Source organism: Notechis scutatus, chromosome 13 (assembly GCF_049901735.1).
Source record: "Notechis scutatus isolate UNSWTSFEM ecotype Mainland chromosome 13, rNotScu1.2, whole genome shotgun sequence".
In the NCBI taxonomy this organism is placed as follows: Eukaryota; Metazoa; Chordata; class Lepidosauria; order Squamata; family Elapidae; genus Notechis; species Notechis scutatus.
In genome coordinates this window covers 578,201-846,656 of record NC_142021.1, presented here as the reverse complement: position 1 = coordinate 846,656, position 268,456 = coordinate 578,201, and the positions used below count along the sequence as shown (strand labels likewise).

Genomic DNA, 268,456 nt, shown 5'->3' with positions numbered 1-268,456 from the left:
ACAAGAGCGCTTGGCAGCCCTCAAAGTCACTGCCTGCCCAGGAATTGGCTTACAGTTCCCAGAAATCCTAAAGATGTTTCCAAACTCTTTTTTTTCTCTGCCTTGGCTGTCTTACGGTCCTCAGCAAGGATGTTCCTGCAAGCCCCTTCTTGACTTCAGTGGAGAGGACCTGTTCTGGAAGGTCTTCTTTGTAGAATTGCAACTCAGGGTTTGTGGAAGACACTTTAAATTGGCTGCGCTGTTTGTTTTCTCGTTAAGGGATGGTCAAGTTTCCCTCCAACTGAAGCTATCCTGGTGCCTCCAGGAACTCAGGCCTGTATTTTCTTGGGAACAGTTTGCAAATGATGTTCCATTCCTCGCTTCTAAGATGTTTTGGGGGCTTCTCAATCTAGGCTGCATCTTAGAATTCTCTGGACTCCCCCCTTTCCCAAGTACTAATCAACGCTGAACCTGCTTAGCCTCTGAGCCTACAAAAAGGTAAGTCCCTTGTTTCTTTCTTACAAAGATTCTGGGTTTAGAAGGCTTTTAAAACATATATCCAGACTGCTGAATTTTATTTTTGTATTGTATATTACACACACATAGCATGAAGACAAAGGAAACGTAGAAATGTTTTTTGTAAACGCCCTTCTTTTGGCAAGTTGGCTTGTCACATGGTTAGACCAAGGTGTGTGTGTGTGTGTGTGTGTATTTGGATTGCAACTGCCAGATCAGTTTGTTATATCCTGGTGCTAAACAAACAGATTGAAAACGGAAATCTTTTCAGCCCTCAAATTAAGTCTCAGGAATGGACAAAGTTCACAGACCTTCTGTGCTCACATTTTCCGTGACTTAGCTTGATTTTGGTTTCTTACTTTTTAAAATTTCTGCTGGATAATTTGGACCTTTGTATTCTCAGTAGTTCACAATATGAATGCTAATCTTCAATCTCTCTAATGTCTAGTCTGTCTTTAGACACAATGTCCCTTTCATTTCCAAAATCTGCAGAAGCCAAATGCTTCTGAAATTCACCCCTCTCCAAAGCATCCATTTTTAAAAGTTTTTTTTAAAAATCTACCTAAAGGTGCATGCCTTTGTGGAAATAAGTACGAAAATACACTATTCAAGACCGCAGCCTTCGTCTTAAGGCAAAGCTTCCCTTGGCCTCATCCAACGCTTGTTGGTCTGCTTCTGAAAGGACTTTTCCCTTGATCATCTATCTCCCTCACAAACTTGCCCTCTTTGGGTAACACTTGAATTAATTAGATGAAAATGTGCAAAACACTTTGCAGATGAAAAACACGGAGGCGCTAAAGGCTGTTGTTTATTGGTGATGTTTTTAGCAGCCCCTCCAGAGCCGAGAAGAAGAAGAAGATCATGAAAAACTTCATAGTTAAGGTTCTTAGAAGAGACCAACACCAGATTGCTCTGAGGTATTTATTCAGGGGTGTCCAATCTTGGCAAACTTTAAGACTGCTGGGCTTCAACTCCCAGAATTATCCAGCCACCTGTCTTATTAGTACTTTCCCCTCCAAATATTTCTTCACTCAAACCATCGCACAAAAATGTGTCTCTTTATTTAATATACGCTCCACTTTGCAACACAAATGCGACAGGATATCGCTGCTTGGAATTTATTTTTTTCATTTAAAAAAGATGGACTTTACAAAATTGCTTATGAAAAAACAACAACAGTGCGTATCTTTAGAAATACCAAGTTAAAAAAAAAACCCAACTTATCTTAAATACAGATATACTTGTTAGGAATGTTACATACAACAACTACTGGTACATACTTTTTCATTTGTAGAAAACCTGACACAACAGATTGATTTTCAACACACGTCCTATTGCCAGGACTTGAATGATGGACTCTCATCCTTCAAGATTCACCAGCTGGAAAAGATTTTTGGATGTCCAGGAACTATTTATTTCATGCAAGAGATTGTTCCTGATGTAGCAAATTTCCACAACTTCCTTTTTAATTCTGGTTGTATTTTGGGAGACTGCCAGTAGTTAGAGATCCTTGTTGATCTACTCCAGAGGTGGAGACGTTGTTCTGCCTGACCCTTTGGTGGGAAAGGAGGATTCAGAAAGGGAGCTTCCATAGCCCACGTCTTTCCAGATACAATCCAAAGCGATTTTGTTAGATCTGGGATAAGTAAAACCAACTTATCAAGTTATAAATCCAGGGTTGGATTCTAGCTCAGCGTCTCAGATTTAGGTCTATTCATCAGCGAAAAGAAAAAGAGCGGAAAATGAATTATTTCCCAAATTAACTGGGCATGAAATTGAATAGATGGGATGCGCAACCCGCCTCTTAGAGAAAAGATTTATTCGTGGACTATGAAATCTCAGGGAAAAGTCAACAAGAGGGAAAAAGTTGCTGGACAGAACTGTATGAAATGATTATTCTCCAAAGAGTGATTTATAGTATGGAAGGAAGCTTTTTTATTTTATTTTACCAGAATTAAATTCTCCACTGGGAAACTTGAGGATTGCAGAAAATGAATCTCTTGCATGTCTGCTCACATGGAAGGTGATAGAATGAGAAATCACACCTGGATTTGCACAGGTACAAATGATTAGGAAACACACACACACACACATACCCATCTGTTTCAGAGTCCCGTCTAAAACAAATTCACCCTAAATTTCCAAAGGTGCTTTTTAAGGAGGCAATTCCCCGCCATCCTGTCAGAACTGAGGAAGCTTCTTGGATGAGAAGTGAAATGTCTTCAAAGAAAAACCAAGAAAGTCCAGTTGCCTCCTGAAAAAAGCACCTTTGGGACAACCAGGACCTAGAGGACTGAGAATCTCTACAAACCCTAAACTTCCCAATTCTCAGATCAGAGAAGCGGGTGCTCCATTTCCCCCAGGGCTCAAAATACGCTTATTGCCAAGAACTTGTAGGATGCAGTGAAGACTTTACAGGCTGAAGTTCAACCATCAAGCCTTCCTTTGTCACGAGGTTTGTTTATGTGGTTAGGGTCAGGTGTTTATGCCATAACCTGCAAAATGCTGTGATAAGAATAAACAAGAGGGTACTTATAACCACCATTGGCTTAGATTCACCAAGCCAGTATCAAGTCCTTCCTGAAACCACTGGAATAATCCAAGAAGGCAAAACCATAAGGAGCTTTGGATCATTGCTGGAAACCAGTGTCTACCGTAATCCACGTTGGGTTCCAAAGCTCAGAGTAACATTGATTCTTTTTCAGTCATTGAACTGGCTTTGGTGACACTCTTGCGTGAGAATGAGTGGACCGAATTGATTGTGTCCTCGGTCAGGGCATTAGCCAGTCTGGACAGGATAGTTACCTTAAACTTCTTGAAATCTTGGCCCATGAAGACGTACAGGATAGGGTTCATGCAGCTGTTGGAAGCAGCGATGGCGGTGACAAGGGGCAACCCAATTTCAAAGACTGTTTCTGGAACTGAGCGGTGGTCAGTTTCTAGGAGGTGGAGGGTATGGTATGGACACCAACACAAGAAGAAGGTGGTGATGATGGTGACAATAATTCTCAAGGGCTTCTTGGACTTGGTGAGGCGGTTCCTTTTCAGGCGAAAAATTATGGTAATGTAACATACTGTGATAATGATCATTGGTAAGATAAACCCCATCAAGAAGCGAAAGGTGGTTACCATTTTGTGGTTTTGGGTGCCAAGGCCAGTGTCATTTCGAGAACTGGACAAGGAGAAGTTGTAGAAACAAAGGATGCGGCCGCGGAAGGTTGTGGTGTCTCGGAAAACAATGGAAGGGGAGCTCATTAGAAAACCGAAAACCCAAATTACGATGCAGACCACCCAGGCAATTGTCGGGGTCCCATGCTTTTGAGATTGGACTGGGAAGACCACCAAAATGCAGCGGTGAAAGCTGATTATGGTCAGCAGAAACACACTGGTGTACATGTTGAGGTTGAGAAGCAAATTGTTGACTTTGCACATGTCTCTGCCAAAAACCCAGTGGAAACCCATGGCGGTGTAGGCGATGTTCAGGGGCAGGAAGACGTTGAACAGGAAGTCAGCAGCTGCCAGGTTGAGGAACCAGATGGTGGTGACTGTCTTCTTCATCTTGAAGATAATGGCGATGACCAAACTGTTGCCCAATAGACCCAGGAGGCAGGTGATGCTGTAGATGAGAGCAGTGACCACTTGAACAATGGTCAGAGGCTCTATTGAGGTTTTTTTGCCATATGTCTCTCTGACAGGAATGAGGTCTTCGAAATAACCATAGTAAAAGTAATCCGTAGTGTTCTCGAATTCTCCCATGATCTGTTGGAACACAGGTAAGTCAAAAATTGGACATGATGCCAAGGTAGCTTTACACCACAGTTAGGAAACACAGAAGAGTGAGGGCTGATAGGACAAGCCAGTGAGAGCTAGCCTCGTCTAAGACTGCCTGTAATGGCTGAGTAACAACTGAGTAAACACAAAGAATTATTGTTGCAAGTCAAAACTAATTGATATGGATGGATGGAGAAGGACATAGACTAATCTCTACACAACTTCTTCCTTGGATGACCCCAATCCTACCCAGTGACGCCAATTCCAATGAACGGAAGGAGGAGGCTGAATACGGCATTCTCCAAAATAAATGAGCATCCTGCCTTGAAAAATGTCCCAGAATCCCTTGCAGGAGAGACAAGACAGATCACACATCTAGTGGTGGAACATCAGTCCGGTACCTCTGTTAGATCAAACTGTATCAAAGCACCGGTAGACTTTGTCTAGCTGGCATTTTAAAAAGAAGGAAAAATCCTTTGGCAAGCAGAGCACAGTGGTGTCAGTTATTTAATACATAATAAATAGAAGGCTAGCATGTTTTTTGCGTGAAAGAAAAGCCCTGGTGAGCTTTGAAATTTTAATCGTATCACTTGCAATACTCAAAACTGTTCTCAAAGACAATACAAATGGGAGTGGGAAACGTTGATGGGTTAGGACAATGTTTCTTAACCTTGGCCACTTTAAGACCCGTGGGCTTCAGCTCCCAGAATCCCCCAGCCAGAGTTGAAGTCCACATGGGTTAAATCTCATCTAAGAATGCAACTCAAAAGCATTTTGTTTTATCAGCACTGCTCTTCGCCTTGGAGATCCTGCTGAGTGGAACTGAGTGAGAAATGTTAAGCTGGGGCTTAAAAGGCAGACCAAGGATTTCCAAGCAAACAAAAACATTAATATTTCATGGCCAGGTTTTACATCTGGGGGCCAGGAAACAGATGGGCAGTGGGCTTCTGCCAGCAAGACGAGGCCTCAGAAGACCCAGATGAACCGTCTTTCCAAAGCTGTGGGCAGGCTGAAATAGGATTCCAGAACAGTTCCAGACCCGAGATTCCTTCCTTGGCCATCTCAATAATCATAGGATGAAGCCAAGAGGGCAGGAATGCCAAGTCTTTGTTCAGCTGGATTAAAATACAGAATAACAGAATTTGGAAAGGATCTTGAGGGCCCAACTCCCTGCTCAAGCAAGAGACCCTGTGCCATTCTGGACAAAAGGTCCGATCTCACTAAGAACCTCCAGCGACGGAGCACCCATCAATCACTCCCAGAGGCAGATTATTCCAGTGATTGATAGTTCTGAAGGTCAGGAAACGTCGCCTTAATTCTAGGTTGGATCTCTGATAAGCTTCCATGCTTGGGAAGGGGGCTCCCAAGGACCCACTGCAAAATCACACACACACACACACACACACACACCGGCCAGGTGCAATAATACCCGCACAGGTTTCGTTTCTCCAAATGACGTCCCCAATCCTAGGCAAACCACCGATTTTTCTGAGCCAGCCAGACCAGGCCAGGCGCAGGAGCCAAGAACAAGCAGCATTCAGACAGTGACCTGAGTCTTCTTACCGTCAACAAGCCAGGCTCAACGCAGGAATACGGAGGAAGATCAGCCAAGAGTCGGCCTTACGGGAACTTTTCCTGCCAAGGGTACAAAACAAACAATGACACCCGGCGGAATGAAGAATAGCGGCCGAGGACGAGGCAAGCAGGGTTCCTGTTTAATGAGCCACTCGAGGCGAGGCGAGGGCTGGGTTTAGGCTGCCTTGCAGCTGCTCTCTCTTTTTTTTGGAAAGAGGAAACCCTCTCAGGGAAGTTGGGGGTTGTTTTGCTTTCCCTCCTGGTCCTGATGGGTGGGAGGGAGGGAGGGAGGCGGGCAGCGGTTTGGGTGGCTCTGCATTGGCAGAATCTGAGACTCTGCCATCCTGGGTGGAGCCAGCAGTGCCCATTATCCATAAAGGATGAGCTTCTCTCTTTGGGCGGGAGGAGGAGGTGGGGGGGGTGTAGGTTCTCTCTCAAGGACAGAAAAGTTTTGGGGGACCCTACAAAATGAAGGTCCTGGGTTGGGCAGAGCTCGGAGCCTTTTTGGAAGGACGAACATGGATTCCCTCCAGAAACTGACGGCCTGCTGGGTTTTCAGCCCCTCCTTTCCTTAATTCAACTGAGTCAGTAGAATGCTCAATGGATCAGTGGAAGGACTTGCCCCCAGAAGTGGTGACCCTGCTCCAACATTGGGGGTTTCTAAGAAGAGATGGGAGAGCCATTTGTCCGGAATCATAGAGGGTCCCCTGCCTGAACAGGGGGTTGGACTAGAAGACCTCCAAGGTCCCTTCCAACTCTGTTGTCTTTTTAGAAACGTAAGGATCTTTTTTCAAGAAGACCAGGGCGACGTCTGTGGGTTGTTCGGGGTCTTCATTCCTACTTCCTCACCCAGTCCAAGTGCCCCTTCCTCTCCTGGTGCAGTTCTTCACCACTAATTAAGGTGACCTATTTGAGGAGCAAAGCTCCCCAGTGGCTCCACCTAATTCGCTCTTTATTCCATCAGGGATCTTCCTTGGCTGGCTGCAGAGAGATTCCTGGCCCTTCAGAAAGCTTCGCTCAGGAGGGAAAGGGATTTTTGAAGAAATGCTCCAGGGAGGCCGGTCAAATCAGAACTCCACCTCTCTCTGGAATGCCACCACGGACTCTTTGGGGATGGAATGGATTTAATCTACGATGCCCAAGGCTTCAACGCCTCAGAGGCACAGCAAGGATTTTGTATCCTCATGACCAAAAGGCTATGGATAATACTGCTCAGTGAAGGGGATTTTCTCCCCTGGGTGCCCATTATGGCTTTCAACACAAGCTCTGATCAGACCGAGTCTCCCTGGAGTAGCCCTCCTACCCTGGTGGTTACCTCAAGGAGCAGCATATGTGTGAAGGGAAGGACTTTGCCAAGAAGGTGATAGGATGCATGTCCGAATGTAACCTATTAGGTCAGACTGATTGCGTAAATACTTTGGGGCAATGACTCTGAATAAATGAAACCATGTCCTGGCCACCCAATACTTTCCATCTCCTGGGACCAACAACATGTCCTGGCGTTTCCCTTCAAGCTAATGAATGACCCTCCGCTGCTTTTGACCTCAGAATTGACATCTCCACATCAGGGATTAGATTAGATTAGATTAGATTAGATTAGAGTGGAGTAGAGTAGAGTAGAGTAGAGTAGAGTAGAGTAGAGTAGAGTAGAGTAGAGTAGAGTAGAGTAACAGAGTTGGAAGGGACTTTGTAGGTCATCTTGTCTAACCTCCCCCAAGCAGGAGAGCCTACATCATTTCTGGCAAATGGCAGTCCAGTCTCTTCTTGAATTCTTGGATTTCTGAGGATGGAGCAGAACTTCCCAGAAGGTGGAAGAGGGCCGAGGAGAACCCCAACTAGGACTTCAGAACAAGGGCCAGAACTTCTAGGCGTGTCCTTCATGGGCTGGTGGGACCCATTCTTCAGAAGGCCCAACGGCCCATGAAGCCCTGCTGGAGAGGCCCTTGGGGTGAAGGGTGATGGCTCTACTTCGGATGGGAACATTCAGAGTCTTGTTCCTCAACTTGGGTGGGCTCCCAGCAGCCTCGTCCAACTTTGCAAAGAGGTTCTGCAAAGCAATCGCACGCAAGCCACTCAGCACTTTGTCATCTCAAAACCCAAACAGGATGTCCTGATTTAGAAGCCTCCTGACTCAGGCCCTGACCGCCAACACAGTCGGCCACCTCCCCAGCGCACCCCCCCCCAGCCCCCCCCAAAAAAACTATAGGACTCTCTTTCCCCTAGTTTTCTTGCCTGTCTCTGCCCCACCAAGGACACAGGCCACTTGCAGAGCTGTGTTGTTCCTGGCAGGCTCTAGGGCACCCAAATGGTTGCTTTCTAGGCAGGCGATAAGGATGCCTGTAGAACTGTCGGCTCAGCTTTCGTGCGCACAACATCAAGGCTATCAGGTGTTTGGAAACACAGCCGCAAGACGAGAAGAAAAACAAACAGATGGAACAAGGCCACACAAACCACAGAATGAAGGCGGCCTTCTCCGTCCCCGCCTCCACTTACGATCTGGCTAAAGGATTCCTGCCTCCACCAGGGCAGACCTTGGCCTGGTTTAGCCAGGGAGCCCACCTGCTCCCTCTGCCTTTTTATCCAGAATGGATAGAATGTCCTGGCATTCCGGCCCACAGACCCACAGACCCAAATGGGTGCATGCATTCCAAGTCAGGGCTGCATTTTTAACAGGACTTGAGCCTTGCCGTGCCTGAGCGGGCAGCTAATACCTGTCCCTTCCGATGCAAACCACCAGAGGTGTCTGCAAAGCAGAGTCAGAAAAGTCAAGAGAATTGTGGCCCACACGTTACGATCCAAGTTCCACCTCTTTTCCAGATGCATCCCAGAGAATCGATCCTAGGCCGTGTTTGGCTTCTGCAAGGAGATCAACTGGTTTCACCAGGGGCCCCTGGACCGACCAGGACAGAAGGGGAAGGTGGTTGAACTTCCAATTTGGTGACCCATCACACCAGTTTGGCTGCATGAGACCTAAGCCAGGTGTGCTGAGTTTGCCAAGGGTCTCCCATGCCCTCCCACCCAACCAGTTTTAAATCTAGTGGCTCTGTCCCTTGGAAGGGATTGAGAGAAAACTCATCCTCCCTCTCGGACAAATGGGGTCGGAGGTCGTTGGCTCTCTCTGCTCGCCAACTTCCTTGCTACTCTAACTTGGCCCAGGAGGTGAGGGGGCTGCCTGTCATCCCACAAACCACCCCCAACCAGCACAGAGGGACTCCCGGGGCCCCTCACCTTGTGACGAGACGGTGGTCTTGCTTTGCTGGTGGGGAAACGTCCCCCTCAGAAGATGTTTTGGCTCAAGAAAAATCTTCAAGACCAGCGATCTGGATACTAACCTGCATAAATGCAAGGGAAAGAAGAAGCAACGTGCAAAGAAAGGAAGAGAAGGTGGAGCAAGTGTGATAAGATATTATTAACTCCCTTATCATTCTTGACTTCCTGTATTTGTCATTTCTGGTGCAATCCCACCAACTTCACCTTCTGCCATCTCATGATCCCAGCCACAAGGTAGGATTTGGCCCTGGTCTCGAGCACAGGTGGCCACTCATTTTGAGGACCCAATGTCCGCCTCTTCCTTGAGACAATGCCCATTTAGTTTAGTTTGCTTTATCGTCATCGCACCTCGTACAACAAAATCAAACACCATCTTCAGTGCACATCACGACCATGAAAATAAACACGAACACACATCCTTCACCCTTCACACATTGAACCGGAAACCCCGACACCACACCAACACTGCACTACACAGCAGAATTCAAAAGAGCTCCTGCCCTGGGATAGAAGCTGTTTTTCAGCCCATTTGTCCTTGTTTTTATTATTCTGTACCGCCTGCCAGATGGTAATAGTTTTAAAAAATGGTTTTTTTCTTGGCCTATTTCCTTAGAGAGGATTCCTGCTCACTCACGGTGACCAAGGGCTGTTGATGAACTCCCAGAGTTGGAGACTCCAAAATGCCTGAAGTTGTCCTGAGGCCAGAAGAAGAAGGACAAGCCAGGACGCTCACTTAAAAGACTCGGCCTCTCCTTCTTCTCCCACTTCTGCTCCATTGGGTTAGCGGAGGAGCCTCTTCTTCAGCCTCTCTTAGCAGTCTACCTTCAAGATATGGACTCTGCTTCTCAGCATCCACCAAGGCTCTCTCTCCATGCTTGCTGACATACAGTCCTTCCCAAGCATTTAGTCTACATCAAGACAACCATCTCTTTTGGCCAGCTGGAGTTCCAACTTCCACCCACGAGTGAAATTGGAGCCCAACTGGGAAAGACAAGCATGCGAAGCCCTTTTTGGAGTCTGCCCAGAAGCCTGAAATACAGAAGCAGTGAAACTGAAGAGGGGGATAGTCTTAAGGCGATTCCTTCAGGATCAGAGAGAACAATTCAATTTACGTGACGTGATCCCCTGGCTCAGGGCAAGCCTCTTTCAGGGCACGCTGGGTGCTCCGATCGGAGAGAAATGGTGCTGCCCTCTGAAAGCATTTTCAGATCCTCCAGCAAGGCTCTCTTGGCACTTGCTGAGCCCGGATACCAGCTGGAAAAAAGCAGGGAGTTGAAATGTTGTTTCACGCTCTGGCCCAGATAAACAGCCACCCAGGCGTGGCTTTTCACAGTCAGGGACGCCAGCCGATGGGGAGAAGTTTTCCCAGGCTTTCTGTGGCTTTGATCTAAGGAAGCTCCCCTGCTTATCTCTAGCCCTGCTTGCATTGCAAACAGGCTTAACCCCTGCCCCCTCTTTGACCATTCTGGGTTTGGCTGCTTCCCCAGGGACAAGGGGGAGAAGAAAGCTTAGCAGGAGATCAAGCTGGGGCCAAGTAAAAATCAGGGTAGAACGTGCCCTCAACTGTCCCAAGAAAATTCATTCGCTCGGGGCTGGATCAGGCCAAGGGCACAGCTCAGCGAGCAGACTGTCCGAAGCCACCTGAGAGGAAGATGAAGCTGGTGCTGTTGTTGAAGAAACACCTCCTTCAATTCCAGAGGGATCAAAGGCTACCTTAGATCAGCAGTCACTGATACCACCACATCCCACCCCATTAAAAAAAACACCACCTAATTGTGCTTGTGCATTGATTTATGTGTCCAGGTGTCTACTGAGAAGTTCAGGTTGGAGGACAGAAGGTGCTATTATCCAAGCTGCATATTTGGGCTCCTGAAGCCACCAAGGAACCCAGGACCCTTGGCTGGAGATCGCAACCCTGGAGCTGAATCAGAAACCAGTGGGCCTACCCAGCAGCTGTCCGTGAAGATGGCCAAAAAATGCAGAACTAACCAAGGTATCTGTTGAGAAGCTGCTCCCAACTAATCCTACGTCGTTTCTTCCCGGCCCAAATAAAAGATCGCAGACATTTTATTGCAATCGCTTGCTAGACATGCTTTGAGCAGCCTTTGACCAGGGAGGCTTTTGGCCTTTTCACCCACTGTTTCCTCCCTCTGGGACTGCAGGTTGGGCCTGGGATTCACAGTCTGTAAAGTTCCTTCACTTGGTTTGGTTGGTGGGGTTCATTGCCTGGCATTCTGCGGGTGGAGGGGAAAGGAACGGATTTTGCCATGGGGGGTTGAGCTCCAGACCCGGCCTCGGCCTCCTCCGCAGCCCTTCTAAGAAAACCAACCCAGGATGGGAATCAGCTCACCAGGGGCTGGATGAGCAGAGTGTAAATTTTCCCACCCCCACTTGACCACAAAACGTCACCCATCTCAGCAACCGCTTCCTTTTTTCAGCCTTCTTTCACCCACGGGGGAACCGTATGCAGAGTCAGCAAAACCGCCATGCAATTTATTTTTCTTTTGGCACGTTATTCAGACAACGCTTAAGCCAACATATATCTGCCCTTGGGTTCAGAGGGGTCTCCAAGTGGGGAGCAGCGAAAAATGACGCATAAATGGTTGCAAGCTGGGTTCTAAACAAATTTTTTAAAGGCCACAAAGCCTCCCCAATAGAGAAGGGCCTGGCGGGACGAGGCCTCTGGACTGGCCCACTTCCCAAGGGAGCCCTTTGCCTGCCTGGGCCAAGAGAGGAGGCCCTCGGACTGGGGGTTCCAACAAGGTCGTTTTTAAGAGGGCAAGCGCCGCAGACCGTAATATTCAACGTATTGATCTTGATTTGACCCGATGAGGTTGCTTATCTCAATCCCAGACCAAGGGGTTTCCTCATAGGACATAAAACCAGCCGAAGCTTAAATCTGACCATGATGCTGGACTTTTGCACTGCAGAAATCCTGGTTGGCTCGGCTCGGTTTGGTTTGCTGTCTTCTCCAATATTCCAGGGCTAGGAAGACCCCCAAAAGGCATCTTTTCCAGGGTGTACAGCCACACATTCCTCTCCTTCAGAGGCTCCCCAAAATCTAACCGAGACGTTTGGGGGGGATATCAGAAGCCCAAATGAGCCACCAGACCTTCCTTGGCCCTTCAGGCCCCTGGAGAAGGTGCCGCCTTCTCTCTGGCAGGGCTGCCTGGTGACATTCCTCCCAAGGGAACAGCTGGAGGGGACCGATGCGTTTTCAACTCTCGTGGTCTCGCCCTTCATGTGTGTCTAACTGCCCCCGGTATCTTTGGGCTGAAATCTGAGCATAGCCTGTTCATGTTCACTCTGGAAATTCTTTATTTCGGCCGTGCCAAAGCCATGATGAAAACTCACCCCAAGGAACCTGTAAGAGGAGACGCGGAGCAGATGTCCGTTTAATGACATCAGCAGAGAGAACAAAAATCACAGTCTCAGCCGGCTTGCTCAAATCTTGGCACTTCCTTTTGCTTAATCCATTGCAAAAAATTTTTTTTAAAAAAATCCACTTCTGCAGAGGAATTTCCCTACCACTCTTCTCTTTTTCATTGTGCTGACCATCCATATTCAGCTGGGAGGAATGTGAGGCAATCCAGAGAGCTGTTTATAAAACCAGTTATTGTCATCTGGAAAACACCAATGTCCAGATCGATATTTCACTAGCTCTGCTGCCCATTGCCCTCAATTCTGATCAGGGTCCGGTCCGTTGCAGCTAACCCAGCACTGTGGTTTGAGGATTAGTTTTGTGGTTCCATTGTGACTTTTTTTTAATCCGTCGTGGTTAAGCGGTGATTTGAGCAATGTGTGTGAACTTAATCACTGGTCCCTCTTGGCCTTCCTTCCTTATCTTCACCAGATAAATTCCTGAAATGCTCCCATCACGACCTGGGGCTGCTGAAAAAGCCGTCACTACAAAGTGTTGCATTAACAGTGTTGTGACTATGTCAAACGGGGCATGTGGGATTGTTTGCAATCTTTTTCATGGGCTGCAAATCCCTGAAGCCAAGGTGAAAAGAAGGAAATCCGTTTTGCTGCAGAATTATTTGCTGTTTGGCCAGGGGTGAGCACAGAAGCCAAAGGAGCTTCTGATTTTGCAAAAGGGGCCAAATCAGCAAGCTTCCTAAGCAATTGTTTTCCTTCAGTTATTTCACCTTTATTGCATGTGTGTGTGTGCGTGTGTCTAGTACACTGTTGTAGGAAAAGAGATTAAGACTGATGAGCAGGAAGGAAATGTGGAGCATTTGTTTGTCCTTAGCCATAAAACGGATCCTTTCCAATCTGAAGATATACAGCAACCTTCTGTCGTGTTGCCCACAATGAATTAATGAAAGGATGAGTGCCTTCTCGGTGCAAAATTGATTTCACTCCATTATTCTGGGTGGGGGGCAGAGTTCATACAGCTCTTTGAACCGGTTGCATAACAGCAGAAGACTCTGCGAATCATGGCTGGCTTGAAACATGGCTTATCTTCTGGGTTATTGTGCTAATCTGGCTAGTCTGAGGTCCCAGAAGCTGTGCAAATCTCCAAGACGGTTTAGTTAAGCGTCTTGTGGGAGTTCAGCCAGTACCTCTGTGAATGGAGATACAAGCATCCTCATGACCTTCCATTTTCCATTCAACAGCCATTCAAGTCTGGTTTTCAAAACTCTGGTTTGGAACAGGTCAGCTGAAATGACAGGCCAGATTTCTCCTCCAGGTGGAATGAGGAATGATGGTTCCTGGTCCATGAATAAACCATGATTTCCCAAAACAAGACAAAACAGGCCCCTTTCACCCTGCCCGAAGGAGAGATGACAAACATGTCCGATTCTCAAGTCAACCAGGAGTGAAATTTTCCCAGGTTCAGCCAAAACCTGTCACTACCAACTCACCCACTAAAGGGGGGCCAAGCAACCAATTGTAAAACTACTCTAACAAGCTAGATTTTTTTTTTTTTTTTGAAAACTTAAGCAGAGTATCTTGCTGTTATGTTGAGATGGGAGTTTTTCTCTTCACAGAACATGTTTAGTAGGGTCAGGGGTGGGTTAACATGCTATGCAAACAACTTAAACCTAATTTGTTAACCTGCGAATTCTCTGGTTATCCCGTATCCTAAGAACAGGAGTAAGAATGTTAATGCAGCATTAAATCTGTCTTTTTGTTCCTGAAAGAGACAGAAAGCAGAACACAAACAAGCTTCACGGTTCCTTTTTGTTTCTAACACACGAGAGGAAGACAACAGACAGGAATTCACCCAAGTTTTTCCGTCTATAGCATTAAGACACCGTTGATAGTCTAACATCAACATCTGTTTGGGCAGAAATTTGACCAGAATGTGAAGCCAATTTGGAATCCTTGGAGGAGTTAAGCATGGCCACACCCACCATCATCTCATGGCTGACCAGGACACCTGTCTTTGCAAAAGAGAGAATCCGTTTCCTCCATTGACTTGGTCAGAGAAGAGAACAAAATCACCGAACGGGCAAGAAGCAAATGATAAAACAAGGTATTGATCAAGCAGTGTCCTTCAGGGTCGCACTACCTCAAGGTTACTTGGCCTCAACTGGACCCAAATCCTCCTAATTTGACCTATCTGGGAGTCCCCAAAAGAGAAGCCAGCAGCCGCCTTCGCCAAGGAGAAACTCTGAGGGTCGTTTTCTTTGTCACTGCCATCATATCTGATGGAGATTCCCAGCCATGTTGGGGGGGGGAAGAAGGGCTACTATTTACATAGACTTAAATATTTAAAGCTGGGTTGGTTGGTTTAATTGCATTGCTGGTTTAATTTGACTTTGGACTCCCTCTCCCCCCCTCCCCCCCACCCCCCCCACCCCCGCTGTGCTGCTCTCTAGGCGAGAAAAGAGGGAACGGCTGCACAGTAAATATACCAGTGGAAGCTTTTTGGTGTCTCCATCCCTTTCATGGACTTCTTGCCCAACTGTTTCACAACCATCCTGAACTTTCAAAGAGGAGAAAAATGTGCTTACGAGGCTACTGTCTCAGGGTTTAATTCTGGGAAAGGAGAAAAAGGGGAACCAGGGATCTAGGTTCAGGGTTGAGATGTTCAGAGATGGTCTACTTGAGGTCAAGCAGCTTGTCTACAACCCAGGAAATTGTCCTCCCTAGCACGATCCTCCTCTAGGAGATATAACACGTATTCAAAGATTAAGAAGAATTTTTGTAGCTATTCTAAGGATGCTCAACTCGTAAGGAGGCCAAAAACCCGCTGATCATTGTTAGCCTTGCAAAAGAGCAGGAAGCTCAAATTTTGCAGGCTGCCACACACATTTTGTCTCACAGTTCAGTTTCTGCAAGTCTAGTTATAAAATCTGACCGATTCAAAATAGGTGCTTTTTTTCCCCCCTGAGAGGAGAAATACCTTTGGCTCAGTCAAGTCACCTTTCTGCTTCTTCCGCTTCACCAAAAGCCCTTTTCATTCCCTTCAGAAGGAGAAACAGCGCCAAATTCCTCCAGCTGCCTGTGGCGTTTCAGTCTGGGGCAGGTTTGCAGGTTCTCGCCACGAACTCAGCAAGGGACACCATCCTTCATCGGGAGGGGCCGCCTCGTGGGATGGAAAGACCACTAGACCTTCTGGAAGTGCAGAGGGACCACGAGGCAGGTTCTTCAAGAGACCAAAGAGGCCCTCGGAGCATCTATGCCGCAGCAGCGCGAAAAGAGGTAAGGAGAAGAAGCTGAAGAAGGAAACCAGCCGTCCCAGGCAGGCGTTCACCACCACGTTTGAGCAGGAATTTCTTCACTCCGCTCCGCAGCTGGAAGAGGAGAGGGTGTGGCCGTCTTCTCCTCCTCCGCCAGCCAAGGCCGAAGGGCTGAGCAGCCGTTGCTTCATTCCAGGCCCTTCTCTGCCAGATATTTTTTCATGCAAAAAAATTACACCCGAGGCCGCCCTAGGAAACCACAGCACTTTTGAAGATGGGGTGGGGGAGGGGATTGGCGTCATGTGACCAGGTTTCAAAGCAGTTGGAGGTCCTGCTCATTCATCAGAAGCAGAAAAAGGGTAGCCGGAAGGAGAGTTTTGGAGGAAGGGTGCCCTGGTTGAGACAGGTGCGTCTCTATCTACAGGTAGAGGACTAAAGCTGGGGTAACTTGAAGCAAGGAAGGGTCTCTAAAGTTCTTATTCCTGTAGGTTCCTGGGGGTTAAAGACTCTCTAATTGGCAGTGAGGGTCTCTTCCCCAGCTCCTGTTTTCCTTTGCAAACGCTCGGCTGGGAAATCCTGACATTTTCACCCATGGAGCAGCTGGAGAGGCCGGCAGCTCTTCCGTGCAAAACACATTTGCACAATGTTCTCGCCCACGCACCTCAAGGCCAGCACGTCTCTCTTCTCTCCAAGATTTCACAATCAGGTCTTCCTTTGTGGGTTGCTCTGGAACTTCACCAGGTGGCCTCCAGCCCTCACATCACTGAAGGAGATGCACATTGCTGGGTTCTGGGACAGGAATGGTGGGGTTTCACCTGATTGGAGCAGCACTATTCATTTAGGGTTCACCAAAGTTGGCAATTTTAAGACCTGTATATTTCAGCTCCCAGAATTCCCCAGCCAGCGCTGCTTCTGGAAGTTGAAGTCCACAAGTCTTAAAGTTGCCAACTTCGGAGCCCCTGATTTAGGTCAAAGAGCCCCTGAAGGCAGGATAGTTCCATTGGCACAAAGCATCCCGCTTTCTCCAAAGAAACCCAAAACAGGAAGTGCTACTCCGCAGCCCACTCAAAACCCTGAGTCATTGCATTGTCTTCTCCTCCATTGGACTCCAGGCTGTATGGCCAAGTTCTGAATTTTGCAAAATCATTTCCCCATGATTGGCTGGGGAATTCTGGGAGTTGAACTCCACCCTCTGAAAGCTGCCTGGGTTGAGAAAAGTCGTCCAAAGACTCAATCAAACGACTTACCTTAAAACGCCTGTGAAAGCCCCACCTCCACACTCCCTGGGCAATTAGGGATCATCTCAGGTTGACCTCTGGAAGAAGTTCTCCATCGGATGAAGCATTTTCATCCTCCTCCTTCTGAAGATGGTAGGCGAAGCGGTTGTCTTGAGGGCATTCCTGCCTGGGAGGGAGGCATTTGTGAATGGGCCACATGAAAGAGGGTTCAAGGTTGCTCCCTCGTCTACTTCCTAAAGACCAAACCTGGCCCAGGTGAAGCTGGAAGCTTCCTTGGTTCAGTCAAGTTCTTCTTGCAAATCCCTAACCCGGGATGTCTTCCAGGTGACTGTTGGTGCCAAGGTAACGTCTGAGGTCTACCTGATCAAAAGGAAAGGCTGTGAGAATTGGCTCTCCCCAGAGGAAACCTACCCAACAGACAGACAGTCCGCTTGCCAGCATGGAGAAAGGGCCCCTGCTGATCTGAGCGAGGAAGGACGGCGGCATGGAGCCAGAAGGCCTGTTGCAACGGCTGACCTAGAAAAAGAAGCTCAACCAGCCAAGCGAGCTAGGAATCAAGTCGAGACGCGTGAGGCAGAGGTTGGGTGAAGCCACCCAAAGAACAACCCCATTGCTCGGATTTCTCAAAGGGAGAGGGAGAGGCAGCGCACGAAACGCTGAATGGTAACAGCCACCCTGAGTGTCAGAAGCCCCTACAGGGATGGATGGATGGATGGATGGATGGATGGATGGATGGATGGATGGATGGATGGATCTATATCTATCTATCTATCTATCTATCTATCTATCTATCTATCTATCTATCTATCTATCTATCTATCTATCTATCTATCTATCTATCTATCATCTATCTATCTATCTATCTATCATCTATCTATCTATCTATCTATCTATCTATCTATCTATCTATCTATCTATCTATCCATCCATCCATCCATCCATCCATCCATCCATCCATCCATGCTGCCTGGGGAATTCTGGGAGTCGAAGTCCACTCATCTTAACGTTGGGAAGGTTGAGAAACGCTTCCTCTCTCCCTCCCCTCCTCCCTTGTTTTTGTACAGTGGCATTGTACTTTCTCCCTACCGAATTAAAACATCCCCATTTCTGAATGCTGCAATCAATTACCCTCGTCTCCTCAGCTGCCCCCCCCCCGCACACACGCTGGGCCCTCGGTGGGATCATGGTGATGAATGGGGAATAACAAACGCGTTGTCACCTGAGGCAGCAGGATAAGCACGGAAGAGAAAACACTCTGAGCAGCATCCCATAAATATTCAGAGATTTTTTAAATATACCGTCCGATCTTTTGGTTACTGGAATTTATTACCATAAATCTCCTCCCTTCGAAGGGGTTTGCATGCATCCTCCTGCCCTACAAAGCAAAAGCGAGAGACCTTCAAAAGGCTGGTTCTATTTCGGAGCCCTGGGGGAGGGGGAGAGGGTTTGCATCCTCAAAGGCTCCAGGACTACAGTTCCCGGGAGCCCCACAATTTATAAGTTGGTGGCCTCAGGTCAGGGAGGGTCTGGAAATGTTCTGGGTGCGGATTCCCTCTCACACACTTCATGGGGCCCCTTGGAGCCCAGGATGCTTCGTTCAAATTTCAGAAGCAAAGCTAGAACTTTCCTCGCTCCAACCTGGGTGGGGATTCACCTGTTGAATGCATCCCAGTTTCTCTCTTCATCTCTGGGGCTCTTCACTCTCCTTGGGCAACCAGGTGCATTTATGCCCAAGGCTGAGAAGCCACGTCCAAATTCATGGCCTCATCTGGAAAAATCCCCAGAGAAGAACCGTACAAACCTTAGCAACTTTAGCATTTCACAGTCGGCCAATGTGACTTTCCACCTGAATCTACACATAAACCAGAATAAAATTACTCTCGCCATGCAATTTGGCAGTGCGATTTTCATTTTAAAAATACAGGGGGAGAAAAATACACATATACTATTGTTTGGTGAATGTTTTACCAGGATAATTCTGACTAAGGTTATGGAATAGAAATCTCTCCCCTAAATCCCCAAAGGAAAGTCACTGAAACTAGCAAGCACTTTTCCAAAGTAATTTTGAGGTAACCAGTTGGGGTAACCAGAGGGGCGCTTCAGTCTGACTTTGGGGGCCTTTAAAGCTGAGATCGGCACGGTTCCTTGCCAAATGATCCCACATCCCTCTTAACCCATGCAATTAAAAATACATTCACATCTAGCTACAGGCTCCACATTCACACAATCAAATCCCAAGAGATCCTCCCCGCAAAAAGGAACAAAAGCAAAACTGCATTCACACAGAGAGAGACAGAGCACCATTTCCTGTTGTGTTTTTCCCATCTCCCCTGGCCAAGAAGCAAAGGCAATAATTTTAGGTAATTTAATTAGGTTTTCCTCTGCTTTATGCCCCGTGACACAAAGATGTAATGAAATTTCAAAACGCAGTAATTTTACCCCCAAACATTATTAATACTGCAACAGGGTGGTTGGTAGCCACACATCAATTTACCTCCTTTGCAGGCGCGTGCAGGATTCTCCCCGCCCTTCCCCAAGGATAGTTAACGAGGATTTACCTTGGGTGGAGAGGGGATGAGGGTTTGAGACAGAGGCTGGGGGTCTCATCTGCCTCCTCTGCTCCCTTTTCTCCCCAGGTGGAGGGAGGGGAGTCTGGGGGAGGGGTATTGGGAAGCAGCAGGGATAAGGGATTTTGGATGCTGGTCCACTCCTATCTTGGAGACCTTGCGGTGATTCCAGGGTCTCAGCTTGGCCAGGCTCAGCTCCGCTTGAGTTCCACCAAACCTTCTAGAGTCACGGAGGGCTTTGGCCAAGGACAGGTCCCAACTGCAGCCAAAAGGCTGGGAGTCAGGGGAGTGACCACACGAGGGGCTTCAGAGAACCCAAATCAAGACTGAGGTTGACATTAGAACTTAGGAGGGCCACACATCAAGGGGCAGACCCAATGGAGGAGGCAACCTCTCTTGAGGTCTGTTCAAGAGGAACTCTTGCCATGATCCACCTGGATGGAGTGGAGCCAGCATCGAAGCAGGAAGCCCGGTGGCTGTCCAGGCAAGAAGTTAACAGCGGTTTAGCACTTCCCACCCAGCACTTAAGGTTCTCTGTTCAAATCCTGACATCCTGAGAAGCTCATTACTGATGGTTGGGAAAGATGATGTAATTCTTTGGCTTTGCTTCTTGGCTCCTTCCCTGTCACCATCTCTGCTCTCAGGCTCCCCTTGGACAAAACCTTTTCTGTTTACAATATTTGTAAATGCCACCGACTTCTTCTCGGGCGTTTTCCCCTCCAGAGTAAACAACGGCTGAACAAGACCACTCTGCACTGCAGGGAAGTCAGAGGCTCGTAAGAGAAACAGGTAACACCAATTGACAAATTTGGTACAGCACAGCCCAGGCTCTCCTCGTAGAGGTAACACAGATGTCATCCTACCATAGAATTTAAAACTTGGATTGCATTAAATATTCTCTACTTCCCAGCATCTCCGTTTCTATTCAGATCCACAGCGCTTTTCTCATCCTCAGCAAAAGATGTGAAAGTCTGCTAAAATAATTTGCACTGTGGTTGAACGAACAGTGTATCTGTGGAGCCCCCTCAAACGCTTGGCTTTCGACAGGCGACTCCCTTGGGATCCAGGAAAAGAAGGGGGGAATGTAGTGGACCCCTCTTTCAGCCCCTTCCTCAAACACGGAGAGACCCCATAAAAGACCAGAGTCACATACATCACTGCATGCGCCAATGGCAGCTGTGGAGAATCCAGTAACTGGAAAGTCTGTATAAATCAAGAGAGCCTGGGCAGAATGCCGCATCAATCCAGCAGTGAGTTTTCCTTTGCTTTAGGAAAACAGTCCTTGAGAGCTGCCCGTTGGGCCTTGCTGAGCCCAGGGCAAGACCCGCCCACCTGCACCCAAAACCTTCTGGGGGGGGAGTCCCACAGCCACGCCCAGCTTGCCTCCCCCAGCAATTGGCCTTATAAAAAAAATTGGTCTAAAGTTTTGCCTTTTGCACCACAAGCTTGATAAGCCTAACTGACTGGATCAAGAGTCCGTTTGGTGTCGTGGTGAAAGCCTCAGGCTAGAAAAGGGAGGCCCCGAGTTAACAGATAACAGATCATCAGAGTTGGAAGGGACCTTGTAGGTCATCTAGTCCAACCCCCTGCCCAAGCCACCTCTGACAGATGGGAGCCCAATCTCTTCTAGCCCTGCTTGCCTTGGAAACTTGCAGCTTTCCTCCTTTTCCAAAAGGTCCCTCGTGGTTTCATCTCCAAGGCTTCGTGGTGATGGGCCACGAAAGAAAAAGAATCTTTGATATCGTTTAACTGAGTTTTGAGACATTTAAAAAAAGGGACAGGATCTGGAAAGTTACGCCTGTCAGGGAAATGCATTTCTTGGAAGTCTTTAGCTCTGGGGGGGGAAGTGGAAGAGAGACTTTAAAGAAGCAATTTAAGAGTGAAATGCGCCCCACAAATTATGCCTTGCGCTGCTCTGGTGTAATTAGCGGAGGGTTTCATCACAGACAAATAAGGGGTGTGTGGGTGTCGATGAGCTAATTTGTTAATTAGTGGGAGCCTGATGGCGACATGCCTCCTCTGTAGCCAAGAGAGAACGGCCTCTCCTCACATTTCGTCAGCCCGTTTTGGGTGTTCAAGTTTGGCCAAAGAAGCCATCAAACACTTCGGGAAGGAAATGAGATTTGTGGGATCCAGGCCAGGCCTTCCTCAGAGCGACTTTCAAGGTTTTTTGGGGAGGGGGGGGGTATTCACAGCTGGGGGTGCACTTTGGATGCTTTTGGTCAAGGGGGAACCATCTGGCCTTCAAAAAAGGCCACAAGTAAAGACATTGCTCCCCTGCAGCCTTTGCCGTTCACTGTGGTAGACTGCCCCTGGAACCTGGAGGTTCTATGGTGACTAAGCATTAATGCCTTGGGACAGGAGGAAAGGGAGTTTGGCTGTCGGGCAAGCTTGATATATCTTTGTGGCACATTAAATAAACCAGCAGGATCTTCCTTTAAAATACAGATTGAACAGATGTTAGGGTTGTTGTTTTTTCCCCCCTCCCTTGCTTAAAAAAAGAAAAGAACAACAGTTGATGTCTTCTTCTACCCAAATATATATCCATTAATCTGGGCTGAGTGCCCTACAGCTCTCTCAAGATATTCCTCAGAAGTCTCATCAATGGATCAAAAAAACAACCAGATGTTCACTGGCAGTTGCTCATTTGAGTCTGTCAAGAGTCCTGGCCTAGATTGACGGTTTGGACAAATCAGACCGGCTGAAGGCACAATGGCTTGAGAAGGTGCCAGGGAGATTGAAAAGCAGGAGGTGCCAGAGTGATCTGGGGGGAGAAGAAGAAAGCCCCTCCCCAAAAGCTATGAAGACCATATACCAGGGGTCCCCAAACTTGGCAACTTTAAGACTTGTGGAAGTTGCCAAGTTTGGAGACCTCTGCCACATACAGCAGTGAGAATCCCGCCTCGCACATAAGGTGTGTAACTAAGTCATTAAAAACAAGACCTTCTTAAGTTTTCGTGTAGGCCTGAATTCGTGTAGGCCTCAACTCTTAATTCACACACTAGACCCAGTCGAGAATGGTCCAACAACTCAGCTCAGCCCAATTTTCCTAAGAGAGGAGAGAACATAGGCCAAAATATTTCCGAGCTCCACCCTCCAGCTGCATCAGACTATCAGAACATCTTCCTTGCAGTTGAGCTGACTTTCCAGCCCTGATCTCTTGACACCCACGATGTGGACTAGAATCTTGATTGCTTTTTTTTAAAAAAAGGAAAGTTTAAGATCTGAAACCACTGTGCCCCTGGGAGTTTTTGCCGCTGCACATGTGAATATCTCAAAGGAGACGCCTTAAAGGAAAGAGGACAGAATCTCTTGCAGCCATGGATTAACCCCAGAAGCAGAAAAACTGTCTGCCCCCCCCCCCACACCCTAAAAAGAAAGGAGGAAAAATTGGGCAGCATCAGGCAACCTCCTCCTCTCTGATGTCTGAAGCAAAGGAACCTTCCCTCCCTTCCTTTTGGCTGCCATGGAAACCTGGGGAGGGGGAGTTAGAAATATATAGGGTAACTTGCTTTAAACTCGTTTGCTTCTATTTTTAACCACACCAGAGGAAGGAGAAGGTGGGTGGGTCCCTGCCAGCCTGGTTGGGAAAAGAAACGGGTTCTGTTGGTGTGAACGTTCCCAGAGGAAGCACAAGAATCTCCATTTCCCGGACTTGGGTGAGAAAAACAGAAATAACACGGAAGCTGGTTTTTCCTCTGATCCCATTCCCCTTCTTGCTGGAAGGACTGACCCAAAGAGAACTGAATACCCTTAGTCCCAAACAGGCTGACATTGTATCTCAACAAATCATGGTTTGTTTGCTTGTTTTCTGCATGGCCAGCCCAGAGCTCTGAAAGCCACCAAGTTGGAGTCATTTTTAGTGAGAGGTTTCAGGGGGAAACTTCATTCTCCATATTCTCTGCCTCTGGCACAGTCCTGGGGCTGAGGGGAGAGTTTTCCCCAGCTCGCCAATCAAACCGAAGCTCCTCCGAGGCTTTCTTTGCTGACAAGGGATGATCCGGACAGGGAAAGTGTTGGGGCCGAACCCCCAAAGGGTTCCACGTGGAGAGGAGATCACAGAGCCCCCCCGAGGCACCTGCTGTGGAAGCAGCTGTCAGGCACCTCGTAGAGAAACTACAGTGACAAGAGATGCTGGGGGACAACAGATGGTCTTGGAAATGAAGGGGAAAGAGGGGGCTATTTAACACTCCCATTCCTCCTCCTCCTCCTCCTTCTTGCTTCCCTGGTGATGTCAAAGCTACGGGTGATACGCAGCACCCTAAATCCACCAGGTCCTCTCACTGTGACAGCTGCCAAGATGATGGTGTTGTTATGGTGTTTGGTCACCCAGTAGGCCAGATGCTTAGACTGGATTTTTGACCTCCGATCAATGCTTTCCCAAGCTATTACTATTCATATTGTTTGAATTGTGGGGTCCTCTGAGCGTAGTCGTTTTCCTATAGACCATGTTTCGTTACCCAGCTAGTGAACGTCATCACCACCTAATACTGATGATGTTGCCTAGTTGGGTCATGAAATGTCTGCAAGGAAACAACCAGGCTCAGAGGGCACCAGGCAACCCTGAGCGACAAAGATTCTGTTCTATTGGTCCTGTTATTTGACTTGGCCATCCATTGGGGCAGAAATAATGAATTTTTAAAAGTCTGCAGGCTTGGCCTGGAGTTCTGTATGCAGCTCTTAATCACAACCACCTTCCAGATAGGCTTGTGGTATCCATTCCTTCCAATAAGGGTAAATGACAACTTGTTTTTTTATTTAAAAAAAAAACAGAACAAGGGACCCACAAAAGTCCAAACCACAAAAACTTCCTCTTCTCTTATTTCACCTCATTTATGGAAAGGACCTTTTTTTTCCTTTCCTGTGCTCTTAACAGGCATTTGCAGCTTATGTCTTAATGATGTATTTGCCAGCTAATTTGAGCTTCCTCTTAATTTGATCAGACCTCAGGAGCTAAATCAATTTTGCACTTCAAGCATCCTGAGATGAGGATTATTGGATAAATGCGGGGCTGCAATGAAAAGCTTTCTTCCCAATTAGGGAGATTGCTTGACAAATCAAAACTCTGGAGATGGAAGGTGAGGAGGGTTCTTCCGTAGGAGCTGCTCCCTATTTTATAGCCAATTCAGATGATCCTAGGGGCCCTCTCGGTTTCTCCCAATCCCAGAACATTCCTCTCCTGTTGCCGTTTTACTGAATAATTCTCTCATCTTTTCATCTGAAAGGCACTCAGAATAAATAAGCCAAACAAGCAAATATATATATTGAAAGAGATGATAGACTGAAGGAAAAACTGGAGAGTCATTTCAAAGACGAAAGCATTCGTGGGTAAAACAAAAGCAAATTATGTTTTGAATTTTCTTTTTTTTAAAAGCATAATAGAAAAAAAAATAATGTGCCTTTTTTCTGAAGAGATGCATTTGTTTTTGGCTGAGTGCTAGAGAGAAACTTATGGCAGAGCTGAGAACAGCAAGGAGAGCCACTACATTGTCTTTATAACCAACGGCAACTGCAGCAAAAAGGCAATTTATGATGGCATAAAAGTTATGCAAACGTCCTGCAATAAACAGCACGATCCTTCCATAAATATGCCATTATATTCTTGAGGATTGGGAAGGTGAAAAGGCCAGGGTGACCACAGCCAAAAGCCAAGACAAGTTGCCAATTGCCAGGTGTTGGTGGCCACGGCTTCTGTCCAAGGTGCTGAACTGCCTTTTGCCAACTCTGGTTATCAAAAAAGAACCACCCGGGTTTTCTTCTCTGGAACATCTCGTTGATCAAGGTTCAGTTGAGCAATTCAACATTTTGCAACGTGTCCCTCTGCTGCCATTGGCTGAGCACCAGATTTCCAGGTCTAAGCCTGATTTGCAGTCTTAAAAATCTCACAGCAATATTTCCCCCCCACCCCCTGCTTTCTGATGGATAGCCAGGTCAAGGGAAACTGGATCTGTTGGTGCAGAACATTTCCAGTAGTTAATAAGCTGTAACTCAAGAGTCTGGCAGGGCAGGTCTCCCAGCTGAGACTAAGGACATTTTCTGCACTGGGCATCTCATAGAATCTTAGGGCTGGAAGTGGCCTCAGAGATCATGTTTATTTATTTATTTATTTATTTTATTTATTTGATTTGCCAATTGTTTACAAGATAATAAGTATAAATGTATACATAGTTGTGAATACATGAAATGGTTACATATAAGAAAAATAAAAGAATAAGAGAAACAATAGGACAGGGACGGTAGGCACGTTGGTGCGCTATGCACGCCTCTACTGCACGCCCCCCTCTGTAGGGGTAGTGTAGGGTAGGTGTAGTGTAGTCCAACCCTCTGCTCAAGGCAAGTCAAGGTTTGGCTGCCTCTCCCAGATAGAGTCAGACATTCGTAGGTGTTTCACCCTGGTGGGCACAAGGTCATTGAATCACAGGTCCTCCGTTCCACATCCAAGCCAACAAACAGAGTCAAGGTACTTCCTAAATAGAAGGGGAGGGGGCAGAAGCTAAAATGAAATGCCCCCTGACTGGCCAGGGACACAGAGAACCACTAACAACTGGGAAACTGGGACCATTACCAGAAAATCTCATGCTTTGGCAAAAGATATTTGGCAAGCTGATCTTTCCGCAAACAATAAACAGATCAATTATTGGATATCCTTCTCTCCATTAGAGGAGCTGGAGACAGATAAATCGGAGGCAACCACAGGTTCTGTGGTTTTATTTGTTCTTTTCCCTTAAGGAAGAAAACCCTGCACATTTGAAACATGTCGTGGGTCAGCCTGGCAAGTAAACGAATGGTGGAGTCTAAGCCTTTTCCCACAATTAATCCACCTGTCAATAAGTGTCATTATTTTTAATTCCCTCTCCTCTTAGGGAAAACAGTCAAGTCAGCTGACTCAAAATCCCTGTTCTGGTTGTGGCCAGGTAGAGAAGCTGCTTGGTCTCTTGCCAACCATTTTCACTGTTATGGCAATGTCAAGATCCGTAACAGGAGAAGCTTTAGGAAGCGGCTCAGCGAATGCGAGTCTCTGCTGCCCTCTCTCGGCAAGGGACTCTGCCCGGCTGCTGCCCGGCCTAAAAACTCCCCACCTGCAGCACCAATTTTGCTCTGCTTAACCTGCAGGTGGAGAGGAAAGCTTTGCCAACCGGCTCCTTTGCACTTCCAAGCAGTGTTTTGATTCCTTCTATTCTTGTTTCATTAGCTGTTTAAATATAATTTGGTACCATCAAGCAGCTATCTTTTTTTCTATATATATTTATTTAGAAACAAAATAAGAACATCTACTTTCAACATGATACGTGCATGCCACAAATCATATAATACACATATTTCAATATGTATTAATTGCTGCAGTGGTTTCATTCAATAATCAATCCAGCCAAGGGCCCTCCTTAAAAAGAAATAAAAAGAAAGCGACAAAGACGCGGATTTCATCATAAAACCGAGTCTCTAATATGAAGAAGCGCGTCTTTCTCCGCTTCTGACGTGCCACAGGGCTCCCGTGTTAGCCTTGGCAAGTCTGGGGAAATGACGTCATAAGATTTCAGTTTTCCGGATGTGACGAAACACTTCACTTCTTTGCCCAAAACTAACATGGCCGCTGCTTCCCGCAGCGGAAGTTGTCCTATTTGGAGCGAGTGGCTTTGGGGCCGCCCCGCTCCCCTTCTTGTTCCCCCGCCAGAGAAAAGTGGGGCAATTTGCGCCCCAAAAATGTGGCGCACCCTCCGCTCCCCCACTCCGTCTCCTTGACAACGCACTTCCCTCTTTTTTTTTTTAATCCGTGCGCCCCGCCTCCACCTCCTCCCCATTGGCCCAAAGCCGCCTTCTCCGATGGACGTGGAGATAAGCCAATCGCGTTCCTCCACGAAGTCAAGCCTCTCGGGCCTTGCGTCCTCGCCTCCTCCCTCGCCCTCCCCGAGAGGAGGCGGGGCACGGAGGGAGATCGACAAGCCGGAGCAGCCAATGGAAGGAGAAGAGGGGCCCGTCGGTGAAGTCGGGGCGGAAGAAGTGAGCTTCGCGGCGGCCAATCGAAGGACGGGATAATGAGGAAGGGCGGGCTGAGGGGCGGAGCCGGAAGAGAAACTTTGGTAGGGGATGGAGGAATGTGGGGCAGAGGGAGCCGGCTCTGGGTAAGGGCGGGAAGGTGGGGAGGGAAGGAAGGGGGTCTTTTAGAGGAGGGGGGAAGGAAGGAGTGCGGGGGCAGATCTGGGGAGGGGTCAGACTGGGGAAGGACCAGGGGGCAGAGGAAGGGGGAGGGGTAGATGGGGCATCCTGGAAAGGGGGGAGGGGGGACCAGGCTGGGGGAAGCAGGGGGTCCTTTGCTTCCAAGGCCTAGTTCAGGGGTCTCCAACCTTGGCCACTTTAAGCCTGGCGGACTTCAACTCCCAGAATTCCCCAGCCAGCAAAGCTAGTTAGCGGTGGCTTCCCCAGCCACGACCCGGGTCTGATGGGTTGTGTGAAGGGGGCGAGGACTCGGGTGGGTGGGACTCCCTTCTAATCCCCCCCCCTTCCTTCCTTCCTTCTTTCTTTCCGCAGGTGAGACCCTCCAGAAGGATGATGCGATGCCCGCTGTGCCTGGCACCCAGATGAAGCTGGTGTCCATGGCAGCCGCGGTGACGGCGGTGGAGCCAGAGCTGAAATGGGTCTCCCTCTGGCTCCGGGCCCGTTGGCCGGCGGTGCTGGTGGCCCTGCTGGCGGGCCTGCTGGTGGTGCTGCTCCCGGTGCTGCTGCTGGAGGGCCAGGTCCAGGCAGCCCTGAAGGGCTGGGCCTTCCTCCGGAGCAAGCTGGGGCTGGGCTACGTGGGCATCGCCACCTACACGGGGCAGACCACCGAGCTCAGCGTGACCTCCGGCGGCTTGGAGCTGATGGTGCTGAAGCCCAAAGTATCCCCAGGTTTGTCCCTGGAGTCCTGCACTCCGAAAGAAGCCCCGATAAAGGGAGAATGTTTGTGGGTTGGAATGAGGGCTCCTTGGTGGCGATGTTACTCGCACGGATGAAGTTGCCTGGTTGGGTTATGAAACGTCTGCAAGGAAACAGCCCAGCTCGGGAGCCCCCAGGACCCCTCCTCCTCTCTAAAGACGGCCTTCCCAGTAGGGCTGTTTCTGACATCTGGAGCCCCCTTTGATATGTGCTTCGTTTCGGGGGTGGCTTTTGTGTGGTGCCTTGTTAGGTTATAAGCAAGCAGTCTCACTAACAATCTCCCTCCTGCTATCTCCTCTGTGCTGACATGGTGGGACTTCGGTTCCCAGAATTCTGACTGAGAATGTTAGGAGCTCCTTCTAAAGGCATGCAGAGGAGGAAGGGGAGCCCAAGCAGAGACCACCCCTTATTTGGCATTTTGAGAAGTGCCGTTTCCTTTCGTCGTTCCTGAATTTCTTAGCCAGCTGATTTCAAACTCACCTTAACTTTGGGTTTCTGAAGGTGCCTCAAGAAACTGCGGGAAAGAATCCATCAGCTTTTCAGTACAAAGCACGGGATAACCCAAGCTAACTGAAACAGCATGAAATCCAGTATCTACATCAGGGGTGTTCCAGCATTGCTGGCTGAGGAAATTCTGGGAATTGAAGTCCACGGGTCTTAAAGTTGCCACGTTGGTGGACACCCCTAATCTAGATGCCTCTGCCAGATGCATTGCTGAATAAACATGTGGCTCCTAACGGGGGTTTCCTTCATTTCAGAGGGCAGATTGGAAGCCAAAGCGGCGCTACACCAGGCGTTGGAGATGAAAAGACAAGGGAAGCGTGAGAAGGCTCAAAAGCTCTTCCTGCACGCCCTCAAGATGGACCCCGACTACGTGGATGCCTTGACCGAGTTCGGCCTCTTCTCCGAGGAGGAGAAGGACATCATTCAGGCCGACTATCTCTACTCAAAAGCCTTGACCATCTCCCCCCACAACAAGAAGGCTCTGGTCAGCCGAGACAGGACGTTGCCGCTTGTGGAAGAAATCGACCAGAGGTTCTTCAGCATCATCGACAGCAAAGTCCAGAAGGTCCTGTCCATCCCCAAGGGCAACTCTGCCCTGCGGAGGGTGATGGAGGAGTCCTACTACCACCATATCTACCACACGGTGGCCATTGAGGGCAACACCCTGACGCTTGCCGAGATCCGGCACATCATCGAGACGCGATACGCCGTTCCCGGGAAGAGCCTGGAGGAGCAGAACGAGGTCATCGGCATGCACGCCGCCATGAAGTACGTCAACACCACCCTCTTGTCTCGCATTGGCTCCGTCAGCCTGCCCGACATCCTGGAGATTCACCGGAGGGTCCTGGGCTTCGTGGACCCCGTCGAAGGGGGCCGGTTCAGGACTACCCAGGTGTTTGTCGGCCACCACGTCCCGCCCCATCCTCGCGATGTGGAGAAGCAGATGCTGGAGTTTGTGCAGTGGATCAACTCCGAGGATGCCATGGGCCTGCACCCGGTCGAGTTCGCCGCGCTGGTCCACTACAAGCTGGTGTACATCCACCCGTTTGTGGATGGCAACGGGCGGACCTCCCGGCTCCTGATGAACCTGATCCTCATGCAGGCCGGCTACCCGCCCATCACCATCCGGAAGGAGCAGCGGGCTGAGTATTACCACGCCCTGGAGGTGGCCAACGAAGGAGATGTCCGGCCCTTCATCCGCCTGATCGCCAAGTGCACGGAGACCACCCTCGACATGCTGCTCTTTGCGACCACGGAGCATTCGGTGGGCCTCCCTGAAGCGCGGGATGGGGGCGGCGGCGGCAGCAGCAGCAGCGCAGGTTGCCAACAGACCATCTCACTCAAAACTCGGACTTGAAGGCTGGTAGCGAAGGGCGCCCCCTGTGGGAGGGGAGCTGGGAAAGCACTTTTTCTGTAGAACATTTCATTTATTTATGTCTTAATATTAAGTTAAACCGTTTGATGCAGTGGCCTCTCCATATTTATTACCCCCCAAATGGCCCCGAGTAACCTGTCTAATTTTATTGCAAAAGGGGACCGGCCAGAGAGCTGCTTCTCTGGCTGGCGGCGTCTGGTCAAGCAGGACTGCTTCAAAAATCCAAGCCACGGTCAGCTTTCTGGCTACAGAGTCAGGTATGGAAAATGTGGCCGTTCCTTTACCCGGCCAAGCCTGGTTGAGTTCATTGGTGTCCTTAGCGAACTGATGCAGTCTTGGGATTGGTTCGGTTTGCTAGTCCATGGGGAGGAAAGGGGGAAGGAAACGTGTGTAAATCCCACGAAGCTGCAGTTTCACCTGCCCCCCCCCCAATTTGTTTGTGGCAGTTTCGCATCTAAAACCAAACCAGCTTCCTGCCTGCCAGTGCCTTCCTAGGGACTTGACTTGTCCTGAATGGTGCCTTAGCTCTTCCCCAGCACCCTTTCCAGCAGAACCACTCCAGAAGGTCTCAGTTCGGGCCAGAACCTAAAGAGAAGTCTGTGGGCTTTGGTCTAATGCTTAAAAGCAAGCCAAAAAAAAAAAAAAAAAACCTCAAAGAAACTGAATACGCAATACCACTGCAGAGTCTTTTGGAAGTTGGAGGCTTCCCATCTTACCCTCCTATAACCCCCGTTTGCTGGTTGGCTCTGGTGTGATATTGTCTGTGGAAAAAGCTTACCCAGCCTCAAATACTGAAAGGCGAATGGCTCTTTAAACTCCTCCTCCGATAGCACTTTACGTTTCTCCCACTTGGAATGTACAAGCGTTGCCTGAGATTTCAAAGGAGAAAAAGGTTTGAGATGGGGGGGTGCTTTTTGTTAAGCTGCAAACTCTGCACACACAATGGCTGCCCCTCTTCTGCTCCCCCTCTTCCTGGCTCCCCTCTTGCCATCTTGGTTGCCCCGGAAGAACCCCAAGCGTTGGGACAGGCGTGATCCAACCTTAAGTCGGTCCAGACTTCAGGGAGGGGACGGCTGCCCTTCTTAGGCAAGCCAGGCAGGTACAACCACAATGCAGTGTGTGAAATACGAGCAGCACCTGACAGTTTTGCAAAGTGTGCATATTGGGTTGGTTGCAATAAAGATTTTCCTGAACTCTGGATTTTCTTTTTTTTAAATGAGGACTGCACCTTCTCCTCACAGCTCCCAGGTATGCAAAATTAGTGCCGTTCTACAGGCACCCATAAATAGTTAACTCAAAATAAAGATAGGCAGCACTGGAATTTCATGTGTGATGTTTAGTTTTCAAGTAACGGAGCAGAATTGTCTATTGCTGTGAGTTGCTTTTGTGAACGAGGGATTGGGTGGTTTTTTTTTCAGGCCCTCCCTGCTTCCTACTCCTTGTTGGCAGCAATCCATAGCATGCCTGCATAACGCAGAGGTGACTCAGGGATTGCTCCTTAACCCAGATGCTGAGGTAGGACCAATGCACGTGGGAAAGCCAGTTAACCCCTTCGGGCACCCAGGCCCTGCCTATCTACAAAATAGGATTATTGGATTTGAAGTCCTACAAACAGAGTGACGGAGGGTCCCCCTAAGAATTGTGATTAAAGGTTCAAAATGCAAAAAAAAAAAATCTTTAAATACCCTAGTATCTTCTCTGTTTCTGCAAACAGCCCACCCCTCTCATCTTGATTCAGCAGGTCAAGCAGGCAACAACTCAGTCAACTTGCAAGAAGAATTTTAATGAAGGCTCACGCTTTATATTGTATGCAAATTTTTTCTTTAACAAAGAAAGAAACATTTCAAGCTAAACATCTCAAGAACCTAACTGGGCCTGGCTAGAGACCCTCACAGGAACCAGGCAAACGGAAACCTCCAAGCTTAGCAGTGGGTCCTTCCCTCAAGTGCCGGGTCAGCAAAAGCTCAAAAGTAGCCAGCGTGGGCTTGTCACTTCCACAAAGACGGGTGTGAGTTACGTACAGATATATATATATATATATATAAAAACAGACTCAACTTTGAGCAAACGGGCCGGTAGAAACGCCAACCCTTTGCCTCCCAATATGAAAATAGGCCATTATGGTGAAGTTTCTCGCATCTGCTATTTATACGCCTTTCTTACACGAGGAGGCGCTGGACTCGTTCCGGGGCCTTTTTTTGCGCACAACACAGGCAGCATCGCAAGGCTCCCCGACGTAGCTCAGCGCCTGCGGTGGGCTTTGTATAAACCAGATCGAGGCTCAATTCACATTAAACTCTTCATTTGGAGAACAGCTGAAAAAAACCCAACTATTTAAACATACTGTGCGCGTTCGGCCTCGAAAGTGAGCGCTCGCCACATAAACCCCCCAATATGAGGGAGCATTTAAAGCCATTTTCAACAAATTCCTCGCACCTGCAGCCCTAACTCAACAACTTGGCCCTACGGTACTTCAAAGGGGGGGAAATCGACCCTTCCCTCTTCAGGCGTTTGGCGGATACAAAAGTCCGAATTAGAACAGGAGGGGGAGCCATGATGGACTGCAGCGTCTGCTACGGGGAAAGACCAGCCAGTGACTTCCAGGGGGGCCTTGGCAGCCCCCCTGGCTTCGCTGGTCAAGGGCAGCGGCTCACTTATGCAGGAGCATCTTGGCGAAGTCCGCGTTGGTCATCTTCTTGGGCCATTCCCCAGACGGGGAGGGCTTGGCGGGCGGGTTCTGCAACGTGCCATTGTTTGCTGGGTTGTTTTGACGCTGCAAGGCGCGAGGGACCATCACCAGCTGGGTTCTCCGCTTGCGACGCCTGTGGAAGGAGCAGATCGAGGGCACTTACAAAAGGGGCGCAGAAGATTCGAAAGTCTCAGCACTGTTGGGGGAGGGAGCCCACCAGGCAGCAGCCAGAACCCCAATTTCTCGAAACGAGACTATCCACATAATTATCTTTTTTAAAAACCTAGCTGACGTTTGTAAGTAAGTATAAAAACACCTAAAATAAAAACTGATCTCCCAGCAACCCGAAAAGTTCCCAGGTGGAAACACCGCCAAGCGCTTAGGTTAAAGAAACGCCCTTCGCTTAAAACAAAGTCCAAGAAAGCCCCTTTTCGGCGTGTGCTGGGTTCCAAACACTCACCTGCGAGGAGCCTTCCGGGAACTCGGCATCTGGCTTTGGGGTTCCGGCTTCTCGGGAGATTTTCGGGACGGAGGGTTGCTGATGGCCGCGTGAATGACGTGGTCCTTAACGGTCAGCCCGTCCATGGTCAGGAGTGCCTGGGAGGCCTGCTCTTCGTTCTCAAACTCCACGTAGGCCAAGCCCTGGGAGGGAAAAAGACAGGCAGGCGATAGGCACACTGGGGGTCCTCCTGTCCCAGAGACAGCTCTCCAACCGGGCCCGCCCTGGGGGAGCAGGGCCGGGCAGTTCCTCCCCCAAAAAGCCCACCTTGGGTTTGCCAGCCCGGTTGGTGACCAGCCGGACATCCTTCACATTCCCGTGCCCTTTGCAGAGCTCCTCCAGGTCCTCTTTGGTGCACGAAAAGGGCAGGCCAGAGATGAACAGCTTGTGCAACTCAAGGTTGGTGCTGTACTTGAACACCTTCAGGAGGGAGAAGAACGCCAGGGAGGAAAACTCAAGCACGGGCCTGGTGTGTGGGTGTGTGTGTGTGTGCGCGCGCGCTCTCCCAGAGTTCCCCAGTCAGCAAAGCAAAGGGAGGCTTGCCCAGCTGATGTCTGGGGAATTCTGGGAGTTGAAGTCCACCAGTCTTGGAGTTGCCTCGCTTGGGGACCTCAGGCCCAAAGGGAAATCTCCCACCTCCGTTTCGTAGGTGCAAGGCTTCTGTGTCCTTCAGGAGCCGCTGCCTCTTCTGCAAGCGGACCGGCTGACCCTGCCTCCCCCAACTCCCACGGGCGACGGGGGGTGGGGGGTTGTTGTTACCTTGGAATCCGGATTCTTGCTTTTATCCACGTAGGGAGAGACAAACATCGGCCTGCCTCCCACTAAGGTCCGGTCCAGTTCGAAGGCCTGCAGAGCCGACCTCTCGTCCTTGAACTCCACGTAGGCGTAGCCGCGGAATGAGCCCTTGTTAGTGAAGATGGGGCGGACTTCGGCCACTTCCCCGCACTTGGCAAAAAGGCGTCGGAGTTTTTTCTCCGGCTTGCCCATGAGGTAGGGGAGGTTGCTGACGAAGACGGTGAAACCCTCCTTCTTGCTGTCGTGAAGCACTTTGGGGGCGTCCTTCTTTCCGAAAAGGCCCAGCTCAACCTCAAGCTCTATGTTCCTCTCCAGCTCCCGCGCGTCCTGTTCCTGCTGTTCTTCTTCAGTTATCCACCCCAAGTTCACGTCCCACTTCGGTTTCTTGAAGCCCTCTTCTGCTCAGGGGAAGAGGAAGGGGGTCAGAGGTCGCCAAGGACCACCACCACCCCGGGTGAGGGGAGGTGGTGGCGATGCCTCAGCTAGAAAGCTGACTGTCTGCGTTTGAGACCCAAGCGCAGTGCAACAGGCTGAGCTCCCGTTAACTTCCCCAGCCCCGAGCCCAGGGGGGTCCCCAACCTCGGCCACTTTTTAAGACTGGTGGACTTCAACTCCCAGAATTCCCCAGCCAGCCAGCCGTGTCTGTTTCTTTTTCTCCTCTTCCCCAAAGAGGAGAGATTGCAGAGGAAGGGATCACAAGAGAGCAAGCTAGCCTGGCTGGGGAAAGTCTGGGAGTTGAAGCCCACCAGTCTTAAAAGTGGCCACGGTTGGGGATCTCTGACCTAGCCGTTTGAAAGCAACCTATGCCAGCCAATGGGGAAGGAAGGAGGGAAGGAAAGAGCGTTCTGGGTGCCTTCGGCATAGGGTCACACCGGTTACGTGACCCCAGAAATGTCTTTGGACAACGCTGGCTCCCCCCCCAGCACCACCAGCTCCAAGTCGGACCCAGCACTTACCTTTAAAAGCTTTGTGGCCGCAGGGGAAGCACAAGCGAAGGACAGGCTTTCCTCCCCTGAGGGGCTCCCCCTCCCAGCCGCCGATCCACGAGCGTGAAAGCAGCCCTGAGAGGGGCTGTACTGGGGTACCCTCCTGGGGTACCCGTACCCAACCCTTTCCCAGGCATTTGAGGCATGGAGGGGGGCCTCTCTCCTGGCCAGGCTGCCTCTGTGCCCACTAAGCTGAACCCGGGCACTTGATCCGTTCTGGCACGACGGCTGAGACTTATAGACGGCTTTAAAGTGCTTTTCCAGCCCTCTCTAAGCGGTTTACAGAGTCAGCCTATTTGCCCCCAGCAATTTGGGTCCTCATTTTACCCACCCCGGAAGGAGGGAAGGCTGAGTCAACCTGGAGCCTGGTGGGATTTGAACTGCCAAATTGTAGGCAGCTGGCGGGCAGCGGAGGTAGCTTGCAGTTCTGCACTCTCCCCACTGCGTCACAGAGGCTCTGCCTTAGGCTCTTTGTGTTTTGCCAGAAGGCCAGTCAGACCAAGCTAGGATTCTCCCCTCCCCGCAATTCCAATGTTTCTTGTGGGGGTCAAGCACCAAACACCACCCCCACCCCCAGCAGAGCACAGGGCCAAAGCCAGGCTGGCACTACCGTCCTCCATCCATTCGCCATCGCGGTCTGCCTCCCGCTTGTTGCCGGCTCTGGGATACTGGGCCATTTGGAGGGCCTTCTTCTGGGCCTGGGCCTGGGCCTGCTTGCGCCGATTCGCTTTCTCTTCCTCCTGCTTGGCCAGGGCAGCCGCCTTCGCTGCCGCCTGAAAGGGCAAACGGCCTCGTGAGCAGAAGATCCACCCGGGGCCTTTTCATTCCCCCCTGCAAGACGTTCGCAGCCCCTTTCATGGCTGCAGCTTTGTGGGCAGGAAGTTGCAAGTGGCTCCATCGCTTGAGGCTTTTGGGGGGGTGGACTAGATGACCTACAAGGTCCCTTCCAACTCTGTTGAATTTACACCAAGACAAATTCCTTGTGTGTCCAATCACACTTGGCCAATAAAGATTCTATTCTATTCTATTCTATTCTATTCTAATTCTGTTCTATTCTAATATTTGTTCTAATTTTACTTCTATTCTAACATTCGTTCTGTTCTATTCTAATTCTACTCATCTGTAAATCGGCCGTCGAGCCAGGCGAGAGGGGGCCCGTTAGGAGGCAATGCCGGAAGGGAACGCGGGAGGCCCTTGGGGGGCCGTGCCGACCCTCCACAAGGGCAAGAGAATTAGGAGGGAAACCCCTCCCACCCCGAATCCCTCCAGAGGGGGCTGAAGGCTGCTCTTCTCATCCACCGCGCCGCCCGCCACTCTGAAGCAGCCAAGCACCTGCGTCCTGCTTCAGCTGCATCCCCGACTTTCTCCTGCTCGTCCCCAGAGGGGACTTTCCAAGGGCAGGTAAGACCCTCACCCCGAGGTCCCTCCACCCCACCTTTCCTCCTTCCAAGAGGAGGGTTTCCCCACCTTTGCTCTCTGCTCTTTCGCTCGGGCCAGCCGGGTTTCTGTCCTCTCAACCGCTGCATCCCAGTCTTCTAAAGTGCCTGCGAGAGGAGAGGAAAGGAGGACCCAACTCTTAGGGTTCTGGATGAACCTATTTTATTCTTTTCTTTTTATGGACCCTGAGAGCTTCGGCACCAGAGACAAATTCCTTGTGTGTCCAATCACACTTGGCCAAGAAAGAATTCTATTCTATATTGTATATTCTATATTCCATTCCGTTCCATTGTATATCCCATTCTATTCTTCTACTCTATTCTATATTCTATTCTTCTATACATTCTATTTTCTATTCTATTCTTAAATTTGTTCTATTCTATTCTATTCTTTCCTATTCTATTTCATTCCAATATTTCTATTCTATTCTATTCCACTCTATATTCTATTCTATTCTTCTACTCTATTCTATTCTACATTCTATTCTTCTATATATTCTATTTTCTATTCTATTTTCTATCCTATCCCAATTCCTATTCCATTCTATTCCCCCTTCTCAAAAGTTCCCAACCACCAACCGGAGCAGGAAGTGGGCGCTGCTCACCTTCGTTTCTCTCCAGTGTGAGCAGCATGTCACAGACCTGTTGTGGGTAGTCCTGGGTGAACTGCACGGCCCGGTACAAAGCCTTCCGGCAGTGGAGGGTATCCCCGTGTGCCCTGCAGCCAGAGAGGGGAGACCGAAGGGGGGCAGAGATGCCGTCACCAACAGCCAAGGAGACACAGCTGAGCCAAACCTTGGAAACCCCTCCCTCGCGCCCATGGAAAGGACCGCTGGGGAGGCCCTGGTGGGAAACAGCAGGTGTCCCCCCCCAAAAAACTCCTCCCTTCCAGCTGGGCCCAGGAAGCACAACCTGCATTCGTTTGGGAGTGAGCAATGGATCCTTTCTGGGCTGCCTGGTTGGGGACGGGAAGGATCAAGGCCTCCTCGTCAGCCCCCCACAATCTGTGACTAAGCTCTCATTTCCAGGCATCCCACGACCCATTGCAGCATGGTGGCTCCCGTGCTGGGTGGGAGGCCGGCAAAGCCCACACTTGAGACCACAGGGCTGCTGCGTGGCTGGGTGAGCTCCCGTCCTTTGCTCCTTGACGAGGACGTGAAAGGCGCCGCATCCGGGCTACGGCGATGTCACTGGCTCATCCGTTTGACCGGGAAGACTTAAGCGGAACCTCCGACCCAAACAGGACGGGCCTCCAAGCCCCCACTGCTGGCAACCCCGAAAGGAAGAGAGACTCCCTCTTACCGCTCCAGGTTGTAATACTCCAGCCACATGTTGGCATACTTTGAGTTCCCTTTGACCATGATCAAGTCCCAGAGTTCTCGTGCTTTCTGCATGTTGTTGCACAAGCGGGCCTAGAGGAGGGAGGCGGCCCCTGTTAATATAATCTGAAAATATCCCCCACCCAGCCCCCCCAGAGGTGAGAGAAGGAACCCAAACAAGAGAGGCGAGTTAAGGTCACCTCGATCCTGGCCCAGGCCTGCATGATAGTACAGGAAGGGTCTCCGCTCTCATTGAACCCTGCAGGCAAACAGAATTCAGCCATGGTTATTTCTGGTCGCAACGCTAACACCCGCAGCAGAAAAACAATGTTTCCTGAATAAAAGGCAACCCACGTTCTTCGACGTCCTGCTTTAAATAGTTGAGGGCGCGAGCGAAGGTGGAGCGAAGCTCTTCCAGCTCCTTACTCGAGTCTGAAAAACAGCAAGGAGAGAGCGCGGCCATTCAGAAGCCACCCCTGGAGCACTAGCTTTCTAGAAGCCAGGGGTGCTTTCTCCAATGGAGTAGGGGGGTGGGGGGGCAAAAATCCCCTCCTTGCTGGGATCTGGAAGCACGAAGCCAAACCCAGGGGCTGCCTGAGGGGGGTCGCGAACAGCATTACCTTGGGTAAAGTCCACCCGCCTCCGGTGGTAATCCAGGTACGCCTGCCAGATTTCCACGTAATCGGTGGCCTGAGCAAAACCGGGTTTCAAGGAATTTTCAAAGGTTTCTAACACATAGAAGAAGACATAAGGGTGGACACAGCTTCAACACCTGTGAGTTCTCAGCCTGAGCCAGGTGGGGCCCTCAGAGAAAGAGGGGCCCAGCCCACACCCTCCCTCCCTCCCTGGCACAGGGCCTGGGGAGGAGCAGGCAGAGATGCTCCGGGTTAAAGAAATAAAACCCGCCAACCCTCCAGCTTGAAGAAAAACCAGGTAAACAGGACGGGAGCGTTGTGTGGCCTCCGAGGCTGTGAAGCTCCCACCAGCCTCAGGAAGGAGAAGCCCTTCGTAGCCCTGGGGGTCCTCCTGATCCTACCTGAGATCACCTCGTGGTCCACCCGGTGCCTCTCCAAGGCCATCAGGTAGTGGCTCCAGAGCTTGACGGTCCAGGGGCAATTCCTGACAGCTCGCTCGTGAGCAGGAAGCACCAGGCTCCTCACCCTCAGCTGCCTGTCCTACAAAAGGAAGCACGTTTAAAGCTGGCTTAAAGCCAGGCTAACTGTGGTCCTACATAATGCACAAGGGGGGCGTTTGGTGCTGCAACACCTCACCTCACCGGATAGAAAGGATATCTGGGAGGGAGGGAGGGAGGGGGCTTCTGTTAAAAGTCCCAGAAGCCACAGGAAAGGCCAAAGGCCACATCGAGTGGACAGTGATCCCTCTGCAGAGTAGCAATATCAAATCATCAGTGATGAGGCATTTCTGCAGACCTGTTGCTCTGTGTCCCCCCAGAGATCCAAATTTCCTAAGGTTCTGAAGTTCTTTTAACAAGAATTGCTCTGGTTAACCCGGACAACCGACTAGACGCAGGAAAGCTCTTTCGCAGGAGGACGGGAGGCCTGCTGATGGGAGGCACTTGCCAAGTACTGAGTGTAGCGAGTCCAGAGGTCTGGCACGAGGCAGTTCTCATTCAGGGCACGCTCATAGATCAGCTGGATGCGAGCTGGGTCCCCGATCTTCATTTCAAAGTCGATGTAAGCTTCGTATTCGGCCAGCTTTGGGGCTTCAGCTATCAGCTGGAACAACAAGAGAGGAAGAAAGCGCTTTAGGGGAAGTGGAACAGGGGAAAGGACCCATTAGGAAGAAAAAAAGGTTGCATTGCATTGCTCAGCGTAAAACTCAATTTAAAAAAAAGGGGGGGGGGGAGAAAGGGGGACAATCCCAGAAAGTTCTGAAAAAGAAGACCAGTGAGATAAAACCTATTTGACACAGACTTAAAAGCAATTTTGTTCCTCCTTCCCTGATAATCTTGACAGTAACTTCCAGAGTCTTCCCACGGGGCCCTATAAAAAATACCTTTCGAAAGGAAGTTGGAAGCCCAGCCCAGGAACCGGGGAAAGACACCATCCTCTGGAAGGAAGCGCCTTCAAGGACGATCGGCCACACGGGCCCGGCGAAGCTGAGGGGTTGTGAGGGGAGCCACTTACCAGGGCGTCTTCGTAAGGCTTGTATTTCTCCAACTGCCTTAAAGCCCTTGTGTAGTTTTGCCGCACTGTGTGTGGGATCGGCTCGTCAGTCCAGAATTCGTACTCCATAAATGTTGATTCCATATCTCCAGAGAGGGAGGGAGACAAGCCCATGTCAGCCAGGAAGGGGAACACAGTCTCCCGATCCCTCACCTCGCCTTAAGCCCCACTACGGTTGCTTTGGCTTGGGGTGCCCTGTGCAAAACTCAGCCACCAATTCCTTCTGGAGCCGAGGAACAAGAAGCCGAAGGATTTTAGCTAAAAAAAAGACCTTAGCTAAATGGTTAGATAAAAGGTTTAAAAATAGGTCTAGCAAATGATGGAGATGTAATCAAAAAACAGTCACATTTTATCCTTGTGTGGTGGACTTGTGTTAGAACAAAAAATAATAATTTGGGCAAAAATACACAGTGACTAGAAAACGTAATAGGGAAACATGTCGATTTTAAACCTGAACTGTTTTCATTAGGGATGATATCAGAAAAAAATTGGTGAGAAAAGTATGTATTTTATATTACGTGTCTTAGCAGCGAGGATTATCTTTGCACACTATTGGAAAAATAAAGAAACACCGCAAGATGAAGATATTAGATTGTGCAGAAACGGACAGACTTAAATTGAAAATTAAACAGAAAGAAGGCACAGAACATGATCAAACATGCAGCTTATTTTACCAGTGTTTGGGGGGGGGGGGAAAGGGGTGGCGAGTAAGAATGGCATCTGTATTGCTAAGCAAATTAAAATACCCAGACAACACGATGTCGATTAAGTACTAAGAAATGTAATTAATAAAAAATTGTATCGAATTTTTTTTTTAAAAAAAGAAGCCGAAGGATTTGGGGTCGAGAGGCAAGCAATAAATGATCCTCACCCATCAAGGGAATCCCCAGCTGCCGACGATAGAGCGAGTGGATCTTCTGGAGTTGTGCCTTGATGTTCTGCTGCTGCTCAGGCGTTGCGACGCTGTCCAGTGCTGGCTGCCAGGGGTGGAACAAAGCACAGTTATCAGCCTTGGTCCTAAGCAGCAGAAGAGGAGCATGGATAATTAGCCGAAGAGGCCTCCCAATCCTGCCTTAGGGAGCGGCACTGCTGAGCGATGCCCAGGGACTGAGGTCTCATCCAAGCAAGCTCTGGGGGAGCAGTGGTTAAAGGGCAGTACTGCAGGCAAAACTCTGCCCACAGCCTGGAGTTCGATCCTTGACGGGGTCCAAGGTTGACTCAGCCTTCTATCCTCCCGAGGGTCGGTAAAATGAGGACCCGGACTGTTGGGGTTTGCAAACATGCAAATAATGCTTCAAGATGGTAAACCGCCCAGAGGGTGCTGGAGAACAGTGCATAAAAGCCTAAATGCTCCAATGCCACTGCTGTCTTTCCTCTGACTTCCTACCAAACACAAACGCTCTCTGGGAAACCATCACCTGGACTAACTCCACGCAACTCCAGTGCAGCATTGCCAGGGCTTACCTGCATTGTCGCCAAAATGGCGTTTTCAAATTCCCGGTAAGTCTCCCAAATGGCAGCTCCTTTGGTCACGTGGAGGCCAACCTCGATGATCGCCCGCTCTAGGATTGCGCGAACTCTCGCAATCCCTCCTTCCTGGCCGATGGCCCCCATGGAGTACTGGGCATACTCCAGCCAGATTTGAGGACCTAGAAAACAACCACAGCGGGGGGCAGAGAGGGGGTATCACTTCTGAGTGCTTTTGCGGAAGGAAGCTGAAGTTAACTCTGAATTTTTTTCATTTCCTCCAGCAGAGTAAGTCCTTTGGAGAACCTGTTGCCTTGAACCTATCTATTTTGGTGCTGTTTATCTCCGTTTGTTTGAGCATGAAAGAAGATCCACTTAAAAGTAAACTTACAGATGTAATCTTTCACGGCTCTCTCGAAAAGTTCGTAAATCTTTTCCCGATCAGTCTCTCTAGGCTTCCGAATCTCATCCTTCAGCCAGTCTAGCCACATCCCTGTGAACATGGGACAAAGCCAGAGAGGGTTAGGAAGCTACCACAGATTAACCTGGAAAAAGATATTGCTAAATAACATATTACTAAGCAGGGTCAAATATATATGTAATTTTAGTTAAAATTACCAGTGATTATTAATAGAATATAGGTATGTGTATGTTCTACTAAATTCAACAGGGTTTACGACTGAACAGATGTTCACACAGCTACGTTCTACTTACATCTCAAGAAACCAAAATCTTCTCTGAAACAAATTTAACCTAAATAATTCTCTAAAGTAAATGCTCTGGAGTTTTGTTTGGTTTCCATCATGATGGCGCCAAACATCTGGCAGCAATTAAGTGGTGCCACAAGTAAATCACTAGTAATTTTAACTAAAAGTACAGCAAAGCTGCCATTTTTAATGCAACCCAGAAAAAAAGAAGATAAAACAGGCGACGTAATTAAGAAACCTCAGCTTTCATTTAAAAGCCCCACAAAATGTTTGCCAGGAAAGCTTCTACTCTGTAGGGGTTGAGCCAATCTTGAATATTGCTCCCCGCTTCAAACTGCCAAATTTCTCCCCCCCCCCCCAATCTGGGGGAACAAGCCAAGGCCATGGCACAGGAACCACCTTCGTTTAAAAAACAGCAGCATGAGCACATTTAACAGGATCCACAGCAGTGCAAATCGCTGTACATTTTCACCTAGGGGTATGTATTCTCTGATGCTATCAGAACTATGTGACTCGTGTGAATGCAAGTCTAGAATGAATGAACAAGCCAGCTGTTTTTCTGCTAAAGTTTTCAATTCTACCTCACAGTTGGTGCAGACGGCGCCTGTCCAGTACAAAATGTGATTAAGTAAATGTAGTGCATATGCCCCCACCTCCAATACATCAGGATTGTATATCTCCCCTAAAGTATTCTTGGGGTTTTTGGAAGTAGGAATGCAAAGTCTGGTTATTTTCTACAGAATCACTAAGACAAACAGCAGTATTTTTAAAACTCTGCCACAACATCAAGGGAGAGAGGAAAGATAACCACTTAGCTGTTTATTCTTATTAAATGGTTCCGTTGAAAATGCATGTTAGACCCTTTCACTCTATATGCAAACGTTACCAGTAACAACTCTTTAACAATTTCATTTATGGAGGAAATTTTTTTGGGGTGATCACTCAATATCCGATTTCAATTTACATTTTATACAACGAAATGGGGTATATCAAGATTTGAATTTCTGCGAGGCCAAAAGACTTTGCCTACCTTCAGTGAGAGGGAAAATTTCGCTCATGTTCTGGCGGGCTACCGGAAGCGCGAAGTCGCTTTCATCACGCATTATTTTTATCAGAGCCAAATGAGAGTTGTAATCATAGGCATTTCTGTCCAGCTAAAAAAACATTGTCAAAACAGTAACTTTATTTACACGGTTCTACAGAAACCTAGCTAAAAGCTATTGATTAGTACCATCCTGGCAAATTTTACTTATGGAACAGGCACAAAGACCATGAGGGGTTTCCAATGCGGGACATGAATTATCCTGGGCCAGGCATAAATCTGCCACTGCTTGGGACCGTCTCTAGTCAAGGCGCTAAGGCAGATCACGGGGCACGGATTGCCCTAGGAATCCCTAATCCAGTGTTAGGCCAAGAAACGCCTGCAGCGGAGGGACTGTTTAGAGTGGAGCCAAGAGGGAAAGAAATCTGCGACTCTCAGCAGCATCTTAATCCCTTAGAATTCCAACTCGGTCTCTGCAAGGCGAAGAGGGATCAACTCAACATTCGCACCAACTACTGCAGGACGTAAGGACTAGCAAACAGGTCCGGCCTAGGGAGCATCCTCAGAGGAGGCAAAACCCGTGGTCGGCGCTGTGCCGTTATCGGTGCAAGGGACAGGCAGTCCTTGACTTGCAACCGCTTGTTTAGTGGCCGATCAAAAATTACTGCAGCACTGGGGGGAACGACGACTCAGGAGGCGTTTTTGTACTTACAACCTCTGCAGCTTCCTTCGGTCCAAACCGACCAAACTTCGTTCATGACGGGGGGGGTGTTAGGGGGGGCTGTCTTGGGATCCCCTTTTGCAACCTTCCAACAAGCAAAGCTGACTGGGAAAGCCCGGATTCACTTATTGACGGTGTTATTACCTTAACAACTATGGTGAACTTACTAATTTGTTACTGACTTCACAGGAGAGGTTGCAAAGTGGGGCGACACTTAACAACTGTCTGACTTAGCAATGGAAATTCTGGGTCCCTCTGTGGTCGTAAATCGAGGACTACCCGTACTGGAAAAGCAGGGGGGTCCCTGCTCGACCCCCCCCTGCAATCCCCCCCCCAAAGCCGCCTTCCTTCGGAGGAGCCCCCCCAAGGCCTTGGGGCCCACAAAGGGGCTCCCGGCGCAGGGGCACAGCCTTCAGGGCCCCTCCCCAATTTCATGCTTTCCTATTTCCAAGGATTTTAAGGAGCCCCCCAAACCAGAAAGAGTTGTGGGCGTGGCCTGCCTGCCCGAAGCCCCGCCCCTCTCACCATCAACTGCAGGCGTACGATCTCGCCTTCCGGCTCCACAAAGCGGTGGCCGTCTTCGTCTTCGGCGGCGGCGGCGGCGGCGTTCAGGTCGTCGATGCCGCCCACCTCCTCCAGCAGCTCGATGGCTTCCGCGATGTCCTCCGCCTCAGAGCTGTCCTCGTCCGACATCGCGCCCGGGGGCCACCCTCGCCCCGCCCCCGCCATGACCTCGCGTCCAGGGCACGTTCGCGCGTGCGCCGAGACTCCGGGCTGCCCGCAGCGACGCCTGAACGGGGAAGAGCCCGCCAAGGAGAGGGCCGGACCCGCGAACCTTGAAAGAGACGGGGGTTTCGGCCTTAAGTGGGATCTTCCGCTCCAGGCCGAGATGGCGCGGGAAGAACCCCGGGAAGGGAAGGGGTCCCGCTCCAAACAGGCACTTGAGTTAGACGGCCGCGGGGAAGGGGCCTCAAGGGACGGTCGAACCGAGTCTGGCTGCCGCAAAGACTCCTGGGAGGAGCAAGCGCCCCCTCCCACCGTTCAGGAGGCGGGCAACTAATCCATGCGCCACGAGGAGGGGGCAGAATTAAAGTGAAATAAAACCGAAGTGAAATGATAACGGCCGGATTTTGTCGGGGGAGGTGGCAGCGTTTGCTTCCCTTAACGCGGAGGCTCGCCTACTCTTTCCCGCGGCCGCGCTCCACGACGGCGCCAGAAATACCTGCCAGGCAGCGAGCGGTTAACCTCCCTCCTCGAAGGCTAAGGGGAGTGTGACTTAGCGGCTCCGCGCCTTTTTGGCGCGACCTGATGGCGTCACGGGCGCGTCGCCCCGCCCCGCCCTCTATTGACACTGCGCGCGTCCCCCGCCGCGGCAGCGCAGAGCCTGCGAAAGGGACAAGATGGCGGCGCTGCGGGCGAGTGGCGTGAGGGCCGCGGTGCTCCTCAGGCCCGGCCTGGCCCGGCCTCCTCCGGCCGCCGGCTACCACGAGAAGGTGGGCTGGGCCTTGGGAGGGGAGGCGGGAGGCGAGTCCGGCGCCCCTCCCGAGGGACTACAACTCCCATCGCTCCTGATAGCGGGAGCCTCAGCCCCGCCCCTTTCGCGGCTGTCAAAGGAGAGGCTGAGAGGAGAAGCCGTCGAAGCGGAGACGCGCCTGTCCCGGGCAGGGAGGGAAGGAGGAGGAGGCCGGGCAGGGTGGCTCCTGTCTGCAGTGGGCGGAGGAGAAGGAAAGAAGGAGAGCCCGGGGGGCGGTGAGGTTTCCCTCTCCCTCCTCCGGCCTGTTTTTTCCCCCTCTTGTGGCGCCTCTCCCTGAAAACCAGCGAAGGATATATAAATTTATATCAGGATATATATTATATGTTTATGTATGTATGTATGTGTGTGTGTGTGTGTGTGTGTGTGTGTATATATATATATATATATATATATATATATATATATATATATATATATATATATATATATATATATATATATATATATATATATATATATATTGTGTGTGTGTATAAATACATACATACGTACGTACATACATACATACGCTACACACACACACACTGCCTATTCACCCACAGCGACTCAAGGCGGCTTACAGAATATAGCAAATATTTATGTGTTTAGCAAAACTCCAGTGCCCCAAGATTGGCTGGGCCTGATCCTGGGGGGAGAGAGAGGGGAGCCTAAGAGCCCCGATTGCCTGGAACCCAACTTTGGGTGGCTTCTCAGCGATCTGTGGGCGGAAAACCCTCCCGAGCCCCTCCAGCCCTGTCACCACCCCCAAACAAGCTGAAAGGGGGAAGGGAGGATTATTGTTGGGGGAGGCTTCTCTTGCCTCTCTCCTTCTATGAGGAGCCTTCTCTCTCGGCTGCTCAAGGGTTGTCTGGGTTTTGCCCTTTCAGGTCGTAGATCACTACGAGAATCCCAGAAACGTCGGTTCCCTGGACAAGAAGGCCAAAAACGTGGGAACTGGCCTGGTGGGGGCTCCGGCCTGTGGAGACGTCATGAAACTGCAAGTAAGCAAAGGCCCGGCTTTTCCCCAGGCAGCTCCGCCTGCCCAGCCTGTCCCCTTTCTGTTAGCCCTGCGCTGGCCGGTAATTGGGGTCTTTGTAACTGCCCTCAGGTCGAGGTGGATGAAAACGGGAAAATCATTGACGCCAGGTTTAAGACGTTTGGCTGTGGGTCAGCAATCGCTTCAAGTTCTTTGGCGACGGAGTGGGTGAAAGGCAAGACGGTACGTCCTGTCCATTTCAAACCCTTGGCCATATTTGATTAAGAGTCCCTTCTTTGAGGACATTTGTGAGCCTTCAGCCTTGGTGGGGCATATTCTCATGTAAAAGAAAGTGAGAACCTCTTTGTAAGCGAGACCCTTGGGAAAGAGCTGCCCAGGCCTTGCTAAACTGTCAACTTGGGTCAATTTCAGGTTGATGAAGCCTTGAAGATAAAAAACACGGATATTGCTAAAGAGCTTTGCCTGCCGCCAGTAAAACTGCACTGCTCAAGTGAGTAGGATTTTCACTGTTCATTGCGTTCCTGGAACCCTTTGTTTCCCCCACGGAAAACGAAGCAGCATCCCGTGTTTCCAAGCTCTGACGGTTTCTCTCTCTCTCTCTCCTTCTCCCCAGTGCTAGCGGAAGACGCCATCAAGGCCGCCTTGGCAGATTACAAGTTGAAGCAGGGGCCAAACCCTGCTGGACCTGAGAAGAGCACAGCCAGCATGTAGGGCTCCTTTGCACCTCAAGACCTGGGAGCCAGCTTCCCTTTATTCCGCTTGTAGCCTCAGCGCGATACCTTAGGAGCTTGATCCATCAACATTTTGGAGAGACGCACAACTCATACGCACAATGTTAAGACTGTACTAGAGCCAACAGGATAGACTGACTTTGCTGTAGCTTTTTGCTCTTGGCTTCTTTTCCTTTATCTGTGTGAAAGACCTTCTTCAGAGATTTGATTTATAGCCTTAAGAATGGCCACTGAAAGGGTGGGTGGGTGGGGGTGGGGATGTAAAGCTGCCTCTTGGTTACCAAGAAAAGTCCCAGGGCCACTTCAGGTACGATCCTTGAGTCCCCAGGGACAAGCAGTGATGTATGACATCCCAGGGTTCTCCCTCCAGGGGTAGATTTAGAGCAGTATGGAAGCTCTTCGGGCTTATGATGACATTTTTGGTCATTAATTTGGGGGGTAAAACAGCAGTGTAGTTTCATGTTGCTGGGTTCACATTCCCCTAACACAAGGGATAGACCTGATCAGTACAGTAAAGCTGTCTCTGTTTTGCTATTTCTAGATTGGAATTATAAAGAAAGGAATATATTTTTATTTCACCTGATTGTTAATGCACAAATTTCAGCTTTGTTTGCTGTTCAACCTGTACACATGCAGAGATAATACATGTTTGTTCCACAGAACGTTGAGTTCTTTTAATTTGCGTTTTCTTTACTTACATCCCACCTTTACTATTTTTATAAGGCAGAGAACATACCTAGTGCTCCTTCTTCCTTGTGTCTGTATAACAACAATCCGCTGGGCTGGGCTGGGCTGAGAGGGACTGACCCAAAGTCACCCGGCCAGCTTTCATGCCTAAGCGGGATTAGAATTCACCTCTCCTGCCTTCTAGCCTGGTGACTTAACCATGAGGCCACACTACGCATCTGCCAGCGAACAGTTGCTTGTTGGCTGGGGAATTCTGAGAGTTGAAATCCACGCATCTTCAAGCCACCAAGCTTGAGAAATATTGTACCAGGCCTGGAAACCACGTTTTTTTTTTTTATCAATCCTAGTGACATTGGAAATCTGGCACTTTCCCCCCTGTTGCCTGGCGATATCGGTCAGCTTGTGATCTGTTCATTCCCAAAATCTGGTAGATCTGGACTGTCTGACATAGACCGGAATACCAGCCTGAAAGAGGAGCAGAATATACACCTGTTTCTCAGCACATGCAAAATGGCAGCTTGACGGTTTTTTCAAAAAATACCAGCCTAATAGGAATAGGAGGCTGTGTTGAAGGCGCCAGAGGGGGCTCTCTTTAAGTTAGGGGGTCCATTGACACGTCCAGGCTGGCTGATCGGATGGGGGCAGCCCCAACGAGGCAGTTCCTCCCTTCTGCAAAGGCTACCCCAGCCAGCAAAACCTGCCTCCGCATTCTTCAGAGGCCAGGGAGAAGGGCAGGCTGACACACAGGCAGACAGGCAAAGGCTCTTCACCCCTCCTGTCTTTGAGTGCCAGCTGCCACCCTGTATTTGGGGTGATTTATCGGCGGCTCAGGTTTCCAACCAAAACAGTCCTCAGCTGCCGAAGCAGCATCGTCTGCCTGCCTGCCTGCCATTGATCCCAGCAACTGGATAATCCACTCTGAAGCCGTCCCGGTCAACGATAGGCCTCCCCATTCAAAGGCAAAAAGGAGATGCTTAAAAATAAACCACTTTGCAATATTTTGGATCTGAAGAGCCCCTTCTGTTGAAGAGAAGGCTCTGTCAAAAGGGCTGGATCGACCCGTTCTGGTCTTCCCATTTTCACCCAAGTTTTAGAATCAAAAGTTTTCCGTAGCAGAGGATTTTCTAGCCCCCCCCCCCCTTTTAAAAGCTCTCCAAGAAACAAAACTTAGAGAGTCACAGTATCGCTTTTCTCTTTTAAACCTTCCCCGATGCTCCCCAAATGCAATCTCTGCTCCCCTAAACTCTAATGCAATTTGTTCTGGTGGAACATCATGCCAGCTGGGACGACGTCCTGGTTTATGACAAAGTGCAAGGCCAGTTTAAACGCAGATGGATGGGAAGGGGCTTTTGGCAAAGGGCCACCACAGTGCAAGGGAGGGAGGCGGAAAAGCTTGGGCTGACGCTCTCCTTGAAGTCAGGCGGTCAGAAATGAGAGGAGTAGATGTTCTCTCCAACTCTCTCCGCCTGTCATAAATATTGGGCAGATTTCTCTAAATCCGGACCAGGCCGACCACAGACAACCCACAGCAACAGCTAAATTACAACCCTCCCTTTGTTCCAGGAGCGGCCCAAACCTTCAGTGCTCCAAGCAGCCATTCTCCTGAATTCGAGATCAGCATTTCACGTTTTCTTCGCGTGCTCTGCCGGGCCGAACAGCAGAAGTTTGAGCCAGGCTGTCTTTATCCCCCCACCAAGCCCTATCAAAAGGGGCAGGTGGTGGTGCCAGAGCCTGGTGAGAATCACCACTTCCCACCCACGCCAGGAAATAGGTCCCCTTTTATAAGTTCTCAGAGCCCCCCAGGGGAAGAAGCATTTAGGGAACGCACCATGTTAAGACCTGTACTAGAGCCAACAGGATAGACTGACTTTGCTGTAGCTTTTTGCTCTTGGTTTCTGTTCCTTTATCTGTGGGAAAGACCTTCTTCGGAGATTTGATCTGTAGCCTTTTTTTATTTCACCTGCTTGTTAATGCACAAATTTCAGCTTTGTTTGCTGTTCAACCTGTGCTCAGGGCTTTAAAAGAGTTGCAGGTTTTGTTCCTGAAACAGCCTGACCAAATGCTCCCGAGTTCGGCTGTTCGGTGCTCCAAGAAAGGGAGAGGGAGAGAAATAATCGGGGAGGATTGTTTTTGCTTTCACACACAACTCCTATCTCTCCTTTGCAGACACACGTCAGTGTTTTGTTGGCAACTGACCTTGCCGTGTGGTTGGTCGTTGCTTCTGCTTCTGAGAACTTTGCAAATGGCAAACGTTAAGGCTTTCTCTGGACCTTGACGTAGACCGGAGACAGGCTGCGCAAGCAGATCACGGACTGGGGGTTTTAAAGTAGGGCTGCGCTGGGAGTTGAGAGCATGCAGAGAAGGGAGAGATGCGCCCGATGGAAGGCAAGGCAGAAGCGGGGAGCCATCTCCACCCGGAGGCCCCTAGGATGCTCTTTCTTTCTGGCCCAAGAATGCCAGCCATTTCCTCTTTGAATCCCAGGAGAGAACCACCAGTCCTCATCCACACATCCACACAAGCCTGCTTCATCGTTTCTTTTTAATGGGACATACATCTATAACGGAGAAAAATACATTTGGACTCACTGTAGGCTTGAAGGGGGCCTCAGGCAAGGGAACATCACAGTCACGGCATTTTATTGAATTTGGGCCATTTGTTCTTTTAAATCATTGGCCATATCAACCAATTAAACCGTGCTGGCTGCGGAATTCTGGGGGCTGAAGTGCAAAACACCTTAAAGCTTGAGAAACACAGTTCCAGGTGTTTGGGCATCTAGTTTCTGCCACTCCTGGACTTTAGCCACCCATGGGCTGGGTTGGAACAGCTGGAAAGTGAAGTTGTCTATTTTGTGCTTTTATCAACACTCTGCCCTTCCTCGTGTTTTCAGGTTTAGGAAGCTGTAGAAGGAGATGCTGAGAAAGAAGTTCATCAGACCCTCTTCATGCTAACCCAGTTGGGGTTTAGCTTGTTGCAAAGTTCCAAATATTGTCTTTGACAGCCCCCCCCCTTAGAGTCTCTCATTCAGAAATGGCCCTGAAGTGTAGGACTGCAGAGACCCTGCCAGAGAGGGTCAACCTACTAAACCCTACCCCAGATAAGTCCTCAAAACTACAATAAATGTCTCTTGTCAGCTAAATTTATAGATGTTTTTACTAGGATTACAAGGATCATCCTGGGAGAGCCCAGTGGGAGGAAAAGTCATAAATATCAGCAGAACCTTTGCAAAGAGGCTGGGAAAAACCAAGGAGGAATTTTTGTTGCAAATAAGTTCTCCTGGCACCCAGCTTCTTCAAGGCTTGTCGCAAACCAGGTTAATCTCACTTGCTTCAGCTCTAAGACTTACTGAAATATTTTTCTAGTTGGCCTAGGAAGATTAGCACCTGGAAATCTGAAATCCAATGTTCCCCAGTCAAAATATAAAAACATTTTTAAAAATTGACCAAAAGTCTTCCCTCCACCCCATAGCTGAGTTTAAAAATGCCCAGAAAACATTTTCAGTGTGTTTAAATGCTGAAAAATATGAGGCCTCTGAAAATTAACCATTTTGACAAGTGAAAAAATTCAGGATTGAACATTGAACATTGTTGAGCTTCATTCACTCATGAAAGTCTTCAGTATCTTCCCCTCCACACAAAAGTTTGAATATTTGTAGACCGTTAAGAGGAACGATTATCAGAAACGTCATCAGATTCTCCCCAAGGTTGGTTGTCTTGAGCAATCAGATCTCCTAAAGCATCTGGAGAACTTACAGTTAAGGATTCTCAGAAACCAGATTTAAAAAAAAAAAAACTTGGACTGAGTGGTGGATCCTATATTGTTGTCATTGCTTGGCTGGAAATTGTACATAAAAATCTGATTTCAGGTTGACCGTTCTGAAACTAAATACCGCCATAAGTTCAACTTTCAGAGCTGATACTAAAAGTAAATGAATTAATCACTGATATAAAGGACAACTAAACAGAGTTGAACCAAGATTGCTTTAAAAGAAACACAGGTGTGAAATAACTTCAAGTTTGCCCAAAGAAGATCTCATCCGCATCGGAGAGAAGAAGAAGAAGAAGAAAAAGAGGTTTGGATGACTTCATGATTGATAGAAAGGTTGACCAATCATCTGTGCACACAACCTTGGTCCAGAATTAGGGACTGATATAGAGTTAGATGCTCACCCGAAGGGCCCACCTCAAACATTACGTAAGCATGTATGTATGTGCAGGTATGTTCTCCCTGAAAGTGGGAAAGTCCTGGAGGACGATACTGGGATGGTTCCTCCAGAAGAATCCTGGAACCCCGTTGAAGACGATGTGTCTTCAACGGGTCTCCTAAAATAAGCTCTACCGTACCTTCTCAGTGATACCTGGTTGAGTAGCGACATTATGACGCTGCGGCCACTCAACTTCCCCTCCCCCCAGGTGCGTTAAGCAACTCTCGTCACCTCCCTGGGCAGGTTGGCAGGGGACGATGGAAGCCGTGGTCTTCTGCAGCTGGAGGGCAGCAGACTTGGGCAAGTCTGCATAACTGGAGAAAGTCCATTAAAGCAAAACGGCAGGAATGCAGAACTTTCAGGTATTTCTCGGGAGGGTGGGAGGTGGCTAACTTGTCTCCTTTGCAGGTAAGGTAAAAGATCTGCTCCCTTCTATTTGATAAACAGATTCCTGTAGATTTCATATGGTCAGCTGTCCTCCCCCCCCAGTGATGGGAAGTGACCCCCATTCAGTTTTTGGATTCTTCTGTGGGGTCGAGAGTCAGTGGAGCGCTGGGCTCTTCCTTCTGCTCCTTCTCCCCTTCGGAGGCAGGCATGGCAGGTTCCTCGGTGGGTGGTGGGGCTTCCTTGGGCTCCTCAGGAGGAGATGGATGGGTCTCCACCACCAGCGATGGGACCTCTTCTTCTTTGGTCTCAGCATCCACCAAATTGTTTGGCGCTGATGTCTCTGGAGGCAGCTCAGCCTCAGTGGGTGGTTTTTCTCCTTCTTTTTCTTCTTCTTCTTCTTCTTTGGAGCTGCCCTCCTCCACGTCTTCCGCTTTCTGGGGCCCTTCCTCTTTTCCTTCCACGGGTGGGTCTTCCACGGGGCCACTTTTCCCATTCGCCACGACCCTGGTTGGAGACTTGAGGTTCTGGGCCGCAGCTAAGATGTCCGCCTGCAACTGCTTGGTGGAATCCACCGGCTCCTCTTGGCTGTCCTTGGACGTCTTCTCGGGGACTTCGCTGAAGGCCTTGGCTCCCCCAGCCTTGTCGCTCTGATCCACGTACTTCTTCTTCGGGAAAGACGAGGGGTAATAGGCGGAGGCCTTGTGCTTCTGCTGGGTGATGACGGCTGCACACACGATGGACAGGAAGATGAGGAGAAGAGAGCCCACCACCAGGATCAGGAGCATGTACGTCTGGAAGAAGTTCACAATGCCGTCCAGGAGGTTGAAGGAGTGCAACGTTCCGTTGACTGAATCGACCGCCAGGCTCCCTGAGGTGGGACTCGCACTCAGCGTCGCCCTGGCAGAAGTGGGGCCGGGGGAAGCCCCCTCGCTGTCCCCGCTCCCCTCGCTGTCTTCCAGGACCAGGTTCTGAATTGATCTGGAGGCACCAAAGGGCGACATCAAGAGAAGAAGCAGGCACAGGTCTTGCAGGGCCGCCATGGCAAGGCTCGGAGGATCACACCAACGTCTGGGGGGAAACAGAAAACACACAAGGACACACAAGGGATCCGTTATTCTTCAGAGCATCTGAATCAAAGAAACCTTTTTCTCCTTTCCACACCAAAAATAAATTCAGAGCTAAAACAAACCAGTCCGAAGAATTGCAATCATGCACGAAAATCAAATATTTGGGCCCCTCAGTCTATTCCCTGCCTTCCCCAACACCAAACGCCTATTTTGCATTGTTCTTGCGTAAAGTCTATGAGCCTCCAGCAACTGTAATAGCTCATCTTGTTTTGTTTTTTTTACTTCATTTCTAATGCTTTCTTTTGTTTGCAATTCTGATTTGTGAGGGTAATAAAAATATTCATTTATTCTAAAATCTGCAGTGATTGGAACAAAAACAAACCAACCCTGAAGCTTTAAGTCCTAGGCCAGAGGATGCAAAGCAAGGCTTCTCCATAGCGGCTCAGGGTCCTTGGTGGGGGAGTCTGCCTTGGTATTCAGGATGAGTCCCTGCAGAAGGCTACGGGCGAGCGTGAAGGGGTTTCCAAGCTTAAGACCCTCACTTTCTACCCCCAATTCCTGAATGGCAGCTAGATAGGGAGCCCTGGATCCCCTAGGTTGGTGGTCTGGCCGGGGCTAAGGTGCTTTCACAGGCGCAGAGATGCAGCCCAAAACTCCGATTCAGCGTTAGACGCGGCTGCATTAATTCACCTCTGTCCATTAATTTGGGGGTGTCTCTGCAGTGGGAGGGGGGCAATTAAGTTATTCAGAGCCCAGACTGACAGGAGAACAGCAATGCTCTTTGTCCGGAGAAGGAGACCGGAGAACTTCTGGCCTGCAAAGGACTTTTTCCGTTTGGGGAATCCAAACGGGCATCGCTCCGTGCCCAGAGTCGGTTTGCAGCCTCGGTCGCTCTCAGTCATTCCGGAGACAGTCGGTGGTGTTTAAGTCTCCTGATTTGGCCTGAGCAGAGCACAGCTGGCAGCGGGAGACATTCCTCAGCCTGGGGACTCTGGACGGAAAGGCTAGCCGGGCTGAGCGATGCGAGGCAGCTCAAGAACCCCGGAGCTGCTCTCCCGGGTGGCTGAAGTTTACTGTAGGCCCCCTTAACCTCTCCGGTAGATCTAAACAGAAAGAAAGTTCAAGAAATGTCTCCCCTCCTTCTCTCCCTCCCCCTCTCTTTCTCTCTCCCCTCTTTTTCCCTCTTTCCCTCCCTCTCTGTCTCTCTCCCTTCTTTCTCTTTCTCTCTTCCTCTGTCTGTCTCTTTCTCTCTGGTCTTAAATTGGAAACCCAGAAGAGGTTGGAAGTCCAGGGTCCTCAGGGAGAGGTGCAGGGATGTCCTTCTGCACGTGGCCAGGAGCTAACCCTTCCCTTGAGGCTTTGAGACCTTTTCTCTCCCAGATTCCAGATGTTTTGCTAAAAGCAGCCAAACTGAAAGCCAATCCTTTCTTGGCCAGCTGAGGGCAATACCTCCCCCCGCTTTGCCCAGCCTGGAGCCTTCCTGCAGCCCCCAGAGTGGGTGGTCTGGCCATCTGGTTGTCTGGGGGGCTGGAACAGCTGGAGGGTCCTGGACAGGCTGCCAGATGTGATCGGGCCCCCTTCTCTCACTTTCTAGCCCAGCTCCCCTAAAACTTCATCAGAGCAACGTTGGGGATTGTGGCGGATCAGAGGAGGCCCAGAGCACCTGGAGGGGGGGCTTCCCCAGGCCAGGCCCCCACCCCTGGAGCCCCCAGGGAGGTTTCCTCTGCGGTCCAGGGCCCAAATTTTCCCTGATCTCCCTCCTCTGAGTTTGATTGGATTTTCTTCATGAAGGATGCTGTGATCAAACACCCTTCACCTTCCAGTTGCCCCCTTTTCTTTCCTGCCTCTCTCCCCCTCCCAAAGGGTAGGGGGACACCTCGGTGCCCTGTGATCAGAGAGCCCCCTCTCTGGCTCCCCAAACTAGCCCTTGGCCCTGCCTGGCACCCCGAATCCACTGCGTCCCCAGGCTGAGAAGCTGCAGATTAATGGGGGGGGGGAATCTGCCTTGCGCCCCCCTCTCCTTTTAAGCATCTCCTCCTTCAATAGAGGCCAGCCAGATGTTTCTGAGCAGCTCCGACAACACCATTCCCATTTCTGGTGGTCACAGGTAGACTGCTGCTGAGGGTGAAGGCTCAGCTGTCTAAAACTTGATGTAAACAGCAAGCTTAAGATACCTCAATAAAAATTCGACATTTTTTATCCAGCATCTGGGAAGAAGTCCTCATTCCTGGGACTGCTTCCAACCCCTGTGGCTTTGCTCAGACTCCATAGTTCGTCAGCCTCCCTCCCTCCCTCCCTCCTTCCTTCCTTCCCCCAAAGCATAACATATTCTCTAAACCCACTTTAGCTTTCTGTAATATGAGAGCTCTCCAACTCTGCTTGGCAGGAACAAATTATCAAACGGCAATTAAATCAACAGTCCAGACTCCACTCGGGATCCCAGGCCCCCCACTTTAAGCCCCCTCCCAAAGAGCCAGCTGCAGAATCTGGACCACAATAGGGGATGTTTGAATCTACTTTATTTTGGGAAGGGGGGCTTTCTCCTGTACTTTCCTGCCCCCTGGGCTCCCCAGAACCACGTCCAGCTAATCTGTACTTGGGCTCACGGAATCCAGTCAAAAACACAAGAGAGAGAGAGAGAGAGAGAGAGAGAGAGAGAATTGAGGAATGCGTGATTTGAAAGGCAAATCCCTTCAAATTTACTTCTTGTGAATATTTTGAAGTCAGGCAAGTCAGAGGAAGGATGCAGCCACCCAAAAAAGCTACCCTCAGGGCTCTGGATAGAGGAGGGTTCTCTGTGGGGGAGAATGGGGGGGAATGGAGAGAGAAGAGAACTGGTTGAGATCAGCCCGAGAGGGCTTGGACCCCCTGACCTCCCCTCAAAAGCGAGCCTACCCCAACCCAAGTTTTGCAGCTTTGGGGAGGCAGGTGGGCGCCAAGAGAAGGCAGCCAAACGGCTGTGGGCATCGGAGGCAGCCGCCTTTGCGAGTATGCAAAAGTTTGCCGCTTTGTCTCCCCGTCGGTCTGCAGAGAGCCTCCTTTGGCCTCTGAAGTCTACCGGACAGCAGCATCCCTGGGCTACCCAACCTTCTCGCCTCTTCCCAGTGGCAACCCTCCAGATGCAAGGGGAGGAGGAGGAGGAGGGGAATTCTGCCGGCTCTTTCTGCACACCTGGAATGAAAACAGGGGCAGAGGCAGGCTCTTGCCCCCCCGGCGCCTGGCAGGCAGGGAGGGGTGGCAGGACCCCGCCTGAGTTCCCCATCGCCAGGGAGAGTGGCAGAGAGACCCCAACTGAGGGGAGCCAGCTGGGCCCCCAAGCAGGAGAAGCGCCTGGCATGGACTCACCCGGGGAGAAGGAGGTGGGAAGGCGGGCGGCTCCTCTCCCGGTTGGGGCGCCTGGTGCCTGGAGGGGCTCTGCTCGCCTCTGCTCTGCGCAGCGTCCTGGGCAGCTCTGAGCCGGGCCAGCTTGTTTGCATTAAATCTGGTTTCATGTGGGAATGGGAGGGTAGGAAGAGGGAAGGGCAGGACGGCCCCAAACAGCTCCCCTCTCCCTCCCCTTTTCTTCTGGAGGCTGAGCCCCCCTCCTCGCTGGGAGGGACCGTGCAAGGCACAAGGGGAAGGGGGGGAGATTCATGTCCTGCACATCTTCCCAAAGGCACAACTGCATCCCAGGAGTGGCCCACCGAAAATTTCTTTTTTCTTTTCTTTTCTTTTTTTCTTCTTTTCTTTTCTTTTCTTTTCTTTTCTTTTCTTTTCTTTTTTTTCTTTTCTTTTCTTTTCTTTTCTTTTCTTTTCTTTTCTTTCTTTCTTTCTTCTTTCTTTCTTTCTTTTCTTTCTTTTCTTTCTTTCTTTCTTTCCTTTTCTTTCCTTTTCTTTCCTTTCCTTTTCTTTCTTTTTTCTTTCTTTCCCTTTCCTTTCCCTTCCTTCTTCCTTCTTTCCTTCCTTCCTTTTCACAAGCCATCTAGGGGAAAAAGAAATGCTGGTTTGTTGTAACTTGGAACGTATTTCTGTCCGTCGGTTCATGGCTCCGCTTAGGCACTACTCCCTAACCACGGTTCAAACGTAAATGAAAACGTTGATGAAAAATTGATTTAAAGGCAGGAATGAGATGCAACGATAAGGCTCAAAGCAGCCACTTTCTAAGTCCACAGCAAGTTCTCTTGAATTCTTTGTCCCAGAAGAACAAGGGGACACCTGAGCACCTATCAGCGTTCCTTCTCTTTCTCAAACCGCCTGCCTGGTTTCCGCTTCTCCTTTCATCTCACTGAGGACAGATTGCTGGAGAAGACAAATTTTAGCTTTGTGCTAAGCTAGAGTGTGGTTTGGTTCTGGTTTAGCAGGTTGCAAAACATGACGGTGAATGGAGCCTGTTGCGGCTTAGTCCACAATCCCTGGGCAAATTGCATAATTTAATTCAATTAGATGCCAGCAGATGAAATGAGGGTGCTGTGTTTCTAGTCATTACAATGGAGGAATGTCAAATTATACAGCAAATCCCTCCTCTTCTTCGCCTCTTTCAGAGTCTGTAATGGGCAGTTGTGTTGCACACACACACACACACACGCACACACACATAGGTTTGTGATTAAGGCATCTCCAGAGAACCATAGTTTTATTCCAGCCAAGCCTGCCAATGAAACTTGAAACCCTCTTTTGCTCTGTGTTTCTTAAGGACCCCGGGAGAACTCAAGGAGGAGGCTAAGAGAAACAGGGGAAGGAAGAGTTAAGTTTTAAAAACCATTTTCCCTCTAAAATGCCTTATCAGGATCGTAAATACATTGCTGTCACATCCCGAGTTCTGGCTGGAGCGCGGGAAGAATTCCAAGACACGAAGTGTTTCCTGTGAGAAAGAAAAAACAAACAAAGCCAAGACTGGGAAAGTATTTGCAAAGGTTGCTGCTGCCTTTCGGTTTTCCTGGCTTTTTTCCTCCCAAAGAGGATGTGGCCATAGAGAAACTGCGGCTCCTTAAAGTTGCTGCAGAGAGAAGGCAGCTGAAGGCAGTGGATTCAGAGAAGGAGAATCTCAGATTGTGAGAATCAGGCGGAAGAAGGCACAGACTAACGGAACGTGGAGCCTGGCAGGACTTTAGGAGTGGCAGTCCAACATCACACCCTCCGTGGACCAGGCTCCAAAGATCCCCGGAGGGCCTGGGTGTGGGGGGGCAGCAGGAACAGGAGACACCACCCCGCCCGCCCTGGGACAAAAGGACTCGTGCCCAGCCTGGAAATGCCAGCAGGGTTGCAGAATATCGCATCCCAAACCTGGCAACATGGGGCATTATTATCCCGCTAGCATTCAGTGACTTCCCTGGAGGAAGCATGGTGGCTGGGGGATTCTGGGAGTTGAAGTCCAGGGAGCTTAAAGTCAGCTGGGGGATTCTGGGAGTTGAAGTCCAGGGAGCTTAAAGTTACCACGGTTGAGAAACGCTGAGATAAGTCTGTGCAGCGGCTTCTAGCATGCAGAGGTGGGCTGGCCAAGCAGCAGGCTGGATGGCTGGCCACCCCACCCAGGGGTACCTCCCAGGCTAAAACGATGCTGCCTGTGGCTTGTTGAGCCCCAGGGTCACCGTAGTCCTCTGCCACTCTCTAATTTAGCTCTGGCAGAGAGACCATCCTGGCTGCAACCCTATGGAGACGCTCAAGCGCAACCCTAACCGGCAATTTAGCTAAATTCTCTGGCCAGGCACTGCTTGTAATTTGGGCTGGTTTTTTTTTTTAAATTTCTCCTCTCCCTCCCTCTTTCTCTCTCTCTGGATCCCCACCCCACCCCCTTCCAGCTGAGTCAGCAGCTCCACACCCAGAGATCACCAACTGCTAACGGGCTGCAAGGACGGTCTTCGTTGCATAGAGTTTTGCGTGCCCAAAGGAAATTATTTGGCTCTAAAGAGTCTGCTGGCAGCATCGCCCCATGGCTTGCAAGGGCTGGAAGCCTCTGACTCACAAACTTTCCTTTAGCAACCATTGGACATCACAACGGCACTGAGAAAAGTGACTTGGGAGCAGTCCTCGCACTTACGACCACTGCAGCGTCCCCCCCCTCTGCCACATGATCGAACTGGGGGCGCTTGCAACCGGCCCCTGTTTGCGGCAGCTGCAGCCTCCGTCCCAGGGGGGGCCTTTGCAATCTTCTTCTCCACCTTGTCGGAAGAGTCATCTGGGGGGCCGACTGGAGCCAGGGCTGCGCAGGGATAAATAAAAAGGGGATCCAGACAGCCGCGAGGAAAGAAGAAATGCTTATTCCTAAAAGCAAAACCATTTGCAGCTGCAGAAAAGTGGGGGACAGCACCAGATTTTTATAGGGGGAGCTTGAAGTGTCTACACGTTGATTCTTGGGTGACACTTGAGGGGCCTCTGTGTGTGTGTGTGTGTGTGTGTGTGTGTGTGTAGGTAGGTAGGTAGGTAGGTAGGTAGGTAGGTAGGTAGGTTTATTCTTGTGAACATGCCATTCCTCTGGGACCTAACTTAATTAACTCTGTGTTTTCAGACCTTATCCTTTGATATGTGGATTAGGTCTGGGTCACCTATTTGGGGGTTTGAGGAAGTTTGCTAATTTCAGTTGATTATCTTAGTTTCCGCTTGACTGTCAATTATCTAGGGGGAGACACTCAATCTCAAACCATGATGGGCTCTGTTAATATTTTACGGGAAGATGGAAGCAGAATAAAGAATAAAATATACTTGGATATCAAACTTCTCACAACCTTTTTCGACTTGCAAATTTTATTAAAAGGCATCGGCTGCAGCTGACGAAGACTTTCGGAAAAGGCCACTGCCAGCATCCTGGTGTTTTGCCTCCCTCCCCAGATTAAGCCGCTTCTCCTCCTACAAGGACTAGAAACTTGTTTGGAAACCAGACGCCAGATTAGAAGGTCTTTCTGAAGGGCTGGAGGGAAGGGCTGCTTTGAGGGGTTTTTTATCTTGCGAGACATGTTGCTCTCTCCACTCTGTGGACGAAGGCAGGAGACAAACTGTTGGGTCTATGGCGTTAATCTTGACTGTCCTCTCTTGGGTTATCTGCAGCCTTGGCTTTGACCAGGAGAATCAAGGCCGTTTGGCTTTGCGGGCCAGAAGCAAGGATGAAGAGAGGGAAGGAGAGCTTGAGAAAGAAAGAGGGAGCGTCTTTCCACAATAGCCGGTGGGGGTACCAGATAAGGCAGCTCTAGGAGGACAGGCACCCTTGAGAAGATCTGCACCTGCCGATCCAGAAGATCTTAGATAGAACACTCCCTTCTTCAACGGAGATCATCCATCTTTGCAGCCTGGAAAGAGATGGATGGGTAGGAGATCCCAGCTGTTACTCAGCACTCGAGGACCATGGGTGCCCTGGGATCCAGGGTCCTTAAGGGGGGCCCTGGTGAAGCCCCTCTTGCAGCTTGGAGACCCCACAACATCTGGTTCTCTGGAGGAGCAGGAATAGGCTCCGTTCCTGCAACCCGTTCTTCTCCCAAAGGGAGGAAGCTGCAGGTCACTTTCGGGCACCAAGGCGAAGCCTTCGAGGATGGATCCGGCATTGAGCACAGCTGGCAGGCAGAGCAAAGCAGGCTCCCTTGGAAGGGAGTGAAAAGTTTGCCCCACGGCCCATCCGGGGCCTGACCCACCCCAGGCAGGTAAAGGGAAGAGTCCTCGGGGTGAATGCTTGTCAGTCTGGAGCGTGGAAGGGACCAAGGGTGCAAAGCAGGGAAGGCAGTGCTGGCTTTGCAGGTGGGGGCTAGTGAACACAGCGTACACACACACACACTCACTCACACACACACACACGCCTCTTTCTTTGGAAGTGGGCTGCAGAAACGGAGCCCTTTGGCCACAGTTCAAAGGAGAGAGCCAGTCCAGGAGGGCTGACCACGGCCTTGTGGGTATCGAGAGCGCTTCTGATGTGCCCGAGGTTGGCTCTGCAGGGTTTCATTGTGGCCACCCAGAGGCCCACCCGTGCCCCACAAACGCCCACCTGGAGGGAGGAGTCCTCTTCCCCAAAACCGCTCCGTCCCCAGCGCAATTTGGGCTCTGCGGAGCCTCCCAACTTTGCAAAGCTTTGCAACTTTGCACGTGGCGGTGAAGCGATGAACCTGGAGGTGGAAGCCCCCCTGGCTGTGTGGGAAGAAAATGGCCCTGGGGGAGGAAACGGCAGCCTCCTTTTTCGGGGCCTGTCCTCCATGAGGGACGGCAACTCTCAGTGTCCAGGAGAGGGCAAAGGAAGAGCTCAGAACTGTCTGCTGAGGGGCACATCCTGGCTTGCAGGCCAGGGGGCACAGATAGATGCCCAGACCTTCTTTGGGGTATTCCCAGCATTGCCTTTGCAGGCCAGACTTGCCAGCACTGGGGTGGGAACTTCCCAGTTTGTGTGCAAATCAAACCCAGTTGGCTCCATCATGGAAAGCACCCACCCCCCCGCTGACATCTGGCCTTTCTCCGCTCGGATCTTTCACTGGCAAAACTCCCGGTGACAGCTCACTCCATCGCTGGGTGGGGCCTTCCCTGGCAGCAAAGCTCAGGCAGGAGCTGCTAGCGTTGATTCATCCCGATGGAATGAGCGTTGACATTCCCCACCGGGACATCAGGCGGGAATTCGCCTCAGATGGGTAAACCCAAAAGGCAGGAGGAAGGGAGACGGGGCAAAGGTGTCCCAGGGGCCAGGGCCTTGGGGGAAAGGACTCTGGTTCTCAGCATCAGGGGTAGAAGGGCGGGCAGCTTCTGGGCAAGGCTAAACAGTTGGGCAAGGGAGAAGGAAGATGGGCAAAGAAGCACTGGCACCTTTGCAGATCCCCTCCTTCCAAGGGAGCCTTATTTGGGGAAAGCGGGCCCACAGAGGGCATTGGGAGGGGCCTAAAGGAAGCCATGGGCGGGGTCCAAACACGAATGGACTAATTTAGGAGCTTCAGCTCAGTGCGGCAATCTGTGGAGGATGGACGGCATTTCCTGCGTCAATCGCTTCCATCTCCCGTTTCTCTCCTTTATCCTTTTGCATCCAAGGCACTTTTGTTGGCACTGGCCGCTTCTGCCAAGGGAAGTGCCCCACTCAGATAAATGCCTGGAAAATGATGCACCGCAGAGAAGAAAATGCAGAATGCCAGGGGAAAGCAAACGCTCCTTTTTGAATCATGGATGTTGATCCCCAGTGACTCCTTTCCCTGTTTGCAATGCCCCCCCGGGGCCCTTTTCCCGAGCTCTCCTCTGCCAATTTCCACGCTCTTGGTGGTTCACGAAAAGGGGCACCAGGGCCGGAAGGAAGGAGGGGGCCCAGCAAGATCCAGGATCCACACGGCCTCTTTACAAAGCAGACTCTGTGCCAGCACTAATGGGGGCTTAGGCTGGAGCACATCTGGTTTGAATTGCAGAGCAGGGATAAATCAACAACAGAAAAGGAAGGAGGAGACAGGAGCTGCCAAGGAAAGATGGGACATGGAGCACAGCAGGATCCTTGGATCTTCAAGACAAAGCAGAGGCTTGCCTCGCAACAGCGACAGCAGTCGGTATTTGGGGCAAAGAGAGCTGGCAGGCTGGCAGGCAGGCAGAAAGAGGCGGTTGCTGGGCTTTCCCTGACAGGTGGGGGTGGGAGAAATAGTGGATCAAATTCCAGTGATTTATGATAGGTAGACTCCCCTCATGCCAGCACCTTGCCAACTTTGCTCGAGCTGAGAATAACACCCGAAGGCAATTCCTGCACCTTTCGGTCCTACCTATGACTCAATGAACCCCATTGCATTCTGTGCAGTGTCCAATGTGCTCCTAATCTGATGCACAATTGGTGTGTTTTGTGTGCATCCACGTCTACAGATGTCTGGCTGCGCGTTTAAAATACTTTAACATCTGCAAATATCAACAAATAGGATATAAATCGAGCGACTGAAAGGCCAGGTCTAAAACGATGCTGAACACTTCGCTGTGTGTCTGGTGGTTTGGGGCGTCCTCTGGTGGCCATGAAGAGCCTTGCTCTTGACTATATTGTTGGTCTTTGCATGTTCTTCAAAGGCTTCTCCCAAAATGTTCGTAGTTGAAGATGCACCACAACCCGGAGGAGCCTTTTCAGGCCGGGAAGCCCCAGGAGGGCTACGGTGTAAGATTAGAGCAACCCACCTGGGAACCCTTCAGTGCTTTCAAGAGGTCCTTTTGTCCTTGTCCTTTTTAAAAAGTTAATATTTTTAAAAAACCCAGAAGTGGAGGAGATACATGGCATTTCTCACAAGTTTGCAAGTGAAGGGTTATGCCCAGAACACAGGCAAGCAAAAGAAGAGAATTGCACAATAAAAGATTTGTCTGTCAACACCCCTGAACGTTTCACAATCCAAGCCGGAAACCTTCTGATCTCCGACGCTACAAGAGGGAAAAAGGGTTTCCAGGACGAGCCTTCTGAGGTCAGTCGGGAAAGATGAATATCCCAGTTTTGCAGGATTCTAACCCAGATCAACCACTCATCAGGAGCCCAAAGTCCTTTTCTTCCTCAAATCTGATCCAGGGTTGAAAAGGCTGATGGGAAACGGCGGCTCAAGGAAGCCTAACGGCGGGAAGCAAATCAACGGAATAAATAAATAAAATGAAGGCCGAGATCTGAAGGGCAGGAAAGTCTTGCAGGCAAAAAGCTACAGAAAGAGGAGAGGAACGCAGAGAGTCCTTGACTTGAAGGGACACAGCGGAGCCCAAAATGTAGGTTGCTAAGCAAGGAGTTTCTTAAGTGAGTTTTGTCCCGTTTTACAACTTTTCTTGCCACGTTTGTTCAGTTCTTCACTGCACTTATTGACTTAGTAATGCAGTTGTAAGTGGATCTGGCTTCCCCATTGACTTTGCTTGGCAGAAGGTCGCAAAAGGGGATCTTTGTGACTCCGGGACCCTGCAAGCAACTAACCTTCCCTTCCTTCCTTCCTTCCTTCCCCTTCCCTTCCCTTCCCTTCCTTCCTTCCTTCCTTCCTTCCTTCCTTCCTTCCTTCCTTCCCTCCCTCCCTCCCTCCCTCCCTCCCTTTCTTTCTTTCTTTCTTTCTTTCTTTCTTTCTTTCTTTCTTTCTTTCTTTCTTTCTTTCTTTCTTTCTTTCTTTCTTTCTTTCTTTCCTTCCTTCCTTCCTTCCTTCCTTCCTTCCTTCCTTCCCTTCTCCCTTCTTTCTTTCTTTCTTTCTTTCTTTCTTTCTTCTTCCTTCTTCTTTCTTTTCTTTCTTTCCTTCCTTCCTTCCTTCCTTCCTTCCTTCCTTCCTTCCTTCCTTCCTTCCTTCCTTCTTCTTCTTTCTTTCTTTCTTTCTTTTCTTTCTTTCTTTCTTTCTTTCTTTCTTTCTTTCTTTCTTTCTTTCTTTCTTTCTTTCGGGCTCCCTTGAAAGCGTCAGTCTTCTCTCTCCCTGAAAGCAGCCCAGCTTCTGCCTCTCTGGGCATCTGGCAGAATCGAGACCTTAGCCACGGGGGGGGACCTTGGGGCGGAGGGAAGGGGTTCTGCAAAGCCCGTTTCCGTCCCAGGTTTGCATCAGAGGCAGGCCTGGCCTCGTGTGAGTCATCTCCAAGGACCCAACGAGATCTTTTCCTCTCGGGCTGATGTTGCAAGATTACCAGCAGAAAAGCATCTTGAAAAGGGAACATGCCGTACCTCCAAGCTCTCTTTAGAAAAACTGCCCGTCTCTAACGCTAAAGGTTTGGCCATTGCTTGGAACTCAGTTGCTTGCTTTGACGGTTAAAAAAAAAATGCACCTCAAATTTGGAGACCAGCTGGTGAAAAACGAAGGACTTTCCTGCCAAGTCCTTCTAAGTGCCAAAAGAAAGAAGAGTTTGTGGCTAGCAGGTGGTGACATAGTCTGGGCAATGAGGAAGAGAAATCAAAACAGTGAAGCAGAAACAGGGAAGCAGGAGAAAGATGAGGGCGGGTGAGGAGGGGCTGAGCAGTTTGTAGATACAAGGACCCAAAAATGCATGAAGAGAAGAGCTTCTCTCTGTTCCAGACCCTGCTGGTCAGGGGATGATGGAATTGGAGTCCATTGGGATGGGCCTTCCCTGTAGCCTGAGTTGGTGTGGATAGATAAATACTTGAGGTGGGATAAGATGGTTTCCTCTCAAATGGAGATAAGAATGAAACGGCAATGGAGAAGGGGAGGGGAGGGGAGGGGAGAGGAGAGTTCCCCTTACGTTTTGTTGCAAAATTGGAAGAGAGAATAGAAAGTTTAAAATTGAGAGCAAAATCCAAGCCAGCCACAAGGAGCCCAGAATAGGGAAATGGGATTTTCCAGTTTCTGAACCTCCCCCAACAGGATCTGGGATGAGCCCAGAATACAATATTTCTGCAATGACCAATTGGTTCCAGTCAGGCTACCACCACTGTTGCGTTTCAAAATGTTTTAATTATTTTAAATGTGGATTATGTAAGATTGCCCCCCCTCCAGTCAGCTCAATTTCAAACATAAACCCATCTCAAAAACACTCTAGAAATCTTAGTTCTCTAGTAAAATACAAAAAAAAGCCAGAAATGTTTAGGTCTGTTCTGAGATTTCACGCTTCAGTTACTACTTTCTAGATATGACGGTTTCAAAAAAGGAACTGAGATTTTGCTGTAGCAGAGGAGTAGCTGAAGATTTTCAGGGTCTGGAGCAGCAGAAAGGACCGAAGCCTTGAGCTCCTGGGAGGAAACCAAGTAAAAATCTAACAAACAAATAATTTACACATTTCAGAATGTCCCCTTTCCAGGCACCTCTCATTTGATCTGCAGGGCTGCAGAAAAACACGGTGCTAAGTCTTGTGTTTAACAAGCCACAACAGTTCTCCAAGAGACGACAGTTCGCAGAACATAAATGTTGGGTTTCTATAGCAGGCAAACAAATGGAGGAGTCCGTGCAATGAGTCCACCCAGGTGGGAAGAGAGGGATGTACCACAGATATAGTCCAGGGTGCAGATGACGGTCTTGGAGAAGATCAAGAGGCTCTAAGGAGATGAACCAAAGATGTCTATTAATGATCTGGGAGGAAGCTGTTCAGAGTTAAGTTGTCTGCCTCCGTCTCGGATGCTGTATCCCCGAGAAGTTGTACCCGCTTCACTTTGGACCGTCTCCTCCTCCTCCTCTCCTCCTCCTCCTCCTCCTCCTCCTCCTTTTCGGCAGATAGCAGGGACGAGATACACACCATCTCTGTGTGGTTGGCCTGGCCTAGTCTATAGGCTCTCCTCTGGCGCCACAGCATGATGGCCAGGACACCGGAGCACACAATGAAGATGGCGGCCACCAGGGCCAGGAGAAGGATGGCCAGCAAACACTTTCCAATCAGAAGGCTGGTATCGTTGGCAAGGGGAGGCTTCCCTTGGGTGGTGGCTGAGGAACCTGATGTGGTGGCACCCAAGCTTCCTCTTGGGGACCTTGTAGAAAAAGCCAAGGATGTAGAAACCACTTCATCCAGCCATTTCCATGTTTTATGGGGCTCGGATGTTGTAAGGAGAGGCTTTGCCCTTGGATTTAGGCCTGGCCTACCTGAGCCCAAGCTATGCTTCTGGGTGGCCGCAGAAAACTCTGTGTCGTCCACCAAAGTCTGAGGTGTAGACAGGATTTCATCCAGATGTTGTGGAGTTGCAGATGTAGCTGTTATGAGAGGAGGCTTTATTTTTGACTTTAAGTCCTTAGGTGGGTGCTTCTGGGTAGCTGTGGAAAACCCTGAATTACCAGTCAGATCGTGAGGGGAAGCAGTAGATGGATCGTCCAAGGAGGCCGAACTAGGTGTGACTTTTTTGAACGAAGAATGGAGGCCGTCTTTTCTTTTGGAGACAGGTCCAGCAGTCTCAGTGTCTTGCCCCGATGTCACTGTGGAAAGAGGTGCCTGAGTGGGTTTGGAGGTGACTTCAACCAGCCACGGCCACGATTTAGTCATTTCCAGGGGAAGATGCTTTGATTTAGCCTGACTTTTGGTTTCTGGCAGTACGTTCTTTGGAGTGAATGCAATTTTGGTCATGGTCTCCGTGGGAAAGGAGGTGGTCTTTTCCTCGAGAATCTTCAAGAGGGTTGAGGCTGTTGGAAGGGCAGGAGGCATTTTGGCATGTTTCTTCACTTGATCCTGAGGGATTTCTTGAGGGATCAACGGAGAGGATCTGTTACCTCCCTCAGCTGCTGCTTTCCACTTCCAATCGTTCGTGTTGGCAGGAGTCTCCGCGTTCTTCGTGCTGGCACCATCTTGTATACTCTTGAAATCACCAGACAGGAAGAAGCCTGAGAGAACCAAGGCCCAGAAGGTCCACCAGGAAGCCATTTTGCCTGATGCAAGTAGGAGAAAATGAAAGACGCAGGTTATCAGGTGTCCACGCAAATCATCACCCTCTACTTTTTCCTTCACAAAAACATCTCCAGCATAGCTAAGAAATCAGGGAAGAATGGAGCTCAACATCCAACTTACCTAGTGAAAACAGGACAGGAAAAGGTCTTTTATCTCAACGGGCCTGGATGAAAAATTAAACAAGGCTCCACCTTCCCTCCTATTTTAAGATCCTCTTTTCTGAGAACAGCTCTTCTTGCTTCATGTGGTTCAAGAGAGATGCTCACTAGAGAGAAGCGTCAGTCATACCAATATTTACATTACCAAGCCCCACGGAGATTATTTTGTGGCAGTCTTGCACAGAGATGACGGACAGGACACGTAAGGAAGCTGAACAGACAGCTCAGAATCTCAACTTCAGACCTTTCTGGAGGAGGACTCTGACTAAGAAAGTTTCCTACGAGTTTACCACAAGTTGCAATCCGTCCTTGCAATCTTTGCAATCGGGTTGTGCCCACTTGCTGATTTCCGTAGTGCCCCCAGCAGCCCGAAAGTGAGCAAGCGACTGCTGCCAGTTGAGCAAATCAAGATCTTCAGAACGCAAAGTTGTCGCCGTATCTCCAAGCATCGATTTCTTTGCACAAACCCACGTACGGAAGGACAAACAAAGTGAGGTTGGCTTGTTCCATCTTCTCTACACCAGAGACCCCAAAGCCACTTTCAACCAGACCCATCCCTGGGAATGAAGTTCTGGATCACACCTTCAGCAGTCCAGTTCGCCTCCAGGAGCCTAAACCTCACCAGAACCCGAGGCTGCTGCTTCTCCCCACCACCATCACCCACCACCACAATGTCCTGCCCCCGCCCCCCTTAGCCAGCCACCTCAGCTACCACCCAAAAAGGAAACGTAGCCAGGAACATTAAACCGCTGTTTGGTCCGATTGCTGGAGAAGACATCCGTGAGGGACAGAAGCCACCCTTAGCCCCAGCTCTTCTTCTAGCAGCCGGGTTCTCCTAGTCAATGCCAAGAAATTCCCCTCTGGCTGAGTCCAGCTTACCTGCTACGAGAGAAAACGGGAACCCTGTGCCGGGCAGCGTGCGAATGTGAAATCAGAAGAGCAGTTTGGAGGACACATGATGCAGCTTCCTTTGTGGGGAGAGGAAGGCGGCTCTGTGTATGGGTGTCAAGAGAAGAGCTGTGGTTAGGAGGCTTTGCACCAGATCAGGGCCTGGGGGGCGAGGGGGGGGTTGTTGCGGTTCTGTGCTCGGTTTCTCTGCATTGAGGAGGTGCTGGACCAGCTAAGGCTCAGTGGGAAACATCTGGATGGGACACGTCTCTTCATGGACACAGAGGCTCAGCCCAAGGAGGCCTAAAGCCTGCCGAAGACCCCCAAGGGCCCCCATCTGGCCTTGCTCCTACGCCACTTCTGGGAGGGCAGGAGGGGGGGCAGGAGGAGAGGAGGAGGCAGAACTTCTTGGGAGCCGAGTGAGGGCTTCTTCCAAGTGGATTCCCACCCCTGAGTTGTGTCCCATATTTAGCCAATTCTTCTCCTGCTTTCTTTCACTGGGTTCTGTTGCTGACACCACCTCTCTCAAAAAGACCACAAGAACACACCTCTGGCTTCCCTACCTGCACCACTTTAGCAGTTTCATCTTTCAAAATTTTATTTACGGATGTATGCAGGGGAGGGAGCGATTCCCCCCCTCCCCCAAAGAGCATTATGTTCGAGTGTGGGAAATGAGTTGCAACTGTGCCTTCCCTGCTCAGAGTCCTGAAGTGTTCGTTGGGGGAAATGTTTGAATGGTGATCCATCCCTTGTGCAGGCTTGTGTCCTTGGACCCCTGGATCTCCCCCAAAGGAGTGCTAACCACTCCCAAATAAGTGAAAAATCACCCCCACCATCATCTTCCTCACCTGTGTGTCTTGCCATTGGCCCTCACACCGCCTACACTCTTGGCCAACAACACTCCCACTTTCAGAGCCCGGTGAACCTTTCCCCACAAGCCGTGGTCCCCACATCCTCCAGGCTCAGGAAGTGGTGCAAGGAAGGGGAGCTCCAACCAACTCAACCTGAAGCTGTGAGTTGGTTTCATGCAGGGCAGGAGGCCAACAGTAAACCCAGCGGAACCGATTTAATCCACCTTGGTCTGATTTACTCAAGAGAATGATGAATACAGCATCCTCCTCTGGAAAGTTTGGAGTTGAAGTTGAGTCTCCACAGGGTTTTCTCAAGCTTGTTCCTCTTGGGATGCAGAAAACTGATCTTGGCCCCTTTTGCCAAAACAGGCGTCCTGACGAGGTCTCGGCCTTTGGTCAAAAGGCAGGACAAAGTCAAATCTTTGTTGTCGCAAAAGCCCACCCTGGAACTAGGTCTCCACCTGCCAACTCTGAAAGGGAAGACGTAGTTTGACATACCTGTTTGGCAAACCAACCAGTCACCCCCCACCAGGACCCCCAGCGGCCTCTTTCAGAGCAAGGTGTTGCAGAGGTCAAGTAGGGTCAACTGGGCACCTTCACGCAAGAAAACAAAATAACAGAGAGCAGTTGGTTCACGGTGTGGGTTTGGCAATTTCCTTTTAATCGTTTGAAATTGGAAGCAAGGATTTGGACATGACACAATTGTGTACGTGGGGTGTCTTCTACCAGCACATCCCCTCGGGGACCATGGCTGGCCATGTTCTAGGGAGCAAGACGCTGCAGGCTCAGCGTCACCTGTCCCGTCGTGAAATAAATCATCGATGGCTCAGGGAGCGTCCGAGGGACTTCCATCCACGCAGCTCTTGGGAAAGTGCAAGAATCACACCAGGGAAAGTAATACTGTCGAGGCAGAAGGAAACATGCACGATTCTGAAAGAGAAGGATCTCGCTCCCTCCGTCTCCAATAGGGATGCGCAGCGACGGCCCCTTCGCGACCTGTGGACTTCAACTCCCAGAATTCTGGCTGGCTCAGGGATTCAGGGAGGTGAAGCCCACAGGCCGTAATTGCCCACCCCTGGTCCCCAACCTTCTGCTGGCTGTAAACCCACAACATGCCCAAGGGTGAAGCTGGCCTGGTGTACGTAATGCCTTTCTCCATCCTCTAGAGCAGGGGTCTCCAACCTTGGCCACTTTTGCCGGCTGAGGAGCTCTGGGAGTTGAAGTCCACAAGCCTTCAAGTTGCCAAGGTCGGAGGCCCATTCTAGACTACAATTCCCAGAATTCTGTGGCGTCGGCTGGGAATCTTGGGAGCTGCAGTCCGGAAGATGCCAAGTTGGAAAAACTTAGTTTGGCAGTGAAACTAACAGGGGCAAAAATGCAAATCGCCCTTCCTTCTTTTGAAGACTCTTTGCCCATCTCTATCACAAGGGAACCAAACTCCCCCAACTCAGGATTCACCCCCACCAACATTCGTTAACTTTCCCACTCATTTGTATCTTCATTCTAGACCTTCATCTTATCTTGTTGGGTCTTTGCCTCCAACCCATTTCCTGCAAACTTTCTCTTATCTGTCCACATGACTTCTTTTCCCACACCGGTGGATGGACGGAGGCACAACTGCATTCTAATCTTGTATTCTAATCTTGTCTGGGTTTTTTAACGACCACCTTAGGGATCCTAACCCAAGACGGTGGAGGAGAAAGGAAGCTCTTCTCCTTGGGACTTTAACCCTGGTGTGTATGTGTGTGTGTGTTGTGGGAACATGGCAGGCACATCGTGCTTGGAGCAGAGGCCAACAGGACTTTGAGCCACTGGAAGCCACTCAGGAGGAGGATTGTTGGCTGACCAAAAGCCACAGAAAATGTTAGAAACATCCATCCACAAATTAGCCTTTAGTGCCCACATCTACTTGTAACAATCCCCATGTTCCAAGCTGTACGACAGGCTTCTAGTCCCCATGAGGGTGGCTCCTGAAGGGACTTCTGACAGCATCACCTTCCCAGAATCCCTCTGGCATTTTGCCTCTGGGGTCCATCCTCTGGCACCCCCCAAGGCTGCCATCTTTTGCCTTCCCAGCAACCTGTACACAGCCCTGTGGCATTTGGCTCCCACCTGGTGGGAAGAGCTGAGGGTCGCTTCCGAGCAAGGCCAGGAGCTTCACGAAGGCAGGTCTCTGGGTGGGTGGGTGGGTGGAAGGAAGGAAGGAAGGAAAGAAAGACTTCCCCCTTCTATTCAGAGGTCTGCTTTCGCATTCGGAAGAAGCCAGCAGTGGGGAACTCTTCTGCCTGATGGAAAGGCCACCCTCAGTTGCAGCCACCACCTCTGTAAACATCCTGGGGCCTCCCAGATTCCATCCTGGGGCCTAGTGAAGCCCGGATCCCCCTTTGAGGAAACAGGAAAAATCCCCCAGCACTTCCAGAAGGCCTGGGAAGGCTGGGGTGTGCCGGACAAGATCCCCGAGACCCCCAGAAGGAATCTGTAAGCGCCACTGGACCCCTCCCCTGTCAACCCTCACTTAAGCTGGGAAGCCCCTTGGCGGGGGGGGGGACTGTCCGGGCTCCTATGCCTACGGCTGCCCATGGAGCTGCTGCGGAGGACGGACGGCCAAGCTGGACGCCTCAGTTGCCCCAAAGCCCTGGATGTCTCTCGCAGCTGAAGGGCCTTGTGCGACCAGGAGGGGGGACGCTGAGGGTTTGGGGATCAGCCCGAGCTTGGAGCAGAGCGAGGGAGGGAGGGAGGGGGGGCATGTAAATAACTTCGGAGACCTTCCCAACAGCTTGCAAAATTTAGTGCATTTGTCCTTAATGTCCCAAATTCATCACGGGTTTTTTTTTTTATAACCTTGTAACACCTGGATGATAAATAGAACAAACATCTGCAGGAAACATGGAGGCAGAAATCCGCAATCACAGCATGCCAACGTTTGACACAATGATTAAGATTAAACGAAAGCTCAACCCATGTTGGCATAAAGGCTCCCCAGCTTTTGAGAGAAGACGCTCCGGGGGAAGTGGGGGGGTGGGGTTCAGTCCCTTGGAACGGCAGCGGGTGGGAAAGCAAGGCCGCCTCCCCGCCCTCAAATCCACGCAAATTTCAGGGGAGCCAGAAATCGGGAGGGCAGGAACATTAAAATTAGTCTTTCGGAACCGGCAGTGATGTGGCTGCACCGGGTGCTCGAAAGTAAACAGTCATACACAACTTATTTGTTGCTGAGATGGCACAAATACGCAACAACCTTTTACAAAATACTGTAAAAATGCTAGAAAGGAAAAAAAAAATTAAAACAATAAAAAGTTTTGGATTTTGGCAACTCGAAAGTAAAAGGGAAAAAAACGTGTGTGTGTGTGTGTGTGTTTTTGAAACCAAGAAATTTTGGTCCTCGATTCTAGGAAGTCCGGCAGGGATTCCAGCTGGCGTCTTGCGGGTCCCGTGGAATGGCTGACCCTCCGGCTGATGGACAGGCGTGAGGAAGGAGGCGGCAGTGTCTGCTCTGGCCACGAAGATGTCAGGACACACGGAGGGGCTGCTTGCTAGCAAGGGCTTGGCTGCCCTGCCAGGCGCTTCCGCTGACCAGCCGCGACGGGGCTGGGCTGGGCCGGCTGGCTGGGCCCCTCCCTCTCCATAGCCCTGCAGGTGGCTCACAGTCCGAACTGCTTCCTCCTCCCCCTGCCGCAGAAGCCCCCTCTCCGCCCCCCACCCCAGCTGGCTCTCAGACGGCCATCTTCGCCACCTGCTGTTCTAGTTTGGAAATGCGCTCGTCCTGGTGCGCGATTGTGTCTTTGAGCGACCGGAGCTCTTTCAAGATTTCTTCCAATTTGGCTTCGTTTTGCTGCGACAAGGAGAAAGAGGCAAAAGGGTCGGTCCTGAAGTGGGGGCGGGAAGAGCCCAGAATGGGGAGGGGGAGGGATGAGGGAAGCCCCAACCCAGCTCGGCTAAGTGCGGCCGAGGCTGACAGAAAAGGATGGATTTGGACCACAGGTGATGAAGCAGAACAATAATTCCGTCCGGTGCAGAAGGATGGGTTTTTGTTTTTAATACTCACGGGGTTTGAGGTGTCCGGCACATTCTTTGGGGTGCTGATGAGATCGCTCTTCTTGTTGGCAGCCGGCTTGTTGTCCAGGATGTTCTTCCTGACCACCTTGAGGTCCCGGTTTTTCCCTGGGATGTAGCCGTGTTTCAGGGAGATGAGGAGCGGGTCAGCGTTCTTCCCCTCGAACCACTCCTCGGCTTCCAGGGCGGCTTCGGGCCCAGCTGTGTCCGGGTAGAGGTCATCTTGGAAGAGGTCGGACTGGGAAAGGAGGAGGAGGAGGAGGAGGAGGAGGGAAAGAAACAGGCGTCAACCCGGTCAGTTGCCCTGCTGAATCTCCCGGACCCAGAAGAACCGGGGCTCACCTTCCTGGGGACGGTCATGATAATCGGTTCGCACTTCCGCTCGTGAAGCTTGAAGAACCTGGGAGAGGAGTCGAGAGGACGAGCCGCCATGTCAGCGACGTCTGCAGAGGGAGGGGCATATCCTCTTCCCTCCCGGCCTGCCTGGGGACCAGAAACTTGGCCAGGAATCCAAAGCCAAGAGACGGAGGGGGTCTAATGCAGAGGTTTCCCCTCCAGAGCTCCCTGCGTAGCACAGGGGTGTCCAACCTTGGCAACTTTAAGACTTGTGGACTTCAACTCCCAGAATTCCTCAGCCAGCAAAGCTGGCTGAGGAATTCTGGGAGTTGAAGTCCACAAGTCTTAAAGTTGTCAAGGTTGGACACCCTGGCGTAGCATTTTACCCGGCAGGGTCCCTTCCAGAAGGCCAAGAAGAGCGTCCAGCCCCTCCTCACCTGGCGATCTCACACTTGTTGACGTCCAAGCCCCTCTTGGGCATGAAGCCCATCCGCCGCTGGGGCTCTTTGCTGCTGAAGGTGTTGAGGTAATGGACGTAGGGAGGCTCCTCCGTGACCTCGAAGTAGCGGATGCTGCTGTCGCCCTGCGGGAGGGTAAGAGACGGGGGGTGAAAGGGGGGATCTATAGACTGGCAGCCCTCGAGCTACGAGCACAATCGAGCCCAAAACCTTCGTTAAGGGAGCTTTTGCCCCGTTTGGCGAACTTTCTGGCCGCTGTTGTTAAGTGAAGCCCCGCAGGGGTTGATGGTTGTAAAGTGAATCCGACTCCCCCCCACTGACTTTGCTTGCCAGGAGGTCGCCCAAGGGGATCACATGACCCCCGGGACGCGGCGACCGTCGTAGTCAGTGACCAAAGCGCCTGGATTCGGACAAGGGGGATGCTACAACGGTCGTAAGGGTGAAAAATCTTTTTTTTTCCTGTGCCTTGTAACCAGTGACTAAACAGAGTGTTGTAAGTCGAGGACTGCCTGCCTTGTCTTATTATGAAGCATGACATCGGCTCCTCGACCCCCAACCCTTCCAGGCGGCTGGCATTGAACAAGAGTGACAGCAGAAGCCTTTACAGCAGGGGTCCCCAACCGCCGGTCCGCGGACCGATACCGGTCTGCGGAACAACTCTTACGGGCCGCTGGTTGCTGGGCGCTGCCATCTTTTTGGTAAAAGTGCTTCCGTGAGCTTTTCCAGGTAGAAAGCTCACCGGAAGCACTTTTCATCAAAAAGATGGCGGCGCCCAGCTGATATCGGGCACCGGCGTCAAAAGGTTGGGGATCCCTGCTTTACAGGACAAGGAAGAGGCTTCGGCCTCTGGAGCGGTTCTAAAGAATAGGGGAACTGGGGGGGGGGCACCCAGATCTTTGGGGGAGGGGCCCTTGCTGCCAAGAACCTTCTCCAGTTTTCCTTCCTGCTTTCTGCTTTTAGGAGAGGACCTTTCCAAAGAAACGGGGTGGATTCCTCGGGGGCTATTCCTGCACGCTGGGAACCCCAAAACAAACCCCAGAGACGAAAACCCAGCTCCAGGGCCACCTAGAAATCATTTTTTCCCTTCAATTAAAGAAATTATTTGATGGTGATCCTGTCAGGGTGGATCCTGTCAGCACCAACTGTTTTTACGTGCTTGCCTAGGTCTTTAGGCACAGCACCCAGTATGCCCAGTACCAGTGGAACCACCTGCACTGGTTGATGCCAGAGTCTCGGCAGTTCGATTCTCAAGTCCTGATATCTGGTGGGTTTTCCCAAGTTGCTTTCTCCTCGATTCTGCTGTCCCCAGGTATGGCAATGTTGACGATCCACATTATTATTATTATTGTTATTGTTATTATTTTGGCTCACCTTCCCGCATAAGTAAAGGATGTTGGTGTCCGGGTCGTAAAAGGGCAGCAGGACGCCGTTGCTGGTGTCCATTTCATGGAGGGCAACGGGCTCGCCCATGTTCTTCTGCAAGACAAGAGGCCCTTTTAGCCGAAGGAGAGGCGTCCAGAGAAGCCGGAAGGGGAGCGGCTTCCAGATCGACGCCCCTAAACCAAAGGTTTCTCCAAAGGTCCTCTCCATGTTTAAGCTGCCAGAAACGTGGCTGGCTGGGGAACTCTGGGAGTTGAAGTCCACCCGCCTTAAAGTGGCCAAGGTGGAGAGACATTGGTCTAGGGCAGGGCCCGCCCACCTTGGCCGCTTTTAGGCGGGTGGACTTCAACTCCCAGAGTTCCTCATCCAGCAGTCTTAAAGTGGCCACGGTGGGAGGGCCCTGCCCGAGGGGCTCCCCAGGGACACTCACCGGGTTCCAGAGGGCCAGCTGCCTTTCGCTCATGCGGCTGAACCCCGTGGTGAAAACGCTGCCGTCGGAGAGGAAGATGGCTCGCATCGGCCGGGCGCCTTCGTGCGCCTTCTCTTTCTCCTGCAGGAGGAGGAGGAGGGGGAGAGTCACATTCCCGACAGCACGAAACGGCCACAGCTTTCAACTTCGCTCCCGGGCAGGGCGAGGACAAGGATGATGGGCCTTGGAACTCTGTACTCTGTTGCAAGGGCAGCAGGCGGCCAGAAACTCTCCCCGCCCAGCCTAACCCCCCAGGGAGCCCCCCGGGAGACCCACCGCCATAATCTCCTGCTTCCGGGGGTCGATCACACGGACTTTCTTGTCCTTGGAGGCCGTGCAGATGAGGCTGCCGTTGCGGTTCCAGCTGACGTTGTAGATCATGTCTTGGTGCATGTCGTCCAGGTTGATGAGGGGCTCCCCAGTGCCCACGTTCCAGATGAGGATGGCGTTGTCACAGCCTGGGGGTGGGGGAGGAGGAGGAGGAAGAGGAGGAGGAAGAGGCTGAGGCAGCAGCACCAGTTAACTGCCTGCTGAGGTCAGATCCAGCAATCCCCTTGAAGGCCCAAGCCTGGCCCATCGCACCCTGTTCCTCGGCCTACCTGCGCTGAGCAGCACGTTGCGGGCGGTGGGGTGCCAGGCCACGATGCCCACTCGCTTGGAGTGGCCCTCCAGGATGACCACAGGCTCCGTCAGGGACAGCGTGAGGCCGTTTTCTGGGATCTGCCAGACCTGCCGAGAGAAGGAAGGAGGCCAAGGGGGCGAGTGGGCCTCCGGAAGGCGGCTGAGGAGGAAGGGGGGGGTGTTGCCAGGCCAATCACAGTTTGTCCAGAAGGAGCTTTTTTAGGCTGGGCTTTCTTCCCCTTCCTGGGCTGCTGCCTCTGACGGCTCTCTTCCCTCTCCTACGTTGGCTTCTTAGCGGTCTTGGTTCAGCCGGGTGGGGGCAGCTCTCCTCCAGCCCAGCCCCAGCTGCCACTGGGGCATCTCTCCTCCCTCAAACAGGGCCTGGAAGGGCCTTGGAAGCCCTACCCCCAGGCCTTGAATCTGCTGCTGCCAGAGGCCAGGCTCTTCGGGCGGCCTGGAAGGGTCCCTGGCCTCTGAGGGCTCCTTCCCTGCTAAGAAAGGAGGCCAGTTCAGGAGCGGGTCAGGCCAAAGGCCCCCCTGGCTGTCAGCCCCTGGAGCGAAAGCAGAGCCCTGGGGGGCTCTCGTGGCCTTGCAAAGCGTCCAGGGGAACCTTCAGCATCGAGGCCGGATGGGCCTCCTGTACCAACCCTCAAGGCATCTAGGAGGGACCTTCTGGCCCTTTTCCCTCTTCCCACCAGAACGGGGGAGGGTCAGAGTTCACCTCGAGGATGACAAGGCCCGGGTGACTCGGGGGCCCATCGATGGCCATTCAGCCCAGGACTGGGCTCAGGGTCCTGCTGGGGCCAGCCTGACTCTGCCGGGTGAATCATCCTTGGCAGCCAGTTTTCTTGGCAATCCACCCTAGGTGACCTTCGGCCGAGACAGGTTGCCTAACTCCCTGGATGGGTGTCTAAGGGCCTGGGAGAAGCCAACACACCTCCCTTTCCTTGGCTCTTCCTTGCTTCCCAGCACATTTGCTTGTACAGCCTGTGCTAAACACCCTTCCGAGTTTCCCACGTCCTGCCTTCCTCTGGTGGGAGGGGGCTTCCGTTTTCCGTTCCACGCACTGCTTAGCCCCCATTCACACACCAACCGTGAGCCAGGGAGGATTTATTCACCTTTCTGGCACCCTGTTTCTCCCTGCATGCTCAGCAGCCAATGACCAACAGCCTCAATGACACATTTGGACATTAAACCCCGCCCCCCCCTTTTTTTTAAAGTACTCATCGCTGTCTGGGGGATGCTGGGAGTTGAAGTCCCTGCGCCTTAAAAGTTGCCAAGATTGGAGAGTCCCGGGTTAAGCTCCGGCCAAACACCGGGAGGCAGTGATGAGCTGCCCATCATGCTTGCTTCCCCCGGGAGGAGCGGAGGCTCCGTTGAGCGTGACGCGAGGATCTCTGTCACCAGGCACTGAGCACGGTTTCTGCCGGCGTCCCCCCCAGACAGCCCAGATTAGGAGCAGCTGCCCCCCTCCCGCTCTGAGGCTCGACTCCGGCCACGTCCAGGCGGCCCTGAATGAACCACCTGCTGAGTGGGGCCAGGCAATTGCCCGGGAAGCGCCACCCGAGTGAGCAAGGCGCAGCCGCAGAGACCCAAAGGCGAGGCCCCCACACTCACCATCACCGTGCAGTCCTCCGAGCCGCTGGCGATCACCTGGTCGTTGTGAGGACACCAGTCAATGTCCAGCACTGGCCCGGTGTGGCCACAGACGGTGGGGTAGGACTTGTCGATCCTGCCGGTCTGGAGAGGGGGAGGAAAGGAGGCCGTCAGCCAGAGGCCGAGTCGCAGGCGTGCCAAGGGGGGTAGCAAAAACGGCTCCTTGGCAGCTCCCTCCTTGATCTGCGGCATTGGGGACCCCGAGAGCTCAATCGGGGGATTCTGGCAAGGGAAGGGTGGGCTCCATCATGAAACCAGGGTCTCCCTGCAAAAGTTCCCACCACCACCACCACCCCTGTCCGAACGCATCAGCTCTCTGGAAAAGCATCGCGAGCTTCATTTCACAACGCTTGTTTGCGAGGAGCTCAGGCGGCTGCATCCCGTCCACAGAAGGACCGGCACACCCTTCGGGCTCATGTTTACGGCTGGGTTTCCCAAGAAAAGTTCTCCCTGCTCCCTGTGCGGAATGACCCTTGGAAGGCGGCCTGGGCGACTGCGCAGCCAACGCTGGGAAGGTTAGCCTTGGAAACCCCAAGTTCACCGTACAAAAGGCTTTGGAGGCCGTGCTAAAACCGTGTCTGGCTGGCCCTGGCCCTGCTGGTCAAAATCGGAAGCCAGGCAGCTGCCCAGCTGGGGGGGGTGGAGGGGTGGGAGAACCAGAAGCCCCTCCTGCACTCAGGAGCCCCCACTGCTTTCCTCCTGATTAGGGCAGGGCGAGGGGGGGGGGATGCGTGGCCGGGAAGGGGGCACAGCTGCAAGGCAGCACTCAAGGGCCCTGGTGGGGCAGCCCTTCGCCCACAGAGGGACAACAGCAGAAGCGCAAGAGGCTGTGGGCGGGTGGATGGATGCAGGGTCAGCGAGCTGCAAAGGAGGAAGGCGGCTGACTCCTTCTATCCGGGGCTTCCCATCTGCCCCCAAAGCAGCTCAACCGAGGCCTGCAGAGTGGCTCCCAAGGCCTGTCCGGGGAAATCTGTCCTGAGTCCATTTCTGGATCCAGGTTCAGAGAAAGGGAAGCAGAAGCTCCGAGAAGGTATAATGGCGGCTCACATATCCCACCTTGTGTGTTTTATTTTACAAGACGGAGCGGAGGATGCCGGACCCCAGAGGAATGGCCTTGAAAGGCAAAGTGGGACCTCTCCCTGGTGTCTCTTCTTCGGAGGCCGCCCACCCCCTGCCCCCAAGGCCAGAGACTCCAGCTGGCCACTTATCTTCTAGCAAGCCTGGCCCCCCGCCCACCCCCGTCTACCAAGAGGGCCCAGATGGTTCCTGCCCAGGCACCAGGCTTCAATGGAGAGGCCCTGCCGCCAATTCAGCCCATGACAAATGGCCATTAATCATCCCGGAGACGGGATCGCCATGACTAAGCCAGCCCCCCCCCCCTTTGAGATAAGGAGGAGCTGCCATTGCACAATGGGGGAGGGGGGCTTAAGCCTTGTGAGGGGAGAGGATTCCAGCTACTGCGGAGACCCTGAACAGGCCTTATCGCTCCCTCCCTCCCTCTCTCCCCCTCTGGAGAAGCCTTGGAGATGGGGGGGCCAACCGAGGAGGGTCCGGGCTCTCTTGGGCCCAGGGGGAGCACGCCAGATCAGAGAGGAGGGAGGGAGGGAGGCACACCTAGTTTGGCACACCCAGTTTGAAAGATAAGAGAGGGAGGGAGGCGACCCAGGGAAGCCAGACTAAGGAGCAAGGTTCCTCAACCGGGGCAGCTTCAAGAGAGGCGGACCAACTCCCAGAATCCCCTGGCCTTTCTTCACGGGGAGGGGGGGGGGCAAAAGCAGAAGCGGGAGGGACAGCTGAGCAATTCCCAGCACCACCAAACGGTCCCCACCCTCCGCAAGGCAGGCCACAACTTGCACACACTTCCTGTGGAAACTGCCAGCTGGATCTTTTGGAAGCCACAATGGGGAGAGAAACGAAACTTCACGCACGCAGGGCCAAAAGTCGCTTTTGTCTAAGGCTACAAACGGCGCAGCCCACATCCTCATGGTGAGACACACACACGTGGCCTTACCAACAACACCAACTCTTCGGTGTATTTGTGCATCGACTTGTTCATTGATTTAAGGGAAATGGTTTGGGAGAGGAAGAGTAAGGATGGAGCCAGACTCTTGGCCTTCGGCCCCTCGCAAGGTGCAGGTTTTTCCAGAACAGGCCAGTTCTTGGCTTGGGGACAAAAGGGAGACCCTACCCTGGACTGGCAGAGTAACGCTGAAGGCAAACCGTGAACTCCTGGCCGAGGCTCCCCGACCGAGGAAAGGGAAACGGGAAGAAAAATCCGAGCTTAAGAGGAACTCCACCCAAAAGGCAAAGTCCTGGCTTGGAAAGGAAAACCTTTCTGGGGCTTTCCAACCGTTTTATTATTTCCATGGACTCAAGGGCTCTTCGTTGGTAGCTGGAGCCTTAAAGCAACCAGGGCTGAGAAACACGGCGCTAAGCCACCAATTAGGGTTTGGGCTGCCTTGTGCGAGGTGAGGATTCTCGTTTAACCTGGCCGCGCCCAACCAGGCGAGCCCCCTTGAATCCCCAGGGGCTTCCGTATTGCAGAGGGGATTCTGGGAGCTGAAGTCCTCCCAGCCTGGGACTCTGGTGGGGAAGGGGAGCTGGGCTACCGACGCGCCTTCGGGTCTGCTGGGCGTTCGTTTCCCTTCCATTTCCCTGTCCAAGGTTCCTTTGTCTTATTGAGACAAAGACCTCTGCCAAGAAGAAGGAGCGCCTGGGTTTAGCAGGCCGGTGCCCACGTGCTGCCATTCCAGCCTCCTTCCTGGAACAGGGAGGCTGGTGGGGGGAGGACACACGGGGGCCTTCCCCACCTGCCTTGCCATTCTAGGCAGAGCCCATGTGCCCCGCCTGGGCTGCCCTCCCCAGGCTGCGCCCAGCTGGTGCCCAGAGGGGGCAGGGTGGGGAACGGTGGAAAGAGCCAGGGAGAGAGAGAGAGAGCTAAACCCCCCCCCATCTCCTCCTCCTCCTCCTCTTCCTCCCCGACTCAAAGAGGCTGCAGCCGCCGCAGCAGCAGCTCCGAGCCAACCCTCCCTTCCATCCTCTGGGCTCCGAGTGGCCAATCAAAGCGGAGGGTGGATATTATTCAGGACGGCTGCAGCCGAAAGAGCTCTGATGGCCATATATGGTAAAAACCACTGCCAGGGCCTGACAACTGATAGACGGATTCTTCCTCTTCTCCTCCTCCTCCTCCTCCTCCTCCTCCTCCTCCTCCTCCGTGGAAATGCTGCAGGCCCCATGGAGGCGAGGCTCCACTGAACGGAGGAGCCCAGAGAGAAAGGAGGCTGCCAGAAAGCCTGGGGGCCAGGCCCAAGGAGCAGAGCCCACTCCCCGTGGTGAGACAGGCGGAGCCTCCCTCCTTTGGCTGGGGAGGGGAGGAGGAGGGGGGAGAGGGCTCATCAGGCAGGCTGGGCACGGCCAAGACTGCAGCTGGCTGGGGAGGCTTGGCCTGAACTGAGCCTCTTCCCCTCTGTGGGGCAAAAGGCCCCGGAGAAAAGGGCCCTGCACCCACCGCTCTCCCCAGAGTCCCCCAAGGGCATCCACCCAAAGCTACAGCTTCGCCAGAGGGGGGCTGTGATTTCCCAGAGCCCAGCAGGAGGCAGCGAGCCTTGCGCCCTCTTCACCCACCCACCAGCCAGAGAAATAATGTGCGGAGGTCCAGGGCTGCAGGTGAGGAGGGGCCGCCCTCTCTCCCACCGTCTGGAGACCCGGGAGGCGTTTCGGAGCCTGACCGAGTTCTTGGCTCAGCCTTGGGAGCAAACAAGGAACCTTCCCCCTCCCCGGGCTGGAGATCAGCGAGGAAGGTGGGGGAGGCCGGCTGAGCTCCGTGACTCACGGCAAAGGGATGTGGGTTGCTGAGAATCAGATCCCTGCTGGCCTCCTTCGCCCAGGGAAGGAAGAGCCAACCCCCCACCTCGATCACCCACCCACCCGTCTCCGAGAGGGGCAGGGACTGTTTCAACCTGCAGGATTTGGGGGAGGGTGTGATTCTGCCCCAACCTTGGGCGATATATATATATGCCCTTTGGGTAGGAAAAGGGCCCACTGCCCTATGCACGACCTAAAATGACAGAGTCGGAAGGGACCCTGGAGGTCATCTAGTCCAACCCCCCCCCCAGGCCATTTCAGGCAGCCAGTGGCTGCCCAGCCTCTTCCGGAAAGCCTCCAGGGTGGTTGGGAGCACCCACAGCTTCAGAAACTGCGCTGGGGAGGAACGTCAGGCAACGGACCGAGGGGCCAGGGTTGGTAGTTGGGTCGCTATGACACACCAACCTTCCCTCTGCGGTTCCGTCCCTCGTGCGAGTTGCACGCTCAGCGGGCCGAGGGCCCGAGAGGGAATCCGGGCGTCTTGCAACGAGGAGGCACATTAAAGCCACGGGGTCGACGTTCAACAGGACAGCAACCGGGGGAATGGGAATAGCCCCCTCACTCACCTTGTACAAAGGCAGAACCAGGAAGGCCCCACCCCCGCTGGCTTCAATGATGATGGCCACGAATTTGGGGTTGACCGCGCAGAAGGAACTGTCCCACGTGACTCGGGACACCCGGATGTCGTCATAGCACTGGTCATTTTTCACCGCCTGGCCGAAGACGTGCCGGAACTTGCTCTGCCGTACCACTCGCCTCATCGTTTCTGCGGGGGGGGTAAAAAACATCCGTCCTTGACCGGGGTCCAGCTTCCTCCTAGGGGAAACGGCCCAACTGCCCAGCGGGAGGCCCCGGCCTGCCATTCAGCTCCCCACCCCCCGGACAGGAAGCCCCCCTGGCATTTGGGAGGCCAACTTCCTAATTCTGGGCAGCCTCCCCAACCCCTTGCAGCTGGTCCTCAACTTACGACCACAGTTGAGCCTGGAATTTAGGTCGTTAAGTGAGAAAGGTATTGGTTTCGCCCCACTTTACAGCTTTTCTTGCCCCATTTGTTAAGCGGATCCCTGCGGTTCTTAAGTTAGCGACACGGTCGTTAAGCGAATCTGGCTTCCCCCTTGATGGTCGGAAAATCGCAAAAGGGAATCATGTGGACCCTGGGATACCCCGACCGTCATAAATGTGAGTCAGGGTCAAGCGTCCGAATGTAAACCACGTGACCACAGGGGGAACGCTGCAACGGTCGTTAAGTGCGAAAAACTGATCATGAGTCACTTTTTTCAATGCCGTTGTAACGTCGAGCGTTCACTAAGTGAACCGTCGTTAGTCGAGGACTAGCTGCACCGCTCCCTGGGGATCCCAACTGGCCAGAATACAGGCTCCCTGGCGGGGGGGGGGGGTGCCTTCTGGCCTGAGATGCTGGCTTTCCAAATCTGTCCGATTATTATTCAAATTTCAAACCCAACAATATTTGCATGGCTGCCCTCGAAATAAGAAGGCAGATCGTAGCAGATATTTTTGTTTAATCTATGTTAATTGTTTTCAATGGAAGAAATGTCAACAGTCTTGCAATAATAGTCAAACAAAAACACCTCGAAAACCGCAAACAGCATTAACTCAGAATTGTTACCGGGGACATAAACGGGGCCGCTGACTCATTCAAAAGCAAGCACCCAAATCGCCAGCTGTTGGAATATAAAATAAATATTGTGGAATAACCGTCCAATATTTGCAACATATTTTTTTCCCCCCATTTTAAGCGGTGCAGGAAAGATTGCAATTCGCCAGTTTGAGATCGGCTGTAACCGTTAAGGACGGACGAGTTAACTGGCTGCAAAACAAGGCAGGGCTTATTTCGGTCTCGCTTCTCAGTCCACGTTTAGCCGAGATCTGCACAATGCATCTCTCTTCCTTCGGCCTCCTTTAAGACAAAGGGGATATAAATTGACACAGAGGAACAGCAGGTTCTGCTCAGGAGGGTTATCTGGGCCACGTTGCCTCCCATCACGGCTCCGTGGAGTTTTTGGCAAAGGCCGAGATCCTTCTGAGGAAGAGCTGGAATTTCGGTCTTTGGAATTCCCCGGTTGGGGGTGGGATTCTGGGCCTGGCGGGGACCCCCTTTGCATCCCGTGTCTCAGGCAAACGAGGGGGAGGGAGGGGGGCGAAGGCACACTGCAATCAGACCTAAAGAAAGACGACAACTTCTCTTGCCAGAGAATGACCAGGTGACCATTGGCAGCAGAGGATTGAAGGGGGGGAGAAGGCAGATGTCAGAAACGCTGGACCGCAAAACATCCTGGTCCCTAAATTTGGTGCGCACACAGGAGGTGGGGGAGAAAACCCCTCTCCGGCGTTCTCGTAGCATAAGTGCCCCACAAGGCTGACACCCCAAAGGACACCCGCCCCCGACTCCTGTCATGCCCCCACGTGACAATCCCCCTTCTCGTCTGCAGCACACCCGCCTCCTTCTATTTGTGGGGTGAATCCCTGCTGTGCTTGTTTAGCCAAAGAGGCAAGGCAGAGGCTGCACATGGCTTCCAAACAGAGCAAGGCCTCGGCTGGCGACCCTCCTAGGCGCTTTGCTGAACCCTCCCTGGGGTCTCACCACCATCAGGGCTAAAGTTCCCCCTGAATGCAGGGCCACAAGGACAGAGAGAGAAGAACCATGCTAATTCAGCTGCCAAGGAACGAGAGAATTAGGATGTTTTCATATATATATATATATGCATTTTTTAGGTGTGGCTGAAATGCTACACGCATGAAGTCACACCGATAGAATTTAATATTTTAGAAGTGCCCTTTTTGCAAGGAGCCTGTAAATTAAGGAGCATTAAGTGTGAGAAAGCCGAGCGCATTTCTAAAAATGGGCATGAGGTTTAGAGCTGATGTGCCACAGTCCCACTGATATATATATATTTTTTTGCATCTATTCTGTCTCTCCGCCCACCCAGAGGTTCCCACCTTGCCTGCCATCTCTGCACTTCTCAGCAGGAATCATGCAGGGAAGCACAGAAGCAACGGATGGGAAGCCACCAAGGACAGAAGCAACCTGGCTAGAACTAGGGAGAAATTTCTGGACAGTGAGTTGCTTCGGAGGTTGTGAATGCTCCAACACTGGCGGTGAAGAGATTAGACGACTGCCTGAAGGGTGTGGGGTTTCCTGCCCAAGCAGGGGGTTGGACTAGAGGACCTCCAAGGCCCCTTCCAACTCTGTTGTTCTGCTAGACATGCACTCTTTTCCCCAAGCGGCCCTTGGCTCTGGAGGGCAGCTTTTTGATCAGGCTCCTTTGCATAACAAAAATATATATAATAAAGAAGGGCGGGGCTTGTAGGAAAGGGTCTCATGACTACCACGAAGGCTCTCGGCCAAGACTGGTGGACTTCAACTCCCAGAATTCCTCAGCCAGCTTTGCTTTGGGGTTGAAGTCCACCAGTCTTGAAGTGGCCACGGTTGGAGGGCCCTGACCCGGGTTTCCAAGGAAGAATTCACGTGAGAAACGGAACCAGGTTTGCCTCCTGCCTGAGAGCCAAAGAGGGCCGCTCCAACCCCATTCCAAGCTCTGAAGCCGGTGCTTTTACCTAATTAGGTTTTGCAAGATGCAAAAGCTGCTCCTTCTCCTTATGATAAAACTGGAGGGGGGAAGGGGGGAAGTGTGTGAGAGAGAGAGAGAGAGAAAAAAAAGCAGCTGATTATTATATGCCGTAAATGTTCGCTCACTTTTTAGCACAGTGGCTGGAAGGAAAAAGGAACCTGAAGTGATTCTTGGGGAGGGGAGGGTTTTTGTTTTTTTTTTTAATGAGAGAGGAAGGGAGGAAGTCGAGGGGGGGGCACATATGTGGAGGCACTTCCTAGTTTTAATGAGCTCATTAATTCAGAGGCTTCCTAATGTTTCCTCAACCCCGTTTGGGGAGAAGAAGATCAAAGGAAACCCAGAGGCCTCCTTCTTCATCCCGTATTGCAGCTCACTGACTTTATTAATTGCTGGTGTTAATTGCTTTCGAAAGCCACACCTTCCTTCCCCTGCCATAGGGAGGAGACCCCTTCAAGCACTCCCACCTGAAGGGGGTGGGGGGAGGGTATTGCTGATATCTAACATTGCCAAAATTAGGAGCTTGTGCAGTCGAAGGTCAAGGTCTGACCTGGCCAGGTGTTTGTCAACCTTGACAACTTGGGAGGTGTGTGGGCTTCACCCCCCCAGAATTCCCCCAGCCAGGAGCATCCACCCAGATCCAACTGGACGTTGAAGGAGGACAGGGCTTCTCTGGGGAAGAGGCCAGGAGAGATCTGAGACGAGACAATTACAATTCGGACCAGGGTGAATGTGATGTCCACACTTGAAAAAGGAATCCAATGATTGTCCTGCTTCAAAATTCAGGTAACCGTTCACAGTGGGTTCCGTCTCTCCTGTTGGTAAGAAGCTCTAAAGAGGCGAGTGAACGAAACCCCCTTGCTTGATGCATGAGGAAGTACATCCTGCTATAGAAGCGACCGGAAAAGACACCACAGAAGCAAAAAACCCAGCTTAGGCTACACAGGGCAGATTCTTCAGAGGAGGCCAGAGAAAACAAACAGAGCGCTCAATGTCTCCGTTTCAACAACCATCCTAAAAGTTCCAAAGTACAAACAGGGCGAGCGGCCTCCCCCTCCTGCCCACTCTGTTCACCTCCATCTATCAGGGGGCTTAAAGCTCTCACTCCGTTCCCTTACAGTGCAGCGACAAGCAAGGAAGTCCACACCCCATCGTGGGAACCCAGGTCTGCTTTGGTCAGCCTGAAACCAACCAGCGAAAAAGGAAACCTAAAATTCAGCTCTTGAAAACAGACAAGAAGATCCTGTTGATTTCCCACAGCAAGTCAGACCACAGGCATGAAAGCCAACAGCTCGGGAAAAAGTACAAGGAAGTCTATTTCGCAATTCTTCGGCGAAAAAAGCAGAGCAACGCACCGTGGCTTTCAGCCTGTCTGGGTTTAAATTGGCCCGTGAGCACCCAAACACAAGATGAGCACCCACAAGGAAGGCTTTCTGAAGGACATGCGCCTGTGACGCAGGCTGCCGAAGGCGTCCATGCCCTGAACGGCGTGTGCCACGAAGCACCCACCACGCCTCCGGCAACAGCCAGCAAAGGGGTTCGGAGCAAAGAAGCAGCGCCTGGGAAAATCGCTCCAGGCCGAATGCAAAGACCGCACTCAGAATATCAACTGAAGTCAAAGAGTAGAGAACCAAAACTCCTGGCCGAAGGGAGGGGAGGGTGGGAGCTGCCCTTCAGGAGGGCTACCTGGAGACCCCCCCAGGTCTAGCCGATTCCTGGTCTAAACAATGATTTAATCACCAGGAAATAACACTGGTTTAAGTCAAGTTCCCTGCCGATATTGGCATTTTTTTGTACGCATCCCATTTTAATTTACAACCACATCAAACACCGCTGGCATTGTGGCCTCTTTCACACCACCAGGCCTTCCTGCGACAGAATTGTCCATGCTTTCCCCCATTTTTGCCTGGGGAGAATATTCTCACTCAGCGCCAAATTTACCGAGTCCCTCCCCTTCTCTTGGGTGTAGCTCTAAGTCACATGCTTTTCCTTCTTGTTTATTTTTCCTTCCCCTCTTTCTCTCTCTCTCTCTCTTTTGGGCACTTTCTTCCCCTTGGCGACCTAGTTTCCTTATCAGAGCAACAGGGTTAATCACTGTGCGCAGGCTTCCCTCCACAATGATGGCTAACGGTCGTGCCTCAGCAGGCAACCTTCGTGACGAGAAGGCAGCATCCCCGTTTCCAAATGGACCTTTTGGGGAAAGGTTTCTGGAGCCTTTGCCCATCGCAAGGCAGCTGTGAGCAAATGAAGGCCCCTCGATCCTCAGGGGCTGCTCCCCCCAGCAGCTTCCACGGCCGCTGAATGGTGACCAGCTAAGGCCAGAGGAAAGGCATCCTCCCACGTGCTGGACTACAGCTCCCAGAATCCCTTGGATCCAGCACAGCCGTGCTAGCTGATGCTTCAGGAGAGCACATCTGGTTGGCAAAAGGGCCAATTGATGCTGCTGGAGCCAAGAAAGGAGTGAGGTTGCATCTCCGGTGCTGGCACTGAGAATGGAAAAGCTGGCATCTCTTCATACAAGGAAGCTTTCCAACGTGAGGGCAGCGTCTTCCTTGAAGGAAGCCTGGGTTTTTCTGGATTTCTCTGGGCCACAGTCGCATAGAGAGCCAGGGTTCAAGCAACAGAGCCATTGCCCACCTCTGGAGGAAGACCAGGCCATGCGCTGATGATGATGTTGCCTAGCATGGGTCATGAAAGGCCTGCAAGGAATCAACCAAGCTGAGAGAGCACCCAGGGCCCCTCATGTCAACCCCAAGCTACACATGTTCTCTTCGTGGAAGGCCCCGTCTCGGAGCACCACTAGAAGAGCACCAGGTCCGGCTTCCAGCCTGCCAACTGTCCCGGTCTCAGGTGTCCCCTCAGCGTTTCCCTCCCCAACCGTTCCTCACGGCCTCTCCCACACCTGCTTTGACAAACCCTTCCAAGACCAGCCAGGCCTCCTCATCTTTTCTCTCTCTCTTCTCAGCTCCTGTTCTTCTGGCAACTGCCTACCTCATTCTCACCCAGCTTCTCCTCCTCGCCACATGAGGAGCAGACGAGCCCACTGGCTGGGAACTCTGGAAATTGTGGTTTAATGCAGGTCTGGAGGGCACCGAAACGGGGCCGTGAAGCTAAGGGGAAAACCCCACCTTGAAGTCATCGGCTTTAATTACAAAAACTGCTCTATGCAGCCCTTGAGATGGAAGAAGTCCAAGAAGGTATAAAAGGATGCACTCCAAGCGGCATAGGGGAGAAGTTGGAAAGGCAGCATTTAATTCTGGGCCTCTCGGAAAAATGGACATCTACTGGGTTTGGGGAAGTTCAAACCACTGGGTGCTTCCCGCACTCACTTGGTACAAATCCCACGCTTAGGGTACGGGGTGGGTGGTCTTCGGCCTCCATTTTATAACTTGGCAGCCATTTCCGACCTCTGCTCGTTCAGCCCACCCTGTGGACAATGAAGACCAAAGCCCCTAGAAAGGCAAGCTTGGAAAAGTGGCCAGGAAGGGGTCTTCCTGCTTTGGGAAAACCAGCTCCTTGAACCCCAAGCCGAAGCCCAGCCTGGCTACGTTTTGCTCCACTACCAGGAGCGACATCTGAATGGTGCGAAGTTTCTAGAAGGATAACGATTCCTAACCTGTGAGGTCTTCTGAATGCCAACAGGTTTGATCTGGCGGCTCATTGAGTCTTTCCCTCGGACCCCAATTCCTCCGTTCTAATTGGTTTAGACCAGGGGTGTCCAACCTTGGCAACTTTAAGACTTGTGGACTTCAACTCCCAGAGTTCCTCAGCTTTGCTGGCTGAGGAACTCTGGGAGTTGAAGTCCACAAGTCTTAAAGTTGCCAAGGTTGGACACCCCTGGTTTAGACTCTGCTAGCATCACTTGAACTTCACTGCCTTTGAAACTACATCATGGCAGCTTAAAGCCAGGGAAGAAAGGGGAAAACTAATTGCAGCATTACGACAGATAAGGGCTATCTGCCCCTTTCTGGCCAAGGGCCGCCCTGAGCAGGTGTTTCTTCTCCCCACCCACCCACCCCACAACAGCCCCTTAAGATCCGGTGCGCTGAAATGCTCGTTTGCCCTCACTGGTGACACCCCAACTTATTAAAGCAAGGCTTTGGATGAATTTCAGCCGAGTTTTGTTTATGAGTGGAGTTTTTAAAAAGTGCCCTTGAATTTTTCTATTAGTTTTATTGTTTGACCAGTCATTAGAGCGGCTCTGAGTTACCTGCAGCGACTTACTAGGTAGAAGCAACCAGGCTAACCCTGTCACCCAAATGGGGACACCGCAGGTCCCCATGCTGCTTAAGTCAAGTCAGAGGTGGCCCCGATCCTGGAGATGGCTTCATTTCAAAAGCTGCTAGGATGGCGCTCCTTCACGGAGTCTCTGAAAGTGGAGACGCATCCTGGGTGGGTTGCCATCGTCTCATGGTGGAGCTGACGGCCATCGCTGGCTTGATCCTTTACGGCCTCCTTATTTGCACACCTGTTTTAAGTTTTCATCAACCGCCAGGAGCCTCTGGATTCTGGTGGCCTTTGAGTGAGAGAAACAAATGCGTCCGTCCAGGAGGGTTTCACGAATCAGATGTCCTGGCCTGTCCATTGTCCTGAAGGGACTCGCAGGGCTCTGGCTCCCTAAGCAGAGGAAACCCCCACCCCACCCCGGATCATCCTTGAGCCTTTGGAGAAACTACACTTCCCAGGAGAATGAGGTGCAGAAGGCGTGACATGCAATCCGGCTTCCCACTGGTCACAGAGGGGAAATGCCTCAAAGGGAACGAGCTGGCCGTGCTTATTCTCAGCGAGGCAATCCAAATTTTAAAACAAGGGTGTACAGTCGGCCTTTCCAAGCAAATCAAAAGTCAACGGGGGTGTAAGACAACTCAAAACGTATTAAAAACAAAAGCCCCAAACCAGCTTAAGAGGGCCCAACGGACAGGCCTTGCTCAAATGAGCCATTTAATGGAATTTACTATGAATATGTTCAATTTTAGCACGCCTGCAATAAATTTGGAATTATTAAAGCCTCATTGGACATTCTTTCCCTTCCCGCCTGCTTCATGATGATACCACATTAGCTTTGCCGGCCAGGCCTCTCGGCGCAGCCACCGCTGCCCTCTGCTTTGCACGCTTGGAGCCTTTCCCAGATTTAACAGATGCCAGAAGTAGGAAGGTCGCCCTGGAGCAGCCCCAGGATCTCCGAAAAGGCTCTCGGTCACACGGCAGAACCGGCCCAAGGCAGAAGGGCCCCCCCCCCATGAATCATGACCTCCGAGAACTGTCTGTGGCCGACCTGATCTGGCAGGCCGGCAGCAGGGAGGGAAAAACACGCCACTCCTGGGTTGTCTGTGTGTGTGTGTGTGTGTGTGTGTGTGTGTGTAGGCTGTTTCCGCCTTGATCTTTTATCTCTGTAAATACAACCTTTAGCAAGCAGGGCCCTGGCCGGTAGCACCACCATGTCAGCAAGTTGCAGCAACCTCTGTTTTCCTGAACAAATAAAAAAGAAAAAGGAACCACTTTTCTGTCAAGCAAGCTCCTTTGTCGCTCTTTCCTCAGCTGATGCAGATTCCGCACTGTTGACACCAGATCCCTTCCTGCCAGATCCTTTCCTGGCCACTTTCCAAGGGCCTTGGACTGATCTCAAGTTGCTTCGGCCCAGAAGATCGACTGGGATCCACTGGCTGGGATTCTCAGCAGCAGAGATAGATTTCTTGGTGGATTCATTCAATTTACACGCAGGCTTTCGACAGAAACCAGCACTCAAGCATTCAAGTTGGAGACAGCAGCAAATAAAAGACACACAGTGGAGGCACATACCAATCCCAAATTACACAGCCGAAATAAAGAAAACGTGGCACCAGCAGCAGCCACGCAGCTCTGCAGGCGAGGAGGGAAGCCTTTCCTCCTGTTCTGGGAGCCGTAATTAATTCCTGTGCTCAACATTCTTTGACTTTTGCACAAAGTGCTCCACGGTGGATCTTGGAATTCAGTCGAAAAATAGGTCAAAACTCGACCTCCAGATCTTAACGGTCGACAAGGGTGCAAACTGGGAGCTCCGGTATAGTTCTGGACAGTAGCAAAACATTGGGGTTCATAGTCAACCTAGTTTTGCATTCCATGCGTTGTGCAGAGCCAGCATCTTCTTAGCTCATGCTGCCTTTGTGCTCCGCCCATGAAGTGTCACCCGGGGTGAGAAGAGCCGGCGAAACAGGCAACCAAGAGCAGGTAAACCATCCGAAGGAACGTCAGAAGGTTCTGCAAGCCATCCTGACATCATATGGCACGGACAGGGCTGTATCCCATAGTCTGGGCCATTGGTGTCGGCCCCACAGCCAGTTGCCAAGGGAATTCTTCCCCAAGAAAATATTTTGTGCAGGAGCCAAAAACAACCGTTCATGGGCTCAGGGCAGCGAGAGGAACATCATTCGCCCCAAACACACAAGCAGGCAAACCCTTTTCTGCAGCTCCGGTTTATAAACAGCTAATTACGACAACAACCGACTGAACTAACCACCCTCTAATCAGCTTGCAAATCGTTTACTGTTTTCTGAAGCGATGCCACAATGTTGTGCAGCACTGTTCCCTTCCACAAGGGAATGTCCAATTGTTTCAAAATACTTTCAGGAATCCGCCTATTGATTTGCTATATTGGGAAACAGTCGTAGAGGCCCTGCGCCCAGAACCGTATAAATGAAATGTTTGTACCAGAAAGAGAACAGCCTGTGAGATGGGAAGCGGAAGGGAATAAAATGCACATGTCTGTTGCCTCACAAGCATGACTGCAGGTGTTTCCTCTGAAGTAAACCTCAGAGTAGCCCAGAGTGGGAGGTGAATAACTACGAGAAGAGCCTTACTCACCATCCCTTCCCCCCCTCCGATGAGAAGGAAGGAGCCCTCTTGGGAGAGAGCCAGTGACACAGCCTCACAGAGGGCTCTAATGCCTCCCCTCTCGGACTGAGGCAGCCGGCCTTGGAAGAACAAAAGACTCCCACGGCATCCCACACCACGGAAGCAGCAGCGAAGGGCTGCAAGGCTGAAGGCCTGGGGTACCAACTGTTACACGCACAGGGCGAAGGAGAAGCCAGGAGAGGCGGGCAGGCGAGGGGTTTGCATCCCACACAGCTTCCCGTAGGGAAAGAGGACCTCCTTCCTTCCCCTGTACAAAGCGAAGGCGCCTCTTATTGCCAGGTTCTTTCCACCCACCCCGTGGGAAAAGGGATCGGCTGCATTCAAACCGCCCCCCCACCAGCCCCCAAATGCACAAGCGTTTGCAAAAGGCTGGCAGCAACCGTGCAGCTTCAGGCCCCCTGGAGCTCCATGCGCCAGCTTCAAGCGGGCTCCGACATGGAGGAAAGCAGCAGCCGCACGTTGCCTCGCCAGCAATGATGCCATCTCTGCTGTGGCTTCCTGCAGTCGGGGCCTTTGCCCGCTGGCCATGAAAGCCCCCTCCACCCAGGAGCCCTCTTGCCCCTTGAGTGCAGCCTGGCACTGACCAGGAGCGCCCATCGCCCCCACGCAGGGCCCTCCTCCTCCTCCTCCTCTCCAATCTGCACCCAACACCTGCACGCCGCCTGCCGCCGTTAACCTGGCTCTGGCTCCCGCCTTGGCACAGCCGCACCCTGCCTTCTTCCCCGGAGCTGCACCCAGAGGGCCGCGCCAAGTTCCTCCCGGGGCCCTTTTGCAGGCCCGCCGGCGCCCCTTCCCCTTCCACCTGCCCGGCCTGGGTGGGCACCGCTCCGTGCTCCCCCTCCCCACCCTCTGCACGCGTGCCACCCTCATCCTCCGCCGCGGCTGCTTCCATTGGCACAGGGGCATCGACTCCTTGCAAACGCCGCCCGCCGCCCGCAATGGTTCCCGGCGGGGTCCCCTTCTCTGCCCTCCCGGCTGCCCCCCGCCCAGCCGGACGCCACGGCTCCCCGAGGAAAGGCCGCTGCGCTGCCCCTTTGCGGAGGCGGCCAGATCCGCTTCCTCGGCCGGAGCTTCTGCCCGCCAGACGGAGCCTCCTTCCGCCCCCGCCCGGGCTCTGCCAGCGACCCCTGCCCGGCAGCCCCTGGCGCGTGGGGGAGAGCCGGCTCCCGGGGGCAACGCGGGCACCGGAGCGGATGGACTACAGCACCCATCGGCCTGGGCCTGGGGGCGGCGATGACGCCCTCGGGGACCCCCACGGGGCAGCCCGCGCCAGGCGGACTCCTGGGCCGGGCAGGGGAGGCTGCGGAGGGAGGGCTTGGGCCAGGTGGGTCGGGGAGGCGGATGGGATTTGTAGTCCAGAGCCCAGTTGCGGGCCGGGACGACCCCTCCCCGCAGGGGATCCCCGCGAGGCCCTCGGGGCAGGTGAACGCAGGCCGGCGAGGGACCCCGCGGGAGCCCCAGTCTCGCCCGTTCCAAGAGCCCCAGGCCGGCTGCGCACTATGGGAGTTGTAGCGCGGGCGTGCCAAGAGCCGCCCCCGGCGCCCCCTCACCTGGCCCTCCGCTGCCGCCCAGCAGCCGCCGCCGCCGCCGCCTCCGCCTCCTCCTCGCGCGCAGAGCCCGCAGAGCCGCCGCCGCCGCCGCCGCCGCCTCGCACGGACTGGCCGGCACGCGCGAGGACCGGCCGCCAGGGGGCCGGGGGTGGGGCCGGCAGGCGAAAGCCCCGCCCACGCCCCGCCTTCCTCCGACCGCGCCCGCGGGGCGGCAGGCTAGGAAGGCCAATCGGCGCCCGGCGCGCCTCTCCGGGCGCCCAATCCCGATTGCGAAAGGGGTGGGGTCCGACCAATCGAGCTGGCCGATTGGCTGCCGCGCGGGCGATGGTTTCTCTCACGGGCCTTTTCCTCTGTCGCGCAGGCGCAGCGACGCTCCTCGGCCGGCGAGGCACCTGCTGTTTGTAGACAACCCGCGCTGGCGGTTCTCAAGTGCAGTTGGGCACCGGACCTGGGTTGGAGCTCTGCGGGATTCTCCAGCCGCCGTAAAAGTGGCCCAGGTTCGAAATCACTGCCCTGGAGGGACCGCCCAACCTTCCTACTGCAGCCCCCCATCATCCCCAGCCCTGGGCTGCTCTGGCAGGGGATGATGGGCTTTGCATCCCTGCAAATCTGGACGAGAGCCGGTCCAGAAGAAAGATTGAATCAAGAAACCCTGTCCATTGCGTAATCCACAAACGCACCGTATTTATTCAAAGAACCCAGGTTGCCTGCCATTTGTGAACACACAAACACGCCCCCAAAAAACAAAATGTTGGCCTGGAAAGTCCAGCTGGACAAAGAGCCCAAAACTCCCCAAGCAAATGACTTCCAAGACGTCCCTCCCAAGATTTCTTTTTGATTCAGAGTCTTAAAAGACCGAGAATCATCTGGGTTCATTTTCAGGGAAAGCGTGATCAAACATAAAAGCGAGCTTGATTACCTATTCATCTGCCAGAAACCTGCAAAATAGCATCTTCTTTATCCAAAGAAAATGGATGAGGAAGCACAGGTGTGTGTTTTCCTCACGGCATTTGCTTTTTGACCAGAAAGGGGTGCTGCAGAATTGGAGGAAGAAGAAACTATCTGCAGGAGCATCTGGGAAACATTTTTCCAGCGGAAAAGAGAGTTCCAGAAAAATCACTTCTGAATAATAGGACTACAAGTATGTGCCAAGCAAAGGTGACCAGAGAAAGCCGTCACACCCCCATGAGAGTCCCTTCAGCTACCCATGGAAAGGCCTCGTTGCTACCAAGGGATGAAGCCTGGATTTTCTGAGGGTGCCTACGGAAGCCGTGCATTTTCACTTATTTTTGCACGACACGAGGAGAGGAAACCTGGCCATTCGCAACCTCTGTTGCTCTCCAGACCATTTGGACTTCAGATCCACTTTCTCTTGAGAGCAGGCAACAGAATTTCGTTTTTAATGTGGGCCAGTGTGCTCGCAGTAAAAAAAATGGCAAGAATGTTTATCTATCTTATCCTGACTCTGAGCCCAGCAAACATGATTGACTAGGCTAAAATCATGATTCTTTGAACTGCGACAAGTTCAGAAGACTGTTGACCAAAGCATAATTATTTATTCTCTGCACACCAAAGGTGTAACTCCTCAGATACAAGGCAGCCTGAAGAAGCACTCGGTGAAAATCCAAACCACTTTTATTTGGTATTGGAGGATCTAACATAACACACAATCTTACCTGGTTAGCATCCTCCTGGGCAGCCAACAAAGGCTCCACATTTAAAAAACCACCTGTATTTTAGGCTCCCATCTCACCTTTCCTAGCAGGTGACGCCGCCTTCTCGGCTGCCGGCTTCTGCTTTTCAAAGGTCTTCTTCACGTCGGCGACTTTCAGGGGCTTTTCCTCCTCTTGTTGCATCGTTCTCTTTCTTTGCTGCGGTGGCAAAACAGGCTTGTCTCCCCGGGCTGTTTCTCCAGAAGCTTGGCAGCCTTCGCTGGAAGCGCGAGAAGGACACCGCAGCATCACAACCATGCTTGGAGAAGACTTGGAGATTCCCAGAGGTCGGGCTTCAGTTTCAGGGCTCTGCAAACTCTCCACCGGACTGCAGAGATCAAATCCCAGTTGGCCGCAGAGCCCCTCATCTTCCTCGCTCTCAAGGGAGGGGCTGGAGGTCCACTTGGAGGGTTTCCTAGTCTGGGGAGAAACCAAATCGAGGCTGAGAACGGTGGACCTCCTGATCTCCAGGCCCTTTTTGTCCACCTTGACGCTCTCGGGCTCCTCCAGCTTCCGTTCTTCACCTAGGTGACAGCCATTGGGGGCTCTTGCAGGCCAAGGAAGACCATCCCCCCTTCCCTCAATGACCATTGCTGGGTCGCCGGAGGTTTGTTCTTCCGCCTCTTGGCTCCTTCGCCCCGGGGAAATCTCCGTCTCTCCAGTCTCCTCCCCTGCAGAAAAATCCAGCCAGTTCAGGATCCCGGCCTTGCTTTCCTCTGCAGGGGAATTCAGCACGAGCCTGTTGACGTGCCTGCTTTCCGCACAGCCGCTGCTCTCTGAATCTGACCGGGATATCTGCCTCCTCAGGGGTCCCCGGGGAGCATCGATCGTCTCTCTGCTCCCATCTGCAGCTTCTCTCTCCCAGCTTTGCTGGCAGCCAAAGTTATATATTTGAGCCCAAGGCCAAGTGCGGTCCGTCATTTCCCTTTTCCTTTCAGAGGCCACCGGAGAGTCAGAGGGGTGGGACTCTCCCTGGCTGGTGACGATGCTAAGTTTGGCTTCTTCCAGCCTGTACAAAAGAGCATTCACCTTCCTGCCTTCTTCCGAGCATTGCTTTGGGAACACCTGCATCGCGCCCGGCTCCTCTGGGCCCTTTCCGCACACCTGCGCACCTGTTCCGCTCTCCTCCAGGCTTCGGTTCAATTGCATTTCTCTCGTGGACACCTGAAAGCGGTCCGTTGTGCCCCTTGCCCAGGGGATCTCACCAGCCTCCTGCTCCGCCATCGGAGCCCAAGCGTCACGGGACATCTTAGAGGTCTTTCGGAGGTGCGGGGGCTGCTGGCTTTGAGTCCCACTGCTGCCCTCCGGCAAGTGGGGCCGTTCTGCAGCTTCCATGCTCGGCAGGGGCTGGAACCCCCAGGCCAAGTTCCTGTGCAGAGGAAACCCGAGCAAGATCTGTTACCCGTTGCCGGTCCGTCAACTTTGCATTTTATAAGAAGCCTGAGGGGAAGGCATGCAGGTTTTTAAAAGCCTGCTATGGCTAAAGAAGAAGGATTAGCCTGACCAAAACCATTGCACCCAACAGCGGGACAAGAAGCAAGTGCTTTAAAAGGAAAAGTATGAGAGATTTTCCCCACCTGAGCAAGCAGAAGCAGCCACCTCCAACGTCTCGGCTGCCGAGCGTCCGTGCTGCAGATTCAAAAGCTCTCTGCCGTTTTCTCTTTTGGAAGAAAAAGGGTGGAAGCAGCTTTCCCTGGTGACTCCCAGCAACCTGCCTTTTTGGGCCCCAACAGTGACGCTTCACGTTCTTCCTTTGCATTCATTTATGGTCAAGAGGCTCTGCTCACCCCCTTCTTCAGGAGCAGAGATCAAAAGCAGACGGGCAACACCTTCGCCGGGAAGGCCTCTCTGCCCTGTCCTGCTCCGTCTCCTCCGGGATGCTCGGTCTGGCTCCCAACTGGCTCGAGGGAAAACTAGAAGAGGTTTTGGCCAGCAAGCGGAGGGAATGCCGATTCTGTCTGCAGTGCTGGGATATGTAATTGTGGGAAGGATGGCTGTGACATGCCAGGAAGTAAACAGAGCCGCCTTGTGAATCTCCATCCATCTCTCTCGGGCGCTCGGCTCCTCTCGGGGCTGGGCAGTCTCTGCTAATAATAAACAAACTCCTGCAAATCTCCCTCGCCTGAAGAGGGTTTCGAGTAAGGATCTAGGTTTATATGCAGCCAGAGGTTTGGAGGAGGACTGGACCATTTCAGTTAAACAGAGAGAGCAACCATCCCTGTCCGGCTCCCATCTCACAGCAGGCTAGCCAGACGGGGACGGCCGTCATCGCTCTTTGCCTTTTATGGCTTGCTAGGGGTGTGAGGCTCTTGACACCCTTCAGAGGCTGCGCTTGGCCTCCCAGCCCGCTGTGCCAAGGTCTCACACCAGCCTCTGGTGAGGAGAGGGGACGTGTGTGTGTGTGGAGAAGGTCCACCTTCTGCCTTGGCCGTCCCCATCTGGGCCAGCTCCCCTGTTCTGCTTTTATGGTAACAAGCAGGACTGGCCAGTAAAGGTGGAAGAGCTGCCCTGGGGTCTGATCCAGCATCCCAGCAATCCCCCCCTTCTCCCCAGGAGAAAAGGGCAGCGTTTAGACCTTGCCAAAGGATGGAGGAGAGATTTTAGGAAGAAAAAAAGGAAGAAAAATCCAGCTGTTTCTCTCTCCCTCCCCCTCCAAAAAATCTCCTTCTGCTGTGCTGCTTAGCCTGCATCCTTCTCCTGAAACCTTCCTCAAGAGCAGAGAGGTTGCCCAACGTTGGTCTGGTGGGTGGAGAACCTCTCAGTCCATCTCTGGAGGCTAAATCCCATCCCACAGACGCCAAATACAGTTCGCAGAAAAGGCTGTGGGATATCCTTAGCAGGACTTGTGTGCTTTTTCTGGAGCTACAAGACTTGGGGGGGGGGGCTGGGGGGGTGCCTCCAGATGAATTCCCCACCCCATCAGCAGGAGCCCCTATCCTAGGAACTTCTCAGCAGAAGATCGGCCAATGGTGGGATTTCCTTTAACTGCTGATTGTTGTCTGCTTTACCATAGCAACCTTCATAACAGGATATAAACATCTGATGTCCTTGCCTTCCACACAAAAAACCGCACAGCTGGCCAAAAGCTGGAACATGAGGCCGGCTCCGTGTTAGGATGTGTTCTTGTAGCAGCTAATGGGAAAATGTGTTTCTCCATCCACAGGAGGAGGGGAAAAAATAAGCCGAAGACGCAGAAGCTCAGCTATCTTCGGTCCAGGCTGCTTTGGGAAAAAGTGGTCAAAAGTGCTCTTGTGGTTTTCTTGTTCTCTCGCTGACAGGAGGAAGTGGGGTACAAGAGGCGTCAACTTCTGCTAAGGGCCGCGGATTCACTTCCAGACCGACGGAGGGAGTCAGAGGAGCAATTTCTCAAAGGAAGGGAAACTAGAGTCCTTCTACAAAGCATCTTTCACGGTGGGGAAAAACCCGGATTTCTGCAAAGTTGTTGCCCTTCTAGACTTCGGAAAGTCTCATGGATGTCAATTCTTCTACAGGGTCCCAGGGTGACCATGCTGGCTGCCATGACGTAGAGCAGAGGTCTCCAAACTGGACAGCTCTGGACAGAGTTGTGGACTTCAATGGCCAGAATTCTCCTTGTTGCTAGGACGGAGCACAAGGCAAACTTTGGCTCAGACAATGTTATTCCTCTAAGATAAACACAGGCCATTTCTTTCCCTCCCGCAGGAGAACAATTCCAAGCAATCTGAAAAACTCATCGGAAAAGAGAAAACAAACACCGACTGGAGGCCTTTAAAGGCAAAATTTGGTGAGATTTCTGGAGAGCGTCTCCCTCCACCCCAAAAATGGGGAAAAAAGCTGATCCATCTCTAAAATTAAATCTATTGGATTAAAAAAAAACCTCCTGTGATTCTGAGATACGAAGAGTGCTAATTGCTTTTTTTGGCTACTCACAATTCAAGGTAAACCCATGATATGCCCAATATACAGCCAACAAGTTCTACAAAAGTCACCTAGGAGGTGGCATTTATGGATGGTTGTGTTGCTGATGTAGGTAATCCAAGTCCTGGTCAATCCCCTTTCAATGCAGTTTATGTTCACCTCATTCCCCCTCAGAGTAGAATCAATACTGCACTAACATTCAATCGCAATTATTTTGTCCTTCCTTTTAAATCGGTTCAAAGTGACCTTTGGCTGTAACTGGTTTTAGCATTTGGTCCCACCTGTCAAATCAGCATCAAGAGACTCCAGCCATGTTCTCTAAAATCCATCTCTTTCTGCAGCCCCGTGGAATCCACTTTTCATTTTCTGGGGGTTTTTTTTGTCTCAGAACTCAAGGATAACAAAATTATTTATCGTATCATTACTGTTAAATGTCTCTGACCTTAAAGGGTGCCATTTCTGGACAGTTTGTTCTGACTAGCACTACAGTTTCTACTAACAATGGGCATTCAGGAAAACAGAACTTCATCTGAGGTTCGAATTACGCTATTTTGGTTAAAGGTAATAAAACATGCCATATTCTGATTCATCCACAAAAGTGTTTAATGCCCCAGGAAACATACATTACCGGTCCTACCACACTACGTAACACTACAATGAAATTTACAGTGTTCAACAGGATCGGGAGAAACAGTAAACATGGAACAGGTATATGGAGCAGGTACAGCAGAAGGGAGGGAGAATCAGGGGGTCCCACCCAACACCCCCAAACAAAACGATCACGTTTGGAGGGAAAACAACAGCCTTGTCAGCCACTGGTCAGTTTAGATGGGGACCTTGGCCAGTATGGCCAGCAAAAATGCTCGAACTACTCTGCCATTTCAGGTGTGTTGAGTGAGCCACGAGGCCAGGACGATAATCCCATTGACCTAAGCGCTATTTTTTCCTTAGGAATAAATGAGTTTCAGGGGAAAGGTTTGGAAAATCTTAAAACTACACACACACACGCACACACACACACAGAGGTGTCTGCCTATCTACGTAGATCTGAAGATCGGAGGTAGCATTTGCGTCCCCTTTGGGTCCTTTTGCACGAGGGGCCCTTAAAGGAGGAAGAGTAACACTTGGCTTGACCTTCAAAGCCAACCTCTGGGTCCTTTTGACCTTTTTTTTGGCATGTAAGGAAGGCTGGCGCTGCCCGATCGAAGTCGAGAAGAGGCCGTGAGAGACGCACCAGGGCCCTGCGCCTCCTCCTTGGGCTGGCCCCCTTCTCAGGGGCTCCTCGGTCGGTGGCCTCTTGGCTGGAAGGGCCACCTGAGAAGCGGAAGGCAACTCTCGTCTGTTCTGAACAAGGTAAAATTGGGTTTAGCACAGGCAAAACTAAAAGCATCCATTAAAACAAGGACACCGCAAAGGGGTCAGCTTTTCCCCACCCGGGGGGGTGTGCTTCAGTTGCCCCAAGGGCTGGAGCCCGTCTGCCATGCCCTTCCAGGAGGGGAGGTTGCCAAGGGCGGGAGGCTCGCTTGGCGTGGCCTCCCTCGCGTGGGCCAAGGGCGACAGGTCCAGCTCGCCCATCAGGTCCTCGGAGGCCAAGTCGAGGCTGCCCAGCTTGGCCAGGGAGTTGGAGCGCTTCAGCGGAGAGGAGACGGTCAAGCCGGCCAGCCGCAGCCGGGTTTCAATCTCCTGCGTCCGCTGTTTCACCAGCCCGGGCTTCCCGTGGACGCTGTGGATGCTGTCGCTGCTGGAGCTCCGCGTGAGGTTGGAGCTCCTGGAAGAGGGCGGGGTGTAGCAGACGGTCTTCAGGAAGTCCTTGGTGAAGGTGCTCGTGTGGTCCCCCCTGGAGGGGACGGGCGTGGAGGTCTTCTGGGAGGCTCCGGCAGCCAGCAGGGCCTTCGGGAGCTTCTCCGGGGGGCCCTGGGAGGCGAGCGGCAGTCGACTCTCAACCGCCGCCATCTCCTGGGGCTCCTCTTCCAAGATGGTCGCCACATCGGCGGGGCCTCCGGAACACTCCTTGCCCTGCCCGGCCAGGTCGGAGGGCGGGGCCTTGAGGCGCTCCAGTTCCTGGGTGTGCTTGCGCACCAAACCGGCCTTCTGGAGCTGCAGAAGAGACTCCTGGTGCTGCATCAGGTAACTGTTTGTGGTCGGCTTCTCCAGGTCTTTGCTGAAGAGCAAGTATTTCAGGTCCTTCGTCTGCCGAGCCTCTTTTCTTGGAAAAGAATCGTGCTTGGAGACGGGGCTTCCCTCACAGAGAGAAGCTCTGGAGCCAGGCGAGGCGCCACCCGGGGCTTTCGGGGCCTCCCTGGGCTTCTCAGAAGGGCCACAGGGCCAGCCTGGAGCCGGCCGGTCGGGACTGACGTCCTGGGCCTCGCTTCCCACCACCATCGGGAGCTCCTGGGGTTCCTTCCGAGGCCCCTGGCAGAAGGCCTGCTCCAGAGAGGCCGGGAAGGAGGGCTGGGTGCAGACGGCGGCCCGTGGGCCAGGGGTCTCTGCTGGCAGGGCCCCTGGGGGGTCCCTGAAGGCTTCAGGAGGGGACCCCCCCAAGGGATACAGGCAGTCAGTGCAGGATTTGTAGGGGGGCTTGACTCGGTTCAGGATCCCAAAGAGCGCTTCGTGCTGGAGAGGAGAAAAGAGAGGAGGGTGAAAGGGGGACATTCTCCACCCAGCCCTCCCCCAGGAGGGGGGGGGATTCCTCAGCCAGGCAGGTTGGGCCCTCCAGACAAGAAGAGCCCAAAGGAAGCCTTGGGGGTCAAGAGGGGATCAGACCCTGGGGGTCCCAGGAAGCCCACCCCCCACAAAACAGACCCGGCCAAGCTCAGTCCGGCCCTTACTTCAAAGTCATCCGGGCAGCTCCTCTTACTGTTGTTGTTATTCAGGTTCTCGCCGATGGGCCGGCCCTCCCCGTCCATCAACCGGCGCTTCCATCGCTCGAGGGGCTTCTCCTCCCCCAGCTGGGCAGCCGAGGCCTTCTGATGGCTCTCGGGGCCTGCGGTGCTGGACAGCTCGGCCTCCCCCTGGACGCCCGGCTCCGCTGCCTGCAGCTGGCCCAGCAGCACCTCCTCCTCCTCCTCCTCCAGGATGGAGTCGGCCTCCAGGTCCTCCACCTGCAGGCACAGCTCCGGGGGGCCTGGCAAGGAGTCGGAGAGGCGCCGCAAGCAGTAGTGGAGGCCCACCAACTCCAGGGGCGTCCGGTGGTCGGTGCAGAGAGGCGGGCTGGGAGGCCCCAGGTCCATGTCCTCCAGGCTGCCGAGCAGGAATTCGGTGGGCCCGGCGGAGCTTTCCAAACTGGGGGAGAAGCCGCCTCCCGCCTGCTGTTTCCAGAGCTTGTTGTGGCGCTGTTTGCTAGATGGGGAGAAACAGAGGGGAGGGGTGGCCAGGGGGGCTCAGGGGCTTCGTGCCCAGGGAGAGTCTTGATTGTCCGGTTGTCCCAAAGGCAACTGGACATTTTTTGGAAAACGTTTCGCTTCTCATCCAAGAAGCTTCTTCGGTTTTCAAAGGGAAAAGACAACAAGAAAGTCAAGCTGCCTTTTGAGGGGGGGGGGGAATTCAGGTGGCCAGGTCAAGCGGCTGCAAGGGTCAGGGGCAAAAACACGGGGAGGAAAGGGGATCGAACGGCCTGTGGGAACGGCCTTGGGAGACAGGAGGAAGGACTTCAGGCAAGGCAACGGTCGGATAAGAAGCAGAGAGGAAAAAGGGGTCCTCCTCTCAGAGTTCATTTCTGAGCTCAGGAACCCAACTTCCACGGCTGGGGGCTAAGGGGCAGCGTGGATCTTCCCCCGCCCTCTGCCCCCCCTCCCCCTTACCTGGCATCCAGTATTCCCTGATATTCCAGCAGCTGCCTCATGAACCCGGCATTGGGCCGAGCGATGCTGCGCTTCTGCTTGACGTAATTGTAGGCTTTCTCCAATGACCACCCAAACTCCTTCATGGCGTAGGCGATGACGGTGGACGCGGAGCGGCTCACACCCATCTTGCAATGGACCAGGCACTTGGAGTGGTTCTTCCTGGGGGAGGAGAGGGGCGGGAAGGGGTCAGGAGCAGGGATGGGGCCCTCAAGCCCCCGTGCCCTATTTCAGGTCTCACCTCTGCCTGGGCAAGGAAGCCCTCGAGGTGGGGCAGGGACAGCTGAAAGGGGCCGGACTTGTGGGCTTCAACTTCCAGCACTCCTCAGCCAGCTCTGGCCAGGGAATTCTGGGAGCTGAAGTCCACAAGCCTTAAAGGTGCCAAGGATGGACACCCCCTGGCCTTAAATGTCCATCTTCAGCTGCAGGGTCCCTCCAGTCTTGGAAGTAAGCCATTCAGGGGAGGACTTTCCTGGGGTATCTCGCCCAGAGGTCCCAGCTTTGGACCCACAGAAACGGAGGCCGCGAATCGGCTTCTGGGAACTCACTTGGCTTTGTTGATAAAACGGTAAGCCTCGTTCCAGTGGGCGAGGAGGTCGGTCGTTTCTTCGTCGTAGACGCGGATGTTGTGGTATGCAAACAGCCCTGGGAAGAAGTTGTCGATCTCCCTGGTGACGTTCAAAATGTAGTCCACGCTGAAGGGACGGAAGCAGACGGAGCAGCAGGGGAAGGGAAGGAACGGCGGCGTCTCCGTGAGAAGGAAAGAGCCATTAAGAAATCAATACCGCTCAGCCCAACCTCCTAGTGCAGCCTGCATCTGAACCCGTACATTTCTGCCCGTCTTAAAAAGCAGACAGGGCAAGAAATGGACTCTCGGCCACCCTGAAAGTTAAAAATGAGATCTAAAGTGATCGAGACGTGGTTGGTTTAGGCTGGCTAGAGAAACCTCACCACCTCACAGACCTGATTGTGCTTCCTCTCTTCCCTTGTCTCTACTCACGCGAGGGTGTCTCTCCGAGACATCTGCACAGTCGTTTTAATATTTTAATGGTCTTTATAGTTCTTTTCGTTTTAAATTGTTTTTAAGATTTTAAGTTTAATGTAGGTGACTGGATTGTGGCCCGTTTGCTGCGATGGGCAAGCGATAGAAATCCAATAAAGGAAATAATAACCCTCTCCCATTCTTCCCTCCCTCCCTCCGCCAAGGCCCACCTCTTCACCCTCCGCAATTCCTGGCCCAATGCTCTTCATCTGAGGAGGTTCAGGTGTCTATGAATCCAACTCTGTGCGACAGTCCCAGGGGCTCCCTTGGCCGTGGGGCCTTTTTCCACCTTGGCCACTCAGGATTCCACGTGGCCCTGGCAGGCCGCTTGCCTAGAGAGCCCCGAAGTCAAGGAAGTTGGGGTGAACTCACCCTGAGCCCCGAAGCTCCTCCAGGTTCGAGGCATTCCATTCGGACCCCTGGAAGAATCACAGCAGAGTCAAGCGGTGGTGCTTGGGGGTGGGGCGGGCAGGGGGGCTCCCAAGAGAGACCTCCCACGCGTGGATGCTTACCAGGTAGAGGTGGTCGAAGATGAGGGAGGGCTTGTCCATCTGGCCCAGGATGAGCAGCATCTCGTTGTCGATGAATTCCTTGAATTCTTTCAAATTGCAGCTCATCTGCTTCTCCAGCTGGTTCCGGATCTGCCGAGAGAAGGAGGGAGGAGCTTAGGGCACGGAGCAATTCTGAGGGAGGTTGGCGGTGGCGAAGGAGGCCCCCCAGGTCCCAGTCCTCGGCCTCCTGGGTTTACTTCTTTGGAAGTCACGTTCTCCAGATCTTTGCTCATCATGATGCTCCGGAGTTGGGCCTTGATCAGTCGTTCAGCCCTCTCGCGCTCAGTTGGCCTGGGAGGGAGGGAGGAAGGAAGGCCGGAGTTGTGGTGGGTTGCAATTCCAGACGGCTGCCTTCCCACAAAGTATTCCCAGAATTCCCCAGGAGAACAGCAAGCCGGGAGAAATGCTGAGCCTTTGTGTCGCCTTCTTGCTGACCAGAAACAGTTGGGGTTCCACAGAGAAGCACCCCAACAGCTGTTTAACCACATGAGGGAGGATCAAGGAAAGGAGCTTCTGAAGGACTGAGCACGGAGGGTTAGAGACCCACAACCAAGCCTGCGCAAGCACCTGGTTCTCTCCAACACAACGCAGCCTCTGGTGTGCCTGTGTGCCCATGCATAAAGAGTGGGTGTGGGTCTTAGAGACAGTGACTCGACCAATAAGGCCAGCCCCCAACTGTCCATGCCTGCCTGAACATCTCGGCCCTTGTTTGACGAGGCAGGTGGGTGGTGCTCAGGATGCTGCGGGAGCCCCCTAGAAGCCCCAGAGAGATGCTCCTCCAACCCCACAGGGTGCCCTTTCCTCCCTCCTCCTCCTCCTTCCACCTTGGAGCGAGGCGAGGAAGGGCACCCCTTTCCAAAAGGCCAGAGGGGACAACCCTCCACAAGGGCCCAACGCAAGAACGGGAGGGACCCACTTGTCCATGTAGAGGGCAGGCGAGTCGGGGCGTGGGGACTCCAGGTCCTGCATGGCGTTCCACTCGTTGAGGCAACTCTGCTCGGAGGCGATGCAGCTCTCGTAGTAGGTGGCCCAGACAAGCGCCATCCCCCCCGGGAAGTAGTTGTGCCTCCGAGCCATCTCGCAAGCCTTGTGGAGGATCTGCAAGGCAGACCTACGAGTGGGGAGACCCAAAGAGACATCGCTTGGCCCCGGCACCCTGAGCAGCAGGAGGCCCAGCCAAGCAGGCCCCAAGGAGGAGGGTGGCTGAAATGGAAGGCGCAGCGGAGCCCTCCTGACCACTGCAAGGAGGCCAGGAGAGCTGCTGAGGCCGGCCAGCCACGGACCGCCTGGGTCCCTGCCACGGCCACTGAAAAGCGGCTTCAGTCTTTGGGGAGGAGGCAGGAGGAGGAAAAAGGGAGCCGCTCACCACATGGCTTGCACCGAGACCGGTTTGAAGATGTGCGTCTTGCCCACCGTGCTGACGCTGAACCCGCTGACAAAGACAGACAGAAATCGATGCAGCGCACACAGGGAAACAGACCGCAGCTCTTTCCCAGTAGGCAACAATCTTAGATCGAACCAGAAATGGAGGGGGATCCGGGCAGGCAATAAAATCCTGCCCCCCTCCAGGAACTGTTCACAACAGTCTCACCTCCCCCCACCCACCCACCAGCTTTGCCATCTCCTGCCAGCTCTCCGGATCCCCCTGGTTCTCACCCGTCTCCATCCAGGTGGATCTTCGTATCGCTCCACAGACGTAACACCATCCCGATGGTACAACTCTGGCTGCCGGGAAAGAGGGACGGGGAGGTCCAGGGCTGCTGATTGGGCAGAACGGGGAGTGGAGGAAGCCATCCCTGCTCTTCCAAGGACGCCCAGGCCCTCACCCCTCACCTCTCCTTGCTGGAAAAGTCCACGCCCAGGAGAATGTTCTCCTCGGTATCTTGGCGCCCGGTGCTGTAGACGACCACCATGTACCTCACGCGATTGCTCCAGGCACTTTCTAAGCGTACGGCCTAAAAACCAGCAAGGCAGTTCTCAGCATTCATCCCTTTGGACAAATCTCTCTTTAGCTACGTGTTAGTTTAGCTAGGTATGTTTCTGGCAAGACAAAAAGAAGAGGGTTCATTCAATTTTCTCCAAACCACCTGGTGCCCTCTAAACAGACGTTGGGCCGCATCTCACACAGTCTTCCAGGCGGCACTAGGCAGGGAAGGGTAGCTGGGAATTATGGCGGTTCTAATCCGATGCCCCTGGAAGGCACCAGACTCCCTTCTTCAGCTCTGGGCAGAAGATCTCAGAAAAGGTAGAGGAAGGCCAGATCCTGCTATCTAAGCGATGTTCTTGAGATCTTCCAGCAGCAACGTCAGTGAGTCCACACTTGAGAGACCAAGGGCCCTCACAACCAAGCATTGATGGCTAAAGCTAGGAAAAATGATGATTGGGGATACCCTGCTTCCAATGCCACTTTGATTGACAGGAATAGGTTTCTCTCTTCATAGGTCTACTCTAGGTTCCCAAGCAACTCCTCCTTTCGGAAAGGTTTGATCTGCTGGGACAAGACCACTGCTGAATGGGGAGGGTGGCCACAGATTACACCATGGCAAGGATTTGGCAAGTCCTCTTACCAGCTTGATTCTGTCCTCACAGCGAAGGAGGTTGATCATCACCTGAAGGTGCTGCGGCAAATCACCTGTGGATGCACAGGCAGCAAAATCATCAGGTGCATCTCCTAGATCTGCTTTGGTGCATCAACTAACCAAGCTCTCCCCCCTCCATCCACCCCTGGTCACTGGCATGGCCCAGTCCCTTGTGTTTCTCAACCCTGGCAGCTCGGAGGTGGATGGACTTCAACGGCAGCTGGGTGAGGAATTCTGGGAGTTGAAGTCCACCCACCTGAAAGTTGTCTGAGGCTGATGATCTCCCATGACTCCCAGGAGAAGATTAAGAGTCATCAAGCTCTCTTGCTTTCTCTCTGAATCTCTCTGAAGCCTCCTTAACAAGCCATCATTCCGCTTCCCAAGAACCTCCTGAAGGCCAACCAGAGATTTAGGACAGCAGCAGAGGTCCTTGGACCCCAGGCAGGAAGGCTGCCAAACCCTTCTCCAGAACGGGCAACAGAAGGTATGGACTTCGCTGCCTTTTCTTCCCACCTGGATGTCCTTCCTGCAGAGGGTGCTAGTTGACCGAAGGCTAGTGCTGGCCCTCGCTCGCTTGCTTGGGCCCACATCCAGACCCGATTTGGAACTGTCTCACACACACACACACACCCCGTATCCCCAAGATGTCTCTGGACTTGGCAATTCCCAAACAGTCCCACCTCCATCTCACCAACCACAATGGACCGCCTGGCTGCCCTCCGAGAGGCCTTGTCTCCACCCTCCAGAGGCCCTGAGCAAAACAAGCTTCTTCCGGCAAGAACGGCCAAGCTGAGCGCAGAAGCTTAGCTCCCTGTGGTACGGCAGCCCATCCTCCGATCTCCTCCTTCCCCTTGGCACCACCGAGGGGAAACCCATCGATGCCCTTTGGTGCCCAGGGCTCCCGCCCTCACGTACCACCCCCTTTCTCCTGGCTTTTCCAAAGCAGTTCTACTTGCGTTACCTGGAGAGGCCAGGAGGACGTTACCTGCATGTTTGTGAGGCTGCAGGAGACTCCGGGGTGGCCCTTGCGGACTGTTTCCTTGCTGCAGGAACAACGCAGCTCCTTTGACCATAAAAAAGCTCTCGCTTAAACTGCAACACAAACAGGCAGAGCCGCCGGTCAGGCAGGGAGAGGCAGGGAAGCCTGTCCGTGCAGACAGACGGACTCCCGGGGAGCAACGTCAAGCTTTCTGGGAAGGAAAAGTGGCCTCAATCTCATTGCCTCCAAAGACGAGACTTTTCTTGGACACAATGCGTGGCTGCCTTTCTCTGAAAGGGTGTTGTTGTTTTTTTAAATTCCTAGTCTAGTCTCTTCTTTGCTGACAGTCTCCCCTCCGTGTATTAACCGGGCAAGTCCCTGCTTAGCTTTCTCCACAAGCAGCTACATCTAGGGTGGGCAAGTGGAACCAGGTAATCCCACCACCCGCCTGGATCCAGCTGGGAAAGGGAGCAGCCCGTCTGTCAGACTGAACGAGATGCAATCCTTGCTCCAGCTTGTGCCTATCACAGGCACCGCAAACCAAGGACAGATTTACTTTCTGTTTTTTGTTTTTTTTCCCAGTTTAAAGGCTACAAAACCAATAAATGGTAACGTGATCTCCAAACAGAGTAATCTTTCCTTCTCCCTGGTCATGCTCCCCCCTCTCTTGGTCCAGGAGCCAGTGGCTCATCCTTTCAGAGGTCCTGGTAAAGTTAGGAGACAATTAGTGGGACCAAAGGAGGGTGCCTGATTGCTTCCATACACTGGAGGCCTTGTTCCCGAGCCAAAAGCCAGCGGCACCCAGCCAAGCTTTAAGTGAATGGCTTAAGTGCTTGTCGCGGGGGTGGACAAGGAGGCTTCACTGCTGGCAAATGGTTTTAGAAAAGTGGCCGGGTTCCCGTCAGAAGCAGGCTGTGTAATTTTCCATCGGGGTTAGATGTTGGTCTGCTTCAGGAGGCGTGCCGACAAGAGTTTTGGAGGAAAAAAGATAACAGCCTTCAAGCAGAGTGGCCTCATGACCCTTTCCGATTCCACAAGGAATACTTGCTAATATGGTTTTTAGAAAACTTTTTCCCTTTCAGCACATTCAGCTCCATTTTCACGTGGGGATTTATAAAGAGCCTTCTAGATTGGGCTTGGAGGTGGGAAGATGTTGGCTCCAACATCTGGAGCATTCGCTAAAACAGGGGTCTCCAACCTTGGCCACTTTAAGACTTGTGGACTTCAACTCCCAGAATTCCTCAGCCAGTTCTGGAAGTTGAAGTCCACAAGTCTTAAAGTGGCCAAGGTTGAAGACCCCTGCAGTAGAAATTTCTCCCCAACCAACTCCATGAGAATGGGCTTCTCTGCTATGTTTTCTAAGCTGTCCCCCAAAAAACTGCATGCAGTGGAGCCATTCCACCTTTTAAAGGTTATAGAAACACTGTTTTAGTCCAGGACAGGAAACCGGTCCACCTCATGAAGACTGAGAGCAACAAAGAACGATCTGGAGAGGATTTCTCCAATTCTTTAAAGCAGGGGCGTCCAAGCCTAGCAACTTTAAGACTGGAGAACTTTAACTCCCAGAATTCCCCAGCCAGCATGAGGGTCTGGATTTTCACTTCCATTCAAATATGGTCAGTCTACCGTCTTTGGAGGCCAACCTAGCAATAAGTCTATTTTACAGAGAAAGAACTAAGGCAAAATGCACAATTTGCCTATGAAACATTCCAAATCTGACAGTACAGTACTAGCAAAGGAGGATATTCCACGCTCACCTGATTAAACACGTGCAGCGTGGGCTGCAGAAAGGTCTCACCCACTCACCCACCCACCCACCCAAGAAGCTGCTACTCCCACCTGACGTGACCAGCTGAATCTGTGCGAGATCCCATCAAGTCTGCATTTCACCGGACAATAAAATCCAGCCAAAGGCTGGCTGCTAGTTGACCAAGCCTTTTATCTGATTAAGAGTCCTGAACATCAAATGTCAAGTGGGACCTGATTCACAGCCCCAGGCTGGAAAAAAAAGTCAGAATGGACATTGGGGTCAAAGTACAATGAGCAACACTGATGGAAAGTCCGAGAAAACACGCAAAGGGTTTGCAAAGTCTGACAGGACACCTTTCCCGACATTTCCTGCCATTCGGAGAACAACAACGGCGCACAATTCCTGTTTATGATCAAAGGGAGAGAAATGACTAACTGCCCATAATCCTGACCACACGGCACAATCAGGCTCAAGTGAGATCATCCCAGAGCCATCAACTCAACCGAAGAAAAGCCCACGGCGACAGCTTCCTTCGGTGGCCAAGTATTCAAGCAATCGGACAAAGGATTCGTCAAAGATCTGTTAGCAACAAGAAATGTAAGAAAAGGGACGTACGCTCCCTGTCCTTCAGTGGTGACCTCAGCGATCTCCAAAACATGAGTCCAGCCCCACATTTGGCCTTAAGTCCGATCAAGAGAAAACCAACCACTAAAACCAGCTTTGTATATCTGTCGGTTTGTAGACAGCAGCCTAACCCAACCATTTCTGCAGCTGAACTCCCTCCAGCTCAGTTGAAGCTTGGAGCAAACCTGTCTTGAGATGCCTTCATGGAAGAACGCAACACACCCACCACGAATGAAGCCTTGAGACCCTCTGAAGGTCTCGGCCTCCAGCAGAGCAGGAAGGATGGGGGGCATACGTACGGCTTGGGTTTCTTTAAGCAGCCGAAACATCGCGTGGCCCCAAAGGACAGGCAGAAGGTAGCAAAGTCAGAAAGGCTCATAACCAAGTCTTCAAGTCATCGTGCTGAGCTTCTCAACATGCCTTGGTGGGAACGAAAAAGCCAAGCAATCCTTCGGCGCGGAGGAGGGACTCTCCACGTCTCTTGGGAATGGAGGACTTTTATGGAGCTGTGCCCCCCCCCCTGATATCTTCTTGGCCCCAAACAAGCGCAAGGACCTGCCCTCATCCACCCCGATGAAAGAGGTCTTTCAAAAGGAAAGGGGGACCAAGCAATGCTGGCGAGATCCCTCCTCCCCTCCCACAGCCTTTGCTCGCTGGCCAGCTCCGTGAAGCTGCTCCATTAGCAGGACGGATCCTCTTGGCTGTCCTTGGGAGAGGGAAAGGGGTCACAGCCTGATGGACGAAGGGCTGGCATTCCTCACCGCCCACAACAGGACTCGCACGAGGTCCTGGGAGAGTAAGGCCGTCTCTGGGGAATCTGATCGGGGTCCAATTTCACTGGGCAGCACTTGAGAAGCAGACGGATGGAGGCGAGACAGCTTGGAAACCAACTACCCTGCGAGACTTTTCCATGGAAAATAAAGGCCTTCCTGGGTCTCCTGAGCTCCATGCCTGGCGAGGATGGTGGCCATCGTTATCCCAGGGCATCAGAAGGGCAGAGGGGTGAAATCTGGGTCATGAATTATTCAGGACTCACGACTGTCCAACCAAATGTTTACTGGGGGACAGTAAATGCTGGTGTGGGAGGAGAAATCGAGACCCCGCAAAGCAGGTTTTGCTCCTCCCATAGATTTATATCTATGGAAACACTCGGGAGGGAGGGAAGAGAATGGAAAACGGGGTCCCTAAAGTGCTTCGGTACTCTCTGAAATACACTCACACGTCTAGGGAGTAGCCAATGAGCTTAGAGCAGAAGAGAGCAACGTACTAGTTCCATTTCTCTCCGTCCATTTCAGACTAAGGTGGAGATGAGCCAAGCGCTTCTCCGGTCCCTCAGCCCTTTGGGGAGAAGCTCCCAGGGCCTCCTTCCCAGCCGAGGAAGCAAGGAAAGCCGTATCGAACGGGAGCCTTAGAGGGAAATGAAGGCATGGGAATGGAACCGCAGAGCCGGCTCTCAACCCCGTAGAGCCAGCCAAAGGCCCAACTGGGATATCTCAGAGGCTTAAGGCCGGTTTGTGGTTGAGTGTCTGCTTCTTTCAGAAAAAGTGGGGGGTTGTTCTAAGGTGGATAGGGAGTGGGGGGAGGCCACGTTCTGGACATCCCACCTCCAGGTTTCCAGACCCTGCTCTTCTTAGGGGCTCCAACTTTCAGTGCCGAGACCCTGTCCAGCTTTGAGGCCGTCCAAACTTCTCTCTCCCCAAAGAAAAAACAGAGTTTTCAACGTGGCGATTCTATGACTCCAGATCCCAACATTTAAAGAACGGACACCTCCGCTTCACCTACAGCCCCCTGTCCCTAACCCTTCCCTTGGACCTTCCCCTTCCGGGGCTCCCCCTGCCAAGGGCCTGGCGCAAGGACGGCCAGACATGAGTCAATCCGTAACGAAGAGTTGATGCGTGGCCAGGATGTGTGGGAAGAGAAGAAAGCCACCGGTTCGAGGGACCCCCAGGAAGAAACCTTGCGGGCCCCTCAAGGGGCCCCGTGGGCTTTTCCAGGAGCACAACCGCCTGCTCGGAATGTTCTGCTCTGGGAAGGTCCAACCTTTGGCCGGCCCTCCAAAGAGGCTTGAAGCAACCCGGAGGGCCCTGGAGGAGCCGAGCGGCTGGGCCGTCTCCTGGTCCCCTTCTGGAGTCCCCTTCGTTGGTCCCAGGGGAAACCCAACCCCCACCCTGCCTCTTGGCCGCATGGCCAGAAGGGCCGGAGGAGGGGTGAGCTTGGGGGCTGGGGAGCCTCGCTGCTCCCCGTGTGTCTGCAGAGCTGCACCAACAAAAGCTCTTTGTGAAGGGGGCCATTGTGCAGCGGCTGAGGCAGGCGTGGGCCGGCTTCGCTGCCAGGAATTCCAAGCCGCGTTTCCAGAGGCCTCAGGTCACTCGCGGCAGCGCTGATGCAGAGCCTCTTTTGGGGTAAGGCTGGGGGGGTGAAGAAATCTTTCGGGGTTTATCCCCATTCTAAGCCTTGCGGGGCCAGGCCTGTCCAAGGGGACTGGGCAGAGGGAGGCGGCTGTGTTGGGACCAGTCCAGGGGAAGGGGAGGAGGTGGGCTCGGTCCCCCGTTTCCCATCATGCAACGGGCTTGGGAAAGGAAACACAGAGGAGTCCTTTTCCAGGAGGGCCATTGCGATGCAAGCAGGGACCCCCAAGCACCCTCGGGAGAAAAGCCTTGCCGATAGCGAAGGCGAGCGGGAGGGGAGAGCCAACCCTCCCCCCACCCAGCAGAGACCCTGCCGTGAAATAAGAACACGAGGGAGCAGAGCTCAACCCTTCTGCCTTTGCAGCCGAGGGTCCGGCGGGCCTCAGCGCCTGATTCCAAGGGTCAATCTGGATCCTGAGAGAGCCAAGTGGCCTGGGACTGGGAGCCTGGACAAGGGGTGCTAAAGTAGTCCATTTGCAGCCCAGTTCAGCCTCAGAGGGCAGGACTCACTTCTTAAGCCCCCATAGTTACCTTGAGGGCAGGTGTTTCTGCCTCTACCTGTGCCGGCTGGCTGGCTGGTCCCACAGACCAGGAAATCCCCCCATGCCAAGACCCAGGCAAGGAGGTCTGGGGAGGGGCTCACCCACCCTCTCTCCTCCATCCGCCTGGGCCTTTCGCAGCTCACCCACCGCCCTGCTGCGATCCAGATTAAACCGGCCAAAAACACGATGCAGCCTGCAGAATTCGCCCCATGAGAGAGGGAGGAGATCCACCAGGAGACGAACCCCCGAGATCTTTGGGGGAACCAGGTTCCACTCCAGGGGGCGCAAGTGCAGGCCGAGCTCCCAAGGGCTTGGAGGGGGAGGAGGGCTGCTGGGCCTTCCCTCAAGGGGTCACTGGGGACAGGGGCTGGAGGTCCTGCACGGCAACTCCAGGGGCTCCAAGCGGTCATCGTCCGGCCGGTGAAGTTAGCGAGGGACCCTGCTGGAGGGGGAAGCTGCGGACTCTTCCCACTGGCTCAAAAACAGGAAGCTGACTCACATCCTGGCCAGGTTGCAGGGTTGTGGCTTCACCACAGCAAGGAGGCACCTCGGTGGCCCGGGGGGAGCTTGGCCTGGGAACCAGCTGGCCACACAGATGTGGGGCTAGTGGGAAGCGCTCAGAAACCGGGGACAACATGTGGGCAGGAAAGCTCTCGTGCTCGGGGTCAGGACCCCAAACAAGGTTTGGGCTGGGCAATTGGGGGGGACAGGAACCCCCAGCGAGGCTTTCTCTGCAGTGGAACCTTCTCCTTCTGGCGTCCTTTGGACGTTATTTTAATCCTGCTTCTTGCACTGTTTTACTCCCTGTTTAGGATAAGCCTTGCCGCTCTGGATGGGACTAAGGAACCAGCGTTTATGGACAACGGCCGGCTTATTCTCCCACGTCATATCCTGGGAGGGAGGTTTGCTTTGGGGCCGGCAATGTGAGCGGTGGGCTTGCAAAGCGGCCGGTTTGCAAAGCGCTTCCTGTTGGGTCAGCCTGGCCGTTCCAGGGCAGGTCACTTCAGTCCCTGCAAAAACCTGGACGAAATGGTGTCACCCAAAACCCAAACTGGCCGGCAGAGGTGGAATGAGAGCGCCCTCCACGGACCAAAAGGGGCAATAACACCCCCATCTGCCCTTCAGCCTTTGGCTTAAGAGCAACGGCTGGCTGGCATTGCAGCCTCAGTGCCAGGCAGGACACCTCTGTTCCCGATGGACGGAAGCTCTGAAGAGGGACCAGCGGCTTCTACCAGCTCCATGGAAGCGCAGATGCCACCTGGCTGGCACCCCCAGCCGGCAGCCAGTGCCAGTCTGTTGCCCCCTGGCAGAGATGCCCTGTTTGGTCAGCTGATCTTTGAATGGTGGTCAGCAGGAGAGCGCTGGTGAGGAGACAGGACTCACTGCGATGGGGCAACGTTGGCGCCCCCTCCCCAAGGCTGCACCCCACCTACAAGATCATAGTTTAGCCTCCTGGACAGCCTGCCTGATTGTGAGGAACGTCGGAGCCCTGAAATCCCCTGCTTCCCCCCCTCCCCCCCCCCGGGAATTCACCTGAAGTCCTTTTCGTGCTGTTCCACTTCGGGGCAGTTTTTAAAGTATGAATAAAACCATTGCAATTCCATACAGGCTATGATAGCCCCACCATCACAGACAAACCCCCGAGATGGTAAAAATAGTACAGAATAGCCAACAAGGTTCAAACTGTATCTCCCAAATGCGGGAAGATTTTTTTAAAAAAAGGAACTTGATCGTCCTTCTGAAAACGCCATTCTTTTCCACGGAGTTTCCTGCCCCCCAGGCCCTGGGCACGTGGCCTTAGCACAGAATCTGAGCACGCGGGGAGTGCTAATCCAGCACCCCCATGGACTGCCGCACGTCTAAACGTGAGCTCACCCAGTTATTGGAGACCCCGGTGGGTGTGTTTGAAGCAGCACCCCCGGCCCCCCGAGGTTTACAAGGAAGACGTGGCGATAGCTGGCTAACCCCTGCGTGTGGCACTCTCCCAGTTCCCCAGGAGTGAAAAAACTCCGCCACGTCGTAGCAAGAATGGTCTGTGCCTACCTCAGGTTGAGTTTGCGTTCCTCATCGCTGCCAACGTCCAGCTGCTGGGGGGAAGCAAGAATTAAACCTCAGTCACCCTTCCCAAGAGCTGCAAGGAAAGACGTACTTATGGTGGCCCACCTACCTTCTGAGGGCTTGGAGGAACACAAGGGCTCCTCCTGGGGCATCTGAAGGCCCCTGGAAAGTAGGGTAGGCAGATGGGGCCTCTTAAGGCCCTCCGGCGGGATGTAATGGTGTCTGCTACCAACCTTGCTCCCTTGCTCAGCCAGGTGCCCTCCGGCTAAAGGGGCCCTCATCTCCCATCATCCCCAGCCACATTGGCAATGCTGGGAAGGGCCGGCCTATCTCGCTCTCCGCTCCTGTGGTGGTCATTTCCCCATGCATGAAGAATCTTTGGGGGGGCTCCTGTCTGTCTCCCAGGTTTATCTCTCCCTTCCGCTCCTTGGCTCTTAGGCGGTGCGGAGGGTGATGCCAACCGTGCCCCCCTCGCCTCTTGGGGCTCCCTGGATCCTCCTCCTTTGGGGATAAAAGAACTTGGCAGAGAAAGTCCCAGGGAGGTGAAGGTTGCCAGGTTTGGGCTGTGAGGAAGAAGATCTGGGAGCAAAGGCACCAGAGGGGTTGGAAATAAAGGTGGGAGATGCCCCCCAGCAAAGCTGGCCCACCCCTCACCCCTTCCCAGCCCCACCGGATTTTAATCCCAACTTTCCCAAGAGGATGAACGGGAGCCGTGGGGAACAGAGCCCCCCCTTGCCCAGCCCCCATTCATAGCCGGAGATGGCAGGGGGCCAGTAGACCCCCTCTAGAGCCCCCTCATTTCAAGGCAGGCCAAACCCCGCTGGGTCTCTCGTTTGGGCGGACGTCCCCGGGCAGATCTTGCCCCCCAGCTCCAAGGCTGCCCCCCAAGGCCTCCTCCCCGCGGGGCTTTCCCGTGGGACCCGGAGCCCCTTAAAGGGGCGGCTGCCCGGCGGGGGAGGAAGGCGGGCGGGGGTCCCGGGCGAGCCGGCGGGGGCGTCCGCGGGCTCTCACCTCGCTGGCGCTGGCCGAGGAGGAGGCGGCGCTGGGCGTGGGCGAGCGCTGCAGGGTGACCAGCGCCATGGCCGGAGCGGCGGCGGCGGCGGCGAGCGCGGGCGGCAGCCAGGCCGGCCGGGGAGGAGCCTGCCGGGCGGCGGAGGAAGCCGCCTCGCGCCCGGGGGCCGCCGGAAAGGGCTCGCCCGCACCCGCCGCCCAGGAGGAGGAGGAGCAGCGGGCAGCCCCGGCCGGTCCTGCCGCCGAGGGCCCCGGCGCTGGCCGCGCATCGCTCCCGAAGGAAGGAAGGAAGGAAGGAAGGATTAGAGAAGGGAAAGGAAGGAAGGAAGGAAGGAAGGAAAGGAGGAAGAAGGAAAGGAGGGAAAGGAGGAAGGATTAGAGAAGGAAAGGAGGAAGGAAGGAAGGAAGGAAGGAAGGAAGGAAGGAAGGAAGGAAGGAAAGATTAGAGGAGGAAAGGAGATGAAGAAGAAAGGGGAAGGAGGAAGGAAGGAAAGGAGAAGGGAAAGGAGGGAAAGAAGGAAGGAAGGAAGGACAGAAAGGAGGAAGAAGGAAAGAAGGGAAAGGAGAAAGGAAGGATTAGAGAAGGAAAGGAGGAAGGAAGGAAGGAAGGATTAGAGGAGGTAAGGAGATGAAGAAGAGAAGGGGAAGGAGGGAAGGAGGAAGGAAGAGATGGAAAGGAAGGAAGGCCCTAAAGGGCTTATTTCCCGGTTGGTTTTAGGAGAAACGCCCCCCGGATGCTTGGGGTGATGGGTCGGAGGCCAGGCGACTGGTCCCCCCTTTCCAGGGTGCTGGCAGCTGCCTAAATCCTTGGCTGCAGGGAAAAGAGTCCCTGCGATTCTCCCCTGTGGGGATTGATCCCCCCTCCCTGTGCAGAGGCTCTTGCGAAAGAGAGGGGAAAGAGGATTCCAGGTCTCACAGGCAGCCCCCCACCTCCAGAAGGCGGCCCCACAGCGGGGTAAGGAAATAACTGATAATAGTGCCCATAATCCACAGTACGGCAGTGAGACCTCTGGCTCCGGATTGCAATTGAAGCCTCTCTTCTCTGGAGCCACAAGAGACACGGGGAGAATCTTGTGGGAATTTTCCCAGATGCGAATGAGGTGCAGATGAGAAGTTGGGGGGGGGGGGGAATAAGCAGCGGGGATAATTATTGGGGATTATTCACTAGACATGGGACATTGATTCAAGATTTGTAGAAGGAAATTGACCAGATTGTATGGACGGGGGGCTGGGGGAAGAAACGTTCGCTCGATAAGGAAGCCCGATCCATTCTGTCTTGGTTTTGGGGTGTCCCAGCAGATCTTTCTAGAAGAATTCTTCGTTTTGTCTTGCGGTTGTAAACCCAGGTGCTCTGGACAGGACAGAAGGAAGTTAGCTGAGTTCCAAAAACGTCGGCCCAGCTCAGCTCAAAGAGTCCAGAGACGGTCCCCTCAGACCAACCTGGATGGTGCCAGGTAAGAAGTTGGCTCCTTGGGTGTGTGTTGAAGACGCTTCTTTCGTGCAGAGAACGTCCAAAAGGAAGCAGATCCTCCCTGGGCTGGACGCCAGAGGTCACTCCTGATCAGGAAAGCCGAGTCTGGCGCTCTGAGTGACGCCTTGCTTCTCCCTGCCCCCCAAAAAGGTTTCTTGGCATAGGAGAAACCTGAGCTCCACCTGATGGACTCATTAACCTGCCGGAGGGACCTTTGCCCAACGCATCAGCCCGTTCGCAGCTTCCTTCCTGCCAGGAGCTGCACCGTGTTGGGCAAACAGCAGAAGACTTTCCTGGGCCTTTGGATTGTCCCGGTGAGAAGTCCTGTCTCTCGCTTGGCTTCTTTGGGGTTGTGAGAACGAAATTAGGACAAAGGGGTTCGGAGGGGGCAGTATCTTCCTGGCGCAGGGGGGGTTGTGGCGTTGCAGAAAATAGACGGTGGAGGTTTAGCAGAGGGAGGGGCTGGCCTGCCGGACTGGGAGAAGAGGCGAAACTCTTTGGCTGAGATTGGTCAAAATCTAGCTTTTTCCCCCAAGAGAGGCTTGGCAGCTTTTAAAAGGTTTTCAGTCTTTTGCATTTATTGCCAATCGTTACGGAAAGAGGAGGTGTTAAGGGGGGGGTGAAAAACTCCAGGGGGGGGTCTTCCTCCCCCTGAAAGCTTAGAGCAGGAGGGGGCAACCTGCTGTGTCCAGGAGGAATGGCCCCAACCCAAAATTGTCCCGCCTGGCCTGGGACACCAGGACCTCCCTGGAGGGAATGTGATTTGCAGCAGTTGTGGGGGGAGGTCTGGAGAAGTCCGAGGGGCAAAGAAACACCCAGGACCCACCCCCAGGAGAGAAAACTCCGTTGCTTTTTCTTTGGGGTGGGTTATTTTGAGGGGGTGCAAGATGGTCTCCCTTTTGGCCCCTTCCAGACTCTCCCATGCGGGTTGCCGTGATCGGAGCCGGGGTGATGGGTCTGTCCGCAGCCCTTTGCATCCATGACCGATATAGCTCCCTTGACCAGCCGCTGCAGCTGGAGATTTACGCGGATGAATTCTGCCCCGGCACGACCAGCAGTGGGGCTGCCGGCCTTTGGCAGCCCTACCTGGACGACAAAGGAAACACGCAGGAAACGTAAGAGCAAACGCTCAGCTCCCCTGGCGAGGGCCGCTTGGGCGCCTCCTGCGCCTCTCAGGGGACCAGAGGGCTGGAGCCCACCCACCTTCCACCAGGCTGGCTAAGGAACTCTGGGAGTTGAAGTCCACCCATCTGCAAGGGGCAGAGGGTCAAACCCCTTTGGTTTTTCAGGGATGCCTCGGTGAAAAGTAAAGTGTTCAGTGGGTTAAATGTAAATGCAAACTGATAAACTAGGTAATTTATATTTATATTTAAATTTATAATTAATCTGCTGGTGGAGGAAGATCTGTGCCAACATTCCTCCTCTAAAACCGTTGCCCCAAATACGTCTGAGCTGTGGCTTTCTGCAACCTTTCTACCTGCCCACAGTTTTTCTCTTGCAATTCCTTCGAGTTCAAATTGGAAGGAAGATGCCCGATCCTCTCTTACTTAATACTGCAGGATCTGGAACAAGGAGACTTTTGATTATCTGCTCCGACATGTTGATTCCCCAGAAGCCAAGGAGATGGGGCTGTTTATGATCTCTGGATACAACCTCTTCACACGGCCGGTTCCCGTAAGTGGTTGGCTTAAAGACGCCTGAGCTCTTTCCGCAATTCAAGCTGGTTCCTCTTTGGAAGGCTGGAGCAAAGTATGAAGACGGTGCTGCGAGACTCACCAGGAGTTTTGCTTTTGAGGATTTCTCAGCCCGCTTCCATCCCTCTTTGTAATCCAAGAGGTTTCCAACCGGCGGGAAAATAAATTCAGGAGCGTTGCAGGCAGAGAGTTCTCGATGGTGGGGCCACATTGCCGAGACTTCTGGTTCAACACTCATTTATTTTGCATTTCAGCAAGGTTCTAGTTCTCCCTTGTCTTACCTCGGTGTCTTTCTCTGCAGGATCCATCATGGAAACATATTGTCTTGGGGTTCAGGAAACTGACCCAGAAGGAGCTTGATCTCTTCCCCGGCTACAGGTATTCAGCGGCCTCTTTGGCCTTGGACTCAGGAACTGTTGTAGAGATGCGTTTCTAAACCTTGGCCGCTCGAAGATGGGTGGACTTCAACTCTCAGAATTTGTATTTATATATATATATATATTGTTCTTCTTTCCCCCTAATTTCAGCTACGGCTGGTTCAACACGGCCCTGATCTTGGAGGGCAAAAGTTATCTCACCTGGCTCACAAACCAGTATGTATGGCTCTTCTTTTTCTTGCTGCCCCCATTTGGAAAGTCTTGAGTTTTAGGTCGTTCGGATTTTATTCTCATGGGGCAGAGCAGGTGGCTGGGAAAGCTGGTTTGGGGCCTTGGATTAAACCTTTAATCCATTTGGTGGCCTTGAAAGATAAATTGGAACCCTTGTCATCCGGCTAATAATGACTGGCTAGCCTCAACCTTCCACAGTCAGGGGTGTTAATATCTTGGAAAAACTAGTTGTGGGTGGAGAAAAGGTAGGAGGACAGTTGCCGCCAAGCCCTGCTGTCCCGCTTAGCCTCTCCCCCCAAACCCCGCAGGCATGTCTGTCAAACTCTTCTGCTGACAACCCTCCATTGCTCTTAAAAGGTTGACCTCGCGGAAGGTCCAGTTCTTCCACCGGAAAATCAAGTCCTTCCAAGAGGTGAGCTGGGATGTATGTAGAGCTGGCTGAGAATGGTGGGAGTTAGAACACCTGGAGGGCACCAAGTGGGGGTGGTCACTCTAGGCCAGAGTTTCTCAACCTGGGCAACTCGGAGAGGTATGGACTTCAGTCTGAGAAGCGCCACTCTGGACAGGCGGGGCGGGGGGTGTCTTCTATCTCTGCAAGGCAAGATGGGGAATTAATCCACTTACTCTCTTCTGTTAGCTGACCGCTGAAGGGGTGGACGTTGTGGTCAACTGTACTGGGGTTCGTGCTGGAGAGCTACAGACTGACCCTGAGCTGTGTCCAGGCCGAGGACAGATCATCAAGGTGAGGCCTGGGGGGAGGGGGGGTGGTCAACAGGGCTGGTGGAGGCAAGCTGTGACCTAGTCTAGTGGGACAGCACACTTGGACATCGGCCGTGGAGGAAGGCTGCTCTGAACCTTCACAGAAGGCCCTCAACGCTAGAGACAAGCGGGGGGGGAGAGGCCGGTGTTGTTTGCCGGACAGAGGTGGGCAGTTGTTTAAATAAATAAATATAGTCTTCTTTGGGACCCGTTGCTTGTCACCACGAACCAGGAGAGAGCAGAGCGATTGCTTCTTTGGGCCGTGCATTGGCAGGCTGCACCGGGGCTCAACCCGGCTTCTTCCTGACCTTTGTGCTTATTCTGGACCTCTAGGTTGAGGCCCCCTGGGTGAAACACTTCATCATCACCCATGACGTTGACTCTGGGATCTACAAGGAACCCTACATCATCCCCGGGTGAGGAATAGGCGGTGCGGAGTGGCGGAAGCGTCAAGGTGGATCCAATTAAGCTGGAAGTTGACCATAGTCAAGAGATGTTCCAGCTGCATCTCCTGGGATCAAGCCTTCTTCCTACTGGAATCCAGTGATCCAGTATTCTTAAGATCGAAGGGAGATCCCCCCCCCATAACCTTCCCTGAGAAGGGAACACCGTTTGGCCCCCAGCTTCCTCTGACTTGGTGACTTCTAGGGGGCAGCACTCTGACCGTGCTGGTTCAGCAGGATGAGAGCTGTAACCCAACCCACCTGGAGGACCACAGGCTGAGGAAGGGGCTCCATCCTGAAGGTGGGAGGAAGCCCTGATTTCAAGTCGTTCGGGACTGACTGCTCCTCCCTCCCCCCTCTGTTCTTCGCAGGAGCCGCACGGTGACCTTGGGGGGGATATTTCAGCTGGGGAACTGGAGTACAGAGAACAGCCCAGAGGACCGTAGAAAAATCTGGCAAGGATGCTGCAAGTTGATGCCCAGCCTCCAGGTAGATCCGCTCAGCCAAGACGGGCCAAGGCTCTTGCGAGGAACGCTTGGCATTCTCCCCATTTCCCTTGGCCCAGAAGGAAGCCCCCGTGGCAGCCCCATAGCCCGCGGAAGCATCGGGGCCTGAGCATAAGCCACCGGATGTACTTCTTCCAGGAAGCCAAGGTAGTCGAGGAATGGAGTGGCTTACGCCCAACGCGCCCTAAAGTCCGGCTGGAACGCCAGACCCTTCGTCAGGGGACGCTCCAAACAGAGGTAGCCGTTTTTCTGAATGAAAAGGATCCCAGGAGATCTTGTAGATCATCTGCTTCTGTGCTTCGAAGGTCCCGTTTTTTTCTCTTTCAGGTGATTCACAATTACGGCCACGGAGGTTTTGGGCTCACCATTCACTGGGGGTGTGCCATGGAAGCAGCCAAACTCTTTGGGAAGATCCTCAAAAGCCAGAAGCTGACCAAGCCACCTCGGGCAAATCTTTGAACAAGCGCAAAGGTGTAGAAAACCCTTCTGCGTAGGTCTGTTTTTTTTTTCTTCCTTCCATCTCACAAAGGGGAGCTAATCTTGTCAAATTTGGGGGTCCGGTTCCTTAAGAATATTTGTAACTGGGCTCCCCACTTTGGCTGTGTGTACAGAGTGCATAAGACTGCTGTTTGGGGTTGGGGAGGTGTTCCAAGATTTGTGAAGCTGTTCTTCCCTCTTTTCTTCCATCTTGATTTGGGTTTTTGGTACCCCCAAAATGTCCTAAATGTTGATGGAACAACATGGGAAGCTGCAGGTGGAAAATGTGTAACCTCAACAATTGCACAGATTCCCAAACCTAACTACAGATCATAAACCTCAAATTTTCCTCCTGGATGCTGGGTTTGATTCCTAGGGAGCAGATGAACAAATGTGTTCAAGCAGAAGGCAAACAATCATCTGAAAAAAAATTATTTTTTATTCTTTCTCCAGACTGGTCCCGTCTGCTCTGTGGGTACAACTTTCTCTTACCGCTTTTTCTTCTCAAATACCAACTACATCTGCTTCCCGATCCATATTCTTTTTGCTTCTGGTTTCTAATGGAGTTATCCTGTGAAAACTTACAAAATACTTTGAAAGCAGGTTTGACTGAGCCTTGATTTGTGTTTACTTGTTACTTTCTTAGGTAACCTCCTTTTCATCGCTTAAAAGTTTGTGTGGGTCAACTCCAGTAAGCTCAGAGAGAGATTGTCCATCTGAATAAATCGGGGTGAATTCGGCGGTGTCCAACCCTGGCAACTTGGAAGACCTGAGGCCTTGCTGGCTGGGGAATTCAAGTCCATGAGTTTTCAAGTGGCCAAGGTTGGACACCCCTGGGGCTTACTGCTGAGCTGGTCAAAACCTGATGCATCCAAATACAGCAGTTGAAGAGGTCTCCAGGGATGCATTGCAAGTAGTAGCTATCCAGGTGAGGACCTTCCCTTGCAGCTTAGAGGGAAGTGATCTCCACCAGCAGCAGCAGAGCCAGGTGGAGAAGGAGCATCCCGGATGCTGACTGATCAAGCAGGAGGCTTCTTCCCTTGTTCTGAGCAGCTCCAGGACAAAGACACCAGGGACATCTCCAGCTGCTTCTCACCAATTCTAGTTTTTCATTCTGGACTTTGCAGCTCCGGCTGCAACTTTCCAGAAAAGAACAGGGAAGACTCTCCCGGAGGGCACTGGAGCTGGGGTGAGTTTTCAGCCTGATGGTGGACACAATTCCTCCTTTTGAGGGAGTGAGAATGCCATAATTCTCCTCCGTATGAAAAACTACTCATTTATTCAACATAAGATATCCAGTATGGAATTGCACTTCCTAATGGTGTGTAATTAACAGAGACAGATGAAAATATAGTATACAAGAAGCTCAGGATACAGAAATCTTGAGAACACGCGTCACAGTTGGAAACTGTACATTCGAACATAGCAGACACTTAAATAATACCCTTCTGACCCAAACACTGAAAAATACAAATACCATTCTACACAGCATATACAGCAATCTCTGCCCAAAGCTTTGCCAGTTAAAGAACTGGAGAACCCACAGAGTCCCAAACACCACAACTGAATGTCAAGTGGCATTGTTGCTTCTTTTTTTTAATGAACACACCAATAGACCTCGATGTGTTTAGAGCCCTATCTTCATTACATACGTTGGTGAATTTCTGGTATTAAAATGCTCCTCGAATATGAGAAGGCCAAAACTTATTGTCAGAAAGGGGGGAAAAAGGGACAGCGCAGATTTTCAGCTCAACAATCGGAAGCTTGCAAAATCGGTTTGCATCGTCAGAGGAAAATCTAATCAATTTAATTTTTGGACACACAAGGAATGAACCCATCTTAGTAGAAGCCACTTAGCCCTAAACATGTTAGAAGTTGCCTGCATGAGCCTCTGGCACACATGCGCACACACACATAGCTATAAAAGTGCAGCTTCCTTAAATACCACCTGAGGCTTCCCAGTCCAGACGATGTTTTTCACCTTAGCTGAGCCAGTCAAAGACCGCTAGGCGTGACGGGTAAGACATGCCTCTGAACAGATGGAGAAATGAGGAGGAATGTCCAGAAAGGGCCCCCGTTTTCTGCCTATGAACCTTTGGCATTTGTGGGGTGCCCAGTGACAGAAAGAGGACGGTTCAGCTGGATGCCTCTGGATCACCACCACTGGGGCATGTACCCATTCTTAGGCCTCTCTGTTGGGGAACGTAGAGATGAACCCAAAGGAACCTTCACCATTATGAGTTGCATGAAGAAGTGATCTAGTTTGACCAGACAGAATCTGTTCCCTTTCATTTTACTGGATGAACCTCATATTCAAGAGAGAATTTTTTCCTGTAGTGACCTCGCCATGCACCATTTGCTAACCTTACAGATGTTTTCCCCTCTAGCTGCCTGCTGAGAAAAACACTTCAGTCTTTGGGTCACCTGGGTGGATGTTTCCTTGGGCACAACCTTCCTTTGGAGACAGGGCAATCATAACCCTAGGCTGCGGTTCCAAATTTCCCTTTTTTTGCAGGATTGACTTCAGTATCCAAGGAAGTTATCTATCAGTGAGAGGAACAGCATTTATCTGAATGCCTGTCCACCCTCACAATCCCAGTTGCCAAGGAGATGCAGCTAAATTAGTGGTTTGGGGGCCTTGACAGTTCTTGGTGATAGGAAAGAGTGCAAGGCTGCTGATCAATTCACAAGCGTCCTTGAGCTACTCTCGGCATGCGTACACACACGTATGAACCCGTTTGCTTCTCAAGGTTGAAGACATGGGATGTCTTGTGAAGGATGGAGTCCTTGAAGGCATGGTAATTGCTTGTGTGAGATGGAGAAGTTCCCTTGGCAACAAGAACAAAACCAGGTTCTGTTCTCTTATGTCCACCATGAAAAACGTAGTAGGAATTTGGGGCTAGATCTTTCCGTGGTTATGTCACATTCCTCCTCATTGCACACAAACACACACACATGTTCAACTCCCAGATGGAATGCCTCTCCTTGCACGTGGGGCTGGTGAAGATGCAAGCAACAAAGGACCCAGGACAGGTTGACCATCCCTTCTTTGGGCCAAGGATGGTAGTGAGATATTGCACTTCTTGGGTGTTGGGAGTGTTGACTTCCTCCAGGCGGGGCGATCACCCCTGAGAGCCAGAGTTCGATTGGGGGACGCCACGCCCAAACATCTCCTGCCCCCACTCCTTGTGGGTGGATTCCTGGAGGCCACGGCCTCTGGTCTCGATGGGAAGCAAGCAGGAGGCCAAAGCTGCCAAGATGCAGCACCCACTGTAGACGATCAGCGTCAAGTAGACCGAAGACTCCAGCATCACCTGGAAATGGAGGTAGAAGAAGATCAGCAAAGAGTGGTGTCCTTGCCAGGGTTGAGACCAAAGAAAGAACCCTCCAGGCTTGGTCAGATCTCCCAGGGTTAAATTAGGTTGGACAAGCCATGATCTTGATTACGGTTGATTAGCGTGTTGGAACTTTGCAATAATATTGTGACAAAGATTATGGTTTCCTGTTCCTACCTAGAGCAGTCTAGGTAGATGAGGTACCAATACAGGGAACTGTCTGCCTTATATCTGAAGAATGGAGAAGGCAGGCAACCTCTTCATGATATTTAGCCCTTTGTGTGTGTCCTCACAATTGTGCTATTGAAGGCTCTTTAGAAACATATATTGGCGAATGAGAAGCAGCTTAGAGAACCTCTCGTGAATCGGGAGGGGTTCTAGCAAATCTAGCATGAAGATCCAGGTTCTGCCATTGTATTGCTAGAGCTTCCCTTCAGGAGTCTCCAGGAAACCTGATTCATTGGGATATCCCAGGACAGGACTGGGTCAAGGGAAACCCGAGTAGCCACGAGGAGGTGTCCTGGCTTTACCTGGGCAATGAAGGGTGTGATGAGGGCACCAACTCTGGCCACTCCGCTGCATGTCCCCAGACCCAGGGCACGGGTGGCAGTTGGGTAGACCTGTTGAGAAAACCACAGTCGCCTTGAGGCTCCCTGCCCGTCCCTTTGCTTGCTGCCGCTGGCGGTCATTTGGCCAAGCCCTCTCCCTTGGAAGCGCCAACACCGCTCTTGGCTAGAGAAGAGGCGCTTTCCCTGCCTACCTCAGGGGTGTAAACATACGCGGCCTGGAATCCTCCCGAAATAAAGGCCCTGGCGATGAAGAGCAGTACGGTGAGCACCTTCCTGTATCAAGAGAGGGTGGCTTTTGCTTTCAGAGGCCCAGCCCACGGACCTTTCCCTCAACAGGGTGTGTATGTGTGTGTGTGTCTCTCCACTTCTCTGGATCCCCCGGACTCACCTGCCGACACAGAGGAAAAGCAGGAGGCTGCAGAAGGCAAAGACCAGGAAGGAGAGGGCCATCGTCTTCTTGCGGCCGATCCGGTCAATCACCCACAAGGTCACAAGAACCCCTGGAGGAGGAGGAGAGGAAGCTGAAGGCCATTCCACCACCACCAGGGTCTGGGTACGAGGGGGAGTCCTTCCAGGTTGCAGGAGGCCTGGGGTCCCCTTCAGCAAGGGAGGGTCTGGCCAGCCACTGGTTCCAGGTTGGGTTATCAACTTCTCTGAACTTGCTGGCCAAGTCCGATCAGAGAGCAACTTCCCCGAGAGCCATTTCTAAGAGCAGAATTGGTAGGTGCTGCACACATCTCCAGGGTGACAGCCCCACGTGGGAAGGCCTGTCCTTTCTCCTGGCAACCTCTCCTCAAAGGACTGTGGGACGATACCTGGGAGAGCGAAGTGCCCCCCCCCCCAGACCATAATCACCATTTCAATAGAAACGGGATAGAAATGAGGGGAAACGGCCAACATATCTCTTCGAAGGGAAATTCCAGAGGAAGAAATTCATTCTTAAATTGGGTAATGCAGCTAAAGCTTAAAAGTACTTTGGCAGCGTGCCCGTTTTAATGAGCCAAATTCCCATTGGGTTCATATCTGAGAACTTCCTTCCCAGCCACAGCGGTGCCAAAAGGACGAAGAGGAGGACCAGAACAACACAGCACAAGCTCCTCCTTTCATTCTTGCTCCTCCCCCAGGTGCAGACCCCCATGGGCACCCCATCCCCTTTCCGAAGGTCTACCTGGGAACTCCGAGAGGGTGGTCCAGAGCAGGTCAATGTAGTCCTTTTCCGTCAGAATTTCACACGCCAGGCTACATTTGCCCTTCACCGTTTTCCTCCTGCTGGACACTTGGATGGAGCATGGAGAAAGAGAGGAGGGGAAGGAAGTGAGGTCTTCAGCTCCCACCCTTTGCTGCACAGCCCACCACTGGAGAGTGCCCCGAGGCCTGGCTGTGCTTTCTGCTCACTGCTGGCAGAATCCCCCTCACTCGACCTTCAGCAAGGTGGACCCACCAGATGTCCGCAGGGTGACCAGCCCACCCAGGGCAGACTTTAAGGAACCCCCCTGCCCTTGGGAAATGCCCGTGGAAGTATTGAGAGGGTCCGCTACCCACCCTAACAGGCCACTGGCTGAATGGGCATCTTGCCAATGGTCCTGCTTGACCTCAGCTGAGGGTCCAGGTAGAAACATCCGTTGAATAAAGCTTCCCCAATCTGATGCTGGACAGGATGGGGGGGGGAGGGGGGCATCAGCTTGTTTTAGTGGAAACTTCAGAGATTAACTCTAGGCCAGGATCTCCAAAGTTGACCTCTTTAAGACTTGTGGACTTCAACTCCCAGAATTCCTCAGCCAGCTATTAAACATGGTGGCTGGGACTGGAGAATTATCTGGGAATCAGAAATAAGGCAGCCAAGAATCGGAAACCAGCAGCTGGTGGAAAGTGCAGCATAAAGAGGAGATGCTACTGGAGGGCAGAATAGGTGGCCCCTGAGGTCCCCACTGAGAAGCTCCAGTGTCTTCCCTCAGAAGAATCCTTTGGGCTAGCCTTAAGGCAAAGGGCATTCTGGGCAGGTTCTCTCCCCGCTCTTTCTGACTCACAGCTGCAAAGGTCTTCTGCTTGGAAGAGCTCCGTGGTCAGCAGGACGAGGCCGTAGTAAGAAAAAGCATTGGAGAACCTGGGAAGAGGACAGGAAAAACCGTCAGAAAACGAGACGCCCTCAAAAGGAAGCATAAAACAACCACCGCTATCGGCACCCGAGAGAGAAGAACTACAGCAGCCAGTTGCGTCTCACTGGAGAGGAACCGAGGCGTGTTCTGAGATGCTCCCCCGACGTTCTGCGTTTGTCTCGGAGCAAAGTTATTAAATCTGATTTAACCCACCTCCTGGGAGACTTCAGCAAGCAACCGCTCGCTTTACTGACTTCTTACTGCTGTGTGTCTGTTTCTCCACTCACATTTTTACTATTTAAAAAGTCTCGGTCAGTTTATCAGTGTGAATCTTTCCAGCTTTGGACTCAGTGGGGGTCTGCAGGATTCCACTGTAGTGAGACTTCTGGGATGTGGTCCTTTATGCTAAGGGGCCCACAGGACACTACCTGGACCCACAGACCTACTGCCTAGGGTGGGCAGAGCATCCCAAGGGAGCTGCTTGTCAACAGCCAGACCTCCATTCCCTTCAGCCAAACTGCCTGTAGGCCACCAGCCCACCTGGGACGAGCAGCCTTGCCGTCTTACCAGATAAACCACAGCAGAAGTGTCGTCAGTCTGAACTGTGGCGTGAATAAGTCCCTCATTTTCCCTCGATCTTCCTGTTTGGAAACAACAAATTGTTCAGTGCTGTCTCAACAATCAGCATAAAGTCAGGTGCAAATGTGCAGCTCCAGGTTCTCTTGGGTGAACTGGAAGCCACACAGGCAAGGAGTCCAGGTCACCAATCTCTGAGGTTTATTGCACGAGCAAGAAACGCTGTTTAAAAAGTTTGCCAGCAACTGCCAAGTACGAAACGCAAGCCCTGTTTATAGAGAAGTCTGGCTTCAAATGCAACGTCTGCTTTTTCCTACTGATGCCTGCCTGCCTTTGGATCGACTGCCGGTGGGAGGTTTTCTCAGCAGTTTAGAGAAAGAAAACTAGTCAAACCAAACCATCATGAAGACAGGTGGCTCCCATCCCATCCTCCTCAACTCACCTGCCTAGACATAATCAGTTTCCCCAGAGGCATCGGGGCGCCATTCTCAGTTGCAATCCTTTTCAATGTAGCAATGGCCTTTTCTTGGTTACCGGTTAACACGTCGTATCGGGCACTTTCTGGCAGCCACTGCAGGAGACAAGGAAGGCTATGAGATGTTGCCCAGTTTGGCTTTCCCCAACCTGATGCCCAGCCTGAACCTCCTGTCTTGTTGAGGGAAAGCGGGGTGGTCATCGGACACTTCTTGAGGACATGAGGCCTTAGACTATCTAACTACCAAGGAAGGAAGGCCATCTCACGTGCAGCCAGAGACTCTGACCCCAGAAAGAATACGTACAAAACACAAGATGGCAAACAGCATAAGAGGGAGAGCTGAAAGGAAGAGCAGCCAACGCCAGCCAAGCGTGGGCATCACAAACACCGCAAGGAGGACTTCAAAGACAGTTCCGATGGCCCAGAAGACCTGTCCGTGGAAAGGAGGCAAAAACAGGAAGGGTTTTTTCCAGTGGATGAGTTCCATCTCTTCAGGGTAGATTAATTGCCTCGGCTGTTGATGGCCACCATTGCTGGAAAACCTGTTCTGCATGACTTGCTCACCTGGCACTCTCCCAACCAATGTGGCAGCTTTGGAGCCACAAACAGTAAAAATGGACTCTGAAAACTCTACTGCTCAGCTTTTCATTTTGGATTTCTCTGTCATCTGAAATCTGACTTTTCTCCACTCACCTCAATCAGCAATATGCACTTCGCTCTGGATTTCATGGGGAGGAATTCTGCGTATAACGTTACCCTGGAAAGAATAAAAACTTCAAAGAGGTATATTGCAGCATTACAACAATAGGGGTCCTGATATCCAATAAAACTGTTCAGTTTTCACTGAAGCTCCAGTGGTTGAAGGTTGAAAACAGCTTTATCCTGACTTGGTGATGGATTCAGAATTGGGGAGCCATGAGAAGATGGCGGCCATTTCCAACAGGCCTCCTCTAAAGTCCGTGTTGTGTCTGGACAAAGGGAGGGTATACTTACGACTGAGGGACGCCTCCAATCCCAAAGCCCACCAAGCCCCTCAGGACCAAGATCCAGCTGTAAATTGGTGCAAATCCACTAAGGACTCCGTAGTACAAGGTCCAGAGCACGCTGATCTTCAGCCCCTGCGCAGGAGGAAGAAATGGCAAGAGAGCAAAATTTACTGCTCCCCTGACGAAAACCCCAAACTTTCCCCTTAGGGTTAACCTGCAGAATATATAGCAGATAATCCTTGAGCCTGTAAATGGGATTACAGATGGGAACTGCAGAGGATCGAGATGGCAGTTCATACATCTGGAAGGATGCTAAGTGGAGTAATGATGGTTTAGCATTTAATGCAAGGGGACTAGCAAATATCCCAGAGGCATGCGGGAGACTTACGGTTTTTCTACCATATTGGTCTGAAATATTTCCCCACAGTGTGGAACTAAACATCATCCCCAGGAAAACCACCTGCAAAGAATAGACAAAATGCATTTGTTAAGTGCAAACTGAAATGGGGATTTCCTAAGAAGACGACTTCCTAATGATGAAGGAAAAAGATGCTTAGGCAAAGAGGCATCCCACAGACTCTCTGCACAAGAATTTTACAGGAGCCCTTGCCATGTCTAAGGTAAATAAGCACAATTTATCGATGGCTTTGAATGTATCCTCCACCCAGCTCTAATGGTCTCCTTCTCTGAGCATTAAAAATCACACAAGACAATAAAGGATAGAAGGTAACGGTAAAAGAGAAGGAGAAAGGTAGAAGGATCAGGTAAATTGGCCATACCTTCAAAAATATCAGTGTAATATACTGGGGGGTAGGTGAAATGCATTTATCAGGCAAACATAACAAACAATGTTAATCACTTCTGACTCATTAAATTCAGTCCCTTATTCATTCAAATTGATGGATAATCTTCCATGGGTCCATGACCTCAGGAAAGGGAGTTATCTGGAGGGAATTGCCAGTGTAATTCTATGCATGGGATATAACAAACATTGCCATAACTGTTCTCAGTGCCTGCAACTTCTTGTAAGTTAATCAGGAAAACAAACTCTTTATTCCCCTGAAAACAATAAAGTAGGTTCCTATCAGACAATAAATTGTCACAAGCATCATTGGGGGCCAAGTCCCAGATCTAGGCTGCTGAAATTAATTAGAGTAGGCCAAGATTCTCAGCAGATGTTATTGTTGCTTTGTCTCAAAAAGTAAAGTGAGAAGCAAAACTAATACTGAAATTCAACATGTGGCGTCTGGCTCAATGGGGCTGACAACTAAGGAACCATACATAGGAATGGCTACAGTTTACTTCTAGCAATGCCAAGAATTTTTATGCTCCCTGCATTATTAAACTTGCTTGCTGAAAATAGTGGAGCTCCCCACTGTTAACATCCCAGGGCAACGAGGGGAAACCCCTTAGAAGATACAGGAGGAGCTGTGTGGTATTTTCCTACCGATGTGAGCAATGCAACTTGCCAGGTGGGTAATCGCCACTCACAATGAAGCTGAGGTGCCAAGATGCTCAGAATCATCATTTCCATGGCATCAGCCATCTGGAAGTGAAAGGAGACGATATGATCAACCCTCTGCCAAGGTCCTTCAGAACCAATGTACCCCATTGCCTAGGTCAGGGGCCTCCAAACTTGGAAGCTTAAGAAACTTGAAACTTAACTCTCAGAGTTCCCCAGCCAGCCATGGGAGTTGAAGTCCACAAGTCTTAAAGTTGCCAAGTTTGGAGATCCCCTATCTAGGTGGACCAGTCAAGATAAGCCCAGTCTTGCTTTGAGCTAATACTTCCCAAGAACCCATCAAGAATGGTAGATCCATTTACTTGCCCATGCTAAGCCAGTCAGAACGGAGAGTTTCCACTGGAACTTGCCAAAGCCAATGGCTTCCACCACGTCTTCCACCATGAAAGTATCTGGGAGACAAGTATGCCAGGAGACAAGGTGATTTCACCCACAATCCCATTTCCAGGTTGCTTTCGTGTGCTGGCCTGCTATGACCACTTTGCTTTTTTTCTCTCTCAAGGTCAAGGGCTAAATGATCTACTCACCATCAGTTGGGTTGGCAAACTCCTTTGGCACAATGCCTCCATCTTCCAACTCTACAGCTTCTAAGTCAGTCTGGACACCCTCAATCTGAACTTCGTGCTCTCCTGACACGGTATTGTCTTCGGATCGGGTGCTTTCTCCTGTCCGACGGAACTTGACAACTCTAGCAAGATGGAAGAGATTCATTCCATGGAGGTTGGAAGAAACCAGAATTTGGCTTAGCACCTCTGTTGGTACCAGACATAAGCTGAGGTCTTCTGCTGGGGAGTCATAGTGAGGCCTGTTGTTTTCTGGATGTCAGATTTGCAGAGAAAGTTTCTATCTTTGTCTGGAGGAAGTTGTGCCAAAGGGCATCTTAGAAGTGATAGCTCATGAAATCAAAGAAATATGTAAGCTATTTAATGGTGAAGGATCTTGATTGCTTGCCAGAAACTAAATCTGTTTCCCTGTGCAGATGGCAATGAATCCAGCAAAAGCTACAAGGTCAGTAAGTGCTGGGAATGCAAATATATATCTGAGATTTCAGACAATGACACTTTGGCTCCCAGCTGGCTAAATAAATATATTTGACACACATAAATATGAAGGGCCTGTTGTGGTTGCTTTGAGAAGGATATACAGAGACTAAAAAGTATCTCAAAGAGAATATTTCATATTTTTTCAACCGAGAAGCAGAATTTCTGCTGCAATATGCAGCTAGTCATATGCTAGGAGAGCTTTTGGATGGGTGAGGTGAGAAGTGAGTTATTAGTATTTTGGTAATTTGAGAACAACCAAGATATTGAATTAGGCGGGTGAGGGCTGGGACAGAGATAATAAGGATAAGCACTACATTGGAAGAGAATAATTGTAGCTCAGGGTTGAACTGTGGAGTCCTTGGTGCTCTCTGAACTTGGTGGTTGTTCTTGCCAACGTTTCATCACCTGACTAGGTAACATCATCAGTGTTAAGGATAAACAGTGTCTTGTCTCCTGGATTTGAAATCATCATGGCCACAAATGACCCCATCCTGGTTTATTCAGCACACCCAGAATCCGAAGCCTCCATAGGACTGTAGGGCTTTCATGCTTTCCATCCGTGGCTGCTCTTCATGCTTTGCCCATTCATATTTCATCAGCATGAATTATGCAAGAAGCTGACAGACAGACAGGCCCCCTTTAGCAAGGGAGCTTCCATTTGCAGAATGGAAAAGAAGGGCAGGTGCTTTATGGAGACCCCTGCCCAGAAATGTTAGGCTGCACTGGCCAGACTGCCACGCCTAAGGAACCTTTACGGCATTGTGGGAGCGATCATTTATCCCACAAACTATATGCACCTTAATAAAGAAGAAGAGAGGAGAAGCTACATGACAGAAATATTGAGTCCACGTTAAACTGTTTACTAATTCCAAATACTTTGGTCATAGGAAGTTCACACTGAGTGACACCTGATCAATTTTGTGCCTCCCCCATGGCCAGCTTGCATATTCAAGAATTATCCATTCTGAAATCCTAAAACTGGGCAACCTCCTCACCTCCTTCATTTCACCAAGCAAAGTGGGCTGTAGCTATCACAATCTAGCTTGGCCTACAGGGAGGATCCTGAGTGAAGAAAAGGGCAGGACTGATTCCCAGAACTGAATCAGGCCATTCTGGTTCTACTTTGAGATTTTTTTTGTGGGGAAGGAGAGGTTTGAGCGGGGCAAGATCCTGGTTCTGTGAGAGGGTTAGACTTCGGGAGCGGTGCTCTGTTTTCTACCCACTACAGAAGCTTTCCAAAGACTCTCTTTCTGGGACGGGAAGCATCTTTCAGAAAGTTAGACCCTGCCTGCCAGCACGAACCGGAGCTGGAATAAAAGAAAACAGAGCCATCCCATGGATGTCGGGGAGGAACTGTGCTTAAATAGGCTTTGCCTAGCAAAGCTCTCGGGCGGCGCTCGAGATGTCTCCGTGGGATGCATTTGTATGCACTGAAGCACCTCGCAGCTCTGAAAGGAGCTAATTAAGCCAACGTATAAAAGGCTCCTTCGCCCAGGAAACCTTGCAATTTGATCTGTGCTTGATTCACAGCCAGCAGTCAGCAAAATAAAAGGTTATTTCTTGACAGATCCAGACTGTCACAAGGAGAAATTCAAATTCCTGCAAATGTGTGGGTGTCTCTGTTCATCACACTTATCGGAGGTGGAAGCGTAAACTACCCCCCCCCACTTCTGCCTAGCAATGCCATGCATATTCACCCAAGTCTTTTCAAAGCCTTCCTCCTCCTCCCCTCCCCCCCGCAGATCTTTCTGCAAACCTGTATTTGCAGGAGAAAGCAAAGGAATTCCTAGCCACCCCCATTCTTGCAGCATTCAGGAAGAGAAGGAAAAACATGTCCAGAATCTAAGATCTTCAGTTTCCATGATCGCAAACATTTTGGCTGGGTCAAAATTCTGAAATTTCCCTTCAGAAAATAACACCTCCCACAAAAGACGAAGTGTTGATCCTGGGAGGAAGCAAACAATGTTTTGGGCAGGGTCCCCCATGCAAGGACCCTCCAGTTGGTGGGACTACAACTCTCATCCGTCAGCGATGGCTGGGAGGATCGGAGCGCTCCAGTCCCAGGCCTCTGGAGGGTCCCGGCTGGGGGTGGGAGGGGACCTTGCAAGCAAGGCATTTGGGGCAAGACACAACAGGGGTCTTTGTAATACCCCCCAAGGAACTGGGCGCTCTCCCCACCCCAGGCTACTTACGGTAGTTGCCTTAGCTGGAACAAATCTTCCTCCATTGCAAAGGTGTGGCTGGAACTCTCATCGCTCTTACATGGTGGGGAGAAGAGGAGAAGCAGGTGATTTCAGGAGGCTGCGGAGTAGGACAGCTCCCGTTGCAGCCAGCCTGCCTGCGCCATGCAAATCCAGAAGGAGGGGACACGCTCTGTACCAGCAGCAGCAGCAGCGGGGGAGGGAGGGAGGGGGAGGGAGCTTACTTGTCTGGAAATCCTCCCCTCTTCCTTGCTGGCTGCTCTCAGTTCACTTCCCTGGCTGCAGGGCAATCTTCCACCTCGCTTGCAAGAGACCTTTGCAACACCCCAGGCAGGGATAATTAGAAGAAAACCTAGAGCTCTTGGGGGCAGAACACCCCAATCTAATACTGGGGCCCCGGCTGGGTGAAAGAGCTCTACAAGATGGATCCAGCTCTCCAAAGCTCCTCCTACAGCTGTAGGGTTTGCTGCAAGAGATGACTAAGAAGAGATTTCTTGCTGGGTTGGAAGAGATTCTTGGCTCCAGAGCTGGAAATGTAAGCCATGCTCTTCTGTAAGTAGCTCTTCTTTTCAGGGGCTGAGCGATGGAGGAAGCTTCCATCTTTTGCCTCTTCACTTGCAACTCCTGTAGCCTTCCAGGGCTGGCTGTGGCAGGTGGAGTGGTTGAGCTGAGTTGAACGAAATTGCAATAAAAGCATTTTAGAAGTAGTAAGGAGCTAAACTCAGTTCAAAAAAATGAATGCATGTGGTGCAGGATTACAAAGTGGTGGGGAACAGCAAATAGAAGAGCAGGAGGGTCAGACAAGATCCTGAGTTTCCTATTAGAAGAAGAAACACCAGAACTTCCATTTATACTAGAATAAGTGTGCTTTGCCCTAGCTTGGAGTATACAACTGATGCAATGATGATCTTACAGTCTCATGGTCAAATCCTCAATCTGAAATCAATGCACCTGCCTCAGAATGCAAAGCTTATGCCAGCTTTTTGTCTCTCAGATGTGTGGTGTGTGTGTGTGTGTGTGTGTGTGTTTGGAAGTTGCTCTCCCTTCTCTGGAAGACAGAAAGTGAGGAAGGGTACCTTCTGGTCATTGGGAGGCTTGAGGGCACTGGATCTATCTCGCAAGAAGTTGGCTTGGATAACTTCTTAACTCCACTTTTGGGTGTGTTGGCTTTTGCTTGGGCTAAGCAGCCTTCAGGCTCAGGGAATCAGGAAAGTCGGCACTGGAGGTGCCAAGGTGCAACTAGATAATGCATGGGGAGCCTGAAGCAACACGGTCTTGACTGGGATTTTGCACATGTCAGCCTTTTTGTCCTCTTTTTGGATCACTCCAGCTCATTGCAAGTTTTGTCCACGATTGAAAAGTTGCCTTAAATTCTAAACATATTAGAGAATGTGGTAGTTTGAAATGTTTCAGAACTGCTTTCCTTCATTTCTCTCACGCTGTTTAATATTTTGCTTCGACCCTCTTAAATATATTCAAAGTGTTTGGTTTCAGTTGGTGTTTGGGATGAACAATTAGTAGTGCAACTTTATTGCCTGGTGCTTAGTTCCCTCTGGACTCAGTGGGCTTTCTCCTGTGTAGAACTGCCAGTGTTTTAAAATTGCTTTAAAATACTTGATCTAGAATACTGTTTTCTCTCTCTCTCTCTCTCTCTCTCTCTCTCTTTCTGCCTTCCGGGAAAAGATGCCCTCCTCCTATTATTTTCTAGGGAAGCTGCTGCCCGGAACCTTTTTTTCGACCAGCGGAACCGTGTTTTCGCGGCATCTGGGGTAGGACGGGATCCATTGAGCGTAGAACGCCTTAGCAACCGAGGGGGCGGGAAGACCCCGTTGCTACGAGACCCTCGGGAAGGAGCTGGACCCGTCGGCTTCCGCTCCCCCCGGAAAGTCTTCCCCGCGCGTCCCGGACCCGCATCTTCAGTTCCGTCCTCGGGGCACAGCCAAGGCGGGGATGCCGCTGAGCCGCTTCGGCCGGCTGGAAACGGAGCGGGCGACGGCGGTGCTGCGGCGGCTCCTTCGGGCCGGGAGTTCGGCCAGGTCCGGCTGCGAGCGGAGCGGGTCGGCGCGCCGGCTCGGAATCCTGCGAGGGGCGGGGGGAGGCTGCCCTCCATCTTCCCCCCGCAACCCGGAGGGACTCCTGTCATGTCTCTTTCCTTTCTTCTCAGGTCCAGGATGATGAGGAACTGGGGGGTCATCGGTGGGGTGGCCGCCGTCTTGGCCGCCGGCCTCTACGTCCTCTGGGGCCCCATGGCGGAGAGGAAGAGGCGCAGGAAAGGTGAGCAGGAGGGGTGCCCACTTGGGATGGCACCCACAACCCGGGTCTTCCCCTGGGATGTTGCCCAGTTGGGAATTGAAATGGCTGCAAGTCAACGGAAGACACCGGGGAGCCCCCCATGCAGCCTGCAGCTGAAGAGAAGCAGGGGGAGCCCCACAAGCCTGACCCTTAAATGGATCCTTTTCCTCCGCAACAGGGCTGGTGCCTGGGCTGCTCAATCTGGGCAACACGTGCTTCATGAACTCCCTTCTCCAAGGCCTGTCAGCGTGTCCTTCTCTCATTCAGTGGCTGGAAGGATTTGCAGGCCAGGACTCGGCTGGGCAGAGCAAGGAGGCTGGGCAGCGGTCCCTCTCGCTGACCTTGCTCCGCTTGCTGAAAGGTGGGGATCCCTTTGCAAGACCTCGAGGGGGTGTTTGTGGTGTCTGTCACTTTTCTGAAGTCCTGTCTTTTAACCTTTGATTCCTTGTTCTGTTCATTGGATTACCTAGCAGGCAGACACAGCACTTTTTATGCTAACGGAGGAAGCGGCGATGTAGTGGTGGAACACAGTTCTAGAAATGATGCTGTGAATATGGGCACGGCAAGAGGACGCGCTTCATCTGAAATTTGTACAAAACTAAATGCAAATTCTGCCATTTGACAATGTTAGGGCAGGCAAGTGCGTTCTGACAGCATTGGTGTCAAGATTTTCCACTCTGTAGACAGTTCCAAAGCACATGAGTGTAAAGCATTTTCTTGAGAATCAGAGGCTCCAGGACTGGGAGGGGAATAATTCCCTTTTCTAAGCGTCTGCATTAACTCTTTGTTGCTTTCAGCTTTATCCTGCCAAGAGGCAACTGAGGATGACCTCCTGGATGCAAGCTGCTTGTTGGAGGTTTTAAGGCTGTACCGCTGGCAAATCTCCTCTTTTGAAGAGCAGGTAGTGATCAGGAAGAAGTAAGGCTTCTCGCTATCCCCACACTGACGGCCTGGTCTGTGATATCGGGCATATAAAAACAGGAGCAAGAGTTGCCTTCTTTCTCCCTGTTCATTGCAGTCATCTTTCCTGCTGTTGTTGACCAGGCGTTTTAAACTCCCCTGTCCCCCCTTTTTTTTTTCTTTGTCAGGATGCTCATGAACTGTTCCATGTTCTGACTTCTTCACTGGAAGAAGAACGAGACAGACAGAGCCAGATTCCACATTTATTTGACGTGCATTCACTGGAGGTGAGCGAAAGAACAGCTAAGGAGTACAACTAGAATTAGAACAGGAACCAAAATACAGTTTAAGCCAATCACCTGTCCTCTACCTACCTGGGAGTTTGCCATCTTGAACTTTTGAGGGTTTATTTTTCAATAGCCTACGTAGGGCTGGGCAGGGATACATTTTATCTTTCTTTACAATGTTTAAATCTCCAAGACAAGTAATTCAAACAATCAAGTCTTGATATTTCTGACTATTTGCTACTACACTATTTGTTGTTTTTCCTATCTAGGAGCCGGAAATACCTCAAGAGCAAATATGCTGCCGGACAAAAGGTAAAAAAACCAAAAACTTTAACAGGGTTGGCAGCCTTATTACACAACAGATTGTGGCAAAGGAGTTTTATTTTGTAGGTCCACTTTATCCTGTGCCAAATCGTTGGAAAAGGCGGCATCCTTTTAATGGGAGACTGACCAGTCACATGGTTTGCAAGCACTGCAAGCAACAGGTACATAAGAAAAATAAGTGCAGCTTTTTGGATCCACTGTGTAGAAATGTGTGGTCTTCTGGGATCCACCAGAAAGGAAGATGGGACTGTCTGACTTGAGCAGGGCAATGGAGGGGCTTCTCCTTCCTTGCCTGTCTGATGGGAAGATGTTCAGGTGGAATCTGGTGCTCCTTTCTCTCTCAGAGTCCCCTCAGATATGATACCTTCGACAGCCTGTCCTTGAGCATCCCGGCCACCCTGTGGGTAAGTCCGTTTCCTTGGAGGTCCACAGCGATGCTTTACTAATCTGCCGGACTCCTGACCTTTGCTTGACTTCCTCCCGTTGTCCACAGGGCCATCCCTTGACACTGGACCACTGTCTTCGACACTTCATCTCCTCCGAATCAGTCAAGGATGTTGTATGTGACAACTGTACCAAAGTAAGTCTTCCGAATGCCTTGGGATCACATGGCGGTGATCTGTATTTCACACACCAATTTGCACACAGGTGTAAAAGTAGCATCTTTGTGGATTGTGTCTTGGATCCACCTGAGCACTTTACAAATTGTGTTGTCCTTTTCCCCAAGATTCAGGCTGAAGGGACGAAGGGCCTCCAAATTATGGAGCACCGGAGAACGACTTTTGTTAAGCAGCTAAAGTTAGGAAAGGTAAGAATTGGGGTGGAGGAACTGTGGTGGGTTTATTTGGAGGGGCAAAGGACCACCTTTCTCTTGTTACATGTACTGCAAACTCTGCAGAGGAAATTTGCCAGTGGTTCTGCGTGGATGTCCTAAGAGCCAGGGGTTCCTATTTGGGAAAACGTTGGGCTTGTGTTTCAGCTACATTGCACATGGGAATGCTTCGTCCTGCCACCAGCAGCCCTGTTTCCTCCTCTCTCTCTTGACTTCCTAGCTCCCTCAGTGTCTCTGCATCCACCTGCAACGGTTGAGTTGGTCCAGCCATGGCTTGCCCCTGAAGCGGAACGAGCACGTGCAGTTCAGCGAGTTCCTCATCATGGATCTGTACAAGCAGCACTTCCCCACCCATAAATCCAGCCCCAGGGAGGGTCTGCAGGCAGAGCCAGACTCCGGGGAAGGTAGGAACTCATGGAAATGCTCACCTGTATTGGGGGCCCTCAGACATCAAGAATCGGCTTCTTTGGGGGGTTTTTTCACAGGCGTGGAAGGAGCAGGGAACAGCAAACTCATTCTCAACAACGGCATGTGCTGCACTCCGTGGCTGCCTCCCTCCATCGGCTTCCCTTACGTGGCTGTTCCTGGCTGTGGGTAAGTGAGAACAGGGTGGGCTGCTGATAAGACTTCCTTCCTCAGGAATGAGAGCAGCCTGTAAAATATTGTTTGTTCGCATCTTCCATGGGCTGCCGAGCCTGTCGATGAAACACGTGGGTATTGTATACATGGCTGAGCCTTTGGGTGAAATCCAGCCCTGCCAGGAGGGTCCTAGAGGCAGCTGCAGCCGTTGTGCCAAGAATGCAGGCAGTTGCTGGAAAGAGGCACATGCTACTTGCTTCCCTTCTGAGCTCCAAACGCAAGAGGGGAGGATGGTGGTGGAATGAGCCTCTGCCTCTCTCTCCCCTCCGGCAGGTCCCCCGTCTACGTGTACCGCTTAATGGCTGTCGTGGTCCACCACGGGGACATGCACTCAGGGCACTTTGTGACCTTCCGCCGTTCTCCATCTTCGTCCCGGACGCCGCCCTCTGCCGGCAGCCAGTGGCTCTGGGTTTCCGATGACGTGGTGCGCAAGAGCTCCTTGCAAGAGGTCTTGGCTTCCAGCGCCTACTTGCTCTTTTACGAGCGCATCTGCTCCAGGCTGCAGCCTCCCAGCCGAGAACTCCAAGCCGAGGAATGACAGAGGAGAGCAGGCTGTGCACGGAGTAGTCACTGCTCTTCTCTGAGGCAGGAACACACTGCACGGTTTCTGCCGTGGAGACCCCAGGATGGAGTGCAGGGGGTGCCTCTCGACAGGAGCCGGCCCGAAGGTGCTCGGCATCTCTGATTTTCATGTTATCAGAAAAATCTTCATGTGTTCTGGAATACTTTCCGTTGCAGGAATTTCAAGTAGAGACTCTTAGGACCTTCTCCCTTGTGACGTTCACCTCGGCTTCCTTCGTAGCGATTGATTTACTGCCAGTCTTTTCACATTTCACGTCTGTAGCAGATTCAGTCAAGCAACAGCCTATCACGTCCGGAGGGGGGAGGGGGGAAACGTCTTTTTAAGTGCCTTGACCGTATGTTCATTAGCAAGAAGGGGGCCGCTTAGGTGGGGCTGGTGCTCTGGGAGGCCGGGGGAGCCGAGAAAGGCCTGCACTTCCGGGATGCAAGGTGGTATCTTTGTGCGGATGAGTGTGTTGTAATTACGTCAGATTTCTTAACAGGCTCTCCTTCAGCAAAAGGAGGAACCCTCTTTCCTACATCTTGCTAACTCTGCCACCAGAATTTGCTGATTTAAAATATTTTGTACATGATAAAATTGCTGCTAAGTTTCCAAACGACTTTGGACCCAGCATCTGTCTTTGTATATGTGAGAGAAATCCTTCCTGCACCGGCTCCTGTGGAATCAAAGCTAGAGGATGAGCGTCCCAACCACACAACTTGTGTGTCCTATTAAAGTCAGCAGCCCATCACTGTAAAGACAGAGCTTTTCTCCCATAGGAAACAAAGGGTCACTTTTTATTTGTTTCAAGGTATGCAAAAAAGAGACACAACAGTACAGTTTGTGGACCTCAGGCCTGCTGCTGCTTGCAGAGTCACCTCTGCTCAAGTTTGCTCGAACGGAAGGGAGTGGGGCAAGGTGCAAATAGGCCCTGGGAAGACCAGGTCCCTCCTTTGCTCCAAGCTGCAGGATCCCCTTTGGAGGGACCTCGGTGTAGAGACACGTTCCTTGAGTGAGGATGCCTCCCCACGGCTTAGAGAAGCGCCATGGATCTTGAACAGCTCCTTAAGCAGCAAGCAGACCGAACATGCGCTGAGCCAGAGATTCGGTTTGTGCAGCACACTTCCCCCCACCCCATAGTTAACCGAGGTCTGGTTTGTTCAGTTAACCCAGTTTTCTTCGCTCACAGGTTACATTGTGCCACAGGCCAGGTTCACACAGCTGTCCAGGATAAAGTGTGACTGGCTGATTAGGGAGGGAGTGACTCCGAGGCAAACCACAGCCACAAATACGGCCTGGTTAGAGGATCCAGGGGCTGCATCAGGTTGTGCAACCAGAGCCTGTTTCAAGAAAAGGGAGCTGTCCTTCAAGCCCCCCACACAGGGAAAGGGCAGAAAGACACCCGCCACTCCAGGGGCTAAAGGGTCCTCACTTTCCGAAAGGTCAGATTGATTCTGGGTGCCAGCACTTTCTTGCGGCTGGGCAGGCTGTGGTACCAGTAGTGATTGGTGGGGAAGTTCATCATTAGCAGGCTGCCATGATCCAACTGCAACTTGACTGGTGCAATTCGCTGGGAGGCTTTTCTGCCCCGAGAAGCTCCGTGGCGGAAGACGAATTCCCTGCGGGCACCGAAGGACACGGAGGCAATGGGGCTGTGGGGAACCAGCTCCCTCTCGTCATCCCTGTGCTCTCCGATGTGGTCGTGCCCATCTTTATACCTGCAGAGGCACAAGGAAGATCCTGGATCCGTCTGCTGGGCGATGCAGCTGGAGATACCCCAAACCCCATGTTCCAGGAGGAAAAGTGTGTCAGACTGACGGTGCTTCCTGCTGCCTGAAACACCTCGGCATGGCAGATAAAACTACCTGTTTATCAAAACGAAGTTGAAGGTGTGCCCGGTGACCAGCTGGACACGGTCCCTGATGCGATTCAGAACTGGAGTCCAGGGCTTAGGGGAAAAGGTGACGCCGGAGTAAGTGTAGGTGAGCCCAGCATCCCCATAGGTCACCTGCTTCCTCGGGATGTCGTGCCATTTCCCGAAGATGTGCAGCTTGGTGAATTCACCTGTTTGGGGGAGGAGAAACACAGCCTGATCCTGCTGCAAATAATCATTAGCATTCATTTAGAGGTTAAACGAGGTTTCTCAGGAGGGAGAAGAATCCATGTCCTCCTGTGGCCCCCTCCCAAGCCAAGGGCAGGGGGCAAGGAGGAGGGCGGGGATTATTTCCTGCTGCTCCAGACCTGCCAAATACCAGCCAGGTGCAGGGAGCTGCACTCACCTTCAAAGTACTCCACTTCCTCTTCGAGCTGCTGGAAAATGTCATCCGCCTGGGCTCTGCCATAGAGGGTGCCATAGTCACAGCTGAGCCCCTCTGCCCGGATTTTCTTCCATGGCACGCCTGGCAAGGGGGGCATCTCTTGCTTGGCTGCCTCCATTGGGCTGCCTTGCTGGGCAGGGTCTGCGTCCTCCTCGGTGGCCCTGGGCCGCGGGCCCTTCTCTGGGGTGGATCGAGGAACTGCTGGGAGGAGGAATTTCTCCATCACCCACTTCAGGAGAAGGGCCGAGAGGGAGGAAAGGGGCAGTCCATGGCAGGGAGCCTCCAGCCGCTTTCTTGGCAGCAGAAGGGCCCCAGGGCTCCTTGGCAAAGTTCTCCTACAGCCAAGGGGGGGACGCCAACCTGCAGCTGCTGCACCTGCCAGGCCAAAAGCAAACACGTGAGAATGCCAGCAATAATGGCGAGTAACCCAGCCCCCCCATCAGTCCCTCAAAGCCCCTAAGGCTGGGCCAGAAGGGAAAGCCCCAGCGCTCCCCAGGTACCACCTTCCTCTTTGTTCAGAGGGGGCAACGAGCAGGTGGACCGCTCGCCAAGGAGGAGAAGAGCCGCCGCCACCGGAACGGGTTGCAGCAGCACCGACCACCCGAAAGTCCACTCCCTGGCTGGATGGAGTGCCCAAGGCGCATGCGCCAAGCCCACCAACGTTTTGCTCGTGGGGGTTCTGCCTGGCCACAGCAGCGCGCATGCGCGGATTTAATGGGGGGGGAGGGCGTTCCTTGGTGGCGCGTAGCCGGCATTTTCCCGCCAATTTTTTCGCGGGAGATACCAAAGCTCCGCCGCCGCCGCCGCCGCCGCCGCTCCCGACCTGCAGCGCCCCGTTGCCCCGGAGACCGGTGCCACCATGATCGGGCAGAAGTCCTTGCTCTCCTTTTTCACGGCGGCGCCCGGCAAGAAGAGGAGTCGCTCTCCGGAGTCAGCCGCGGCAGCAACTGAGGTACTTATTTGGGGGGGCGGGAGGGAAGAGAATTATTATTAAGGACTTTATTATTAATAAAATTAATAAATAAAAAAGTTGTTAATAGTTTATTAATAGAGCGGGAGGTAGTCTGTGGGGATTCGGGGGGAGAAGCGGGGCATGTAATTCAGCTACCACGTTTTCGCTAGCAAAGGCAAAAGTTGCTGTCTGAGGTACCGACCAATCAAGCCTCAGAAGGGTCTCAGTGGGAGGGACGCCGGGGGAGGGGGTGGCGCTTTACAGTCACGTGACCCGGTGAACCAACAGGAATCCACGCTTTAGGGAGGGTCGAAGTGGTCCCGATTGGGTTTAAGGGGTAACCCCGCTTCTACCCGCAGTCCAATTAAAGGTCTGGGCGGGGCAAGGGGAAAAAAAACAATGGACGTAGACCAATAGGAAGGCGAGGGGGCGGTGTCTTCAGGCTAATAATGAGCTTGGGCGGAATGCTGGGTTTGTTTTTCCCGCGAAATGCGCACGTGTTTCTCCGGGCCGGAAGTGTCGGAGAGGCGGCTGCGGTTGCTTCGCCCCCATGGCAGCCTTGGGAGTTTGGTTTTCTCCCCGCGGCCGGTTTCCTGCTTCCCTTCCCCCGCTCCTGACCCGCTTCTTTTCCCTCTTGCAGCCCGCCAAAAGATCGAAGATCAATGGCTGTTCCGCGGGATCTCCCCCGCTCAGCCCGGAACAGGTGGAGCGCATCCGCAAAAACAAAGAGGCGGCACTGCAGAAGCTCGCAGCCCGTACCGCCAGCTACATTCCTGCGGAGATGGGGCAGGGGTGGAGGGCCTCCCTGGCCGGAGAGTTCTCCAAGCCGTATTTTGCTCAGGTGGGCAGGAAGCCAGGACTTCTGCTAAAGGCTCAGGGGTTTTTTTTGTTGGTGCCTCCCCCCCCCTCCTGCTTTGAGGTCTTAGTCCAGCTAATTAAAGAGAAGGGGTGCTTGTTAATTATTGAGCATTATTGGGGTGGCATTTAGCCTGTTCCTGCTGATAACAGGGTTAGACAAATGCTTTTAGCTCAGCAGTCCATCCTCAAAGGCTACAACACCACTGGGTCAGGTGCTTTTTAAAGTTGGCTTCTGGGCTTTTTAAATGATGCTGAATGTTTTAAGAGCCATTTTTGATAACATCTGAGATGACTGTTTGGGTATCACACAGTAATTCATCTGAAAGCCACATTCTGCCCAGCAGAATTTGTGATGAGAGCACTGGACAGCATCAGGCATAGATGGTGCATGTTATGAATTCTTAGTTATGTCTTTTAGTTGAAGTCTAAGTAATCCCCCCCCCTTTATATAGCTGATGACATTCGTTGCTGAAGAACGCAAGCGCTGTACGGTTTATCCACCCCAGCATCAGGTCTTCACTTGGACCCAGCTGTGTGACATCCATGATGTGAGTCAACCTGTTATAATTATCCTGAGCTTATCTTGTTCCTTTAGGAATGGGTAGTGTTATCTTTGAGCTATTAGCTGAGTTCGTCTGACACAGGTAGCCACTGGCTGGGTTTTTTTAGTCATCCATGTTTAAGCAAATCCTGGCTTAATGCAGTGTGAGAATCCAGGCACTTTACCTGTCATCCTGACCAGTCTCCGAGTTCTACATAATGGCATTTGCTGCATTTTGGAATGCTACTAAGAAAGAGTAAAGAATTTTCCGTAGAAGCATAAATCTAGACAAAAAATAGTTTGAGAACAGGAATAACGGATGTGGAGTGTTTAAATGTTTTCTGCTCTTGCTTTCAGGTGAAAGTTGTCATTTTGGGCCAAGATCCATATCACGGGCCCAGTCAAGCTCACGGGCTCTGCTTCAGTGTCCAGAGACCAGTTCCCCCTCCACCCAGGTAAGGCTCAGCTCTGCACAAGTCATTCTGTTAGGCTCAGGGGTGCCATGTTGTTTTATAGCATTCTTTGGAACAGCTGATTGCTGAGCTATGTTGTATAAAAACGGGTGTTTCTGAGATTTGTTTTTCTTTATAGCCTGGAAAATATTTACAAAGAGCTTGCTGTGGATATAGAAGGCTTTTCTCATCCTGGCCATGGAGATTTGACTGGATGGGCTAAACAAGGTGACCCAATGCCATTCTTTCTCCAATTGCTTCCATGCATTTCGTTGTGCTGCATTCATGCTTCAATTGCTAGAGTTATCCAGCCTTTGTGACCAATCTGAAAATTGAAAGTCACATATTTGGAAATCATCCGGGCTGATTGATGTGTCTCCCCTAAATGTGTATTTTAATTACTGTTTCTAACCTCTCACAATCAGATTTCTTATCAAGCGCAAAACAAGTAATCAAATCAACTGCAGTCTTTCAAAAGGTAGGCTTGTAGCAAAACCTGTCATAGTGAAGAAAATAATTGTCATTATTGTATTAAGGGACTATGAAGTCTCCATAGAAATAGTACAAAGTTATGCTTGAAAGCCATGTTTTCTCGTTAATGGTGAGAGGAAATAGTTCTAGGTCCACTCTTCCGTCCTGTCAATTTTGGAAGCTGCGTCCTGGATGGGCCTATAAAGTGACACTGATTATCCGGCTTTGGTGGGAGCTATAAAATGACCTTCATTCCAGCATTCCTGCTCATGGCACCCTCTTGTTGTTTCTGCAATCCAGGTGTGCTGCTGCTGAACGCCGTGCTCACGGTCCGAGCTCATCAAGCCAATTCCCACCGAGAGAGGGGCTGGGAGCAATTCACGGATGCCGTGGTCTCCTGGCTGAACGAGAACCTGCACGGCCTGGTCTTCATGCTGTGGGGGGCTTATGCTCAGAAGAAGGGCAGCTCTATTGACAGGGTAGGTTGGCTTTGGATAACAGCCCCTTGGGTCTGCGTGATGCTTGAAAAGGGGTTTGCGTGAGCGATCAATGACGCTCGGCCATAGTGCTGTTTGCTTGCGGTAAACGATGAACCTAGTCATGCTTCGCTCCTTACCACGATGGGAAGGCTCAGGCAGCTTGTCTACCAAATGAGGATGAAAATAAATGGAACTTGGGCATGGTGGGTGAATCTAGCCAATGACATCATTCTTTAAAAAAAAAAAAAAAGCAACCCACGTTCTAACTTAATAGATGTACAAGCATGGCCTGCTTTGTAGGATCTCTGCTTAATTGTGGCTGCTGGACAATCTGGATCCTTCGGGCTCTGCTAACTTCTTAAATCTCTGCCTTTAAACCCCGCCGGTTCTTCCAAGTGGATGGGGGCGGGGGAGTCTTAACGCCTCTGGCTTCTTGCAGAAACGGCACCACGTCCTGCAGACAGCGCATCCCTCGCCCCTCTCGGTGCACAGGGGGTTCTTTGGCTGCAAGCACTTCTCCAAAACGAATGAATTCCTGAAGAAATCTGGGAAGCCGCTGATCGACTGGAGGGCCCTGTAAGGACCCTGCAACTCCCTCGAGGCCATAAGAGGAGCCGTTTCTGTCCCCAACACGCTGGAGAGGCTCTGCAGAAACACTCTTGGATGGGTTTCTTTGAAGCTGATCCAGACAGTCTTCTTTTCACTTTTAATTCGGGGGTAACCTGAGCCAAGGTGTTTATTCTGAGTAGGCTTTTTTTTTTTTTTTAGCAAACGGAGATTAGCCCAGGAGCACTGCCTTGATTTCCTTCGAATTCTCCATCGCTGTGAAGAACATGGTGCCAATCCGTTCTTTGCAATAAGGACCCTGGGGGTTTTGTTTTCCCTCCCTCCCCCTTTATGCCAGCAAGGTGCCTTTTTCCTCGGCCTCTGCTGAAGAATTCGTTCAGCAAGCAGCCTATTTCATCTACGCGTGATGCCTTATCTAATTGTCCCAACTTGTCTTTTCCCTTTTTTTAATCTGCCAACGACTTAAAGACTTCCAAGAGGTGCTATGAAAAGTGTTTTTTAGTGTTTTGACTTGCAGGAAGTGGACCAGCAGCCTGAAAGTATCCGCTCCACTTTTGGGACCAGATTTAAAAAGTATGGCCAGAATTCTGTGGGAAATGTTACATAAAAAGTAGGAAAGGAGAGCCGCAGCTGGTCCAGAATGAAAGTTTTCTAGGAAGCAGGTTTGTGTCCAGCTGGGGCATCGCCCTTGGGGTGCCCTGTGTGGGAAGCAGGCCGGTCCTCAGGTGCCTCCCTCCTGCCAGACTGGGGGGGCTCTTCGATGCTGCCAGGTGCCAAACGCCTCGGTTACAGGTTGTGGCTCCTGCAGGAGCCGCTGCTGAACTCCAGCAACTTCTGTCTGGTGGCAGCAGTGGCGTTTCTTTGTGTTGGGCCCTGTGCAAGGCCTACGGAGGACTTCCAGCTGGTATATTTATCATACCAATTTTAAGAAACTCCTTTTTTTAAAAGAAGAAGAAGAGGAAAACCACATCTTTCCTGTAACACTAGTTCCCTTTGTTGACTTGTTCCAAAGTTTTTTCAAATAAATGTTTCTGATATTTATCTGGACTGCGTGATCTTTGGAAGATTGCTCCCTTAAATGGCATTTCAGGAAAAGGTTCAAACTCCTTTGCATGGGCGCCAGCGGATTTCTCAGTCTTTGGGGGGCAAGATACTCCCTGCAGGAGGGTCCACAGTGCCAGGCCTGCCCTCCAGAGGCCCCGGGGGCGAGGGGGGTGTCGGCCTTGCAGCTGGCAGGGCTGCCGGGATGGAGAGGTGCCCAAAGACAGCGGCAAGGGGTGCGGCGGGGGGGGCGGGGTGGAAAGCGGAGGGGGGGCTCTGGGCGATTCCTCCAAAGGGGCCGGCTGTGCTCTTGGAAGGGGGGGCTGGGGGGGGGCTTGGAGCCGCGTAGGGTGGGCTTTGCAATACTCGCCATAGGGATCTTTGCCCAGAGGCCGCATCCGGCTGCGCGGGGCCCGCTCGTGCTGCGGCTGCTCTGGTTCCTGGTCCTCTGCTTGCTCCGGTGCGGCGCCCGGCCGGGGCCCGCGCTGTGCACGTGCGCGCGCGGAGCGGCGGTCCCCGCGGAAGGTAGGGCGTCGCAGCGCTCGAGGGCAATTGCAAGAGCGTCCCGCTCCCCGCTCCCCGCTGCCCTTGGGGCGGCTCCGCCTTCAGACAAAGAGGCAGCCGGCGCCCCCTGCCCGGGAGGGAGGTTGGCGTCGGAAGGAAGCGGGGGGCCGGCTGAGCAGGTGGGGGGGCCCTGCCCGGGGAGGGGGCCGGGGTCGCAGCCTGCGGGCCTGGACGGGACAATAAGCGGTGCTCGAGCCTCGTGCCTGGGCTGCTCTTTTGAATAAGGCAGAGGAAGACAAGGGCGGCTTCCTTCAAACTCTGCTTCAGAGTGTGTGTGTGTGTGTGTGTGTGCTTTACTTGCAAAGGAAAAGGTAACCTAAAGCAGGGCTCTCCAACCTTGGCCACTTGAAGCCTGGCGGACTTCAACTCCCAGAATTCCCCAGCCAGCTTCAAGTGGCCAAGGTTGGAGACCCCTGACCTAAAGCACAGCGGTGCTGGCCGGGCCACCTTTTATTTGGTTTCAGTTTGTCTATGCCAGCAGCAATCACAACCTTGGGAGATGCTAGAAGTCGTCCTTGTTGTTGTTTACAACATTCAGCGCCATGTGTGGTATCCAGTAACCTTTGGAGGTGTACCCGTTGCCCAAAGCAGTTGTCAGTTTTTATCCCGGTGAGCGAACTTTACCCCACTTAAAAGGCAAACGGCCCTATTGGGCAGGCACCAGAATGCCATGGAGCCCTGCCACCTGGCACCCGCTGCTCCAGCCTCCCCAGAGCCAAGAAAGAAATTTCCATACAAACACAACACAAGGGTGTGATCTCCTTTCAGACTGGGAAGCATTGAATTCGGGCGTGCTGGGGTTTGAGTGGATTTAAGGTGGAGATTGTAAGTAGCACGAAAGCCAAAATGTTTAAATTTTAGGTGGTGCGACCAGCAGAAAAAGGTCTTGTTTTGAGCTGCCCCTTTCCAATGTTACTATTGTGCTTCATCTCGGCCAGAAGGTTTTATATCAGCTTGCTGGGTATAATAAAGTTATTTGATTTGGGAACGTGATCATTTATTAGTAAGCTTCTATTTATGAGAGACTCTTCGTGTATTATCAGCAAGCTGCATTTTGTTTGTTATCAGCAGAGCCACCAACCTGCTAATTTGCTCAGCACTAACGATGATGATGTTAACGTGCAAATGTGTGTGTGTTGTGTGGATGTAGATGTCCGTGCAAGATCCAGTTAATCTTCACGTTCCTGGACTTGCAGCCGCTGAGGAGCAGAAGCTAATGTGCTTGTCAGAAAGCGATTTTTTTAAAAGAAGTATATTCATGGACTAGAGAAGGCTGGAAAAGATTGCAGTTGTAATTAGTTAAAGCAGCTTTAGATCATTCATTAGATACAGAACTTAGCAAATGTCAGTCTCTCTGCTGTTCCTCCAAGGAACTTCTCAATTTTGGAGTTCTGGTGTCTTTTGAAAATGGCTTTAATAGAACAGGAGATGCTCCTGAGAGTAAAACAGGTTGGCAGAAAATTAATTTACCTTGTTTTCTTTTTTATTATTACTATCATGTGGATTTCCTTCCCCTCTTCTTAATAAATATTAAATATTTGCTCGATTAGCAAAGATTCAGGTTTTGGTTGAACTGAGATCCTACTTGTATCCCTTTCTTGGGAAATCGTATCCAGTTTAGTAAGATTTGGGGCTAAATAGTGTTAAAATAAGCAGTCAGAAGGAAGGAGGAACCAGTTGCGATGGAGCCTTAATTTGGCTGGTGTGCTGCGTCCTGGAGGGAAAATGGACCTTCTTTGCCATGTGATTGAGAACTGAGACCCTGAAGACTAGTGGAAATCAATAACCCTGGTCCAGGGCAGAGAAGAAGACTTCGTGTGTCCTTTAAAATGGTTGGTTGGTTGGTTGGTTGGTGGTGGTGGTTACGAAAGTTGTTGCTGATCCCTTGGACTTGGATGGAGGAGAAAGGTTGCTTTCCTGGGTGTTGGAATTGAGGGCCAGGGTCTTCCAGAGCAGAGGGAGGGTCTTGCCTAAAGAGGCTGGATCCAAGGACAGGGGGAGTTGCCTCGTCTGCATGTTTGGGGTCTTGGGGCAGGACCACAGCCAGCCCGGAGGCTGTTTGCGGAGGATAAAAATAGCAGGCTCCTTTATAGCCCAGGCACAGCAGTTGCCTGGGCAGCCAGGAATTTCGGGCCTTGGGGAAGTGGACCTTCTGGGAGGCGCTGAGGAGCAGGCGAGTCTGCGGCTGAAGAGGCCGAGATTGCTGGGGGTTTCATAAGGGTGTGGGGGACCTAACTGGCTCCATCCCTACACACGGCCTCTTTACCCAGCCGTAAAATTCCACTCTTGAGTGGCGAAAGGATGGATGTTTGGGTCCTCGGAGGCTTGTGGTGATGCGTTCGTTATTGAAGAGGTTAGTACGTGTCAGAGCAAGCCAGGATTTGTTTAGGGGACCACTGTTCCGCTTGATATGTGTGTCACACGGCAGTGCCGCTTCTCCCACGTCAAAAGAATCTCCTTGGTCTGAGGGAGGGGCACCTCGGGTCCAAGGCTCTGAGTCACCACCCGCCCTGTGCGCACAAGGATTCCTTCCCCAACTGAGTGCTGGCATTCTCTTTATTTCTAGGGTTCCTGAATGGTTCTGCTAACGTTGGTGGCCTTGTTGCTCGGGCTGTGGCTGGTTTGGACCAAGATGGCCAAAAGCCCTCCGCCTGGTTTGAAAAAACTGAAGCTTGAGCAGCCTGTCCCAGAGCAACCGACCGCTCCCGAAGTCCGGCAGCTGCCTTCCAGCGGGCTCCTTCCACAGTTCCCGGGGAATGAGATGGAGCCCAGCCAGGCCCCTGTGAGGCCATCGCTCCAGCCCCCTCCATGCGCCCAGAGGTCCGCAGACCCCTCCTGCCAACTCAAGCTCCCCATTCCCCACTCTTCCTCGGACTGTGTGCTGTGTCCGGCCGCTGAGTCCACCAGGCCTTTGAGCCGGTTTGGCCGAGTGTCCTCCAGGCAGCTCCTGAAGCAAATGCACTCGCTGTCCTTCGAAGAGCAGGCCGCCAGCCCTGCGCAGAGGAAGCAGCAGCAAGCCATGGCCAAGTTTGTCTTGGGCTCCTTTGAAGACAATTCTTCCGACGAGGAGCTCGTTGCCGGAGGAGCCTTTCCGAGGGGCAGGAGGAGGCGGAGCAGCCTGGCCCACCCCGGCTCTTCCTTCTCTGTGGACACGGAAGCCAGCCTCGTCATGAGGTAGGCAACCTGGCCCTGTGGCACGGCTGGTTTGGGGCCTCTGGGCTGAGCCTTCGGGGGGAGCCAATGCAGGGAGGGCTGCCTCTCACTTCCCCGTATTTGGTTAAATGTGACTTATTTCAGGAGACGTTGGGATCGAAGCCACTGTCCTGCAATCCCTTTTTAGTAGCTAGGATCTCCATTCGAACCATTTTTGCTTGTTTGTTTTCAGTATTTGTGTCATTGCCATTCAAGCTTGCTTCTTATTTAGAAAGAGTTGTTGACTGCTTCTACCTCAGGGGACTCTAAGGGGCATCCAAGCTGGAAACCCACCAGAATATGCACAATATGTCAATTTGTCTGGTAAATGTGTGCAGCGTGATTTGAGCTGGGTGGGCAAAACGGTCCCTGCCCTCTTCAACAACCAGAAGGTCCTGATTCAGTTCAATACGCCAAGGAACCGGGCAGCTTCCTCTCAAGGAAACGTGCCTTGAAATGCAACTGAACAGAGTCCTGGGCACATTTGTCTCGGGTTAAACTGTTTCAAATGCCGCTTATTGCTCTAAAAATGCAAGTTGTTGTACTTGGGACTTTTCCACTGTGCTGGAGAAAAGGAGAACGCAGAGTTCAGCCAGAGGTTAAAATGGAACCGCATGAATACTGAGACTGTCTGATAAAATGCTTTAAAAAAAACCCGATGGAACAGCTTATCTCTCCGTGTGTCATTTCTCCTGGTTGACTCAGTAGCCTGAGCAAACCCCCTCTTTGGCTTTTGTTTTAATCTGTTCGATTGACCCCACGAGTTTCAAGTATTACAAACTTCCCATCCTCGGTGTACTGAAGGCAGAAAGTGTGGCTGCCAGGGCTGTCCCTCTCTCTGCAACCGTTGTGTTTAGGTTTGCTGAAGTTCCAAAATGCCTTGAGCACCAAGGAAGACTGGTAGAAGGTCTCTACATCAAGTCTAGTTGGGTGTCGAGAGAAATCCTCTTGGCCTGCCTCTTGGACCTGCAATTATTTGGGCAGGCATTCAGGGCTTTCAGCAACTGGTCTTGGGATGAAAACTGGAACGGTGTGGTATTTCTGTGAAATGCTCCCAACACCTTTTTTTAAACGGCTTTTTGAAGTACGGGAGCCTGATGTGCAAATTAAAATAGTGAGGAGCGAGAGGATATTCAGACCCCGGAAGCCCTAAATCCTTGTGAAGAGAGTGCAGAGAATTATTGGCTGGTTCTTTCCATTGGAGATATATTCTGTCCCTTTCACACCCACCATGTATTATTACTTTACGTGTTGATATCTTCCTTCTTGTTTTTCTTAATCTAGCTTTGCCAGTACAATAAAGGCATAAAACGCAAAGGAAGCAGGTCAATTCCTGGTGCCATTAAATGAGCGACAGTGCTGATAATGAGCGCTTATCTAAGCACGAGAGGTTGCTTTGGACCAAGGGCCAAGGATTGCCTTTCAGTTGATAACTCAGTCAGTGATCGGGAGACCCCAAGTACTGTTGGTTTTTATGGTCTGTCACACAGTCGGCCGGATGTTTAGATTATACCAGGAGGTTTTTCCTCCCTTGAGCCACCTGGGGGTGCTGCTGGGAAGTGGCCGAGTCGTATCTGGCCCCTCGCCCACAGGGGAAGGGAAAGCCAAGAGGAGGGGGGAAGTCACAGAAATGGAGGAGGAAGAGGTGGCCGCGGACTCTGCTCCTGCCTGCCTCTCTGGGGGCGCCAAAGCCGCAGGAGAGGAGAGGAAGAAGCAGCAGACTGGAACTGGGTGCACCACCCTGCAGGTCAGTACCGGCCAGCAGGGACCGCAAGCCAGCTTTTGAGTCTGGGCAGCTGAAGTCTTCGATCTGCTGAGCAGCCTAAGCAGAAAGAAGAAAGGAGGCAGCTTGAGATAATCGAGCAAACATTCCTTTCTCCTCTGCAGAGGTCAGGCAGGGAGGGGAAGATGCTAGCAGCAGCAGCAGCTGCTGGGGGCCCTTCCTTTATGGTCATTTGGGGGGGGGGGCGTGAGAATCGTCCCCTCCTGAAAGGCGGGCAGAGAAAGCGGCTCCCGCAAGGAGGGAGTAACTAACGTTTCCTGGGCGGGTGTTTCCAAAAGCTCTTAAGCTTAGACGCCCTTTTGTCCTTCAGCCGCCACAAACACCCACAACTGTTTGCGGAGAGTTTCTCAAAGCAATTTCAGAAGCAAATTTCTCCCGAACGAGGTCTTTGCTTTCCAGGGATTGTTTTCTAGCAATGTTTCCAGGAAATGCTCCCCAGCTAAACTGTCCCTCTCCGAAAACAAGCCCATCTTGCCCCGTTTAGCATGGGGAGTCTTCTTCCCTACCCTCTTGGTCACTTTTGCCTGCCCTAATCCACTTTCTCTGTTCGAAATGCGGAGCTTTTGAAGGCCCAGCAGCCTAACCGAAGGGGTTCTAGAAGGAAGACATACGGTCGGTTCATAAGATGGGTGTGTTTTGTGTTAGAAGGGCCACCTTTTACCAGAACTCTGTTAACTGAAGAGGTGGGAGGAAGGCGCTTAACAAGGGGCAAAGCGCCCAGAAGAGAGAAGGCAGTTGGTGGCACAAATTAGTGGGACAATTTCACCCTCTTTAAGGCACTTATTCTACCCTCCCATTGACTGCTCTTCTCCAGCAGTCCCAGTAACACCTTCCGAGTCACCTGAGGTCCATCTTGTCTTCCTCCCTGAGGAAGAGACTCAAGCTGTGGATGGCATGTATAGAAATCTTTCTGCCTCCTTCCAGGCCCAGCATGTCAGGGATGTACCTGGTGAAGAAAGGACGGGAGCAGAGGAAACTGGACCTCCACAGGGACTTCACGGTGGCGTCACCTGCGGAATTCGTGACTCGTTTTGGAGGAAACCGTGTGATTGAGAAGGTAGGGCTGCTGAGGAAGAAGCGATGCTCCCCTTGGGCTGTGGTGATGCAGCCGGAATGGCTGCCCATTAAATACATTACCTCAATATAAAGCCCAGTGCATATGAAGAAACCGTCTATAAAGCCAGGCAGGTATTCCAGAAGCTCAGCCGAAATGGCAAAGGGTCCTACGGCTGAGCTGGGAAAGAGCTCTGGAGGCAACCTGACCTAAAATGAGCTGGACTGTCCAGTCCAGGGGCTGAATTTGTCTCCTGCCGCTGAGCCCTGGTCCTCTTTTGGGAAGCTCCGGTTCAGCGTACTCTCATCTGGTGCACTTCCTGGCGGGATGACCGGTCTGTTCGTGGCTTCTCCCCAACCTCAGGTCCTGATCGCCAACAACGGCATTGCGGCCGTGAAGTGCATGCGCTCCATCCGCAGGTGGGCCTACGAGATGTTCCGGAACGAGCGGGCCATCCGGTTTGTGGTGATGGTGACCCCCGAGGACCTGAAAGCCAATGCAGGTAGGCAGCCGAGGCCGCCTTCTCAACTCCCCCGGGGCTGCCGGGTGGCTCTCTGCGCCCTTTGGCTGAAAACCCTTCCGCTTCTAGAATACATCAAGATGGCGGACCACTACGTGCCCGTCTCTGGGGGAACCAATAACAACAACTATGCCAACGTGGAACTGATCGTGGATATCTCAAAAAGAATCCCTGTGCAGGTGGTTACCGAAGTTTTCTGTCCCTCCTGGGCTGCCGTGAATTCTGTAGCAAAGGGGCAGGTAGAAAAAGAGGGACGTAAATAGAATGAGTAGAATGGAATTTATGAAAAGATAGAATTGCCAAAGGGATCCCTTTGGGGTCTGGTGCAAAGGATCACTTAAACGTTCTCCTTCTAGGCTGTCTGGGCTGGTTGGGGACATGCCTCTGAAAACCCCAAACTTCCGGAGCTGCTGCAAAAACACGGGATTGCTTTCCTAGGTAGGTGTGTTTGGGTTGGCACCTCCAGCCAAGCCGCTCTCTCTACCACCTACAGACTCGCCTTCCTCCAAGCATCCTTGCCAGGCCCGAATTCATGTGTGCGTTTCTCTTGAAATTTCACTGCATGCTTTGTTCTTGCTAAGTAAAAAAGTAGATCTTCTTCCCCAGAATTTGTCCTTCTTGTTCTTCTGGAACAAGTTTTACCCTTTTGGAGCAGAGATCTGTGTTTTTACAAGTCTGCAAAGGGCTTTTCTACCAGGCCCGAGGGAACCTCCTTGAGGGATCAAGGTTAAATGCCTGGCCTTCAAAACAGGTGGGAGTGAGCTCCCTGTTGCCCTTTCTAATCCTGCCTATGTATAGCTGAGCTACTCTGCTTTTGTCTGGGCCTCCAGCATTCCAGCCAGGCTCAGGCAGCCTCTCCCAAATATATATATATGTTTTCCCAAATGTCAGCTGAGCCTCTTTCCTCTGTTTACTAGGCCCGCCCAGCGAAGCCATGTGGGCCTTGGGGGACAAAGTGGCTTCCACCATTGTGGCCCAGACCATCCACATCCCGACGTTGCCCTGGAGTGGCAGTGGTAAGAGGACCCCCCTCCCCCCCCACCTTGATGTCCTGTGCCCTCTGGGGTCTGCAGCTGTGATGCCCGCTTCCATCTTGGCCATTCCAGATCTCCCAGGATAGGGGAAGGGCTGCATGACAGGAATCTCTCCCCCTTTCCTGCCTTCTGATTTATTCCTCGCATTATTCTGAGGCAAGGCAAGGCCTGCTTCAACCATGAAGAAATCGGCCTTGAAGTTTTGTTGTGGTTTCTTTTTCTAGACTTGGTTGCTGAATGGATCCAGGAGGAGAAGCAGCAGATGGGGACACTCACTGTTCCCTTGGAAACCTATCAGCAGGGCTGCGTGCGGGACATGGAAGAAGGCTTAGAGGTAATGGGAGGCACCCCAGGCGCCTTCTTACGAGTTAGCGTTATTAATAGCAATAGTATTAGAGAGGGAAAACCGTAAGAGGCCGAGGCAACTATGCGTGCAGGAAGATAGCAGGTTTTCTGAATTAAGCTGTCCTACCTTTGGGCTTCCTGTTGGGTCTTGCATCGGCTGCAGAATGAAACAGATCAGCCAGATTTTTGTTCCTTAAAAGATTCATTAGCCTCCTTCATGGAAGGAGAGAATCAGTCCTGTGTAAGTCTCAGCCTATGTGGAAGTTTAAGCATAAGACGTTCTTTTTCTGGCTGAACGCAGTACCAAATAAATGGTCATGTTTGTTTATTTGTGTCAGAAACATCACAATTAAAATGATGTGTACTATATGACACATGCAATTTAAAATATAAAATACAGGATTAAAATATGTTAAAATTAATAAATGGGTAGTGAAGCCTGTCCTTTCAGGATTACTCTGTCCCTAGAATTTGTGCAAGGTGCTGCAGACGTTATGAAATGGTTGGCAGCTAAGCACGTGAGTTCGTGCCACTTTATCTAGTTTAGGTAATCTATGCCAAGCATATAATCTAGCTATTGATGGACCTGCATATTTCAGCAGGTGGCGAGGCCAAATTCCTCTCTGCATTGAAGGCCAAGGTTGTATGTCCTTGGAGGAAGGCTGAGTCCGTCTGGGCAGCACCAGGCCTTGGAGGGGAAGTTCAGGGCTGGGGTTCCAGAGGAGCCTCCTTCACCCCTTGATTCTTCCTTCCCTCCTTTCTCTTCCTTCTCTCAACTCTCAGGCCTCCAAGAGAATCGGCTACCCAGTGATGATCAAGGCCTCCGAGGGGGGAGGCGGCAAAGGGATTCGAATCGTGGAAGGGGCGGAGGAATTCCCTGCCCGCTTCAGACAGGTAAAGGAGGGGCTGTCCTGGGACTCTCCTGGGCCAGGTTTTTAAGGGTTTCCTGCACCCACATAGCCCTCCTCGTTCTCTTGGGTTCCTCTGAAGAAGGAAGACCAGCCTGTACTTGGTCATAGCTGATGAAATCCTCTTTCCTCGGCTTCCTTTCAGTTCCACCCTGAGAGGTCGCTCAGTTGTTTGACGAGTTAATTAAGGGGTTTTTATCCCTGTCATCTTATTGCCCAGAGTGCTGTCCCAGTGCATAACTCCCTGGACTTTAGCATTTGGAAGATCTAGATAACACTGGCGCCCAGTTCAGTTTTCTTTCCCTTTGTCCAACAGGTGCAGAGCGAGGTCCCTGGGTCCCCCGTCTTCGTGATGAAGTTCTTGCAGCACGCCCGCCACCTGGAAGTCCAAGTCTTGGCTGACCAGTATGGGAACGCCATTTCCTTGTTCAGCCGGGACTGCTCCATCCAGCGGAGGCACCAGAAGATCATCGAGGAAGCCCCGGCCACTGTGGCTCCTCCGGCTGTCTTTGAGTACATGGAGAAGGTGCGCATGCGCAAAGTCCCAGCAAAGAACCAAGGCCAACCACGGCTGTCCCTTCTTGGAAGGGAGCCCCGGAGCAGGCGCTCCACACGAAGAGCACTTTGGCCGTGGCAGCCTTTCACTCCGTGCTGCTGCTCGTCTGTTGTGCTCCTCTTTCTCCCTGTGGCTGAGGAGGCTGGTTCCTCTTTGTCCCCCCCCTCCCCTCCCCCCACTTGTGATCCTCTGGCTGTGCTGTAAGCTAAGTTGGAGGCGAGAAACCTGGACCGGCCCAAAATAACCAAGGGAACCTCAAGGACGGGTGTGGGAGGGACTGAACCTGGGTCTTTTCAGTCTTGGCCCTCCCTGCAGCTTTGCCAACTAAAGGAGAATATTTGTAGCTCAGGGTTTTCCAACTGTGTGTGTGTCTGTTGTGACATTCATAAAAAGGAAGAGCTCTTGTAGGGACTCTGTAGCAGGTGGTCTGTGCGTGTAGTCATGAATTATTTGAGATTACATTCCCTGCTATGCTTGGAGACACAGCCACTCGCTCCTCGGAAGCCGTTGTACTTGAATAACAGCCCGAGAAGTTGCCTATTTCTCACCCAGCTGTGTTGTACTTCCTCTCCGCAGTGCGCTGTGCGCCTTGCCAAAATGGTAGGGTATGTCAGTGCCGGGACCGTTGAGTACCTGTACAGCGAAGGAGGGAGCTTCCACTTCCTTGAGCTGAATCCCCGCCTGCAGGTGGAGCACCCTTGCACAGAAATGATTGCCGATGTCAACTTGCCGGCTGCTCAGCTCCAGGTATCCCTGTTCTCAAGTCAGTTTCCCCAGCGGCAGTTCTGAAGCGTGTCGGAGAGAGGAGAACTTTGCCCATGAGCTACGCGATTTCTTTGCGTGCCCCTTCAGAAGAAGCAGTGAGACGTCTAACGAATTCTTCTTGGCCTGTTTCCCTTCCTGTCTTTCCCTCCTTTCAGATTGCCATGGGGGTCCCGTTGCACAGAATAAAGGACATCCGAGCTCTCTACGGACAGTCCCCGTGGGGGGACCATCCCATCGCTTTTGAGGACCCCAGCAATGTTCCCGTCCCCAGGGGCCACGTCATAGCGGCACGAATCACCAGTGAAAATCCCGATGAAGTCAGTGGAGTTAAAAATCGGTCAGGTCTTCCTTTTAAGGAGTGCAAATGCCTAGAAAGGCTCGGCGGCCCCATAGTTGGGTGGGCCAAAGGTGACCAAGCCTGCCTTTCCTGCCCCCCCTCCCCCACCATTACCTGTCTTTTGCTGCACCTTGCAGGGTTTCAAGCCCAGCTCTGGCACCGTGCAAGAACTGAATTTCCGCAGCAATAAGAACGTCTGGGGCTACTTCAGCGTGGCGGCTGCAGGTGGCTTGCACGAATTTGCCGATTCCCAGTTTGGACACTGTTTCTCCTGGGGAGAGAACCGCGAGGAGGCCGTCTCGTTAGTACTGCCTTCCCTTGGGCTTTCATGGGCGATGGAAACCTTACGGGGGCTTCCCCAGGAGGCCCTTGGGACCCTCAGTTGGCTCTCCTTTTATGGGGCACTCAGCCACTCCATCCATCCCCTTCCACTTTGCTACAAAGACCCGATTGTACTGGGATGGGCACACAGCCCAAAAGGAACCTAATCCTGTCAGCCCCCCCCTCTCTTTGCTGGGGCGTCATTTTCACCCCCCACCCCTGGGACTGAGAGAAACAGAGCAGGTTGGAACTTTATGCATCTGGTTTGTCGGCTTTCAGAAATTTGGTGGTTGCCTTAAAGGAGCTGTCCATCCGTGGGGACTTCCGGACGACGGTCGAGTACCTGGTTAAGTTGTTGGAGACCGAGAGTTTCCATACGAACGAGACGGACACCAGCTGGCTTGATCAACTGATCGCTGAAAAAGTGCAGGTAGCTAATCTCTGAATGTTGCATATTTTCAGGAATGGATGCTTGTATCCCTTGAACCTTCTTTTTCAAAAAAAGACCCGAGCCCATATTTTCTGTTTTTAGATACCACTTTTTTATTTGGATTTACTCTTTTGCACTGAAAGACTCATCCACGTGTGTGGATGTTTTCCCAAATGAGCGAATTCTTCCTCTGTTGGCAGGCAGAGAAACCGGACACGATATTGGCTGTGGTCTGTGGCGCCCTCAACGTGGCAGATGCCTCCTTTAGGACCTGCATGGACGACTTCCTGCATTTGCTGGAGAGGTAAACGGCCGTCCTGGTATCCCAGCCTGGCCATTTCATACCATTTATCGAGCCATCAGCAGGTCTTGGTGGGACAGCCCCACAAGTGTAAATGCCTTAAAATGCATTCCTTGCAGAGTCTCAGTGATTAAAATGTGCTGGGATGATCTGTGGAAGATTGACTTCCTAGTACCTCGTATCTAGCGTCGTGTTTGTAAGCCATCCCGGGAGTCTCTTGGAAAGAGTGAGAGAGGACGGGTGTGATGTGTTCCTCCAAGCATGGTTGGGGATCCTTTTCTGACCCTCCACAGACAATTAACTAAAAGGGTCAGGACACTTTTTGATCCAGAAGTATAAAATAAGCCTGGCTGGTTTTCCAGGGGCCAAGTCCTGCCAGCAGCCTCCCTCCTGAATATTGCTGATGTAGAACTTATTTACGAAGACACCAAATATGTGCTTAAGGTATGTTGTGTGGCCCGAATTTCCATGGGGTGAAATGGGAAAATTCCTTTTCGGATGGAACGGGGAGGGAGATGGGTTTTGGTTGTTGTTGTTAAACAATCAGCATTTACACTCGAAATTCCCTTCAGAAGGAGAGCCAAAAAGGCTGCTTCTGTTGATTTTGTGGCCTCTGACAGGTCGCCCGCCAGTCCCTGAGCACCTACGTCATCATAATGAACGGCACCCACATTGAGATCGATGTGCACCGGCTGAATGACGGGGGCCTCCTCCTGTCTTACCACGGCAACAGTTACACCACCTACATGAAGGAAGAAACCGACCGGTAGGGGACGAAACGGCTCTCCTGCCAGACATGCGCAAAAGCTCACACTTAACTATGTATCCCAGACCACAAAGACACTTTCTCCCATTGATCAACCACTTCTCGGTCTCTGCGGTTGGTTCCTTGGCTGGGAATCCTTCCTTTATGGGACGAGGGAGGGAGCCAGTTGGTGGGCTCGGCTGAAAGAAGCAGAGACCGAGGGCCTCTCTTCTTCAGAGAGGCAACAGCCAGCCCCATTTCTATTTTACTTCATTTCGTTTGCTTCTTCGTCCTCTGGCTTCTGACCGCCAGGTACCGCATCACAATCGGCAACAAAAGCTGTGACTTCGAGAAAGAGAAAGACCCTTCCTTGCTTCGGGCCCCCTCTGCAGGAAAGCTGCTGCAGTATGCGGTGGAGGACGGGGGCCACATCTGTGGGGGCCGCAGCTATGCAGAAATGGAGGTAACTCTCTCATTGGCCCTGTGGCGGGAAGGGAATCTGGTTTTCTCACCGTGGAAAGTGGCTCTTTCTCACCGATGGCTTCCTGACCGATATTCTGGCTCTGCTGGCTGGCAGGCAGTCAAGGGACGAGTCTTTTCCTCCTTTGGACCGTCGTGCTGGAGAGCACGGCTCTGGTCTACTTTCCGGAGGCTCAAAGCATAATTGGTCATGTTGGGATCCTTTTGAAAGCATCCAGGTGTGTCTGCTGCTCTCCGAACAGGTGATGAAGATGGTGGTATCCTTGACAGTGGAAGAGTCGGGCGTCATCCGCTACGTGAGACGGCCGGGCACGTTGTTAGAGGCGGGCTGCGTGGTAGCTCGGCTTGAGCTTGACGACCACACCCAAGTTCACCTGGTGAGTAACGGGGCAACTAGAAGCTGTTTGGGGAGAGCAAAACCCACCTGGGAGCCCTTGGTGGGTGAAGAACTCCTTGGAAGTCGCAGGAAGCTCCTGGGTGGTGGGTTTCCTGATGATAATGTTCCCTTTATTTCTACGCTTTGCCCCTCTGCCTGCCCGTGCTCCCCCCAGGCCCAGCTGTACATGGGGGGGCTCTCCCCTCAACCGCCCCTGCCCATCCTTGGCGGGAAGCTGCACCAGGTCTTTCACAACGTGCTGGAGAACCTGCAGAACGTCATGAACGGATATTGCTTGCCAGAGCCTTATTTCTCTGCCAAGGTAAGACGACGTTGAGGTTTTTCAACCTTTGCCTGTTCAAAACCTTCCTTGGGAAAAGCTGGCTTGCTGAGATTACGTTCCTGACCTGCCAGGAAGGCCCTTGGAAGGTCTTGCGTTGAAGGGCAGCGAAAGAGGGCAGGGGGAGCCGCTCCTAAACCACGGGGGGCCGGTTGCAGCAGGAGAGGCTCCCCTCCGTCAGCCCTCAGGAAAGAAGCTGCTTTTCTTGTCCCCCTCCCAGCCAGTCCCCATGGCTGAACACCCCAAGACTCCTGGGCCGAAGGGAGGCCCCTTGCCCTGCCATCCTCTGAGGCCTGGCACCCGCGGAGGGCCAGAGCTCCCTCGCTTACGCCCTCTGGGGTTCACTCCCGCGGTCCCTGAATCCTTGAGCCTTCTTTGCCCCCAACTCAGCTCAAAGAATGGGTGGATAAACTGATGAGGACCCTCCGGGATCCCTCCCTCCCCCTGCTGGAGCTGCAGGAGATCATGACCAGCACGCTGGGCCGGATCCCGACCTCCGTGGAGAAGTCCATCCGAAAAGTGATGGCCCAGTACGCCAGCAACGTCACCTCCGTGCTCTGCCAGTTCCCCAGCCAGCAGGTGAGGGAGGCTCTGCGGCCAAGAAGCCGACGGTGCAGGAGTGAGCCAGGAGGTGGAGGATCAGGACCGCTGGGGCATTCTGGGAAATGAAGTCCACCTACCTTAAAAAGAGGCTCGGGTTGAGGAACGCTCAGGCCGCAAAGGATCGTTCCCTCTTTCTCTTCAAGATCGCCAGCATTTTGGACAGCCACGCAGCCACCCTGCAACGCAAAGCCGACCGGGAGGTCTTCTTCATGAATACCCAGAGTATCATGCAGTTGGTTCAGAGGTGGGTCGGCGTGGGTGCGCTTGTCCTCCGTATTTGGGGCAACCACACCCCCATGGTCCCTGCCTGAGCATCCGCAGGGAGAGGCGGCCTGTTTCGTTGCACAGCCAAGCTGATCCTCCGGCCTGGAATCTGGCCTGGCCTGGCCTAGCCAAGCCCTGAGCTAACAGTCACGGAAGCACTTTCAGCAGCACTGAAGGGGATTTGGAAGGTGGAACGGAGCCTCCCGCATTGGCACTTCCTTCACCGGGGCCCCTGCAGCACACAAGCTGGGCGGAGTTTCCGCTTGTGCCCAAGACGTCTCACACGACGTCAGGGAATCCCCCCCTGACCATTTCCCCCCCCCCTCCTCCTCCCTCCTCTGCTCCCAAGACCCACGAGGGACTCCTGCATCCATCGCCCCTCCTCTCTCGCCCCCTGACTCCAGGTACCGCAGTGGCATCCGAGGCCACATGAAATCGGTGGTGCTGGATCTGCTGAGGCGATACCTGCAGGTGGAGACCCAGTTCCAGCAAGGTAAGGCGGAGGCGGAGGGTGCTGGCAGGGCCTCTGGCCGGGCTTCCCCGAAGGAGGCACCTTCCCTGCAGCCGGCTCCTCTCTGGGTTTCCGCTTGTGCTCCAGCTCACTACGACAAATGCGTGATCATCCTGAGGGAGCAGCACATGCCAAACATGACCCCCGTCCTGGACTGCATCTTCTCCCACGCCCAGGTGGCCAAGAAGAACCTCCTGGTGACCATGCTGATTGTGAGTGGAGAGGGAGCCGCTTGCCCCCTTCTCCACCTGGGCACAGAGCGGCAGGGCTCGCCCGGGCGGAAGGTCTTGCCTGAGAGGGTGGCCCTTCGTTGCCACTTTAGGCGGCACTGGGCAGGGACACAGCTGAACGTTTCGTTTCGTTGTCCAGGACCAGCTTTGTGGCCGAGACCCGACCTTGACCGATGAGCTGATGGCCATCCTGAACGAGCTCACCCAGCTCAGCAAAACGGAACATGCCAAAGTGGCCTTAAGGGCCCGGCAGGTCAGGCCAGGGGCTGCCGGTCATCCTGCCTGAGTCTCCCCTGACTTGACTGGGGTGGGGGGAACCTGCTGACCCAGCCCCCCTCCCCCTTTTGCCCCCAGGTGCTGATTGCCTCCCACCTGCCGTCCTACGAACTGCGGCACAACCAGGTGGAGTCCATCTTCCTCTCTGCCATCGACATGTACGGGCACCAGTTCTGCCCTGAAAACCTAAAGGTGACTCCTTGAGCATCGCCCACCCCCCGGGAATCCGAGCTCCGAGCGACCCCGGCTCACTCGCTCTGGGCTCTGTCCCCTTTTGCAGAAACTCATCCTTTCGGAAACCACCATCTTCGACGTCCTGTCCACCTTCTTCTACCACGCCAACCAGGTGGTGCGCATGGCAGCCCTGGAGGTAAGGAGAGGACCGGAAGGGGAGGGGAGTGGACGGAGTGGGGGGGCTGTTTTGCAGAAAAGACGGACTGTGTTTTGCCATGAAGCCGCTGAGCGCAGGGGGGCTGTAATCATCATTTCTGTGCTGGGAGAAAATGGTGAAAGGGGTCCTGCTTCCTTTTGCCTCCCCAGGTGTATGTGAGGCGGGCCTACATCGCCTACGAACTGAACAGCCTGCAGCACCGCCAGCTGCTGGACGGCACCTGCGTGGTCGAGTTCCAGTTCATGCTGCCTTCCTCCCACCCCAACAGGTGGGGCAAAAGTCCCCCAGCCGTTACGGTGCCTGCCAGGGGTCGGCGGAGGAGAAGCGGGAGAGGGGAAGCTTTCAGCATCCCCCCTTGGTCCGTTTGCAGGCCTGGGGGGGAAGGGGAGGCCGGGGGGTCCCGGGGTGGGGGGTCTGCCTCAGAGCAAGGGAGCTATTGGTGTTCCTGTCTCTTTGCAGAGGGAGCAGCCCCACCCTCAGCAGGTAGCGTGGAGTTCTTTTGGCTCTGCAGCATGATAACAACAGTTGCCCCAAAGCTCAGCTCCGCCCTAACTGCCCCCTTGACTTTTCTCCTAACTGCCCCCCTCCCAGCCCTTTGGATTGGCTACTAATGTTCTGACTGAGGGGCGTGGGGGGAGGGCAAAGCGCCGGGCTGGACCCCTGTAGCAAGCGGGGGATGGAAGACGGCAAAGGGGGGGAGGCAGCCTTTTTTTAAAAAAAGCCTTTTTTGGGAGGGAAACTCTGTGCTCCTCACGGCCTTCGGGCTCCTATCGGCTCCAGCCTGCAGTGTGCCAAGCCGCCCTTGGAAGCGGCAGGTGCTCAGTTCTGCGGCCAGGAATCAGTGACCCGCTCCATCTGATGTTTCCCCTCTTCCTCACCCATGCGCAGAATGTCCGTGCCGGTCAGCATCTCCAACCCGGACTTGGCCCGGCACAGCACGGAGCTCTTCATGGATAGCGGCTTTTCCCCCCTCTGCCAGAGAATGGGAGCCATGGTGGCCTTTGACCGATTCGAGGATTTCACCCGGTAGGTGGGCCCACCTGGGAGAGAAGCGAGCGTTGCCCCCCAGGCCTCGTGGCCCTCCCTTGGGGCTCACCTCCAGCCTCTCTTCTCTCCGTGTGCTAGGAATTTCGATGAAGTCATTTCCTGCTTTGCTGAGCCCCCCATGGAGAGCCCCCTCTTCAGCGAAGTCAGGTCTACCTTTTACGACGAAGACGACAGCAAAGTGAGTGTTTCTGGGCTGCCAGCGCCTGCCTCTCTCTCCCCCACCCCACTGCGTTACGGCTGGGCCTAACCTGTGCGTGGGCTTGTGGCTTCCAGAACGTCCGGGAGGAGCCCATCCACATCTTGAACGTGGCCGTCCGGTGGGCGGATCACCAGGAGGACGAAGAGCTGGTGCCGATCTTCAGGGCCTTCGCCCAGTCCAAGGTCTGTTCTCCCGAAACCCTGGATTTCCTCCCCTGGGCTGAGAGGAAGCGCGCGTGTGTGTCTGCTTCTTCGCTCGCTTTAAAGGCCGACCTGGTGAATCATTTGCTCCACATCCTCCTCAGCGCAGCTGCTCCTTTGGATGCGGACAAAAACACCTTGATCTAATCTGGGTCTCCTTTTGTCCTGGTGACGGGAGGCCAGTTGGTAATATTTTGGGGGGAGGTTATTCAGATATTTGGCCTTTTCTCGTCTTCTTTCCCCATGCAGAATAATATCCTCGTTGACTATGGGCTTCGAAGAATCACGTTTTTGATAACCCAGCAGGTCAGTGAAAAGACATATATGTGTGTGTGAAACGTATATACGAAGAAAGTGTATCAGTGACTGCTGGTAATGGGGGTGGAATTAACGGCTGTTTAAAAAGCGAATGTTGGTGGCTGTGGCTCTTTCTCCTGACTGGCCACTTGTGCCTTCTTCTTTTGCAGAGGGCGTTCCCAAAGTTCTTCACCTTCCGAGCTCGGGATGAGGTGAGGGGCTCTTCAACCCCCCAGGCAACGCCTGGCCTCAGTTCTAATGTGCAACGGGTACAGCTTTAGCCTCGACATTAAACCCCACCAATGTTGCTGCGTCTCCCTCAGTTTGCTGAAGACCACATCTATCGCCACTTGGAGCCAGCGCTGGCTTTCCAGCTGGAGCTGAATCGGATGCGCAACTTTGACCTGACCGCCGTGCCATGTGCCAACCACAAGATGCACCTTTACCTGGGTGCTGCCAAAGTGGAGGAAGGCACCGAGGTCACCGACTACAGGTTCTTCATCCGGGCCATTGTCAGGCACTCCGATCTGATCACCAAGGTGAGTTGAGGCAGCCCTTGGGGGAGCCAGGAGACGCTTTCTGCTCGCGAGGGGCCCTGGGTGGCTTCCTTGCAGGCGTTTCATGACCCAAACTAGGGAACATCATCAGTGTAGCGAGGGTGTTGCCGACTAGCCCTGACGATGTTCCCTAGTTGGGTCATGAAACGCCTGCAAGGAAACCACCCAGCTCAGAGAGCACCCGGGGTCCCTCCTGTCAACCCTGAGCGTCAAATAGTCCCCTTTTTTGGTACTTCCTGCCGAGCCCAGCAGCCGATCCCGGGATCCTGAGAAGAGGCGAGAGTGGTCCCCCCCCTCCCTGCCTGTCCCCGTGACAAGCCCCTTTCTCTGTCCCTTTTTCCCTGCCTCCCCCGTCTTCCCGCCCAGGAGGCCTCCTTCGAGTACCTGCAGAACGAGGGCGAGCGGCTGCTCTTGGAAGCCATGGACGAGCTGGAGGTGGCTGCCAGCAACACCAGCGTCCGCACCGACTGCAACCACATCTTCCTCAACTTTGTCCCCACCGTTGTGATGGACCCATCCAAGGTCTGTGTGGCTTCCGTCTCTAGAGAGCCCGCCGTGCTTGTGGAGTAAGGGGCTCCCCCTGACCTCACTTTGGTGGCGCCCCCTCCCCCAGATCGAGGAGTCTGTGCGGTCCATGGTGATGCGGTACGGCAGCCGCCTCTGGAAGCTGCGGGTCCTTCAAGCGGAAGTGAAGATCAACATCCGCCTGATGCCGACGGCCCAAGCGGTTCCTGTCCGCCTCTTCCTCACCGACGAGTCCGGATACTACCTGGATATCGGCCTCTACAAGGAAGTCAGCGACCCCAGCACAGGCAGCGTAGGTGCCCCCGAGCCCTCGAGCGCTCCAAGCGCCGCCCCCAGATTGGCCCCCTTCTGCTTCTCCTCCTCCTCTCGGGTGGGCGGCCCTCCAGAGTTGTAATCCCAACGGAGTGTCCCCACATCACCCTGATGCTTCAGGTCTGCACAGGCTTCACCCCTTGGTGAGCTTGGGGTCTGGGAACCGTGGCTGAGGGCGCCCGGAGAGCCTGCAGGTCCCTCCGCAGAGGGTCATGTCTACCGCTAGGTCTGCGTTTGTGACGATTCAGTGCTTGTCTGAGTGGGAATTGCCCAAACGGAGCGAGGCGGCCTGATTCCTCCTTGTGTCCCGGCCTAGATCATGTTCCACTCCTTCGGGGAGAAGCAGGGCCCCATGCACGGCATGCTGATCAACACGCCCTACGTCACCAAGGACCTGCTCCAGGCCAAGCGCTTCCAGGCCCAGTCGCTGGGCACCACCTACGTCTACGACTTCCTGGAGATGTTCCGGCAGGTGGGCTGGGCAGGTGGGCTCAAGGTGCTCCTCTCCCCTGGCTCGCTCAGCCACCTGGGTGGGAAGAGGCTGGCTGCCACCGCTCTTCCCTAGGCTTCCCCCGTGGCTGCGCACAGCCTCTGGCTTTAATGCTCGAGAGGCCTCAGAGCAGGGATTGAGAGTCTGGGCTGGAATAGCCCGGTTCACCTGTAGACCTGCCCCTCCAGAAACAATGACAGGGAAAGCAAGTGGGTACCGGATACGCCGAGGTGTCTCTTCCAGATCTCTTCCGAGGAGGCTCTGTGCCAACGGAGGAGACAGAACTCTGCCTCCCTGATGGGGAGCCCCCTTCTCCCCCCTCGCCACGAAGGAGCTCCGGAGCCCCGGAAGGGCCCTTCCCTCCGCTCCCTTGAGCGGTGTCTTCCCCTAAGAATGCCCCCGCTGCCCTTCCTCCTCAGGCTCTGTTCAAGCAGTGGGGAGCCACGGAGGACGCCAGCCCCACCGACGTGCTGACTTACACGGAACTGGTGCTGGACGCCCAGGGGAAGGTGGTGCAGCTGAACAGGCTGCCGGGAGGGAATGAGGTGAGCGCTGAGACCGAGGCAGGCCAAAGCTTGAGAGAGAAGGGAAGGTAGCCGGGGAGGTTTCAGAAAACGGCGGGCCTGGCAGACTGAGGGGCTGCAGGCCTCCGTTAAGGGAATTCAGCCGTGGAACGGTAGAACATCCTCCAGACTCAGAAATGCAGCTTGTTAACCTCTGGCGTTGATCCGTTTCTCTTTCCTCCTCCTCCTCCTCCCAGATCGGAATGGTGGCTTTCAAGATGAAGCTGAAGACCCCCGAGTACCCCAAGGGCCGCGACATTGTGCTCATCAGCAACGACATCACCTACAAGATCGGGTCCTTTGGGCCTGCTGAGGACCTCCTGTTCCTGCGGGCGTCGGAGCTGGCCCGGGCGGAGGGCATCCCGCGGGTCTATATTGCCGCCAACAGTGGTGCCCGCATCGGGTTTGCCGACGAGGTCAAGAGCAAGTTCCAGATAGGCTGGATAGATCCAGCAGATCCCTACAAGGTATGTGGGCTATTGTGGGACCCAGAAGGATTCCATCACGGCTGAATCTCCCCTTGGAAGATGGGAAGACGCCTGCGTTGCTCCAGCTGAGCCTCGCTGCTTAGGGAGGGAGAGGATTCCGGGGCGTTTCCGGGGCGCCTCCTCCTTCCTCTCTGAAGGCATAATGGCAGGCAGGCCGGCCGGCCTGAAGCACCGGCTTCTTAATCAGTAACAGGTAGCGAGAGAGGCTGCGGTTCCCCAAAGTCCTGTAATTGTGGGAGAGCAGAGAAGGGCCCCCTGCCCCAAATCTGAGAGGGGAACAAGAACAAAAATTTTCCCCTGGTTCCTTGTTCCTGTTTGAGGAGGGCCACCAAAACGATCCAATTATAAGCTGATTATTACCTAAGGGCTTCCTAGCAGCCGTGTGCACCAAATTGACCGTCCCCCCGTCCTCTTTTCCAAAGGGATTCAAGTACCTGTACTTAACGCCGCAGGATTACACCAGGATCAGCTCCATGAATTCCGTTCACTGCAGGCACGTGGAAGAGGCTGGCGAGTCCAGGTAAGCAAGTGGGGGGACCTGGGGTGGGGGGGAGAAGCTCTCCCTCCGTCCCTCCCTCCCTCCCTCTCTCTCTCTCTCTGATATTGACCTTCTGCCTGTTCTCGTCTTCTGCAGGTATGTCATCACTGACATCATTGGGAAAGAGGAAGGCTTCGGGGTGGAGAACTTGAGAGCGTCGGCCACCATCGCGGGGGAGTCTTCCCTCGCCTATGACCAGATTGTCACCATCAGCATGGTATGGCTGCGCCTCCCTCTGGGGGAACGGCTACTGAGCAGGAAGCTGCCCTGCTTTCTAAACCGGCGGTTCTCAGCCTTCGAATCCCAGGGTCCCCCGTGGCTGGCCGGGGCATTCTGGGAGCTTAAGTCCACACACCTCCCTGAATAAAAGCTTTGGCTTCCCAGCCGTAAATTGGTTCCTTGGCTTCTGTTACGCAGGTCACCTGTCGAGCCATTGGGATTGGGGCTTACCTGGTCAGGCTCGGCCAGCGAGTGATCCAGGTGGAGAATTCCCACATCATTTTGACCGGGGCCAGCGCTCTAAATAAGGTACGAAGAGGGCTTGTTTTGGCTTCCGGCGTTTTCGGTTCAGATTATCCTAAGGAAAAGTTTCCCACCTTCTGAGTAAGTGCCGGCCTTGCTATGGGATTGCGGAACCGGCCCGTGGGAAACGATGCTTGTTCTGGGATGTGAAACAATATATTCACGTTAAAAACAACAGCTTCTCAGGTTGGTGCTGGATTGCAGCCTTTATTAACCGCTCCTTCAGCGATAGGCCCATTGACACCCCCAAATTCTTCAGGGCAATATTAGCCCGGCCACAGGGATCAGGACGCACATCCTGCCTTCGGTTCAGCATGGCCGGCGGGGCCAAGAGCCACATCTGTTTCCAGGCCCTGGGCTGGGAAAACGAGTCCTGCTGAGTTGTTTCCAAAGCTGCAGGGTGTGGCCCCTAGGAAGCTGCTCTCGGAGTCTCCGAGGAAAGCACTGCCTGCATCCGCCCTTTCCTCCTCTGGGCGCAGGTCTTGGGCCGGGAAGTCTACACCTCGAACAACCAGCTGGGCGGAGTGCAGATCATGCACAACAATGGAGTCTCCCATGTGGCCGTCCCGGATGACTTCGAAGGCGTCTACACCATCCTCCAGTGGCTTTCCTACATGCCCAAGGTACCTAGAGAGCAGCCGAGGAAGGCCAGGCTGCCAGCCTGGAAGACCATGAGAGCAACGGGGCCAGCATTTAAATGAGGATCAGGGATCCCTCGCCCAACACCTTACGCTAGCGTCCTTTTATTTCACTGCAGTGGCCTTCCCAGTTTAATTGGGCCGTGGGTGTTTTTTAAAAAACTTAAGCCATCTGTGCATTATACTAGAAAAACAAGCCACTTCTGTAACTGGACAAGAATGAATTACCGTTGCTTGTTAATGTCACAATCGGATTTCTTCAGTTACCTGAGAGAGACTGTTTCCCCTTCCTGACCATCGCCCTGCGTGGGCTCCTCCCCACCCCCTTAAAACTGGCCTTGAGAAACGTTTCTCCTCGCAGGATCATCATAGCCCGCTGCCCGTTATCCCTCCAAGTGACCCCGTAGAGAGGGAGATTGACTTTGTCCCTTCTAAAGTCCCCTACGACCCCCGGTGGATGCTGGCGGGGAGGCCCCACCCAAGTGAGTATTGGCTCCTCTGGAAGAAGCGTGTTGGGAGGGCTGGAGAGCAAAATCCAGCACTGGGGGGCGGGGGGGGGGGCGGGGAGTAGCTTGGCTCAACTAATTGTATTGGTAGGTCTTGACAAAGATAAAACTTGGCTAGATAAACATGTAGAGATGGGAAGTTGGTAGATGTCTTTGTGGGCTGGAAACTCTACACATTGATACCCAGCATGGCTGGAACGAAGAAGAGACCACGAACAAGCAGCTTACCTGGAGTTGGAGGTGGCGATGTGACGTGGTTTGTTTATGTATTAAATTTATTGGTCACCCATCTTGCCACCGGGAACCTTCTCAACGTCTCCCTTTCCCCCCCCCCCCCTCTCCATTTTGTTGTACAGCTGTGAAGGGATCTTGGCAAAGTGGTTTCTTTGATCAAGGATCATTTGCGGAGATCATGCAGCCCTGGGCCCAGACTGTGGTGGTTGGCCGAGCCAGGTATTGGCAGAGGGTTGGGACTGGCTGAGGAGCGACTGGGAGAGGGGGCTGGGGGCCACGCATGGTAGACCTTAAAGTAAGCCAGAACTTCCTTTCCTGTTCTGGCAGGTCTGCCTATAAGGCATGATAAAGAGTTCAGCACCCCCCAAAATCTTTGTTCCCAAGTTTTAAAATGTTAAAATCTCTATGCTTATGAAATAAACAGTGGCGTCCTATTCCTTGACTGGTTGCATTGAGTACTTGTAGCCCTACTTTCGGACTTCCCTTGGCAGGCTAGGAGGAATCCCGGTGGGCGTGATAGCTGTGGAGGCCCGGACGGTGGAACTTGCCATACCAGCTGACCCAGCAAATCCAGAGTCGGAAGCGAAGGTCAGGCCTTGTAACGTTCGGGCTCTTTGGTCCCGCAGGGCATCTCATCAGTGGGTCTGTCTGTCTCCCTGCCTGGCTTTTCTCAGGCTTCCTAGAATACGGCTCCGTTGTATAGAATGGGAAGGACGGGTGTGTCTGTGTGTTTGCTTTTATAGTGATAATGTACACTGGAGAGGGCATTTAATGGCGTTGTACGAGGTGCAATGACAATAAACCAAACTAAAATACAATTCCACAGCGCCTTGTCGTCTTCAGGAAAAGGGCCCCTCTGTGAAAGGGACACACCCCCCCTGCAATGCGTCGAGCGCGCCTTTTTTTGCCTTCCGTCTGGCCGGTGTGACCCGTCAGGGTGACCCGTCATTGTTCCCTTTATATCTTCCTTAGATCATCCAGCAAGCCGGGCAGGTCTGGTTCCCAGACTCTGCTTTTAAAACTGCCCAGGCCATCAGGGACTTCGACCGCGAGCACCTTCCCCTCTTGATCTTCGCCAACTGGAGGGGCTTCTCTGGCGGCATGAAAGGTACCCTTCCTGCACCCCCCCGTCCCCCCCTCCTCGTCACGTCAGTGGCCCCCAAAGGGAGGGAGAGAGAGAGAGGGAGAGAGAGAGAGAGAATGGGGGTGGTGGTGACTTCTCGGCCTCTGATTGCAGACATGTACGACCAGGTGCTGAAGTTCGGGGCGCACATTGTGGACAGCATCCGGCAGTTCAAGCAGCCGGCTCTCGTCTACATCCCCCCCCATGCTGAGCTGCGGGGAGGCTCCTGGGTGGTGATTGACCCGACCATCAACCCTCTCCACGTGGAGCTCTATGCGGACAAAGAGAGCAGGTGAGTCTCCGGCTGCATCCTCACCTGCTTTGGGGTCCTGTCTTGGGGGGGCCAGTCCTGGGCTACTGAAATCGGCCTGCTGTCCAAAACACCCCCTGAACTGGGAGTGGCTGGAGCGACAACTGCAGCTGCCTTTATTTTTGCTTGAGGTATTCGGCGTGTTGATTAGGGTTTCTGTAGGAAGATATCTCCGTTTTTTTTCTTGCAAAAGCAACTTGTTCCGTATGGAGTCTGCCTGCTTCATTGGGGGCCCGTTTGGAGCCATTCGGGTTGGGCCCTTGTGGAATGCCGGCTGGGGGCTCCAGAGGCCCAAGGCACGGAGAGAGCCCCGGGGTCATGCGGGGAGGGGGAGGCTTCTCCTGACCTGTCCAGCCCCAGCCCGCCCAAGAGGAGGGGCGTTTCCCTTGCCGGCCTCCAGTCGCCAAGGGCTCTGCTTTGCAGGGGGGGCATCTTGGAAGCGGAAGGAACCGTGGAGATCAAGTTCAGGAAGAAAGAGCTGCTGAAGGCCATGAGGAGGGTCGATGCCACCTATGCGCAGATCGCCCAGCAGCTGAGTAAGAGGAAGGCCAAGCCGGGCCAGCTCTCTCTCCCCCTTCCCTTCCCTTCCCCTCCCTGCTGCCAACATATCTGCAGCCACTGGGCGCTCAGCCCTCGTGCCCCTTTGGAAAAGTGGGGAGCAGAGCTCCAGGTGGGAACACCTTCCCTGGCCTGCAAGGGGGAGGGCGTCCCTCCTCTTCCCAGCCTTCCTTCCTTCCTTCCTTCCTTCCTTTCCTTCCTTCCTTTCCTTTCCTTTCCTTTTCCTTTCCTTCCCTCCTTTCCTTTCCTTTCCTTTCCTTTCCTTCCCTTCCTTCCCTTCCTTCCTTCCCTTCCCCCTTCCTTCCTTCCTTCCTTCCTTCCTTCCTTCCTTCCATCCATCCTTCCTTCCTTCCTTCCTTCCATCCTTCCCTCCCTTCCTTCCTTTCCTTCCTTCCTTCCTTCCTTCTGTCTTTATCTCATCTTCCTTCCTTCCTTCCTTCCTTCCTTCCTTCCTTCCTTCCTTCCTTCCTTCCTTCCTTCCTTCCTTCCTTCCTTCTCCCTCCCTTCCTTCCTTCCTTCCTTCCATCCTTCCTCCCTTCCTTCCTTTCCTTCCTTCCTTCCTTCCTTCTGTCTTTATCTCATCTTCCTTCCTTCCTTCCTTCCTTCCTTCCTTCCTTCCTTCCTTCCTTCCTTCCTTCCTTCCTTCCTTCCTTCCTTCCTTCCTTCCTCCCTCCCCCCTCCCTCCCTCCCCCTCCCTCCCTCCCTCCCTCCCCACAAGCCACTTCCTGGGCCCTCCCAGGCCGCCTCCCCTCCAACGGGCCCTTCCTGTCTCCTGGGCTGGGCAGGTTCTCCGGATCTCTCCCAGGGGGAGCGCAGAGACCTGGAGAAGCAGCTGAAGAGGCGAGAGGACGACCTGCTGCCCGTCTTCCACCAGGCGGCCGTGCACTTTGCCGACCTGCACGACACCCCCGGGAGGCTGCAGGAGAAAGGCGTGATCACGGTAAGGGCAGGCAGGCAGGCGCCCTCGACTTATGACCCCGAAGGAGCCCGGAACGCCTGTCGCTCAGTGAGGCATTATGTTCAGCGAGTTTTGCCCCATTTTACGGCCTCCCTTACCACGGTTGTTAAGTGTGAAGTCGGGGGTGGGGTTGGGAAGTGAGCCTGGCTTGTCAGAAAGGGACCCCGTGAACCTGGCCCACTGCAACCGCCATAAACATGGGTCAGTGGCCCACCGTCTGAACATGGCTCCCCTGACCACAGGGAGGCTGTGTAGGTTGTAAGGGGGGGAAAAGGGGTCAGGAGTTGTCACTTCGGACAGTCACTAAATGAACTGTCGTAAGGCAAGGACCGCCTGCAGCCAAGCCTGGAGCCTGCGCGGGATTCTTCTTCCCAGGGATCTCGGGGCTCATCTTGGCTCCCTGGGCAGTGGAGGGGCAGAACTCGGGGGTGGCCCTGCCCCTCCGCCATCTCTGGGGTCGCCCGGCTGCTCCTCCCCTCCACCCGACCCTTTGAAGGGGGGAGAAACTCCCCAAAGGGCCCCGAGAGGCTCCCTAAGGGACCGGCCGTGGGTCCCGCAGACCCCAGCCCTGGGTGGGGGGAAGGCCTCCCGGAGCGCCATGAGGACGGGGATCTTCCATTCCAGGACGTCCTTCAGTGGAAGGAGAGCCGCGCCTTCCTCTACTGGCGGCTGCGGCGGCTGCTGTTGGAGGAGGGGGTCAAGGCCGAGATCCTGAGCGCCCACAGCGAGCTCAGCAACAGCCACATGCAGTCCATGATGCGACGCTGGTTCCTGGAGACGGAAGGCGCCGTCAAGGTCTGGGGCTGGGTTGGCGGGGGGCGGCTTCTCCCGGCTCTCCCTGCTTCCCGGCTGAGTGCGGCTCTCTCCTTCGGCCCCTCCTGCAGAGTTACCTGTGGGATAACAACCAGGTGGCCGTGGCATGGCTCGAGAAGCACCTGAGCGAAGAGGACGGGGCCAAGTCGGCCATCCGGGAGAACATCAGATACCTGAAGCGCGATTATGCCCTGAAACACATCCGAAAGTGAGTCCCCGGGAGGGTCCCCTTTCTGGGCGCAGGTGGGCTTCCCTGAGAGGCTCCGCGCGTTGGTCCCTCCGGGGCGTCAGAACTGAACCGTTGGGAGGGGGCCTGGGAAGAGGCCCAGGAACCCCGAGGGCGGAGCTGGGGGAAATCAAAGACCTCCTATTTTCTGCTTGAATGGTGGGAGGGCAGAGGGAGGATGGCCCTTGCTCCCTGGGGAGGGAGTAGTAGCTATGCCATGTGTAAAGAGGATGCCCTAGGCAAGAGCGCACTTAAAGGGTGACTGACGGGAGGGGGAGGCCTTGGGCCTCTGGACGCTGCCTGCCCAGGTGACTCCGGTCTCTGGAGGCTGAGATTTCAGTATATTATGCGCTCCTCTTTATGGACCCTCTCACTCCCACGTGGCAGTCTTTGCTTTCTTCTTGAAATAGTTACTGAGCAAAACTCGTGTTTTTGTCTCACAAATTCACAAGAGAAAAAGGGGCGTTTTATATCCAACCCCTGGCCATTAAAAGTCTCTCCCTACGATCCCGCTTCTCTCTTCCAGCTTGATAGAGGCAAACCCGGAGGTCGCCATGGACTGTATCATCCACATGACCCAGCACATCACAAGCGCCCAGAGGGCTGAGGTGGTTCGCCTCCTGGCCACCGTGGACAGTCCTTCCCCCTCTTGACCTGCGGCACCGGCCGTAGGAGAGATTGCCAGCCCTCTGAGAAGGGAAGGAGGCGGCAGCAGCGGCAAACCACCTCAGTTTGTGAGCTCCGTCCGGCTGCAGCCTCGTTTGTCCTTAGGCCGGCCAGAGTCTCCCAGTTCCCAGGATCTGCTGTCCTGCCGCCCGTATGTCCCGCAGCCGCCTGTGTGCCCAGCACATAATGTCCAGGGGAAACGCTCAGAATGTATGTTTAAGTGCGTTTGTGATTATTGCCCAGGGTTATCCGTTGAGGTAAGGAATCCTCTTTCACAAAAACCCCTCAGGACACACTTTTTAAAAACACGTGTTGCAGGGGGGGAAATATCAGTATCCATCACCCAGCCAATACTTGGGAAAATCTCTCCATAGGCCAGACAGGCATTGCCCCCCAGCGCAGCCGTCTGGAAGCCTTTGAGAAGGAAGGCATCTCCGGCTGCCGGCCTCAGAGTCCCCCTTGGGGGAAAGGAAAGGTTTCGCCACCCGCACGCCCCTCCAGCGAGGTCTTTTGGGTTCTGTCACAAGCTGGCTGTTTCTTCAGAAAGAGGGAGGGGTCTCCATCCTCATTCCCAACTGGCTGAGATGTCAGATAGACCTGGTATAAATGGAGATGGTGGCTATTTATTTGTGGAATGAGTGGACTTGGCCAGAGGTGAGACGATCAAAACACACCTTTAAAGGGATAAATCGTCAGCAGGTCGAAAGTATGATGGGCTATGAAACATCAGATGCACAAAACACAAAACACTTTCACACACACACACACACACACACACACACACACACAGTCTTTCCTGAAGGAGGCCTGGGACAAAGGAGGTGATAGCTGAAGGTGATTTACATTGTTCTTGGCAGGCCTCCTAACCCTCCGCGGGAGTGCAATTGTCTCTCTACCTGTGGCATTAACGCTTGAGTGCATCTGGTATGGGACGGGGTTTTTTTTTCCCCCTAAAAAGAAAATAGGGTTATAAACCCCTTTTTCAGGGGAAGAAGATGAAGAGCCGCGTAACAAAATCTTGCTTTTTCTCGTTGTTAATAAATCTGTCTTCTCAGGGAAGGGAGGCCCCCAAAAGCCACTGCAGAGGAGCTCCAAACAGCTGTTGTTGTTTTTAGTAAGAGCAACTCTTTGATTTTTTTTTTATACAGACTTCAGCTTTTGTTTTATCTTTTGTGAGTTGGAGATTCATTAAAGTAATCTTGGTTTTCTTAATGGTCCCAACTGCTTTTCTTCATTCTCCCCAACCCTGGAAAGATGCAAAATGGCTCCCTAGATCTGATACGCCGGTGTGGAGGCTGCCGCCGTTTAGCCGAGTGTCTCCATCAGTAACGCATCTTTATTGTCATTTGTTTCCATACAAAGCTGACCGTAGTAAATTATGGGATGATCAGCTCATCAATTCACCAGGACTGAAAGTACATTTTCAAGGGGAAACTTTTTCGTAAGCCATTTCCACTTCCATATCTGCGTTTTGCTTTCGTAGCCTCCTCAGGCATTGCAATGTCTGTAAGTAGTTCTTAAGCTTGCTTTTTTTTTTGTTTTTTTAAAGATACCTCTGGAATATTGGTGTGAAACAGGTTCCTGGAGGACAGAAACCCTTGGGGGTCATGCGGTCGGAGTCACGCCCTGAGTGCTTTCTTCCAAGGGACCCAAGCTACAAGCCGAGCCGGTGCTCGGGGCCAGCTTTAGGCTAAGGCCCACGTAGGCGCTGGCCTGGGGCGGGGGCAACCAGGGCTTAGGGGGCCCCACCACTACCCCTTCTTCCCAAAACAAAGGCGGCTCTAAGAATGCACCTCTTCGCCTTGGCGGGAGGTGGCGCCCTCGGACAGCCTGGCCTGCGGGGACCCTTGAGCCAGCCCTGCCTGTGCACATTGGCCTCGGGGAGGGAGGGGCCTGCCTAAGTCAACCTCTATAGGTGCAAATGAATCCGAACCTTTTCGGAAGTCGGCAAGACTCTTCCCCCTTTTTTCCCCAGGCAGAGAAAAAGCCAATGTGGTACTATAGCCAGTTCCTGATCTCTGGCAAAACGCAAGAGGGGGCTATAGCAGAGCCGTCCTGTAACCCTTGTTGTGGGCAAGGGTCTCCGCGGGTGCGTCAGGGGAGCTTTGGGGACCCCGGGGAAGGTTGTCATGTGAGCTGCAACCCCAACAGTGGAGGGTTCCGGCTCCCTCGGAAGGCCTTGGGCGAGGAGGAGGGCTCTGCTGGAGAGAACAGAACCCACTAAGATCTCCAGCGCTACCTGCAGGGTGAAGAAACCTTTCTTTGCACCTTGAATTGTATGTGCAATTTTCTTGAACAATATTGTTTTGGCCTCTTTTCTTCCAAATTGAAGTTGATGCAATTCTGAGGCAATAGAAGGAATTATTAAAACCCCACAGTAAAAAGGCGTTTAAAAATAAATATTACATTAAAGTTATCCTGGTACTGATAGCCTAAATGCTTCATCAGAAGATCTTAACTGCAATATGCAGCGTCTCCCATTAGTGGTCATTTTTAAAACAAAACAGTAAACAAAAATTGCTGCATGATATATTTCTAAGTAAACATTCAGGGCTGAGCTGCAAAAAAACCAAAACATTTTTATGACAGTTGTAGAAAAGCTTCTTGGCTAAAACTAAGTTTGGTCTTTCATAGAAAATGTTACGTCTTCAGTAGGTACATCCAAAGTGCTTCTTTTGAAAGTGTAGTTTAAAAAACATCCAAAGTATCCTGGTGATTTTTAAAACAGTTTGCTGCAGTTTGAATAATTAAGTAAAAAAATATTAACAGTGTTTTTCAAAAGTCAGTGCTTAGCATAAAAAATCCCTTTTTTGTTTCCATAAAAATAAATTATAAATAAAATTTACAAACAGTAATACTGCTTAGCCCGAGAATCAAGAAACCTCCTAATCCTAAACTCTAGTATTTTTTTTTTCAAAAATCTGTAGTAACCTCATTAATCCTAATCATCTATTCAAGGTTTAAAAACAATTTCGTTTAGTACATTATTTGTCTTGGAACGCAGGCCCTTTTCTGCTCTAGCTATTAAAAACATCCTCTGTGAAACCTTTGCCGTCAAAGCACCAAACCAGGTTAAGGGTCTGCAGAATTCAGCTCCTGCGAGGGGAGGTGGACCCAGTCGGTGTGCCTGGGACTAAAGTTCCACCTCTCGTGCGGAATATCTGGGAGACCTGGAAAGATGATTTTGGGAGGTAGACAATTCAGGGGTGAATCTGAAGGAAAGAGCCGGAAGATCCTCTGCAGGAGGAGGAGCAGCCATCAGCAACTGGAAGGGGCTGAAAGGGGCTCGGAATAATTTCGCAGGACTTACCAGTAGGAGGAGGGAACGAGTAAGAGCTTAACCAAGGCACAAAGTCAGGAGCATAGTCAAGACCAAGCCCCCCACACCCCCACACACCCACACACAAAAGTCCCTGTGAAAGTAGCGAAAGAAAACCTCCCGATGGGACGTTGGGCAACGTTGGGTGCTTGGATTAGCTCGGGGGACATCAGAAGCCTAAAGGACGACTAAGAGCACGCGGGGAGGAGGGTGTGTATTTCCTCCTTTGGATCAAGTTAATTTAAATTTTCCAGCCCCTTTTGATTTAGCCCCCTTTTTTTTCCTTGCTGCTCCCCCTCCCCCCTCAAGACAAACCCACAATAAATTAAAACGTTATCTGGGTTCTGAGGAGAAGCAAGCTGCATGCTTCCTACCAGTCCGGTAACAGAACCAGGTCTGTGTCAAAGCTGCTCGCTCCCACCAGGTGTCTTAAAAGGCGGCCTTCCTTCTGGGAGCCGTCTGCTTTCCTTTAGGAGTCTCAGGACCATATAAGGGGGTCTGGCAACAGGGGCTGATGGGCTGAAGATGGAGGCGGCCTGGCCTTTGCCCAGTCCGCGTGGCCCCCACAAGGCCTGGCACTCATTTGTGGGCTGGGGGTGGGGGACTGCGAGTAGGACAAGGCGGCCCGGTCCAAGCGCCGTGGGGCTTTCAGAGCAGAGCAATGGGCTTGTTCCCTTGAGGGCCCCGGTACTGTGCGGGGGAGACGGCATCCAGCGTGGCGTAGGTGGTGTAGAGCCCCGTCACCTGTAAGTCTGCAAAGGCGTGGTCGCTGGCACTGGGGGCAGGGCCCAGGTCGCAGTCGGAGAGCGCCAGGGGGGAGTTGCTGAAGGCCCCCAAGGTCTCCAGGTTGAAGCTGTCGTCCTCCTTCTCCTCCCAGAGGTTCCCTTCCACACAAAGGAAACGGTGCTCAGAGGGGGTGCAAATCTACTCAGAGAACCTAGCAGTGGGGTGAATAAGGGCGTCTCCCGCTTCCAGGCTCCACTCTTTCCCCCCTGCGGTTTGACTTTCCGGAGAAAAGGAGAAAAATGCGGTTTGGCTCCCCATCCTCCCCCACCAAGTAAATAAAGCGGCTTTATTTAGTGGCAGGACCTGCCCCTCCGGCTCAGATACTTCAGTCGTCCTTTCAGCAATTAAGCTCGGACCATATCAGTCCCTGAAGATTTAAGCCTGGCCTCTCCCCGCAGGTACCCCTAACCAGGTGCACGTAAAAGGAGCACAAGGAAACCGTAATGTTAGTGCCAGGATATTTTCCTCCGCAGTCACATTTTCTGGAGCAGCCCTTAAAAAGACCTTCAGGCAGAAAAAGCTCTCTGCGCGGCCCCCGTTTCCTCCTGCAAAGGCAGCTTGAAGATAGGGGGATTCCTGCAGATGAGGAGACCCCCAGCCCCCACCCACCCCCACTTGACCCAGCGGCCACGGTAGGGGAGCCCTCCAGCCTCCTCTCTTACCTTGGAGCGCAAAGTCCATAATGCTGGGGTTGAGGGCATCCACCTCCGTGTTCAGGTCAGTCATCACGCTGAGGAAATCGGGGGCCCGGCTCACCAGGTGCTGAGGGAGGGGGCTGTGGTGGACACTGGGCAGGGCGTGGAGGGGGGGCGTCTGGGCGGGGGCCGGCGAGTCTGGGGCCAAGCAGGCCTGCGGCTGGATCTGCCGGTGAAGCCGGACGGACTGCAAGGAGAGCGTCCCCATCGGCTGGGGCTGCACCTGCAGCAGGGGGCCCTGAGCGGCCGCTGCCCCGTGGCTGCGCAGGGACCCTTCGGCCTCCGCCAGCTTGCCGGGCCTCCTGCAGCCGGCAGGGCGGTCAGTGATCAGCTTGTCCAGTTCCTCTGCAAGGAGAGACGGCCGTCTTAAGTGCCCGGCTGGGCAGGCAGGAGGAAAGGCGGTCACAACACCTATTGGCAGGGCGTTTTTAGAGAAAGGCCATGCGGGCGGTTTGGGGGCCATTCGAACGGCACTGAAAAAGGGACTTATAGCCCTTTTCCACACTTACAGCCGTTGCCGCATCTCTGTGGTCACGTGGTCAAAAGGAGACGCTTGGCAACCGACTCGTGTGTATGACCCCGGAGTCGCTGACTCCCCTTTTGTGACCTTTTGGCGAGCAAAACCAAGCGGGAGCCAAATTCCCCCAAGGTCGTATAACGAGGCAAAGCCCCCTTAACAAACGTCTCACTTAGCCACAGAAAAGTGTGTTGCTCAGTTGTGGCTGTAAGTCAAGGACTAGCTGCCCCTCCCCCGTTTCCAGGCGGCCAAGGGAGCCCTGAGGAAAAGGAGGGCCGGCCGCCCGGCCGGGCGAGGAAGGCAGGGCAGCGCCGCCCTTACCTGGGTTTGCCATGCTCCTGTGGATGGCGGCCAGGTCTTTCCGCTTCCACTTCTGCATCTCCTCCTCCATCTTGTCTATCTTGGCAGGGTTGAGGGCCCAGAGGCAGCCCTTCCGCGAGGAGCTGCTCGCCTTGTTCTCCACTTTCTCGAAGCACTTGTTCAGTGACAGGTTGTGCCGCACGGAATTCTTCCAGCCGTCGGGGGCTGTCTGTGGAAAGCAGGTGAGCCTTCCCACGCGGCCCCAGGTGGGGGGGCCTTGGATGCGCCTCCTGACTCCCACCCCCAGGCATTCCCCTCTGCTCGGCTGTGTCCCGTGGCCCCCAGAGACCCTTGTCACCCCCACCCACCCCGGGATCTCAGTGGGAAGGCCCTGCGTGCCTGGCCTGCCAGGGAATCCTAAGGGGAGGCCGGTCTGTCTGTGCGGTCCTGTCTGCATTTCTGCAGGGAGCAGCCCCGAGTCTTGGTGTCTGCCTGGGGAAAGGGGCCCTGAAAGGCAGGTCGTGAGAAAGCGGACTCCGAGCTTGGTCGGGGGAGACCTTCCCCAGTGGGGTCTCCTGCACCCACATCCCTCTGCCTCCACCGAGGGCCAGGGAAGGGCCCGCTCCCTTGCACACACCCCCATGCCCACCCCCACTGGGCTCAGCCTCCCTCACCTTGAAGTAGGGGAAGTGCTCCTTCATGAAGCCGTAGATCTCGCTCACGGGGAGGCTGCCCGTCCGGCTGTTCTTCAGGGCCATGGCGATCAGGCAGCTGCCGGAGGGACAGGAGAGGGTCAGTGGCCCAGCCGCCTGCAGCGTTCCTGGACCCCGGCTCCTCCCATGGAAGGCCCCTCCCGATAAAGGGGGGCTCCCCTCCCTGGGCTCTGACTCACCTGTAGGAGTAGATGGGCTTGGGGAAGTGCTTGGGGTGCAGCTCGGGGGCTGCGTGAGGAGCCAGGCGGGGCTGAGAGAAGGAGGGGTGGGCGCCGTAGGAGGAGGTGCTGTAGATGGTCACCGGGTTGCACTGTGGCTGAAGCGAGAGGGAGAAGACTGAGTGACCCCTCCCTGCAAACGCTGCTGGGAACACCCCCGTGCCTCCCCCCACCAAGGCAGCCACCGGCAGGGGGCTTGGGAGTCCCCACACGTGATTTTAGTCTCCTCTAGGCTAAATGGACGGGAGGGGTCTTGCCTCTGGCGGCTGGGGCGGGGGGAGGCTCCACCTGCCCAGTCTGCAGTTGGCTCTGGTTCGCTTAACAGGGAGGCGTCCGCACAGAATGGAAGCCTGCCTCCTTTTCAGCTGCGCCAGGAGAGGGAGAAACAGGCCAGCGGCTTTGGCGAGGAGACCCATCATCCTCAGCCAGTGGACCGTAGCCCAAACCAAAGCTCTGAGGCCTGGGTGGAAACCAACACGTTGGCTCGGCGTTCTTCCTTGCTGGTGCAGAGACTAACACAGGGAACACCTGCTACGAGAACGGCCTTACGGTGCCCACCCCACTCTTTTCGGCCGGAGGCTCCCTTCACCTTTGGCCCACAGATTAAACGCTTTGCGTTGCACTGCCTGGGTGTTCTCAAGTGGGTGGAACAAGCACACCTGCGCAGCTGAACCTACAGCCGTGTAGACGTTAACCCAGGACAGCAACTGAGGTGAGGCATGTTTCCTGAAAGTTGGGCTGTGACCCCCGCCCAAAGCCTGAATCCGTACCTGCTGCGTGCTGTGCGTGATGGTGAAGATCTGCTGGGTGTGGCAAGAGGGAGGGGGGAAGAGCGGGGACGGCCGCGGCTGGAGGCTGGGGGACGGCTGTCCCCCCACCAGGTACTGGCTGATCTGGGGTGGAAGGGAGAGGAACAAAAGCATCAGATGCGCAGGGCATGAACCCCCCAGCCATTAAAGAGGACGGGAGCCTGTTCTTACGTCACTTTCGTGGGGCGAGATGGTGTGAAGTCCCAGAAGGTTTGGAGACACGCTGGCTTGTATGTGAGGCGTAGCTCTTGGGGGCCCCGAGGTGTGAATGGCACCTGTCATAGAAAAGCAGTGAATGGAAACGCTTCTTCCGGGCTGCTCTGAATCCCCCCGCAGCTCCCTGTGGGGTCCATAGGCTCGCCTAGCCACTGATCATTGTAACGGGGCTTATTGAACTCAAGTCCATGCTGGTTTTACACCGTTCATTTGCTCTTTGTGTTTTTAGAACAGCCGCTAGGCATCACAGCCCTGTGGAATCAACGCAACGGAGGCCCAAGCACGAAAGGGCCACGGCGTTTTCTACCTGTCTGCTGCAGGACCACGTTCTGGGAAGCGAGGCCAAAATCCATTCTTTCGCTGGTCATCTGCTGCAGCCGAGGGACGTCCACGGAGGTCAGCCACGAAAGGGACTGTAAGTCGCCGGGGAAGTCATCTTCGCTCAGATGGGAGGGGTCAGAGCCCAACAGCCTAGGCAGGGATAATGGAGTAGTTTTGGTGGCCTGCTAGCCTAAAGGTAAGGCCGCACCTGTTCTGACCATGTTTTTATTCCAGTTGCCCGCAGGCTCCATTCTATAGGGCTCTCGTGCGTAGGAAAGAAAGCAAAGACACGAAGAAGGAGAAACATTTTCCTATCGTGCGGAGGAAGATAATACTTAAGGGCCAAAAATTAAGGGCCTAAGAGCACCAAATTCGGCTCGAGAATAAACTTTTTGCAGATCGTTTCTAAAACTCCTGTTTCTGCTCCACCAAAGTCAAGTTAACTCAAGGTTCACGTGGCCCTCGGAGCCTGCTGGAGTTGCACAACACAGCAATGCCAGAAATAAATAATTTGAAATAGCGAGAAGGGTTTAAAATAACCTGGAATATTACAGTGCCTTCTTTGCATTTTCCAAGGCTTTGAAATGCTCTCTGCAACTGTCCAGCAAAGCAAAGCTTCCCAGCTGAAAACTCCTGGGCAGTTTCCCTGCCTTCCTGGAGGCTTACGGGGCCACAAGCCGATCGCTGTTATAACAGCAGGCGCCTGGTATGCTGGCTAGGCCCGCCTGTCCTCCTGCCAGCCTCCTCCGGGGCCTGTTTTCTTTTTAATGCCATGTGTTGATGTGGCGATAACCAACATTGCCATGGTTACACTTCTACAGTTATTTTGCAGAGCCAGCCGAGTCCCTTCCATGCCTGCAAAAGGACATCAGGTGACCAGTCTCCCTGCCCGGCCATTGGCCCAACTGTAAGTAAACACCAGCATCAGATGGTTCAAAAGCGGGGAGCCACCCTTGTCATTCGCAACAGTTGGTGGCCCTGCGCATTGTCAGCCCAAAGGCCATTGTGTGGGGAGAGGCTGTTGGCTGCCGGCACGTGGCGCCCCTTTTGTTTTGGCTTAATTGTTTCCTTCTGCCCACCCTGCCTCCCTCCCCCTTTTTACCAGTTCCCCATTAATCTGCCTGAGTGACGGGAGACACTCCGCCCAGGCCATCTGCCACTCTCCAGCCCCACACGACAAACAAGCGGGGTCAATGGCCTCCTTCCAGGACCGCTTGCACACCGCAGGCCCCCACTGTCCGGTGGGCTTCGGCCCCTTCCTGGGTGGAAATGCTCCGTGGGAGCTGAAAGGCATCCGGAAGCTTCAGTCCCCGTTTCATTGCCTGGCTGCAGCTTCAAGAGGTTTCTGTCAGTGTTTGCCACTCCACCAGGCATCTGGTATGTGGCAAAGAGAAAGAGAGAGAGAATCCACACCCTTTCCCCCAGCAAATGCCCTGGTGTCTCTGAGGAATGGGCACCGGTCCCTGTGCCACCACCTCTTCCACAAACTGGCACCCTTGTGGAGTTAGCTGGAGGTGTGAAAACATAACTCTGGGAAACAAATACTCCTCTCCTTTAAAAACTTCCCTACTAACTTTCTCCTTTAAAATGGCCCTTGATTACTTTCCTGAATTCTTCGGTACGCCTAGGAAAGGATTTTGGGCTGTGGAGCAGCTCGGCTTCTTAACGCTGCCCTTGAGAAAATAATCCCACTTTGAGCAGGGCTGTTCCCAAGAATTTCCGCGGATTCTTTCCCGACAGAGCAACAGCCGCCTCTCCTGATGCTCCTTTAAATCAATTGTGAGTCTGATTAGCAGACTTTTATCAGATTTCCCCGTAGAATTATGGAAAGGGGAATGGAAGGGTTATTTCTCCCCCCTGGGAGATTTCTCGCTCTGATTATTTGCCCCAAGAGATTTGGGACCGTTTGCCTGCCTGTTGACAGCCGATCCCTGCCTCTTCATTCGGTCCTGCTAAGGAGCCCCCCCAGGGGAGGGCAGGGGGTGAGGGCGGGAGTCTGCTTGCCAGGCCCATCGGTTGAGCCAGAGTGCTGGTGGGACGGCTTCTGAACTTCAGAACAAGGGTCACTTTAGCTGCACACACACACACACACACACACACACACACTCCCTGCCTTTGGGGGGATGAGAGCACCCCGTTTTAAGGAATGCATTTTTAAATCTAAAATGCTTTTATTCTCCATTCGCCCTCCTCCGCACTCCAGTTAGATGCCCAGAGCCCTTGCCTCTCTTTTCCTGAGAAGCGGTAGAGGAGGAAGGATTGCGTTCAGTCGCAGCTGACTTTTCCATGGGCAGATGACGGTGCTGTGCTTTTGGCTGGGCCGAAGGACCTTCTCAAGCCCCAAGCCCTCCAGGGCAGCCTCCTCCGCGCTCCTCAGCTGCTCCTGAATGCTGGAGAGGGGCGGGCAGTGCCCCCAAGGCAGGCCAGCGTAGCCTCTCAGGCCACGGAGGGATCCTGGGCTCCGATCCTTTTGAGGGTCCCTCCATCTCCTCCCCTGGCAGCCCTCTCTTCGCGGAGATTATCCCCAGGCAGCTCTATTTGCTGGGACTCCCTGGAACCTCAGAGGCTCTTTGCTCCCTCACCTCCCCACGTTTCCGATTTGTCACATTGTGGTCAAGAGAGTCTCCTCAAATCCTCCAGGAATCTCCTGTGGGCTGCATAGGGCCCTTCGGAGCCTATGCCCTAGCAAGATCAGGTTCACACGCACACAGAAATGCACCAGCATGGATCCTCAGCCCGTTGGATAACATGCAGAAAGGGGGAAACATGCAGCAGGCCTACCCTTAGGAGGAAGAAAGCAAGGGTTGCTAAAATTTAAGCGAGCAATGTAAGGGAAATTTAACGAAGAGCTCTGCCTCTGGCCACAAAGGAGAGAGAGAAGAAGTGTTTGCTTCCACCTCAGTTTCACTTGGATTCAGAAGGATCCTAACATCTCTCCGTAGAAAGTTGCCCATTCTGCAGACTCCTGACTCTGGTCTTAGTCTGCCGTGGCCAAGAAGTGTTTTTTAACCCTGACTTTGAAATCCGCTTCCCTTCGTGTCTACCAGCCCCATAGAAATCTTCCAAGGGAAACAGAAGTTTATTCTCAGCACAATTACCCCTCCCTTCCGCTAATTGGGGGCCATTCCTTCATGGGCCCCCCTCCCGTGGAGCACTCGGGGCACTGTGGTGACAGGAAGAAAGTAAATTGACCTGATAGAATTTGACAGGTCTATTCTCTTCTTAAAAATCGGTCAGTCTGGAAGGTTTTCTTTTACATAATCCAAAGTGGTTTCTCATGAAACAGAACAAATGCTACAGCGATAACGGCCTGGATTTTGTATATATTTTTGCCACTTTTAAACGGGGGTCATGCAATTCATGGGTGGAAAAATGACCACAGTGATAAATTACAGCTTTAGTTTTGAGACGGGGGAAGGAACAAGAAGAATTTGGGGAACGGGTCTGTTTATAGAAATAAGCATTTTTGTAATAAGGTGACTTGTTAAAGGCTGCCCGAAACTCTATGTAAACTTAAAAGCTATAAGCGTCAATCTTTTTACTTAGAAATAACCTGGACTTGATCTGCCAAAGGACTGCATATTTGATTTAAGCAGGTATTCACGTTTCTTATGCTAAGAATTGAAGATTCTTGCCCACATGATTTTCAAATTCCATTTATTCTCCCAAAACCTACTCTTACCAAATTTGGCAAGTACAGATAATTAACAACCTGAACTTAGCAATGGGATTTCTGTACAGAAGGGCAGAGATGGTTACGGGCAGCCTGCATGAGTTCACCATGGAAGACCTCTTAGCGTAATGGTGGATACCGGTGCCACAGCCACTTTGGGGGCTTGGTCCTCTTGCGATGGGGGTCTTGGGTCTGCAGGCCCTAGATCCTTCTTGTTCCCCAGCATCTACCAGAGCAGCTTCAAAACTGGGCCAGGCTGGAGTTAATTCTCTCCACCCTGCACTGTGTCAGTGTGATCTGTTTGTTTTGGGAGGAGGGGAAAGACTGTGAAATTCGGACAATGCTTCCCCCAATCTAGGGTGGCCTCCTTATCCATATTTGCAAGACAGAAAAGCCACAAGCGGAAGAACGCTTTTTTGAAAAATGAAAGGAATATCTCTAAAGCCACCCTGGAGCCAAGCAGGTGAAACCGGAGGTTCCACAGAGGGATTTCTCCCCTGGATTTGCCCCTCCAGCCACCCAGCTCATGCCCAATAGGGAAGAATGCGGCTTTTTAGGCATCCCATGGATCTTAAACCATGGAAGGTTTTGTAAAGAACGGCCCGAGTGGAACTCAGATCAGACGGGCATCCAGGGACTTCATAGTGCAAGAAGACCAGACGCAAGATTGCCAAGAAGGAAAGTGGCCGTTGGAACCACCTGTCGCAACCAAGACAGCCTTCAAGGTCAACCCCAAGTAAATCATGCTGCAGTAGTCTAGAAAGAAGAAGGACCATGGTGACCCAGCACACCAGGTCCAAGCAGAACAAAGGAGATCATGGCCCAAGTAGCGCCCCCCCCCCTCCTAAACCAGCCTTGGACTTCCCAGGGAGTAGAACTGGGTTCAAATCAGACTGGACTTCCAGGCTCGGGAAGAGTCAGCAGCAGCCCAACCTCCCCAGAAGCACCGGACCTCCCCCTTCTGGAGGGGAGGGGGCAGACCCCACCGTGTCCCTCAACTGCCAAGCCTGGATTCCCAGAGGGAGAGCCGGCATGGCTCCCCACCCCTCCCCCACCCCATGGCCGTGTCTGCCGATAGTGGCTTCCCACCCAACCACACCCCAAATGGAACTGGGTTCAGAAAGGGGGGCTCTGGGGCCCATTTTCCCAGGGGATGGGAATCTGGCAAGAAAAGGACGGTTTCCGGGGCCCTGAGGGCCACCTCTGAAAAGGGCTGGACTGGGCCAGGTGCTCCGATGGAGGAGACGCTGCTCCTTCCCTGAGCACCTCCGCAAATGCTCCAGGAGGCCCCACGCAGCGCTGGTGCGACTCACTTTGAATGCAAAATAGACTTTCCGAGGAAATCGGGGCTCGGAGCCCAAAAAGTTGGGTTTAGGAGAGGTGGGGACCCCGCTTCTCCTGCTGCCACAAGGAAACGGGGCGCCGAGGCAGGCGGGGGGGCAGGCAAGCCTTAGTGGCAGAGACTTGGGACGTTGCCTGCGCGAAGGTTGCGCTCAGGGGACGCCTCGGCCAAGCCCCGAAGGCGGGCCGGACTCCAGGGGCGAAACCCTCCGGGCGAGAACGGGGGAAGCGGGGCGGGCGGCGCTCACCTGTAGTCCTGCGGGGAGGGCCGCCGGCGGGCCGGTCCCGGGTTCCTGACGAGGCCGGACATGGCGAAGGCGGGGTCGCTTTCGATCATGGCCTGCCGGGGAGAGAACGCCGGGTAGCTATCCAGCACTTCAGCAGGGAGAGGCGGGGAGGCGCCGGGCGGGGTCCCCGTCTCCAGCCCCCGGGTCGAAAGCGGCGCCCGCCCCCCGGGGCACAAGAGGGGCGGAGGGGGCAGCGGGGCCGGTACCTCCGAGGCCGAGCGGGGGGGGCTCCTCTGCCTGCCTGCCTTGCTCCTCTCCCGGGACTGGCCCGGCGGGGACCGTCAGCGGGCCCGGAGCAGCGCAGGGGAGGCAGCTGGCGGGGCGGCCGGCCGGCCGAGCAGCGTTTTTAAATTTCCCTCGCCGGAGCTGTCCAGCTGGAGCATGCGCGCCCGGGGCCCGAGGGGAGGGGGAGCGGCCGACCCTCCTCTGCTCGAAGGCGGGCGGGCGGGGGGCGCGGGGCGGGCAGCGCGCGGGGCGGGCTGGCAAAGGCGCGGCGGGCGGCGGGCGCAGACCCCGACTCCTCGTTGAGGACTAGCCGCTTGCGAGGTCTGCGAGGCCCGCCTTCCTTCCCGCCTTGGCCGCCCCGCCGCCCGCCCGCTCTCTCGCCCGCCCGAGACGGCGGGAAGGGGCCCGCCAGCCGCCGCCTCGCCCCGGCCGGGCCTTCCTCCGGGGGCGCTCTCCGGCCGGGAGTTTTTTCCCAAGGGAGCCCCCCAAGGGTCCCCCCCACCCCCTTCCCAACCGCCTTCCCCAGTCTCTCAGGCTGCGAGGGCTGGCTGGGGATGCTGGGGGATGTGGTCCCTCCAGTCCCCTCTCCTGCGGGACTCTCGGCCGGGAAGGACCCCCCTAGCTTTTCCTGGGGGGCAGTGTGGCTGAGGGTTACCTGTCCCCTCCTTATAGACAGAGCGCTCCCTGGTCCTGAGTGACCTTCACCCTGCAACTCCTGCTGAGTCCCGGCCTGGTCCCCCAGTCTGCCTCTCCCAGGCCATGAAAGTGGAGCCCCCACGCCCCCTCCCCAATGTGCCCTCAGGAGAGGGGCAGCCCTGCGCAGGGAGGTGGGCCTCCCCTCTGGCTGAGGACCTGGAGGGGGGGGCTGGATGTGGGGCCAGCGCTTGCCCTGCCCCGCAGAGTCAGGCTCAGCCCTCCGATGGTGTGTCCCTTTCCAAGGCAGAGAAACCTCTTGGTAGTTTAGGAGGAAAGGATGAGAACTCATCCTTCTGTGTCTCTTCAGATGGAAATTCTGCCTGTTACTGAGTGGGAAGGGTGTAAAAGAGAGAAAGGACTGGCAGGAAAGAAAATTAATGCTGAACAAAAAAGAGCCCATGTCAGCATCGCTTGACAGGCTGCAAAAACAATGGCAACTGTGAGAGGACACAAAACAAGTATGGTGTTTAAATTCACCTCTCCTTAGAATTGGCAAGGTCCATTTCATCTACATTTAAAAAACAAACAAACCGCGTTGATATTCTTAAACCCTCTTTGTGTCTCTTGTAGGCAGGTTTCTAAACTGAAATAGATGCGGTTGTTTCAGTTTTCTAAAACTAAAACTGGCTTCTCCCCCTGGCGCGTGAAAAACGTGTGTCAGTAACACTTTTTATCTGTGTAACAAATAGTAGTTAAAATCATTACATGTGAAATTACCAATTAATCCCACAGGGGTAAGGCCTTTGGTAGAAGCCTATCCACTTGGGACCGTACAGATGGTGAATCGGAGTTTTACAATGGTCCCAACCTCCGATTAAATGCAGAGATGTAACGGACAAAAAAGGCCTTCCTCAAAATTTGGCTAGAGAATAAAATATCAGGTCCTAGTGCCCAACAAGTTCAGCATAGTACAGTCTTTAAAACTTTATTCTTGTACTTCAGTGGATCCGTGAGCAAAGTTTATTCTTGGGATTGCTGTAGGAAATTGCTTGTGCACCAACATTGCACAGCCTGAAAGAAATATATGCAGCAAAGTTCTCTAGAAAGCAGAATATAAGGGAGAAAGCTGACACGAAATTCCCTGTGAAAACTGCTTTTCTGCTGTTTCGCTACTGCTCTCTGTTGCTCCTGATCAAACTTCACATTAAATCTTCAGATAACTTTTAGTGTCCCCACCCAAGTGGTCCGTCGCAGAACCTGGCAGGAGCCCCTCTCCTCCCCCAGCCTCCAGGCACAACTGGAACCAGGGTTTGATTCAAAGCTGAGCAAGGAAGGGCTGTTTTTGGTTCTAACAGTACAGAGACCTGTGATACAGGTAGGCTTGCAAATACTTCGGTGCTCCCTGCCCCCATTTATTTTTAATTTCAGAAAAAAATATTTTAAATAATGGCTGGTCGTTGGGGGTAGAGATACCCACTTTCTGTGGCATGGCCTGAGACCTGGTTTAGTATTAGCAATTAAATCCTTTTGTGTATTTAAATCCCCCATTCATATTTTCTGTTTCTATATTTTACATCATCTGGGCAGAATCATTGATGCTTCTTTTGGGCAGAATTACTGAGACTGCCGAAATTAAAAGATGTGAATTATTATTTTTAGCGCTAGGCCTCATAATTCTTTCTTACTTTAATAGGACAGATCTACCCATGGCCTGGAGATGCATTTACCATCCCGTTTAATTTCAGTTTTGACTTGGCTTGGAAATGCCATTAAACCATTTTTTCTGCCCTTCCTTGGCCAGAAACTGATAATTTTCAAATAACGAGTAGAAATCAGTCTGGTCCCTTTTATTTTTCTTCCCCTACTCAAGGGCCATGCCCCACAATTTAAAACCAATATTTCCCAAAGCACTTCATGGATTTGGGGAAAGGTCAATTAACTTCTGTTTCCTCTGAGCAACCCTGGAAAGAACGGACAGCAGTTGTGTCCAGAGCTATTTGTCCAGTGACCTTCAAGGGCAGGAAGTTCACAAGTGCAACTAACAATGTCATCTCAAATTTGCTCCTGGGTTGGTGTATCTCAAGAGAAGGGACAACGGTTGTGCAGCCTCTCCTCCTTCCGCAATACTCCGGTTCCAAGCTCATCACCGAGAGATCTTATTCATTATTGATTAAGCAAATGTATATGGGCGCCCAACTCACACATAGGTGACTTTAGGTGGCTTGCAACGTTAAAAATCCACAACCTTAAAACCCCCTTTTCTCCCCTCCTCCCAATCAAATCCACCACCTGAGGGACTTTATTTCCATTGGTGGTCTTCAGGCCCGCTGGCAAAACCACGTCTTCAGGGCCTTTTCGGAAAAAGAAGAAGATGGGGGCCAATCTTCCCCCAGGGCAAATGATGTCTGATAGAGAAGGGGCCACCACAAAAAAGGCCCTTTTTCGTGGTCCCGCCAGGTTTCATCCCTAGCAGGTTCCTTCCTACTTCATGAAGTGTGCGCCACGGAGTCGCTAGACCCAAAGAAACGTGTGTATCTTCCACGTGCCTTTTTCCTTTCCTCTCCCTTTGCAGAATCCGTACTGTTGTGGTGAAACAATAGGAAATTCAAAAGCTGCACACTGAGATTGGTTTCCCGCACAAAGACTGAAGGGGAGTGTATTTTTTAGGGGGAGCTAAGAGATGGTGGCCATCATGTTTATTTCTTGAAGTGACAGCTCTGGACTGGAGTTTCAAATATTCTCTTGTTTCTTTATTATTCTGTAAATCAATTTCTAAAGGAACCAGGGTTGGTTTCTGTTAAAATTACAACTGGATAGGGAAAAATATAGTTGCCACAATTCCTTAAATGACATAACTGGACAGAGGTGGACACATAAAGTATTTTTCTCCAGCTTTGTCAAGTAGATCTAGTTTATCCTAAATAGGACACATTTTTCCCTTTTAACAGAAGGAATGAATTGAGGAATGTCTGCAGAGAAAGTGCAGTTAGAAGCAAAGGGGGGGGAGAAGGGGGGGCTGATGTTATTCTTGGTTTTTTATTTGATTTACTTCCTCCTTCCGTCTTTAATAACCGAGTCCCTTAAGCTCGGGTGACCCAGGTTTTGTTGCCAGAGCTGTGCCACTGAATGCTACTGACCCCAGCCAAGACCCCAGCCCCAGTTCCCCACCAGACAAAGATGGAGCTGTGCGAGGACCAGTCAGCCTCCATTATAGCCGAGAGAGCCTAGCAGGAAGAGACAAGCTTCATTATTTTTAATTGGGCTCTACAGTTAAATAATACAAAATGGCCACAATCGTCTGGGAAGTTATATTGTGGAAGGCCATTGAATTAATGGAAGCTGGTCCAGGCGGAGCTCCTCTCCAGCCCAATGTTGGTTGTTTATTGATCCTGGTATTGAAACAAGAGCAACTCCATGGGGGGGGGGCAGGGTGGGAGGGGGTGGTAGACATCCACAGTTAACAGTTGTGTTGCATCATCCGTCAGCAAAACCAAATGCTATCCAAACACTGGCAAATCATGCCCATTAAATCCCATTTCTTCTTATTCCTGCATTTCTTCTATTGGCTGCTCCAGATCCGGATTCACCCTGTTTGGCCTGGAGTCCCCTAAACTAGAAGCTGAAGAAGTCCAGGCAGGGGTTCCCATTTCAGCCTTCGGTTGCGGTGGTGAGTCCAAAGCACTTGCTTCCTGGGACCAGTCCTGGCACTGAATGTTGGGCAGCCTGCAAAGGGCATCCCCCTCCTCCTAAAGGAAGGCTGGGGGTCTCTCAGCCCCAGCGAGGCCTAAATTTTAGGCCATCGTTCACTTTTGTTCCCCCACCCCAAGACGACAGAGGCAGCTGGGTGGTTCAGACGTCCGCTGAGCCTGGGGCTGCTGCCTGGTTTAAGGAACTGACAGGCCTCACCTCTGCTGTGAAATTGGAAGCTGTTGTGAAACTCCTTGAGGTAGGCAGGACTGTGGCACACCAGGAGCCTCGACGAGACCCCTCCGTGTCATCAGCTCCGGTAAGTAGGGATTTATTTATTTTTAAAGAAGTCTTCCATGCAGAGGTAATAAATTCAGCTTAATTCCTTTGCATGGAGGCCCTGTTAAAATGATGTCCAAAAGTGCATGTCCCACACTGCAAGGCTAGAGTACAAACTCAACACGTCTTCTGCACAGTCGCTCCCAAATGCGAAGGGTGTTTAGGATTGCAGTGTTACAACCCCGCATAATTCATTGCGCTATAAAATGCTACACCGTATTTTATTTCAAACCAGAGAGCATGAAATTATGGCTGTAATGCAATGTTCTGTTCCAGGGAGATGCAGGGAGGGAGAAGACACACCTGCCGCTTCCCTCGGAGGCTTCTGGCTTCTCTGAGGAAGGAGTTTAGCAGACCTGGTAGCAGCAACGCTCCTCACGGGTTGAGCTTTTGAAGCTCCCTCCAGAAAAATGAAAGAGAGAGAGAGAAAAATGAGATTAAAAGTAGGGCAGAGGCCAGGAAGTAGGAGGTGGGATCTGGTGTAGATGGGCAGAGAAGGGGAGGTGCACGGAATCGGGCATTAAAAGGAACTCCGCAACTCCGGACTGTTCATCCTTCTTTATAGCCAGAGGATTCTGCAAGAGCCCACCCCATCCCCCCCCTGCTGGGTTCCAAAGCAGGAAAATATTGGGAGTGGGCATGTGAGGAGCAGATATCGTCCCAAGAGATCAGAGGGGAAACGAGCATTTGGTAAAATTGTCACTCTTGGATTTCATATTCTGCTGCTCACTTGTCATTTTAACAAAATCCAAGTGATCCCTGCTATTTTATCTTCAATCCTTTGGAAAATTTACTTTTTGAGACTGTTTTTAAACAATGATTGCCTTTAAAATACCTGCCTTTTTCTTACAACTCGTTTAATACCTGTGAATTGTAGACATTTAAATTTCTCAGTCAACATGGCATCACTAATCAAAAGAGTATGATTAAAAATAAGCAGACATATTTATCTGCCTGAAACCCTAACAGTGCAGTAAAACCCAATTTATTGCTTGTAATATTTAGAATTAATGAATGCAGGGCTGAATAATTTATGATTATCTTAGCACAAGCAAGAATTCAATTAAATTTGAACAAGAAACACCAAGGCACTTGGCAAAATAATAATAATAATCCTCTTTCCATTTTTTCCTCCTGCAAACGATACCCTTCACTTCTGTTCCCTTGGGGCTGCTGGCAAAGAAACAGGTGTGTAAAACAGGAGCAAAACAGGTATTATGTTGCTTAAAAGTCATTCATCCCATTAGAGGAAGGGAGGAATCCAGAGATACCTGGGAGTTCTCTCTACCTGGGATGTTAGCTAGCTTGTTGCAGGAATAACAGCCCATTTGCCAGGAGAATGCAAGGGGGAGTTGTTGTTTTTTCCTCAGGAGAGTGCCAAACTGGATTTGTGGATTATGTTTAACCATAATTTAATTTTAGCTTAGCATTTTTTAAAAGCCAGGGCCAAGCCAAAAGGAGATGATAGATAGACAGGTGTGTTATGAATTAATAAGTAATAGTAAAACATTCCAACTAAACAAATCAAGGAGAGAAACAACCTAAAACTAAGGAGAAATTTCCTGCTTGCTTCCGGAGGTTGTGGAGGTTTTTCATATATACAGCTGGCCTGATGCATACAGCTACCTGGCTAGAGTATGCCACGCTTTGGGGTGGGAATCATAAACACGGTTCTACATCACCTGTAGGCATTTTTACCACCAGGAGGTGACTGACCTGCAGTTGCCAGGTATTCCTTATTCTGTATCTAGTGTGAGGCATCCCTGAATTATTAAGGATATTTAACATAAATATATAGTCGTAACATCAGCCTGGTTCTTGTTAGTTTTAATTTTTAAGCACTGCCACCAGTCTCGGACTAAACTGGTGAAAAGAGATCCTGTAACTCTTTGCTTCCCAGCTGCTATGCATTATTAAGTGTGGAGGTTACCCTTACATCGGCTTCCTTAGACTCTTGTCTGCGGAAGGGACCCCCAGGGGCCCAGCAAGGCCGGCGGAAGGAGCCGCAGGAAAGCAGGGGATTTTCAGCCTCCTCCTCCTCCTCCTCTCCTCCCGGCTTTATTTCTGCCCTTAGTAATTAGTCTGCCGAGAAATTGCAGCAATCAAAGATCAGGCAGTGCCTGCTGCAACCTAATCTCCGCGAAGGTCCAGGGTTTCATTCTTATCAGCAGGATGAGCCAATGCCAGCATCCTGGGCCCGGAGGGCTCAGCCACCGACACACCACATGAATTATTAAGCGTGCTTCGCCGGGACGCAAAAGTCTTTTTGCCGGGCTCCTGGCATCAGGTTCTGCTACGCTGGATCCTAAGCAAGCCAGCTCGCCAGAGTCCTGAATGGCTTAGTCGGACCGTTGGCATTCAGGATCAGCGTTCAGGATGGCGGCCCAGGTAATGTAATAAAGACATTGGAACATATTACCATGTATGGTGGAAATGTGAAAAAGCCCAAATATGTTGGCTGGAAATCAGAAATTGGTTAGATGTGTAAAATTAAAATAGAGTTCAGACCTAAAATTTTCTTGTTGGAAATTAATGTGGGGAAGTATAATAAAGAGATAATATACCTAATAATCCATGTTACCACTGCCGCGAGATGAGCTCTTGACCAAAGATGGAAAGGATATGCCAGAAGAGATGGAAATAATTAGAAAAATTTGGTCGTGCGCTGAAATGGATAGAATAACTCAAGAATTAAAAGATAAGGCTGAATCTGATTATTACAGAATTTGGGAGAAGTTTTACCACTGGTTTAAAAAAAGAAAGGAGTAATTGTAGCCAAGATGATCAATATTTATGTACATATGTAATTTGGATTTTTTGTTATGTATGCACCACGTTCATTGTTTTTAATGTTTTCTTTTCTGTTTGTTGTTCATTAATAATAATATTTTTTTAAAAAAAGAATAAAAAGGCCGGGGGGGGGGGCGGAGTCTGAGAGAAGCTTCCACAAATTTGACCCAGAAAGCTCCTCCCTGATTTTGGGGAGCAACCTCGATGCCCTGGGATCGCTCTCTCTCTCATGGATGTCCACTCCTGAGTGGCTGGGTAAGAGAGAGATCCAGCTCCAGGCCTCAGGGTGCCCCCCTTTTGCCATTGCATTAATGGGGGTGGGGTGAGAGGGGCTGACCTCTGCTGTGCCCACGAAGTAAAACAATAAATGTTCCCTGTTGTAGCTGTGGAGGGAGAGAATTTGGAGAGCCAACATCCCAGAGAGCACAAATATGGGTGTCGCCTTTCGTAAAGCCAAAAACCAAAACTTTCTCATTTAAATCAGCCCAAAACACCCAGAGGCTCCATGGAGTCAACAGTGTAAAACCAAATCTGTCCCCTGCAACGGGATGTCCGGGTGATTGGCGGCAAGAACGGCTGATCCCAAAGGGGCACCCAGCCACCCCACTTCGGGCTGTAAGCGGCTGCTGTGGGATACCTCCATAAAGAGAGGGGCTGAGTCTGTTCTTGGGGGACCAGCCCGATCCAAATGAGCAACGGGGTTGAGGTGGGTCTGTTTCTAGCCCCTCAAAGACTGCATTGTGTTACTCTGACACCACGTTTTCCAACTCAGCCACTGCAAGATGTGTGGACTTCAACTCTCAGGAACTGAACTCCTCACGTCTTAAAGTGGCCAAGTTTGAACAGCACCGCTTTAACTGGGGGGGTGGGGGGGCGTGTTTTGGGCCCTTGTGAATTCAATAGTTTTGGGTGTTGGCCTGAACATTGTCCTGGGTTGAAACTGGTGAAGCCACTTGCGATTCTGATTACCAAACAAGATTTGTAATTATGCTGAACTGGAAGTCAGAGATGACAGGGCAGTAAAGAAGGGACAGGTCATTTATTTGCTGTTTCATTTTTCTTTCCAGTGAGGCCGTTATAAAAATCTAATTTCCCAATGCAGTCAGCTGTGAAGCAGCCCAGAACAGAATCTGTTCATTCGTTTATTTATTTGTTAAGCAAGGCATGGCCAGGGTGTGGGGGGCTGGGGGGGAGCTTGTTAGGGGAAGCGGGGATTAAAATTAAAGTGGCCGCTCTCTCTGCGGCCTGCACAATGCTAGCAAGAAGGAAGTTCCTGCCAGAGCAATCGACCTCTTGCTTCACAGCTGGGGGAGGAAAAAGGCTTGACCTGTTCAATTTCCAGGGGTTTGGCTGCTACTGAAAATGGGGGACGATGTGGGGGAACCCCATTTTGGTGAGGGTGGGTGAAACTTCAGTCTCCTCACTGTTTGGGATAACGTGAGGCTGCCGAGTTGGGAAGCAGATTTGGAGATAAATCGGCAAATTCGTGTTGAAATAAATTTGTCAGAAGCCTCTGACCCTCCATTGTTGTTCGTTGCTCGAGACTAGCACAGTTGGCTTTCTAAAGTCCTCTGTTTGCCCTCCATGAAAAAGCCCTTCAGGGCCCCAAATGCTGGACGGGGTGACCGAGTGAGATCCCGGGAGCCTCGGGGGTTCCTGGTGCAGCTTTGCTGTGGCTGCTGGTGGCTTCGGCCTTCGGTTTAGGCCTCAGGAAGGATCAGGATCGGCTTTCTGCTGCTGCCGTTGTAGGATCTCAGGCTTCCCTCGAGCAATTACCGCTTCCCCCCAAGCCAAATAGAAACAGCTGCGCCGGTGCAAGCCATAAAAGGGACCTTCTCAGCACTACCGCCCGCCGTTTAGATGGGGGAGGGCCGGTGATCGTCCGAATGGAGGGGCTGCTGGCGGTAAGTGCTTCCTCGGGGCCTTTGGGGGCAGCTTCCGAAGGGAACGGCTTGCTTCTCACTGTGTAAACCCTTCGGCTTTTGTAGGGTTAAAGAAGGACGGGGATCTCAGGGAATCCTCCTCGGAGGAAACAAGGGGAGAAGAGCGTGAAGTGCTCCCGTTGTGGAGTTTGAATGTCCTTTTATGCTCTGCTAAATGAACCTGGAGGGCAGTGAAATGCCGAAGGAGGAACCTGGAAGAGGTTTGGGGGTTTTGCTGCTGTTTTCACTGAGTCTGCAGACCGAGATGCTTGTGAAGCCGGAAGGTGAGCAACAGGCCCGGCTCACCTGTTGCACGGATCCCAGAGAATTGCTCCCCCATTCGCTTTTCGTTTTTCCATAGGTACAGCTGGCCCGATGCTTTCACACTCGTGGGTGTGTGAAAATATCATTTGTGAAGGCAGGCATCCATTCCTGGTGTTTGCTGTTTGTTTGCTTATTTTGAAGGAATCACTCTTGAGTTTTCAGCTATTTAGGCTTGCAAAATGATAATGCGATTAAATTAAGGTCAGATTGCAACAAAGTGTTAAAAGATCTGTAGGTTTAGAAAACAAATCCAGAGACACTTTGGGGCAAGCGATAGCACAATTGTAGCAGTCCTAAATAAGCAGTCCCTTGTTCTTATTTCGATTTTGAGGCTGCCCACTGTGACTCTGGGCAGATTGCAACAGATTGCAGCTCCCTGGGAATAGGTGGCCATGCCTTTCTCCCTCTCAGAAGTCAGAGCCCCCCATTAACATCAGAAAGTGGGTGCTTCCTAGGAGGTGGTGAGGCAGCTTTGCTTTTTCCCTCCGTCTGGGAACAAGCAGCTCCCAGTAAACACGATGTCCCGAAGCAATTTGCACTGGAGGTAAATAAAACAATAATGGCAGTCTATTTAAAAGCCATCAAAAGAGAGGCATTTGTCTACCCAATTGAAGGGTGTTCTGGAGGCAAGGTGCCACTCATCCCCCCCCCCAGCCCCTCCAGTCCTCTCCCTAAATAGCAAAGTTTGGGGGGGGGGGACATGTTAAAATTGGTTGCCATCAATTGACTCCCTGCGGTGTTTGCTTTCTGGAGTGTAGCCCTATTTCAGTTTTGAGCAAAGGATGCAAACCGGCCTGTTGTGCCAGGACAGTGCGTAGTGGTTTATTGGCCTATGAAGAGGAATCGGAGGTGCTGTACCCTGGCCTGGATCATTAACCTCCTGAAATGTTTTGACAGGGGGAGCAGTCAGTAAAAGGGCGGGGCTGCTGCTGACAGGGCAGCGTTTGAAGGCAGCCAGGATCGGAAAGAAAAGGGAAAGTCCGCTCCCTCCGCCAAAAATCCGGACTCAGGCCATCCCATTCACCTTGCTTTTCCCATGGTGAAGAAAAAAGGGGCCCTTTTGCTGTCGCAAGTGGGCCCCGGGGCCACTTGGATGCCCCTAGGCCCTGTTTTCAGCCCTCCTCCAGGGGTGAACACTTCCGCCACCTCCTGAGCCGAGAAGGAGGCTGTCCAGGAGTCTCCTGGCTTTCCCTCCAGGCTGGGGCTCAGCCCTGGGCATATCAGCAGCCCTCCGATTTGGGCCGCTCATCTGGACCCAGGACGGGCCGCTTCCTTTTAAATCGTCTTGACCGGCCTTCTAGAGAACTGGGATCTGGGGGCTGGAACTGTCCTCCAGCAGGTGGGACCCAAGGAGTTCCTGGTCTCCAGGTCAGAGCCGGCCTGGACCTGCCCAGGAGGAGGAATGGCCGGGAACAGATCTCCTTTGTCGCTCCCGTCAACCTGAAGCGCGTCAAGGGAGGCCGGGGAGCGCTGACCGTTAGCTGCCCCATTTATCGGGGCTGTTGTGTCCTGCCCGGCCCTCCCCCTCCCCGCCGTTTCTCAGATTAGCCCAGGCCGCCCTCTAAAAGGGTCCTCGGCCGGGCCTTTGTGCCCAGAGTGCCCGGTGTGAAATCTGCAGTGACGTTAAATGTTTTCTAATGAATAATTATTGAAAGGAAATGGAGGGATATCGGTGTAAAGGATTGTAGCGTATTAAAACGTTTTATGTGATGGGTACAAAAATGTTGTCCTTCACAAGCACTTTGGGAAAAAGGCTTTATTTTGTCTCCCTTGTGAAGGGGTTTTGATTCTCAGGGGATTATCCCTAAGCTCTTTCTGGCCCGTCTCCTGACGGCGGTGAAAAGGGCCCGCGAAGGGCTTTCAAGATGGCAGCCCTGAACCCCTCGAAGGGTTAGAAGTTTTAAGGGTTAGGAGAAATGTTTGAACATCGGAGGGCTTTCTTTTTCCCTTCTGCTTTTGATTTTGGAGGGTGAGGCGCAGCTCCCCTTTGACCCTTCCGTTCTGCAGGGATTGTCAACGGCTCTTTGGATTAAGGCTGTGCGAAAATTACAGGCATTTCTTTTCCACTGCTCAACCTCAAAATCTGCATTTTCTGTGGCTTCGGAAAGAAACGAGGCTAAAATTTGAAAAAAGCTCCGTGGGATGCAAGCACATTTGAGATTTTCTTGTTTCTAGGACTCAACGGTGGTGTTCTTTTCCCAAGCAGCAACGCAAATTATCAGATGCACGTTGCCCTTTGGAGCGAAAGCTTTTATTAATATGAAATAAAAATACTCATGGACAACCCCATAGATGAATGCAGCATCATTCAGCGAGATAGATTCTTGGTTCATATAAGAAGAGCGTATGCTAGTTCCCAGACTTCAAGTTTTTCTCTCTTTCTTTCTTGCAGTTTTGATGTGGTGAAACAATTCTACAATTCACACTTTTGCAAAAGCCCCTGGCTTTAAATGGCTTCAGAGGAAAGGCGAATGAAGCGGGGAAAGGGAGGTTTTGTGCTTGCCTTGAGAGCAGAGTTAAACAGAGGGAAGAAAATGTGGAGAAAACCTGGGAGATGGGCAGGCAATGTAGGTCACTTCCAGGCTGCGGGTGGGTTTCTCTGGGGGGCCTGGTGTGACAAAGCAAATCCCGGGCAGATGGCCTTGGGCCCCCTTGAGGTAATGTTTACAGTGGAGGAAATGAACTGCAGCACCAGAAGTTGAATGTCTAGGACAGTCAAAGGCAGCAGGAGGAAGAGGAGAGCAGCCCCCTCCCCAAACGTCTACAGTAAAAGCTGCTTTATAGGCTCACCTACCCATCTGGATGAATATATTCTCCTCATAAGTCCATATTCATATGAATAACATTCACAATATTCATAAGCCATAATGTGCTTGTTTCCTCCGGGCTTGGTTCAAATTCTGCCATGATGGTTTATTCACACCATGGACTAATTATGGACCTTCTTCACGCCACACTTACACTTTCACGACTGGTTTTCTTTCCTCCCTTAGGAGGTTCTCTTTTGTGGGTGAGCCTTTTAGCACGTCACCGAGGGGTGGGATGTTGTAGCATTACAAACTCACAGGAACTGGCCAGACCTGAACAGATGCTTAGTCGGCAGCAAAGGATCGCTGTTGTCTTTCTCGGTTGTCCAAACTTTTGTAGCTGGGAGTGTGGTGTGTGTGTGTGTGTGTGCTAACGACACCTGGATTTTGCAGGCCCTTTCCTAGCCTGATGCGCTCCAGTTGTGTGGAGTTCCAGGAGCAGCTTAGATGAACAATCCGTCCAATTCTGCAGCTTTTTATCTTCTTTGATGGGCTGAGAAGGAGCAGAAAGGTCGATGTTTGACTTGAGAAGGAGCTTAGGGTGGCCTCTGGTGGAGAAAAGGGGCTCCCGGCTTGTGGAGACGGAGCTAGCCAGGCGCATTGGGCCTCCCCAGCATCCTTGGCACAGGCCTCTCCTGGCTGGAGGGGCTGAGAGCCACCCTGAGCAAGTCTGTGCTCCCCTGGCCAGATGGTTGTGGGCTTCCTTCTCTCCAGAATCAGCCTCTTGCTTTCTGAAGGTTTTTCTCATGTGTGGTGGTACCCGCTGGCTGTAGGGCATACGGCTGAGCCATCCCTCCCGTTTCCCACCTTTCGGCCTTAGGAACACACCCGTCTTTGGGCCTCTGCCTGTGACCTGGGATTCCTTTCCTAGTGAACGGGGGAAGGAGCGGACATTTTCGTTCCGCAGTCAGGGCTAAAGTCCTGACATCCACCAGTCCTGCCTGACCCCCAGGGTTGGGGGTCCTTCACTACATCTATGGGGTTAGGCTAACGATTCCCAACCCTGGCACTAGTAAGACAGGTGGGCTTCAATTCCCAACCGCTTGCTGGGGAACCACCCGCCTTCAAAGGTTGAGAAATGCGGAGTTTGACGGCAGAGCCAGAGAGGTGCCTGTTGGGTGCCTGGCTTGGCTGGAACCCTTTGGATTTTCACCTGCTGAAATGTCACCCAGGAGGTAGCAGCAGAGCATAAGGGAAGCAGAGCTTTCAAACTTCGGATGGTGTCCTTAGTAAGGCCTGCAAAACATCCAAGCCCAACAACTTCCTGTATGAGGATAAGACGACTGGTAGACATTGGCCAGAGTGACCCTCCGCTTGCTACCAGGCACCGTCTGAATTGGGTGGCAGGATGGACTGAGATGATGAATCTAAGAGTGTGAGGTACCGAAGTTGGTGGCACTACAAGGAGAAACCCTTCCTTCCTTCCTTCCTTCCTTCCTTCCTTCCTTCCTTCCTTCCTTCCTTCCTTCCTTCCTTCCTTCCTTCCTTCCTCCCTTCCCTTCCCTTCCCTTCCCTTCCCTTCCCTTCCCTTCCCTTCCCTCTCTGTCAAAGATCTCTTTGCTGAAATGTTACATCAGAGGACGATTCAGCCACTATCTCCCTCTCTCTCCCTCTCTGTCTCTGTCTCTCTCTCTGACTGGCTGGGGAGGACAGGGGTCATTTGAACAATGCTTCCTTGCGTGGCCAAGAGATTTCTTTCTTTTTTTTTTTTGGCTTGGGCTCCTTCCTCCCTGCCAAAGAGGTGGAAGCAAGATGCGAGTTGCAGTTGGAAGTGAAGTGAAGTGAGAACAGAACGGAACGTTCCGAGGGGCTTCGGGGCCACGGAGGAGAACTTCCCCCTGGGAAGAGAGGAGCTCAGGAGGGAGAGGTTAGGGGGGAAGGAAAGAGGTTGGGGGCACCTGAACCCCAGGCAGCTCCTGGGATTTCAAGGCTGCTTATTCATTCTCTCTTTCTCTCTCGGGTGTCAGGAAAGGTAAGGTGTTGTTATTACTATCTTTTATTCATTAAACATGAAACTCAGTCAACTGAACCATTAAAAATGTTTATTATTATTATTATTATTATTATTATTATTATTATTATTATTATTATTACTATTGTTGTTGTTGTTGTTGTTGTTATGATGGGCCATCTGCAATTTCACAGTCTAAGACTGGTAGGAGCCTGAAAATTTAAGGATTAATAAGGTAGCACCTGAGACTATAGGTAGTTCCTAGCAAGGTGTGGAGGTTTTGTTTGTAAACTTAGGGTGTTCTGGTCCAATAAATTCTGAGTTCCCAAACCTTGAGGGAGCTCCAATCCCAATGGATGCCTTTCGTGAGGAGGCTGCCCCTTGGATCCCTGTGGTTCATCTTTTTTCCCCCTCCGTCCTAGCCTCGCTCAATTGTAGCCACACCAGTGAACCCGGGGCTCTCCTTTCCCTGGCTGCGACCCAGGGCGTGTTATGGCCGGACCCCCTGAGATTCCCTGGAACGGGATGCAAGGTTTCCTTTTAATTTGCACCTTTCCCATCGGAAGCATTTCCTCTGCCAGGCAAAAGAAGAAAGGCTCGAATCTGTCACAGTGGTAGAACCAGATACCTTAGCTGGCTAACGGAGTTACGCCTTGGAATTGCAGAGGGCTTCACCTCACTGTGATGGATATTCGCTCCATGCATGTATATCAGTGTTTCTTTGATTTTTTTCCCCTGTTATAAAAGCTGCACTTTATTTCATTCCTACATCCTGCAATGTTGGGCCAAGCGGGTGGGGTGGGGGGACTCATCCCCCACTACAAAAGAGATATGGAAAAGTTGGATGGCGGCCGAGTTTTCCCTACACTGGGATGTTGAGTTGACTCTAAGCCCCTCCCAGAGGAAAGAGTTTGGGGACTGCAAAGTTCCAGTCGGAAATGGGGAGCCCGGTTCTCTTAAGAGGGCATTTCAGGTCTCCGTCTAGGCGCTTAAGTTGTTCTGGTCCATCGGGGGAAAATTTGGGCTGCTCAGCCAGAGGTGTCTCTCTTGACCAAGTCTGAGAAGATGACCAAGCATCGCTATTTCAGAACAAGCCTCCTCAAAACTTTTGGCAGGTTACAGGCTGGGAGAATGACGGGAAATATTCCCACGATCTGGAACGGTCCAGGCAGGGCCAATCCTGCCGTAATAGGTTTAAAACTCACAAAGGGTTTCTTTGTGAATATCAGCAGAGGCGAAGCACAAGACCCGAAACCAGGGGGAGGAGAAGGTGCCGGGCATCCCCCCCCCCCCCCCCCGGGAAGAAAGGTTGTGCCAGACGCACAACTGTTAAGAGGATTTTTCCAGCCTTTTGGAGTCTCCTCCATTTGCACATCATGCTTAACCACCACCTCCTCCTCCTCCTCCTCTTCCAACCCCACTCCCTTCCAGCAGTGATGATGTTCCCTAGTTGGGTCATGAAACGCCTGCAAGAAAACAACCCAGCTCAGAGAGCACCCATAATAGCAGGGCGAGGAGCCAGGCCAGGCTTCAGCCCAGGTCCAGCTACCTGATCCCGGGGGCGCTGCCTCTCCTGGGAGGGTCCGGATATTAGTTCTTGGACTTCAGTGGGAAGGGAAGGCAGCGTAATTCTAGGACGGCAGCTGGGATTTTGTATCCAGCATGCGTGAAAATATTGCAACAGAATTTCCTGGCTTCAGGAAAAGAAAAAAGAAAAGAAAAAACCCAACTCAATGTATCCACAGAGAGAATGTCATAGATTTTTGTCCCCTTGTTTTTGTGAAGTTACTCGATGTGCCAACTTGGCTACATTGATGAGAATAAATCACTCTCCAGTTTTGCAGCCTGCGAAACTTTGAAAGACGTTCCTGGGCGTAGCTTGCCAAGGTTTCTGCTTTCTGGTTGTCTTAAGAGTAAAAGAAGAGTAAAGCGGCCTCCCCGTCGCTTAGGTGCACTTCCCCAAGACCAGAAAGAAAGCCTCCTGACTTGTCCCCCTAACCGGGTCGCTTTCTTGTGGCCTTGCAGAAGGAGGCGGTGTGGAAGAAGCCCCACCAGCTCAACATGGAAGGGGCTCTCATCGCCCGCGACAGAGTTGGCGTTCAAGATTTCGTCCTGCTCGACTCTCACACGAGCGAATCGGCTTTCCTGGACAACCTGCGCAAGCGATACCGGGAGAACCTCATCTATGTAAATAAACATGAAACGGCCGGTCCACTTGGAACAGGGGTGCTGCTGGCCTTGGGGGCGGAAAGAGGGCGCTAAAATAATATTGGACCAGAAGCCTTGGGCTGAACCGAGTGGGCTGCTACCTCTGGAGGGTTCAAGGGCGAATTTAAGAGCCAGGAGACAAGCCGGCGAGGGGCGTGGGGAAATGGGAGGCTGTGGACCTCTCCTTGATGGACGGCTGGGGCAGCCAACTGGCAACAGCTCCACCTCTCCCTCTGGCCCTGGGGTAGGACGTGGGGGCGGCGGGGGGGGCAGCTTTGGTCCCAGAGCAGTGAGTGAGTCTGGCACACTCAGAGCTCTGCCCTCCCTCCCTTCGTTGCTGCTGCTCACCCCGTCTTGGCACCGTCCTCCTGAAGAGGGGGCTTCTCTGAAAGGGCATCTCTCTGTGGGGCCCCCCCAGATACGTTCTTGGGGGTGGGGAGTGCCAATCTGGGTCGGCGTTGGACGGTGGCCGTGCCACATGCCCTTTTGTCCTGGAGATCTCACAGGCCGTTGTGAGTCTGCCGATTGCCAGCCTGACGCCTTCCTGCCTTCCCCTCCTAGACCTACATCGGGACCCTCCTGGTGTCTGTGAATCCCTACAAAGAGCTGGACATCTATACGCTGAGGCAGATGGAGCAGTACAAAGGGGTCAACTTCTTTGAGCTGCCCCCTCACATGTGAGCACAGGCGCCAAGCCACTTCCTGCTCCGGGGCCTCCCTCGGGTCCCGGTGGGATCCATCCATCCAGTTAAAATACCCCAATAATAATTATACGCAGGAGGCAGTCCCGGTGCGGGTTGGGGATGATGGGAGTTGAAGCCCCCTCTGGAAAATGCCCCCCTGTGTTACCCTTGCCCTCACCCTGCCCTCCTTGCCTCTTCTCCAGCTACGCCATTGCTGACAACGCCTACCGGCTGATGTGCACCGAGTACAACAACCACTTCATCTTGATCTCCGGAGAAAGTGGAGCCGGGAAGACGGAGGCCTCGAAGAAGATCCTTCAGTTCTTCGCCATGACCTGCCCGACCACCGAGCAGCTGCAGATCGTCCGCGATCGCTTGCTCCTCTCCAATCCTGTCCTGGAGGTGCCAGGCTGGGGATCCAGGCTGTTGGTCCCGAGGGTGGAGGGAGTCCCCTGAAGGCCATCTAGCTGTGCATGCAGGGCAGAGGAAGGGAGCCCCACCCACTCTTCAATCCCCCAACTCTGTTTATCCCACAGGCGTTTGGAAATGCCAAAACGTTACGGAACGACAATTCAAGTAGGTTTGGAAAGTACATGGATATCCAGTTTGATTTTAAGGTACAGCTTGTAAAATATGTGGGGTTAAAAAAAACACCTTGCATTTTTAACTCTTTAATCCGGAATAATGAAATGTAGCCACCTTGTAGAATCTTTTATGTATTACTAGAGGTTGCATTTTTCTTCTTTTTAATCAGAAATAAAAAGTGCGATACTCATGCCTCCCTTAGCTTTTATCTTCCCAAGGCCCCTGCGAAGTAGGCCAGGTTGGGACTGAGAAGAGCTCTCGGGATCACCCAGCAGGGTCCTTTCAGACTGGGGGAGCGGGGCTGGGGAGGGATGCATCTCTTTTCATCCACCCAATCTGGCTGTCTGGGCTCTGGGTTCAACGATTCCAAGTTTCCCCACCAGGGGCTGAAGAGCTGGGTGCAGGTGGCGCCCTCGGCTGGGGTGTGGGCGGGACGTCTGCCTGTGGCAACGGAGCTTCTCCGGTTCCGCTCTTTCAGGGCGCTCCGGTCGGTGGGCACATCCTGAGCTACCTGATTGAGAAGTCCCGCGTGGTGCACCAGAACCCCGGAGAACGCAACTTCCACGTCTTCTACCAGCTGCTGGAGGGGGGAGAGGAGGAGCTGCTGGAGGGGCTGGGCCTGGGACGCAGCCCTCAGAAGTATTCCTACCTGGTGCAGGTCGGGTGGCGCCGCTTGCTGTCCCCAGACGGTCATCCCTCCTGGGTCCCCCTGGCTCTGCCCAAAGCTCCAGCGCTGTTTCTCTCCTCGGCTGCAGGGCGGCTGTGCCAAAGTGTCTTCCATCAATGACAAAAGCGACTGGAGGACAGTGCAGAAGGCCTTCGCGGTCATCGACTTTGCCCCAAGAGACGTTCAGGTAGGAGCCTTAGGAGGGGCAGAGCGGGGAGGGGAGTTTCGTGCCCATTTAGAACAGCCCTTTCCCCCTTAGGGACGAGCGGGAGTCACGCTGGATCTGACCGCCTTCTTTGCCTCCCTCCTCAGAATCTCTTGGGGATCATTGCGAGTGTCCTGCATCTGGGCAACATCCAGTTTGAAGAAGACAGCAATGGCCACGCCATCATCACCAACGGCACGCAACTCCACTGGATCTCCAAGGTGCCAGCCGGGCGCGTCAGGGACTCTGGATTAATCTGGAGGAGGCCAGCCCAGCGCGCAAAGCACATGGTGTACCACCCTGGCCACTGGCGTAGAGCAGTGTTTCCGGGCAAACATTTCAGTGCCAGTGTTGAAATTCAACAACAATTCCCTGCGCTGCTTCCACATACTGTGGTGCAAATGCACCATCACAGGAGTAGTTTTGAGCACGGGGGTCCCATCCCATGTGAAAGCTTCCCCCCACCCCCAGGTTTTGAACCACAGCCCTGATGAAGACTTGAACACGCGTCTCTAGTGCTTATTGGCTGTTGTGTACCTGGTGATGTCTTTTTCCCTCCCCTCTCTAGCTTTTGGGCGTCCACCTGTCCATCCTTCAAGAATCTCTAACCCACAGGAAAATCGAGGCTCGGTTTGAAGAGGTACCGCTCCTCCTCCCTGCTCCTTTGCAAGGAAGTAGGAGGGCAAATCTGCCCCCACCTATTTCCACTGGGATTTTCTTCCTCCCCGAAGGTTTTAAGCCCATTGGATGTGGACCTGGCGTTTTACGCTCGCGATGCCGTGGCGAAAGCAATATACGGGCGGACGTTTACCTGGCTAGTCAACAAAATCAACAGTTCTTTAGCAAACAGGGTGGGTCCTTCCTTGCTGTTTGTCAGGATCCCTTGTATAAATGGCACGTCTTTTCCGTCCCCTCGGGGCTCGAGAAGGCCGGCGGGTTGGCTGACTGGGGTTGCCTGGGGGTTGTGCGCCTCTTGTCCCCCATTTGTGCGCAGACCCTCACGGACCTTCCTGCTTGGGTCTGCTTGGCTTTGCTTGGTAGGACTTCAGCAGGAAAACCGTGATTGGCCTTCTGGATATTTATGGCTTCGAAGTCTTTGAGACAAACAGGTAGGGCTCCATGCAGCCGAGACCAAACGTGTTTTATGAGATAAACTGAAGAGATACAAGAACATGGGATTTGGAGGAGGAGGAGGAGGAGGAGGAAGAGCAGGAGGAGGCAATGGTCATACAACCTCCCTTCCCCTAGTTGTGGGGTGGTAAAAGTGACTAGAACATGACTACTTTAAAATGACTTTCTGTTTTTGTGTTCTTGTGTGTGTGTGTGTGTGTGTGTGTTGTTCAAGTTTTGAACAGTTTTGTATCAACTATTGCAACGAGAAACTCCACCAGCTGCTGATCGAGATGACCCTGAAGGCAGAACAAGAGGAATATGAGCTGGAAGGCATTGAGGTAGCTCTTGCTCTGCCTCCCCCGTAAACCTTCTCCCCCACCCGCCACCTCCAGCCTCCCGCGGGAGGGGGGGGCAATTCCTGTTTCCCAGGTTGGAATTTAAAGGCTCCGAGGATTGGAGAAGGCAACGGACCCTTTGCAGAGTAAAAAAAAGCACCTTTTTTTTACGCGATGCATAAATTTACTCATTTTATGCAACCCCCTGAGTTGAGTCAAGCAGGTCTTACAGTAAATTTAAAACAATACAAAATCCTGCCAAATTTTACCAGGCCAGAATCCTTCTTGGTGTGAAGAAAATGAGCCCAAATTGTGGAAAATTACGTTTTCCCCCAAACTTTTAAGTCTTCTTCCTAAAGTTCATCTAAATTCTGACTCCAGAGGCTGGTGGAGGTGGACTTGCTGTTTCAAGTGGAATTTTACTTGGCCAAACATGGCCTTGCTGTGCCTTGACCACCTATGTTTTGCTCCTAATCGTAGTGGGAACCGGTTCCATATTTTAATAACAAGATCATATGTGACCTCGTAGAGGAAAAGCACAAAGGCATCATTTCCATACTGGTAAGAAAACACTGAATTCTGAGTAAGTTCACCCACTGCCAATACGACTGGTTCCAAACAAGGTTGCCCTCTAAAGTAATTTAGGGGACTGAATTTTTTTTTTTAAAATAGCTAGGGGATTCTAGCAAAGAGTTATTCACATTCCCACATAACAAACTGTTTTGGTAGTGTATTGGCAGAGAAGGGAAAGTGAACCACAGGGTGGTTTTATAGGACCTGGGGCTGACCTGGGAATGAGGAACACTCTGAAAGAATTTTCTTCCATGTTTGGAGATGCTCCCAATGCCCACTTTTCTGGATCAGGAGACCTCCGGATGTGCTGGCTGGCAGCTTAAATATAAGCCCAACACATCTGGTTTAGGTTCAAGAACCAGTCACATCGGCCATGCCTGACACACAGCCATTGGGCAGGATTCATTCTCAGCAGGATTCATAGAAGAAGTTAGAATGGCCTGGTTCATACCTCACCTTAAGCCTAATAGACTATTTATTGCCCACGTGGGGAGCCGGCAACGGTCTTTTGCCTTTCTTGCCTCAGGATGAAGAATGCTTGCGGCCCGGCGAAGCCACTGACCTGAGTTTCTTGGAAAAACTGGAGGAGAAAGTAGGAGACCATGCCCATTTTGTGACGTAAGTGCCGTGCCCCTCCGGCTAGAGGGGGTGGGCTCCTCTCCCAAGGGCCCTTCTTGGAGCAGGACCTAGTTCAGCCCCACTGCCCCTGCTTCTGGGTTTGATCCTGGCCCAGCTGCCAACGGGATCCCCTTTTTTCTCTTTCCCTCGGCAGTCGGAAGCTCGCAGACCTGAAGACCCGGAAGTCCATCGACTGGGTGGACTTCCGCTTGCTTCACTACGCGGGAGAAGTGACCTACTGCACAGTGGGTAAGAGGGACGAAACCCCCTCCTCGCTTGGAGCTCACAGGAACACTCCCTGCTTCAGACAAAAAATAAAATGAAATCGAGGAGACCTCGGATCGGAAGCACCTCCTTTCTAGAGTTCAAGGCTAGGAACACTTTTCTTTCTGAAGCAACTTCTCTTGGCAAAAGTTCTCCTCCATTGAATCCAAGAGTTTGGAAAGCCTCACTTCAAAGCCTCCTGGGCGCCAATGACAACTCCCGGTTTCTCTGTGTGCCCTTCCGTTTGACATGGCCGATCCAACATCCCGTTGAATGATAGCCCCTCATTCCCAGCGAGCAGACTCCCCGGTGGTTGTACGGGAGAGTTGGCCCGAGTTGGAGGGGGCCGGTGAAGTTTCTCTTTCTGGGCCTCTTCTCCAAAAAAAAACCCAAAACCTCCTGGCAAAAGAGCCGGGCCCTGATGAGCACAGCAACCCCAAGACTTGAATGGTTCAGGCTGAGTGGACTTCAACGCCCAGAATCTCCCGGCCAGCATGGGGAATTCTGGGAGCTGAAGTCCAGATATCTTAAAGTTGCCAAGGTTAGAAACCCCGGCTTAAGCCAGCAGTGGCTTTGCTAAGATCATCCTGGCTTCGTTTCCAGGACGACTTTCTCTTCCACTTTCCTAATTTTATTAGCATTGCTTTAACTTTATTTCCTGCTGTCTTTAGGATTTTTGGAGAAAAATAATGATCTGCTTTACCGGAACCTCAAAGAGGTAAGAATATTTTGGATCCATTGGGGTGAACTTCTTCTCTCTTGCCTTTTAGTTAAGGGATGGAAATAGAAGCAGGAGAGGTGTGAAGGAAGGAAGAGCTGCAGGAATTCTTAGCATGGGTGGATTTCAAAGTGGAAAGGAACGGGTGCTACAAATTCTGTAACCTCAGGCTTTAACCTGTTTCAAGGTGCTGTGCAATTCCAGAAATGGTATCTTGAAAGAATGCTTCCGGTCATCGGAGTTGCACAACCGGAGGAGGCCCGAGACGGTGAGTGCTTTCCTCTGGCCATGAGACGAGCTCTGGCAATGTTTTAGCTCAGAGCCAAGCAGTAGATTGGCACTTCATAGAATTGGGGGGGCACCTTTTAGCGGAGGAGAAATTTCTTCAGCATTCCTTGCTCAGGATTAGCAATCTGGGACAGGGTCCCCATGGAAACGGGGCTTGCAGTGACCTTTAGCACACTGTGTCCTGAGTGCACACAAGGCACACTCGTCTTCACATCACTGAAGATCACATTTAACTGCTTAGGGTCAGCTTGTAGCTGCAGGACAGGCCTCCCACTCCTTCCATGCTTGTAACCGAGGCCTTCTGGCACGCACAGGTTGCCACTCAGTTCAAAACCAGCCTGTCCAGTTTGATAGACATCCTGATGTCCAAGGAGCCCTCCTACATCCGGTGCATTAAACCCAACGGGGACAAAGAACCCGGTATGGGGACCTCTGGGCTGGAAATGGGGGGGGGGGCTGCCCGACTCTCCACCTCCGTCCTCGGCCCCAAAGGCCTTTTGAAGGCAACCTGAAATCTAGGCTGCCCTGAAGAGAGGCGGCTCCCGTAACGTTTCTCATCCCCCTGGAGAAATCAGACCGTGTGGAGTTTAAAACCCCAGGCAGTGCTGGAGAGGCTGCCCGTCTCGGGGCACAGGGGGGGAGACCTGCTTGGGTGGCAGCAGATGGAGGGGGAGACTGTTTGGGCAGTGGACTTTGGACCCTGGGAAACCTGTAGGTTTTAACAATGAAAGAGGGGTGGGAGAGGTGCCTGAACCGGCTGCCCTTTTGTTGTGCAGACAAATTCGACGACTCCTTGATAAGGCACCAGGTGAAATACCTGGGTTTAATGGAGCACCTTCGGGTCAGGCGAGCTGGCTTTGCTTACCGTCGGAAGTACGAGCACTTCCTGCAAAGGTGAGGCCACCCACCCCACCCCACTCATGCCATGGCTGCAGCAGGAATTGAGAACACAAGAGGGGGGGCGTCTAGTTTCCCCCCAGCCCCCAAACATTTTGCTGGGGATTGGATATCTGAATGCCCCCCTTCGTTTAGTAACATGTTAGGAAGAGCAGGGTCACCTGTGGAGCTGTGTGGTTGGACAGCCCGTCCCTTTGCCGTGAGGTTTATGGAGAGGAAGCAGAATTGGCATATCCTCCAAAGAAGCTTTGCCCATCTTCATGATTTCTGGGTGTGTGTGTGTGTGCCTGGATTGTGGGACTCCTGGATCCCTTCCCCAGTTTGGAATCCATTTCTCCTGACGGATTCCAGGTACAAGTCCCTCTGCCCGGACACCTGGCCCCAGTGGCGAGGCCCTGCCGCCAAGGGAGTGGAGAAGCTCATCCATCACATCGGCTACAAGCCCGAAGAGTACAAGATGGGAAGGTAGAGGAGGTGCTGCCTGCGGGGTTTGGGGGCCGGTTCATGCAGTCGCTCCCCACGGCTCCCCGTTCAAGGGCAGCTTCTGTCTCATGCAGGACCAAACTCTTCATTCGTTTCCCGAGGACGCTGTTTGCCACCGAAGATGCCTTTGAACACAGAAAACACCTCCTGAGTATGTATGTGCCTGGACCTCTTGGGGCCGTGCCCGGAAAGATCTTTTCCCACCTGGACCTTGTCTTTATGAGGGAGTCGTGCTCTGAGGGCCCTGGACCACCTCCTGCCCATAAATACAACTTCTGGGTGCAAATGTTCTCGGGCTGCAGGATTGAAGTCCCCGTGGGGCCATTTAGCGCAGCCCTTCCTTATCCTCCTTCCCAGCTTTGGCCAAATGGAAGCCTCCAGGTTTAGCATGGCAAGCCAATACCCAGGTCTATGTAGGATTAATTGTTGGGGGTGGTCTTCTTTGCCTTAAGGTGGTCCCGCCCTCAATCTCTGGCTTCTCTTCACTAGAGAAGCCGGGTAGTTTTGATGATGGGAAAGATCTCTAAGAGCTACTTGCTTCCAGTCCCATTAGAACATAATAACACTGTTGATGCATCGCCATTCTTGATTCAGTTTCAAAGAGCATCGTAGGCTAGGAAGTCCCAGCTTCTGTCGCTGGAATCTGCAGTTAGAAGTGATGCTTCTGGGAAAGGAAACGGAGTGATGCAGCCTGGCTGCTCCTTTCCTCACTGGAAGTCACCAAGGGCTCCCCAAAGAAACAGAAGCGACTTTCACCTGGCAGCTCCTTCAGGGCAGCACACCTTCCTCCCCCCCCCTCTTTTCAGTTTCCAGAATACAAGCCAAATTCAGAGGTTGCCTCGGGAAGCGAGAATTCCAGAAGATGAGACAAGCCGGTAAGGACCAGTTGGCCGGCAGGGAAAACCGCCGGGAGCGGTTTGTGAGAACTTGCGTGGCTCGCCCTTCCTCTGCTGGCGGGGAGGCTCCCAGGTGAGCTAGGGACGCTTTCTGCCTTGCAGCCATCCTTCTGGAGGCGGCCTGGAGGGGGGTGCTGGCACGCAGGCTGGCCAAGAAGAGACTGTGGGCGGTGGAGACTATCCATAGGTAAGTTTCCTGCCTGGGACCATCCCTCCCTTTGCGCTGCCTCTCAGCCAGGGGGGTCCCTGCTCATCCGGTTATTCCGTGTCCTGCACGGATGTCTGCACACACACACGAACACACACACACACACACACACACACACCTGGGGGCGATAAGAAGGAGGAGGGTCCTGAATGCTGCTTTTCTCCCTTCGGAAGGTTCTTAAAAGGCTTCATTCACCGGAGGGAGCCCCTGAACGCCGACAACGTGGACTTTGTGAGGTTTGTGCAGTACACCTACCTCATGAAACTCAGGGATCACATTCCAAAGACCGTCCTGGACAAAAGCTGGCTTAAGCCTCCAGAGATCATGCAACAAGTGAGAACGGGCTTGCGGGGAGCCTCCCTGTTCAGGGGCAGTCTGCTGCAGAGTCCAGGGAGGGAGGCTGGGTCTCACCAGCCCTTCTGAGGTTAGCTGAGGCAGATTGAGAGGGTCTCCTAAACTTAGGCCCACGTTTGACTTCTACAAACCTGGGGGGGTTGAGCTGGGGCACCATCTGGTCCCCTGGGAACAGAACCTCCACAGGGGGTCTGCGGCCGGTTGTAGTGTCCACCTCGTGTCCATCTTCTCCCCTTCTACCACCCAGACCTCTGCTCTCCTGAGGACCATCTGCAAGAGGAACCTTGTCCGGAAATACTGCTGCGGGATCACCGCAGAGCAGAAGGCCCAGGTGACAGGGTGGGGCTCCCGGTCTTCTGAGGCTCTTCCAGGCGTCCTGAGAGGGATAAAGGGGGCCTAAGCTCTTCTTCGACTCCCAAACAGATGGAGCAGAAAGCCGTGGCCAGTGCCATCTTCTCTGGGAAGAAGGTTGGCTACGTGGAGAGTCTGAACCAGCCCTTTGTGGACAGCCGGCTGAGTGAGTAGCTGGGCAGACCCTACTGAGACCTTGGCTGGACTCAAGTGGAGGGTTCTCCCTTGTTGACTGCCTGGAAAGAATTGGGGGGGGGGAAAGAGTTTTGGGGGAAGCATAGAATAGCGGAGTTGGAAGGGGTCCCAAGGACCACCTGAGGGGGTCCACCCCCCCCCCAAAAAAAAGTACCTGAAACTGAAGGCAGGAGAAGAAGCAACGGAGGGAAACCGATCCAGGAGAGAAGCAACCTAGAACTCGGGAGGAATTTCCAGACAGTGAGAGCAATCAATCAGGGGACCAGAAGTTGTGGCTGCTCCGTCACTGGACGCATTTAAAAAGAGACAGCCGCTTGTCCGGAAGGGTCATTCGAGGTCAGACTAGAAGACCTCCAAGGTCCCTTCCAACTCTGTTATTCTGTTCTCTGGCCCAGCAGGAAAAGTAAGTTCTTATTTAAATGAAATAATGAAGTGGGGGAAAAAAACAAACCCATTTCTGGCGTGCCAAGCGTTTCTTCGAAGACCTCAGAAGAGCTTCCTACCCCCTTCCCTCCTAGGTGAGACTGACCTGTGCCCCAAAGTCCTGCAGATGATCCGCCACGAGAAGGTCCAGGTAAGGCAGACAGGGTGGCGTCCCACAGGTAAGTGGGTGAAGAGCTCCAGGCCGCTCCCAGGGTTGGCTCCCTGCCGCGGTTCTTGAGCTGCCTCTTGTCTCTTGTGCTGCTTTCCAGTATGTCACCCCAGTGGTGAAGTATGACCGGAATGGCTTCAAGCCCCGAGAGCGACTGCTTGTCCTGACCCGGGTGGCGGCTTACGTGGTGGAGACGGCCAAGGTCAAGCAAAGGATTGAGTACGCCGCCCTCAAAGGTAGCCTTTGAAACCGCTTCTCCGTGGCAGGTGGACCCGGTCCTCGTCCCCGAGGCCGAGCTCTTTGTGCCTCGGGAGCAAAGCTTTTGGATACACACACACACAGGAGGAAGGAGGGAGAGCCGGGCTGGATTCTGCCCTCAGGCAGGCTGCCCTGGGTCGGGGAGGGCTGGTGCAGAAGCGAGGAGCTTTGGTCTGGGCACGGAGGATCCTCCTCGATACCTGGAAGGCAGCCCGGCCCTTGAAGACAAGGAAAGATGCATAAAGAGATCCGAGGGGTGGGTGGAGGCCGGCTGGGAAGGGGAGACTCGGGGACAGGAAGGCTCCAATATGTTGGGAAAAGATGGAAACCGGAGAATTTGTGTCGGAACCAGAACGAAGAGCTCCATCTTTGCAAGGTCACCTCGGAAAAGAATCAGGGGCGTGAAAGTCATAGCCTGGTTGATGAGCCATTCTTTTTCTAAAAAAAGGAAAGAGTGGAAACTCCTTCCACATTTCCCTAAAAGTGACCCTGTGGTGGGACGGGAGGAGCACCGCTTCGCGCGCGTGACGTGCCCTCCGTCCCTTCTCCCTGCCAGGCATTTCCACCAGCAGCCTCAGCGACGGCATCTTGGTCCTTCATGTTCCAGAAGACCACAAGCAGGAGAAGGTGAGGGGGGAGCTGCTCCTCTGGAGACCCTCCTGCTTCAGGACGCGATCGGAAATAACCCTCCTGCTCTGATCTTCCCTGCAGGGAGATGCCATCCTGCAGTGCGAGCACGTTTTTGAGACCGTCACCAAGCTCTGCATGTTAGCCAATAAGCAGGACCTGGTGGCCGTGGTCCAGGGAAGGTAAATGGGGGGGCTGCCTTTGCTTGGGCAGCCTTGGGAGGCCTGGGTTGTTTTTTAACACCATTTGAATAAAACCCACCGAAAAAAACAGCAAATAACCTAAGGCTTCCCTTCCACAGTGCACAGCAGTTACTACCTGAATCTCTTCCTCCTTCAATGTTCCAAAATGTTTGTTTTCTCAACCAAGATCTGTTTTGACTCATAGGGCTGGGGGGTGGGGGTGGGAGACCCTTTGGCCTGTGGCCTGGTGCTGTGGATGAGCCCCCGCGTCTTCCTCCCCTGCCGGGGCTCTGCTGCAGAGGCGGCCAAAGCCACCAGGCCCTGGAAGACGCCCTCTGGTTTCCCCCTCTCCTATAACAGCCTCCAGTTCCAGATCAGCCCCGGGAAAGAAGGAACCATGGTTTTCACCACCGGGCAGGAGCCTCACGTCTACAAAGCCAAAAACGGACAACTCACAGTGGTGAGCGTCCCGAGCGCATCAATCCAAGGTGCTCTGGGGCATCCGGCCGAGCCTGAATGTTATTCCCCTCCCTGGCCAACCGGGCCTCAAAAGATGGAAGGAGGTTCTGTTGAGGCAATCTACCTCTGTTAATTCGTTTTGCTTTAAAAAAATAAAAGGCCTTCCTTTTTTGTTTCTTTAAAAGAGCAGCCGCCATGTCTTCCTCCGGGCTTCTATGGCTGCAGGAGCTTTCTGGCTGGCTGCAGGTCCTCAGAGTGGTGAAGAAGCTATCTGGAAATAACTCTTGTTCTGTTTAAACCCCAAAGGTGTCGACTAAGATAAAGTCCTGATGGGGGAAACCGAGACTCCGTCTGCTTGGAAAGAAAGTCCCTGAAATGGCCTCTGTGGAGAAGGGAGGCGCCTTCGTCAACCTGCTCAGACGCTGATGTGGTCAGGTGGCTGGAGTGGAGAGTCATCGTGAACAACGTCCACCCATTCCTCCTTAGGCCCCATAACAGCCTCCGTGAACCTCGCCCAGAACTGATGCATAGATTGAGGCCCGATTGAGGTTTTCCTGATCCCTGTGGCTTCCACATTCCAGTTGGCCATAACTTAACCATTAACTGCACCAAACAGCCCCAAGCCCCGGTTTTAAAATGCAGAACTCCAGAAAAGAATCTCAGCATAAAAAAACGCCGTTTCTAAGCAGGGCCGGAAGAGGAGCCCCCAGGCCGGCTGTGAAACTCTGCCCTGTGTGTCTTGAGTGAGTCTGTGTTCAGCCAAATTCCCTGCAAGGTGAACGGTGAATATCGGCCCCGTTTGTGAAATGCAAACTGAGGTTCTTACTTCCAAGACAAGCAAATAAGGTACTTCTGTTCCTGGAGTTACGACCCCACGTTATTCTCTGTATTAGCAACCTGTGATGTATTTATGAAAAATTAAAAAGGTGAAAGGAAAATTAACCGGCCTCTCTGTGTCTGCTGGCCAGAGGCAACGTTTGAAACGCCAGGCCGGTTTTTAAGAACGGTTCCCTCCCTCCCCCCCTTTTCTCGGGGGTCTTAATCTAAGGCACTCTGAGGGACGAAGGGGGGTCCCCAGAATCGGCCACCACACACAGACCTTCCTGGGGGCAAATGCAGGGCAAGCTTGGTCCTTGAAGTGTCACTCCCAGCGGAGGTCTGGGCTGGCAACCTGGTCGGAGCTTCTCGGCAGCCCAACCCCCGAGGACAGGAATCGTCTCATCTGTGGCTTCTGGTTTCCACCAGCTAGTAGTTAATGCTGTTCTCTCTCCCACCACACATCCTTGTAGTTCCTGGCTGGCTGCTCAGAGACAAGCATAGTTAATGACTCAACAGCACGTGGGAACCGACCTATGGGAGCTGGCTGCTGGCCCTTTCCTCCACTCGAGAAATTTCGGGTCCGCCGTCGGTGCTGTTGCTCTTTTCTCTTGTGGTGGGGGGCATTCGCCTTCCTGCTAAAACTGTGGTTTTGCTCCCTGGCCTCTTTCAAAAGTGGGTCTTAAATGACGGACTCCAAGAGAAGCTGGAAATAGGAAACAGCTCTAATTTATTTTCTGTATTTAAAATCTTGTGTCAAATGCATAACACTTACACAAACAGAAAAAAATAATAATCACGTCAACAGAGAGGAGGAAGTGATTCTGCGCAGACTCCTTGGAGAAGGCAAGGCTTGGCTTCCAGGGTCAAAGCAGGCGGGGTGGGGGCTCGTTTTGCAACCTGTCTGTTGTTCACAAGACCCTCGGCTGCCTGGGGGCCAGAAAGCAAAGGCACTGCTGGGGGGGGGGGGGCAAACTTTTCCTTTGGCAAAACTCTTTTTGGAGTCTGGATCGCCCCAGGACAGCCTAGGAAGCAGATGCAGAGGCACTCGGGTCCCTGCTGGTCCCCCGGTTGGGGGAGGGGGAGGGGGAGGGTCCAAATTGGATCTAAGGCAGATGCCTCACCAGCAGGCTAAAGAAACAAAAGCTTCCAGCTGCTCTTCTTCCTTGGGTTGGGGTGCTAATTATCCCACCCCAAAAATATTTCTCCCCTGGTTCCCTTGTTCCCTTTCGGGCTCAGCAGCCTGGCTGTTCCTCTTCCTGGAATCGATCGTCCTCTCTACCACCCTGGACCCAGAGCCCCTCCCTCGCCCCAAGAAACGGCCAGAGAGGAAACCCAGCGCACCCCACCCCCTTCCTCTGGGCCGGCTCCCCTGGGTTTCTCAGAGGATGACAACTTTGTGGATGTTTTAGGAATAGCAACTCGGGAACAGACTGCTGGGAAACAAACATCTCGGGAGGCAGCCAAGGATCCACTGAAAGACTAACAGGATACCACCATTTTGGTTTGCAGCATCTTTCAACAGTTGCTTTTTGGCTACCCTGGTCCCTAAACTTTGAAACGCACCAAATAAAACTAACCACCTTTTTTCTTAAATGGAAAACAGGAATAAGCTAGTCCTGGACTTTGGTCTGCAGCCTTGAACACTTTGCAGAACATCTGACTCAGCCCATCTCCAGTCAAAGCTTAATCTTTGGGTTTCCTGCCGCTTACACTCCAAATTACAAGATTTCTGCTACGAAATAAAGGACTGGAGAGATGCAACAGAACCTGATCCGAGGAGGACGGAGCAAAGGCCGCCTCACCCCGTCTGCTGCAGCAAGATAGATTCTGTCGATTCCTTCTCACCCACACAGGGACTCCGGGGGGGGGGGGAGCTGAGGGACCTCTGGGTGGGAGGCTGCGAATGGCCCCCTGCTCTCCCTTCTCAGGCCCCCTTTAATCCAGAGCACTTTAGTGGCTCTTCTGGACTCCAAGGGGCCAAGAGGAGACGCCTAGGGAGCCTCACTGCTGGGGCACAGCCTTCTTGGGTCCTCAGGGCTTCCGTTCTACCCATCTGCAAAATGGCTTCTAATTTAGACGGTCCAGCCGGGCTGAGCCTGCTGGTCCCAGGATGAAGGAGACCGAATCACACATGGACACGGCAAGGAGGTCATTGCTGGGAAGACGAGGCCTTTGGTCTTGGATCAGAAGGGGGGGGGCTCCTGAATGGGGGGAGGGGGCGAGGAGAGAGAAGGCCACAGGTGCGCTTTGCAGCATCTACTGAAGGCAAGATGGGAACCAGCATCCTGGGGGAAGGGGAGGGGAAGAAATGGGACGTTCCCACCTGGCCCCACCACCCTCTGTCCTCCTGCAACAGGAGAGGGAACACCTCCCCCGCATGGGTGGCCAGGGGGGCTTAGCCACAGCGTTTCCCCCTGGGAATGAAGGCTCGTCCAGAAACCTCCCTGGAAGGAGCCCACTCGACTGGGAGGCCGGAGCCCCACAGAGGCTGCCTGGTCCCACCCAAAACAGGCCCGGAAACAGAAGTGCTGCAAAGGCCGGACTCGGTCACGGGGGACAGTCCATTTGGGTGCCACAGGTTGAATTCCAAAAATACTCTAGGTAGAAAAGGACAGTCCAGGCAGCCGGCCGGAGACCAGCCGAGTCGGGGGCAGGGGGCTGGCCTGCTGCAGCCCCTCACTGGTGCAGGTGGGTGCGGTCATCGGGGCGCTTGATGTGGATCCGACGGACCCTCTCGATGCGCTCGCGCTCCTCGTCCTCGTCCAGGTGGTGGGAGCGCCCGGCTGCCCCCCCGGTGGCCTCCAGCAGCGCATTGTCGGGGCCCCGGCCGTCCTGGGCTTCGTAGAGGAGGATGTTCAGGGTTTCCTCGTAGATTCGGGCCTCGGGAATTCAACCTGGGGGTGCCAAACGGGGTGGGGGGTTAGATAGACAGTCCCCTCTGAGCGGGGTGGGTGGGGGTGGGGCAGAGTCAGCCACTCACTTTGGTCTGCTTCTTCTCGGTGGCGTAGACAATCGAGGTGCAGCACACCTCCGCGATCTTGCGCCCCTGGCCGTAAAAGGACCAGCAGCAAATCTCGTCTCCCAGCACGTCTTTGATGAACAGGACCCTCCCGTTGAAGCGCAGGGAGAGTTTGTCAAACAGCTCGATGTTCTTCAGCATGTTGTCGTCCGAATTGCTGGGGGGGAGAGGGAGGGCCCGAGGGACACCCATAATTAGCCAGTTTCCCTCCCTCCTTTCCGCCTAATGGGGCAGCTGCTCCCTCTCCAAACTCTCCCCCTTCTTGGTGCTGAAAATACTTTACCTGGTGTAGGAATATTTGTTATTGCTTCGGTTGTAGAGCAGTTTAACCGCAGGCTGCAGAAACACAGAAAGCGTGGGGGGGTAGTTCAAGGGTCACCACTAGGTGTTGAAGGCAAGCTGGCCCCCTGCAGGGGATGGTCGGAACCGCAGAGGTAAACATCTGGAGACCAGCTGCTTGCCTCCCCCCTGCAGTTGGCCACTGTGAAGACCTGGTGGAAGGAGAGCACTGCCTGGGGGGGGGGAGGGATGACCGTTCCTCTCCCAGCTCCCAGGGGAGACGGAGCCATAAGAGTGACCGGGAGGCCCTCCGGAACGGGAGGCTTTTACCTTGTTGGACGTGGCTATGAGCTTCTGCTCTTCCTTGGAGGACGTGATGATGGGCACTTTGCAAAAAGGCTCGTAGACATCTTTGTTCTGTGAAAAGAAGAGGACGGACTGGAAGGGAAGCCAGGCGATCGGGCGAAGCCGGCCCTTGCTTACAGTGGACAAGGCCTCCCTTCCCTGGCCAAGCTCAGGAATCTTGGCAGGCTCTGCAGCTTGCAAAGGTTTTTCTTCAACTCCCAGAATTCCCCAGCCAGCAACGCCAGGAACCCACCTTAAAGCTGCTGAGGTTTGGAGCCAGTGCCTTAGAGGCACCAACCGCAATAGAGAAAGGGGGTCCAGCCCCACAAGGCTGCAGTTCCTCCTCCTGCCTCCCTCCACCCCTCCCAGGTGGGAACCTCATCCACTCCCCACCAGAGCGGTCCATGGGGTGCAACAGAGCGGGGAACGGCTGGCTCCAGAGCACCCACAACGGATTTACCTGGAGGGCAGCCTGGCACTCATCCACCAGGCCTTGAACCAGGTAGTACTTGGCCTCGGCCAGCAGCTCCTCTATCTCCCGCCGGCTCTCTGGGAGGGGCACGGCCCCATCGCGCAGGTAGTTTAAAATGGTTCCAAAATGCTTGCCGCATCGGTCGATCAAAATCCAGCCTAGGAGGAGGCAAAAAGCACAGCCAGGATGGGAAGGAGTGCAGAGTCCGAGCTCAGCCTAATCCTATCCTGGGCTCATCGGCTGCCACTGTTTACCTCTCAGCAGTTCGGCTTCGTCACGTGGCCGGCAGCCTCAAAACTCGCCAGCTCAAAGGAGCAGGCAACCCTCCCAAGCTTCCATGAGCTCCACTTCTTTGTGGGCAGAGACACAAGAATGTTATGGGAGGGGAGGGGATAAAAAATGCGTAAGCAGGCCACTGCTCTTGGACAAATAAGGGCAGCGCTGGGTGAAGAATGCAAAGGCGGTCTTAAACTAAGGGACTTAAACAGCTAAAATCCGGTTAAGCTCTCAATTCTGCAAGCTGGGAATTTCATTCTAATGGAACCAGAACTGTTGTTTTTTTCCTTTTGGAGTCAAACTGATAATATTTGAACCTGTTCATCATTCTCCTTAGTTTTAAATCCTCAAATGCGAAGGGTTGAAAAATCTGTTCAATTGAGATTCTCTTGTCCCAGTTTCCCTCATCAATTTCCAAATGATCACAACAAACCAAGCACTTCGCTTGCGATTGCGCAAAGGTATGACCCACAGGTGTGCTGCCGCCCAGCTCCCTACTTTGCTGCTATGACAAAGGAAAACTTCAAAGGCCCATTGTCTCCTCTCCTTCCTCACTGCTGCCGGTGAGTGGGACGCCCCCCCCACTCCTTCTGTGCCACTCGGAAACAGACCCCACTCTGCTGCTTTTTCCAGGCAGAGTCTCAAAAGTCCCACTGGTTGAGCAGTTGCTGGATATGAGGCGGGTGGCAGATAAATCCCATAATAAAATAAATCCAGAACGCTATTTGGAAGTTCTTCCTTCCGGCCATTTGTATCCAGGCGAAATTGCAGGAGTTTGGCGGCTTGCAGACACCTGGAAGGCCGTCCTGGCCAGAAGCCCCCTTCAAGACCCCAAGCCTCCCCCCTTGCAGAGTGGAGCCCGGCTGGCCCCCCGCTCCTTTACCTTCGCTGTCCGTGAGGACCTCCATCCGGCCACTGAACATGGCCTTCAGCATGGTGTCCTGCTTGGTCAGCGTCTGCATGGTGGTGTAGTACAAGGCCCCGCCGATGTTCAGCTTCACATACTTGGAGCTGGGGCTGCCGCTTTTGAAGGAGGTGGTGCGGGTCGTGGCTGCTGGCACGGCGGTGCTCACCACTGTCTCTCCGGACATCTCTTCCTGGAGGAGCAGAGGCCCTTCAGGGGGAGCCCACTGCATTCCCAGGACGGGGTCAGGAGCTTGGTGAGGGGGCCCCCCTCGAGCCCAAAGCCCCCAAAGAGAGGCAGCAGCGGCCTCTTTCGGCCCTTCTCAAGGAGCAGAGTGGGCAAATGGCCGGAGCCCTTCACAGGGCGGGGGGGGGGAGCCCTTCAAGGGTGGCCAGGGCCCCTCTGGCCTCGGCAGGGGTCTCCCAGGTGGGCAACCGTAAGGCCAGGGACTCTGGGAGTTGAAGCCCCCGAGCCTTAGAGTGGCTCACTAGGCAGACCCCAGCCTCAGGGGAAGGAAGGGGCAGAGGCCAGCTGGCCCTCCCGGCTTCAGACCCCAGCCTGGCCAGGGCTGGACGAGATCTGGGCTCCCTCTGACCTGCCCCCAAGTCTCCCTGCAGCTCTTTGCCCCCCCGCCTTTCTTCCTCCTCCTCTTCCTCTCCCAGCACCGGCCTCGCTTTGGTTTCCGAGCTTGGACTTGGGGCCTCGGGTCTCCCGGCCGTTAAGCGAGTCCGGGCTCTCTGAGCGGAGGGCCCGCCTGGAGCCTCTCGGGGTGGCCCCCAGGCGGGAGACCCGCAGGGAGCCCGGGCCGAGCAGGGCCCCGGCCGGAGGGTCAAGGCGCGGGGTGGAGGAGCCCTTCCCAAGCGGGGACCCGGCCGCAACTCTCGAGGCGCCTGGACCGGCAGGGAGGGAGGAGGAAGCAGTCCCGGATGGGCGAGGCGGCCTCCGCGGAAAAAAACCCCGGCAAAAGTGAGCGACTCCCGCCCCGCCCGCCTCTTCCCCGCGGGGACCGACTGGATGCCCTCCGGGAGACCCTCGCCGCCTGGCCCAGCCTTGCCTGGACACGATTCGCCCCCAAAGTCCTTCTCCCCCCGTAGCCCACCCGCCAAGATTGGCCGCCTCCCCGCCGGGAGGGAGGCCCCCGAAAGGGCGGGGAAGGGGCGACGAAGATCCCCCGCCCCCGCCGGCGCCCCCGACTCACCATGAACAGCCCGCGCGAGGCCCCCTCCTCCCCTCGGCCAGACGGTCCTCCTGGGCGGGGCAAGGAACGGATGACGCAGATCACCCCGCCCCACCCCTCTCCTCCGCAGGTCGGAACTCGGCTTCGCGGGACGCGTTTCCGGGCGGGCCGCGGCCTTCGGAGGCGCTTCCGCTGCAACGGCCGGAAGTGGGGCTGTTGACCTAGCTCTATGGTCCTCGGAGTTCCGCGGGCGCTCGGCGGGGGGAGGGCGAGGAATGGGGGCGCGCCGTCGAGGCTCTCGACCCGTAGCAGCCCCGCAGCCCGGCCGGAGTCCCTGCGCCCTCCGCAGGCCTCGCCGCCAACACGCCCCCGGCCAGGTAGCACAGGGGGCTCCTCTCGCGGCGGGGGGTTCCCTGTCCTGCCTGGCGCCCCTGAAGGGGACTTGGCTTGTCACCCGGCCGACCCAGCAGGAGGCCTTCCCCAACTTGGGCTCGGGGTGGGGGAGAGAGTGGCGGGGGCTGCCCCTCCAGAGCCCCCGGGACCCCCTGGCTCTGCAGGCCGATCTTTCCCCCTCTCTCTTCCTCCCTTCCTTCCAGCCTCTCCATCCGATGCGCCCATCGAGAAGCAGCAGCAGCAGCAGCAGCGTTTGGAAGCAGCCAAGACCAGGGATGGGAAGCTGCCTGGCATGAACTGGTCGCTCTGTTTGGAGCGAGCGTGAACCATGTTTGTCTACGGGTGACCTCCAGGCTCTTCTGCAAAGCACACCCGCCTGGGTGAGCCCCACATGGGAGCCGCCTCTCTGCTGGGCACCGGCTGAGCAGCCTGGCCTGGAGCCGTGTGCAAAGGGGGCTTCGGAGCTCCTGCTTCAGGTCTCCTTCCTTGTCGTTTTTGCACAGAGGCCAAAATGTTCGGCGCAGCCCAATCATCCAAGGCCGAGTTCCTGGACAAGGCCCGGCAGGCCCGGGAGGAGCGCCGGGAGCAGAAGGAACGGGAGCAGGCTGCGGTGCGGATCCAGGCCCTCGTCCGAAGGTTTCTGTGCCGCTGTCGGCTGCAGCGGAAAATCAGGTGTGCATAGCTATGGATACGATGAAACTTCACCCGTGGCAGTTATCTGGGCAAGTGGAAAAGTCGTCTGTTGCCACCTGTGAAAACCTCCAGTCCCAGAACGAGAGGCCTGGGAGGCAATCTGAGTCGAGATACGGAGCCCCAGCGGCTTCCTGGGTCTCCGTATCCAAACTCAACGCCTTGCCTGCTGCACTAGAGGCACCTGTTGCTAGGACTTCCTTGTTTCTTCTCCTCTTTGGCGCAGGAGCGAAGTGGACGACTTCTTTCACACCAGCGGTCCTGCCAAGAAGACGGCCCTTTCGCTCTTCAAAATCTCCCGAAAGCTGCTCTTTATTTTCAAAGTCCCACAGGACAAAGAGGTACAGCGTCTCTGACTCTTTTGCAGACGTTGGAATCTTGGCTACTCTCGGTATTGTTGGGGAGGGGGCATCTGTAGGGGCTGGGTCCCTTGGTCCCTCAGTTCTGGGATGGAAGAATCCCTTGTGGTTGCCCTTGGGCGACAAGCAACAGGAAGGAAGCAACGTCAGATGTTTTCCATGAGTTTAAATAGCCATTTAAATTTAGTTCTAGGAAATCAGAAGTAAAGGTGGATGCTGGCAGTTGCGTAAAGGCTGATCTCATCTCACCTTGAGTCTGTTTCTTGCTCTCTGCAGAGGTTTGAAAAGCTGTGCCGCTGCATCCTTAGCAGCATGGAGGTGGAAAGCGATCCTAAGGTAAGCAGGTTTGCTTTTCACGAGAAGAAGGTGCAACTGTGCGCTTGCTTGGCTGTTTATTTTGCTAGAACCAAGAGAGAAGCAAGGAACTGTTTCGATGACAAAAACCACCGCTACAGCTTTTTCCTGGGCTATTTGGGGCTGTTTCGAGACATTTCTTTGTCTCTGTGGTTTCACAAGAGGGAAAGTTCTTCTGAATTGCTGGATGGCAGCATTTTGCCCTTTGACCTCTCAGTCCAGTGAAAGGAGGGGGACTTTCCCCCACTGAGCCAAGTTGCTCTTGTGGCCCTTTCGTTTTGCAGGTGTGGTACGTATCCCTTGCACTCTCCAAGGAGCTGACTCTCTTGTGGATCCAGCAAGTGAAGGATGTGCTGTGGATTTGCTGTGAATTTCTGAAGCTGCTCAAGGTACAGACTGGTCCAATTTCTGTGACACGGACTTTTTTTTTTAAAGGTATTTTTTTTCTCTTGCTCTTCGCTTTGTAGTGTTTCCTTTTCAACTTTCTGGGGATTCATTTTTCTAGCCAGACATCTTGCAAGATTCAAAACTGGTGAATTTGCACCTCACGATGTTGGTGACTTTTACAGACACCTCTACCTGGAAAATCCTGCAGGGAAAAGGTGCGTTTGCAGAATTCTGCCTCTTTGTTTGCCAAAAAATGCCACTTGTTTTTTCTTTTCCTTCAGCTTTGTCCTATCGGCCTGCCAAGGGTGATTTCCCCTTGACTGGCTACAGAGAGCGGCTTGTTCTTACATAAATTATACAGCATTCGAGCCCCAAGTCTCTTCTCCGAGAGGGAGGGTTAAGCTAAGGCCTTTTTGTTTACCTTGGGAGTTTTCAACTTGATGCCTTATTTTATGTCATTTTGCTGTGAATTTTCTTAAAATATATTTTTAAAAGTATTTAGCCTAATGACGTCTCTTAATGTGTTCATCAAAGTGTAAATCCTAGAGGCTGAGGGGAAAAGCCCAAGTAGACCCCACCTCTCAATTGGATCTAGTTTCTGAAACAGACACACCCACGCTCACCCTGTCCCCCGGCCTTTGAGGCTTCAGGGCCTGGCCACGAAGAGAAGAGCTGCACTGAGTCCTCCTCTCTGGGTCCTTTCTGCAGGAGAAGCCCTGCGCCACGCCATGAATCACATCTGTGCAAATATCATGGGACATCTCAACCAGAAAGGGTTTTACTCTGTGCTCCAGGTTTGTAGCCATTGCTATAAGCTGCTCTGTGCAAATCTCGCTGGAAAAAGATGGAAAGAGCTTTAGGGGTTTCTTTCTCCATCTGCTCGCCTATTTTATGGCACCCAACTGTGGTTTCTTCATTTAGAACAAGGGTCTCCAACCGTGGCAACTTTAAACCTTGTGGATTCCCAGAACGTTGGGAATCCTGGGAGTTAAAGTCCACAAGTTTTAAAGTTGCCGGGTTGGAGGCCCCTACTCTTGACCCTGAAACGCTTGTTCAACTCCCCCCCTCCCCTCAGATTTTGCTGACCAACGGTTTGGCGAGGTCTCAGCCTTCCTTCTCCAAAGGCACCTTAACGGCGGCTTTTTCTCTCGCACTGCGGTAAGACGAAGCTGCGACTCGGTCCTGGTCAGGAACCCTTTGAGGAGACCGAGGCAGCGCTCGGAACTTCCCCAAACCCTTGTGATTTTCTCCTTTCCCCAGCCCGGTGGTTGCGGCTCACTTTTCTGACAACCTCTTGCGATCCTTCTTGATCCACATCTTGTCCGTGCCAGCCATCATGAGCCATCTTGCAGCACTTACCCCGGAGGTAGGCAATTCCTCTCCAGGCGTTTGAAGCGTCCTTTTCTAGGACTCCAGAACGGGCCTGGTTGTCCTGCATCCTCCGCGGCCGGGTTTCTAAGCCTTGGCAACTCTGAGGCACGTGGACTCCAACTCCCAAACTCCCCAGCCAGCAGACAGCTTGGGAGTTGAGGTCCACGGTCGTAGAGTCGCCAAGGCTGAGGAGCCCTGCTCTCTCCAGGGCTGTTCGGGGCGCCTCATGTTTGCCGTATGGATCATCCGTGATGCCGTATCCCTGTAAATCAGGGCTGGGGCTTTTCAGGAGGGGTGAAGAGGAGCCAGTTGCTTGCGCGCTGTTGTAGAGAAAAGCTGGCAGGAAATCTTAAGGAGACGTTTGTTCCCCTTGCTGGGCCAGAGCCAGACAAGCTTGCTCCCTCAGCCTCTCTCGCAGGCTCCTCGGGTGAACGTCTGCTTCCCTTTCAGCGCCTGGCCGTGATGGAGTCCCAGGATCTCCTGCGCAAGTTTCTGCTCTTCTTGAGCCAGAAAGAGCAATGCAGAGATGTCTGCGTGTGCCTGGAAGGAAGCCACACGCTCTGCCTTCTGGGTAAGACGGCAGCGTTTGCCCTCTGCTCTGCAGGGTAGGGAGAGGGGCTCTAGGAATTAGGAAGACCAGGTTGCCCTCCTAAGGCAGTTTTCTCCCTCCTCCTCCTCCTCCTCCTCAAGCCCAGGCGGCACTTGGCCACAAGGATCCCCTTCGCAGCCATATTGGTGACCCTCTGTGCAGCCTCTGACCTCTGCATTTGGGTTAAGATGGATGCAGGGCGTCTCCCCGCCTAGTTGTACCAGGGGACAGAATTGGGGAGGGCAGGTGGTGATTGGGGCAGAGCCCCCCTCTTGCCCCAGGGCTGGTTTGACTGCTCGGCTGCTGCTGTCCCCCAGGCAACCTCGTCTACTTGGGGTCGCTGAACGAGAAGGTGCTGCAGGAGGAGACGGGCCCCTTTGTCAGCGTCCTGACCCACATGCTCTGCTACTGCCAGAAGTACGTCTCGCAGAAGAAGTCCAACCTCACCCACTGGCACCCGGTCCTCGGCTGGTTCTCCCAGGCGGTGGATTATGGGTAAGCCCCTCCCGTGGAACCAGGCCTGCCAGAAGCAAGCGTGCTGGAAAGACTAGGCGGGGCTGCCTTGGGGGGGTCCCTCGTTTTTCGGGCTCCGAGACCCGCTGGAGGCGCTGGGTTCGCCCCTCCCAGTTCCACAGCCGCTCCCTCCCCCCCCCCACCTCTCTTCCTCCCCAGCTTGAACGAGTCGATGCCTTTGCTCACCAAGCAGCTTCAGCACCTCTGGGGGGCCCACATGATGCGCATCCTCTTCAGCGACGTGCTCAGCAAGAAGCTCCTGGAGAGCCCAGAAGCTGCCCGTCAGCCCCCGCCAGCCCCCTCCCCGCAGAACAGCCTGCCCATGAAGAGTGAGTAGCAACACGGGCCCCCACCCGGCGTTCCCGGGGGTCCCAGCCGAGGAGGAATTCTGGGGGCCGAAGCCTACCCGTATCTTAAGGAGACCCCCGCTGGGTTACCCACCTGCTGCCCCCTCCGGCCTGGGGTTTCTGAGCGCAGGAGCATCCTTGCCTCGTTGCCTCCCGCCAGGCCTCTTCAGACGCGCCTTCCAGAAATCCACCTCCGTTCGCAACATCCTGAAGCCCATCGGCGGCAAAAGGGTGGACTCGCCGGAGGTGCAGAAGGTGTGCAGCATCTGCGTCCTGTACCAGATGGCACTGACCACCCTCACGCAGATCCGGCTGCAGATCCTCACAGGTTGGTCCTGGGTGCCGCGGGGGGTGTCAGTTTCAGGCGCCCCATTGGGGTACCTAGTGAAGCCGCCCTGCCTCGGCTTCGCTCTGCCCGCCCGCCAGGGGAACGTGGCTCCTGGCGTTTGATTTGGGGAGGGGGAAGCTTTTCCAAAGAAGGTTGGGGCGTGTTTGAAGAGAGGGCCAGGTCTGCCCCCTCTGCTCCTCTTGCTGCCCCTTCCAGGCCTCACTTACCTGGACGACCTCCTGCCCAAGCTCTGGGCCCTCATCTGTGAGCTGGGCCCCCAGGGGGGCCTGAAGGTCTTCCTGGAGTGCTTGAACAACCACACCGAGGAGTCCAGGCGGCTGCTGGCGATGCTGGTGCTCTTCTGCGACTGCTCCCGCCACCTGATCACGTAGGTTGGGGCGCAAGAGGGGCCCCGAGAGGCCCTGGCCTCCCTCACCCCCAACCTCACCCCCGTGTGGGTAACAGTGCAGACTTTTCCCCCCCCCCAGGATACTGGACGACATCGAAGTCTACGAGGAGCAGGTCTCCTTCAAGCTGGAAGAGCTGGTGACCATCTCCTCCTTCCTGAACTCCTTCGTCTTCAAGATGATCTGGGATGGGATTCTGGGTGAGTCCCGGGGGGGGGGCAGCGGCCCTCTTCCCCCTCCCCCCCTTTCCTGGGCCGTTGTGTTTGGCGGAGAGCCTTCTCTCAGAGGGTCTGTCTTTCTCTCGGCCGCAGAGAACGCCAAGGGGGAGACCCTGGAGCTCTTCCACTCCGTCCACAGCTGGCTGATGGTCCTCTACGAGAGAGACTGCCGGCGGCGTTTCGCTCCGGAAGACCACTGGCTGCGCAAGTAAGCGCCCTTCCCCTGCCGGGTGCCCTCCTCGTGGGCTGGTGCTCCCTGGCCCACCGGTCAGTTGCTGACGGCCAGGCCCGTCTCTGGGCCTCCAGCTGACTTTGCTGTGTTCTCTGTGTGTGTGTCTGTCTTGTGTCTGTCTTGTCTTGTTTAGGGACCTCAAGCCCAACTTGTTGTTCCAGGAGCTCGACAAAGACCGGAAACGGGCCCAGCTGGTCTTGCAGTACATCCCCCACGTCGTCCCCCACAAAAATGTGAGTGGACGCTGAGCCCAGGGCAGGGGGCGACCGGTCAGGGCTGACCGGTGGGAAGGTCCTGACCCTGAAACAGACACCCTCCGATCCAGACGCGGTTCAGAGGAGGGAGGCCCCCGCGGCCCTTGGGAGGAGGGCTCTGCCTGTGGCTAATACCCCTTCTTCCCCCCGAAACTTTAGCGGGTCCTTCTCTTCCGGAATATGGTCACCAAAGAGAAAGAGCAGCTGGGCCTGGTGGAGACCAGCTCTGCCTCTCCCCACGTCACCCACATCACCATCCGTCGGTCCCGCATGCTGGAGGTGAGAGGGGTTGACTGGTGGGTTGGCAGCCCTCGAGCCCCCTTCCCCTCCTGACCCCGGGGACCCATCTTGACCCCCCCCACCTCCCAGGATGGCTACGAGCAGCTGCGGCAGCTCTCCCAGAACGCCATGAAGGGGGTCATCCGGGTGAAGTTTGTGAACGACCTGGGCATGGACGAAGCGGGCATCGACCAGGACGGCGTCTTCAAGGAGTTCCTGGAGGAGATCATCAAGAAGGTCTTCGACCCGGCCCTCAACCTCTTCAAGGTATCCGCTCCAGGGCTGCAACCCGGGGGCCCCTCCGGGGGGCTCCATGTCCAGCCTCTCAGCTCCCCCGCTCTCTTCCGGCACAGACCACCAGCGGGGACGAGAGGCTGTACCCCTCCCCCACCGCTTACATCCACGAGAACTTCCTGCAGCTCTTTGAGTTTGTGGGCAAGATGCTGGGGAAAGCTGTCTACGAGGTAGGCCGGTTGGAGCACAGACCCCACGGGCCAAACGGGGAGAGGGGGGGCCTGTGAAGAAGGGCACGCAGGCTGTCTTGGACCCGGGGAGGGGGGAGATGCTCTGCAGTTCTCCCTCCCTCCCTCCTCCCTCCCTCCCATCTTCTAGGGAGGGGTCCTGGGTGCTGTCTGAGCTGGCTTGTTTCCTTGGGCAAACGCCGCCGTCAGTGCTGGGAGGGGCGGGTGGGGCTGCCTAGTTGGGCAATGGCTCCTTTCAACCGGGCGCTCCAGATAATCCTCCTTTCTAGGGGATCGTGGTGGACGTCCCCTTTGCCTCTTTTCTTCCTGAGCCAGTTGCTCGGCCATCATCACAGCATCTTCTACAGCTCGGTGGACGAGCTTCCCTCCTTGGATTCGGAGTTCTATAAGAACCTGACCTCCATCAAGGTTCCCTCCCGACTCTTGGGGCGTGTCCCTGTGGGCCCCGGGCTGCACCCGGCAGAGCCCCTTGTGGTCCCTCAGCGCACACCTGGCGGGGCGCAATAAGGGACCCACGGGAGGGGTATTCGGCTGCGCTGGGGGGATTGCAAGTAGAAGGGCGGCCTTTCTTCCCTGGGTTATTTGGAGACCACGGCGGCCTGGCTGTCGGGCAAGTCCCGGTGAACCCTTTCCCTGCAACTCCTTAGCGACGCAGCTGCTTTCTCCCCCTCCTGCAGCGCTACGAAGGGGATACCAGTGACTTGGGCCTCACCCTCTCCTACGATGAAGACGTGATGGGCCAGGTAGGGTGGGAGGCCCCTCGGGCGGCCCCTGCTTTTCAGGGGTCACCGGCCGCTTGCGTGCCCCATCCCCGTTTCTGCAGTAAAGGCCGGTTTCTTCCCTTCTTCCTTTCCCTCCTCTGCCCTCCCAGCTTGTGTGCCATGAACTCGTCCCCGGCGGGAAGACCATCCCCGTGACCAACGAGAACAAGTAAGTCTCACCTCGCTGGCCTCCCCCAGCCCAATGGGGTCCGGCCGCTGCCTTCGCTTGTTTTAACTTTGCTCCCCCCAAAGAGCTCCTGCCCCAAGGGGCCTTTCGGGAAGCGCCTTTCTGGGGAGACGGGCGGTGAGGCTGGGGCTCAGCTCTCCGCCCCGTTGGCTTCCTCTCCCTGGCCAGGATCAGCTACATCCACCTGATGGCCCACTTCCGCATGCACACCCAGATCAAGAACCAGACAGCCGCCTTCATCGGTGGCTTCCGGTCCATCATCAAGCCCGAGTGGATCCGCGTCTTCTCCGCACCCGAGTTGCAGCGGTTGATCTCCGGCGACAACGCAGAGATCGACCTGGAGGACTTGAAGTGAGGGCCGGGCTGGGCCCAAACCCTGGAGCAACCCTCCGGCTGGCCGGCCTGCCTGCCTGCCTGGAAGCCCCCCCTACTGAGGCAGGCCAGGAGGGGCTCTGGGTCACGTCCAGTCCCAGCAGGAGGGGGGAATTGCAACAGGCGCCTCCGGCCCTTTCAGGAGGGGGGGGAGCGGGAGGCCGGGGATCCTTCCCCGCCTGACCTCTTGGGTTCCCTCTTGGTTGCCTGTCTAGGAAACACACCGTCTACTACGGGGGCTTCCATGGCAGCCACAGGGTCATCCTCTGGCTCTGGGACATCCTTGCCAACGATTTCAGCCCTGAGGAAAGAGCCATGTTTCTCAAGGTGAGGGTGACTCCGCGTGCCCGTGGGCAGCGAGCAGGGAGGGTTCCAGTCCCGGGGGGAACCAAGGCCTGGCCTTCCCAAAGTCCTCAGGCTAAGCTCTCACCCCGGTGGGGTTACTCCTCCTCCTCCTCCTCCTCTCCAGAGACAGGGCTGGGCCCGGCTCTCCGACTGCCCTTCTTATCTCTCTTGTCTGCCAGTTTGTTACCAGTTGCTCCCGGCCGCCACTCCTGGGCTTCGTCTACCTCAAGCCTCCCTTCTCCATCCGGTGCGTGGAAGTGTCGGATGACCAGGTGTGTGGCAGGGACGGTGCCTCCCCAGGCAAAAGGCAGCACGCTGGTGTTCTGTGGGGCAGAGCCAGAGCCCCCGGGCACCCTCGGCCTGGGGGAGGAAGGGTCGCCGGCATTCCTGGCGGGTCATAGGGGGAGCCCGGCTGGTCTGCTTGGGGGGTTGGGGTTCAGGGTCTTTGGCTGGCGAGGTCCCCCCTTACTTCTGCCTGCCTCCTTCAGGACACGGGAGACACCCTGGGCAGCGTCCTGCGGGGGTTCTTCACCATCCGGAAGAAGGAGCCGGGGGGGCGCCTGCCCACCTCCTCCACCTGCTTCAACCTCCTGAAGCTGCCCAACTACAGCAAGAAGAGCGTCCTGAGGGAGAAGCTGCGCTACGCCATCAGCATGAACACGGGCTTCGAGCTCTCGTAGCAGCCCCGGCAGGAGAGAAGGGCCCAGTTGGCCAGGCAAGCCTTGGCGAGCAAGGTGGGCCCGAAGCCAGGTAGAAAAGGAGCTGCCTCCAGCACCACTTGGCTCCTCTGAGACCGCCGCCGGCCTGCCATTAAACGTAGCCTTGCCTGCAAACCTTGTGCAGTTACCCGTTGCGGGCAGGGGGTCGCTGGAGGTTGTGCCACGTGGAGGGCTGGGCAGGAGGTCCCTCGTGTTAAGAGCCCCCGGCTGCTGTGTCCTGGTCAAACTTCCCAACTGCCCTGGGCCAAACTCTTCCAGGGCTCCTTGGGAGAAGCCACCTGGGCCGAGTTCTGCCTGCTGAATGCGGGGCCCAGCCTGCTCAGAGCGGGTGAGGTGAGTTTGCAGCCACAAAGCCTGTCCCGCCTGGAGCCTGCAAGGCTGCCTTTACCTCTTGACCCGAAAGCGGGAGTCCTTGTTCGGCCCAGCTTTGTTAACTTGAACTGCTGGCCAAACCGGTTTGGCTTTTCTCCAAGGGCCGCCAGGCTCTTTCCCTGGCAAGGAACGGGACTGGGATCCACCGGTCATCCGTTGGTGACCAAGACCCAGGAAGGTGACTCCAGTGCGAAGCGAGAGAGCTGCCGGGGCGCCAAGGGCCCTTTGAATGGCCTCCCTGCAGGAAGGCCTGGCGCAGAAGGGGCTCGGGGGCACTTGGGCCGAGGGGAGAAGTGGTGGTCGGTGGGGTCTTTAAGCCCATAAGCAGAGGGGAGGGGGAACCTGCTGGGCAGGCCAGGGCAGTCCTGTGCCAGTTCTCTCAGGGACTTTGCTCTTTGGAAGTTTCCTTTGGCTCCTTGTGGAAGGAAGCACTAACCGCAGGTGGCTTTAGACCAGCCCCCCAAAGTTGGCAGATTTAAGACTTGTGGACTTCAGCTCCCAGAATTCCCCAGCCATTGTGCCAGGCTTGTCAACTTTGGAGGGCCCTGGTGTAGATGGAAGCGGGCATTTGCACCCGCCGTCTGTTGCTCTGGGGCAGGGGGTTCTGCCCTCCTTTTGAAGTCTCCCAAACCCCATGGAATGAACTCGGAGCCTGTGGAGGTCCCGCCGTCTGTGGATCTGGCTGCACTCCCACTCCTCTTCCCTAGGAGTGCGTGCGTGCGCGTGCGTGTATGTACAGATTTTGAACAAACACAAGAGGCTGATCAAGGGAGGCTACCCGGCGTTTTCCTACCTTGTAAAACAAATCGGATGAATCTGTCCGTCGGAAAACATCTTTCGCTCCCAGTCCAGCTCTATTAAGTGGCGGTTTTCCACAGGGCTCTGCAGCTCAGGGTATCCAGGGCCCGATTATGGTCCTGCTCCCAGGTAGCTGCGCTGCTTGTCTGCTTATTTTAGGAAGACAGATTACAAACCTCAAGCGAGTCGCCCTTTTGCACAAATGTTGTGAAATATGAAGAAAGAAGAGTTGGTTTGTAACAAACTAAAAACAGTGCAAGGTATTTTGAGAATGTTGCTTTTATTTAAGTCCGGTTCTTTTCCATTTCAGAACATAGCTACTGCCATGAAATAACCCCACCCCCCAATTAAAGGCTGGGCCCAGACAGGTTCATTTAAGCACGGAGCTATCCTGGATGCTGGTTCACCCCCCTTCCTTCCTGATTTTCCCTTAGGGATTATACGATGTTGACCTGTGGCCGCCTCCGGCCTCCCAGAGAACTGTTTCAAATTGCCCTCTTGGGGGAAGGGGTGCAACCTCCCCACACTTCTGGTGCCCTCCTCTGGAATCCAGGAGCGGCCAGTCCCAACAAGCCTGGCAGCGGCGCACATGACTTCCCACAACCTTCAGGGTGCAAACTGGGGCTTTGCAATGCCCAGACCCCTCCCTCGTGCATTGCGCCACCGTTGCTCAGGTCTGGGTGTTCATGTCCCTTGGAGGCCCTTCAAGAGGAGCCTTGGAAGCTCTCGGTTTTCTTCTCTCTCCCAAAACCAATAAATATTTTGCTGTTTGATCACTTAGTATTTTTTTTAGTTATGGCACATTCTTCACACTGGAAATTCATGAATACAAGAAATAAAAGTTGAAAAATTGGTTGAATGCTGCGGTCACTTTTCTTTTTTTAAAATGGATGACTGGGAAAAAGAGAAGCCAGTGAAAGAGCTTACTGGCAAGGCTCGATTCTGGACCATTGGCCCAAAAGGCCCGTCTCTCAAAAGCTGCACTTTGCAAGATCGTTGACAAGACGTCCTGATGGACGTGGCCGAGGGAAGAAATCTAGGTCCATTTTTGTCTTGAGCTTCAAAGGAAACTGGCAGGCAACCTCCTGCTTAACTGGAGCCAAGGGGACTGAACTCAATCTCCTGCCTCCATTCCCTCCAGTGTTGCAAGAAGCCACAGAGGCATCTTCAGGCGTCACAGTTGCTCTGAATTCACATATATACAAGCTGGACTCCCAACAAAGCAGCCAGGAATCTGAATTTTTGTAGGCGTCTATTAGCTTTTCGGGTAGGGATCTGAGCGTTTCAAATTGCGGGGATTTTACGCTTTGTTTTGCCTTCTATTAGTTCAAAAGTTGTTCGTTGCACAACATGCATTCAGGAGTTTAGTTTTTGGGCTCCATCCTTCTGTAGATTTGCTCCTTCTTCCCTTCCTGCTTTGCAGCAAAGCGGGCCAAGACGAACAGGTAGTCACTCAGCCTGGAGACCAGGAAGAAAAGAGTCACCCTCCCTCTCTTGGCAGCAGAGCTAGAGAGAGATCCCCAGCCACAGCTGGGAGTCGCATCTGGGCGTAGGGGAGAGAATTGCCAGGCCTGATCTGTGTGACCCACACATGTACTCCCTTTGCCAAAGTCTCTGCCACATATGGCATAAAGCTACATTGATCCTCCCTGTTGTTAGACTGCAGTTATGGCTGGCAACATTTGTCTGCCTGCTTAAACACATAAATCCAAGTTACCTGTTTAAATACTTGGCCACATTTGCACCTGCTTCTCCTGTTTTCACCAAAGGAACGACACTGTGAAGGCATAAGGAGACAGAGGCCCAAACCTCACGATGACACAAAGCAAATGAAGTTTACAAAAGGGAAACCATCCTGACCAGGAATCCACGTTGCCACAACTCTCTGCCTGCCCTACCTCAAGCCCAGGTGTCTTAACGGATGGGCTTTATGCCTGGATAGCAACCACTTAGGTGACAGCTTCCCCGTCTCTCCCTTGGCTGTATCAGCAACTCTTAAACCCACAAAGCCAGCCGGGGTCTCCTGTAGCACCTTTTACATCCTTTCCATGCACAGGAGCATTTATTCTAAAACCCGCCTCCAGGTTCTTGCCAACCGAAGAACAGACCCTGGCCCTTACCACCTCTCGGCTCTGCGACACACGGCTCGGGAGAGATGGAGCGCAGCGCTGCTTTTTCCACCAGACTGAAACAACACAAGCACAAGACACACAAAAGTAGAGTCGCTTGGCCCAAGATCATAAGGGTTAGGGGCTCACTAAAGAAGACCCCTCTGGCTGCCTTTTTTTTTTTTAATGTAGGATGCCAAGGCATAGATTTGTGATCCTGGCAGGGAAAAACTCTCCAGGGTTTCTAGAGGCCCAAGTCCAGTGGTTCTGTCCTGACACCAGGACCGAGGGCCCAAAACTTGGAAGAGCACATAAAGAACTTACTGGCAGAATGAAGGAGGCGAGCGGTGGGAGCTGATCTGAGTATTTGTCTATCCAGCTTTCCAACTCCAGCACGGGCTTCTCACTGAAGGATGTTCGCTCTGAAGAGGAGGAGGAGGAGGAGGCCAGTCCCACGAGATAAAGGCCTTGGCAAAGCCTCAAGCCCCTTGGAACGTGCCCAGAGCGTTTCCCCCTCTCCCACAGAAGGGTTTATCTGCCAAGCAGGACTCCAAAGGGTCAAATCCACAAGCAGGCTCCCCTCATGCAGGGAACCTTTGAATTTCAACGAAGGAAAACGCAATCGGTGAAACAGCCACAGCAGAAGTTGTCTGGCTTTCAACTCTCTTTGCAGAAAGCAAAGGCAAGGCAACTTGTTTGGAAAGCACATTCCTTGCCAACCTTCAGCTTCTTAGAGAAGTCCTACTTACTCATGTGAGACTCCCTGGCTGAAGAGACGGGCGTTGCCACATTAGAGCCGGCATCTTGCAGCATACACTGGACCTGCGGTGGGGAAGACAGAGATCACCCGCAAGGGAGTCAGGCCTCTGTTTTAATCCGGTGCTTGGCCCAGATACGAAAGAGCGACTTCAACTTATTTCTCACCTTGTGGAGTTCTTCCACAAACGTGTGGCCGCTTTCACTGCCAAATTCAGCACTTAAGCTTCAGCAAAACAGAACAGAGTCTCCAGTTGATAGATACTCCCTCTCCTCTGATAATATGCAGTAACTATGAAAGCAGTTTAAATCTATGGGGCTGTCCCATTTCTCCCCTAAGTCTCCCTTGAGCTGCTGTTCCTTTTGGATGTTAATGTTGTTTTGCAGGATTTGGGCTTCTAATCCAAAGGTAACTTTTCCCTGCCCCTGGCTAAAGTGCCAAGGCCCAACTGCTGACAGGCAGCCAAGAACACTTGAGGAGAATAGGGGGAGGTGGCACCTTCATCGGAAATACTTTGGCACCAAGGCTGAAAAGAATCTGCAATTACCCGACAGCCGAACTCAGCTCGTCCAGGGTCCCCAAAGCCTCGAAGACCTGGTCATCTTTGGCTCTCCTCTCCCCGGTGAAGGTGCTGGAAAACCCTTGAAAGGCCACAAGAGAGAGGCAATGGGGGCTCGGCCGAGCAAGGGAGGCCCGAAGGGTGACGGCCACGCGGGCCTCCTGGAGGGGCTACCTTGGTCTCCCGTCCGGGTGTAGATCCTGGGGGCTCCGGGGCTTTTCCCGGGCTTGGAATCCGGACTGCAGAAGAGGGAAGACGGGGCGGGGGGAGAAGGGAGCCGCATGAAGGCAACCAAGGCCGCCTCCATCTCCGGGGAGAAGAGCCTCGGCTCCTTTGGGGGGTCCCGCAAAACCCTTGGGGCCCCCCGCCCGCCCCAACACCCCCCCGGGGCCCAACCCAGCCCTGCTGCGGACCCTCCCGGGGCATTTTGCTGCAATCCGGCCACGGCCCCCACGCACGTCCTCACCCGGGAGGGTCGGGCCCCGGTTCCCGGCAAGAGGCGCGGCTCCTGGCCCCGCCGCCACTCGCCACCCGCGCCAGGAGGAAGCGCCCGCGCCGCCAGCCCGTGCCAGCCATGCCCAGGGACGAGGGCGAAACGCCCCACCAAGTTTGTCCTTCCCGGCGGCCGTCGCAGCCCCCGCCGGCTCCCGATTGGGCGGGGCGCTGCGCGGAGTGACCAATCGGGGAAGGAAAGGCGGCGCCCGCATCGGCCGATTGGGCGGAGGTGGAGCGCCGGCCACGCCCTTTCGGACTGTTCGGATCTCCTGGAGCGGCTGCTGGGACAGGTGAGCATCTCTCCCGCCGGCCCAGCATGCATTGCGCGGAGAAGGGTCCAGGCCTCGGGCCTCAGGGGGTCGGGGAGGGCGGCGGGGGGCCGGGGAGCTTCTCCCCCACCTCGGACGGACGGCGCCTTTCCCTCGGCAGGGAGGCGATGTGGACGCGGAGCCTGGTGCTCTCCGCCCCGGGGAAGGTGATCCTGCACGGCGAGCATGCGGTGGTGCACGGGAAGGTGAGGGCTTCGCGCCCCCGAAGGCCGGGCTCCGTGCTGGGAGGGAGGGAGGCCCTTCCCCTCCTTCTCTGCGTCGCCCTTTAAGCGACCGATCCCCGCGCGGCCGGGCTCTCCTCCTCCTCCTCTGGGACGCAGGTGGCCCTGGCGACGGCGCTGAACCTGCGGACTTTCCTCCGGATGACCCCGCGGCAGGACGGGCGCGTCTCCCTGCAGCTGCCGAACCTGGGGAGCAGGCGGAGCTGGGAAGCGGCTGAGCTCCGGCCCCTGCTGGCGGCCGTCGCCTCCGGTAGGCACCGGGCGCCTTTGTGGGGTCCCACCTTCCTGCCTTTTCCCCTCTCGCCCCTCGGGGGAGCCGCTCGGCTGCTGTGGACGTGGGTGTCGCAGCCCCACAAGCAGCAACAGGCCGCGTCTCCTCCTCCTCCTCGATGTTTCGCTTTCTTTGCGGGGCTCCAAAAATCAGCTTTGCCTGAAAAGCTCCCGGGTGGCGGCCCCAGAGACCCCCGCACAGGGTCAGGTTTCCCGAGGCTCCCGGGCTCAGCTGTTTCCCCAGAACCTCCGGTAGCCTTTCCCTTGCGGTCAAAATTGTATCCCTCTAATTCTGCCCCCAGAGAAACTGATCTGGGACTTCTTGACGGTGTGATGCTGATGCATGTGGAACTCATTAGAAAGGGCTCTCGCCTCCCTCCCTGGGTACAGAAGGTGATGCCGGCTGCTGTGTGTTCTCTCCTCAGTTGAACTGCCTGAAGCGCAGCCGCCCAGCGCCGAGCAAGTGGAGAAGCTGAAAGAATTTGCAGGGGGCGATAACGGACAGGAAGCAGTCCAGAGCGCAGCTGCCGCCGCCTTTCTTTATTTGTACTTATCTGTGGCATCCAAATGCGGGTAAGACGGTGGGTCTCACCTTTGCTGGGCGGCTTTTTCGCTCCTGGCAGACAGGATTGCCCAAACCCGCCTTCCCAATTTCCAGATGAAGAATTTGGAGGTGCTGATGGAGATTGTGGAGCAACCCTGCCCTCCTCTGGGAATGCCAGGAGCGGTTAGCAAATGCGTAGATGACTGCAGTACAAGATAGACGGATAGAGATAGAGAAAGAATGGGGTACAGCAAAGGAAGGTGGATGACGAAAGACAACAGAGGAAAAATAGATGCCTATTACATGAATTTAAAATCAGGATTGTGGGATTATTATCTGCAGAAAATAACTCCTTCATAAGCCATGAAATCAGGGTGTAGATTATATCTATTTTTTTAAAAAAAAATTGGGAAACTAGGAGTGGGCAACACTTCTTACAGATTACTTGTTTCTAAGGCACCACATCTAGAAAAACTAGAGGAGAAAATGAGCAAAGGAAAGACCGGTTTTGTGGTCTTACTCGTTCTGTAAGCCTGTTGTGACTCATCATGAAAGCAAAGAAAATTCCGCTCAGTGTGAGGAAAGCAGTGAGTTAAATTGCAAAACTTAATATTCGCAGTGTTCTTCTCTTTCAGGGTTATGCCAGCTGTTGACATCTTGGTCTGGTCTGAGCTGCCCACCGGTGCTGGGTTAGGCTCCAGCGCAGCGTACTCGGTCTGCCTGGCAGGGGCCTTGCTTTCTGGATGTGGTGCCATCAGCTATCCTCTGCAGGAGGGCCAAGAAGTAGCTAGGTAGGAACTGGGAAAGAGAGGAGTTGGGAGATGGTTTCCACCTGTCCAGGTAGAACTGGGCATGTATCAGGGCAGCTTTTTGCCACCTTAAAGCCCTTCATTTGGGGCCTTGTAAGATCGCAGTTCTAGGGACCCAGGTGCTTTGATCCCCCTGTCCGGTTTAAAGGACCAGAAGCAGCAGGTCAAAGGAGGACCAGGAGGGCTGCTGAAAGGCGGACAGGCTGAGCTCAACCAAGCCTCTTCTACTCTTAAACAGGTGGACCAAGGAGGAACTGGATGTGATCAACAGGTTAGCCTTCAAAGGAGAGCAAGTGATCCATGGGAATCCTTCTGGAGTGGACAACGCTGTGAGCACATGGGGTTAGTCCTCTTGTTCCTCCTTTTGCCTTTCTGAATTAGCTCAGGGGCAGCGAGGAGCCTTTGGCCTCTTAGGCACTGAACGGAGCTGGGAACCGCATTCGATGTGGCTTATGATTCCAGGAAGGGATTTTGGCTGCCGTAGACCCCAAGGCCTCCTTTCTCTTAGTTTTTGATAAAGCTTTTTTATAGCCAGATGTTTCCCTCTTACTAGTTCAGGTGAAATGGAGCAATTTGGCGGGCCATGGAAGGATGAAACATCTAGGGGAACTATTTTTCTTTCCTTCTTTCCCAAATGCTTAGGTGGTGCCTTGCGGTATATTTCAGGAAAAATCTCTGCGTTAAAAAGGTAAGGTTCATTTGAGCATCAACGTTTAGATAGTTTGAATGAGAATTGCTGGTTTATAAAATAATTTTTTAAAGATTAAGTTGTCATGAAAATATAGTTTTCTTCAATGTTTTGATTTGCAAAATGATCAGTGTGTTAAAAAGTTTTGATTTTTTTAAAAATGGAAAAGTCTTGACAGGCTGATCGATTTCTTTAGGCAGAGCCTTGTTTTCGAGGGAAAGCACTAGCAGCCGTCCCTTGATCCCACTCTGGGCCCGAGGTCTCACACTGCGAAGGCTGCCTTCGTTCGGCAAGCAAGCATCACGTTAGAGAGTTTGCATGCTGAGCGTTGCCAGGGCTCGGAAAAGAGATTGCCAGCGAGGGCTCCCCCCTCCCCCCCACTACCTTCTGCCAACTTGGCCTAATCGAACTTCATTAGAATCTTTCGCAGGGCGTGAAATTGCTCTATTAGCCGCTAATGTTAGACACCAGTTATTCTGATGGCAGTTATTAGAAAACAAAGTTATTTTGGCTTGCAAAATGTGGGCCTTGGTTGGGTCGTTCGGAGAATGCTTACAACACGGCAAGCTAATTCTAACTAAACCGTGGCTCTAATTGGTGATTAAGCTTAGCTAGCGAAGGCCCCTCCCGCTGCGGCGCTGGCTGCACGGCATTCGCAGGAGCAGCGGAAGTGAAGCCTACGAGATGCTTTAGTCCCCCCGGGGAGGGGGACGATGGGGCTTGTAATTCCACCGTCCTGCAGTGGAGATGCTTCTGGGAAAAGACAGGGGGCAAAGTTGCCACCCCTCTCCCAGGCTGCAAACTTCCAGGTCCTTGGGGGGAAAACAAAAGCCATACCTCCCTCCCTCCGGCTGTGCCTGATGGAGTCTGCGCACTTAGTTATTGCATAGCAATTCCCAGACCACTGATTTTTAAGAGTCTCTTTCTTGGCAGAGTGCCCACTTTGCGGATTCTACTGACCAACACTAAAGTTCCACGCAGCACCAAGGTCCTGGTTGCGGGGGTTAAAGCCAAGCTCCTGAAGGTACTTCGTCTGCTTCCTCTCCGAGGCTTTGTGACTGCCCAGAATTTATAGTTGGAGATACGTCAAAATTCACCAAGGGGTTGGAGAGAACGATTCGGAGGGGGGCTGTATGAGAGAAGCCTAGCCGGGCGGAGTGCCAGGAAGCAGGAGACGGCTGCCCTGTTTCTGGGTGTTTGAGATGGGCGCCAAGAGTCCCTTAAACAGCATTGCTTGGGTCTCTGACCCTTGACCTTTGGGACATCATTTTAGCCAAATATTCTTTGCAGCTCTGCCTAAAGATGCCATTCACGAGGGCCCGTGCTCGCTAACTTTAACAGAAGCGGGAAAAGTAAACCTTATAACTGTGCCAAGATTGCTTAAATAAGATTTCAGATTTTTTAATGCTTTTTATTTTTGCTCTTCCTCCCTCTCTCTCACCCCTGCCCTATCGTTCTTCCTCCTGCAGTTTCCCACTGTCATGGAGCCGATGCTCACTTCCATAGGCGCAATTTCTCGGGAGTGTGAAGGAATTCTTGAGGCAATGACTGGAGAGCCATCGCAGGAAGACTACTCCAGGCTGGAGGTAAGCCCTTATCTTCCTTCCTTCCTTAGTCCTCATACCATGAGGACTAGGAGCCCGCTTTTAAAACTGAAAAACCAGCTTGGCTCATTTCTGTCCGGAGCACGTTCCCAGCTTGTGCTCCATGTTTCTCCTCTGTGAGTGTCGCTGCTTTTTCCTCTCAGGATTTGGTGGACATCAACCAGCACCTCCTCAACGGCATCGGGGTCGGCCACGCCCTGCTGGACCGCGTCTGCGAGGTCACTTCCTGCCATGGACTGCACAGCAAACTGACCGGGGCTGGGGGAGGCGGCTGCGCCATCACTTTGCTGCGACCAGGTGAGTCTTAACTGGGCAGCCGTTGCCTTCCTTTGCACGGGTTGCCTCTTGGATTCTCTGTAAGTTGCGAGTTGGTTGAGTTCACAATCAAGTGTGTAAGTGAAAGAGCCCTACAGGTGTGTTGCAGTGCAGCTGTTGGGGGCATATTGGCTTTCAAAGGCTTATGGGCCTCCTTTGGTGGTACTTCTCGACTCTGGCATCTTTAAGACCGATGGACTTCAATTCCCAGCATTCCCCAGGCAGCATAGCTGGCTGGGGAATGCTGGGAGTTGAAGTCCACAGGTCTTAAAGTTGTCAAGGTTGAGAAACACTTCTTTAGGGTTTACCTTAAGGGCCACACTTAAGGTAACCGTGAACCATTCTTAAATTCTACTTAAATGCTTCCGAGGTATCGCTCAGAGCACCTTCCTGCACATTATTTCTTAAAGGTGCCTCTCTGGGTGGCTGTGGCCATTTGTGTGTGAGCCCACGTTCCCATCCTCTCCGGCCTGCATTTGTGGCTCCTCAGCTCCATTTCCTTTGGCTGCAGATTCTGAGCGCCAAACCTTCTAAGCTGCTTTGGGCGCTGGGGAGGGCTTGGGGCGGGTGAGCAGCTTGGTGGTCGCGCCTGCCGTCTTGAGTGTCTAACCGGGGAGCACTGTCTCTTGGCAGGCACCGCTCCTTCGGGCGGTGGAAGACGCCATCCGAGACCTGACCCACTGCGGGTTTGAGTGCTGGGAGACGGTCATCGGGGCGCCTGGTGTAAGCGCTCACGCCTTGCCGTGCCTGAGAGCGGAAGTGCAGAAGGCGTTGCAGGGCAGCTGACGGGGGCCGTGAAAAGCGACTCTTCCTCCACCTGGGACCAGCCCTGACTCGGACTGGACGTCCAGGCCACGCCCAAGGCAGCCCAGCGGGACTTGGTCAGTCAGGCGGGGAAGGGCGCAGGTCTACTCAGCGGGAGTGGGAGGACAGGGAGCTGGGTCTTCCTAGCCACTGTGGACACGGCTCTACTGCTAACGGGGGTTTTGGGGGTACGCTAGTGTAAATCCTTCCTTGCACCTTTTGCACACTGCCAGGTCACAGGCCCTAAAAATGCCAGGCGGGGGGGGGGGAGTTGCTCCCTCCCCTGACAGCCCATCTCCTGAATTCACTCCTTAGTGGCTCCTCTTATCCTCCCCCCCAACCGACACAGCCTGGCAAAGTTGCTCTGGGAATGGGAGCTATTAACTGTCTCTGCTGATCTGCCTCTTAATTTTCAATGCTTCCTGGGGAATATTCCAAGCCCGGCCGTGACTGCCTTCCTTGGCCTGTGCTTGGGGGGTGGGGGGTGGAGGTGGGTCAGGGTCCCTCGTTAATGGGGTGCTGGATGGCTTGAAAGGGAACGAAAAACGGGCCTTTTAAATGCCTTTGTGGCCATTAGGGCCGTTGGTTGTGTTTGGTCAATTCATCAACTCCAGATTTTTGGTGCTAGAGAGACCCCCGTTGTGGGCTTCTGAATAAAGGCTGGGGTCAAAGGTGGCTCTTCTGGCTTTTGTGTCAGGGCTTCCTTCAGTCCTGGGCTGAGGGGAGGGGTGGGGGGCGCTTCTTCCCAGCAAGAGCCACTGTTGGGGTCTGAGGGGCGCTTGGCCTGGACTGGCAGCTGGGTTGAGCGAGATTTCTCAGCGGGCGCAGACACTTTTCTGAACAGCAGAGGGCAGCAGAGACCCACTTACGGAGGAGTTGTGGGCGGTGCAGCTGGGAGGTGCTCTTGGTCTTGCAAAGGGGGCCAGGATCGCTGGCTGGCTGGCTGGCTGGGAGGGGCTCCACTGGTTCTCTTGGGATGCCTGCACCCCTGGCGGGGACTGTTCTTGCCGCTCTTCGGGGGGCCTGTGAGGGAAGCTGGGTGGGCACTTCTTATAGGTGGCAGAGCAGGCTATTTTGGGGCGGGGGCGGGCTTCTTGGAGCGTAGACACACACACACAGCCCATATTGGCAAAGTGGGAGGGGAGCCCATTGCCTGCAGAGGCCTCCAGAGAGATTTCTGGGAATTCAGGGGCTGCCCCACTTCGCATCCTCCAGTTATTCATCCTGGTGGTTATCCTTGGATTTCACCTTTTGCTGCCCCCCCCCCTTGCCCCCCGCAGCCTTTGAGAAGGAGGGGGCAGCCCTTGAAGAAACGAAGGGAAGTTAAAGAAAACGCTGCTTTGATGGGAGGTATAAATGTAGCCACGTTGGGTCTAGAATTTAAAATGGGTTTTGTTGTTCTGCCAGGGGTGCTACCCCCCCAAGATGATGGGAGGGGGAATCTTGCACCCTGGGTCATCTCTCTGGCCCTACTTTGAGAAACGGGCCCTCCCTGTTTGGGGGTCTGGAGAACTGTCCCTGGAGAGTGACCGGAGGGTCATCGCAGGACAATAGCCCCCAAGGCAGCCTGCCCCCCTCGCCCCCTCTTTGCCTTGGGGGTGGGGCTCCTTCCTTTGCTTCCAGGCCTCTCTGGTCCAAGATGCAGGTGAAGGATCAGGCTGGTAATGGGGCTAATTTTTCTCCAGTGTCCCTTTTCACCTGATGAGCTTTGCGGAGGGAAGACTGACCATTCCCCCCGTTGGCTCCTAATGGCCAGGGGGCGGAAGAGCGAAAGGAGCGTGAAGGGGCAGCCGACAGCCAGCCTCCCCTCCAGGCAGTGCCAGGCCAGGTGTGGCAGCCAGGTGTGTGCAGGCCAGGTGTGTGCAGGGATGCGGATGCGAGAGACCTGAAAGCTCCTGGAGGCTGTTTCGTGTTGGGAGAGGGGCCCAACTGAGGAAAACCCTGGTGGGGGGCTTAAGGGGGGGCAGGTTATCCAGAGAATCGAGTGCCGGACTTTGCCCCCACACCCTGCCCTGAGGCCAGACCTAGAAAACGGAGAGACACGGCTGAGCCGGTGAGCCTCCTGAAAGTTCGTCCCGCTGGCCTCTCCCCGGAGCCGGTGGATCTTGTGAACCCGGGAGGCGCCCCAAGGGCCGCAGCCTCCCAGCTCTGCTTTCCTTCCCGTGAAGGGCGAGGATGGCCAGGCAATTGGGCAGCTGGAAAGAGGAGCCAGAGCGTTGCCGGTGACCGGGAGGCCATTTATACCTTTCCCAATCATTTGCTACTTTAAAAATGCCTAACCTGCCTTTCGGTTTAAAGCTAATTTTCAGCGATGTGCCAATAAAAACATCAAAATTGTAAAAAATAAAAGAATACTAAACATTGAGCCTGTAGCACCGAATAATTGAGCAACAGGCTGGTAACTAGAGCTGTATTAAAAATCCCTCCCTACGACCAGGCTGGGGAACTAACCCTGTTCTTACATAACCCCTGAAACCATGCTCCACTGCCAAGAGGATTGGGGGTGGGGCAATCTTTCCCCATTGCTGGATGGGGAGGGGGCATCCCATCTGGTCGGACCCTCTGAGCCGTTTTCTCTGTCCTGGTGGGACTCAGCCAGCACGGGGGGGCCTTCTCTGCTCCTCCTGCTGCCCCTTCGCATCCTTTGGGGGTCCCTGGGCCCCACTGCAGCGCCCCCGTCCTGTTAACCCCGGGGGCTTCTGCCTTCCCCGGAGAGGCAGGTGCAGGAGAGCCGGGCTGGGTGGCGCAGATGGCCTTACGCTGAATGTCAGCAGTGGCTGCTTTGAATGGATGCCCGGGAGACAAAGCCGTTGGGGGAATAAGAGGGGAAAAGGGCTCAGGACAGAAAACGTCCAGGCGGGGACTGAAAGGCAGCTCTCGCTCCCAAGCTCCGAGGGAGGCCGGCGGGGATTGTGTGGCCCAAAGCCCCCTCCCAAGCGTCCTGTCGGTTTGAGCTCCCCTTCTTAATCCTGCTGGTTTTTTTGGGGGGGTGGGTGGGAGAAGAACGGCCCTATCGGTGGAAAACAATGTCTGAGTTGACACTTTGTGCCAAGCCATAACTGCCCAACTTTGAGGACACCCTTAAGCCACGATTTACAAGCCGCAGTGGCTGCTGCGCTCTGAGCCGAAGCCCACCCAGCTAGTTAGGGCTCAGCCTGGAGAACTGGAAGGGAGGTGGTTGACTCCCCACCCCACCCAAAGCCCAAGTGGGGGATGGTTCCCAGGGTGGGAGGAGCCGCAACTGTGAAGGGTGTGAAATGGTGGCCGGAGCCAAGTTGAGGGAGACCAGATGGAGAGCAAGGTGCCCTGTGAAGCAGCTGGCCGGGGTCCTGGAAGAAGGCTCCCTATGTAACGCCTTGCCCCACTGACTTCCTGGCGTATCGGAGAAGGTTCTTCATCCCACCCTGTGACCCACTTCGGACGTCTCCCTGGTCAAGAGCGTTTCCTTCAAGAGCTACAGCCCTGGGGGAGGGGAAAGGCCGCATTGCAGGATCCACGCCTCTCTCAGGTGCAGCCCCTGGGCCTGGGAAGCCCACCCTCCGCTCCAGGTGGGCCACCAAGGTGACCTCGAGGCTCTCTTCGGGGGAAGGAAGCTGCGTGGGCCAGCTGTTGTCCATCAGGGTCCTGCCAAGGGGCCTGGGGGTCTCGGAAGAGCAGAATTGGGTGCCGGTGATGGTTGAGGGTGTGGAAATATCTGCTGGGGGGGCTGTCAATTTCTGCATCTTTTTGACAAGAGGGGGCGCTTCAGACAGACCCTCACTCCTCAGTTGGGGGAGGGGGTGAGACAGGGCAGGTGGGCCGGGGCTTCCTTCGCCCAGCGTGGAAGGGCACCCGTGGCAGCCTGTTACTCCGTGATGGATTTAAGGCATGAATTCCACCACCCCCGGGAGCCCCCCATGGCACTGTGAAGGTTTTGAAAGTTAAGTATTACTGTTGGCTTTGTTGTTGCCGAACTACGACAGACAAATTGAGAACTAGTTGTCAAAATGTCAGTGCACAACAAATCAACATTCAAAATGAGTCTCGGTGCAATGTGGTGTATAATTAAAAAAAAATCCTTTTTAGAAATTTCGGCAAGCATTGGCTTGGCTTTATATTTGTCTGTGTGATTAATAAAGGCAGCTAATTTTCAGACTTTAAAAACAGCTAGAAAATAGCTCCTAATTACATATTAGGCTCCGATCGTCCCCCGCTGTGCTCGGCTGGTATTGGTGGGCCAGGAATTTTGGCAGGGGCTTAATTACATTCTGAGAGCTTCATCTAATTTTAGTTAAATGTAATGTAATCAGCAGCAGATGTCTTGAAATAAAATATGAATTATGAATATATGAAGAAATTCCTTTAAATAATTCTTTAAAAAATAATTTGCCATTGAGTTTTCCCCAAAGCGGCACCGAGCTCGGTAGGAACAGGCTGGAGGCTAGGAAATGGGGTTCAATTATGAGGGGGATGGGGAGCGGGGGGTGGGTGGGGTTTCAAGGTTGAGTGGGAAGCAGGGGGAGCGAGCCAGCAGCGCAAGCGGACAGACGTTTCCGGTGGGGCATCCAAGGGAGATTAAATGTCGCTGTGCCGCCAGGTCAGCTGGATTTCAACACAGGTCACATTTCCCTCCGCAAAGCAGGGTTGCTGAGTTTGCATTCTGTGCGATGCGTCTTCGGCTTTATTGAGTTTCCCGAGCAATTTGGGGGTCCTGCCACTCCTGAGGGAGCCTCTCTACCTCCTCCTCCTGCAACCCCCTGAGATCAGCTTAAATCTCAGCTTATATTGCATTTTTGTGCTGACGCTGCCAGGATGGTGTGTTTGCATCCCTGGTTTGTGTTTTGTTTGGCCGTCTCTCAGACCCAGTGCCCTGGGTGGGGTCTGGGACAGGAGAGGCTCTCAAGGATCAAACCGTAATGTTAAGGCATCACTCTGCACCAAAAGAGAGAGAGAGAGAGAGAGAGGAGAGAAGGATTTGCAAATGTGTTTGGAGTGAGGAAGGGAGGGTCCTTTGGGGTGAGTGATGCTAAGAGGTTCCCTGAAGAGTCGTCAAAAATGAGCGCAGGGATGTGGCCAGCCGGTGTCCGTGTTGGGGGGTATGACTGCCCCATAAGGGAGGAGGGGAGGAGACCTCTGGGGTGAGCCAGCCCTGGGGCCAAGGCTTCCTGCTGGGCCCCCTGTGCCGCCAGCCCTGCCAGTCCCTCATGGGCGGGACCTGGGCTTCCGGGAGGTGCCCACCAGAGCAGGCCGAGGCCTCCAGCCGATGCCGTTCAACCTGGCTTTGCCCTTCCCCTGCCTGGGTTGGCAGCCCCGGCTATTCAATTCATCAAGGGAGTGACAGCTAAAATTCATTTGAAGATGAAGAAAATGCAGGCTAATCCTTTCTGGGAGACATTGATAGACTAGCGGCCGGGAAAGAATTGCACAGCAGTAATGAAATTAGGCTAAAACTGCCGGTGGATAACAGATAATTGCCCTTGTCTGTCATCAGGAATAACATCTCCCCCAATGCAGCCGCACGAGGAGGAGGAGGAGGACGGACACGGAAGGAACGGCAGCGTTGATGTCTCCGCTTCCCCTTCCGCCGCCTTCCGGAAGGCAGGGACTCCCTCTCCACCTTTCCTGGGCGCCTCAGGGTGAGCCATGGGCTCCTGGCTTTTCAGCTGCACGTGGATCCTTTCCTGGCACATTGCTGACCTCCCCCAAAAGAGGAGCTGAGATGGATCAGGTGGACAGAGGAGGGGAGGGGCTCCTGACCCCAAGGGCGGCACCCCTTGCTCGGGCTCTGTGCCCCTGGGGGAAGCAGGTGGGCCTGGTCTCCTGGCTGGGGAGGATGGGCTGGAAAAGCCAAGCTCTCCTACCGAGAAAAGGAATCTGCTGCTGCACCTGTGCTGGGATCCTTCACCCGCGACCTGCACCACCTGGGCAGGTGATCTGGCAGCCAAAGCGGCCCAGCTGTTCTCGGGATCAAGTTCCCTCTGGAAGCGGAATGACTCTGACGTGGCCATCCGGGGCCAACTGGACCCTCCCAATAGTCATCAATCCATAAGTTGCGCCTCCAGGAGCCACAGTGGAGGCTCCCGGGCTTGGATGACCAGCAGCCATTTGCTGGGTGATTTATTGCAAGAAGCAGAGAGGCTGGCCAGGGAGCGCACAGGCTGGCCGGCCGGCTGCAGGAATGCTTTATGCGCCCTGCCCAGTGGGTGTAATTTACTGCGGATGGTGGAGGAATATTTCACTTCCTGTCCTGCGGAGGAAGATGACTTGTGTTTGAAATCCACTTAAGCGGTTCCACTCGGCTGAGCCGGGATAATGCCCCTCTCCCGCCTGGCTCGGCACTTGGGGCTGGACGCGAAGGAACCCGCCGGCTGCTTTTGGTGCCCCTGCGAACCATCCCCTTGTGAGGACCGGCATGAGGGGCCGGCTCTCGGGTCGCAGCAGGAGGCAGCCTGGTGGCCTCTGAACCCCAGCGGGTGGCTGAAGAGAACCTCCAGCCTCAGGGACAGCGCTCTGAATCCCAGGGGAAGGTCCCTAGCTCCTTTGGGGAGGGGGCTTTACCCCACTTATATCTTCCTTCAGACCTGCAAAGGACCCCGAAAGGGAGAGAGCCCCTCTTGGGGCCCTTCCTGAGATGCACAACCCCCGGGGTCTATTTTGCACACGTCAGTGTGGTTTTATGGCCGGCCTTGCTGCAGTTGGCGTAGCCAAGTTGAAAATGGGAATATGGGTTTCCTGAGGACGACCCTCTCCTTTTCCCCAAGCGCAGCGGGGAGGATTCCTGGCCCTCAGCCAGCCCGCAGGGAGGCCCTGGGTACTCCATCTTGGGCTTTTGGCACAGCTTCCTGGGCAGGAGGAAAGGAGCAAGTTCTCCGCCTGCTTAGAAGTCACCGGTGAGGCCCCCCTCCTCACCCGGCTGGGCTGCTTCCGTGGCGCTTTCTTTGACACCCATCCCTGATTTTGATGGCAGCTGGTTACATAATGGAAAACTTTTGTTAACACTCCACCAAACGGCAAACAGGAGCGAACATTATGAAGTAGCTGACAACCAGCGCAGAGGAGGTGTGAAATATAATGCCCCTAATGTGGCAATTAGACAAGAAGAACTCTTTTCCGGTCTCTCTCATCCCGGTGCCTTTTTTTAATTAGCATCCAGGCGCAAAAAGCGGAGGGAATCTGCTCTGGGGGGGGGAGCAGCCTCAAGGCTGGCTGGTGAAAGACCCCCCCCCAAAGTTGTTCTGGCGGCCCTTGAGCAGAGAGGGCAGGAGGGGCAGCGCCTCCGTCTTCACGAGGGGCAGGAGGAGGAATCCTGCACAAAGGGGGAAAAGGCCTTCCTTGGACAAGCTCTTCTCGCCTAGAAACAAACCAACATCCTTCCTGTGGCTGCCTTTTCCAGCCAGAGCCACTGGGCTGCAGGGGAGGAAGGGAGCCAGGCTCTCCCCAGGCCTGCTCTGGGCCCTGCCTCAACTGCCCTGGAGCTCAGCCGGAGGTGGCAGCTCTGCCCGGTCTCTGCCAGGGACACGCAATGTGCGGCTGCACGGAGGCTCCCAGGTTCAAGGGCAGGAGGCAGCTGTCGGCGTCTTCGGGAGCGGCTTCTCCGGGGGAAGGCAAGAGGGGTGGGAGCCCAGGGCCACTCTTGGGGGTGAGGAGCTGGTTCTGGGGCTGGGGCTGCAGAGGGAGAGGGGCGGGGTGAGTTTCCAGGGCCCAAGGAGACCCTTTCAGAGGGAGCCCTCCCTCGGCCAAAGGGCCTTGGATTCACCCCCTTCCTTAAGCCTCTGGCACCTTAGAGGGCCAAAACAAAACAGTCAAAACTCAGATGGGGGGGCAGGGGGTCGGCAAGGAAACCGAGCAAAGCCAGAGCAACGTAGCCATGTGCTGCCTAAATAGATAAGCGGGACCTAAGTTATCGTTTTAGATAAAAGAGGACGATCAATTACATGAGGATCAGCTCCGAACGGAGGAAAAACGCCCGGAGGGAAAGCAGGAGAGAAAAGCGGGGGGGGTGTGTGAGGAGGAGGGGAGGGTGGAAATTAAGCAGACGTAAAACCGCCATGAAACCCGGACCAGGGAATCCAAGGTTCCTGTCTCTGTGCAACCTTACAAATGGAGGGTTCAAAACCTCTGCTGAAATGCTCTTGGGTCCCGGGGAAGGGTCACCCTGCCCCCACCCCACCCCAGGCAGCCTCAGGAAGCCTTGAGCCAAAGGACCCCCCACCCCTCTTCCTCAGCGTTGTGGGTGCTCAGCTACATCAGCCATGGACCGATCTGAAAGCCTGTCCGTCAGCAAGACTGTCGGGTCTGGGAGAGGCTTTTCCGAGGAGGGGAAGGTGGCAAGGAAGCAGCCAAAGGCAGGAGGTGTCCCTCCATACAAAACGAAACTCCAAAAGCACCAGCCGACTTTTCCCAAATAATTTAAAAAAAAAAAAAAACCTAGGGAGCAGGAACAAATGTTTGGGTTCTTATTTAGTTTGCTCAATTGGCCGTCCTGCTTGATGTCAAGGGGCTGCCTGGGGGGCTCTCTTGGCTGCTGTGCCAGCCTTGCTTTCCAAGCCCACCCCTGGCTCGGAGCCCCAGGAGTTCACGGGCCTCTTTGCACCTTCCTGAATTATGGAGTGTTCTGTTTTGATGTGCTAATTAGCCTTTATTAATGGAAGGTCGCCTCTTCCCACTTGGGTCACCTGCCTCTGTGCCACAATCTGTCGCTTGCTCGGCTTCGTGCCACAGAGAGTGCCAGGAGGGTGTGTGTATGTGTGTGTGTGTGTGCGTGCCAAAAGGGCATTCGGGAGGGAGATTTGGCTGCGGAGGGGAGCCATTTTTGTACCAACCACACCCAACTCCTGGCCTCCTCCTCGTGGCATTTGAAGGGCATCCTCTGGTTAACACAGATACCTGCAAATAGGGACCATTTTCTAAATGTTGCTGCAGAACTGTTGACTCAGAGCAGGAAGAACAAATTGTGAAGGAGGCAAGAGGGTGCCCTACACACACACACACACACACGCAGAGGGATTATTTTGCCTGGCATCTGGAGGAAATGGGGCAAAACCTCCCTTTTTCTCCTAAGGCCTTTGGGGTCTTCAGACTTGGCAGCTGGCATAGTCTTCCCAAGCTTGCCCCTTTGCATGGGGGGGAACCGAGCTGTTTCCTTGCTTCTTGCCTGTGCCAGCGAGGTGCAGCGGTTAGAGCAGCTTCCTTGACGCACACACACCTCCGTGGAGGATTTTCTGTGCTGGGTTGGAGGGGCAGCGAAGGGGCTCTGGTGCCCACCAAGCCAAGGCCTCCTCCGTCTTGCCAGGCCCCAGCTGGCTCTGCCTCCTGCTGGATTGGGGCCATGTGCCTTGAATGGCAATTGCAGCAAAATAAACCCTATTAAGGGGGACTTTTCCCTCCCGCACACCCTCATTACCACGTGCCAGAACTCCTGGGCTCCTGGGATCGCGACTCTAATGAGGCCAGGATGTATGTGTAGCTGGGAAATTAATGCTTATGCAGGTTAATTTGTTTTTATTAAGTACATCACATGAGCAGCAGGGCTGCCTCTGAGGCAGGGGAGATGCCACTCAATGCACTGGGGGGAGGGGGTTGGAGGGTCCTAGGGGGGGCCTGGCGGTTGACTCCCTTTGCTGCCAGTCCGTCTCTTCTGTCCCCAAGGGACGCTTGGCCCCTCCCTGAAGGAAGAGCCTGGCTGCATCTCTGGCCTCACCTCACCTGTCCTGCCCTGCAACACCCCCCACCCCAATCAGATGCATCTCCCCTGGGTGGTTTCCAGCTGAGGGAGGCCTGGTTTGCGCCCTGGTGTCAGTGGGCAGCCTCGGGGGCTTGTGACATTGGTGGTCGGCTGCTAGGAAGGACCCTTTTCTCCTGAGCTCCTCTGTCCAGCAGGTGAGAAGCAGGAGGACAGGTGAGGGCATCACCTGTGGCTTCCTTTTAGGCTGCCAATACTGGCCCAGCCTCTGTTTCAGGATCCGGCCCACTGGGTGCATTGCTCAGGGTTGCTGTGGGCTGCCCAGGCTGCCCCACAGCTTTCCCCTGGGGGGGTGGGGGTGGAAGGCGACATCTGCACCAACCAGCTTTGATGCAGCCCCCCAACCTCCCTTTGAGGGCTGAGCTGTCTGGTTAATCCCGCTTCGGTCTTCCTCACCTGTGATTTCATGAAGGGAGACAAGCAATTCCAAGAAGATAATTTAAGAAAACCCTCCAATTAGCAATGGTTCCTTCTGGCCCAGCATCACATCCACCTCGAGAAGCCCAGGCTTGGGAGAGGCCGGAAGATGCCAAGGTGACCTGAGAGAAGGGAGGGAGGTGTGTGAGTCTCTCCCGGGGATGGAGGCTCCCTCAGCTGCAGGGCCAGGCCCTCCGTCCCCTTGGATTAAACGGCCTGTATGGGAGGAGGAGGAGGAGGAGGGTCCGGACACCTGTGGCCTGAGGGCCTTTGCCACCCACCTCCCACCCCCAGCAGCTGCCAGGAGGGGGGAGGGGGAGGCCCTTCCCTGCGACTGGGAAGTTTCCAGAACCACCGTTCCTCCCTGACTCTAAGGCAAGTGGAGCTGCTGGCCTGTGGGGGCCATTTCTGTCCCAGGGGCCAAGGATGATTTCCCCCAAAAAAAGGACCCAGCTAATGCCCAGAGAGGAACCCCAGCAGCAGAGAAGCAAGGAAGAGGCCAAGGCAGCTGGACAAACGGTCTCTCTGCTTGGAGTTTGTTCGCTCAGCCAGGGTGGGGGCTGTTTCTTTGGGGGCTCAGATGCTCCAGACCCCTCAAGAATTTGTAGGCAGAAGCCGCCCCCCATTGCTGGCCCTCCGTTCTAAGACTGACAGCTGGGCATCAATTGGCAGAGCTGGCTCGCTCTAAACCGCCCTGGCACCTCACCTGGGCCATGCGCCATCCTGGTGGGAAGCCCTGGCGCTTCCAGCTCAGCCACAGCTTGAAGGCCTGAACCCCCCACCGGCCCGAGCCCGAAATCCCTTCAGTCGCTGCCTTGGTTCCATGCAGGCAGGCAGGAAAAGCCGGGGAGAAAGAGAGAAAGAGAGAAAGAGGGTGAAAAAGATATTTTTGTCCTTGCCAACTTCAGCTTGGCTTTGGCTCTCCCGCCTTCGCCTTATTTGCATTGTTCTCCACCCAGGGAGATTCTCCTTTTTTTTCCCACTGAAAAGGCTAAATGATATACTGACACCTTAATTACACCCCATTGTCACAATGTAGCTTGGAAATTGCATTACTGATATGAGAAGAAAGGGCTCTGGCGTGTACGTGTCAGAGCGTTTGATTCACGGTGGCAGGTGGGGAATGACACAAATAGGAACTTAGAGGAGTCACACCCTGCTTTGTTGGCAGGAAGCGAAGCGGGTGGGGGTGGGGAGCAGCCAGTGTTGCGGTGGGGCCGGAGGGCCGGAAAGGATGGGGCAGGCCTGGGGTGGGGATGCCTCTCATGCAGAAGCATCTTAGGTGCCTTTTCAAAGGGGGCTCAGCCGCCGAGCATCCACGGTCCCACTCTCTGGCTTTTGAAGGGCCTGCACGACGTGAAAGGAAGAAGGGTCGGGGAGGGAAGAGGAAAACTCCAGCATGGGGGCTTAAGGGGGCTCCGCTCTCCCTGCAAGGAAACCGGTTTTGATGGAGCTGACAGGACTCCAACTCTCCTCACAGCCGGTGGGCAGAATTTGGAGGGAGAAATGGACGGACCTGGGACAACGGTTGCCTTCAAGGGAGTGTTGGGTGTGAATTCTCATCGTTGTGGGCTTTGAATCCTGGCTTAACATGAACATTGAACCTCGCTGACGAGGATTTATCCAAGAGAGAATGAGGTCTGTCCTGTCAGCGGATGACCTGACACCCTTCTGGTCTCAGAAACGTTCCTAAATGCATTTTAAAAAACGTCGCTTGTCAGACGGGGGAAAAAAAAACCAGCTTTGGAAGCAAATATTTAAATGAGGATATCTAGGCAGGCTTTTCTAAAACTTTTCTAGCTGACGAAATGCTCCCAAGCAGAATCAAACCTCCTGCAGTGTCTTCTGTCCTGGCGCCTGCAACTTCCCAACCTCAGTCAAGGAGGCTCCCGTCTCTGTGGGTCTGTTTGAGATGGGTCGTAGGGAAAAGAGTGCCTTGAGCGGGTGGGGTGGGGGTCTCCTGGCCCTCCCTGCCAGCCTGCCTGCCCTCCAAATCGGAGGAAGGGACACGGAGCCTGTGGAGGTGCGCAAAGCCCGCGGCGCCTTGGCTGAAGGGTCGTCCCTTGAAGGTTAATTAGCTGTTAACATTTCATTGATTCGGGGCCTGGCCTGGCTCTGGCTGCAGAGGGGGAAGGGGGCTCGCAAGCATTCTCCCCTTCCCCCGTATGTCATTCAGGCCTTCAGTGCGGGCGATCTGGTTGCCCACCGGCTGCCCCAGTGCCGTTTGCACAACTCTTTTACTTTGGCCCAGGAAGATTTGGGAGGGAGGGAGGGAGGGAGGGAGGGTGGAGGGGAGGCAGAGGTGGCTGCTCCTGAGCTCCTCTTCTCCCGCCTAGGAAGAAGGCAGAGAAGGCGGCACCTGCCTTCAGCTGGGAGACCTTTTCCCGCCCCCAGTAAATCTTTCCTGGGGTATTTATCGTAATGGATCCGCACGAGAATCCATGCATCATCTCTGCCTCCGGGCGCACTCCATTACGCTGACAAACCTGCGGCATTTAGCACCGGCCACGCTCTGGAGAGGAACCGCCGGCAAAGCCGCGCTGGCTCCTGGCTGCCAAGCTGTGCGGGGCTGGGGGCACGGAGGCCACCCGAGGGAGGGAGGCCAGGCAGGTCTCCTGCCCCAGGAGTCGGAGGGAGGAGGCAGAGGGAGAGGGGGAGAGATGGCGGGTGGAAGGAGCCGGTCCTGTCAAGCTGCTCCAGTGAGGATGTCATTAGCCAAGCAGGGAAGAGCTTTCAGCGAAGCCAGCAACCTTTTCTGGGGCTCCTCGAAGCTGCTGTGGCAAAACCAGGAAGAGCAACAGGCGTCACCTCTCCTTCTCCTCCCCACATCCGTGGGGCTGGCCAAGAAAGTGGGGGGGCTGCAGGAAACCCAGCAATTCCGATGATGCAGCCTTTGGAGGGGGCTCCATGGGGCACTGCTGGGCTGGGGGGAATCTCTCACACGGGAGACCACCCCCACGCTGCCCCATGCAAGAGAGGGCAGTGCCAAGGCCCCTAACCCTTCCCGTCACCCAGGAGCCCCTCAAGAGCTGAGCTGCTCCCTGGTGATGCCTCCCTCCCTCTCCTGGGGCATCCGTGGGGGAGCCCCTCTCTCTGTGCCTGCCTCCCTCCCCTGCCCCCCCAGGGAGCAAACTCAGGGGGAAGATGGATGGAGAGGGGAGGCCCTATTTGCCTGCGGAGGTGGGATGCTTGCTTGCCCACCAAATGTGGGAACGGCCTCCCAGAGATAGTGTCATAAATCACGCCGACACCTTCTCTTTGCAGGACCGGGGAGGGTTGGACAGTGGCTATTCATCTGAATGTCACTGGCAGTAAACGAGGGGGGGGCACCGCACAAATAAGCCACAGGGAGGGGGGCTTTGCAACATGGAGACCCAAACATCTCGTCCCTGGAGGCCTGAATATCAGGACAGAAAAGGTGAACGTGAATCCCCCCCAGGATCTTTTCTTCAGCCTCGGGTGAAAGTTTAACGCTGGGGATATTGACATGCCCAAGAAGAAGGAAGGGCAGGAAACAGCGGCAGCCCCCAGTCCTCCCCCCCCCATTCTGGGTTGCAAGAGGTGGAGCCCTTTGGCAGACAGGCTGGCAGAAGAAGCGTGGTGGATGAGGAGCCAGGAGCTTTGCCGGGCAGCAGAAGCTGCGGATGGGAGGCTGGGCCGAAGTGACCGGAGCTCCGCGATCATTGCAGGACCCCATCATTGCTTCAGGGAAGTGAATTCCTGCTTTGGGGGCTAAAGCCGGGAGCAGGTGAGGGGGGAGCCTCCGTGGCGGAGAGCTCAGCCGCTTCCGAAGCAGGCAGAGAGGAGGGACGGAGAAGAGACTCGCTAGCTCAGGGCTGACCTGGGGCGTCCTTGGGGCACTTGGAGCTTGGGGGTTTCCTTGCGGGCGTTGCCTGACCCGACCTGGTGACCTCCTCAGTGCCACGGGGTGTGGGAGGCCTGACTCAAACCCTCTCCAGCTGCTTCATACAACCTACAGCCATTCTGGTTTTGGCTCAGTCCAATGAAAAGACCGGAGTTTCAGGGAAATGGGCAGGTTCAGGAGAACAGAACCATGGAGAGCTCCTCAAGGAACCGCTGGATCCAAAGGGGCAGCCGGAAGGGAAGGGCAGCCGGGCATTCCAGCTCAGCCAGCCTGAGGGACTTTCCCACCCCTGAGAGCCCAGCCTGGAATTGGACTCCTCCTCCTCCTTCCTCCTCCCTCCTCCTCCTCCTTCTTCCTCCTCCTCCTTCCTCCTCCTTCTCCTCCTCCTCCTCTCCCTCCTCCTCTTCCTCCTCCTTCTTCTTCTTCTCCTTCTCTCTCTTCCTCTTCCTTCTTCCTCTTCTTCTTCTTCTTCTTCCTCTTCCTCCTCCTCCTCCTCCTCCTCCTCCTTCCTTCCTCTTCTCCTTCTTCCTTCTCCTCCTCCCTCCTTCCTCTTCTCCTTCTTCCTCCTCCTCCTCCTCCCTCCTTCTTCCTCTTCTTCTTTCTCTTCTTCCTCTTCCTCTTCCTCTCCTTCTTCCACAGCAGGGACGGGACACTCCGCTCAGCTTTGCCCATCTGAAGTCACCACTTTTCTTCCTGGTTGTTGAGTCCGATGGGAGCTGCTTTTCAGAATGGAACAAGGCAAGGATTACCTTGTGGTGGTGTTTCCATCTGGTAAAGGAGGGTCTATTCCTCAGGTTGGAGAGTTGTTGATAGATAAGTGTCAGCACTTCGCTTCAAGTGAGTGGTGGTGCTGGTGTGTGTGGTGTGTGTGGTGTGTGTGTCTGTGTGAGTGCCCCCTCCCCACCTGAGATGGGAAGCCTTAAATGTTATTGGGAAGACTTTCCCCAGACAGAATCCGCACCCCTTTCCCTTCAGGCTCCGTTTGCAAATATTGGTTATTAAATTGATTTCTGCTATGGGGCTTCCATGCTCAATGAACATTAAAATTAAAGTTCTGCCTAGTTTCTCACGAGGTTAGGGGTGAGGGAGCCAGAGGCTGGGAGGGGAGGGGCACAGCAAAGGGTGGGGTCCCGAAGGGCACAGAGGCAGAGCAGAAGCTGTTGGGGTGGGGGAGCCCCTTCTCTGTCCTGCTTCCCAGGTGAAAATCCTGGTGGGGGTCTCCCCTCACCTTCCCAGGACGGGCCGGCCCTGCCATTGGGTGGGCCTGCAGGGTCTCTGGCTCCTTCCCGGGCGCCTCTGGGCCAAGGTCTGTCCTGGGCAGCGGCTTCTGCCCGGCTGCTGCAGGCGTTTGCTGAGCCTGCAGAACGTTGCAAGGCAGAGAACTCCCCCCAGGTCCGAAAGGCCCCCTCCCCACCCAGCAGCCCCCAGCAGGGTTTGCAGAGGCAGGTGATGGAATTGATTTGCCTCTCCTTTTACATGCTCAGTAAACATTTAAATGAAGGTTGGGCTGCCTCTCCTGGAGGGCTAGGAAGGGGGAGGGCAGAGGGGGAAGGACTTTCCTGGGGCCTTTGCGCCGCCGGCCGGACTGTCCGCTGGAGGTGGCCAAAGAGGCCCAGGTGGGGAGGGGGGCGTTTCTGGACTCAGCGGGCAGGAAACTGGGGAGGGGGGCAGAGCCCGTGGTTGCGTGTGGAAGAGAGCTTGCCTGGGAGACAGAATAGTTCAGGTGCCCTCAAGGAGGCTCCAGGCTGGGCTTCTCCTGCCCTGAGGAAGCAAATGGGGGGCGCTCTTTGGGGCACCCCCAGAAGGGCCCGTGGAACAGGAGGACTCCAGATCTGAGCACTTGCTGGGCTCGTTGCAGAAATCAGGAACCAACAGCGTGTTATCCATCCATTTGGGAGCAGACACAGGAGCGCCTGCCCCCCCCCAGTCTCTTCAGCAATACTGTCAAACAGCCATTCATGCTGCACTGGTTCTTTTTATTGGTTTTCATCACTTTTGACATTGCCAACCGTGGACCTTGAAGTAAATTTTCAGAAGCGACTGTGTGGGGCGAGGAAGCGACGTGCCGTCATTTTTCTAAATTAGGGAAGATTTCCAGCCTGCAAAGAGGAAGGTGGCACTGACTTGTTGGGGGCGGGGGGGGAGGACCAGAGATGGGCCAGAAGGATCCTCCCAGCTTACCTGCTCAGGAGGGCAGCGGGACGGGATGCGGGGGGGGAGGGGAGATAATTTCTCCAATGGCGGCTGACAAAAACGTTGGGTTGCCAAACTGGCCAGAATGGCTCCCACAAAGCTCAGGGCTGAGTTGGGGGAGTAAAAAGGGGGCTTTTCCTTCTTCCGTGAGAAGATCCCGGAAGGTCCCTCCAAGTGGGTCGGATCCGAAGGCGTTCCCCGCCCCTCCCCCTCCCGTGTCCTCTCCCGCCCCCCATGTCTGTGAAGGCTGCCCCTGAGGGAGGGGAAAGAGGCCCGTTCCTTATTTATGAGGAAACACAAGATTGGATTTGCATAATCAGCCCAGATTTCCTCCCGGGGCTTTAATCTTGGTGGGTGAGCCGGGGAGCCTCGGGAAGAGCCGGATGCGGTTTTGAAACATCTCCATTAAGTGGCTGTTGGGTTTCAAATCTGATTTTCTTTTCCCGATATTAAAATATGTCACATGGAACAAGGATCAAAACACCTCAAATCAGGTTCCAGGAGAACTGGGGGCTGCTCCAGCTAATCAGAGCAGGTGTGGGAGGAAGCAGCACCTGGATGCCAAGCAGAAATAAGGGGAATAAATAGAGGTGTTCCTGGGCATGTACAAAGTGCCTTTCCCTCTCTCCTGACTGCATTGCCCAAGAAAGGACGTCTCTCCACCTGGGAGCCTGAGGGCCAATAAACGTTCTGAGTTGTTGGTACTATTTGTGCCCATCTTCCCAACCTGGTGCCCTCGGAAGTGTTGCACTTCAGTACCCATAATTCCCAGCCAGCCTGGCTTTGGGGCTGGGCTGAGTGCCTCTCCAAAGCGAAGGGCTGCCTGGCATTTTCTTTGCCAGGATCTGCATGGCGCCTGCCGAGTTTCCTTTGGGAGGACATGGAGCCGTGGTGGGTGGCATTCAAGTGAAGCTCGCCCTGGCTGAATTGGAGGGGGGGAGAGATGGAAGACAATCTTAAGGGAGACTGGGGGGTTGGCCCCTTCTCTTCCACAGACTGGCATTGCCTTCTGCCACCTGGGCAGACTGAGGAAGGGAGGCAATGGGATGGATGCCCGGCTGGCCAAGGGCTTGATGGGGTGCAGAGGAGCAGCCCCCCCCATGCCTGGGGTGGCAGGGGCCCACCGGACAGGGCCCTGGAGTGCCGGGGACTTGGACGGAAGACGTCTGACCTGGCAGCTCCCAGGTGCCAAACTGCCTTTTCTCTTTGGCCTCTGCCCCGCTTGGGGGACACGGGTGGCCCCTGGGTCCCCTGCCCGGTGGCCCCTTGTGGCAGAGGAAGCCAGGATGAATTGCCGGGGTTCTGGAGAGGAACGTCGGGACGTGTGCCAAGAAATGCACCCGGGAGAGAGATGGCAGCATCCCTTTTGATGTCGAGCCCAGTTGCCAGAGCGGCTGCCGTATTTCATGCCGAAGCGCATCATTCATGGAGAAAAAGAGTGGGGGGGGGGGAGCTGAACTTCAGGGAAGGGTGTTTTATGGACTTCCAGGTGAGCAAGATTCACAGCGCTGGAGACCCGTGTATCTCCTCCTGCCTTTGCGGAATTAACGGCCAGACTCCTGAAATTGTTGTCAGAAAGAGGGGGGCTTTCTCCCCACCAGCTTCCAGGTGGAGGAATAGAGGCTGCAGTTGGGGTGGGACCCAAACAAAAGGAGGAACGAGCCTTTGCCGCCCCCAAAAGCTGGCAATCCTCTGAGGTGCAAAGCCAACGTCCGGCTGTTGCGTTGCCACCTCTTAAAACGTCTCCGTCCTTCCAAGGAGCCGGGCAAAGGACGGAGGAGCCCAGGGCTGGAGGGGCCAGAACAGGAGAATCTCCGGAGGGGGAGGATCAGACACCAACGAGGGAAGAAACGGGCGCCAAACCCGAGCGGATGCCAAGGAAAGCCCCGGCTGGATGGGGCCCAGGGCAGGTTGGAGCCTCCATCCTGGTTGCCCAGAGCGAGCCGGACTCTGCCTTTGAGGAGGGCCAGTCGAGAGCCTCCACCCGAGGCGAGTGGGCCGCTGCTTGGAGTGGCTGCCCACTTCTGGGTGACTCCCGTCCAAGCCTCTGGCTCCTCTCCCTGTCTCTCTCTCTCTCTCTCGGCCCCCATGGAAGCCTTGGCCCCTTGTCCACCACAGCTGCCTGGGGATCCATGGCACGATGCCCCAGGACTGACACCCCCCTGGGCCCTCTGGCTGCCCCAGATGCGAGATCTCCCTCCTCCCGCATGCGCCAGAGGTAGCATTTATCTCCTGAATCACCTTCCCATTTTCACTGACATGGACGGTTTTTTAATGCGCAATCGATGTCGGGTCCCTTTTTACGGCCTGTTAATGCCGGCCAGCCGGCTCTCCAGGCCGAGGGACCCATTCTCATTAAAACCTGATCTCTGCTGCAGCTGCTGCTGCATGGAGCCCAGAATGGCTGCTGGCGTCTTGGCAAGTATCAAGTATCGGAGGGGGGCTCTTCTTCCTCCCCCTCGGAGGACGGGCCCCGCTGGCTGGCTCTGCATTATGCCCAGAAGGATAACGTTTCCGCCAGCCTCCTCCTCTCCTGCCCTCCGACTTAATGGTTGCCATGTCCCCTAATCTTCTATCTTTCACAGCAAGGCCAGATCCGACTCCCAGCAGAGGCTTCTCTGCCGTGGGAACCACAGCAAAGAAGACGAGCCAGCCAGGAACTTCCTGTCTACTCCGGGTTTGATAAGGGTTTGCTCCAGGGAGTTTCCTGGGTGCCCCATTCATTTTAGACCTCGCCTGTGAAATGAATCTGCACCTGTGCTGTCAATGGAAATATCCCTGCTTGCCTGCAGAGGGAGCTGCTGCCCTTTCAGTGGGCCTCTGGTGCCCTCTCTGGTCAGGGACGGAATTACCCTCCGGTCCCACGATGGGGACCTCCAAACTGGGGCAGCTTCCGTCTTGGAGGCTCCCCTCATTCCATCTCCCTTTTTCAGTGCGTGGATCCTCTAAATTTGGTTGGCATGGCAACGCTGCAGGTGAGTCTCATTAAGCACCAGCCTGATTGCTCCCCCTTCAATCCGGGGTAATTTCTTGGGGATGGGACCCCCCCTCCCCAGGAGCCACTTTCTGACTTGGGGGTCTGCCTCCCCCTCTCCCTCCTTCACCCCAGCACACCCCCCCCACCGCCACTTGCGCCCCTGCAGGGCCAGCTTTTGTCTTTCGCTGCGACTCATCCCCATAATTAAGCCGAAGTTTGGTTGCCATGGCAATTAATCACTCAATCCCTCATCAGCAACTTTTGCCAAATGTCACCCTGCTCTTGATCGAATGAGGAGAGCAAATTAAGCCCGGCGCCCGCCCCCCACACCTTCCTTCCCAGGTGCCTTCCCCAGTCCCTTGCTCAGGGGCTGCAGATGGCAGCGGGGGAGGAGGGTCCTGCAGGCTGGAGCTGCGGGGAGGGGGGGGTGTCCAAGAGGTTTGACCCCCTTGCAACCTTCAGGCTGCCTTGCCTGCCCCGCCCAGGGGCCACTTGGCAAAGGGCAGGGCTGGGGGCACCCAGACTGGCTCTGAGCTGCAGGGTAGGGCTGGGGCGAGTTGCCCAAGGCCAAATCCTGGACTGGCCGAATCCCACCCCTGACCGGCACTGGGCCGGAGTTAAGCCGGGCAGGTGCTGGGCTGAGCGGAAGGCTTTCCCTGCCCTCTTGCAAGCAGCCCCGCCTGAAACGCCTTTCCCTCCTCCACCTGCAATTAGCAGAGTCATGTGCCACATGCAAATGCCATGCCAGCCTTTAATTGTCAGCTCCAACCTTGAGAAAAGCTGCCCCCCATCCACCCTGCCAGCCTTTTGCCTCCCACCAACCTTGGCCAAGGACGGCAGGCCCTGCGCCAGGCCCTCCACCGCCCGCCTGCTCGCTGGCATGAGGGAGTCAGGCCAGGGCGGGGCCTTTGGACTGGGGGCCTCCAAGGAAGGTCCCTTTGCTGGACCCCCGCCCTCCCCCAGCCAGGCATGGGAAGTCTCCCCATGTTGATCTAAACCTCCATCGGGTTTATTCGCTCCTGGCGGAATCGTTTCTCTGCTGCTCCGTCGCCAGCCCTCCGCTCTTGCCAGGGGCCCAAAGCAAAGGCAAACTCTCGAAAAGCACAAAGGGAGCCGGTGGGTGAGGGCCCCGGGAGACCCCAAGTCCATCGGTTAGGCTGGAAGGCCGACCGAGCTTGGCCTCCCTTCACGCCCAAGAAGCTTCCAGAGCCGCGTTTGCCTGGCAGGAGGTGCCCCCCTTCTCTCTCTTTGGCTGCCTTGAATTGGACATTGAGAAGAAGCCCCCAGGGGAGCCAATTCTTCTCTCTTTAGCCCACCCCCGGAAGAGGTTCTGGATTCAGGGGCCGCCATGGCTCCCCATCGGCCAAGGTGTGCCTGTTGCAAGGGGGCTGCAAGGGAGCAGGTGCTTTGAGAGGCTGGAACAGGCCCCCTCCCCTCCCCACGTGGGCAGCTGGGGGACAGGGCAGCCCTTGCCTTTGCTCTCTCCCCAACACCCTCCACCCCGTCCAGGTAATAAGCGGGGGGAGGAAACTTACACAGCGACTCAGTGATAGGAAAGGGTGAAGCTGCATTAGGGGAAGTGGGGTTGAAGGGCCTTCGGACCAGTTGTCTCTTTCTGATGGGGGGAATTGATTAGCCATCCGGGGGCTTTCCTTGTTTCACTCCTCCCCTCCTTGGTATCTCTGGGAAGGCTGCAGTCAGGCCCCACTGGCGCCAAGTGGAGGTTTCTGGCCCCCACCGGGACGTGGGTGGTCAGTTCCCGGCGGCTCCCTTTGGCGTATCGATCGGGCCTCAGACTCACAACGGAGCTTGTACCACGACACCCCGAGGCGAAGTGGGGAGACGTGGGTTGCGTGTTAACCAGTCCAACAACCCACCGAAGTTGCCTTCCGCTTAGCAGCAGGTCCAGCTGCGGTTGTGGGGATCTCTCGACTTTGCCCTGGATCCACAACAAGAAATAGCTCCTGCGGGTTTGTCCTGGAACCCCCCCCCCGC

At 53.4% G+C, this 268,456-nt stretch overlaps 20 protein-coding genes across 48 annotated transcripts; 9 read left to right on the top strand and 11 right to left on the bottom strand.

Moving 5' to 3' along the window:
- Positions 1-1,601: 1,601 nt before the first annotated feature.
- CMKLR1 (chemerin chemokine-like receptor 1) lies at positions 1,602-15,855 on the bottom strand. 3 transcript variants are annotated; one of them, XM_026685501.2, is made up of 4 exons: positions 15,467-15,855; positions 9,070-9,173; positions 5,830-5,901; positions 1,602-4,254 (listed from the first exon to the last, which is right to left on the bottom strand). In XM_026685501.2, the coding sequence occupies exon 4, from the start codon at positions 4,249-4,251 to the stop codon at positions 3,175-3,177; it is 1,077 nt and encodes a 358-aa protein (XP_026541286.1). In that variant the 5' UTR covers positions 4,252-4,254; positions 5,830-5,901; positions 9,070-9,173; positions 15,467-15,855; the 3' UTR covers positions 1,602-3,174. The 3 variants fall into 3 exon arrangements, with proteins under 3 accessions (XP_026541286.1, XP_087798665.1, XP_087798664.1); XM_087942539.1 differs by having other exon boundaries at positions 15,487-15,833; XM_087942538.1 differs by lacking the exons at positions 5,830-5,901; positions 9,070-9,173; positions 15,467-15,855 and adding an exon at positions 5,675-5,794.
- An 11,602-nt stretch (positions 15,856-27,457) lies between these two features.
- On the top strand, positions 27,458-31,530 carry FICD (FIC domain protein adenylyltransferase). Of its 2 annotated transcripts, none has more exons than XM_087942536.1 (3): positions 27,458-27,626; positions 28,075-28,431; positions 29,217-31,530. In XM_087942536.1, the coding sequence occupies exons 2-3, from the start codon at positions 28,101-28,103 to the stop codon at positions 30,317-30,319; spliced, it is 1,434 nt and encodes a 477-aa protein (XP_087798662.1). In that variant the 5' UTR covers positions 27,458-27,626; positions 28,075-28,100; the 3' UTR covers positions 30,320-31,530. The 2 variants fall into 2 exon arrangements, with proteins under 2 accessions (XP_087798662.1, XP_087798661.1); XM_087942535.1 differs by having other exon boundaries at positions 27,615-27,668.
- A 569-nt stretch (positions 31,531-32,099) lies between these two features.
- Positions 32,100-45,494, bottom strand: SART3 (spliceosome associated factor 3, U4/U6 recycling protein). The gene is made up of 20 exons (XM_087942537.1): positions 45,407-45,494; positions 44,710-45,019; positions 43,452-43,575; positions 42,106-42,207; positions 41,712-41,896; positions 41,119-41,224; positions 40,209-40,333; positions 39,642-39,797; positions 39,098-39,236; positions 38,682-38,789; positions 38,416-38,493; positions 38,262-38,320; positions 38,045-38,154; positions 37,348-37,460; positions 36,774-36,850; positions 35,917-36,079; positions 34,285-34,718; positions 33,793-33,945; positions 33,487-33,668; positions 32,100-33,159 (listed from the first exon to the last, which is right to left on the bottom strand). Exons 2-20 carry the CDS (start codon positions 44,911-44,913, stop codon positions 32,988-32,990), a joined length of 2,790 nt encoding a protein of 929 aa, XP_087798663.1. The 5' UTR covers positions 44,914-45,019; positions 45,407-45,494; the 3' UTR covers positions 32,100-32,987.
- Positions 45,495-45,553: 59 nt separating this feature from the next.
- ISCU (iron-sulfur cluster assembly enzyme) lies at positions 45,554-48,087 on the top strand. The gene is made up of 5 exons (XM_026685537.2): positions 45,554-45,677; positions 46,585-46,698; positions 46,806-46,916; positions 47,106-47,184; positions 47,308-48,087. The coding sequence occupies exons 1-5, from the start codon at positions 45,585-45,587 to the stop codon at positions 47,403-47,405; spliced, it is 495 nt and encodes a 164-aa protein (XP_026541322.1). The 5' UTR covers positions 45,554-45,584; the 3' UTR covers positions 47,406-48,087.
- Positions 48,088-50,635: 2,548 nt separating this feature from the next.
- On the bottom strand, positions 50,636-57,335 carry TMEM119 (transmembrane protein 119). Its single transcript, XM_026685513.2, has 2 exons — positions 57,114-57,335; positions 50,636-53,769 (listed from the first exon to the last, which is right to left on the bottom strand). The coding sequence occupies exons 1-2, from the start codon at positions 57,257-57,259 to the stop codon at positions 52,824-52,826; spliced, it is 1,092 nt and encodes a 363-aa protein (XP_026541298.2). The 5' UTR covers positions 57,260-57,335; the 3' UTR covers positions 50,636-52,823.
- An 8,715-nt stretch (positions 57,336-66,050) lies between these two features.
- SELPLG (selectin P ligand) lies at positions 66,051-69,134 on the bottom strand. The gene is made up of 2 exons (XM_026685488.2): positions 69,017-69,134; positions 66,051-67,960 (listed from the first exon to the last, which is right to left on the bottom strand). The coding sequence occupies exon 2, from the start codon at positions 67,953-67,955 to the stop codon at positions 66,675-66,677; it is 1,281 nt and encodes a 426-aa protein (XP_026541273.2). The 5' UTR covers positions 67,956-67,960; positions 69,017-69,134; the 3' UTR covers positions 66,051-66,674.
- A 3,513-nt stretch (positions 69,135-72,647) lies between these two features.
- On the bottom strand, positions 72,648-97,307 carry CORO1C (coronin 1C). Of its 3 annotated transcripts, XM_087942521.1 has the most exons (12): positions 96,975-97,121; positions 96,492-96,870; positions 83,277-83,476; positions 78,808-78,930; positions 77,169-77,298; positions 76,846-77,027; positions 76,531-76,650; positions 76,092-76,196; positions 74,700-74,845; positions 74,269-74,326; positions 73,919-74,164; positions 72,648-73,705 (listed from the first exon to the last, which is right to left on the bottom strand). In XM_087942521.1, the coding sequence occupies exons 2-12, from the start codon at positions 96,706-96,708 to the stop codon at positions 73,586-73,588; spliced, it is 1,647 nt and encodes a 548-aa protein (XP_087798647.1). In that variant the 5' UTR covers positions 96,709-96,870; positions 96,975-97,121; the 3' UTR covers positions 72,648-73,585. The 3 variants fall into 3 exon arrangements, with proteins under 3 accessions (XP_087798647.1, XP_087798646.1, XP_087798648.1); XM_087942520.1 differs by having other exon boundaries at positions 96,492-97,307; XM_087942522.1 differs by lacking the exons at positions 96,492-96,870; positions 96,975-97,121 and adding an exon at positions 94,739-94,889.
- Positions 97,308-100,932: 3,625 nt separating this feature from the next.
- SSH1 (slingshot protein phosphatase 1) lies at positions 100,933-117,893 on the bottom strand. Of its 5 annotated transcripts, none has more exons than XM_087942519.1 (15): positions 117,731-117,893; positions 116,705-116,748; positions 109,344-109,450; positions 108,347-108,411; positions 107,613-107,734; positions 107,436-107,504; positions 107,146-107,211; positions 106,696-106,890; positions 105,977-106,070; positions 105,741-105,869; positions 105,601-105,647; positions 104,735-104,881; positions 104,148-104,348; positions 103,176-103,686; positions 100,933-102,960 (listed from the first exon to the last, which is right to left on the bottom strand). In XM_087942519.1, exons 1-15 carry the CDS (start codon positions 117,797-117,799, stop codon positions 101,728-101,730), a joined length of 3,099 nt encoding a protein of 1,032 aa, XP_087798645.1. In that variant the 5' UTR covers positions 117,800-117,893; the 3' UTR covers positions 100,933-101,727. The 5 variants fall into 5 exon arrangements, with proteins under 5 accessions (XP_087798645.1, XP_026541271.2, XP_087798642.1 ...); XM_026685486.2 differs by having other exon boundaries at positions 116,705-116,745; positions 117,731-117,885; XM_087942516.1 differs by lacking the exons at positions 116,705-116,748; positions 117,731-117,893 and adding an exon at positions 112,011-112,186.
- A 1,191-nt stretch (positions 117,894-119,084) lies between these two features.
- On the top strand, positions 119,085-124,297 carry DAO (D-amino acid oxidase). Of its 4 annotated transcripts, none has more exons than XM_087942533.1 (13): positions 119,085-119,184; positions 119,366-119,515; positions 120,115-120,316; positions 120,761-120,875; positions 121,197-121,273; positions 121,423-121,488; positions 121,861-121,915; positions 122,141-122,245; positions 122,596-122,678; positions 123,077-123,194; positions 123,350-123,448; positions 123,539-123,701; positions 124,142-124,297. In XM_087942533.1, exons 3-12 carry the CDS (start codon positions 120,123-120,125, stop codon positions 123,668-123,670), a joined length of 1,044 nt encoding a protein of 347 aa, XP_087798659.1. In that variant the 5' UTR covers positions 119,085-119,184; positions 119,366-119,515; positions 120,115-120,122; the 3' UTR covers positions 123,671-123,701; positions 124,142-124,297. The 4 variants fall into 4 exon arrangements, with proteins under 4 accessions (XP_087798659.1, XP_026541272.2, XP_087798657.1 ...); XM_026685487.2 differs by having other exon boundaries at positions 119,352-119,515; XM_087942531.1 differs by lacking the exon at positions 119,366-119,515.
- A 2-nt stretch (positions 124,298-124,299) lies between these two features.
- On the bottom strand, positions 124,300-136,938 carry SVOP (SV2 related protein). Its single transcript, XM_026685509.2, has 16 exons — positions 136,483-136,938; positions 133,775-133,935; positions 133,554-133,639; positions 133,173-133,271; positions 132,114-132,185; positions 131,733-131,857; positions 131,433-131,496; positions 131,044-131,169; positions 130,707-130,835; positions 130,256-130,329; positions 129,620-129,696; positions 128,761-128,868; positions 127,981-128,092; positions 127,784-127,865; positions 127,554-127,643; positions 124,300-127,002 (listed from the first exon to the last, which is right to left on the bottom strand). The coding sequence occupies exons 1-16, from the start codon at positions 136,515-136,517 to the stop codon at positions 126,811-126,813; spliced, it is 1,632 nt and encodes a 543-aa protein (XP_026541294.2). The 5' UTR covers positions 136,518-136,938; the 3' UTR covers positions 124,300-126,810.
- USP30 (ubiquitin specific peptidase 30) lies at positions 136,670-142,943 on the top strand. Of its 9 annotated transcripts, none has more exons than XM_087942527.1 (14): positions 136,921-137,043; positions 138,175-138,527; positions 138,656-138,765; positions 138,962-139,144; positions 139,581-139,684; positions 139,872-139,970; positions 140,240-140,282; positions 140,361-140,455; positions 140,639-140,698; positions 140,788-140,874; positions 141,022-141,102; positions 141,347-141,530; positions 141,612-141,720; positions 142,039-142,943. In XM_087942527.1, exons 2-14 carry the CDS (start codon positions 138,442-138,444, stop codon positions 142,301-142,303), a joined length of 1,506 nt encoding a protein of 501 aa, XP_087798653.1. In that variant the 5' UTR covers positions 136,921-137,043; positions 138,175-138,441; the 3' UTR covers positions 142,304-142,943. The 9 variants fall into 9 exon arrangements, with proteins under 9 accessions (XP_087798656.1, XP_087798655.1, XP_087798653.1 ...); XM_087942528.1 differs by having other exon boundaries at positions 136,936-137,026; XM_026685493.2 differs by having other exon boundaries at positions 136,979-137,043; positions 138,200-138,527.
- Positions 142,944-143,093: 150 nt separating this feature from the next.
- On the bottom strand, positions 143,094-145,327 carry ALKBH2 (alkB homolog 2, alpha-ketoglutarate dependent dioxygenase). The gene is made up of 4 exons (XM_087942534.1): positions 145,149-145,327; positions 144,607-145,020; positions 144,193-144,391; positions 143,094-144,045 (listed from the first exon to the last, which is right to left on the bottom strand). Exons 2-4 carry the CDS (start codon positions 144,866-144,868, stop codon positions 143,745-143,747), a joined length of 762 nt encoding a protein of 253 aa, XP_087798660.1. The 5' UTR covers positions 144,869-145,020; positions 145,149-145,327; the 3' UTR covers positions 143,094-143,744.
- Positions 145,328-145,404: 77 nt separating this feature from the next.
- UNG (uracil DNA glycosylase) lies at positions 145,405-150,006 on the top strand. Its single transcript, XM_026685478.2, has 7 exons — positions 145,405-145,597; positions 146,238-146,438; positions 146,908-147,003; positions 147,354-147,451; positions 147,588-147,676; positions 148,220-148,398; positions 148,838-150,006. Exons 1-7 carry the CDS (start codon positions 145,505-145,507, stop codon positions 148,976-148,978), a joined length of 897 nt encoding a protein of 298 aa, XP_026541263.2. The 5' UTR covers positions 145,405-145,504; the 3' UTR covers positions 148,979-150,006.
- A 716-nt stretch (positions 150,007-150,722) lies between these two features.
- Positions 150,723-179,309, top strand: ACACB (acetyl-CoA carboxylase beta). Of its 5 annotated transcripts, none has more exons than XR_015745229.1 (54): positions 151,275-151,395; positions 153,137-153,744; positions 156,470-156,602; positions 156,963-157,101; positions 157,189-157,298; positions 157,476-157,557; positions 158,037-158,135; positions 158,378-158,487; positions 159,282-159,392; positions 159,723-159,932; positions 160,539-160,709; positions 160,883-161,044; positions 161,202-161,365; positions 161,665-161,815; positions 162,016-162,119; positions 162,479-162,560; positions 162,737-162,882; positions 163,174-163,324; positions 163,584-163,718; positions 163,893-164,039; positions 164,448-164,636; positions 164,804-164,904; positions 165,329-165,417; positions 165,523-165,647; positions 165,805-165,918; positions 166,020-166,133; positions 166,222-166,311; positions 166,482-166,600; positions 166,792-166,815; positions 167,221-167,358; positions 167,458-167,557; positions 167,653-167,760; positions 168,028-168,084; positions 168,246-168,287; positions 168,399-168,614; positions 168,999-169,154; positions 169,246-169,449; positions 169,786-169,941; positions 170,379-170,504; positions 170,720-170,989; positions 171,433-171,530; positions 171,645-171,765; positions 171,966-172,076; positions 172,550-172,693; positions 173,070-173,190; positions 173,571-173,667; positions 173,940-174,036; positions 174,421-174,556; positions 174,700-174,863; positions 175,305-175,417; positions 176,225-176,379; positions 177,022-177,192; positions 177,282-177,418; positions 177,963-179,309. XR_015745229.1 is itself a non-coding variant. In XM_026685477.2 (54 exons), the coding sequence occupies exons 2-54, from the start codon at positions 153,146-153,148 to the stop codon at positions 178,087-178,089; spliced, it is 7,350 nt and encodes a 2,449-aa protein (XP_026541262.1). In that variant the 5' UTR covers positions 151,275-151,395; positions 153,137-153,145; the 3' UTR covers positions 178,090-179,309. The 5 variants fall into 5 exon arrangements, 4 of the variants coding, with proteins under 4 accessions (XP_087798639.1, XP_026541262.1, XP_026541261.1 ...); XM_026685477.2 differs by having other exon boundaries at positions 174,686-174,863; XM_026685476.2 differs by lacking the exon at positions 166,792-166,815 and having other exon boundaries at positions 174,686-174,863.
- A 2,556-nt stretch (positions 179,310-181,865) lies between these two features.
- On the bottom strand, positions 181,866-191,361 carry FOXN4 (forkhead box N4). The gene is made up of 9 exons (XM_087942423.1): positions 191,259-191,361; positions 185,983-186,146; positions 185,631-185,734; positions 185,421-185,543; positions 184,612-184,748; positions 184,394-184,490; positions 183,741-183,948; positions 182,870-183,247; positions 181,866-182,305 (listed from the first exon to the last, which is right to left on the bottom strand). Exons 1-9 carry the CDS (start codon positions 191,345-191,347, stop codon positions 182,070-182,072), a joined length of 1,536 nt encoding a protein of 511 aa, XP_087798549.1. The 5' UTR covers positions 191,348-191,361; the 3' UTR covers positions 181,866-182,069.
- Positions 191,362-198,267: 6,906 nt separating this feature from the next.
- MYO1H (myosin IH) lies at positions 198,268-220,679 on the top strand. 5 transcript variants are annotated; one of them, XM_087942509.1, is made up of 32 exons: positions 198,268-198,572; positions 208,004-208,165; positions 208,748-208,863; positions 209,073-209,271; positions 209,406-209,486; positions 209,933-210,112; positions 210,210-210,308; positions 210,434-210,547; positions 210,895-210,966; positions 211,058-211,177; positions 211,368-211,435; positions 211,672-211,777; positions 212,255-212,335; positions 212,874-212,965; positions 213,120-213,214; positions 213,901-213,947; positions 214,135-214,215; positions 214,550-214,655; positions 215,012-215,129; positions 215,484-215,597; positions 215,690-215,766; positions 216,422-216,490; positions 216,614-216,698; positions 216,893-217,052; positions 217,321-217,404; positions 217,497-217,590; positions 218,138-218,193; positions 218,312-218,447; positions 219,026-219,096; positions 219,181-219,278; positions 219,639-219,738; positions 220,044-220,679. In XM_087942509.1, the coding sequence occupies exons 1-32, from the start codon at positions 198,561-198,563 to the stop codon at positions 220,065-220,067; spliced, it is 3,117 nt and encodes a 1,038-aa protein (XP_087798635.1). In that variant the 5' UTR covers positions 198,268-198,560; the 3' UTR covers positions 220,068-220,679. The 5 variants fall into 5 exon arrangements, with proteins under 5 accessions (XP_087798635.1, XP_087798636.1, XP_087798634.1 ...); XM_087942508.1 differs by lacking the exon at positions 198,268-198,572 and adding an exon at positions 200,696-200,878; XM_026685485.2 differs by lacking the exon at positions 198,268-198,572 and adding an exon at positions 205,906-205,999.
- A 598-nt stretch (positions 220,680-221,277) lies between these two features.
- On the bottom strand, positions 221,278-227,190 carry KCTD10 (potassium channel tetramerization domain containing 10). Its single transcript, XM_087942515.1, is given in 7 exon segments — positions 221,278-223,450; positions 223,533-223,732; positions 223,859-223,911; positions 224,185-224,271; positions 224,660-224,829; positions 225,831-226,044; positions 227,050-227,190. Coding segments are annotated over 7 exon segments (945 nt in total). The 5' UTR covers positions 227,053-227,190; the 3' UTR covers positions 221,278-223,232.
- Positions 227,154-238,644, top strand: UBE3B (ubiquitin protein ligase E3B). The gene is given in 29 exon segments (XM_026685504.2): positions 227,154-227,405; positions 227,625-227,801; positions 227,925-228,093; positions 228,338-228,452; positions 228,747-228,806; positions 229,109-229,213; positions 229,330-229,426; positions 229,920-230,005; positions 230,287-230,369; positions 230,472-230,577; positions 231,033-231,153; positions 231,489-231,666; positions 231,844-232,013; positions 232,192-232,359; positions 232,576-232,747; positions 232,848-232,966; positions 233,078-233,192; positions 233,350-233,449; positions 233,630-233,749; positions 233,840-234,016; positions 234,103-234,213; positions 234,501-234,530; positions 234,532-234,639; positions 234,909-234,974; positions 235,103-235,161; positions 235,348-235,530; positions 235,767-235,878; positions 236,076-236,168; positions 236,385-238,644. Coding segments are annotated over 27 exon segments (3,207 nt in total). The 5' UTR covers positions 227,154-227,405; positions 227,625-227,801; positions 227,925-227,932; the 3' UTR covers positions 236,577-238,644.
- MMAB (metabolism of cobalamin associated B) lies at positions 238,049-241,870 on the bottom strand. The gene is made up of 9 exons (XM_026685507.2): positions 241,676-241,870; positions 241,384-241,448; positions 241,198-241,291; positions 240,818-240,875; positions 240,643-240,715; positions 240,218-240,315; positions 239,906-239,970; positions 239,503-239,562; positions 238,049-239,243 (listed from the first exon to the last, which is right to left on the bottom strand). The coding sequence occupies exons 1-9, from the start codon at positions 241,783-241,785 to the stop codon at positions 239,150-239,152; spliced, it is 717 nt and encodes a 238-aa protein (XP_026541292.1). The 5' UTR covers positions 241,786-241,870; the 3' UTR covers positions 238,049-239,149.
- Positions 241,871-241,925: 55 nt separating this feature from the next.
- On the top strand, positions 241,926-247,416 carry MVK (mevalonate kinase). The gene is given in 12 exon segments (XM_026685496.2): positions 241,926-241,994; positions 242,134-242,218; positions 242,354-242,504; positions 242,950-243,097; positions 243,704-243,859; positions 244,116-244,219; positions 244,520-244,565; positions 245,499-245,589; positions 246,035-246,151; positions 246,313-246,466; positions 247,118-247,131; positions 247,133-247,416. Coding segments are annotated over 11 exon segments (1,197 nt in total). The 5' UTR covers positions 241,926-241,994; positions 242,134-242,140; the 3' UTR covers positions 247,271-247,416.
- The last annotated feature ends 21,040 nt before the right edge of the window (positions 247,417-268,456 follow it).

Coding starts and splice junctions, on each gene's coding strand:
- CORO1C (XM_087942520.1), bottom strand. CDS start 97,041: ATGGTCATTGAGGGAAGGGGGGATGGTCTTCCTTGGCCTGCAAGAGCC. Junction 77,299..78,807: donor CGGAGGACTGCACGGTGATG/GTGAGTGTGGGG, acceptor TTCTCTCGGCAG/GTCTGGCAGATCCCAGAAAA. Junction 77,028..77,168: donor CAACGTGCTGCTCAGCGCAG/GTAGGCCGAGGA, acceptor CCCCACCCCCAG/GCTGTGACAACGCCATCCTC.
- SSH1 (XM_087942519.1), bottom strand. CDS start 117,799: ATGGCGCTGGTCACCCTGCAGCGCTCGCCCACGCCCAGCGCCGCCTCC. Junction 108,412..109,343: donor GCAGCCTCACAAACATGCAG/GTAACGTCCTCC, acceptor GTGCATCCACAG/GTGATTTGCCGCAGCACCTT. Junction 106,891..107,145: donor GTCTCGGTGCAAGCCATGTG/GTGAGCGGCTCC, acceptor CCCCACTCGTAG/GTCTGCCTTGCAGATCCTCC.
- SVOP (XM_026685509.2), bottom strand. CDS start 136,517: ATGGAGGAAGATTTGTTCCAGCTAAGGCAACTACC. Junction 131,858..132,113: donor ACCAATATGGTAGAAAAACC/GTAAGTCTCCCG, acceptor CCTCCTGCGCAG/GGGCTGAAGATCAGCGTGCT. Junction 127,003..127,553: donor TCACACCCTTCATTGCCCAG/GTAAAGCCAGGA, acceptor CTCCATTTCCAG/GTGATGCTGGAGTCTTCGGT.
- MYO1H (XM_087942508.1), top strand. Junction 210,309..210,433: donor TTGCCCCAAGAGACGTTCAG/GTAGGAGCCTTA, acceptor CTCCCTCCTCAG/AATCTCTTGGGGATCATTGC. Junction 217,591..218,137: donor CTTTGTGGACAGCCGGCTGA/GTGAGTAGCTGG, acceptor CTTCCCTCCTAG/GTGAGACTGACCTGTGCCCC.
- ISCU (XM_026685537.2), top strand. CDS start 45,585: ATGGCGGCGCTGCGGGCGAGTGGCGTGAGGGCCGCGGTGCTCCTCAGG. Junction 46,917..47,105: donor AGTGGGTGAAAGGCAAGACG/GTACGTCCTGTC, acceptor GGTCAATTTCAG/GTTGATGAAGCCTTGAAGAT. Junction 47,185..47,307: donor AGTAAAACTGCACTGCTCAA/GTGAGTAGGATT, acceptor CCTTCTCCCCAG/TGCTAGCGGAAGACGCCATC.
- FOXN4 (XM_087942423.1), bottom strand. CDS start 191,347: ATGATCGAAAGCGACCCCGCCTTCGCCATGTCCGGCCTCGTCAGGAAC. Junction 184,491..184,611: donor AAGCCCATCTACTCCTACAG/GTGAGTCAGAGC, acceptor TCCCTCCGGCAG/CTGCCTGATCGCCATGGCCC. Junction 183,248..183,740: donor CAGGAGCATGGCAAACCCAG/GTAAGGGCGGCG, acceptor CTCTCCTTGCAG/AGGAACTGGACAAGCTGATC.
- ACACB (XM_087942513.1), top strand. CDS start 153,146: ATGGTTCTGCTAACGTTGGTGGCCTTGTTGCTCGGGCTGTGGCTGGTT. Junction 157,102..157,188: donor GGACCTGAAAGCCAATGCAG/GTAGGCAGCCGA, acceptor TTCCGCTTCTAG/AATACATCAAGATGGCGGAC. Junction 170,505..170,719: donor GGCTGCCGGGAGGGAATGAG/GTGAGCGCTGAG, acceptor TCCTCCTCCCAG/ATCGGAATGGTGGCTTTCAA.
- FICD (XM_087942536.1), top strand. CDS start 28,101: ATGCCCGCTGTGCCTGGCACCCAGATGAAGCTGGTGTCCATGGCAGCC. Junction 28,432..29,216: donor GAAGCCCAAAGTATCCCCAG/GTTTGTCCCTGG, acceptor CCTTCATTTCAG/AGGGCAGATTGGAAGCCAAA.
- CMKLR1 (XM_026685501.2), bottom strand. CDS start 4,251: ATGGGAGAATTCGAGAACACTACGGATTACTTTTACTATGGTTATTTC.
- ALKBH2 (XM_087942534.1), bottom strand. CDS start 144,868: ATGGAGAAATTCCTCCTCCCAGCAGTTCCTCGATCCACCCCAGAGAAG. Junction 144,392..144,606: donor GGAAGTGGAGTACTTTGAAG/GTGAGTGCAGCT, acceptor TCCCCCAAACAG/GTGAATTCACCAAGCTGCAC. Junction 144,046..144,192: donor AACTTCGTTTTGATAAACAG/GTAGTTTTATCT, acceptor GTGCCTCTGCAG/GTATAAAGATGGGCACGACC.
- TMEM119 (XM_026685513.2), bottom strand. CDS start 57,259: ATGAAACCAGATTTAATGCAAACAAGCTGGCCCGGCTCAGAGCTGCCC. Junction 53,770..57,113: donor TCCCACCTCCTTCTCCCCGG/GTGAGTCCATGC, acceptor GTTTCCCCCCAG/ACGTTGGTGTGATCCTCCGA.
- UNG (XM_026685478.2), top strand. CDS start 145,505: ATGATCGGGCAGAAGTCCTTGCTCTCCTTTTTCACGGCGGCGCCCGGC. Junction 146,439..146,907: donor CCAAGCCGTATTTTGCTCAG/GTGGGCAGGAAG, acceptor CCCTTTATATAG/CTGATGACATTCGTTGCTGA. Junction 147,677..148,219: donor GACTGGATGGGCTAAACAAG/GTGACCCAATGC, acceptor TCTGCAATCCAG/GTGTGCTGCTGCTGAACGCC.
- USP30 (XM_087942523.1), top strand. CDS start 138,442: ATGCCGCTGAGCCGCTTCGGCCGGCTGGAAACGGAGCGGGCGACGGCG. Junction 138,766..138,961: donor GAGGAAGAGGCGCAGGAAAG/GTGAGCAGGAGG, acceptor CCTCCGCAACAG/GGCTGGTGCCTGGGCTGCTC. Junction 141,103..141,346: donor AGCAGCTAAAGTTAGGAAAG/GTAAGAATTGGG, acceptor TTGACTTCCTAG/CTCCCTCAGTGTCTCTGCAT.
- SART3 (XM_087942537.1), bottom strand. CDS start 44,913: ATGGCGGGGGCGGGGCGAGGGTGGCCCCCGGGCGCGATGTCGGACGAG. Junction 39,237..39,641: donor CTCGCTACACTCAGTACTTG/GCAAGTGCCTCC, acceptor TTCCTTTTGTAG/GACAGGCAGCTGAGGGTGAG. Junction 36,080..36,773: donor CGAAAGAGCAGAGAGCAAAG/GTGGGGAAACCC, acceptor TTGCCCTTTCAG/GCGGCAGCGAAGGCGGCTGC.
- DAO (XM_087942531.1), top strand. Junction 123,195..123,349: donor AGTTGATGCCCAGCCTCCAG/GTAGATCCGCTC, acceptor TACTTCTTCCAG/GAAGCCAAGGTAGTCGAGGA. Junction 123,449..123,538: donor AGGGGACGCTCCAAACAGAG/GTAGCCGTTTTT, acceptor TTTCTCTTTCAG/GTGATTCACAATTACGGCCA.
- SELPLG (XM_026685488.2), bottom strand. CDS start 67,955: ATGGCTTCCTGGTGGACCTTCTGGGCCTTGGTTCTCTCAGGCTTCTTC.
- MMAB (XM_026685507.2), bottom strand. CDS start 241,785: ATGGCTGGCACGGGCTGGCGGCGCGGGCGCTTCCTCCTGGCGCGGGTG. Junction 241,292..241,383: donor CACCCGGACGGGAGACCAAG/GTAGCCCCTCCA, acceptor TGGCCTTTCAAG/GGTTTTCCAGCACCTTCACC. Junction 239,563..239,905: donor TGTCGCAGAGCCGAGAGGTG/GTAAGGGCCAGG, acceptor ATGCCTTCACAG/TGTCGTTCCTTTGGTGAAAA.